Here is a 254,930-nt window from a genome sequence, read left to right on the forward strand (position 1 = left end):
TATGCTTGAGATAAGACAAAACTAACTTACAAATAGCTTTTTTGGCTAAATGTAAGAGCTTATTTTAAGTCAGTGTCTTAACATTGATTTTTTTAAAAGTACTAGTTCCACTGGCAGATTATTTCACTTAAAATAATAGTGAAATAATCTGCCAGTAGAACCAGTACTTTTTAATCAATAATAAGGAATTATTGGCCTAAAACAAGCTCGGCTATCCAGATGAAAAGTTACTTTTAGGTTATTTTTGTCTTAATTGAGTGAACTAAGATATTTGCACTAGAAACTAGAATAAAAATACTTGGTAAAATTTGTGCTTTTCCAGTGCAGGGAATTTCTCATCAGCTCTACATCGCTGGGGAGTTCCTCAAGGATTCATCTTTGGCCCAATTCCCTTGAGACAAAATCTTCAAAGATTGTATCCACTGTAGAACGGTTATAAAACAGATTTATATCTGAGTCCTAATGACCCACCATCAGTTTGAATTTGTGGGGGAGATTGTTTGTTTTACTATCCTGGCCCTTTAACTGAGGAACAGCCTTTCAGCATCAGTCAAGTTTTCTCCCTTTGTTGAAATTTTCAGAACTAAAGACTCATTTACTTCCTCTGAATGTCACTGCATGATTTTAAAAATAATTTGCCATTGTGTTTTGTTGCTGAGTATTTTTACTTGTTTTTATAATCTATGTTTTTATATAATTTTTTTTGGATTGTTATGTTTTTATTCCATTAGTTGTCACTGTTTTGGATTTTAAGATTTGCTTAAAGTGGCTATAATATGTGGAATTGACATTTTGACCTTTACATCACCTGCGGTGTTTATTATAAGAACTATTTCTCTGTCCAATGTTATGAAGAACATTTGTAAAAGGATTAACGCAGAAATGTTGTTGTGATTAATGTCGGAAAGAACAGGAGCTTCTTAAAGAGACAGAGGCCCAAATTCAAGACGTCAAATTGTGAAGTTATATTTTATATAGGCTATTCAGCATTTGTATAACAACTGAAAGCAACAGTTACATGATTGTGCTATAAAATGGAACTATGTGTCTGTAAAAACCATAATACTGTCTATTTAAACAGACTTTTGAAGAAACCTACTTGTTTTAATTGTTCTTTATTAGTAAAGTTAACTTACCGTAATCTTTTGTCATTTTGGGTAAATACTTTTTCTAAATAACTTTAGATTTTTAGAACGTGATAAAACATGATAAAATACATTTTAAAAGATACATGGTGTCTATATTAATGGGATGTTCATCTTTCAGCTTGTGCTAAATATAATCCTAAAATCCAGCTGCATTGTTTTCAGTTTCATCAAATCAGTGCAAGAACACCTCATCATATAGTGTTTCCATTTGGTTTCTCTTTAAAAATACCTGAAACAAGTATATGTCTCTTTCTGCAGCTTAATGTAATATTATAGCTTTTATGGGTTGGTGTCATATTTCTGTCCTGGGTTTATTTATTCTGCTTATGTGGCTGCTTCCTCGAGCTAGAAAACCAAGTATTTCCTCTGCAGCAGATCAGGTGTAGTGACTTTCATACTCCACCTTTGAGTTGAAAAACACCGTTGCCGCATTTACTGTAACCAGTTCTCACGATGATCCATGTCAGAAGTAGTGAAGGAGCTGGGACAGTAAACTGGTGCTGAATCGATGAGTGGGCGTGTTGTGAAGGTTGTGGGAAATCGGAGCTCATTTCCTCACTGGTTGAGGTCCAGTAAGCAAAGGGGCGGTACGTCAACATTCAGGCGTTTACTGCACATCACCCAGAGATGCTAACAATGATTTATAGTCACTCACTCTAATGAAAAAAAACCAAAACAAAACACATCATCAGTATAGGTAGAAAAAAAGTTTTGAAAGGTGATCTGTTATGTAAAAATTCACATTTTGGACGTTTTTGTGCGGCTATTTGGGTTTTTACTGCTTCTAAGAGCAACTCAAGCGCTTAAAAAAAACCAACCACCATACTGGTTTATGGTGTCTGGAAAATTACCTGTTTCAAAAACCTTCCAAATATAACGTCACAAATCAGCAGGCACTGCCCCTCACCTAGTAACACCAGGCTGTTACCTAGCAACCACAGCAAAGCTCCACCCATTACCTAGCAACCCAAACTGAGTTCTAGAACATTTGGTTAGCTGGTTATAGTATAGAGTAGAAATAAATAGTCTTTATTAATACCACATTGGGGAAATTTACTGGATATAGCAGTAGTACAGAAACAAAATATACCCCACTAAATATATATATATATATATATATATATATATACAAACAACTGTATATTAATAAAGTATATACAGATAAAAATAAATTAAAAATAAAAAGGAACCTTAAAACCTGAAGATTATAATGCTATATGTTCTGTACAATGGCTGCGGGAAAAGACAAGTGTTTTATTGTGTATTAATTGTATATTCATTTGCAGTTATTCTCAAGTGTGATTGTAAACGTTGTGTTGGGGGCCGTGACCAGCAGCAACATTTTGGATTTGAAGTGACAAGAGGCTCTAAAACAGCTCATTCTGAAAGGAAATCTAATTATTTAAGAGTGATTTTGAGCAAAAATGTACATGTTTTTTAGCTCATAGACCTAACCTGTTCAGGGAAGCATAATAGATAAATTTTCAACCAATTTTTTGCATCAAATTGTTTAGAATGTATAAAAACGTTTTCACTGAGGCTCTTTGAAGGTGTACATATGTGTAATTTTTTAAATTGACATTTGTTATCGTGACTATATACAGAATAGACAAAGCTGTAATTGCTAATTTATTACGAGGGAAGACAAAAGAAAAGAATTTTCCCCATGTCCCTTATGGGACTCCATACTTTATAACAAGTAAATTCTAATAAAAATATTTGTGAAAAATAAAAGAAAAACGGTGAAAAGGCTGATTGTGTTCCTATCTGCAGAGTCTCAGAGTTTGATTTCAAACCCCAACTATGAATAATTGTGCATGTTTTTGCAGCCATTTTCACATGCAAGTGTAAACATTGAGTTGGGGGGGGTGTGACCAGTAGTTTATTTAAATTTAAAGTAACACGATGATGCCCTGAAACAGCTCATTCTGAAAGGAAGTTTCATTATCTAAGAATGATTTTGTGCAAAAAAAGGTTTTGTATTACCTATAGACCCATCCTAACCTGTACAAAGAAGCAATAGGTCACCTTTAATCAAATGCCCTGTGACAAAACAGAGTTTTACCATTTTCTTGAAAAACATTGGCGTGTTTCAAAACCATGACAGAGTGTCCGCAGTGGGTGTGTGTCTCCTGTAGGTGAATCTAAATTTATAGGTCTGTTGGAGAGGATTCACGACACGGCCGGGTCTTGCTGCGAGGTTGCGTCTGGGCTACTAAACAAGTCCTGTTGGCCGAGCACCGTTGGGCACCAGTACCATCTGCTTTCTACAGCGCAACGCCCCGGCTAAGCCGCGAGGGAAATCGATATGCATTGATTCCTCACTTATCTCAAATACAGCCTAGCTGATGAGATGCAACACATCTGACCAGAGCAGAGATTGGTATATAGCATTTACAGGTATGGACATCCATACCTATACTTTTTAATGCCGCAAACACAGGGAGCGTATACTGATTTATGAAAACACAGGAGGACAAAGGTCATGTCTGTGAGGATGTTTATCTCTGAAATGTGTATGCTAAAAGTTACACTGCCATTTCCTCTGGTTGGACATGTTCTGAGCTAGCATGGACTGTTACCCCTGCTGCTGTTTTTGCTACCCATCTCCGATCCGCCTCCCCCTGCTGCTTTCATTCTTTCTCATTGCAGGCAGACAATTAATCAGCGCTTTGTCGGCTGAATGGCTCACATTCACTGCAGCTGCTGTGCTCAGCAGAAAGATAAAATAAATAAAGAACAAGGAAACCCTCTAAGGTGACAGTCACACAGATGGATAGACGAATGGATGGAGAGCTGTACAGATAACCTTTTGAAGGTTTTTTGATCCAACTCCTTCTCACACAAGCAGAGACACTGTAGTAAAATTGTAATAAAAAAGGAAGGCACAATACAGTTTCTGACAGGAGGCAATGAAGCAGCTGAAATTGCCATAGAAGCTCACAGGAAAATGCAAATGCTCCATAGCTCGCAGATCAAAGAGCTCAGTGTTCAGAGATTTAAAAAGCCACATTTGAAGGTGGTGAAGTGGGACCATAAAAATCTTCTAGATTTGCTTTTTTTTGTGCTGTGAATGTTAAAAATGCAACGCATATTTTATCTTGCTATAACTCCTGGCCTTCCTGCCTCACCTGGCTTCATTCCTCTGGCTTTTTGCACAATATTTCCTGTACATAGGCAGGGATTGAAGGCTATAACTATAATTATTTTCAATCTATTGTGATGTCTAGATAAACTCCCTACCCTCCTGGTAAATGTTTGCTGAACAATTGAACAATTATTCCCTTTTGGTTTTGTAAGCATACATTTTGGATGGTTGTTATGTTGCGTAACCGTGACAACAAGGTGTCGTTTTTACATCTGGGAGGATCCGATTAGCATCTCTAAAGCCCTAATGACACCTGAGATCCAGCGCCTTTCTGGATCCATATGGCCAGACAGAGATTTAAAGAGGAGCGGCAAAAGCAAACGAGGTGGATTAGCAGAGCTTGTCAACACCTGGAGATGTTACTGTGGATTATCATTTATGCTATCTGGATACGGAGCTGTTAGCATGTTGCGACAGTCATGAGGCTGTCATTCAGCAACGGTCTTCAGTCAGAGGCTTTTTTAGATTTGTTGCAAGAGTGACTGCTACTGGAGTTTCTTCCTGCCCACAGAATCATCATCCATGCAACATAAAATTGAACGACTAATTTAATTGTACTGCTACAAATACCTTTTGCCGTCTAGATAACCAGTACAATCTTTCAGTTGTTTGTCGTTAATGATTCAAATGTAATTTTTCTTGTAAATTATCTTTGTAAAACAGATAAAAACATTTTGGATGTTGCAATATTACAAATCATGCAACAACTAGAAAAGCAGTGTTAACAAAATGAGCCTATATCTTCATAAATTGCAGATCAAGACCGCTGTGAAGTGTAATTAATGCATCTTGGGTTTATTTAATGAGCTGTGATGAGCAAGTTAGCAGGAGCTCAGAAAGTCAAACTGCACTGTGCACGCTTCATCCAGGCTTAGCATAAAATCCCTGTCAAAACGTCACGATGTTCTGCTTTTAGGGATGCATTAAAGTAAAAACACATTCAAAGAAATGTAAATTTAGATGTAGAAACATCTTCTGTAAAAATAAAAAAAGATACTGTGAATACATGCAAGCTGAATATAGAACAAAGTCGGATATCACCAAGTAGTTATAGCTCTAAGCCCCTTTCAGTATATTAATATATTTTTAAAAAACCCTGTTATAACTTTTTATTTGGAAAATACCAACTTGGGTGTCATTCAGAGGTCAGAGAGATTTCCAAAGAGGTAGATGCTGAGGGAAAAATCTTTAAAACATGTAAGACATCAGTGCAAAACACCAATATTTTCCACATGACTGTCATTGCCCTGCAGGAAAGAGCTAGCAAGAGGAAAACCATAAAGTTACTCAATAAAAAGTGAAGATGCCTTCTGGAGATTTTAGGCTTTGTTGTTCAGCTTTATTTGAACATGACGCTTTTAATGAGGATACGAGAAGAAGACACCTGCACAGACACCGCTTATCTTAGCTGTGCTAAAAAAAAGATCTTTAGCCATTATTACACATGCCATTCCAACTTCCTGTCAAGTAACGGTGTGAGAGGTGGTGAGGCAGACGCAGCAGACCCAGGATGCAGTGAGAAATGATGGTTTTAATGAAAAATGAAGTCAAAACAGTCCAAAAACACAGGCAGCACGACTGAGCGGAAGCCAGGGCTCAACGCTGGTAGCAACTGGTTTTACTGATGGACACACGAAGGACTCAGAGCACGTTAGACGAGGACCCGACAAAGACACAGACACACAGGTGACACTAAATACACAGGGGGGTAATCAGGGAATGAGAAACACCTGGGAGTAATCAAAGGGAGGACAGGAACAACACGAAGACTCAGGGACACAGAAAACTCAAAATAAATACACAGAAAAACACAGAACATGACACTTCCACCTGAGGCTCCAGAGCCGCTAGCAGCTAAAACCAACTAACACACTGACATATTCTGTAGATATTAGAGGCAGATGATTTGCTCTTAAAGGTGATTTATTATGCTTCAAGATAGATCAATGTGTTACAGAACATGTTTGTTACTTTTTTACAAAATTATTCTTTGACATTAAGATTTTAATCCAATCATGGCCACTTCCCCTCAACTCAAGGTGTACACTCATAAAAATGGATGCAAACAGATGCACAACACAACCGTACATCTTTGAAAAGCAAAGTGGAGCCTCCTGCACAACCAACAAGAATGCAGCAAGTGGTTTCTGGATGGTAAGTCAACAACAAAACACTTATCCTTTCCAGCAGCCATTGTACAGTGCATACAGCAGTAAAGCCAGCTGACCAAACATGCTGGAACTCTGCCGGGGTTGCTCGATAACAGTGCAGTGCCTGTGGAGTGTGATGAAGCAAATGGAAGTATAAAAATTAGCAAAATGTGAATTTTGTATACTAGGTCCCCTTTAAAACCTCATCACAATTCGTTCAACAAAAAAAAAAAAAATCAATGTTAGCAAACATGAATTTTTTGCTAACATTGATTGCTAACATGTGCTCTGTAGCTACATTTTTGCTTTTGAATTGGACTCTTTAATTCTTTTATTACTCTCTTATTAACTCTATTATTATTTTTTACAACATTGCTACTAAAAAAATAAATTACTAATAATGAAAAGGAGTCCTTTATTGTTATTGAATGCCATAAATAAAAGGTAAGTAGTTTAGCCATCTTTTCAGCTTCTTTTTGTGAGTCAATTTACATTTTCTTGTCTAACAAACCAAAATTTAATGAAATTCAGCACCCTTGTTATAATCATTGATCTTCAGACAATACAGAGTGTGCCTACAAGAGTAGAAGGAAACATTTACAGCAAATTCAAATGTGTTCAGAATCTGGAGACTTCAACTCATTATGTTTCTTTACAGCTTTTCACCAAGCAGATTTAGTCTACATGCATAATGCTTTTGTAAGAATGCAGTTCCACTTTTACAGAACAAATAACCAGAGAAAGATTGCAGAAAGACTTTGTGCAACAGATATTTGATACGAGAAAGAGATTTGTCACAGAACATATTCACAGATTGCTCCCAGAAAACGAAGTGTTCAATATCGCTGTGGAAAAACGCCGCCTTTTTATTCTTCCTACTTTGCAATCTTTAAGGGAAGTGCTCTCCAGACTCTGAACGCCATCACTGTTATTGTTCTTGTTGAGCTGTTTTTGCATAAACGGCAGCATTCTAATCTTTTTGTGTTGGGTATATTTGTCACTCAGTTTTCTGGTGTGATATCTTAACAAGAATCATAACCTTCTGCTGGATTTTAAAGTGTAAGCAATATTGATCAGAAGAAAGAACTTTTTGTTTTTATTGTCAGTTTCTGGGAACTCTTTATTGCTTGTTTTTTGATGGAGATGACAATTATCTTCAACAATGTAAGGAGGAATAAACTACAAGACCACTGGAAAATAAGCACTACCGAATTATACTGTTATTGAGCTGCTTTGGTACTTCGGCATGTCTTGAATCTGAGCAGGGTATGATGAAATCTCAAGACAATCAAAGCATTCTGGAGAGGAATGTGCTGCCTAGTGTCAGAAAGCTTGGTCTCAGTCGCAGGTCATCTAAAAACTTCCAAAAATCGCTAAGAGCAAAACACTGGACTATTCTGAATGGGCCCAGATCTAAATCCTATTGAAGGCAAGGAAAGTGGTTGCCTCAAAAGGTTAGAGCAACAAAATGAGTTACAGGTGCTATAATTAATTAATACATTTCTCAGGATGTATTAAATGTTTTAACAGTTTAATACAACACAAACAAAAAGCAAACCCTAAAAATTTGGCCCATTAACATAATCATGCTCAAATGTCACAATCAGGTGTTAGCAGCATAAATAGAAAAGGACATAGCACAGTATGAATATTGATTAGTACAAAGATGTATTCACTCACATTACAATGCAAAGTTTTTTGTAAGGACTGACGGGCATTTTCAGTCCTATCTATGACGTGGGTTCCCATATTTCGATAAAAACATCATCTTTGTTACGCAGCCAGCATGTCAGTTAATCAAGAGAGAGGTGTTTCAGGAGAACCTTCTCCCAATGTATCTTACTGTCTGCAGCGCAGGGCATTCTGGGTAAATAAAACCAAAACAAATGCAAGAGTTTAGCGCTAGCCAGATAAATTTCTCACTGTCTTTTACCAAACACAAAAGAAAAATCCTACAACAACTAAAATCTGACGCCGCTCCATTTTTGTTTACATTTTGATTAGAAGGAAGTTGCGCTCAATGTTTTCTTCTGATGTTTTCATGTTGTTTTCTTCAGTGGTTCTTAGTGCAGCGCCACCACAGGTGAGGAGGGGAACTGGTTTTTCAATTGTGAAAGCGAATCACAGCAGCTGAAAATGTAACAAATGTTGCAATTTTGGCTCCCAATAGAACAGAGTCTACTGGACAATCAGCTGTGAAAACCCCCTTAAATGTGACCAGAAAAGCAAAAATTTAAGAAATTTGTAAGGGAGAAAATACGTTTACACTAAATATACGTTTTTCAAGTTTTCCTTAGTCTCAACAAGGGTTCTTAGATGCTGAAGTCAGCTTGAAGTTTCATAATATTAAAATTTAAAGGGGTGTACAAACAGTCCTACTACTGGGAGTGTTTGACATAATTCTCCATAATATGATTTATGTTGGCTAACACACCCTTCCCTGACAAAAGTAGCAGCAGAATGCAACCTCACAGGAGGCAGGCAGTAGACAAACTCAAATACATAACTTATTTACCTAACATTATCTGCTTTTCCATGCTGCAGATTCATAGGGAAGGAAGACACACACTGACGGCTAATTCCACCGAGGCCCGGTTCAGCAACTAATTGCCTGGATGAAGAAGGTGCACGAACTATGATGGAGTGCTAAGTGGGTCAATTTTCCCTGTCACGTGAACGGCCTCCTCCAGCAGAACTCTTGGCAGCCAGCAAGACTAACAGACACCAATTAATCTCCCATGTCTATTATGGGGCAAGCTGGCACAGAAAATGAATGGGGAGCCTCACTGAGACAGAGAGAGGATATGTAATTTGCTGGGGATTACTGCTCATTGGCTGGAACCAGCTATAATTAAGCAGTCAGCAAAAGTTTGACGATTATTCCATAATTTTTTACAGATGTAATTAAATTAGCGCTCTTGCTGTCGTGGTTTCTGGTACTCGTGAGCTGCACCACAGAGCGGACCAATTATATGTGGCTCGGTTTAAGTGGCTTCAATTGAAGACTGTTTTCTGCACAGTTATGAACTGAGAAAAACAGTTTTGCATTCCACCAGGAAATTACTTGTGTTTATTTATAAAGGGATATTATTATGTAAAGAAAAATAGACTTTTGAGCTTTAAGTCAGGTTGCAACGTTATCCACTCATCAAAAACAGACCTGGAGTGTTGTCTGGATTTTTTCATGAATGTTTGAGAAATCCTTTAATCTCCATGGCAACCATTCAGTTGTGCAAAACGCCTGGATGGGCTTAGCCCTGCCTTCGAGCCACTGCTCCTCCCTAGAGCTGCAGTTTCCAAGTAGGTCTGTCACAATAGCACATTTTGCTGGATGTTAAATTGTCCCAGAAAGTATTGGGATAAATGAAAAATATTGTTGTTTTGAGAACATACAGAAGTGATATAATGGTGATGGCATAAAAATGCAAACTTAAATTCTAATGAACATTTAACACTGGAACTGGAAGACATTTTAAATATACAAAATAAATAAACAAAACATGAGTTATGAAGTCTGTAAACAAAACTGCCCTTTTTTACTTTATTTGTTTATCTTATGATGTATCTGCTTCTGTCCGCTAACGCAGTATGTTTACTTTGACTTGATCCATTTTATGTATTTCGTGTAGGTGTATATATGTGGGTATAATTGGGCTTGTTCTAGCACAATTATGTTTCTATTTAAAGGTACACTGTAACTATATAACTATTGCATTGTCTTTACACTGTACCTCATGTTAAAACATAAATAAATTTTGGGAAAAAAACAAAAACAAAACTGCCCTTCAAAAAAAGGTTAAGCTGAGATCAAAACACCAGACTGAAGACTTTTGTCATCCAGATTTTGGTAGAAAGAGAGAAAAGGGAAAAATTATAAATCCTGCAAATGAAATTATTGAGCTCATTTAAATTTATCATGTGATTAATTGTTTATTGTGACAGGTCTATCTCTAAGTTTCAGAGCTTTGTCTCCTCCACTCAGCTCCTTCAAACTAGCCAACAGCAATTAGCAAACACCTGGTATAACTGTGCATCTGCTGAACTCATTATACAAGCTACTTCTCAGCGGTAAAAACGTTGTTAAAAGCTTAACAGAGGAGCGATGTTGTGATGACTACAGAAAGTGCGTGACTTTTAAAGAGACAGAAGCCCAATTTCAAGGCATTAAATTACACAGTGAAATTTCTCCTACGTCATATTCGATATGTAAAACATTTGTATAACAACTGAAGGTAACAGTCACTTGACTGTGCTATAAAATGGCATTAATTTTTGTTACTGGCTTCTCAATTGGTGATTGTATGTTGTTTTCATGACTTTGTATTTTCGGGTTTTTATAAAATATAAGCTACACAAATAAACTTGATTGATAGACTAATAATACTGCCCCTTTAAATAATTTGAATCTGATATGGGCAGACTTGTATTTGACCTCTGTTGTGACTACCTGCATTCCATCGTTGTTGTTTTTATAAAACTCAACATTCCAGTTGGTTATGTTTAAACAACTCTCTGTTTAAAGCATAATCTGGGCGTGGCCGGCCTGCCGCGGCTTGCAGGCTTGCCTCCAGAATACATGTATTATCAGGAATCACGCGTTCCCCGGACGGGCCTAGATCAGTATCAATGGCTACATCCTAAGCTGGATTACAGATGAGCGTCTCTTGTTCCTGCTGCTTTGACCTGTTGATTTCAGCTACAACTCGGCTGCCAGAGTCACTCCACACCCAGGACCTGCCACAGAATGCAGATTTCAGAGCCTCAGAACCATGCACGCTGTCGCTTCCCTGACAGATGGTCATTTGCTCGAGGCCACAGCGATATCTGTCAAGAAATAACAGGAATACTAACCAGCTAGGAACTCTGATTTATTTTCCAGTGGCAAACCAAACTAAACCTCCAGCATGTTTGTCTCCTATTACTGCTTCATTATTGGCATGATCTGTCCTAGTGGTACTGTTGCTTGCTGAGTGACCTGTTATTCTTATTATTGTTAGAAAACGCCATAAACTCTCATTATTTCAGGTATTTAAGTGATAAGATTGGGTGCTTGACATTTTTAACATGGTATTTGTTACACAGACACAGAGGATCTGTGTAACAACCATAACAAACCACAACAAATCTGTGGCTTTGCCCACAGAAAATGCAATAAAATGTGTAAAGAAATACTGAATTTAAATTTTTTTCTTACCTTTACTTACTATTAAATAATTATTACATTCATCTAGCATAAACCCTGCCTCATACTTTTTGATTTAACTGTAAATGTTTTACCAGGTAACATATTATAACTTTATTAATCAGTGTTGAATATAATGCCTACCAAGATGGCGTGCATTGCTTCTGGAAGGGATCCGCGTCATCGTAGCAGGGCAGCACACACACAATGCATAGTGGCTTCAAGACCAACAAAAAGAAAATATGTGGACACTCTTAACTAATGTAAGAGAGAAAGATACATGAACAAAATGGCTGCCATTGGGATCGACCGTATGAGTTGGAGAAGGAAAATATGTCAGACAATGTGGACAAGCTGCCTCTGATCTCATATAGTTCACTACTTAGTAAACTTGAAGAGTGAGCTTTGTGGCCTGAAATCCATGGATGTGTACAATCAACGTTTAAACGGATTTGTGAAAGATGTACGAACTCTTCGTGTGACATGTCTGTTGCAGATGAAAGCTACATTAGCTGAGCTAATTTTTCTAGTTCAGCAGTAAATATCACTGATATTTATCTTAGTATTACACAGAAGTGGGTAGAATACTCAAAAAGTTAGATAGGAACGAGACAAGAGCTTGTTTTAAGCTTGTAGTTTGCTTATTGATATCATAGCAACTCAATTGCAAGATGGCTGTCAGTTAGGCTACGTTCACACTGAAGCCTGAAGTGACCCTATTCCAGTTTTGTTTTGTTTTTTGGGGGGATTTTTTTGCCTTAATGCGATCCGAATCAGATGTTTTGACAGTCTGAACAACACAGACTGGATTTTTTCGAATGCAACCCAGACTTCTTGGATATCGGAGTCGTTTATGTGACCAGAATCTGAACGGCCAGGTCGCATTCATCCAACCTGAATGTCATTGATTCTCGACATACATCACTGTTCTACGCCCTGATACGAGCAAGCAGGAAGAAAAACAGCAACCACAGTGGACTATAATAAGGACTAAGTTGTCAATGTGCTGGTTCCGGTTCGATAACAAGTTTAAAATAGTAACATATGCTCCACCGTTAGCATCCATGTTTTCTTCCGCAAACACTGAGCACTTCTTCTTCTTTTTTATGGCGGCTGGCAAAAACAATGAGCACGCTCTCTGTGTGCGACGTTATTGCCGGACACTTTCAGGTTGTTTTCAGTTCACAATGGAGATCACATACAAGTCGCATATATTTGGAAGTGAACAATGACGTAGAAAAAAAAAAAAAAATCGAATTTGGTTCACTTCAGGCTGCAGTGTGAACGTAGACTTACAAAGTTTACGAAAGTGTCACTTGAGACGTATGTATTCTTATACTCATCTGTTCTTCAACACCCCAATCTGCACAGTTGCACCAAAACCAAACCCGACAGATTTCATGACACCTACACGCTGCGACTTCAAATCAGTCCAGCTAACCGGCTGCGGAGAAAGAGGGACGAGGAAGCAGAGACTGGGGCCATATAGAGGGCTTCATGCTCACAGCCCGGGAATTATCACATCAGACTACTGCTCCAGATTGTTCTGGCAGGCCCAAGGCCAAACAATTAAAGGCTCGTGTGAACAGAAACAACTCTGCCCGTTTCAACTTGGCAACAGCTACTCAGTGTTGCATCAAAATATTTAATCACACAACCAGGGAAGGAAGGAAGAGTATGAGTGGATATTGTCCTGGAAACCTCATCGACATGCTCAGAGCATTTCTTCATGACGCATCAACACTTTGATCCTCTGTGGTTTTGGCTTTGTGAAGGATTTGGACTTTATTTCATGACAATAATGCTGCTAGAACTAATCTGAATATCGGCAGTCATTTGCATGATATATACTGTTCCCTTGTAGAAAATTGTAAGCAAAAATCATTTGTGAGACACGTGCTGAAGCAGAGGACACACTGGGGAACTGAATTATTGTTTTTCAGCTGCATTTTCCACTGAAAAAAATAATAATTTTAACCTCAGCAGTGCAGATGTGAATTGTTCTTATAGCAAGAAGTAAGCAGCAATATGCACAAAATCTGACTAGGTTAGCATCACCATTCATCATGAATGGTGATGTACGCAAGATTGAAAGTTGAAAAATAAAATCAGGAAATAGCTACCAAAATTAAAAGGGAAAAAAGTAAATCCTAACCCACGTGTGTTAAACAATTTCATTGTTTTTGTTGTGACACCTGTGTTTTGTCCTGAATGTATCTATTTTAATGTACACCTCCTTGTTTTTGTTTTTAATTTATTTAGATCAATACCTCTTTTTGTTAGTCTGTAAAGTTTGCTCTATATACACTAATTGGTGAATAAAAATAAATAAAAAGTTAAAGAAAACTTTAAAATTTGAAAAGTTTAATTATTTGTCTCAACTTTTGAAAATGTAATTACTATTGCAGAACTCCACATCATTTCTATGGAAAAATAAGGTTTAAGAGGCACTTTTGTTCAGCAAGGAGCCAAATGAAGACAATGGAAAAGTGGATGGAGATAAAAGCAATGGAAGATTTTAGAGGCTGCAAAAAACTGGTTAAAAATCATTTAGGATAATAATCTAAGTATCATTGTAGAGAAAATTTCAGCTCCTGAAAATGATTCTATTTAATTAAGAAATGGCATGCACTGTAAAACATTTGAGCCGCATTTAGTTGTGTCTACTATCTTCTATTCTTTAAGTCAAATAAATTTATCCAGTTTTAGATTTTGAACCTAAATGTGAGTTTGTGAAAGATAAACTTACAGCAGTAAGTTGTGTTAACTTTTTATTAATTTAGTCAAACCTCCAAGAGTTGAATAAACTAGAGTTTTTAGGTTAGCACTTAAAAAACTGAAATAATAAAGACAGGAGTGGGAACTATTTCCCAGAATGCTTAGCGGCATGTTTTTGTCTCCTGAGATGGAAGTGCGTTACATTGATCTGACTCTTGTGTTTTATTAAGGCAAATGTTCATTTTAATGCAATTCTCAGTTAGCAAAGCTTGAGGATAATGTCCTGTTCACACTAAATGTTTCTGAGCTGAATTCATTGGGATGTTTAATAAAATTCATTATCAGATCAGAAATTTTGTTCCTGCAGTTTGAAACAAGAATTTAAATTATTCTAAAGTAAAATAAGTTGTTATTTTAACTTGATATTGTGAGTAAAGTAATAGAAAAATGTGGCTCTTTAACTATTTTTTTCTTCCATATTGTGAAATAATTATTTGGTTTAAATTGCAGCATTAAGATTAATGAAGTTAAAAACAATGTTTAGACAATTTGTCTCTTGTTGTTGAATCAACTTCATGAACTTTAATTTCTGAGTTAAAACCAAAACAATTTTCTTGTTGACTTAAATTGCATTTACAAGGCAGCAGGTGGACTTTAATTTTCAAGTTAAATCACATTTAAATGTTTTACAGTGTGAGGGGTCAAAGGGTTGCCTACATTTTTGCAGACAAGCCAAGAAATCATTTGATAGGGCTTACAAATAAAGCCAACTAACTTTTAACTGGGATTTTTTATATTCAGATTTGAATATATTCAAAGAAAAAACAGAAAACTGGACATTTAAAAATCAGTTTTTCATTAACTTAAAATATTTTAGAGTTCAGCGACGATGGTTTATTATACGCTTTAACAGCAGCTGTACGTCTAATCTGTTGTATTTATTCTTCCTTAGAAAAGATTTTAACAAACCTAAGAAGTGGAAAGTTTTTATAAAAACAGGAAACATTAAAACAGAGAGAAAACTTCTCATCGGTAACATAAAGGGAGGCAACGCTGCAGAGAAACTGTTGCGTTTGTGATTTTCACATTTCCTGCCTTTAGAACTGGAATGTTCCGTCACCATGGCAACAACTTTCTGTACCTACAGAGAAACTGGCTGAAAACTTCAGAGATTATTTTCATACCCAACAGTTACAGCGCTTGACTTTTTAAACATATTTTTAATTTTAAATATAAATCTATCTTTACATTTTCAAAGCAGAGGCTCAGCGGCCATCTTTAATCAAGGTAGGTTGTCTCAGAAAGTTTTGGGGAAATTAATCAAGCTGCGCTAAAGCTAACTGACGAAAGCCTTTGTTACTGTCAAAGCCACTGTATTAATAATCATGCATATTTAATATACATTTTTTTGTAAGTTTGATTTGGTTCATGGATGGTTATTAATTTAAGGGAATGTTTAGTTTCTCCAGCAGTATTAAAAGTTAATTGAAAGCCTTTTCAGTATGAAAGGCCTTATTTGCGCTGCTAACATTGTGGCACTTTGAATGCATGTAAAGCTACAGATCTGAAAGGTAGGGAGGGAAAGTGGTGGAAATAACAAAGAAAAATAAAAAATATATATATATAAATAAGCCAGAGGAAGTCACAGACTTTCCCCCCTGCCTGAGAGGAATGACAAAGACAGGAGAAGCAGTTTTTGTCCCTCCCAAGATTTCATCTGCGGAGGCAAAAATCCAGACTTCTCTTTTATTCCCTTTCATGTTGAGCTTGAGAAATAAGTATTCTAAAGATGCGAACAGGTAAACACTGAGATATACCTCATGGCTGACACCTCTGTTCACGGCTTCCTGAAGAAGTTTTGTGAAAATGTAATCTGTCACTGAAAGTTGAGACTCACAAAAAAAAAAGATCTAAAAAATGCTGCAGTTAAATAAAAATATTAGAATGTGATTAAAAGGTTAATTTACTTAATTCCAGAATTGAAACTTGTGGATTACGTTGCAAAAACACAAAATCTCAGGGAGTATTTTTGGTAAAGTTTCTAATGCAAATACCTTAAAATAAGAAAACTAACTTACAATTATCTTTTCAGCAAGATATAAAAGCTTGTTGTTGATCAATAATTAATTAACATTAATAAAAAAGTACTGTTTCTACTGACAGATTATTTTACTTATAACAAGACATTTTCCCCATGTTATAAATGAATAATCTGCCAGTGAAACTAGTATTTTTAGAAAGTTATGGATTTAAAACATATGAGTGTATTAAGGCCATATTAAAAAATAAAACAGAAAATAAAGTTAGAATATAGCAAGAATAAAGTCAAAATAATATGGGAAGAGAATAAAAACTTAATATTTTGGACATAAAGTTATAGCATCACCAGAAACAGAGTCATAGTATTATGGGAATAAAGTTGTACAGAAATAAAGTCGTAATAAAATGATTTTATTCTCATAATGCTATGACTATTCTCATTATTTTATTTTATTTAAGTGTCTCTCTAATACTCTATTATAAAAATAAGCTGCTATATCTTGCTGAAAAGTTACTTGTAAGTTAATTTTCTCTTATTCCAAGTGTACAAATACTCGCCTAATTTGCATAGGCCTGTCACAATAACAAATGCAACGATAAATTGTCCCAGGAGTTATCGCGATAAACGATAATATTGTTGTTTCGATTTTTAAGTGACATAATGGTAATGGCACAATAAAACAGGAGAAAACATTCTCAAAAATCTAAATGAACATTTAATACTGGAACCAGAAAACATTTTAAATATCCACAATAAATAATAATAATAAAAAATTAAAAAATAAAAGGAATTATGAAGTTGCTGTAAACAAAGTTGCCCTTTAAAAAAGGGCTAGTTGAGACCAAAGCACCAGACTGAAGACTAGTTTTTGGTAAGAAACAAAAACATAAGAGAAAAACAATAAATCCTGCAAATTGAAATTATTTAGCTGCTTTTAATTTATCATGTGATTAATTTATTCATTGTTTATTGTCTATTTTTGCAGTGTATTTAGTTTCATCACACAAAGTGTGACATATATCAAGTGTTGATTTCTGCAAATTTTGATAATTATACTTAATCAAAAAACCTAAAATTCCCAGATAATGAGAATATCAAGTAAGACCAATAGAAAAAGGCAGCTTTGTTGAAAAACCCTCTAATGAGCCTGAATTTATTTTTTTGTTTTATGTCTTCAATTGATTAAAAACATTTACTTTATGCAGGTAATGCTGAAGAAAAGCAAGGTGCCGCAGTCCAGGAGAGTAGAAATCCTGTCTCTGTTTCAAAGATACGCAGAAGGCCTCTCTACTTTACCTGCGAGCGCTCTGCTGACGTTTCTCTGTAAGGAACAAATGGAGCTCGCAGCGAACAAAGACACGGCGGAGGATCTGATCGACAGATATGAGATTGAGGAGACAGGTGAGTGAGTGAACGAGGGGGAATCTCGTCTCTTCGCTGCATCAAGAAAGTTTAAAAAATGATTCTGGAAAACAGACGAATCACGACGATGGTGATTCAGTCTGAATGTAAGTTAAGACCTGAATGCTGAAAGTGACAGGTCTACATGAGGAGAAAAGAGGATTCATCACTGGGAAAGTGGAACAGGTATTGTTAAAAGCTCAATGTGCTGCAGAGTGAGTCACAGAATGTCTCATTAAAAAGCAGGAAATGTAACAGGACGTGTCTCCCAGTCGCACCGAGTCGCAGCTGTGCAGGAACAAATGTTCAGGCAAGGAAGATAATTCAATTTAATCTTAAAACGACAGAATTGTGAATAAAAATTTATATTCCAGAAAGAAACCCATACATTCCTAATGCAGCCGTTACTGGAAAACCCAACAATCCCCTTGAATTTATATAAAATAATATTTTTTTAATGCTTTACTTATTTATATTGTTCAAAGTTTTTAGGAACATTTCTTTAGCAATAACTGATTTTCTTTTTTCTATGGTTGTAAATTTAACATGAAATAGATGCTAGTTTCTTTTTTGGACACTATGGAGGTGTTTCATTAAATTTGAATACATAAATACTGTTAATCAATAAATCAAATAAAAAATATATATATCTCTTTTAAAGGCAATTTTGTCAATCACAGTTTTAGTTTATTGATTTCAGGATTTATTTGTGTATGTATTTAGTTATTTAACAATATGAACATAAAAATAAAAATCTCTGAAAATAAAACACCATTATTATATAAACAAATAAGAAAATACACAAAAGCAATCTTGAAATGAACGTAAAACAATTTAATATTTATTTCGTTTTTATTTTATGGAGATGTTTATTTTTATAAACTGACTTATTAAAACAAATACTATATTTAATAAATAAATACTATATTTATAACAGTATTACTTCAGTAGAATTTCTGGATACTTTACCCACTGAGTAACTTCACAAGAAAATTAGTTTTAGCCAAAAATTCACAGGACTCAGACACAAACCTGCAATTTCTGTCAGTTTCTTACGTTTTATATTGAAAGAAACTGATTTGAAAAAATGTTTGCTTTACCTAATTTAGTTACTTTGCAGTTATTTTATGAATATGAATTATTTTAATTTTGACCTTTAAAAAATATTTAAAGTACCAAATATTAAATATTAAATGATTGATGTTTTGATCAGTTACTCTATAGTTTTGCTTTTTTACTCGAGTCATTCTTTGGACAGCTACTTTTTACTTTTGCTAGACTTAAAAATGTTGCAGTAGTGCGACTCTTGTAATTTTTGGGAAGTTTACTTTTCTCTGGAAATATGTAAATTGATCCGAGATTGCTCGGTTGCAACATGTCTATTTCAGAGCTGGAATACTTTGACTTTAAGACGCATGCAGCTCCAGTATTGGTAAAAAGACAAAAAGGATCTTTGCAGCTCAGATATTCCACTTAGAACAAAATGAAGTGTTTTTCAATAAAAAAAATAAAAACCTCATTAGTGAAGTACTTAGCAGGCTCTGTCCTTACATGTAAAGAGGATCAGCAGTTTTTCTGCTTGGGTTTGCTGTTGCTGCTCTGTTTTATTAAATTTCCTGACCCAGAGTTCAGGCTGTTGTTTCCTCCTTTCAGCTGTAGAAAGCAGGTGCATGACGTTCGAAGGCTTCCTCAGATATATGGAGTCCAAAGACTGCTGCGTGTTCAACCGGACTCACAAGACGGTGTACCAGGACATGGACCAGCCTCTCACCAGCTATTTCATCTCCTCGTCTCACAACACCTACCTGACCGGAGATCAGCTGGTCGGGAAGAGCCACCTGGATGCGTATGTTAGGTAGGGAGCGTTTTTATGACTCTTCTCGCTTTGTTTTAACGAAGCATCTATCATTTGAAAATTTATAAATGAGAATGGACATTATGTAAAAAGAGGGAATGACAAAACATTTCCTGGTGTAATCTGGTGAAACCTATGGAAGATCAAAGCTGTCAAAATGTACTGCAATTCTCAGAAGAATAAACACTATTTTGTATCAGAACAAAGCAATAAGGATAATTAAAGTATCATACAAAGAATACACAAACCCACAATATATATAATTATGAACATTGAAATCTCTGGATTTGGTTGAATTCAAAGTACACTTAATGTACAGAGCAATACATAATCTACTATCCAAAAATATTCAAGAATTGCTTACAAATATGCAATTTAAGGAGAAATATGAATTTAAAAAAGCATGAATAAAGAAATGAAGCAATATGTAAGGATGAGTATATTTAAAAAAAGGTACAAAAATATTTCTTAATAGCTTTGTGGAAGATGAAGGTTATAAATAGTAAAATAATATGGGATTAGAGTACTGAAAAAAAGAATAATTCTGACTTTTTTCTCTGAAGATTAAAGTCAGAATAATGAGGGAAAAAAATCTGAATTCTTTTAACATTTTTTTTTTCACAGAATTTGGAATTTTCTTCTCAGTTCTGATTGTTTTTCTAACTCTGAGAAAAAAGAAAGTCCGAACTCTGAGGAAAAAAGTCCGAACTCTGAGAAAAAAAAGTCCGAACTCTGAGAAAAAAAAGTCCGAACTCTGAGGGAAAAAAAGTCCGAACTCTGAGGGAAAAAGTCCGAACTCTGAGGGAAAAAGTCCGAACTCTGAGGGAAAAAAAGTCCGAACTCTGAGGGAAAAAAAGTCCGAACTGTGAGGGAAAAAAAGTCCGAACTCTGAGGAAAAAAGTCCGAACTCTGAGGAAAAAAAAGTCTGAAATCTGAGGAAAAAAGTCCGAACTCTGAGGAAAAAAAAGTCTGAAATCTGAGGGAAAAAAAGTCTGAACTGTGACGGAAAAAAATGTCAGATTTTGGGGAAAACAGTGAGATTTTTTTTAAAGTCAGATTTAAAAACAAAAAAAGTCAGATTTTTGAGGAAAAAAATGTCTGATTTTTTTAGATTAAAGTTAGAATTTTGAGAATAAAAGTCAGATTTTTTTTTCAGTGACCCTAATCCTCTTCTCTATGATTTTTATAAATATAATATATAAAAAATAGGTTAAAATTATGTTTTCTATGTAAGATATAGATTTAACATATAGTGTCAGAAGTCCTTGATATAAGGGGAGTATTGAACAGCAAAAAGAGGTTGAAATTAAAATAAACTTGTAGCTCCTTTTCGAACAAGAACAAGTAGCTAAAATGTTTGATTCTTAACTTTTGTTTTAGTGTATATGTTTAAATGCATGTCTATATTCTTGTTTTTAATTTATTTTATTGATTTGTTCGATATATATAGAACCTAAAAATACAAGGTGGCTAAAAATAAACAGCGCAGAAATCTACTGTTTTTGTGATTTGTAAGTCGATCCTGTCCCTGCAAAGCTGCACGTTTGGTTTCTGAACACTGAATACCGTCCTTCTCGTTTCACTGACCTACTCATGTGCTGAGGCAGACAGCAAATCTGCTGTGGATACCTCTGTGGCACAATGAGAGCGATTACAAAGCAGCTGACAGCAGCAAGAGTTCAGTATTTATGGATCTGGCGAACGGCTGAATGCCCTGGCCAGCTGGTAGAAACTAACCATTCAGCCCCAGCAGCCTTCAAGCTCTGCTCTGGCCTGATAACTAAATGTTTATCTGCGAGAAAAACAGGAATACAGCTGCAGAAGGCTGAAGATTAGAGACTCAGCTAGGAAATAAAAAAAAAAGCTTAGATTCACTCTTTGGAGAGTGAATGCAACTGAACTGAGGCACAAAGTTGAAACTACATTGAAAACTATTACAACATTAGACTTTCTATGAGTTTTATGTAATAGATCAGTGAAGTGAAATGAATCTAAAACACTGTTTTCCAATTTTCTTCATATTCTCAGTTCATAACTACAATTATCAAGGAAAACGTCTTCAACTGAATCTTTAACCTGCAAGTCGTTCAAGACAAAATGGTCCAAAATGGATTCAAGAATTTTATTTTATTTTGCACTTATTATTACATAATGCGGTTTTATGTACATTTTAAAGTCTGATTTTGTTACATTACTCCTAAAAAGTGCGGCGACTGCACTTTGCTGGCTGAAGCCTGACCTGCTGATTCCAATTTGGCCGATACCGATTGTTTTTGGTATAGAAGTTGCTAAATATAGCAAGAAAGTCACTGAGTTGGTAACAGTGGAGGGACTATTGTTAACTGAAAACTTGCAGAAATTACCTGGTGGACCGGTCCGTCAGTCAAACCTCTCACATGGGAGAGCAGAAGAGGAAGTGGTTGACTTTTAGACCTTTGTTGATGTAGATGAAATCGGCTTCACATGTAAGTATCGGCTGATCACCGATCTCCCAAAATTAAGGAAATCGTGTATCCCTACTTATTACTTATTGCATTGCATCCTCAGGGTTGCACTGATTAGAGTGAATCTTTAACTTGTACGAGGGTTGCATCGATTCATTGGCGCCAATTTTGTTCATTTTACGAGACGGGTGATCAGCTGATCTTCTGCCCTGATCTCATCTACCTCAACATAGATCTAAAACTTAGTCTTTGTCCTCTTCTGCTCTGCTGTGACAGGCTTGACTGACAGACCGGCTCATCAGGTCACGTCTGCATGTTTGCAGTTAACGAGTCACCCTACCTTAGCTATCTGAGTAAGATCATCTTAATAGCTAGAAAGAAAATGGGTAAAGGTGAACCCGCTGCCACAAACAAAGGATTGGAATAATAGGAAAAAATCTACATCATGGAAAAATTGACATGTCATCTGAAACTACAGCTAACACAAATGGAAGAAAAGGGGACAAAATTGACACTATTCAAGACAAAAGACAGCAATGAAAAAAGAGAAAGAACTGGACAAACTAGAAGAATAGCTCCCAATCAAAAGTTTTATGTTATATAATGTTGAATGTGAATTTTTCATGTATGTTTTATATGTAAACAAATGTGGAAAATGCATATAAATGGATAAATGAAAAAAAAAAAAACAATAATCATCCACCTGTTGCCAACTCAGTGACTTTCTTGCTATATTTAATGACACTTCAGACAAAAAGGAAAAAAAAGTTAATATTGCAATCGGTGCACTCCTAACTTGGACTATCTTGTTTTTCCCCTTACAGTATTTGCATTAACTGGACACCATGATTTAAAAAACAACATACTGACTTGCTGCAGCTTTTCTATGAGCAGTGGAACGTCGCTTCGTTAGTGATATAAGTGAAGGCAATAAACTGGCACAAAACCAAAAGCAGTCCCTCTGGAGAGCGTCTGCAGAAACTGAGATAACTCTTCACTACGCTGCCAGAAAATACATCAAATCCATAACAATTTAAAGTGACATCATTATCAGCAGAATGCTGCTTTCCATGATATTTAAATATTCAGCAGAAGGAATACACATCTGTGGTATCATTAAAAACAGAAATAGATGAGTGAGAATGTATGCATGGGAAGGAAGTAGTGAAGTTTGTGATTATGATAACCCTGCCTGAGCTCACTGTGTGTGTGTGTGTGGGCGTGTGTGTGTGTGTGTGTGGCGCAGCGCGCTGAGGAAAGGCTGCCGCTGTCTGGAGATCGACTGCTGGGATGGTCCAGACACGGAGCCTGTAGTTTACCACGGCTACACCCTCACCACCAAGATTTTATTCAAGGATGTCATCAGAACTGTGGAACGATACGCCTTCGAGGTAACAGCTCCAGCTTTCCACTCACATTCATGCAGCGCCAAGAATCAGCTTCTGTCTCATACTTTTATAAGCACAAAGAATCTCTACTGAGATGCTATTGATCCAGTTAGCAACCTGCAAAAACACAAAATCTTACCAAGTAGGTTTGGTCTAGTTTCTAGTGCAAGTATCAACTTGCAATGGACTACTAAGGTCATACTAATAAAAAATTATAAATACATTTATGAGTAAGAAAGTAATAATATTACAAGAAAAGTTTAAATAATACATGACTAATAATAATAACAGAATAAAGTCAGATTTTGAGAATAAAGTCATACTAGAATAAAGTGGTAACATAAGAATAAAGTGGTAACATGATTATTATAATACTATTCTGGTCCGAGTTTATTCTCGTAATATGACTTACTTCTCGTAATTTTATTTTTTCCTTATACTTTGTTGTGAAAATTAACTTACAAGTAACTTTTCAGGAAGGAATAAGAGTTTGTTTTAAGTTAATGATTCCTTAATATTGATGAAAAAGTACTTGCTATGATAAATATTCTGCCAGTCAAACAATAAATAAATTTCCCATGTTGTGTATAATAATTATATATGTTAAACTAGAACTTATTAATCAATATTAAGAAATAATTTACTTAAAACAAGGTCCTATATTGTGCTGAAAAGTTACTTGCAAGTTAGTTTTGTCTTATTTCAAGTTTACTAAGATATTTGCACTAGAAACTAGACCAAAAATACTTGGTAATATTTTGTGTTTTTGCATTGAACACTGTGACTGCACACTTTCTGATTTCAGGTGTTAGGTTTTTTAAAACTCTTCCATGATGTGATATGTTAAATTAGGTTTTATTTACGTCCTGACAGGTCTCCGCCTACCCGGTGATTCTGTCTCTGGAAAACCACTGCTGCGAGGAGCAGCAGCAAGTCATGGCCAAGTACCTGACTTCCATCCTGGGGGACAAGCTGCTGAAGAGTCCTTTAGATCACCCGACCACCGGAGACCTCCCAAGCCCAAATGTAAGACATAACAGTGGATGTGTTGAAGAATGTAAGGCTACGTTCACACTGCAGCCTGCAGTGACCCAATTCCGCTTTTTTGCCTTAATGCCACCTCTATCTGACCTTTTCATGACAGTCTGAACAACACACATCAGATTGTTTTTAATGCCCAGGCCGCTTGGATATAAGATACGTATCTGATCTTTTCAAATGTGACCTGATCTTTTCATCTAACCTGAACGTCATCGATACTCGACAAACATCAATATTCGACGTCCTGATATGAGCAAGCGAGAAGAAAAACAACAACCATTGTGAATTATAATGAGGATTAAGGTTCTTAATGTGCTGGCTTCAGTTGGATAACAACTTTAATATCCTAAGATATGCTCCAATGTTAGCATCCATGTTTACCGCAAACACTGAGCACTTCTTCGTCTTTTTTATGGTGGTTGGCAAAACGCTGAGCGCGCTCTCTGTGTGACGTCATTGCGCCCTCTACTGCGCATGCGGGACACTTTCAGGTCGTTTGCAGTTCACACTGGAGATCACATACAAGTCGCATATATTTAGAAGTGTGAACGACCACGCAGAAAAAATATAAAAAATAATTGGATTTGGGTCACTTCAGCCTGTAGTGTGAATGTAGCCTATGTGAGCTTGATGGCAGGATGACCGCTTATGGAAATTTTTAGCTGATATCATGGACGGAAAAAATTTGCAGAATTAGAGATTGTTCATTTGGCCATTGGGTTCTTTGTCTCGGAGATGAAAACATTCTCTGTTTTTGAAATGAATAAAGCAACGGACCATGTGACGAAGTTTGCTCAAGCTGGAGTTAATGTTTCTACACAGAGAAACGAGTCCTGTACCAACATCTGCTGCAAAGCAGCACATTTGTTGTACATTTGTTAATGCTGCGTAATTTGTCTAAAACCAATTTTGTGCTGCCCTCTTTTGGTTGAACTGTGGCAACTGCAGTCAAATTTTCCTATTGGTTATGAAACTTGGTTTCACATGTTGCCATAAAAGTAACAAAAAAATGGCTAGTCGCTTGTTTGAGAAAAAAGTTGTTCTAGGCATTTAAAAAAATTTCTAAATTTGGAGTCTGCAAAGTCGCTAAGTTGGTAACAGTGTTTTATCTAAAACCTGCGCATGACTTCAACAGCTGATTGTGTCCTTGGACCATACAGAGTTTATCCATGCTTATGCAGATTTTTAAAGATCTGCTGCACAAGTTTGTCAATCAATTAATCTCAGGATAAATTAAAACAAGCTTAGTTATTTCCGTTTGCATGATTGATAATTTTTCTAGCTTTCGTCTCTTTTTCCTTCTCAAAACTGGATGACAGTCTGGAGAATTGGTCCAAAATGGTCCCTTTTTTGAAGGACAATTTTGTGTTTGTTTGTTGTTTTGTTTATTTATTTTGGATATTTAAAATGTTTTCCAGTTTTAGTACTAAATGTTCATCAGCTAGAAAATGGTGTCAAAACAACAATATTGCTTATCGCAATAAATTCTGGGACAGTTTATTTGTTATGATATTCTTTGTTGGGTTTGAGGAGGGACTTACAGATGTAAGGTTTTATTTTCTCTTTGTCTCGTCAGAATCCCAATTCTTGTACATTTTTTTGGAAATATTGTTAGTAAATAAAAGAGGAGCCCTTATTTAGTTTTCCACTGCATGTTCCAGAAACACTAAAGTTTGTTTTTTAAATTTGTTTTAACTTTGCTTTGAGAATAATGCTTATCTGAAGATATCATTTTAAACAAGGGAAGTAATTTGTAGAGTTTATAGACCCTAGAATTGCTTGCATAGGTAAATCTGTCAATATGCGTCATATTTTCTCCCCAAAAATCTTTTATGTTACAGTTTGTGGCAGAAAAAGATGAAGATTTAAAGCACAAATAGAGTAAATAGTAGATGTATTGGTGTGTGATTAAATGGTTTCTCTGCCTTTTTAACCCCAAACTGTGTGCAGTAATGCGAATATGACCTGAAATGATCTCTGCTGTAGTGATTTATGCAAAAATGGTGCTTGGCTGTTGCACTTATGCAAGTATGTGATAGTTTTAAAAGAGAAGAATTAATGATATACTATATTAAGGGTTAGTGTGCATAATTTTATGACTGAGTTCGTGGTGTTTGTGTGGGACTGTTAGGACTTGATGTATAAGATCCTGATCAAGAACAAAAAGCTAAAGTCACAGATTAGGAGAGAGGACAAGACAGAGGAGAGTGCAGATGAGGGTGAGGATGCTGATGATGAGGATGAGGAGGATGATGACGATGATGATGACAGCATTCAATCCAAAACAAAGTTCTGGTCTCCAAGAAAAATGAGTTCAAAGAAGAAAGTAAGTTAGGGTTTGTTTTTTCAGTCAGTTTAAAACAGATTCTAGTAAGCTGGCATGTTTGTGTAATAAGACAGAGTGTTAGGGTCACGCTGAGAAAATTTAGAAAATAAAATTACGAGAATAATGTATGAGAATACAGTCGAAATAACATGAGGATAAAGTCATAATATTACGACCTTAATCTGGTAGTATTTCTTTTTCTGGTATTATTTAAACTTTATTCTCATAATGTTATGACTTTATTCTCGTAAAACTATATTCTTGTACGACTTTATTCTTGTACTATTTCGACTCTTATATTAATTAAACTTTTTTCTTGTGTTATGACTTCTTGTAATACAATTTTTCCTTGTACAAGTTTTATCTCATAATACAATTCTCGTATTATTTTGACTTTATTCTCCTACAACTTTATCCTCCTGACCCTATTCTTGTAACACGGATGTTTATCTCGTACAGTTTTTTTCTTGTAATTTTATGAGTATTTTCATATCATTTTGACTTTATTTCTGCAACATCATTATTCTTGGAATTTTATTTTCTCAGTATGGCTACTCTGTGAAGTTTAACCTTGTCTCACTTAACGGCACTGACCAGAAGAAGGTGAAGGTGACCCTTCACCAGGATTTATCGGACCTGGTGATTTACACGCGGTCTGTGAAGTTCATCAGCTTCAGCCACTCCAGGGACAATCAGAACTGCTATGAGAACACATCCATGGCAGAAAAGAAGGCGCGAAAGCTCCTCAAGGCCTCAGGTACACAGAGAGACTCGCTGATGATGTCATGATGAGGTCATGGTGAGGATTGATGAGGTCATGGGGAGGATTCCAGTATGAGTGTTAGGATGAGAAACATCCTGAACTTTAGGGACAGACATTAATGGAGGTTTGATTCTGTGAAAAATCAAAGAAGAGCTGTGCAAAAGTCTTGGGTCGCTGCAATCTGGAAAAACATAGAATTTGATTTAAGTGTCTTCAAGGCCTGGATATCCATCCATCATCCATCATCCATCCATCCATTCCTCTGTCTATCCATTCATCCATTCGCCCATTCATCCTTCCATCTGTTCGTCTATTTACCCATCTGTCCTGCATCCATTCGTTTGTCCATCTATTCATCTGTCTTTCATGCATCCATCCATCATCCATCCATCCTGTATTCACCCATTATTCATCCATCCATCCATCCATCCATCCATCCATCCATCCATCCATCTGTCATCCATCCACCCATCCATTCATTCATTTATCCATCCAAGAACTTTGGGATTTTGTATCTGAAAATCACAAAGTTTTGGGATTGCAAACTTTTATCTGAAAATCAATGTGAATTATCTTCCATCACACATTTCTCTACTGTTTGTTATCAAACATCCAGGCTTTCTTTCATGCTGTTAGTTGTGGTCTTGATTAGAGCTATAAATAATTCAGAAGAATACAAAGGAAATGTTTACCTGATAAACACCTTCTTTCTAAATCTCAGGGGTGTTAAAAGTTTATATGTGAAATTATTGTTCATGTGAACCAACCTTCTTTTGAAATCCAGTTGTCCACTTTCCTCTTTTCCGGACAGAAAATTAATAAAACAGAACCAAATGTCCAAATACAAACTTTTAGAGATGTTCAGAATCTATACATCAAGACCAAGTAATGAGATTACAGGACTGTCTGGCTCCATGGAAGCAAAATGTTAATGAAGAGTTATTTAAACCTTTTCCACAGAACTGCATGTTGAAGCAGCAGATTATTTGTAGTCCAGGAGCAAGAATTAGATCCGTCTCATACCAAACTGAAAAATGTATTCGAAACTCGTCAAAAATTGACCATGTCCTTCCAGATGAACCCCATTACCGCATGATGGCATCCAGTGTGACAGTGTGGAACATCACAAGGAAGTGGCACTCTGTGCTGTATGTTTAACATTTCCCCCTGACTGGCTTCTGCATCCTCTCTTTCAGGTTCCAGTTTCATTAAGCACAATCAAAGGTTCCTAAGCAGAATTTATCCAGCAGGCTCGAGAACGTCCTCGTCCAATTACAACCCGCAGGAGTTCTGGAACGTCGGCGCGCAGCTCGGTGAGCCGCAGAACCTCTAGACATATTTCTTTAAGCAGGAACGTAGATTTAATTAATTATTTTGGAAACGCTGATATTTAAATATTTAAATGAGTGTGGAGTATTATCTAATGCTATTAATAAGTTAGTCTAAAGTTGACTGATCTTATTAATCAACTAACAATTAATTTAGATGCGTCCATTTTCTTTAAAAAATTTGTTCTCTCTTGCACGAAGAAGGTCGATCGTTTCCATCTTATAAAGGGCTACATTTGTCATTATATTTTGGCTTTAAAAAATAAAAACCTTGTGAAGCTTAAGAAGCTTGTTATGTAAGAGGATTAGGGCCACTAAAAAATCATCTGTCATTACTCTGCTGAGATTAAAGTCAGAATTTTGAGTTCAAACTCAGAATTTTGAGAAAAAGTTGAGAATTGTGAGATGTATCCGAATTTTGATCAAGAAAAAAGGTCCAAATTATAATTTAAAAAAGTTCAGAATTCTGAGATTTTTTTTAATCAGAAAAAAAAAGGTCAAAATTCTGATTAAAAACAATTCTGACAGTCTGACAGGAGTCTGAGATTAAAGTCAGTGTTTTGTTTTTTTTTGTTTTTCGGTGTCTCTAATCCTCTTTCAGTAGCTTGACGAGAGTTAATATTTCAAAACAGGAACTGCATAAATGCATTGTGCATCCCACACCAGAACATTTCTCCTTCCCGTTCTGGTATCCCACCGTCATCTTTGTTTCTGTATCAACTGGCTCTGTTTAAGGATGGCCAGCGGCCCCCTTTACTGGATGGCAGGCCGAACTACAACGCTAAAAGAAGGTCTGAGCAGACATTATTAGTTTATCAACTGTAACTAATTAAGCGACATCCCAAGTACAGACACAAATGTCATTGTCAAAATGTTAAATAAAATGAATACAGAAAGACTCTTTTTGATCCCTTGTATCTGCAGTGTCACAAGGAATCAAAAACCTTTCGACATTCACCGAATCAGTCTTTGCAACTCATTACAAGCTGAGGCGGAGAGAAGTTGCCGTCCAGAAGTTGAGTTGTCAAACTTCAAAGAGAATGGCTTAGAAATCTGTTTTCCATTTGGGATCATCAGGCCCTGCAGCAACGTCTCTCCTGCCTCCTATCACACCTCCTCCAAATTGATTTGCTCCTGTGTAAATGTATTTCTTTATTTCCTATGCACAATGGCTGTGCCACAATGGCTGTGCCATTGTCAGAGCCCCCTACATTTTCATTTTACATACTCAACGGTCTGAATCGAGTTTGACGACATCAACAGCAACAAACTTCTCTTGGTGAAATTACGCTTTGAGTGAAAATATTAAACTTTACCTGTACAATTCTGCAGCTATTCACTGCGTTTTCCTGACTCACTGAATCACTGCATCTTGCAGGCTCCTGTCACTCCGTCTGTCGTTGCACTTCCTCCTCATCCGTCTCCATCGCTCATTCAGGTTGGTGGCGTCTTTGAAAAGGAGCCCCGCTGAGCAGACGGCGCGTTTGCATGGGGGCAGCTCAGCAGCTGCAGAGCTCTGAGACAGATGAACAAAGCAGCAGCTCAGACAGATCGATCTCTGTTAGATTAGCAGAGCTTCATGCCATATGCTGGAGAAAGTTGTTAATTCAGACAAACATTTTGGCAGCTATGCATATATTTCTTCTTTTATTTTGCAGTTTTCTCATTTGTGCCAGAAGTCTGGTATAGTGCTTTGCAGGACTGCTTGTACCCCTCTGAATTTACTCAAATTTTGTCCTTTAGTGTAATTTGTTGAGTTTTTTCAGAAAGCCCAATCAAAGTAGTGGAATGTTGTGCAGTGAAATGAAGAAAATACATGGTAATAAAACTGTGGCATGCCCCTAAATAACTGCAAACCCACTGCAGTCTGCAGAGTTAGGGTAGGGCATCATTTGAAGCTCAATAATTTCTATGTGCATGATTTATTGTTTTTCTCTTTTCTCTCTCTTCCCACCAAAAACTGGACGACTGAAGTGTTTTGGTCCCAGCTAGCCCTTTTTTTAAGGACAATTTTGACAAGACTTCATAATTCATTTTATTTAAAGTTTAAATTTTGTTTATTTTAGACATTGAAAATGTCTTGTGTTAAATGAGTTAAATTTATTTTTAAAACAAACTCTTGGTTCATTTTTATTTTAGCTGCTCAGTAATACACAAAATTTCAGAGCTTCATGCCATATGCTTTTTTTTTTCATTAAAATGAAAAAAAAGGTCAAGATTTTTGTAGAAAACACAAAATCATTGTAGATACAAAACTTAAAGAAGTCCGACAATTTCTACATTTTTTGGGTTGATTGTTTTCTTAAAATAGGAAATAGGAAAAGTAAGATTTGCTTTTGGGAAAAAGGTTATAATTAAATCTAAAATTAAGATGAATGCAAAAAACCCTTATTGATAAATGGCCCAAATGGGGATCTATTTTTTTTCTCTGTTAAAAAAGTGTCCCATTTGCATCAACCACCTATGTTCGCAAGCCAGATTGGCTCCCTTTGGACCACCCAAAATGCTTTCAGAGGGCCGTGTATGGCCCCCGAGCCGCACTTTGGACACCACTGGTATATGCAGTGGATATGGTTAAAGATTTGGACAACAGAAACCTCTCCAGACACTCGCCGTCTCTGACGCAACCTTTGCTGCAGAAACATTTGAAGTTGTTCCATAATTTAACTCTCAGTGCGGTGAAATCGAGCTTCAGAAACTTGCAGAGATCCTCAGACGCCGGCCTCCTTCCCCCCCCCCAACAAGCTTTGTGCACACGCAGCGTCTGCTGTCACTGTTGCTGTGAGGCTCCTGACTCGTCATTGTTCTCAGACTGTCCCACTGTGTTTTGCAGTGGCTCTGAATTTCCAGTCTCCAGGCCTGTCCATGGACCTCAACAACGGCCGTTTCCAAGACAACGGCGGCTGTGGGTACGTCCTGAAGCCAGCGGTGCTGATGTCCAGTGAGAGGAGCTTTGATCCCAGCATCAGCTATCGCTACCTGAAACCCATACAGCTGGTGCTCAAGGTACAGATATGGAGCAATGAATGCTCCATAATCCCCCCACGGTGGATTATGGATTATGGATTGAGATACAGTTTTACACCGCTGTCTGTACCTCACAATCTAGGGTTGTTTTTTTTAATAGCAGACCTTATTTCACTCTTAGCTTCCAGAGAAATAGTCCCCTGCTGGATGCTGTGAAGTAACAATGATGTAAAACTTCCTGAGCATGTCTGTTTAATGAGATTATCTCCCTTTAGAAACTTAAGGGAAAAAGGAAACACAGGAAATCTAATGCAATTAGGCTGACAGTCCAATTAATAAATCATTGTATCCCATTATTCTAAGTGTCTTAGCGAGCGGTGCTAGGATCTTCAAGGAAGACTCGTAGCAAAGACAGAGAAGTGGTATGATCTGAATTTTTCAGATTTTGCCTGGTGGTGTTTCATTAAATTATCCTTTGTAGAGTCTTAAGTAAAAATAGTTCAACATATTAGCAGAAATATCACACACACTACAAAAATACAACATCTTCACCAAGAATTGAGCAAATTTCTTAGTACACTTGAAATAAGACAAAGCTAACTTGCAAGTAACTTTTCAGCAAGTTAGAAGAGATTGTTTTAAGAAAATAATTCCTTATTATTAATGAAAAAGTACCATTTCCACTGGTAGATTATTTCACTCATAAGACATTTGTCCCTTAAGAGTGAAATAGTCCGTGGAACTAGCACTTTTTCATTAATTTTAAAGGAACTATTTGCTTAAAACAACCTCCTCCATTTCCCTGAAAAGTAACTTGTAATTTAGCTATGTCTTATTTCAAGTGTACTAAGATACTTTCACCAGAAACTAGCCCAAATTAATTACTTACTTATTTTATGCTTTTGCAGTGAAGAGGCTTTAAATGAACTTCAAGCTTCAGATTAACTTAAACTCAAGCAGCTAACATCACCAGATATTGGTCAAATTCCTTTTAAGCCTTTGCTTCACAGTGACAACTTTGTACTTCGTGCCGTTTCCTGTGATTGCATCATAAAACATCCTGAAGAAAATAATAAGTTCAACATACTGGCACTTACAGTGCTGAGAAAAGGTTTTTCCTCTTCCTCTCTTTTTCTCTTCAGTTTTATTTTTTATGTCACATTTAAAGGTTTTAGATCATGAAAAGGTTAATATCAAAGATTACTTGGGTAAATACAGGATAGAATTTTTTTATTTTCATACAAAAATGATATTATAAAACAAATCTGACAGTATTTGAAAAGGTAAATTAACCTAATATCTACAAACAAGTGCTTATAAAAAAACTACAGTCAATTTTTGGCAAGAGCTTTTTTGGTGTTTGGAAAATGAGACATTTCAAAACTCTTCCGAATGCAACCCCAGAGAAGTCCAGCAAGTTACCTAGCAACCCAGGTGAAGCTCCACCTGTCAGAATGTTTGGTCAGCTGGTTTTACTGCTGTATGTGCTGTACAATGGCTGCTGGAAAAGACAAGTGTTTTGTTGTTGACTTAATACTCACAAACCACTTGCTGCATTCTTGTTGGTTGTGCAGGAGGCTCTACTAATGCTTCTCAAAGATGTACATTTGTATAATTGAACAAATTTCAAACATTTTCATTTTTGAAAATGAGTGCAGTCATTTTCAAAAGTTGAGTAGGGGGTGTGTGGCCAGCAGCAGATTATTTGGATGTAAAGTGACAAGAGGCCCTAAAACAACTCATTCTGAAAGGATCTCAAAATAAGCAGAACTGAGCAGAATCTCCTTATCCTAAGAATGATTTTGTGCAGAAAATGTAATGAACATGTTTTGTGAAGCCCATAGAATTATTCTAACCTGTTCAAGCTAGCATAGCAGGTCACCTTTAACAGAATGTGAGTTTAATTACTCCATTAAGGGTTAGCCTCTAATATGTGAGGACCTTTTATCTTTACGACAAAGCTTTGAGTCAATTCTGAGATTTAAACACTAACATGAAGGTATTGTTGCTGGTAAAATGTAGGGTGTTTTTTTATATAGCGTGACTTTGGGTGATAAAGAAGGGACTTTAATTTGAGGCTGGACACTGTAAGGCTCCATCACGACCAAGTGATGCATGTCGTGATAAGTGCTTGCAGGTTTGTCTTTGATCAAAGCCAGTGAAAGGGAAGGCGCAGTGTGACAGGACTGCAGATAAGTTTGTTTTTTCTGCCAGACTGTAGTAATTGCAGTCTGACAGAAAAAAAAGACATTACATAATTTCTTTCTTCTGTTGTTTGTTGATACTGTCTACTTTTAATGATTTTCTGTTATAGAATCATCTAAACTGAGTTGACTTTCACCTTTCTCTGTTCACAGGTGATAAGTGGGTCTAACCTTCCAATCATCAAGTCTCGAAACACTCTGGACCCATTTGTCCGAGTGGAGATTCATGGGATTGCAATCGACTCCCGCAGTAAAAGCACTCACACTGTCAAAAACAATTGTGAGTACCACAAAGCAAACTCCTTTTAAGGACTGGCTCTTCCCTATTTAGCCTGATTTGTCCTAACTTTTGTCTTCTGAGCGGAAAAAAAAGAATCATTAAAATACACTGAGAATTGATATTACTGCAAAGTGGTTGCTCAAAGCGTTTGGTCAAGCTAAAAATACCAGCCAGACTTTCTTGTGAAAGCCATTAAACTGAATTTAGATACATGTAAAAAACAAAAATCACCCTTCTATGCAAACAAGCTTCCTACTTATGATGACATCACGTAAGGCAGATTATTATTATGATTATTCCTCCTTCTTTTTTTCCACTTTATTTCCACTACTTCTTTGAAGGTTTTTGGCTGCAGCAAAACATTTTAACCGTATCCAAGAGAGACAGACTGATGAACTACTTTAAAAATGTGCACTGATAAATGACAATTAGTTCATACTGGATCTGTGAATAATAAACAAGAATTAATTTTACTCTGGCTAATGCAGAACCACTTTTTGTCAAGGGTGAACTAGTTTCAAATGACTGATTCATTAGCTTGCCTAATGAACTTTGCTATTACATTTTGTAATTATGTATAATTTCTGTCTACAGAGGTTAAAATACCACCTTCCCTTATAATAAAATCTTAATTCTGTTTATGAACATCGGTTGACCACGTCTTCAGGAATGTCAGTTAAAGACGAGATCTACTTTTACAACTTAATTGTAGGATGCTTTGAGTGAAAAGTGTAAGTTTTCCTACTTATCTTTAGTGTATCCTTTCAAAACCTCTGTTTAATCTGGTAATGTTAACATTTATGAGTTTTTAGTTAATATTCTTCCATGTGAAGCAAAGCCAACATTAGTATAGTGGTGTTCAAAGTGAGGAACTGTCACTATTAGATTCTCACAAAAACAGTCCGCATGCAAAAGTTGGACTGATGGCGCATTAGGACCATTCTAATGGTAGGAAATAAAAGAAAGGAGTTGTAAATTTCAACAAAAAAAACTCAGAAATTTTGAGACTAATCTCAGGAATTTTCTAGAAAAAAAAGGAAATTTGTTTTCTAGAAAACCTTTTTGCTAGAAAAATGTTCAACTTTTGCTAGAAAAAAACTCCGAAATTTTTCAATTAATCACAGAAATGTTCTAGAAAAAAGCAAGGACATTTCTTAGTCTGAAAAGTCAAAAATGGTCAACTTTTGTATAGTTTTTGAGTTTCAAAACAAACTCAAAATTTTCTATTTTTTTCTAGAAAATTTCTTAGCTTCATTTCAAAATTTCTGGGTTTTTACTAGGAAATTTTTAGTAGCCAAAAACTTGGTATTGTGTGAAATCCTATGGTTCTTAATACTTCATCACCTACCTGTTTTATTGTCTTCTTGTGTTCAGCTTCACTCCGAGTTGCGATGACTTTCGGTTATCGCTGTCCTTCATCGTTGCCCATCTGTCGAGTTCATCCCCATAACAGAGGCAAAAGCATAGTTAGCTCCATAGCATATATTAGCAGCTAATTAGCGGTAGCCTCAACTGCCTCGAGTCACAGGACGCAATGAAATTGTCTAAACTTTTGCCTGACAAAATTTAAGTCCTGTAACTTTCACTTTTTATTTATTTATTTTTACATATTTGTTAAAACTGTCACGACAGTATAAAATGAGACAGATAATCTGTGAAAAAGCTTCTCCACCTCCTCCCAGCGCTATTATTGACGTTTGAAGAAATGCACCGGTTCCGGTTCAAAGGTAACCAATCAAAGCCAGGGGGAGGTTCTCATGTCAATCATCTTCAGGTACACACTACTTAATGTGCTAATAGCCGAGAAACAACTTACCATGACAGGAAAACCATTTATCCACCGTCATCGGTGGCCATGCTAATTAGCTTTAGCAGTCATGGCTCCATTGTGGTCCATCTGTGTATTTAGTTAGCATTGGAAAAAGACAGACAAGCTCGATTTTTTTTATTTATTTATTATCTGTATGTTAACAAAACATAGAAAAAACATTTTTAAGTAAAGTTACATACCCCAGCTTTAAAGCCAACTTTTATTTTGCTTAATGAATTTAAGACATTACAGATTTCGATACATGAAAGTTCTGATGTTGTATCAAACTCCCAGACCACTGAGGTCTTGTGGTTCCGGTCTGCTCTGCATCCCCAGAATCAGAACCAGAAGCAAACACAGAGAAGCAGCACCACAAATCTGGGACAAACTTCCAGAAAACTGCAAAACAGCTGAAACTTTCTTTGAATCAAAACTAAAAACTCACCTGTTTAGTTGATATTCAAACATAATAAATGGAACATTGACCAAAATATGTAATGTGTATTTTAACGATGGGACTTGACAAAATGCAGTGGCTATTACTGGTTTTCACAATTACACTGCAAAAACACAAATCTTACCAAGTAATTTTGGTCTAGTTTCTAGTGCAAATATGTTAGTACACATGAAATAAGACAAACCTAACTTACCAGAAACTGTTTTAGGAAGATATAATTCTTTAGCATTGATGAAAAATACTTGCTCCATTGGTAGATAATTTAACTTAAAACAAGACATTTTCCCAAGTTACAAGTGAAATAATCTGCCAATGGAACTAGTATTTTTTCATCGATATAAATGAATTGTTGACCTAAAACAAGCTTCCATATCTTGCTGAAAAGTTACTTTTAATTTAGTTCTGTCTTATTTAAAGTATACTAAAATTTCACATTAGAAACTAGACCAAATTACTTAGTAAGATTTTGTGTTTTTGCAGTGTTGACTATATGGTGTGTTTATTTTTGTGTTTTATGACATAAAATACTTTGAACTGCCCTGTTGCTGAAATGTGCTCTACAAATAAACTTGATTGATTGCCTATCTTGTTTCTGGCTCTAAAAATGAGTCAGTGAACCCTTTGTGTAGCTAATAACAATGATTTTTACTGCTCCAGCTCTGACTCCTCACTGGGACACCGACATGAACTTTAGCATCACTGTCCCTGAGCTCTGCCTCGTCCGCTTCTGCGTGCGTGACCAGATGACCCTCTTCAAGAGCGAGTTTGTGGGCCAGTACACGTTGCCCTTCACCAGTTTGAAGAAAGGTGAGCCACAGGGTAGAAAGGGTGACTTTAAGTGGCTGTGGGGAGAGTATATCAGATAACTGTTTGCCCATCATTGCCTGACATTTGCAGTGTCAGCACAGCTAACGGCTCTGCTCTGTGGAATAGATTTTTAAAAACATGGAAACGATATTTTCTGTCTGTTTGATGTAATTTCATTTGGCCCTAACCTCCTCCAGGCTACCGCTGGGTGCCTCTCCTGTCCCGACAAGGATGCAGTCTGGATCCGGCTTCCCTCTTCGTGTTGGTTTTGTATTAGTATCAATCCAAGATGGACTCTCTCTCACACAGTTTAGATACAAAGATGGATGGATTATCTAGCACCCAATAAGAACAACAAAATATCAATAATTAAGTTACACAATGCATGATTTTCTGAGATATAAATATCCATTTTATTGTCAAAATATGTAAATGTCTATTTTTACTGTTGGCTAACAGAGTTACAGAAAAGAGAAAAGAAACTGATTGCGTACTGCTTGAATTTCTTTGGTAATCAATATTAATCCATACATTAAATCACACAAATTGTTGTCAAATAATCACCTTGAAGATATAAACATGGACTACAAACACAACAAACTTAAGCTTCATGTTTTCTTGTAATAGCCTAATCTCACATTGAATTCATTAAAACAATTCTAACTTTAATTTGAGTCTTTTCACTAGAGAGGAAAAAAAAATCCCATGTTAAGAAATTATTGCTTTTAACAAAATCACCGTTGGCATAATTAATGTCCCCAGCATAATCAGTTTCACATTTTTATAGTTTTAAGTGATTCACAGTTTCAAGAAACTTCCTTATTGGGGTTTAAATAATAAATGACAAGAGGGACATTTCCTTTAGCAATTAGGCTGGATGAAAGCTTCATCAAATCTCCATGACAACCAATGGGCACAAGTTGTTTGCCATTTAGATTAAAAAAAAGGCTTATCGGGCGTGCCGTGGTGGCGTAGCGGTTAGCGCGACCCGTATTTGGAGGCCTTGAGTCCTCGACGCGGCCGTCGCAGGTTCGACTCCCGGACCCGACGACATTTGCCGCATGTCTTCCCCCCTCTCCTTCCCCGTTTCCTGTCAGCCTACTATCATATAAGGGACACTAGAGCCCACAAAAGACCCCCTGGAGGGGTAAAAAAAAAAGGCTTATCTGTCCTGCTACCAAAATAAAGTAGGTTACAAACTCAAGCGGTTGATGCAGATAAAGTAAAAAAAAAAACATTACGGGCAAATGTTAATTAATTTGAGGCCGTAAAATGAAAAACGTAAGGTACAACACAAAGTTTTTATCTTTTATCAAAAATGGGTTTTTTTGCTTTTAATTTACTAAGTTGGTAAACTGGACTGAAAAACATTTGCTGAATTTTACTGAAAACCAAACTTCAGCTGAACCATTTAATTTAAAAAAAGGGTGAGCTGTATACTGTTGTTGCTGAAAACGCACACAGAAAAATCTAGACAGAGATCATCAACCCCAAATATCTGGAACATTGAATGCAATTTTTTTCTTTTTAACTGCGCAGCCCAGCCCGTTACCTAGCAACCCCAGCAAAATTCCACCTGTCACCTAGCAACCAAAGCGGCACTCCTGCACATTTGGTCTTCTGGTTCAACCTCTGTATGCGCTATACAATTTGTTGTTGACTTACCCACCAGAAAACACTTGCTGCATTCTTGTTAATTGTGCAGCAGGCTCAACTTCTGCTGTTCAAAGATATACACTTGTATAATTGTGCGTCTGTTTGCTGCCATTTTTATGTGCGAGTGTAAACATCGAGTTGGGGGGCATTGCCAGCAGCATATTTAGATTTAAAGTGACAAGAGGTCCTACAACAGTTATGAGCAGACATAAAGCTCAATATCAAAGAATGATTTTCTGCAAAAATGTAATGAACATGTTTTGTATAGGCATAGACATATCCTAACTTGTTAAAGGAAGTAATATGTCACCTTTAAAATACTGTGTGGTTAGTTTATTGTTGGGGATAAAAGAGAGAGAAGTTAACATAAAGTAACTTAATTAAAAAAAACTAACTTTTGTTCTCCAGAGTATTTTCAACTTGATATTTTAGCAAAACGTTTGGACACTACTGACCAATGGAGACTGTGCAGAAGAATAGTAAAAACTTTGCTCTCTTTTCTGCTTCAAAACAGAAGTGTCCTCCTTTTGCCAAATGGTCTTTTGCAGTAATTTAAAAAAGACAACATTTATTTCTAAAGACAGATTTTTTTTTCTCCCCGCTGAGTAAAGGTCGACTTCATGTAATGTTTCTGGTGAGATTATGCTGCTGCTGCAGCAACAGATACGTTTATTTTAGAGCTTTTAACACCAGAGGTGCCAACAAATGTGTCTGTGTTCTGTTGCTTTCACATATCCGGGCTGACAGTGGTGAGTGACACCAATTTTAATAACGCTACATGACCGCAGTCATCAAAAAATAGCAACCAGTTCCATTTCCATCCGAGAAACCCGTCAGGGAATATTATAAATAGTCTCCAAAGAGGTATACATTATTGAGCTGAATCCAGTGCAGGGAAGTCTATTTCCATCTCTGTTCGTCACTAAATCCTTTAAATGAGGTAAAAGGAAAGTACGGGTCAGCAGGCCTGTCAGGACTGGAATGGCATCAAGATAACACGAAGACCCAGTTTGGCCCAGCAGGAGCGAGTGTCCATGTCGATCAGAGTCGGTGTTTTGGTTGCCTCTGTGTGTAGACGCGCGTGCCCGACTGTATTTAAATGCCACTGATGGATAAAACAGTGGATGGAGTGAGAGGGAGGTGGGCTGAGTGTTAACTCGGCCCCTTAGGCCTGAGATGCTGAGTTGTCATCCTGCTCACACAGTCGCCTAGTCTCTCGCCTCTAATTCCACTGGTCAAGGACATGCAGGCTGGAGGGACAAACATGCCTGTGCAGGTAAGAAGCAGACATCTTGAAGCATCCCTTCACTCTTAATCTGTCACATAAAAACACATGAAGTCTCTAGTTTGACTCACTTTCAAAAAAACAAAAAAAAACTAGACTACCAGCAGAAGCAGGATGCCAGGGATGGCAGAGTCATTTTCATTTAGGGCAACATCCAGATTATAAATGTCCCCTATTTGGAAGAGACTGAGGGTCACTGAAACAAAAATACAAGAAAATCTGACTTTAATCTCAGAATTCTGAATTTAATCTTGGAATTTTGACTAATCTTTTGTGATCCAAATTCAAAATTCTGAGAAAGAAATTGTCAGAATTCTGAGATTAATGTCAGAATTCTCTACTTGATCTCAAAATTCTGAATGTAATCTAAGAATTCTGACTTTAATCTTCTGAGATCCAAAGTCGGAATTCTGAGAAAAAACGTCAGAATTTTGAGGAAAAAAAATCAGAATTCTCAGATTGATGTCAGTTCTCTCTTAAATCCCAATTCTGACTTTAATCTTCTGAGATCCGAAGTCAAAATTCTGAGATTAAAGGTCTTTTTTCCTTCTAGTGGCCCTAATCGTCTTCAAAGGTCCGGTTTGGAGACCTTGAATGTATTAATAGAACTACATATTGACAAACTGTTAAAATATTACAGCTTTGTCTGCCCTCAATTTGTACTTATTAGGATTAAATTATATTTAGCATCTTTTCACATTGTTTTAATTTGAACAGTACAGAAATAAAACGGCTTTGTTTCCACTGATAAAATAATATTTAAGTATACAGATGTTATCTTGAAGTTCTGTGGCTCTGAGGTCTAGAGGGAAATTTAGGCAGTACGCCCTTTCCTTCATAAGTCATTTCTATAATATTAATTTGATCTCATTTAACTAAAAAAAAAGTTTATATGGTTTATTTAACCATAAACATGCATTTTTAACATAACTTTAGCCAAAAATCCCAGCCAGTCAGTGCTTTAAATTCTGGAGGTAGGTTAACATAGCTTTTGTAGAGAAATATAATTTATAAGATTTCTTAGTGGATGATGTCCTGTATTTCCTTGCCTACATTAAAATAAAACATATAATACAGTAAGTGTGTTGGCTCCCCCTGCTGGCGGCAGGCTCACAGTGCAGTCCTCAGGGTCAGATTACACAGTTCCCAAGGGGAAAGCACAGCTCCTTGTCCAGCAGGTCTTCTTCCAGTTTAATACTGGTTGCAGCTACAAATGTCTTCTTGGCCTTTCTGCTCTTCACCGTCACCTTCAGTGAAATCCCATCCAGCAGCGGGATACAGTTGTACTCCAGCTGTGAGAATGAGGCAAATTTGTTTATATAAAGGTTGTTTTGTTTAATACACTTAAATTATCGAGGGTTTTACATACTAAACAGCCTTATAGTTCAGCATAATACTGTAAAAATATTTTATGTCTGGTTACAAACATAAATAATTGTATCCTCACCTTCAATGTGCTAATTTTTTAGCATCGTCATCTGTCCAATTAGCCATTTGAATTTCAGGATGACTGCCATTTTTTCAAGATGTTTTTTTTTTACCCTTATAAACCAATTATTGCCATAACATGTCACCCATTTTCATGACTTGGATGGACTTTATGTCACATCATATGTTCAGGACTTTGGTGATCCTAAGTGAATGTTTCTCACTGCCATCTTGATCCTTTCCTAGTGTGTACTGTAAAGGGTGAACTTTACCAGCTCATTGAAGGTCGGGTGGTCGTTGTTGCTGACCACCTTCGTCTTCCTCTTGGAGGTCTGCGCAGGGTCTGGTCTCAGCCGCGTGACCACGTAGGCATCAGGGTTTGAACCATTTGGCAACTTCTGTAAAACAGCACAACAGCAGAGAACCCATTAGAGCCTGTTTTACTATATTTCATCAGAACACACAACTTTGTTCAAAGAATGACGCAAACTAACGATGTTCTGCAGGTGTTTCACCAACACAGAGAGCTTGCAGTTTGAGTACGATATACGCAGCTGGATCTGAGGACGGCCTCCTGCAACACACAGAGCTTTCATCAGACTTCTTTCCATCAGTCTTCAGTTATGCTGTAAAGGTGACAGGTTTTCTTAAAAAGGTTAGGATGGGTCTACAGTACAGGCGACACAAAACATGTTCATTACTTTTTTTTCTTCCAATTATACAATCGTACATCTTTGAAAAGCAGAAGTGGAGACTCCTGCACAACTAGCAAGAAGGTAGCAAGTGGTTTCTGGATAATACGTCAACAACAAAACACTTTTATTTTCCAGCAGCCATTGTACAGTGCATACAGCAGTTAAACCAGATGACCAAACGTGCTGGAACTTCTCTTAGTTGCTAAGTGGACTGATTTGTTGCGTTACAGGGACACCAAAAAGCATTAACTTATTACCACAAAATGTCTGGGGTGGTTTTGTTAGAACTTGTGCTGCTTTTAAAAGTAGTAGAAACCCAAATGGAAGTATAAAAATATACAAAATGTGAATTTTGGATAATAGATCCCCTTTGATATTACCTGTTCCCACATTAGTTTTGGCACTGGGACCATCTAGAAACAAGCTGCACACATATTCATCCTGCAGATGACACAACGAGACGTTTCACAGTAAGAATTAAGGATTTGGGAGGATTATGAAAAACCATCCTGAGACTGGATTAGACTCTTACTCCCTTGCACGGCCCCTCAAAGAGCTGTTTTAAGTAAGTATTCAGCAGAGCCTTCCTCTTCTGTGGAGTAAACGACATTTGATACCAGCTTGGAAACCTTAATGAGATAAAAAGGTTTAGGTTAGAAACGTTAGTAAATACAAAAAACAATTTATAAAACAAAAAATGGACTACAATAACAAAATCTTGCCACATGTTATTGGTCTAGTTTATATTGCAAATATCTTAGGATACTTGAAATAAGACAAAACTAACTTACAAGTAACTTTTCAACTAGATATAGGAGCTTATTTTAACCCAATAATTCCTTTCTATTGAAGAAAAGGTACCAGTTCCACTAGCAGACTATTTCACTTAAAATAAAATCTGATGAACTAGTACTTTTTCATCAGTATTAAGGAATTATATCTTCATCAAAAGTCACCTTGTAAGTTACTACACCTGAAATTAGAAAAAAAAACAAATAAGAAATTTGCATTAGAAACCAGACAAAAGTATTTTGTATTTTTGCAGTATAGCTTAGCCATTTGTACTCACTGCGGCAGCTTAGATTCAATGAAGTAAGTCTGGAGCTTATTGTGGATCAGTTCAAACTCTTTGAATGTCTTCTGACTCGTCAAAACTCCATCATCAATTGTTATTGTTAGGTTGTAAGTCTGCAATTCACGCACAGACACACAAAAACAGTCTGCAGCTGCATGGGGAATGAATACAGAGATTTAGCATAACCTGCTGCAGACAGACAGTTTGACGGGATTAAAATATTACCAACTGATGTTTTTGTGTAAATGTTCTTGTGGGAAAAGGAACCAGGCAAATCTCTGAGCCTTCAAGTGACTAAACCTGACATAGGAAAACCTCTTCTGATCAAAGAGCAGCATAACACCCACAGATACCAATATCACTCCACTCAACACCAGGAAAACACGCTTTATGAACTCAGAGTGTTACTAAAAAAGTTTCTACAGCAGACATGGAAGCCGTCACTTGACAATGAGTGGGGTTACTACTACGACAGGAAATTAGGGCCATTAGAGCTTATTGTGGATCAGTTCAAGATCAGTTTGTGGATAAGCTCAGTACTCACAAAAAGAGGAGTACATTTCTGTCAAAAAATCTGACATTTTGCAATTAATCTGAGAAATATGTCAGAAAAAACAAAACAAAAAATTCTGCACTTCAAATCGAAGATTTTTTTCTAGAAAATTTCTGAAATGAATCAAAATTTTTGACTTTTCAAACTCAGACATTTCCATGTTTCCTTTTAGAAAATTTCTCAGATGAATTTGAACATTCCTGAGCTGTTTCCTCACAAATTTTCAACTTTTGGAGGATTTCTAGAAAAATCTTGAGATTAAACTCAAAGTTTTAAAATTTTTTGGTCAAAATTTACTGCTCTTTTTTCCCTGGGGTGTCAGGATGCAACACAAAGCTCACGTTCAGTGATATTTCATTGCTAAGAACGCAAAGAACCAAAATTTGGCCTCACCACAACTCGTCCCTTGACAGAAAAGTCCTGGATGACGGCTTTCTGGATGTTGGTGTTGGTTCCAGGAAGGCTGTGCCGGCGTGTTGTCTGTTGTTTCTTTGGCTGAACCATGGTGTGGGTGAAGAAGTTAAACTTGACAGCCACACAGTCCATACTCTCCTTGATTTTTCTACAGCAGAGTTAATCACTTGATTAGCACAACCGTAGACAAAATGTACATCCTAGGATTATGTGTGAGGTGATAATGGGTGATAATGGGTAGCACGTGAAGTTACTTGGTAAAGTAGGAAGTGGCTTCTAGGTCTGTGTCATGAGGTCTGAGGTTGTTCAGGACGAACTGCAAGTCATTGAAGTCCTTCAGTTCTGGGAGTTCTGCAGAAAGCAGCTGGAAAAATCCACATTTTTAAGGTTCAGGTGCTCTCAGACAGACCATCAGCATTTTGATGACGATGTTTGTGTGTTTGATTGGAAAGGTCTTACCAGCTCCAACATGCTGAGTATCAGTGCAGAGCGGCTTCTGATGATGTTATAAGCTTCACAGCAGAGCTCCACAAAGTGATGCAAGCGCTGAGGTTTCTCTCCGCCGCCTGCGATGAAGTGCTGCATCTCAGACGTGAAAACGAAGGGTCTTCTGTCCCTGATGTCATGTGATAAAAGAATTTTGCAGATTTATTATGTCTCTGTATTGTTTTGTTTTCTTTTGTTTTATAATTATTAACCCTTGGGCCGGACCTTACACAGGCCTAACAGGGGGCAGCTGTGGCAGGGTGTTTGTGCAATAAATGCATGTTTAATAAACATTATACTTTATATAAAACTCATAGGCCCATATAAAGTGTGGAGTTTTAATATTGTTACACATAGAGGGCTTATCAGGCGATATCACGATGAGTCAGGATCCAGTGTACTGCGCATGTCGCCTCCAGAAAGTAAGCAAGAATACATTACTCTAATTATTTAAACTATTTACAATTAGGCTAACAAAATGATTTACAACTTGCAGCCAGTGAAGATCACCTCTCTTCTCCTGGCAAAGCATGATGTTAAATGTTTGTTGGTTCTCCATGTTTGATTCTTGTTCTGGGCTACTATTAGTAAGTACAAAACTAAATGTTGTTTGGACAGCGTATTTTACCACGCTTTGTTAAACAATTGTAGTACTGTGACAAGCTGGATGATGTTAAAACAGCAAGAGAAATGTGGGTAACAAAGGCAACTAGTAGCAGTTTAAAGGTCAGTTTGCAGGCTCTTTCTGAAGTCAAGCTGTGTGCATATTGGTGTGTTTACAAAAAATAATCCCTTTATACAATACTCTATTTTAAAATTCTGACATCTTTTTGGGACCAACATGGAGCTGTCAGATGTTATAAACCACCTGCTGATGTGTAGGACTATCTATTAATGAGTACAAAGCTTCTTTTATTTTCTTTGTTTGTTAGTTTAGGGCACCAACACTGGCTCTATCCAGGGGCCCTTATCATTCTAGATCCGGCCCTGATTATCCCCACTACATTCCCTTTTCCACCAACTTGCCTAGGTATATTTGCAAACTTCTGTGCGTTTCCCATGATTTTGCTAAAGTCAATGTGGAACATGTGTCCGCTCCGCTTCAGCATGATGTTGTCATTGTGGCGATCACAGATCCCCAGGATGAAGGTGGCTACGCACCAACCCGCACACGAGTGGATGAAATTCGTCACCGCCTGCACGTGCACAGCAGAAGGTTGATACAAAATGACAACAGAAATACCCAACGGTCAAACATCCGCATTGCCTTAAGGTTCAACCTTTTCGTAGCCTTCTTTAGTTTTGTTCAACATGTGGAACCATTTCTCCAGCGTGTCGACTCGAAGCGTCCCACTCACACCCCACTCCTGGTGAATCTTTCGCAGCGTCACGGCATCTGGTACAACTTCCACCAGACCTGATGACCACAAGCGATATAATTAAGGACGATCTCAGAAAACATGGAATAATAAGCCAATAACAATCCTTTACCCTGAGCTTTGCCGGTAGAAATACACCGGAACGTAATCATCTGCAGGTCCAGCCCCTCCTGGAGCCAAACCCAGTCCATCACACGGACTATCTGAAGAATCAGCATGTCCTGACGCAGGTCATCCCCCACCTGAAAATCATATTGTGTGTAAATGTGGGCAGTTGTTTACATTAGAATGACAAAAGTAAAAAATAACAAAATATGTTTATTACATTTTTTGCACAAAATCATTCTTAAACAGTGAGATTTCAGTCTGCCCACATCTGGCAATTCTGAGCTGATTTAGGGCATCTTGTCACTTTAAATTCAAATAAGCTGCTGCTGGCCACGCCCCCAACTCATCCTGTACACTGAATGAAAATTGCCGAAAACAGATGAGCAAGTGTTAAGTCACGTGTCAAACTTGAGGCCCGGGGGCCAAATCTGGCCCACTGTAGCTTTTAATGTGGCCCTCTAGACTCCAAATTACATCAATAAGTCCCTCCAGTCGTTCACAAATCCGTAAAATTCACACAATCACGTGTCCACATTTTTGGGGATTTTTACTGCAAATTTCTCTCAAAATTAGCCAGAAACATTGGGTTTAAGTTACTGCTGCTTCAGCCTTACTTGATGTCAAGTTGTAGTCTGTGACCAATACGGCGATTAATAAAAAGTCGCATTTAACAACAGCGCAAAGATAGTAAAAATTCTTTACAAATATTTCAGAATTAATACCACAAAATCTGACAAAAACAATCAAGAAATCCTGGATGGACTGATCAGTGTGAAAAGATGTTGAATATAATTTAATTTTAAGAAACACCTATTGAACACTGAAACAAACAGCTGTTTAATGATATTTTATCAATACATTCTGGCACAATCGGCCCTTTAAGAAGCATTCAGATTTTAATATGACCCAAAATGAAAATTAGTTTGACACCCCTGTGTTAAGTCAGCAGCAAAACACTCGTCTCTTTCAGTAGATATTGTGCAGCACATACCAAACGTTCTGGAACTCAGCTTGGGTTGCTAGGTGACGGGCGGAACTTTATTGGGGTTGCTAGGTAACGGGCACTGGGGTTACTAGGTGAGAGTTAATTTGTGACTATACATTCTGGAGGTATTTGAAATGGCTTCTTTTCCAAAAAAAAAAAAACTTTTTATTTTTTTTTACACTAACTGGCCAGGTGTTTTTTTAAGCACTTGAGTTGTTTTTAGAATCAGCAGAAACCCAAATGGAAGTAAAAACATTCAATTTCAGTTATAAAACATAGTTTTTTGGGTTCCACATCTGGGCGCCTGAGAAAGCCACAGCGTAATCGTGTGCAGATTGACAGAAATATGTTGTACCTCAGCAGGTTCATGATATTTTACACTGGAGAAGTTGTCAGACGTCATTCATCAAAGGAGCAGCGACAAAGCTCAGGTTGGTAATACATTTATTAAATGTATAAGCAGAAATATCAAGTAAGCAAACGGTAACAGGTTTAATCAGGGGCAAACTATGCTAAATTCAACTTGTTTTATGCCATTATTAGAAGCTGTGATCTTGTCAAACAACTAGACACAAAATACACCAGAGTCAAATGGCAGACTGTAAAATCTGCACCAAAGACAAGCACTTTTCCTGAAAATAATTTTTTTTGTAAACTACTGAGTCTGTGAGGAAGTGTTTAACTGAATCTTTTTAAAAACACTGCAGTCTCAATTTCACTCTGAGTGAGAGAACTGAAAGAGAAATTAGGCAAAAACCATAAGAGATATCAAAAAGCAGTTTATTGCCATGGAAGTTGATGATCGTCACTAACCTTGCAAATGACACTGGTGGTTTTAGTTAGAGAGTCTTCAGAAATGAATGTCACCCCCAGAGGAGCAGCGTTGGAGCTGTAGAACCTACATGCCTGAAAAAAAAAGAACCGAGGAGTAAAAACTACGGCAAAACCCTGCAGATGCTACGCAGCATCAAGTGGAATACTGCAAAAACACTAAATGTTACCAAGTATTTTTGGTCTAGTTTCTAGTGCAAATATCTTAATACAATTGAAATAGCACAAAATTAAATAAGTAACTTTTCAGCAAGATATAGTTGCTTGTTTTAAGTAAATAATTCCTTAATATTGGGTAAAAGAAAAATGACTAGTTATATACGGGGAAAATTTTGTTGTTTTAAGTGAAATAATTTGCCAGTGGAACTAATACTGTTTAAGAAACAATCTTTACTTATCATTATTTACTTATAACTAGCTCTTGTATCTCGCTAAAAAGTTACTTCTACATTAATTTTCTCTTATTTCAAATGTACTAATATATTTAGACTAGAAACTAGACCAAACACTCTTGGTTAGATGTTGTGTTTTTGCAGTGAAGTGTGCATGCTTACATCCAAGTTGACAGCTTTTACACTGACTGCAGGATCTAGAGGCAGACGGCAGGTGATGCCACTTTTAAAAAACTCATCAATAACTCCCTTTTCTTTGTTCAAAACATTCTGCAAAAAGAATCAAATGGTGCAAAAAAGAAAATGCATTACCAACTCTTTTACCACTCTGATAAAAGGCAACTTTAAATGTTTTTACAAACCTGACGTTGAGGCTTGTCAGCAGAGTAAATTTTTTGGGCCACCTGAAAGAGAACCTGCACCAGATGGGATTCATGATCCAGCTCCTTCCTCAGTGCTCGGCCACAGCAGTGCATCAAGGCAGCCTGGACTTTACTCAGCCAGCTCTGGAAGTAGCGGTCAGTGTGGGTATCCTCCAGCAGCCTGCCGGGATATTTAAACCATAAACACGTCAACAAAGGAATCTGGAAAAACAGACATTTAAATACCAAAAACATTTCGATTAATATAAAATATATTATATAATGTCCTTGTGCTCCCAGTTCAAAGTCCGACTGACCAGTATAGTTGATGAGCAATCCGTATGTTCTTCAGGGATCGGTCCAACAGCAGCCTCACCAGAGGCCCGTCAAGTTTCCACTCGCTCTTCAGAGCCTTTAAGAAAATAAACAAAACAAAAAGGTTATTCAGCTATCGATATCTGAAAACTTTCTGTAAACTTTAAAAAAGTTCTGTGTTACTTTCCTTACCTGGACCAGCTGTGGCAGAAACAACTCCAGCTCTCCATCTGGAATCTGAACAAAATAATCTACCGCAGCTTTTCGGACTGTCTCATCTGGAAAACTGAAAGAGAAGTTTTAAGAAACAAGATTTACATACATTTTAATGGGATGCCGGATTTCTTAGCAAAGAAGAAGAAAACAGTTTCTATGTCAGTAAAGGCTAGAACTGCATGAAATGCTACAATATTTGCAATCTATAAAAGTAACATTTATACAAGAGACATTTAATCGCACTAAACTTTTCCTGTTTTAAGTTACTTATGAGCTGAACGCCAGGATATTGAGAGAGACTTTACTTCTTCAATGTGAGACGTTTAAGGGTAAAACAAAAACAAAATCTTACCAAGTAATTTTGGTCTAGTTTCTAGTGAAAATACACAGTGAAAGTACACTTGAAATAAAACTAAAATAACTTAAAAGTAACTTCTCAGCAAGATATCAGAGCGATAGCCTTAAAGGGCTGCTCATAGAATCTGGGGTTAAAATACGTAACCAACGTTTTAAGTTAATAATTCCTTGATATTGTTAAAAAGTACTAGTTCCACTGGCAGATTATTTCATTTATTATCTGGGGGGAAAGTCTCGTTACAAGTGAAATAATCTGCCAATGGAACTAGAACTTTTTCATCAATATTAGAGAATTATTTACTTAAAACGAGCTCCTATATCTTTCAGAGAAGTTACGTGTAAGTTAGTTTGTCTAATTTTAAGTGTACTAAAATATTTCCCACAGAAACTAGACCAAACATACTTGGTAAGATTTTGTGTTTTTGCATTGCAGTAAACTATTTGTGGAAGCATGGGAGATGATTTTATGGCTTTAGAGGCTTAAAGATAATTTCAAATCATCCAAGTTAAGTGGAACGACTTGAATAAAAACACGCTTCATATTGTTTTATTACATTTAAAAAATTCTGCAATGATATCAGAAGAAAATCTGGAAACTTCCACAAGTTTGGTTCATCCTCAGATAGTTTTTCTGAAGTTTGAAGTTTTGACTGAAACATATTTCACAGACAAGTGTGCTTTTATCTTAAATGCAAAATTTATAAATTTTTATACAGTTTTGGCTTAATTACGGTACTGTTATGAATATGTTATTCTTTCAGCAAATTATATTTTTTTGAATCTGTATACTCATGTTAACAGTTAATCAGTTACTAAATTAGTTGGCAATTATTTCAATAATCGATTCATCATGATTAATCAGATTAATCATGTTTTTTGAAATGTGTGTTTCAACCCCAGAACAAAAGCAGGTAAGAGACTCTCTCATGTTGCCCGTGTCTTCAGAATTAAAAATCAACTGAGGCAGGAAAAATTACATTTTATGGATATTTTGTAAAGTCATCATGTTTCTGTTTACCTGGGCGTTAGCAGGAAGAGAGCCTCCTCTGGCAGATGAATGGGCCAGTTCTCTAACACTGTGTAGATTTCCGTCAAGTCCTCAGGCTGCCACCGGGGGACGCCACCGAGAAGAAGGTGGAGGAACGCGCTTCCTTTATCACTGCAGGAACGTTTGTCCCACAGGAAAGACTTCTCATTGTTTGTCAGGCTGATAATGCAAAGAGAAATCTGTGAAGGGTTTATGCAAAAACAACAAAAAACAACCTGAATTCCTGATACTCCTACTTACAAAGAGAGGCAATGCTTTTTGGAGATCTCTGATAATTTCTTTTGCACTTCATCACAAGGTTGAGTAAAGTTGATTAACCCGGGAAGAGCAATGGGTCTGCGGTATTCCCACTCATACTGGTCGTCAAATTCAAGCTGTAAAACAAGACTAATATGTGAGGAGGTATTTTGATCATCTAGTTACTGATGAAGATTAAGGCCACTGAAAAAATCTGATGTTTTACTCATAATTTTGGCCCCTCTCTTCCCCAGAGTTCTGACTTTAATCTCTATGTAAAAAGTCAGAATTCTGAGATTGAAGTCAAAATTATGACTTTTTACATAGAAGATTAAAGTCAGATTAAAGTCAGAATTTTGAGGGAAAAAAAGCCAAAATTTTGACAAATAAGTCAAAATTCTGAGTGAAGTCAAAAGTCTGAGAAAAATTAGTGGCCCTTATCCTCTTCCGTACTTAGTCAGTGTGAGGTTGTGTTGCCTGGGACTCACCTGTAGTATGACTTCTTTAGGCTGTCTGTGGCTGTCGGACAGGGCAGGAGACGGAGGGAACGGCAGTTCAGGAAGAGAGGACATGCTGAGCAGGACGGCTCCTCTTACAAAGGTCCTGAACAGACACAGAGTAAAAAGTATAATCTACATTCAAATAAACAAAACAACAGAAAGAAAACAAATAAAATGAATTATGACGTCTCTGTAAACAAAAATGTCCTACAAAAAAGGGCTATTGATTGTAAGATTGGTTAATTTCTGTCAACTCATCACATTTGGGTTTTTTTTATTTGGTTGCCTAGCAACTCTCTAGTTCTTTGGTTACCTAGCAACAACCAGTTAACCTACCTGTCGCTGTACAGGGGCAGAACAGCCCAGCTTAAAAGTTCTGGGTTTCTCCCTCGCTTTGTGCCTTTAAGGCGAAATGTCAGCATGCTCTCATATGGCAACTCATTCACTGGAACAGGAAACACCATCCTGAAATTTAAACACAACAAGCAGCCTTCTGAGTGTTTTTCATTTTTCAAATAATGCATAAAAAAAATAAATAAAAAATCACTCGAATCATTACGGACTCTGTCCCTTACAGGCGGTTACAGCAGATGTTGTTTCCTTGTGAGAAGGCCGTGCTGATATTCTCTGAAACGCCGGTCTCACTGATATTTTTTTCTCCGTATGTCAAGTCACAGGAAACAGAGAAACTTTCATAATTACTGTAATTGTCAAAAGGTAAAAAACATAGATTTTTGCCTTATTAGTTTCTGTTCTGGATGGATGAAGAAGAATAAGTCTGAGCGTGCACATACCTCATCCAGCTCGGGTTTAGTTTGTAGATGGAAACTATGCTGAATTGCAAAATATCCCCATTCTTATCGACATCATCGGTTTGGGGTGTGCCGATAAGTTTGTGGGTTCTGAAGTCTGAGTGGAAATTATCAAAATACATCTGCAGCACTTTGAGCAGAGCCCCGTTGAGCATGACCAAGGCTGAAATCAGAAACAGAACGAGTCAAAACTTAAAACAACCTTTTAATCCTGAATCAATGTTAGAAAAGAACCTTCAGCTGTCATTGCTATATGGGAGAACATTGTTTTGTGTGTCTAATGAATCATTTCTGCGTTGATTTATTTAGACCCAGTGATTTACAAATGTCTGGTTCATCATATTTTTGTGCAAAATCTCCAGAAGTGGGTAGAGTACCCAGAAATTGTACTCAAGTGGGAGTAGCATTACTTCAACATATTTTTACTCAAGTGAAAGTAAAAAGTAACCATCCAAGAAATTACTCTAGAATAAAAGAGTATTTGGTGAAAAGCCGGCTCAAGCACTGAGTAACTGATCAAAACGTTTAAAAATTACATCATTAGATGAACCAAAATATAAAGTTATGTGGAAATGTTAATGTTTTAAGGACCAACATTTATTTAAATAACATAATTACAAAGTAATAAAATCAGGCAAATGAAACATTTCCCCAAATCAATTTTTTTAATATTTTTTTTTTTTTACAAAAGCTGCAGGTAACAATAAAACCAAATGGATAATTGATAGAATCAGAGTTGTGTTTTCTGGGGTTTATGCAGCCTCACTAGTTTATGGTCCAACTCACTGTGTCGCTCCTTTCATCAAACATCAACTCAAGTTTAATTCAGCTCCTCAAATACTGTTTATAAATGTCTTTTCATGCACATACAGACAACACTGCCTCTATAGAGACTCACCAGCTTCACACTCCATCATTTCATTATGGTTCTGTAAAAAGAAATATGTACTGTAACTATGTACACACAATCAAAGACATCTCTAACTCATTTGTTATCATGTCATACTGCAACTACAAGCTTGCAGTATGACAAGCTGTAGTTGCTTGTCATACTGCTGTATTTTTAGTTTTTTGGTGGAAATTTACTCCCTCCTTTATTTTATATCTACAACTGTATTAACACACCATCATTGTGATAATCACACTCATTGTCAAATGATGGTTTTCTTGTTTGTCTACTGTAGAAACATTTTTTCAGTTTTAAGAGGCAAAAATTTGACATTTAAAACTTTTATGAGTTTCAAAAGTCATAAAGAAGATTTCATATTTTTTTCTAGAAATTTTCTGTAATTAATCTTAAAATTTCAGATTATTTTTGAGCATTTTTTTGACTTTTCAAGTTCAGAAATTTTCATTTTTTCCACAACATTTTTGAGATTAATAAATTAGTGGAAATTTATTCCCCATTTTTTTCTATCTATACTGGCCTTCGTAATCCGCAACCAAAAACAACTTTTATTAAAAATTTTAAAAACACCTAAATTGCCAACATGGGCAAAATGACGTTGCTCATCGTCAGAAATTTCGGTGTGAGTTGATTTTCAGTTTATCGCCCAGGTCAGACCTACAACTGAAGGAAACCCAGGAATAAAGTGGTTTCAAAAGTGTAAACCACACCATTGTCTGGTTGCATTGGAAGCTTTTACAAAAGAAATAGACAAAAACAGCGTAATGATTTGGGCTGACTCGTGTAGTACTGCTCAGAGAAAATGAGGCCTAACAGGTTTTCTTCCAGTAATACTCTGTTTATAGCAGCATCCATCTTCCCCTCAACTCTCAACATAATACTGCCAAAACATGCATGCCAAATGTGTAGCAAATACCTACCATATTTACATGACTGATTCGATTAAGGGCACCAATGGCATCCTCTAGCTCGTGACATGTCAGCCCAGATAGAAGATTACTGATGACGCGAACATTAGTAACAACCATAGGGATATTCATACTACACTGAAGACACAAAAAGAATCCAATCATTAAAAAGGAACTTTTTGAATGAAGGCAATAAAGACCAGACTGGTTCTTTCCTCATACCTTAGTGCTCATGAGTTCGTTCACATGTTTGTTGAAGGCACTGAGCACATTCTCCATGCTCAACCTAAGGAATGATAAAACACACACAGACGTCAGCCTGGTTGTTTTGTGCAAACAGTGGCTGACTTGAGCTACACTTGATGCCGCTATCGAAAACAAACAAGAAACGGACAGTATGCTGTTCATCTCACTTTGCGGTGCAGTGGACGCTGACAGGCCGCAGGAACTGGTGCAAATTGCATTCAGTCTTAACATCTGCAGCCTGAGAAAACAGTAACAGATTTAAATAGTTAAGTTGAAGCATTATGAAGAATTCACAGGTGGACATTTCACCTGTTTGGAATAAATGAAGAAAAAAATAAAAATGAAGTGAATTTTGTTTGTACAGAATAAAACCTCACGCTTTCTCATTCGGCATAAACAGTTTTCATTCATTCAGTTCTTTCTGGATCTTAAATACCAGCATTTATGAATGCATGTGTAAACAAACTTTAAAATAATCAAGGTGGAGGTTTTTACAGCCTCATTTACTTTGATGTTTACATTATGCTCTCTTTGTGTTTGCAAGAGCAGGATTTTAAGATTAAAGATAAGACCAACCCTTGATGGGCAATCATTTGAACCGTTAGCCTGATCAGGAAGGGAGTTTAAATTGACTCACATCTCTGGCAAGATGGCGATTCAGATTATTTACTGGAACCAGTCGGAGATTGATCACCTCTTTTGTCTTGAAATACATCTGAACTCTCTCATGCAAGCCAAGAAGTTCTTCACTACAAAGAAAAGAAAGTGAATTCAGAAAAGCTCAATTTAACTATGTGTCCATAAAAAAAAAAAATCTATATTGTTGACATGAACAAAAAGCAGTGACAGACTCACTTTGTGAGGAACTCCTCAGAGTCACAAAATTTTAAAATATAATCCTTGCTTGTGTCAGCGGTGCGGTCAAGCAACTTGAAGTATTCATCTATTAGGTCCTTCACCTTCTTGTTCACTGATTAAAAAGTAAAGTAAAGGTTACACAATGGACAAACTGTGTTTTTAAGTGTATAATAATTCAGTTCAGGTCTTAATTAACTAACTATCTAGCTAGGGTAGCTAGCTAGCTGGCTGGCTAGCTACCGAGAATGACACAGTCGTGAGCTAGCTTGCTAGCTAGCTCACTCACACAGTTAATTGTTTGTTTGTTTGCATGTTTTAATGTTTTCTCTAATATTGTATAAAAATGGGTTAAGAGGTTAAATGAAAAATCTACAGAATGCGCTGATTTTCTTTATCCGAATAATCATCAAAAATAGTCGATTAGTAAAATAACCGTTAGCTGCAGCCCATTTATGATGACAGGGATCTTACCTGGGGTGGGAATGGGAAACTCGATGGTGTCGTTCTCGAATATAGTGACTTTTACTTCCTGCTGCAGCAGCGCAAGGTGGATATTTAACAGTCGGCCCCATACTATACCAGAGTTGTGAATCCTGTCGGTGAGCTGGTATCGTGACATCAACCTGTTGGAGAAGAGCCAAAAGTATAAAGTATGAAACATGACTAAAGAAATGATGAACATTCACCACCTGCACAGAACAAATATCTTAGTACACTTTAAATAAGACAAAACTATCTTACAGGTAACCTTTCAGCAAGATAAGAGTTTGTTTTAATTAAATAATTTCTTAATATTGATGAAAAAGTACTAATTCTCACTGTAAAAATATAAAATCTAATAAAATATTGGTTTCTAGAGAAAACCTCTTAATACACTTGAAATAATATTAAACTCACTTAAACATAACTGTTCAGCAAGAAAAGAGTTATATAGGAGTTAGTTTTAAGTTTGGTTTTAAGATTTTCTTTTTTTTTAAGTGCTAGTTCCATTGGCATATAAATGAAATTATAACATGTATGGGAAAAATGTTTTGTTTTAAGTGAAATAATCTGCCTGTTGTACTAGTATTTTTTCATCAACATTAGAAAAGTATTTACTTAAAAAAAACCTCATATATTTTGCTGAACAGCTACTTGTAAGTTAGTTTGTTTTATTTCAAGTGTACTAAGATATTTGCATTATAAACTACAGCAAGATTTGGTAAGATTTTGTGTTTTTCCAATGAACTTATAACAAAACATATTTCCCATGTTATATGTGAAATAATATGTACTTTTACATCAATATTAAGGAATTATTCATATAAAACAAGCTCCTATATGTTGCTGAAAGGTCACTTTTAAGTTAGTTTTGTCTTAATTGAAATGTATTGTGATATTTGCACTAAAAACTAGACAAAAACATTCGGTAAGATTTTGTGTTTTTGAGGTGTGAAGAACAGCAGGAACCACAAAAGCTGCACTGGATGACAAGCGTGTTTAATGTCTTACTGAGATGTTGCATTGCTGAAAGAAGCCAGATTATTTGTGCTGCCTTCTGGAGAGTCTATCAGCCTGATAGCCCAGGGATCCTAAATGTGAAGAACATTTAGTCAGTTTTTCTCTCCCCCTTTTGTCCCCACATTCAATTCTGGATTTTTTTCAAGCACATTTAAAGCTGCAGCACGTAACTGTTATATAAAGTGGGAGTGGTGAATTTCTGTAGATAGCAGTAGTAGCTCAGGGAGGAGGTGGGTAAAGTACCCAAACATTTTACTCAATCAAGAGTAGCACTATTTCAACATATTTTTACTCAAGTAAAAGTAAAAAGTAGCATCCAAGAAATTACTAAAGTAAGAGGAAAAATGTATTTGGTAAAAAATCTACTCAAGTACTGAGTAACTGATCAGATTATCTATCATTTAATATTTAAAAATTACATAATCAGACAGACCAAAATATAAAATTAAGTGGACATTTTTTTATTTTAAGGATGAAAATGACAATTCATATAAATAACAAAATCAAGCAAAATATATTTTTTTCCATAGCTGTTTCTTTCAATAAAAAACTTATGAAACTTTAACAAAAACTGCAGGTGTGTGTCTGTGTTTGGTGACTTTTTTGGTTAAAACATGTCTATAATTCATTCAGTGGGTAGAAAATCTAGCAATTTTATTCAAGTAAAGAGTAGAGATACTTCAGAATAAAATTACTCAAGTAAGAAGTACAGCATAGTAAAAGTAAAACTAAAAGTATTTTTTTTTCAAAAAGGTTACTCAAGTAAATGTAATTGAGTAAAGTAGTTACTACTCAGCTTTGCTCATAAAAAAACAGGCACGACACTGGTGACAATTTATCAAATTTGTAAAAAACATTTTTAAAATAAAAGTTGCATACTGCAGCTTTAAGAGTGCATTCATTAGGGATACTCACGTAACTGTGTACTTCTGTGTTGGATCGCATCAGTTTAGGAGTATTTGGGTCAATATCGAAGTAAAATCGATTTCTGCTGGGGCCTACAGGAGGCGGGTTGCGCGGGGGCAGAGGAGGCGGTTCGCGCCGCGCCTCAATGGGGACACTCAGGAGCCGATGTCTTGGTGGAGGTGGAGGTGGAGGTGCGCTGTCCCGGATCTCCTGGGTGGGATTTCCTGCGACCCCAGGCAGCATAGTCTCATACTGATGTTGAAGAACCTGACCACGATGAATGGATTCATAATCATTCACTAAATCTTCTCTCAAAGGAACTTGGCTCGTCTGTGACGAAGGATTCCCATTGATCATCCATAGGATTTTTGTTCTTTAGGCTTTGGCTGATGGCGTTTAAGTTTCTCTTTCGGTCCTCATTTCATTACAAAACAATATGAGGAAGCTAAAAGACAAGACAAAACAAATCAGAGTGAATTACACTGCAAAAACACAACATCAAACCAAAGTAATTTTTGGTCCACTTTCTAGGTCAAATATACATGAATTAAGACAAAATTAACTTACAAGTCACTTTTTAGCTCATTTTAAGTAAATAAGTCTCTATAACTATAACAAAAATACTACTACTAGCAGATTATTTAACTTATAATAGTACATTTTCCCATCTTATAAGTGAAATAATCTACCATTAGAATGACAACTTTTTAAAATCAATATTAACAAATTATTGACTTAAAAAAAGTTGTTTGCAAGTTTCTTTTGACATAATTTTAGTGTATTAACATATTTACATTAGAGACTAGATCTAAAACACTTGGTAAGATTTTATGTGTTTGCAGTGTACACCAGAGGTGGCAACTTATTGCAGCACCGTAAAAACATAAAATCTCACCAAGCATTTTACGTTTAGTTTCTATTGCAAATATGTTAATACACTAGAATTAAGACAAACCTAACTTAAAAGTAACTTTTCAGCAAGAAATTTGAGCTTGTTTCTAAGTCAATAATTCCTTAATATTGCCCCAAAAAGTTTTTGTTCGACCGGCAGATTATTTTCCTTATAGCATGGGGAAAACGTCTTGTTATAAGTTAAATAATCTGCCAGTTTTTAACCAGCATTCAGGAAGTATTTACCCATAACAAGCTTCTATATCTTTCTGAAAAGTTACTTTTAAAATATGTTTGTCTTATTTCAAGTGAACTAAGATAGTTGCACTAAAAGACCAAAAAACTTGGTACGAGTTTGTGTTTTTACAGTCAGGAAAGATGAGTGAGCCATTTTATGAGTGGCTTTACAGACAACCTGAAGGTTTATGTTGCTCTAATCATTAACAAGATTTCAAATCCTAACAGGAAATCCACCAGACCGCGCTGCTAAGTTTCTAGAAATACCCTGAAACTCTTAAAAACAAATCAGGAGCTGCGACTAACCTGTAAAAACAATCCTTCAAAACAAAAGTAAAAACATGTCCAAAATAAGATTTAACAGAGACCACAGTTTAATGTTGGTCGATTTATGAGGTGTAGAAGTTATTGTCTTACAAAGTAGAGACTGTAAAACTTACGATTAGAGGTCTGGCATAAGGACAGCCATTCTTATTCCAGGTGAATTCCCGACTGAAACCATGCTGAGCGAGTCCAACCTGTACTGCTGCTCCCTGCTGAGCGTCCTCAGCCCTCCCACCGCTCCACCCCCTCAGGCCAACTCGTCCTCAACAACCCTCCCTCTGCTGGAGAAAACTAAACACCACACCACCCCACTTCCACTAAACACGCCACTTAAAAACAACTCAAACAAACTTCAGAATCCTACAGTTTAAAATACATTTACCCAGCACTAACGGTCTGGATTTAATGCCAAAAGGAGGTTTCATGCCTTAAAATGTGCTACTTTTAGCACCAAGCAGCGACTGACCCACTCCTCATTCAGGAATGTTGGAGAGCAGGTTGAAGAATGAGCGCTCTGGTTCTGTAGGAGAGCGACACTAAAGGAGAGGATAAGGAGGAAGATGGGTGACTGCGTCTGCAGCTAGCGCACACACACACGGTGAGTCCTCAAGTTTCTTCTCAAGTCATCCTTTACTGTCATCACCGCCTTTCAGAGATCATCTGCAGCGCATACTGTCAGAGAACTGTAAGATTATGTTCAACTGGAAAAGATGGATGAATGTAACTCAAAGGTTTTGGGTGTATACACTGCAAAAACACAAAACCTTACCAAGTATATCTTAGCACGCTTAATATAAGACAAAACTAACTTATAAGTAACTTTTCAGCAAAATTTAGGAGCTTATTTTAAGTCAATAAGTCCTTAATATTGATTTTAGTACCAATCCCACTGGCAGATTATTTAACTTATAACAAAGTATTTTCTGCTTGTTTTAATGAAATAATCTGCCAGTGGAACTAGAACTTTTTCCGTTAATATCAAGAAAACATTTAGTTGAGACAAGCTCATATTTCTTTACTGAAACGTTACTTATAAGTTAGTTTTGTCTTATTTCAAATTTACTATGATATTTGCACCAGAAACTAGACCAAAAAAATACTTGCTAAGAGTTGGTGTTTTTGCAGTGTAGTGAATTGGCAAATGTTTACTATTATGGAATAAATTAAGTCCACTTAACTCACTTTTCTTTACATTGTTATACTTGATTTAAATAAGTTGAGGGCTTTTTGAGGTAAACACGTTTTAAAAATTTATTTAGTTAATTTGAAGTTCTGTGGAAGGCAATACCTTCGCCAGCAAGGTATCCCACAATGCATTGTTCCACCAACAGCAGCAACTAATTAAGCCCCTTTTTATTAAATGATTGTGTTTGCTTTTACTGGAAAAAGTGAGCAAAAATATCATTACTTTCCATTTTTTCTGTAAAAGTTTGAGTAGAGAACCAGATAAAAGCAGGAGCCTGGAGTTACTTCAATCAAGAAACTTTTTTTTTTTAGTAGATTCTAGTTAAAATGTGTCATCAGAAAGCTTTGTGGTTTATTTGCAGTATACAAAAAAATACGATTTGGGTGCCATTTAAGTAATTACAACATACTTGGATTTATTAAATCAACTTAAGATACGCTCACCAAAATTGCACAGTTTAACGTTACTCAATTAGTTAATGAAAACTAAAAACAATTGAGGTGAGTTTGCATATTGTTGCTTTCCTAAAATAATGGCCAGAGTAATTTATTGCCAAAGAATTACATAAGCAAAAATAATTAGCTGTTATTTTAGGAAGGTGATTATATATTATTTAAGTAAGGAGAACAAATGAGGTTTTACAGTGTGATATTTTTGCTTTTTTTTTTTTTGTAGGACTGGTTATGAACTCTGGGATTTGGATGTCTTGACAACCTTTTATTTTGGGGAATTGCAGCAGATTTCATCTGAATGCGTCAACAGAGACCTTCCTTAATAAGCAACAGAAAAAGAACCAAACAGGAAAGAAGAGAAATGAATGTGAACCACACGACCTCCTTTAGCTCAACTCCAAATATAAAACCTGAATTCCCTGGGTACTACGCCCTCTTGCCTCTTGTTGTACTCGCACTGAGTAGCTGCATAGTGGCAGTGGTAAGAATCTGTCTACTACTTCATAAAGCAAATAGCATAACTATAGTAATAATATTGTGCAAATTTCTCTTTTAGGTTTTCTATATGAAAAGGAGAAGAAGGTAAGTTGCATAAATGAGATGCACAACAAAACAAAACTCTGTGAGTAAAGCGGCTGCTTAGGAGCCCCGCACCACCAGGGGCCCCCAAGACCAACAACCTAGCATGATTATATATTTAACATAAGATAGAATAATATAAACTAAAATGCTATTACACGTGAAAAAATTAATTATGTATTATTTTTATACTTGTTACAGAAAAAATAGGTCAATATCTTCAAGATGTTGACTGCTGCCACTGTTGGGGAAATATAAGATATCAAACTTGTTCATTTAATTATCATAAATTTAGTGTTTATCAAGTATTGTCACATTAAAATTGTTAAAATAATATACCACACTTCAATACCACCATGCATTTCAAAATCAATATTTTAGTTTGCTGCTCCTGTAAGGTTAAAAATCAGCTTTAGCTTTATGTCTGCTAAAGACAAATGATGCTAATGCTAGTCGGCATATTAATCACATAACCTAGGAATTATGAAGCATCTGGTGTTGTTGGCATGTTGGTATTAGGGGCCCCAAATGAAAATCTGCTTAGGGCCCCAAAAAGACTTTGGTCGGCCCTGCATGAAGGAACGAAACCTCAAACCGAAACTAAAACTGAACAAGATGTCTTTAATTCACTGTTTCAGGTCTCTATAATAATAATAATAATAATTTAAAAAGGGAGAACAAGTCGTAAAAATGATGACATGTTTACTTATTTGTAGACTAGGCAACTGGCCAAAAACGAAACCATGTTTTCCTGTTTTGCAAATCTGATACGGCGCTTCGTTTCCAGTCATAAATGTCAGGCGCTTACCGTAGCAGCAGCAGCAGCAGCGTAATGTTCCAGTAAGCTTCACGACATCCGGGTATTTAGTAAGAACAACTCCAGATCGAAACGCAAAATAAAACTAACTATTTAGCTGGACGCAAAATAAAACTAACTATTTAGCTGGGACGCAAAATAAAACTAACTATTTAGCTGGAAGCGGAATAAAACTAACTATTTAGCTGCTTAACGCCTGGGATCGTTAACAAGATGTGTGCGCAAAACCACAACCAACCCAGCAACATACATGTTGCCTGTAACACAAAACAAGACATCCGCTTGTGTCTGCAAAGCACAAACGGATTGTTCTCTTCACTTGGGTAACAAGCTGCTGTTACCTCAGCAGGCCAGCCCGAGTTATAAGCGAACTACAGCTTCCCCACCTCAACCACCAGAATGCCTGAAGTACATAGGACAGAAAAACAGCTGCACACGTTTCACAGCTGGTTATTCTATAATTGGAGAAACATTTGGCCTTTCAAAAAAAAAAAAAAAAAAGATTTGAATTTCTGAAAACGTCTTTTATACTACGGAGTATTCAGACCACTGGAGATATAAATGAGAAGAAGAAGAAGAAAAGAGCACATTTCCACCAAAAAACTAATCTCAGAAATATTATAGAAAACCCAAAGACATTTCTGAGTTTCAAAAGTTGAAAATTTGCTAGAAAAAACCCGGGAATTTTGAGATTAATCTCAGAACATTTCTAGAAAAATCAAGGAATTTTCTAAATTTGAATAATCAAAACTTTTCTAGAAAAAAATCTCAGATTTTCACATTAATCAGACATTAAAAAACAAGAAAATTTCAATTTCAAAAGTTGAAAATTTGTTTAAAAAATCTGAAAGTTTGAGATTAATCTCATAGATTTTCTAGAAAAAAATTACATTTTTGAATTTCAAAAAATTCAAAAATTTTCAAAAGTCAAATACTTCTTTTACTTTTTCAAACTCAGACATTTTCGAGTAACCATTCTACAAAAAATTACAATATTTGCAAAATATTCAATAATCTCAAAACTTCCATCTACTGAATTTTGAAGAGTGAAGTTTTATATATTGATTATTTCTAAAGGAAATAGTAATTTTGTTTGCAGCAAAATGTTCTGCACAGCTCAGTTCAGTTTATTTATATATTCACATTATTCACAACAAGTCATCTTGACAAACTTTACAAATGAATCGTTTCAATTCAATCATACACAATATGATAACTGGGATCACATTATAAATGATCCCAGTTATCAAACAATGAATCAAGTTTGGTTTATTAAATTAGTTTAAGAAGTTAAACCCAGCAGGTTGCATGAAGACGTTGACTTTACAGCACAAAACGTAGATATTCTTTCTTATCTTAAATTTTAAAAAGCTGTGCTTTTTTGTCACACATTTCCTCTGTTGCCTGGACAATTATAAACAAAAAGCAACATTTTAATAAAACAAATAAGCCTGATTTCTCCCTAAAAGAAACCTGCAAATCACTGAATATTTGAAACACAACATAATCTACAAAATGTTGATTGTTTTCCACAATCTGTGCTGAATTAATTCCCCAAAATCTGCTTTTGAGTAAAAATGACTGGATGTTAGCGCTCCTAGCTAATTAATGCTTTTAGAAGATTTTAAATTTTCTACATTAAATAAATAAATAAATCCCTGTATGATTACCTTCTCTGTATAAATATATACTTGAGCTGGAAAATCAAGCTTGTGTAATTTTTTTATTTTCTTTATTGTGGTTAAGGGGTGCAAAGAAAAAAAAACACTCAGAGAGTCGCAATCGGCCCCCGGGCCACACTTTGGACACCGTTGGGTTTAGAAAGATTTCCATCCCATTTCAGTTTGGTTGTATTTATTTGTGCGTCTTCCTCAGACTAGATGAGCTGCGCCACCATCTGATTCCGGTTTACACCTACGACCCCGGAGAGGAAGAGGAAGACTGGAGAGATTATGACAAAGACGATGAGGAGGAAGGGCTGGCTGTAAGCAAATATATTATTCATTTTGGACTTTGAACAATTCAATGCATTATTTTGAAGTGCTCTTTTTTTGGTACAAAACAACTTTAATACATTTAGAAAACAAATTTTTTTGGAGAGGTTTGATTTATTCTGGGCTTTCTCTAATTTATCAAAATTACTCAGCTGAAATAGACTTTTAAGTAGATTTGTCACAGTAACAAATTTTACTGGATGGTTTAATTGTCCCTGTAATTACGATGAACAATGGTATTGTTGTTTTGACAACAATATTATCTAAAAGACAATTTTGTAAAGAACACTTAATCCTGGAACATATTTGAAATATTCAAAACAGAACATTACAACTAAAAACAATAATAAAAACTTCTGACATGGATTATCATGTCTCTGTAAATAAAAATGCCCTTATTGCGACAGACTCAATCAGCTCTCTATTTTCATTTAAAATTATTTTATGTCACAAAAAATATATTATTTCTGATAGAAAAAGATTTAACAGTGTAAAAAGAAAATGTATTTTAAAAACAGTCCTTGTTTTTACTGAGATTTTAGCTCAAAACAACATAATGACAAAAATGGTACCTCAATAAATAGACTTTTCCACTGACACCAAAATTCAAAATAAAACAAAATAACACAACCAAAAATTAAGAAATAAAACAGAAATAAAAAACAATCGCAACCAAAAGATGTCTTTGTAAACAAAATTGACCTTCAAAACATTTATTAATAATCAGAAATGTATTTTAACTTATTATGGGACTAACGGATTAATTGCTAATCGTGACAGGCTTATTTTTAAATTAGTTGTATCATGTTGTGAATAATCTATAATTTACACATTAACTCCAACTTTTAATTTTATTTTTCATTGCAGGAACCTTTGTACAAGGATTCACAGCTCTCCTTTGATAGAACATGAGCAGGAAGGAAAGAAGGAGGATTTCAACTAGGAAATAATCTTATTTTACTAATTGTAGTGGACAGGCTTGACTGACAACCATGCAATAAACCATTAAAACCTGCTGCTGCATTGATCAATGTGCTGTATTGGCCACCAGATGGCGCCACAGTCTTGATTTTTGCCTCAGAAATGTTTTTATTTTGTTCTTTTTTTCTTACGGGACTGTACAGAGTTTTGTTGTTTTTAGTCAAAGTAGTGACCATGATGTAGTTTTACATGAATAAACTGAGAAGTGCAAAAGTGGTTTGGAAGCCTTTTGTCTTCTTGTTTCTTACCCCATATTTGCAGTGACTTTAATGCTGCTTTCTAGTTGTATTCGGAACTGGGAAATTCCGACCACCCAGTCGGAAAAGCCAACTGAAACGCCCTCTGAGCCATATCTTCCACTGGGAAACTGGGAGCAACTCCAACTACCCCCCAGTTAAGACCGAGTTTCAATGTGGCCGCTCGTCGCATCAACAGTAGTAAGATGTGGTGGAAACCACAGACATAATATAACGAGTAAACCCCGCATTGGCTGCTCTGGCGCAGGAAATACGGCAGCCATCTTGGAGCGGTCGTCCCTCCTACTTGGCTAAACCAAACACCAGAAAAAGCCTCAGCACTGCCGGATATTTTTGTTCAGATCGACACACTATTGACGTGAGATCTCGGGGGATAACGTTTCACAAGTAAGATGGACATATTACCCTTTATTTTTTTATGAATAGAATATCACTATTCTGTATTTCTGTCCACCGGCAAAATGCCAGCTAATATTAGCTATAGCCGCCCTAAATCTCGTCAGCGGCAATAGGCAAGAGCGGTGCATGAGGCATCTATTCTTTATATACGTCTATGGTGGAAACAGGTTTGTTTTACAAGACGAAACCGATTTTTTCATTTTTTAAAAAAAATATTGCTAGCTTACTTTTATTGTATTGGACTTTATTTTATTTTTTTGTTATTGTTTCGCTAGCTTATAGTAGTAACCCAGGATCTCTGAAACGTATTAACTTAGATTTGATAACAGGCAGTTTGTGTTAGCCGGTCCGACATTAGCAGCGTCTTCACATTACTTCGCCTTCCGCCTCTTAACAGGACGTCCGGTTACATTTCAAAGTAAGAGCACCAACAGCAACAGAGTGCTGTTTTAATAGCTAAAGGAAGCAATTTTTCGAATCCGCTTTAGGTTACTGAAATAACGTGAAACTGACATAAGTAGTTTAAAAACAAATGTAAAAAAAATACATTATTCAAAAAATAATGTTATTCAAACAACTTTTAGACAATTAAATTGTACCCTTCAACTTTTTAAAGCAAATAATTTCTGTAAGCTTCTGAAGAATTTCTGCTGCTGATTCTAGCTAATTAGTGTTTTATTTCTTTAGAAACCCCCACTTAAAGACTGCAGAGAACCCGCTCTGGCATTGAACACACCTGTTTGTAATTGATAATCAGAGGAACTGATGATGTTGGCACATATTTAAATTGATTGGTGAGGGGTGGCTTACACTTACAGGAAGATGGGGTACCAAAGAAAAAGCAGGTAAAAATTCAATTCATACAAAGATACTAAAAACATCAATTAATTTTCTAATTGACTATCTTTTCTTTCCATCAGAGTGGATGTCCATGTTTCTGCCTGGCACCTGACCTCTACCCTCTTGCTTTTTGCTTTGATCTTCCCTGCTTTCACTGTGGGGACCCTTCTTTGTAACTTCTGCCCCCTGATGCCCAAAAATGTACCCTGCCAAATCCTCAACACGGAGTGTCCGCCCAACCATCGCTGCGCCAGTTCCTGGGGATGGCAAGGCTTCCGCCATGTTCTGTCCTCTCAAGGCTGCTTGGATATCAAACTCTGCAACTCCCAGGAAATGGTCAGATATCGGGGTCAACAGTACGACCTCACTCACAGCTGCTGCTGTGGAAACAAATGCAACCTGACACCAAGGACCAACGCCAGCCTGATTATATCACTTTATTTCAAAACTAGTCCAGATAAGCTCATCTCCACTCTAATGAAGATGCTCCGGAGTCAAACCTGTTCAAACCAAACCGCATCATCTTCTGATATAAAATTATAACTGTGTTGAAGACGGAGTGGAGGCCTGTTTACCACTGGACCTAACCTTAGTTCTCAAAAGTAAACTCACATTTAGTCAGATGTTTGTTTGCTTAAACTGCTTAAACTGATGTGAAAATATGGAAGAGGAAAAAATAGTATTGGTTATTGGTGGTTTTCACATGTTTAACCCAGAGAGAAAAGGTTGGCTTGTTCATCCATCCTCCTGATTGACTGTGGTCAATAAAGCACCCTGATTAAGAAACAATTGTCTTGTTTATTGAAAGCAGGTGTGCTTAAAGGTGTGACTTTTTTTCTAAAGACACTGAGTGAAAACATTCATGTTCTAAAAGTTTGGCTGGTTGGAGTTAAACTGTGAAATGGCTGGGTAAGTTTTAAAGTTCACTAAAATTCTACTGCATTTCCTTTCTAACTTTAACACTGGGTGTGACAGTGAAACTGGTAACACCTGTTAAAGGCATGCTAACAAAGTAAGTGAAATGACTAAAGAGGGAAATCAACTCGGGTTCGTCTTGTTTCCGTAAACATGCACAACTTGGAATTACAAAAATAAACTTGCTTAATAAGAAACCTGCCAATTAAGTTGTTTTTTTCCCAGCTGTATCAAAAATAAATGTTGCAAAACAATAGAAACACTTTTTGAATTGCAAGTTGTGTGATAACCAGATAGTGGGAAAGAAGACAGGAAGTGTTAGGCTGTTGGTGCGCCGTGAATTCGCATGTAATTTACAACTTATTTAATGGAAACGCCACAAATGCAAAATGTTTTTTGACACCAGTGGAATATTAAAGTTTTGTGCATATTGGTAATGGAAACCAAGCTATTCCACTTGGATGTCACTAATATTCTCCCATAAAAGTGCCACAAAGCTGACTATTAAGCCCCTTTTTATTGGCATAAATAACCTACCAACATGAAAGGTTGGGTGTGTTACCTTTGATCCAACTTAAACACAGATGTTGCATTAAAATTCCTTCAAACTTGTTAAAATTGATTAAATGAAATCAGACTTTTTTTTTAAATCCCAGATTTTTGTGCAATTTATAACGAATTGGTCTCAAACTTAATTAAATGTAATCAGTAAATCAAACAACCTGATAAAAAACTGTACAATATGATTTTCCAAATAAAACAAGGACATGTTCAACAAAACAAATACTATTGAAGGCAGAAAGTTTAAAGTAAAAATACACCAGAATAAATAAACTTATTTAAAATTCAATTAGCAAGCAGTAACTAAAATGTGAATAAAACAAGAAGTCAAAGAATAAATGATACAGTGAGATTAGTTTATATGTTGGTACCAGAATAAAAGTTCTAGAAATTAATTTTCCCCCCTCTAACTCAAGTTTAATAAATAGGTTTCATAACGCTCCAAGATCATTTAATACAATCTTAAATTTTTGGTTAGAAAAAAATAGAGGAGTACATTTATGCCAATTTGGCATAAATTCTGAATTTCTTTTCTAGGAAATTGGAGATTAATATAAAAAATTTCAGTCTTTTTGGCAGAAATTTTTTTTTAAAAAATCCTTATTTTCTTTCTATCAACAATGACCCTAATATGCCGACAATCTGTCAGTTTTTAAAGCTTGAGAGAAACTTTCAGAACCTGGAGAAGCTTTTTAAAAATCTTGCTCCAATCGTCCATAACGCAACAGTAAGACGGCGTCTTAGGGCGGCAATAGACAGAGGGAGGGAAAAATACAATTCAGCCAAAAAACTGTTTTCTACAAAAATAACATTTCTGAGCTCTAAAAGTGAAAAATTTGCTATAAAAATCTCTGAAAATTTTAGATTAATTTCAGAATTTTTCCAGACGAGACAAGGAAATATTTGAGTTTGAAAAGTCAAAAAATTTGATAGAAAAAAGCTCAGAAATTTTGAGTTTAATCTCTGCTGATTCCTGATGCCTCGGAAAAGATGGAAATATCTTAGTTTCAAAAGTCATAAAACCTTCCTAGAATTTTCTAGAAGAGATGAGGGAATTTGAAAGGAATATGTAAAGTTAAAGATTTACTAGGAAAAAACAAAAATTTTGAGTTCAGACTTTTCTAGAAAATTTCTAAAAAAAAAAAAAAAGTTTGGAAAGTCAGTCATGCTATGATGGATTATTATTATGGCCATTGTAAATTTAAAAAAAGGGGGGTGGAGGGGGGGTTAAATTTGCAACAAAAACTCAGAAATGTTGATCAATCTCAAAGTCCAGAAGTTGAAAATTTTTGACTTTTGGAACTTAGAAATTTCCAAGTTTTTCTAGAAGATTTCTGGAATTAATTAGGAAATTTCAGGGGTTTTTTTCTATTTACAGTTGTGCTAACATTGTAGATGTTTCTGGGAAAAATCTACAATGTTTTGTAGTAAATCTCTGACAGAGTAAAATAAGTTTGTCCAGTTTTCCCTTCATCTTGTTCCCCAGGCAGAACGTTCTTCAGCTCCTGCCTGCCGCCATCTTGTGTTTTCATCTTCTTCTGCCCTCGTTGCTCTGTGGGAATCTGCTGTGCTTTTACAGCCCCATTCTGAAGACGGAGGAGGCGATGACCTTTGAACTCATTGTGACAGAGTGTCCTCCTCGCGAGGTGTGCTTCAAGGCGCTGGGTCGCTATGGAAACGTCACTGCCCTGTCGGCGAGGGGGTGCTTTCCGGTGAAGAGCTGCGGAAAACAAAGCGACATCCGGCTCAGAGGGACGATTTACGCCATGACCTTCCGCTGCTGTGATTGGCCGTACTGTAACTCAGAGGTCAAGGTCAAACCTTTTTATGTTCTTATAACTCTTCTGGCTGTCTCTGTTATTACTTGTTTGTGAGTAAAATAAGTAATAAGAGGTTAAGGGGTGAACACGCAGTCTGAAAACTGCAGCGTGCGCCGTCCGAATGTCAGACGCTTTTATTACGATGTTTTTAAAGAGTATTTATGTTTTTATTCCAAGATCTGTAATAAAATATTTCAGATGAAATAATGCTGTGGAAGACGTTTTTAAATCACTACGTAAATAAGACAAACCTGGTCATACCTGCAATACCAATGGCTAAAAAAGATTAACTAGAAGCAAAAAAATTACGTTTTCATTTTTTCCACTTTAAATTCAGAATTCTGAGAAAAAAAGAGAAATAATTCAGATTAAAATATCTAATGAAAATGTTAGAATTCTAAGAATTGAGAAAAACTAATTATGAAAAAAAGAATTGAGTCAATTGTGACAGAAAGACAAGAAAAATAGTTGTCATTCAGAATTCTGAAATAAAATAAATAATTCAGATTAAAGAATTCTAATGAAAAAGTCAATTCTGAGAATCGAGAAAAAAAATTGAGAAAAAGTCAATTGTCAGAAAAATTTAGTTTCAAGTCAGAATTCTGAGAAACAAACTTTAGTGACCCTAATCCTCTTCCATTCAATCACAATCAATCAGATTATTGATTCAGGCCTACTTACTGCTCTCAGAGGTTTGTAGTTTAGAAATTAAAGGTGATTTTTCCTCAAGTTCTAAACGATAGATAATACGTAGGCTTTTAAGAGAGGAAGAAAATGTGACAAAATGTAGAGTTTGAGGTTTGACAGTTCTTTATTTCCCTTTTATAAGGCTGCTGGGTCTCCCCTTTGTGGATATACATATATATACAGGAGATTGCTATACTGGAGTTACACTGAGGGTCAGAGGGTCCATGTTACACAGACGTCCATAAACGACACTAATAGAGCCTCACCTCCAGGTATCAGAAATTAGCAGAGAGAGAGGATGTGGGAGGAAAAAGGCAGGAAACAGCACAAGAAAACAGGAAAGGACGACGGCGAATTAGGGTAGTCGTGGATAGAAAGAAAAGTAGTAAATTTCCCCCAGGAAACTCAAATTTTGATATCTCAGAAATTTTGGAGCATCGAAAGTCATAAATTTGCAAAAACTAAACTCAGGAACTTTGAGATTAATCTCAGAAATTTTCTAGAAAAAAAAAAAAAAAGAGCTCAAGTCAAAAATTTGGGAGAAAAAACAAATTTTGATAAATTTTGCAATATTCCCTATAAGAAAGGTGGAAATTATTGAGCTCAAAATGTAGAAAATTCACAACTTTTGGACATTTTCTGAGTTCCAAAAGTAAAATATTAAACTTTTCAGAAATTTCAAGCTTTTCCCTAGAAAATTTCGGAGATTATTGTCAATATTTCTGAGTTTTTTCTTGCATATTACCGACTTTTCAAGCTCAAAGTTAAATGTTTTTTCCAGAAACTGAATTGACCTAAAAATTTGAGTTGTTCTCTCACATTTGACTTTTTGAGCTCAGAAACTTCCAAGTGTTTTTCTAGGAACATTTGAGATTAGCCTGAAAAATTCTGAGTTGTTTCTTGAAAATGTACAACTTTTTGAGCTCACAAGTTCCTTATTTTTTCAAGAAAATTTGTGTAATTCATCTCAAAATTTCTGAGTGTTTTTGGTAGAAAAGTACTATTTTTTTTAATCCACATCAGCTCCAGTTCGCCATCACAGGAAAATGAAGGAAGAGGGGAGATGTTGCAGTCCGAGAGCCTGACTCGACTGTCTAATAACTTAACACTGGAAAATAACATACAGATTTCACGCACAGTGCATCTTAAATAGGTTACGTGAAGAACCATTTACCATAAATATCTGTATTTTTCGGAAACCAACATATATAAAAAAAAAACAATAACAAAAAAATGTTTTCCCCATAATTTCTTTTTTTTTTTCAGTTTTTGTGCAAATCTTTTCCTTCCTTCTCTGGTTGTTGTTGAGGATTTTTGCTCGTTGCTCATATGATCCAAAAAGTAAAAATAAAAGGAAAAACATGAGAAGGCAAACAAAACCCAGCATATCCCCCCCAGTCCCTCCCCTATAATATCATATGAATTAGTAGAAAACGAACAAACAAACAAATAAACGGAACACCACAGTCAACTTATCACAAAATTAACCCACAAACACACAGAACACCAAGAACACAGTACTCTATTTTTTTTCTTTTTCAGTTTTTTTTAAGCTTCGTTGTTATTCCTCCTTTATGGTCATTGTGTGTCCTTCTCCTGGCTTACTGGTTTGGCAGCTTTGGAGGCGGCTCAGTGGAACTGGGAGGCTACTCTCCAATCAGCTGGTCAGTTCAGCAGTGATAAATCATCTTTTAATTTCACAGTGTGGTAGGAAAAGAAGGGATACGACGAAGGATTTAAAGGAATGGCAGCGACAATTACAAAAGGACTAGAAACCGTGGACCATCCTTTCCAAAATGGCTGCCTTATTCCTTCGTTATGAGTTTTATTGGGTTTGGTTGAGAAAGCCAAGGTGATTTGTTGGGAACGAGCAGAAGATGGGCGGGACAACTCAAATCCACCAGCAGACGGGTCACAGCGGGGCGAAATGCGGTCAGGAGGAGAGCTGGGGGGGTTCAGGCACGCTGCTGCAGTGCCCGCCGCTTGCGGCTGTAGTAGTGACGCATCCCGGTCTGTCTGGCAAAGCTCATCATGTAGTTTTGTTTGCGTGTGCTGCAGGGAGATAAAGTCAGTAAAATAAAAAATAAAACAAGAGAGAGAGAAAGAGAGAGAGAAGGAAGGAGTGTGAAGATTAGTGAGAAAGTAAAAGCAAGCTGCAACTTCCCCTCGTTCTCACACTGGACAGATCCAAACATGCAAACACACGGATGGTTGAACGCAGCTTCAAATTTGTCTCACCTCCGTTTTCATTTCTCATGCTTTGGTTTTCAGTCAACCATGACCTCAAACACTGAACAGATACGAAAAAACAAAAAACTTCTACTGCTAGTTTGGATTTCTGCCCAAAAACGATGATGCAGCTAGTTACAACAGTCATCAAGACAAGACGGTACGAAGATCCACAAATACGAGAGCTTCACTCTGACACAAAGTGTTTGAGGTCAGAGTTTAAAAAAGAAAAAAAAAAGAAGTAAATAAAAACCAGAAGTGCAGGGTCCTGAGCAGGACAGGGTTTTAAAGCTACAGTAGCTTTCTAAACTATTAAAACTGCTTACGTTTTTCACAATTTGACACAAAAAAACCACAAACTTCAATGTTTCACTGGGATTTTCAGAATCAGATCAACACAAAGTGGCACAAAATTGTAACTTTTTTATATATTTTATGCTTCAAATGTCCAATTATTTGCAGTTCCCTTTTATACCAAAATCAGGCTTCTTCATTATAGAAAAATTTTGTGTTTTGTTTGTACTTGTCCAGGCAAGAAGGGAAATGTTTCAAAATAAATAAATCAAAATAAAAAATACAACTTTCTTAAAATCAAAACAGAAACAAATATCTACATTTTGTAACTTTTGTTTCCTTTCAAGGATTCAAGGACTTTTTATTGCTTGACTCAAGTCCCAGATTAAGAAATCTAATACGCAAATAAAAAATGAGTAATGAAGTAATTCCTATGATATAGATATTTATATTAAAGAAATGAAAAGGAGTTTCATCTTCATTTAGATTCATGAACACAAATATCTTGCTCTTTTTACCATGAAAGTATATTTATGATATAATGGCCCAGTCAAAGTCCAGACCTTAAAAATGTATCTTTACAAATGTTCTCCAATCAGTAAGACTGAACGTGAGTTATGTAGCAAATAAGAACGCAAACATTTCAGGCCAAAACAAAACAAGCAAAAGTTTTCTCCCACTGGTGTCGATCTGATAAAACCCAAATAAAACACAGTGAAGTTTGTAGCTGTTATGTGACAAAATCTGTCAAACTTCAAGCAGCATTAATACTTTTGCAAGACGCTGGAAATAACAGGAAAAAATAAATTAAAAAGCAGCAGAAGATCACTCTTGCTTAGCCTGTTCATTGCCTCTTCCATCCAGCAGGGCGGTGCCAGTGAGCCGGGAGTACAGCCAGGGCAGGCAGGGGGTCTCTGTGAAGCGGGTGGGTGGGCAGGAAGGCAAAGGAAGGTGGGAGGGTGTGTGTGTGTGTGTGTGTGTGTGATGGGTGAAAGCGTTAGGAGTGCCTGGTGAGGTATGTGTGTTAGGAGAGAAATGGAAAACTTCATTTTCTGCATTTCTGACATTTAATCAGAAACCAAGGAGGTATACACTGTAAAAACAAAATCTTTTTGGTCTAGTTTCTAGTGGAAATATTGTTATACACTTGAAATAAGAAAAAACTAACTCAAGAGTAACTTTTCAAGAAGATATAAGATATAAGAGCTTATTCAAGACATTTTCCCTGAAAGTTTCTTGTTTCTTTTATTTCACTTATGACTAGAGATGAACCGATCCGATACTATTATCAATATCGGTTCCGATATTGAAAAAAATTCTAAATCAAGTATCGGTGAGACAATGTTACCAATTCATAAGGGCAGATCTATTCTGTCTAATTCTATGCTTTGTCCTCTGCTCGACGACATGCTTTATTATTGATTTTAAATTAAATTTAAAATTCCTCATTGTACTTTCTGAACCATTTGAAAGAAGGTTTGATGCAGCTTATTTTTACATGTTTGACCAAAGTACTCAACCTATTGTTTTTTTATTAGTTTCAGTTTGTTATTTATTTTACTTCAGGTATCAGAAGAGAAAAAAGTGGATCGGTGCATCTCTACTTGTAACTAGTTTTTTTTAAAATCAATATAAAGGAGTAATTGACTTAAATCAAGCTCCTACATTTGTCTTATTTCAAGTGCATTAAGATATTTGCACTAGAAACTAGAACTAAAATTCCTGGTAATATTTTGTGTTTTGCAGTGTAAGGATGAAGCTCTTGGCCCAGAGACATGATGATGTTGTTGAAGTCAGACAGACAAACGGTCATTGTGAGGGAGGAGGATGGAGCGTTGTTGCTTTGGTTGATCCATGAAGCCATGCAGGAAACTGAAAGCTGAAATGTGAAGTTATTTCAGAGCAATGATGTGAGATCTTCAGCTTTATAAGTGGCGTTTTAATTTGAGGAGGAGGGGACAGACTGTCCATGTTTGAACTGCACAGACGTACAGTATTGTACGCATCCGGTTTATGTTTGGATCGAAATGAAGATAAATAAATTGGTTTGGAGCTGAGGTAGTGTCAAAAACAAAAACAAACACGTATAGTGATGGATTACATCACACATATAAACACTAGAGGGTGACGAAACATCTGGCTCACGAGACGAGACGAGGTACGAATTGGGTTCACGAGAACTGGACAACATTTTGGTTTTACTTCTGGGAAAACTAAGCATCTTCTTTGTTGGTTTTCACAAACTGAGTAAAAATTGTAATAAATAGTTTTGGAATGTTTGGTTTAGATGTATCCAGTTCAGGTTTGATCAATCTAAGCATTTTAGATTTTGAACAATCTAGTCCAGATTCCTCTAAAAATTGAAACCTTTTAGCTTACTGTTGTCAGGACATTTTCCATCTGCAAGTTGGTAAACTGGCTAGATTGGCTAATAGCTCTGGTGTTGTATTTCTCTTCATTTTAGGTATTCAAACTCTAAAAGAACTATATTATCAAAAAGTGGCCGAATAGTTGTAGTAGTAGTATGTGTGCGTTTTATTTATTGTAATACAAACTGTCACAAGTGTTACTTTGCAACTTTGACTATTATACTTTTAGCAGCCATATTGGACGCTAACCTTAAGAATGCCATAATGATCAATGTTAAATTTGGAGGAAAAACAGGGACACTTGTACCATCCCATCTGTGAAGCACGGGGGTGGCAGCATCATGTCGTGGGGGTTTTGCTGCAGGACGAACTGGTGCACTTCATGAAATAAATTACGTGGAAATACTGAAGCAACATCAGCCAAAGTTAAAACTTTGGTCCAAATGGACCCAAACCATAAAGTTCAAAGGTAAAGATACCAAATACCAAGGAAATGTATGTAAAGTAGATGTGTGTGATACTTGGTCTATGGAAATATAGTATCAATAATACCAATATTCACTATTTAAGACTATTAAACTTCTGACCTTTAGGTGTTTTTCCTTTGAATTATTATGAATTTAGATAAAGTTTATAGGTGTCAACAAAATACTTTAATCAAAACGAAACTATAGAAAAACGAACAAAATTAGTATGAATTAAATAAATTGCAAAAAATTATAATTTGAGAACAAATCAATGCAAAAATCTTTTATATGGTTGAATTTACAATGCAAAAATAAAATTTCAAAAGGGAACCTGAAACTAAAGTATTGATATCATCACATGGCTATTGATCCAATATTGACACTGTCTTGGCATTGATACTGATATTTTGGATTTATCCACCGACCTCTACACTGCAAAAACACAAAACCTTTCCAAGTATTTCTGATCTGGTTTCTAGTGCAAATATCTTATTATGCTTGAAATAACACAAAACTAACTCAACATAACTTTTCAGAGAGATATAGAAACTTGTTTTAAGTAAGCAATTTCTTAATATTGATAAAGTTCCACTGGCACATTATTTCACTTGTAACATGGGAGAAATATATTTTTAGAAGTGAAATAATTTCCCAGTGGAACTAGAACTCATCAATATTAAGGAATTATTAAAATAAGCTCCTATGTCTTGCTGAAAGGTTTCTTGTAAGTTAGTTTTGCCTTATTTCCAGTGTATCAAGATATCTGAACTAGAAACTTGACCAAATATACTTAGTAAGATTTGGTGTTTTTGCCATGTAATATAAATTTCTGATTTTGAAGCCATTAATAAATACATTTCTGGCATATTCTTTCAATATTCTGGCATTTGGAAAATATAAATATTTTTGATTTCAACTACATGCCACATTAGAAAAGTCTGGATGATCTTTCTGGCTTTGAGTCGAGCCTTCCCCTGAACATTGTGAACGATTGGCCTGCCCTTTGACCTGTCTCGTGTGCTAATTTACCGGACTGTAGGAGTGGACGATATGGGCTAAAAGTTATATTCCAGTATTATATATAAAAACTATTTACTTCCTTTTTACTGCTTTCAAAAAATGTAACCAATTGTAACACCCTTCTTTAGGACACCAGTCACATAAATAAGTGTGATTTTTATCACTAAACTGCATACATTACACTGCAAAAACACCTTACCAAGTATTTTTGGTTTAGTTTCTGGTGCAAATATTTCAGTATACATTAAAAATAAAAAATAAAAAACTTGCAAGTAACTTTTTTAAGCATAATATAGGTCCAGGTTTAAGTAAATAATTCCTCAATATTGTGCTAGTTCGACTGGCGGATTATTTTATTTATAACAAGACATTTTTCACAAGTCATAAGTGAAATAATCTGCTACAGGAACTAGTAACGTTTTCAAATAAATATGAATTATTGACCTAAAACAAGTTCTTACATCTTTCTGAAAAGTTAATTGTTAGTTTTGTGTTATATTAAGTGTATTAAGACATTTGCAGTAGATGCTAGATAAAAATAGTTGGTAAGATTTTGTGTTCTCGCAGTGTACGTTAGAGCTGGCAACTTATTGCTACACTGTAAAAACACAAAGTCTTTCCAAGTATTTTTGTGAAGTTTTAAGTACACATGTCTTACTACATGTGAAATAAAACAAAACTAACTAAAAAGTAAGATTTCATCAAAATATAAGAGCTTATTTTAAGTCAATAATTCCTTAATTATTGATTTTTAAAAAGTACTAGTTCCAGTGGCAGATTATTTCACTTATAACAAGGGAAAATGTCTTTTTATAAGTGAAATAATCTGCCAGTGAAATTAGTACGTTTTAAAAATCAATATTAAGGAATTATTGACCTAAAACAAACTTACATCTTATTGAAAAATTACTTTTGAGTTAGTTTTATCTTATTTAAAGTGCACTAAGACATTTGCACTTCAATCTAGACCAAAAATACATGGTAATATTTTGTAATTTTGTGCAATTAGTCATATTTTTAAATTAACTGAGAGTCTCTTTGAACAAACAGTGGAGAAAATAATAAAATTAACAATCCAGACAATACAGAGAATTAATTTTTTTAAACAACTAATCAGAATTTATTGTGATAAAGCTAAATCAAAATTCTTATTGCAATAAACGATACGATAAATGCCCACCCCTACACGGAGAGCATGGCGATGAATTTAGTACTGATGAAAAGAGCTACTTAAAATCATGGAAAGGTGTCTGCAGTTTAAAAATGAAAATAAAGGAGTGGAAGAAGGGTCTGTGTGTTGGTTGAGGTGAGTTTGAGGGAGGGGTTGCATTCAGGAAGAGGCGGAAAACTTACCTCACACTACAGCCATGCCAGAGGGAGCAGAATACAGAAGAGAGCAGAGGTTAGAGCGCGAGAGGGGATGGGCAGGAGGTGGGGACTGCTGTCTTGTAGAAAGGTCTGGGGGGGAAGGAGCCCCAGTCTGGGGAGGCAGAGGCCCGGAGTGGGGGAGAGAGGAAGGAAGAGAGGTAGTCAGAAGTGTGAGGAAGCAGGAGAGAGAGAAAATGGGAAGAAAATATGAAGCAGGAGACAGCAGAGAGGTAACAAAAATGAAGACAACCAAAAAAGAAAGAAGGAGAGAGAAAGATTTACAGGAGAAATCCATTCATTGAGAAGGATTGAAGAAAAGAGAGAAAGGACGGTGAGAAAAAGTTTGGCGGTGGCGTTAAGGAAGCAGGAAGCAAAGGGAGGATGAGAGAAAAGAAAAGGTTGTGTAGGAGGAGGAGTGAGAGGAAATGTGTGAAGGAGGAGTGGCGGCGGGTGGAGAGAAATAAACAGAGCAAAGTGTGAGGGTCACTCTTTTCAGCAGACACTGTTGAAAACCGAGCAAAGGCAGGAGGAAGGAGGACTGCAAAAACACAAAATCTTACCAAGTATTTTGGTCTAGCTTCCAGTGCAAATCTTAGTGCACTTCAAATAAGACAAAACTAACATCCAAGCACCTTTTCAGCAAGAAACAGGAGTTTAAGTCAATAATATTAATGAAAAAGTGAATTATTTCACAACGTGGGAAAAGCTAATTCCTGTTGATGCCTCCTGTCGTTTATTGTAAATTTATTGTTTATCAGCGGATGTTATTTTCAAGTAGTTAAAATAATATGGAACACTTAAATGCCAATGTGAATTTCAAAATTCAAGTATTTTTTTTAGTTTATGACTGCTGTAAGGTTAAAATCAATCAATAAAATCAATGGCAACACTGGTGTGATGTAAGCTAACAAATGATGCTAATTATAGTAGCGGTATTACATCAAGTAGCCTAGGAGTTATGAAGCATCTGGTGTTGACATGTTGGTATGAGAGGCCCCAAATGAAAATCTGCTTAGGGCCCCAAAACGTCTTGGACTGGCTCTGCTTTTGAATTATTAACTTAAAACAAGCTCCTATCTCTTGCTGAAAAGTTTGTTTTGACTTATTTCAACTATATTAAGATATTTGCAATAGAAACTAAACAAAAAACTGAGGTGAGTTTTTGTGTTTTTGCAGTGAGAGGGACAGGTCACGGCCAGGTTGGCCAGGGTCAGCTCAGGTTAGGCAGACGTCAGCGTATTAGTGTGTGTGGAAGGAAATCTGCATAATTTGAACTGAGATGACTGTTATGCAGAATCTGAAATACAAACTGTGTGATGGGATGTTGCTGTGGATCCACCACCAACATGAAGCATTAAAATGCTTTATGATGGTGTTATGTTAGTAATGAACCAGGATAACCAACCAGTGTAGCAGTGATTATGTTCATGATATCTTCAGTCTTCTGCAGAGTCTCTACTCTTAATTTAAGCTGTTTGAGAGTTTAGCTGCTGAAAATAGGAAGTGTAACAATCTAGAATGCAAGAAAAGTAATAACAAAAGCAATATTCAGTGAAACAATATGAATGAGGGTCATTCATTTGAAATCATCTACAGCTACCCTGTCTTATAATTAGAGATGCACTGAGAAATTAGCTGGTGACCAGAGTCAGATGACCTTTCACCCAGATCAATGAGCTTCTTCCAATCAGGGAACGCCACATACTGCCTGACCAGTATGTGGCAGGCAGGATGTGGCAACATTTGTTATATTTTCAGCATGTGTGGTTCTCTTTCACATTGCACTGTGTCAAATGATCCAAACTACTTGAAAAACATGTTCACCTCCTCACCTGTGGTGGTGCTGCACCAAGAACCACCGAAGGAAACGACACAAGACCCTCCAAAGAAGAAATGAGCACAACTTCTTTATTCATAAACCATAAACAAAAATGGAGTAGCAACACATTTGAACAGTTTTAGGATTTCTCTTGGTAACACTTTATTTGACGGGTTGTGAATAAGACAGTCATGACACCGTCATGAACACGACATAACGCCTGTCATGAACATGAGTAAGTCTTCATGAATATTTATGACTGTTGTCATAAAGTGTCATTAGGTAAATCATGACACTTTTAATACAAAGTTGACATTATTCAAAATGTCTTTGTTATGACAACTTGACATTAACCAAGAAATCATGATCTGACATAAATTTGTTATAAAAGTATTACTGATTAAACTTTAAAAATTATGTAGCTTTATGTTATTAAAGCTAAAGTGATTTCTTGGTTAATGTCAAGTTGTCATAACTTTTCAGTGGTGTTGTTTGTTATTATTATAAGTGCATATGTTGATGATTGCTATGGTTACTTGATTTTGTTTTTCTCTTTTTGCAGGTGTAGAGGCAAACTTCAGGGGTGCTGATTTGCATTTTATCTGCTCTTCTTTTTCTCCTATCCTATTGTGTCCTTCTTTCCCATGTGGGCCTTTTCAGCCACATTTCTCCTTTAGTTTTCAGTCTCCATGTCCATTACATTTGAAATAAACCCAGAGCAATTCTAGTAAAGTTTTATATACATACATATCAAGTGGAGCATAACAGCAAAAACTATAATGCTTCACTTGTGAAAGTAAATCTGTTGAGTGTCACGTTAGCATTCAAATAATTCTGACGTTAAAAGAAAAAAGAAGCAGTGATAATAAAGTTGAATTCTGCGCCACACGGCGGTGGCCCCAGTGTCTTTCAACTCAATGAAACTTACCCGCATTGCTTTGTAGATGTGCTATCATTGAGAGAGAGCTCTGTTTTCAACAGTTTGCAACCCGTCACCTAGCTTGGGTTGCTAGGTGATGGGTGAAACTCTGCTGTGGTTGCTAAGTAACGAGCTGTTCCTGCTGATTAGTGAGACATTCCAGAAGTTTTTGACACCAAAAAAAAAACATTAAGTCATTGGCAAAAACTCACCAGGGTGGATTTTTTTTAAGCTGGGCTGTTTTTAGAAGCAGTAAAAACCCAAATGAAAGTACAAAATTTTTTTGCATGATACACATTTATGCAAAACTTTGTATTATGAAATGATAGAACAGAAACAATAGAAAAACATAAGTTTTTATAAAAATTTTCTCAATAAATAAAATGAAAAAAAATTATAATTAGACAGCAAATCAGAACAATAGTTTTTATGTAGAATGGAGAAACTAGAATACAAAAATACAATACATTTTAAGAGGGAATTTGAAACTAAAGCATCGATCTTATCATGCTATTATTGATCTGATACTGACTTGGTATCACTATTATTGATACTTTAGATTGATCTGCCCACCTCTAATGCTGAGTTACAACATGGTCCTGAGTATAACAAATTCTTTAAGCATATTTTTGAATGGTATATTTCTTAAAAGGAAACTCGGAAATCAGCTAAAATAGATATCGGCCACAAAATCTATAATCAGTGCATCTCTACTTATAATGACCACAAAGAGCAGATCAGTTAAACAATGAATACTGTAAATTTTGACTGGTTTGTTTAAATCAAATAAGCCTTTTAATGCTAACAATAAAAGATAAGCCAGAAAAACCCCAGACACATCCAGAGTTAAAAGCTAAATATGATTGTATTTAGGCAATTAAATTGTATGACATGTATGACATCAACATGTTTGTGTGGAAAATGCCTAACTGAAAATATCATGATCCAACAGCAACTGCTGTTCTGCTGTAAGCGAAACAGCAATCATCTAACAACACCTTTGCACTAAACCTCTCTGGTGTGAATTTCCTGCTCTGTGTGAAGTGGAAGGAAATATGTTTTACTGCGGTGAGGCAGAGGTTGAGACAGGGGACGCTCAGGGATCTGTCAGGACCGGTTTTGGGTGGGTGGGAGTTTACCAACAGCAGGACTGGGATTGGGTACTCACAGAACTACTTCCACATGGTCCAAAGCCCACTGGTCATGTCCTGCACCGTCGTGTCTCGGTTGCCACCATCGCAGCATTACGCCTTTAACCCTCGCTTCACTGGGAAGAACATAGAAACATTGTGGAGTGAGTTAGTGAATCGACATAAACCAGTGCAACATGCACTTTAAAAATAAAAGGGGAGTTTTAAGTCAGTTAGTAGATTATATTAGTTATTTTAGGCCTTGTACGCATGTGGATGAACAAATATGTTACACACATGGGATCGGTTTCAGAACAGTTTTCATTCACATGAGTGTTGCTTTAAACATGCCAAATCCATAGGGGGCAGTGTAGCGCAAAGATATAACCTATGCCAGCAGATCGGGATCCTTCAAAAACATCCACAACTTCCTGTCAGGATGTAAAGGTGACCTATTTTTGCTCATTTGTGCTTAACTTTAATTTCAGATAATATATTCAGTCATTGGCATGTTTAAGGCCTGGGATATTGTGTCATAAATAACCCTGCTTTAAACTTCTCCAGAATATAAACTTTATATAATATAAAGATTTTTATGAAACAGTTTCTTGTAAAAAAAATAAGATATAAAGGCCACTTGGAAAAAAAAACATCCAGAGGAGTTTTTAAGCCAAAACTGTACAAAAAATACATACATTCTGCATTTAAAGTAAAAACACCTTTGTCAAAACTCGTAAAGTTTTAGCTTCACCTGGTTCAGATTTACTAAAGGAATGCTATGTTGCTGCATTTTAGGCAATAAAATATTTGTTTTCTTATTTATAAAAGGGAATTGATTTGTTTATTTACATACTTTAATATATTTCTAATATTGTAAAAAAACGGTTAAATTAAAAATCTGCAGAAAGTGCCTTTTTTCCCCCAATTAATTAATTATCAGAATAATTGAAGAATTAATTGATCACTAAAATAACCTTTAGTTGCAGCCCTAAACATAAGATGAAAGCTTTTGTAAGACACTTTATATAAATTAATAAATTGGTCATAATCACAAATAAGCCATCTTTTTTGCAGTGCGGTGCATTTTCTAATAAACTCACAGTGGGATGTTGTAGGAGACTCTCTGGGCCTTTATGAAGTCTTTGGGCTGATGCTGGGCAATCACGTGCCAGCTGACTCCGTTGTTGACGCTGTACTGCAGCAGCACGGCCCGGTCCACTGTGTCGGCCTGATCCAGAGCAATGTTACAGCTGTCTGTCTGTGCTATGCTGCCGATCTGCAGCACAAACATGATCTTGCTGCCAGGAGACAGACAGACGACGGGTTAGAGAGAGGAAATGTAGACATGGAAACATCTGGTCAGTTTTAGAGATAAGGAGACATCCTAATACACACTATCTTTTTATGATTTGCTTATGAATCAATCAAGTTGCTTTTCTTCATAAAAACATAATACAGTCACCAATTGTGAAACCAATAAACATTACATTTTGTTGAGTGAAATCATGAAAATGATCAATACACATAAAAATGTTGAATCTCAATCAGAATTCCTTTTATTGTCATTTGTGCACCAAGAAAAAATAACAAAATTTAGAAAATAGGACTATCAAAGGCAAGTCAAATAATTGGAATAAGATAATAATAAACCAGTAGATCTCAATAAATATAGAAATGTTGAAGAAACACAGAACAACTGGGATGTTAATAAATATGCTGGTTAATGTTCCAGTGATTATGATTCAAAAGCAACTGTAACCAGGTGGGTTTTTAGTCTGGATTTAAAGGAACTCAGTGTTTCGGTTGTTTTGCAGTTTTCTGGAAGTTTGTTCCAGATTTGTGGTGCATATAAGCTGAATGTTGCTTCTCCATTTTTGGTTCTGGATGTAGAGCAGAACCAGGAAGGTTGATACAATCCCAGCAGATCTTTAATGTGTTGTGGTGCTGAGCCGTTCAGCGATTTATAAACTAACAATAGTATTTGAAAGTCTATCCTCTGAGCTACAGGGAGCCAGTGGAAGGACTTTAGAACTGGGTGATGTGCTCTAACTTCCTGGTTTTAGTCAGAACTCCAGCAGCAGCGTTCTGAATCCGAGTGACTTTTTTTAGGCAGATCTGTGAAGACACTGTTGCAGTAATCAATGTGACTAAAGAGAAACACATGGATGAGTTTCTCTAGATCTTATTAGGACATTAATCCTTTCATCTTAGAAATGTTCTCCAGGTGATGGAAGGCCAACTTTGTAATTGTCTTTATGTGGCTCTGAAGGTTCATGTCCTGAATCCATCACTGCTCCCAGATTTCAGGCCCTCATTGCTAATTTCTAGCTGTAGTAACTGAATGTTTTGGTAGTACCTGTACCTGGCTCTAGTGAGGTCCAGCGGTTTGGTAACTGCCTGCCTCAGCTTACAGCCACTGAAGTAGAGAGAGTCTCCATGAGCATGTGGAGACAGCTGCCCACAGCCGCTGCCCACGCCGCCGCCGTGGATCAGCTGCCAGCTCTCCGGAGACACCGCCCCAGACTCGAAGTTGTCCTTGATGGAGCTCGGCAAGTCTGTGCTGGAGAGGGAGCAGTCATCGCCTGTCGGTGGGACAGACGGAGAGGGAGATGAATTAGGACTGTTAGAATTCACCAAAGCAAGGGTAAAACTACAATGGAGCATTAGGGCCATTGTAGATAAAAAAAAGTAAATTTCCACCAAAAAAGGACGCAGAAATTTTCTAGTAAAAAACAGGGAAATTTCTGAGATAGAGAAGTCAATAATTTGCTTATGAAAACTCAAATTTTGAGAATAATCTTAAGATATTTTATAGATTTTTTTTTTTATTATTGAGCTTGAAAAGTCAAAAATATTTAATGTTAACTTCCAAGTTCTTTCTAGCAAATTCTTCTTGAACAAAGAGTGATGCGTCTAATATAGGGTTGGGCAATAAATCCATATTATCAATTATTTTAAGTTTTGGTTTTTGAAGATTTAATTTTTAGAAAATAAATTCATAATATTAAGAGAGTAGCAATTTTTATAAGAACTTCTACAAGAAAAATGACAGAAAAATGAATTATTCAAGCTTTTTTCTCATTACGTTGACTTTTTTCTTGTAATTTTAAGAAATTCTTCTGGTAAAATTGCATTTTCTTTCTGCTAATATTACATCTATTTCCTCATAGTTAAACAAAAATTCTTGCAGCTTGGGTCTGATACTTTGTTGTGCAACTCACAGGAGGGAGAAGTCATGTTTCTATTTTTTATTTTTTGGAAAGAAAGTGAGAAAAATTAAGATTAAAATCAGATATGGAATAAAAAATCTCAGATTTTATTTTAATCTGTGTCGCTCAGCCTTATTGTGACATACATCTTGTGACTCACCGTGGTATCCTTCATCGCAGATGCAGACCGCTCCACTCGTGCAGTACCCATGGCCACTGCAGAGCCCTGGGCAAGCCTCGCCAATGTAAACATTATCCACTCCCCAGCTGTGCCTCTCTCCTGTTCCCTCCTTCTGAATCCAGCGGAACTGCGTAGCTCTGAAACATCAACCAGTTTGCAGATGCTTCACAATGATGCCATGAAAACTCGAACAGTGATCTTGTGAAAAGCGTCGTCTCGTTTCTTACCCTGAGGAGACGTGGTCCGGCAGCTGGACCGTGACTCTGGTCCAGGTGGAGCTGTTAACCGGACTGTAGATGGTGGATTCGTGGAACTGGAAGGGGGAGCAGCCAACGTTGTTCACAGATGAAGGAAGACATTCTGACTGGACCAGCTGCCACGAATCGGACCTGGAGGTGATGAAGTTAAAGGGACAACTCAAGATTCTTAAAATTAGGTCTTGTAGATATACGCAATATTTTTTCCCCCAAATGCGACCTATATTCACTGAAAGACCCAATTCTGATCTTTTCTCTCCACCCAAAAAAATCTGATCTTTGCCAATTTGATCTTTGAGGTACTAGTTTGTTTTCAAAGCATCTGCAGTCTGAACGATCATGTCGCATTTTATCTGGTTCCACTGGCAGATTATTTAATTTTATTTAATAAACTTTATTTATTAAACTGCAGTCAGAGGCTCATTTTCACTAAAATGCACCAAATCATTTCTACCGGTAGCCACTCATCTACAGGTTATTTATAGATAAACATTATTTGAATGTGCATGCTTGTTATTTCATTTATTTATTTGTGCTCAGTCATATTTGAATTACCTACATCACTCTTACGTATATATACAGCTCTGGAAAAAATTAAGAGACCACTTAAAATGATCAGTTTCTCTGATTTTACTCTTTATGTTTGAGTAAAATGAAAATTGTTCTTTTAATCTATGAATTACTGACACCATGTCTCTGAAATTACAAGCAAAATTTTTGTATTTATTTGCAGAAAATGAGAAATGGTCAAAATAACAAAAAAGATGCAGTGCTGTCAGACCTCAAATAATGCAAATAAAACAACAATGCTAATGTTTTAACTCAGGAAGAGTTCAGAGATCAATATCTGGTGGAATAATCAAGAAGTTTTAATTGAGGTTTAGAGCAGTGGGCTCTTCATTTTTTCCAGAGCTGTATATTTTATAGCTTATGGTTATAGTTGTACTATTAATCTTGAACACTTTGGACGGAGTAGCTTATCAACTAATAAGCAATTCCCCTTTGCGATCAAGAAAGTACATTCTATTCTATTCTAACTAGTACTTTTTTTATATCAATATTAAGGAATTATTGACTTAAAACAAGGTCCTATATGGGGTGCACCGATTTCTCAGTTCCAATTTCCTTAATTTTGGGAGACTGGTGATCAGGCGATACTTACATGTAAAGCTGATCTTATCTACGTCAGCAAAGGTCTAAAAATCATCCGCTGTCCTGTTCTGCCCTGCTGTGAGACAGGTAATAGTCACCCCACAGTTCGCAAATCAGCAACTTTCTTGTTATATTTAGCGACATTTCGGACAAAAAATATTAGTATCGCCCAAAATTAGAATAGAATTTATAAAGATCAGCAATCTGCAATCAGCCAGAAAACTGCAATTGGTGCACTCTTATTCCTACAGCTTGCTTAAGAGCAAGTTCTAAGTTAGTTTTGTCTTATTTCAAGTGTATTAAGATAGTTGCAATAGAAAGTAGAACAAAAAAATAGTAAGATTTTGTGTTTTTGCAGTGTAGTCTGATTGTTCTCCTTGTTTCTCTTACTGTGCGTCCTTCCTGTACTGCAGCAGGACAGAGTGATGATCCTCACATGTGTCTGCCTCACAACCGACAACAATCTGCAGAAATGAGACGTTTTAGGACCTAAAAACCATAAAACAAATGCCACTGTGAGCACGCTTTCATTCTTACCTTAAACTGCAAAATATATCCGGGCTGAACTATAAGCTCTCGAGTAGCAAGGATGTTGTGTGTCCTGTCTTGGTTCTTGTTCGGCCAGTAGAGGTGAAATGAGGGATTTCCACAGAAGCCGGCGGTACGCACAGCGTTAGGATAGAAACTCCAGCTTTCCTCATGAGAAACGCCCTCTAGTGAAAGTAAAACAAACGGTTTATCAGGGATGTGATTAAACGAGGGTTTTCACTGAACTGACTAAAGAGGTGCAGCAGAAAAAAAAAGTATTCTATAGCGAAAAATGATTCTATAGAAAATCCCAATTTCTACTCCTGGGAAATTCTGAAACAATTCAAAATTCTCAAAAATCTATTTTAGTCTGTTTAATTTTTAACAAACTGAAAAACTAAGTATGTGTTAGGCGATATATATTTTTTAAGCAGTCTAAATTATTATTTGTAAATAAATTTACATCTACAAAATAGGGATTTTGTAAATATAATATATAAATGTATTTGTATTTTGTACATTTTCTATTTTCCATATGTATACTTTTGTAAGTTATATATTTTTTTTCATTTTAATTTGTAACATTATATTTATAAATTTATTTTTATATTCTTTTACTTGAGAAAAGGCCAGGCGGCTTAGCTAACCTAATACTGGTGATTTAACTTACATAATTTTATGCAAAAACCTATTTTTTGTTTAAATATAAACTGATGAAATTTGATACAGTGTGTAACATGTTAGAAAGGTTGTAAGTAAATGCTCTATTAGTTTACATTGTCTTTTCCTCTTGTTAGTTACATAATTCAAACAGAATCTCTGAACTGTTTGAATAGAAAAATTGGTTTCTGAATCAAATTGTGACTCTAAAAATTGGAATCAAATCACTAGACAAAGACAGATTCACATCTCTACTACAGTATATGAGCACATCCAAACTCACCATCATCAAAAGTGTCCAGCAGTGTGGATGGGTTGATGTCTGACCCTCCCACCAAGATGTTGTCTATGGCCCACTGAGCTCTCTCCAGGCTCGGGCTGGCCAACCCTGACGAGACGGTAAAAGGCTGCCACCATCGCAGTCGTGTGGCATTAGTCAGCGCCACCTCTGGCAGAACAATATAGTCTCTCCTCACGGACACGTACTTCAGGTAATCCATCTCATGTAGCAGAGTCCAGGACACACCTGAGTATTCAAAGAATAACATGACAGGTGACCTACTGCGCTTGCTTGAGCAGGTTAGGATGGGTCTATGGGTGATACAAAACATGTTCCTTATATTTTTAGAACAAAATCCTACCAAGATAATCAAGTCACTTTAAATCCAAATCAGATGTTGCCAAGCATTTTGGTCTATTTTCCAGTACAAATGTCTTAGTACTCTTGAAATGAGACAACTAACTTACAAGTAGCTTTTCAGCAAGACATATGAGCTTGTTTTAGGAAAATAACGTCTTAATTTTGATCAAAAAGTAGTAGTTCCACAGGCAGATGTCTTGTTTTAAGTAAAAAGATATGCCAGTGGAACTAGTATTATTTATCAATATTAAGGAATTAGTTACTTAAAACAAGCTGAATGAGTTACTTTTGTCTTATTTTATGCATACTAAGATATAAAACTAGACCAAAAATACTTGGTAACATTTTATGTTTTTGTAGTTCTCGGCCCCTCAACTCAGCGTTTACACTCGTATGTGAAAATGGCTGAAAACAGTTATTATGCAATTATACAACCGTACATCTTTGAAAAGCATTAATTGAGCATCCTGCACAACCAACAAGAATGCAGCAAGTGGTTTCTGGATGGTAAGTCAAAACACTTGTTTTGTTGCACAGTGCATGCAGCAGTAAATCCAGTTGACCAAAGGTGCTGGAGCTCAGCTTGGGTTACTAGGTAACAGCCTGAGCTTTGCTGACCTCCATCAGTGGAGTAATCCAGCAGGACCCCCTCTTTACGGCACGTGGGACGGTGGCACATGGTCATGTTGTCGTCACTTCCGATCCTGGCCCAGTACTCCACAAACCTATCAACAGAAACATTAAAAATGCAGCAGCGTTAAGGAGTTTCACTAAACAGAAATCTTCTCCCTAAGAGTGACGGGACTCACTTGGCCCCCCGGAGGTCCAAATCAGCAGTGACAGCCTGCCTGGCATCAGCTCCTCCAAAGTACAGAGCGGTACCCTCCACCAGAACGCCACAGTCTGTGCAGGGCTTCCCTCCCTCCAGCACCTGCCACTGAGGTCCGGCTCCCCCTTCCCAGTCAAAGCGCTCCTTCAAAGATGCCTACAGAAAAAAACAAAACAAGTGTTAAAACAACAAAACAAAATCACACAGTGGCTTGGAAATATGCTCACATACCTGAACATTTTCACATTTCGTCATGATTCAACAGTATATAATTCATCATATCGATTTAGGGATTGATGTAAAAATGTAAACAAAAAGGTAATCCACAAAGCATATTTGTGAAATTGAAAAGAAAAAAAAAAGAACTGAAAAGTGTGGTGTGAATTTGTTTTCAGCCCTATTGAGTCAATACTTAAAGCTGCAATGTGTAACTTTTAAAAAATGTCAGTATGTCGTGATTTAGTGATATTTTTCCTATTATGTTATTCTGATTTTATGGTGCTAATTTAGAAATTTTAATAGGACCGTAATTGTAACTTTTTTTCCACCATATTGATCACAGACGTCAAGTTAGGTTAATTCATTAGAAGTAAATGCTGCCACGTTCAGGTTGGAGCTGACATCGTGCAAACAGAGCGGCTGCTCCCGCCGTCTTTTATCCAACATTTTTTATTTTGTTACGTCTTTTATCGCTTAAAATGAGTCCACAAACTATCACTATTGCTTCTACATCGTCTGACATGTTTGTTACTTTAAATTAACATATGGTATGTTGGGGGGTTTACGGGATTTTTTTCAGGAATCGGATGTTCATGAGTGAAATCGGTTTGTGCCGTGTGGCTGGACACACGAACCGATCGAACCTGTTGGACTTTTATCGGCTCTGTGGTCACAAAAGTTTGGAAAATCGGCCGACAATCCTTAAATCGCGCCGTGTGAACCAGACCTAAAACTCACAAGCTCTGCTCTTCTCATCTCGACCTCTGCCCTAACGCTCTCTGACGCTGGTCGCTATGGTAACATTTACACCTTCAAAATAAGATACAGATGCGCCACAAAAACGAACATTTTACTTTCGTGAAAATTTTAACTCATGATAACAACTAATGGGAGCCCTGAACCTGTTTCTCTGCAAGGAGACGGTCCCATCTGGGAGTGATGAGAGACAATGACACCCGAAGTGTTGCTGATGCTCAGGGTGCCTGGTCTCTCTAGTGGCGAAGCAGTTTGAAGCTTCGTTGCCTCATTAACGAGCCGGTCACCATATCATGCAGAGCTTGGGATGTGGAATCACCTGCCGGGATAAATTCATTCTCATGTCTCTTCTCTGGGCCTTTTTCCTTCGCAAAGAAACTTTCCAAAGACATCTGATCCGTTTCTGACTGATTCTGCTGCTTGTGGGCTCAATGTTGGCGCGCAAGACATAACTGAGAGAATCCGTGTAAAGGATTTTCAAAATAAAACTCATCCAGACTTAGATAATACTTAAAAGGGAAATATTTAATTATTTCTTGTGCTGCCTGGTACCAATTGGTCCACGGACCGGTACCGGTCCGTGGCCCGGAGATTGGGGACAACTGCTCTAGAGGGTCAAATAAAAAACTATTGCAGGCCAGATTTGGCCCCCGGGCCTCAGGTTTGGCACACATGCTTTAAACCATCTCTGTCTTCATTCTTTCCCTGGATGGATTAAAAGCTACCTTTAGGGCGGTACTGGCAAAACAGTTGGGTCCGGTGAATCCTGGATCGCAGATGCAGCGCTGATCCAGACAGTCTCCGTGTCCCCCACAGTGGCCGTCACAGGGCGGCCCGATGTACAGGTTCTCCACACCCCACTGGATGTCAGAGTGCTGCTGGTAAAACCGGAACCGCACCGCACTGAGGAAAAGAACAAGCTTCATTCAGCAACACAGAATCACATAACTAATTAAACTTTCAGTACATGAAGCCTCTGGCTAAACTTTCATTTCAGTCCATAATCAATAATTATTGATTGTTTTTTCTGTTTTAAATATCTGAAATAATGCCAAACTGGTGCCATAACATTTCCTCCTTTATCCAGAGTTTTCACTCAGCATCGTTTTTTATTTTTAAGCAGTTATGAAGCACGGTGGCGAAACCTTAAACTGCTGCTGCGCCAGTTACTCAACTGGTTGTTGCTAGGTAACCAAAGACTGAGAGAGTTAGTTGATTCCACCAGTCTTGCTTAGCTGGCCATAAGAGGTTGAGCAGGTTAAGCCTTTCTTCTGCCTACATTTCCCAGAATGCTGTGCAGTTCTGGATCGGGCCAGGTACCAATTGGTCAGTGAATATTCTGTACATCCTCATCTTCCCAAAAAAGTTGGGGTTTTTTTTTAAAGAAAGAGGTGGGGATTCTATTGCAAAAATTACTTTTGGCAAAATACTACTTAGGCCATTATTTTAGGAAGGTGAGGATATTGAACATTCTATCTGGTTTATTATATATTGATATTGATCACCTGTCTATCACAATATATACTGTCATTGATTTATCGTGAAGGCTAGCTAAAATCATGAAGAGGTAGGTGATGGACAGCTCACGTTTCAGCCAGGCTGTCTGGAAGTGGGTAGACTGCCCTTTTCCAGCTCTCAGCAGGGAAGAAAACTGACGGCTGGGAGACCTGACCGCCACAGCGAGGGTCAGCAGGCAGGCACTGAGGGACCAGGTACTTCCATGTAACTCCAAAATCTACCGAATACTGAACGTGAATCTGTCGATCGGCTGGACGGTCTGGAACATTGCAGCCAACTGCAATCTAAAAGAGAAAATGACAAGGTTTACTCACTAGATAAGGAGATCATTCAGATCAAGAAAATGCAAAAGGAATGTTTTACTCTAAATATGTCTATTAATGCTCAGATTATAACAAGTAATAAGATTAGATATCAAGCAGATGATACACAGCTCTACATTACGATGTCATTCAAAGTAGATGCTCAGAACAGATAAATGTGTGGATGTGCCAAAACTTTCTCCAGCTGAACAGAAACAAAACTGAAGTTATTATTTTGAACCTAAAGAGGGACATTCTAGAGTCAATGCACAGCTTCAGTTATTATGAATAAAAACCAGTGACCAGGCCTGAATTCTGGGTGTAGTGATAAACTCTGACCTGAACCTTCAGAGCCACACAAAGACGGTTACAAAGTCGGCCTTCTATCACCTGGAGAACATTTCCAGGATTAGAGGACTAATGTCCCAGCGAGATCTAGAGAAACTCATCCATGCGTTTAATCTTTAGTCACATTGATTACTGCAACAGTGTCTTCACAGGTCTGCCTAAAAAAATCAATCAGATTCAGAACGCTGCTGCTGGAGTTCTGACTAAAACCAGGAAGATAGAGAACATCACCCAGTTCTAAAGTCCTTCCACTGGCTCCCTGTAGCTCAGAGGATAGACTTTAAAATTCTGTTGTTAGTTAATAAATCACTGAACGGTTTAGCACCACAACACGTAAAAGATCTGCTGTTGTATCAACCTTCCAGAACCTCTCAGGTTTTCTGGTTCTGATCTGCATCCCCAGAACCAAACATGGAGAAGCAGCATTCAGTTTATGTTCTAATCTGGAACAAACTTTCAGAAAACTGAAAGACACTGAGTTATATTTGCTTTTTATTAATAATAAGTTAATATAGATTAATTCTAGCCTTGTTCCCAATGTTTTAGTACTTCTTTTTATTTTGCCACTGTAATGTAATGTTTCTTTTGTGTTTTTTTATTATAATGTTTTTATTTAAAGCACTCTGGACTACCTTGTTGCTGAAAAGCACTATACTAATAAACTTGGCATTACCTTGAATTGCATGACCCAGCCTTTATCTGGAACAATATCACGTGTGACAGCATACACTTCTCTCCCATCTGCATTTCCACACACCATCACACCATCAGGGGAGTTGCAGAAGCGCTGCACAGAGCAATCCTCAGAGAAAAGCCAGTGGTCACTCACTGAGAACAAAATGAAGCAAATATTAGAAACCTAAAGAAACGCCTGTGTTTCTCAGTGACAAGCAGCGGTTGTTGAATTACCTATAGGCGTTTCTTCCTGTTCATTCAGCTGACTGACTCTTCCAGAAGTCTCATCTGCAGGCGCTCTCTCATGGTTGGGCAGAGCCACGCCTCCGAATGTGTCAGAGATCTGGGCCCGCGGGTCTGATCCGGCGATGAGGACGTTGTCCAGAGCCCAGTCGCTTCGGTCTGCGCCTTCATGCTGCGGCTGCCACCACCGCACCCGCACTCCTTCTTGACGTGCAGCAGGGGGCAGCAGCACATTTACGAACCTGAGAAGACGAAACACAGAGACTGCAGCTGCGTTTCCATTACAAATGTGAGCAAAACTCAGTTGATAATTTGCTAATGTTAAAAATTTGGAATTGCTGTGTTTCCTTTAAAATAAGTTTGTTCACGCATTAAAAACATGGCGCGCCATCATCCTCCTATTACTTCCTGTTGTCGTCTTTGTGCAGTACCTTGTAGACGACTAGGGGCGGCAGTGGAGGAATAAAACTCACCCAGGTTTGGTGTAGAGATCGTAGAAGATCTCCGTGAGTAAATGCCAGTTAATTCCCCCGTTCAAGCTGTACTCCAGAAGGACTCCCTGGTTCCGGTTGCTGGGAGGAATCATGCAGCCATACATGAAGTAGAACTGGATGAACTCCGCATTCGTCAGATTCAGATCCACCGTCACCAGCTGCCGGGTGCATGACTGCGCAAAGACAAATGGAGAGATGTAGTCTGAGAGAATCAAATGTAGAAATCAAATTCTTTACTTCCTAAAGTATTTTTGAAGTCACAAAGGGTTTGAATTATGTAAGGAGGTATAATTTATGTTTTTCTAACATTGCCATGTTCTTTAAACCCCTTTAACTTCCTTAGGGCTCCAACTAAAGAGCAAGTTTGATACTGAATGAAACATTTAGGATAACTGTTGAAACCGACCTTTATTATTGCTTTTATAATGAAAAACATGGCTTATCTGGTGTTTAAGAGAGTCTTACCAGGTATTTATGGTCTAGTTTCTGGAGCAAAATATGAAATAAGATAGAACTAACTTTCAAGTAACTTTTCAGCAAGATATAGGAGCTTGATTTACGTAAATAATTCCTTAATATTGAGGAAAAGTTCTAATTACACTGGCAGATTTCATTCATTTATAATATTAGAAATATACCTTGTTATAAGTGGAAAAAATTCCAGTTGAAATAATACTTTTTAATCAGTAATTAAAACAAGCTCCTACATCTTGCTGAAAAGGTACTAGTTTCGTCTATTTTAAGTGTATTAATATATTTGCACTACATAAAAATTGTAAGATTTTATGCTTTTGCAGTGTAAAATGTAATGGAAAAACCTTTGCCACACATAAAGACAGACATTTTATTACTTATTCTCAAATATAAATCTTTCAGACATTATTGTTAACTATCTGACTTTCCTTCAGTGAAAAACATATTGGATCTTTCGCAGGTTTGATAGCAGAAATTTCAGTCTTTGCCAGGAGAATTTTAACTCCTACATTAACATATTTCACATAGTCCTTTCTGTGCAAAATCCTTGTTATGATGTACTGCATAATACATCATAATACATATTAACCTTAGCCAGATATATGAAGCTAATCAGAGACTTTTATCACACAGTAGACCAAACAGTATTCTCTGGACTCTTCTGCTGTGGATTGAATGGTTTTGCCAGTGTAGCTCCATGTAGGCTGTGATGTGAAGTTAATTCCAACTCAGCTGTCAAGTGGGACCTGCATAGTCACTGGACAAGGCCCCATCCATCCCTCACACCTAGGCAGAATCTTCAGCACAGGCGGACCTACCCCGCTGAAGTGCAGCGCAGCTCCAGAAGCCACAGCTCCACACACGGAGCTGAGCTTCCCACCCGTGAGAACGTGCCAGTGGCTGAGTGACGGCGCTCGACTGAAGCTGTCCTTCAGCTGGGATGGCAGCGGCAGCACCGGCTCGTCACAGTACTCTCCTCCCCACTCCGGGTCACACCTGGCATGGGAAGTGAATTTGGAAACAAGAAGAACCATACAATGTTAATATTGAATAACATAATAGGGATAAAATTTTTATTTAGTTTGGGGGGGTTTTTTGGGTCAGAAAATAAGATTAAGATTCAAACCTCTTTTAACTAAACAGGCCCAAACATTTTTCGCTTTTCTTTAATGGTGACCTTTTATGCTTCCTGTGAGCAGGTAAGTCTGTACAAAACATGTTCACTAGATTTCATTTAAATAATTTTTACATCATCATATTTTAGTTCTGCCAATTTTGAGCTGTTTTTAGGGCCTCCTGTCACTCTAAATCCAAATACGCTGCTGGCCATGCTGCACAACTCAACGTTTACATGTGAAAATGGCTGCACATTGATGCACAGTTATACAATCATACATCTTTGAAAAGCAGAAGCAAAGCCTCCTGCACAACCAACAAGAATGCAGCAAGTGGTAAGTCAACAACAAAACACTAGTCTTTTCCAGCAGCCATTGTACAGCTGTAAGACCAGCTGACTAAATGTGCTACAGCTCTGCTTGGGTTGCAACTCCTGGCTTCACTGGAGTTGCTAGGCAACGGCTCAGTGCCCATTGAATGTGATTTAACAAGGTTTTTGAAACAGCTCATTTTCCAGACACCAAAAAATATTAACTTTCTGCCAGAAATGACTTGGTGTTTTTTCTTAAATGCTTAAGACACAAATGGAACCATACAATGTGCAAAATATTAAATTTGCATCAATATCACCTTTAGCATGTAAAACTGTGTATATTTAGTTTAATGAATGTACTGTATAAAGTTAGATTTTGACTTTAATGCCTTAGTGTTGATGTTCCAGATACAACCAGTATTTTCTTTTCTAGTGATGCGTATGTTTTGTCACTTACACACAGGAGCTCTGTTGGCAGCGGCCGTGTCCAGAGCACATATCAGGACAGCCAGTCACCAATGTACAGGTTATCCAGAGCCCAGGTCTGCTGCTTGTCAAAGGGAGCCTGCTGGAACCAGCGGAACCTCGTGGCAGGAGATCTGGAAAAGTTGAAAAAGGGAAAGATAAACTTTACAAGATTGGATAAGTTATATGCTCCTTTTGAGTTTGTATTTTAGTTCAACAGTTGTGTCTTTCTTGGTGTTGGCTTGTGTTCTGCTCTGATTTTTGTTGGGACTTGTACTACAAAAAAATGTTTTTGGGGTTTAATCTAAGTGGCTTCAGGTTAAAGTCAGAATTAATAGTGTCAGAATCAAAACAGATACTGCTAAAAATCTATAGCCACATTTTCCAAATTCTTCCTCTGGAATATTTTACTAACAAGGTGGAATTTTATATGTAACAGGGTTTTATTTTAACAGTATTATAGATATGAAGTTTGTCAAAATGTATTTGTTCTTTAAATTTCTTTCTTTCCAGGAGAAACAACAAATTGTTCTGGAATTTTATTTGTGTTTTCAGTTCCGTTATGCTGCTCTTGACAGTTGGTGGTTACCATAGCAACCAGTAACTGCCAGCTCCGCCCTCTTTTGTCTGTTACCGTCTGTAACTGTGGCATGTACTGCGACCAGCTCTGTGTTTTCATTTATAAGTAGTACATCATATATAGTGTTAGGTGAGTAATTTGGCTATGCTTTCTATATGTTTTGAACTCTTATGATTAATGTTGCATTTTAGCTATGTTTAATTTTACAGCTGCTAGCTGCTGTCAACTGCTCATTGGGACCTATTGCTCTGTAGTTTATTTAGTTATTTATTGTATTTTATTTAATGCATAGGGGCAGAAGCTGCTGGACTGATGTTAACCACCAACTTGATTTCCTCTTTTGTTAGGATAAATACAGTGAACCTGAGTGTGTCTGTCATGAAATCAACCTCCTGGACTTGTTAAATATATATTCTTAACTTCATAGTTGGGAATCAATATGACTATTTTTAATATTAATATTGCAACTTTCTGGCAAATTTTCATTATTTAAAAGCCTGACCTCCCAATTCCAATTTTGGCCAATACAGTTTTGTTTTTTTTGGCCTGGAAAGTTGCTAAATATAGCAATAAAGTCAATGAAATGAATTGATAGTGGGGTGACTATTGTTAACTGCAAACATGCAGACATAACCTGGTGGGCCGGTCTATCAGTCAAACCTCTTTCAAAGCAAAAGAAGACAGTGGCTGATTTTTAGACCTTTGTGGAGAAAGTAAAGATCAATGGATAAGATCGGCTTCACGTGTAAATATCGGCCAATCGCCGATCTCCCAAAATTAAGGAGAACTGTGCTGATTTATCGATGCACCCCCAATTTTTAGGGTAAATGCCTGAACACAATAGAGAAGAAAAAAGCAAAACAATCCTGACATACAGTATTCTGTACTAGTATATAATAATCATCTTAAGTTGGCAAAGCGTAGATCTCTGCTGACCTTGCGTATGATGGGATAGACAGGGTGACACGGCCCCACTTGTTGTAAGTGTCTGAAACGAGAATCCGCTGCAGAGTATAAGAAGAGCAGTCGGGACTTGTAGGCAGGCAGTCTCTGACCAGCGGCTGCCAAGTCAGACCCAGATCCAGTGAATACTCCAACTCCACAGCTGCAAAAAGAAGAACAGACACTTAAAAACTCCTCCATTCATCTATTTACAGATTACCTTTAAAACAGCAGACTTGGGTAGTAACTAGCTACAGTTACACAATTACATATCAGTATATATATATATATATATATTTTTTTTTATGTACTCTTGGGAGTATTTTACTATGCTTTGCTTTCTACTTTTGAGTAATTTTATTATGAAGTATGTCTACTCTTGAGTAAAATTTCTGGATTTTCTACCCAAAAAAACATGTTTTAACCAAAAATTCACTAGACGCAGACACACACCAGCAGTTTTTGTTAAAGTTTTATGATTTAGTATTTTTTTTTATAAATTAGTGTAATTTTGTTCCTTAAAATACCCAAATTTCGACTTCACTTCATATTTTGGTCCGTCTGATAATGAACTTTTTAAATATTAAATGACAGAAATAATTCCAATAATAATAAGACAGAGATAATTTAATCAGTACTTGAGGCAACATTTTACCAAATACTTTACTGTTACTATAGTAATTTCTTGGATGCTACTTTTTACTTTTACTTGAGTAAAAATATATGTTACACTTACTAGAGTATAATTTTTGGGTACTCTGCCCACCTTCGTTAAATAGGTCACCTTATGAAAATATTTACAAACTTCTATCATATTATTCTCATTTATTTTCCTTTTAAAATAAAACATGCAAATTTTAAGTTTTTAACGAATGCAAATAATAATGTTTGCTTATGAGTTCCTGTTGCTTACAGTAGCAAGAATTAGTGACAGAGCAGGATGCAGAAAAGTCAAACTGGATGAAAGCGTCTTGGCCCAAACTAATGTCAGTAGTGACGGCATATCGTGTGTTGGATTTCTCAATGAAAGCGAAAGCTGGTCCGTCAGAACCACACACAGGCATTCGGGTTCCACCCGGGTGGAGGAGCCATGACCGTCCGTCGATCGAGGAGAAATCATCTTCCAGTGGCCCCCAGCCGCTAGCACTGCCTCCCACCACAACCTAAAGTATAAAAGAGAAAATGTTACCTGATGGCAGAGACAGGAGAGTCTAAAGAGGAGTCAAACTCGTTTTCAGTTGTGGCAGAAGGCATTGAAAAAACTACTTATCAAACTTAAAATACATGTTTCACCCAGTGTATTATAAGCCTGGCAGCCTGTCAGGCTTTATTCACCCCCCACCAGGCTGAGTGTTGTTTCTTTATTTTAAGTAATTTTATTAATACACAAATAACAGTGATAGCAAAGACAGGTTAGGCTACGTTTATACATAATAAAACATTTGTAATCTTCAGCAAACTCTTACCTATTTAAAAAGATAACATTTGAATATAAATACACAACCTACTGACAGACTAGTTTTATTTAATCCACTGCTGTATTTTCTTTGTTGTTGATGTTTTACTTGCGAAATTTAATACCAACTTTTAACATTTTTTAACAAAAAAAACCCCAGTGGTGCAACTGGGTTAGCCAGATTTCTGGAGGAAATCCTAAAATATTATAGCTTTTTCTGAAATCAATGAATACTTCCTAAAAATAAAATATTTACATATTTTCAAATTGTAGTAATTTGCCACTACACAGATAAAAACTGATTTCATTTGACTAATACAATAATATGTTAGCACAAAACTGTTATCTTGTATTGTATTTATGTGGCCCTCTAGATTCTTCAGGGCCACATAAATAGCTTTAGTGGGCCAGGATTTGGCCTGTGGGCCTCGAGTTTGACATACGTGATCTATAGAATGTCAATATATGGTGAAAATAATTAGACAATTCAGTTTACATATATAACGCACATTCACAACAAATATTTCAAGGCATTTAAAAAAAATAAATAAATAAATAAATAAAATCACACACATTTCAATTGATCCTAGTTATGAAATGCTACAAAATGTTTAGTTAATTATTCAATGTAGTTTAAAATGTTTCCATCTAAGGAAACCCAACAGGTTGCATTGAGTCACTAACTTGCTGCATTAACTCCTCCTGTACGAACACAGTAGCAGCAATCGCTAGACTTTACTTTAAGGCAATCGCTCATACTGAGCATGCATGTAGAGACAGTGAAGAGGAAAAACTCCCCTTTAACAGAAAGAAACCTTCAGTAGAACCAGAACCTGGTTCCGTACTACCGAGCATCTGGCATGACCAACTGGGGGTTTTGATTATTATGATTAATTATGTTCACTTTATGGATAAATTCACTTCATGTACCTGATCTATGACCCATGGGCTGTAAAAGTGACCATTTTCTGATGGCTGCCACCAGCGCAGACGAGTGGCAGGTGTTCTGGCACGCAGTGGGATCTCCAGAGCCACCAGCCGAGCCTGGTTACTGGCATTACTGAAGAGAAACTCCTGGAGCAGTCCCCAGGTTAGGCCTCCATCCACAGAGAACTGCAGCAGAACAGGCTGAGAACGAGGATCCGGTGCCGCTTTGCCACAGCCAAGGCGAAGGAAGAACTGAACAAACCTGAGGAAGAACGAAAAGTTTATAATCAGAACTGAAAATTCTAAATGTTTCAAACATTTTCAAAGTAATGTAACTGTTTTGGGTGTTGGTTTAAAGCAGATGTACCTTGCATTTGACAGATCCATATCGTTGGTGACCAACATGCGTAGACCATCCTCGCTGAAGAACAGGTGGTTTCCGCTGGACATGATGCCACATTTCCTGGATGGTTTTCCTCCACTCAGCAGAGTGAAATGCTCAGCATCCACAGCTCCTCCTCGATAAAGAAGCAGAAGCCAGACATATTTATTAAAGTTTACTACATATATGCAGTTATTCTGCAAACAACTGCACATACTGTACCTACCTCATCAAACGGGGATGCAAGCAATTAATCAAGCAATTGTTGATTAACAGTTAAAATTAGTTCAAAACGATTAACTAACAGCATCCAATTAGACCTTCTTTTAGTGTTGTAGTTTTTGTCACCATCCAGCAGAGGGTGCCGCTGGCCATCCTTAAGTGGAGCCAGTTGATACAGAAACAAAGATGGCGGAGGGATACCAGAATGAAGAGAAACAGTTCTAGCACAGTCCGGTTTGAGCAAAATGCACTTTATGCAGTTCTGCTTTTAAACATAAAAACTCGACAATCTGCTTAAGTTTCACTTTAGTGGGTCAGTTTCTCATTCAAAAATTACTGCTGTGACAGAAAACGGAGGGGATAACTGACAAAAATTGTAACATGATGTAAAAATCCATAATGCCAATGAGCAAGATTGATTTTGATATTTGTCCTGAGTCAAAGAACTTCATGGAGTGAAGTTTTAATTTTCCTTCAAGAGCAACAACAGAAAGTATGTCTGTATGAACAGCTCTCTGTTCATGGGGAAGTAAGTGTTTCCCATATTTTTATTATTTTCATCTTCTATTCTCCTATTTTAACAATCTAAAAGGTTCCTGTGTTTTTACATTTTATAAATATCTCTAAGTTTAATAATGTCAGAAAACCACTATTTTCAAACTCATCTGTTTATAGTTTTGTTTGATACATTATAAAGGAAACACTAATCAGCATTTTGATGTACGATGGCACTGGAGAAAATGTAATGTTTCAATTGTTGACTAAAGCACTTTGAACTGCTTTGTTGCTGAAATATGCTATACAAATAAACTTGATAGACTTGAAACTTGACCCTCTTAATACAAGAGGAAACTCAGGTTTTAATGAAAATGGCAGCTCATCAATTAATCATACCACCAATCCACTTTAGATGAACTCATTACTTGATAACTTGCATCTCCATTTTTAATACGCAGCAACAAATAACTTGATTCTTTTGTACCTTCGAAGTCCTCCTTGAGGAAGTCCGGATTTGGGATTTCTGGAACAGAGCAGTCGGGTCCAGAGAAACTGGGGTCACACACACAGTGGGTGCCGCTCACACACACTCCGTGACCGTTACACATGTCCTGACACTGAGGGCCGATGTAAACATTATCCAGCGCCCACGTTGGAGGAGCAGAACCAGCGGAGAAGTAACCTTGGAACCAGCGGAATCCTTATTGACCTGGATTCCAGGGAAAGAAATTTACAACTTACACAATTGCGATTTTAAAAACTGAGTGAGTGTTTTGGTATTTTTGCCCTTACCCACACAGGCGAAGCTTGCCAACGTGGATCAGCTCTCTCCTCCAGCCGTGTGTGGTACCGGGGAAATAGATGCTGGCAGGGTGAAGCTCTGTGGAGCAAAGCGAGGAGGGCTGAGGGCCGCCGGCACACAGCGGCACCAAAAGGTGCCATGTGGCTCCAAAGTCCCGTGAAAACTCGAGCCGAACCGGGTTTGCAGAGGAGCTCTCAGGTCGTACAGCCAACATTGATCTAAAGAAAAGAGGAAATACACAAGAGAAATGTGATTGTGATGATATTTTATCACGCAATCATAACAATCATCAATCACAATCATCATAAAGGGCCACCAGGAGGCGCTGTGGTGGTCCCAGAAAGTTGGAGGGAAGATGAGAAAAAATGTAAAAAAATAAATCCCATAAATTTTCTATCTTAAATTTTTCATCATAATTTTTTTCTGTTATTCGATAATGTTTTAAATTACAATACAAGTTAAAATGCTATCAGAGATTAGCAGTCAAATCGAATTGGCTGCTAATCAAATTCCTTGAGCTGTAAGAAAATAAAGATTTTCTTTAAAAAAAAGACAAAAGACCTTGCATTGCTGTAGAAAACATAAGAAATATATTAAATAAAATGAAATTGGATGAGAATAATATAAAATATTACATATTTTCTTATAATCAAGAGGGGATTGCTGATGGAAATTTGTATTATCCTGGTAATTAAGTCATAATATTTTATCTAATACAATTAACCAAAAGCATTTAAAGTCAGACGGGTTGAGGCAGCATTTATGCTAAATTAAGGTAATACTTTTTGAATAGTGAATAAAAAGTATTCTATAAGTTTGTTTCTTTATTTATTTTGTAACTTTGTTTGTAGCAATAGCATAGAAAATTTGGGCAAACCTGTGTTAAAGAACTATTATCAGCCTCACTAGTGTATTTCTGGGAGATTCTGTGCATTTGTTAGTGATGTGATTTCATAACATTAAAAATCTTTAGAATAAATATTAATCCATATTTCAGATAAGCCTATAAGCAATGCAAATATAATACAAAAATTGTTCAAAATCTTATTTATGATATTTATTTATGAATGTATTATCTGCATATTTTTTATTTAAGTAAATTGCAATCCATACATCATTCATCAGGTAGTAAGCCTTTTCTGGGATTGATCAGTAATGCACATCCACCACTAGGGGGCTCTCCTGTCATTCCATCACTCTTGTGATAGTTTAATGCTGATCAAAATATTATATATTTGTAAGCCTGTATATTGCTAAGGCATTTTATAACCAATCCCTAATTTTTGCGGTAAAGTTTAGAAGCATTTTCTAGTTTTATGAGTTTTTGAGCTCTGCTGTTGCCGTTAAACTAATGGCAGAAGATAAAAAACCCTGTTTATTGTCATTTTTGTGAGAAAACATGTTGAAAAGCAAATATTTAACCATATCGTCTAATTTTGGCTTATTAATTAGCTCCTATAGGAATTTATTATTTTATATTCTCGTGATTCTTTTTCTTCTATTTCTTCTATTTCTCTCAGACATCGAAGAAACAATTGCTTCTCCTGATGTCTGTGTACCTCAAACTGGATGATGGTGTTCTCATTGACGTCAATGTCCCTGGTGGTGATGGAGTGTTCTCCGAGCTCACTGGAGATGAAGACCATGGCCGATTCATCGTCTTCCCTGCATCAACACACACGCAAACACTATGATTACTCAGAGGTCAAAGTAAAAAATAATTTAAAAAAACAAACGTTTTGTAATGTTTTTACAGGTTTTATCACCGATTAGTCTGTGTGACAGAAACATATTAAATTAATCAAAACACATTTTTTCCCATGTTATAAGCAGAGCTGGGCAGAGTACACAACAATTATATTCTAGCAAAAGTAGCACTACTTCAACATATTTTACTCAAGAAAATGTAAAAAGCAGCCAGTCCAAGAAATGACTCAAATAAAAGTAAAAAAGTATTTTGGTAAAAAGTTTACTCAAGTACTGACTAACTGATCAAATTATCAATCATTTAATATTTAAAAATTACATCATCAGACGAATCAAAATATAAAAGGTAAGTGGAAATGTTGGCATTTTAAGGACAAAAATGACAATAATTCATTTAAAGAACAAAAATAACTAAATCAGGTAAAAGAAAATTTTCCCAAATCAGTTTCTTTCAATAAAAAAAACTTATGAAACTTAAAAACTGCAGGTGTGTGTCTGGTAAATTTGTGGTTAAAACATGTTTGCTTTTCATTCGGTGGGTAGAAAATCCAGAAATTTTATTCAAGAGTAGAGATACTTCATAATGAAATTACTCACGTAAAAGTAAATAGCACACTGTCAAGAAAACTGGCATAAGGGTATGAGATCTTTCCAGGCACACGCAGAAAAAGGTGCATAATGGCTTGGAAGAAATAAAGTAATCTTGTAGTTTGATTAAAAGTTAATTAAGTTGAATAAGTCTGAATAATATGAGTATAAGTAATCACTCAATAACTTTCTGCAAAGAATCTCTGATTAATGATCTGTAATGATTTAACTATGTAATGATTATGTTAATGATTAACAATAAGAGAAAGATGTGATTTATTGTTAATGAATATGAAGTTGTGATCATTTGAAATCAATTCAAACAGGTTTAACAACAGGTTGAATGTGTTTACTGAGTTGTAATAGATAAAAGTGAGTTATAGAAAAGACGAATATGCAGTACAGCCCTGATAACAGGAAATGTCGCAAGCAGTTCTGAACAGATGGCCAGGGAGCACAGGATGGGTGGTGCGGTGAGGTTGGCTGAAGCAACAGGTTTGGGGAAGTACGGACAGGTTGGGAAACTTTGGGACTTTTTCACGAGACACAGCAGATGTTCAGGAAGTCACGTAGACCAAAAGCTCCCCATACACACACATGGTAGTGAAGTGTATATAAACGGGCTGAAGAGAGGAACTGACGGTTCCCAGTCCGGCGGCGCAGAAGAAGAGACAACCTGCAGGAGCAGATGGAGCTACGGACCGCACTTCAGAACCACGGGGGAGCTCGGACTTCACACCGCTAAGAAAGGACTGGATCCCATCGCCCCATCTCTGGTTCTTTATTCGGCCGTCGGTCTCGTCTCAATCCAGCAATTTCAAACTCTGCAACAAGACTTGGAGGAAGGACAAAGGTCCCTCAGGGATGAGGAACTGGGTTTTGTAAAAGGATTCGGACCCGTTCTGCTTTGTTTCCTTTCTAAGGAGGATTTTTCCACACAAGGCAAAGACCTCAACCAAGGATGCTAGAAATTCCTGTTGCCAAAAGATCCACCATCGTCTGGGTATGAGTTGAATCTGCTCCTTGAAATTCCATTTCAGAACGTGCGACTTAAAGTTAGGGAAAGGAGACAGGGTAGTATGATTGTACATGTAAATTTTATTACACTGTTTTTGAGTTATATACGATTGATTATTGATTTGTATGTCGCATATCCCTGCTTAAGCTTGCTTAATAAATTTATACTATAAAATTCTAATGAGGTTGGTGGACATTGGAATTAATAGAGTCATTTAATCTGTGTCCAGTTCTTTTAATTAAGGTAAAACTAATGTACATGATTCCAGTAAATAGGAGGCTTCATAATTTCCTTTGGTGAGATTAAATAATGACCCTGGGACTTACATCTAAGTCACTAAACATAATCTAGCCGGTTCCAAGTGCAAGTTATGATTTAGAAAGTGAGCTACCGTTAACAGAAGTGGTTATTGGAATTATGCAGCTGCGAGGGCTACTCAGCTGATTGTTTCTTAACTGTAAAGGGTCATAACTTCTGGATTGGAGGTAGTTAGAGCTAGACGAATCACTTTCGCCACCAGTTTAAATAGATTATCTCTTATAGAGTACTTTTAGGGTAATACCCAGGTCTCAGAGATTTTCCGGACCTGTTAGACGGAGAACTGGTCAGTAGGCAGCCCTGTGAAGTAGTAAGGAGTGGGCGGGGCTGACTATTGCAGGATAACCTTCAACACAGTAGTAAAAATTACTGTTAAAATTTTAATTATTCAAAAAAGGGTTACTCAAGTGAATGTAACTAGCTACTACCCAACTGTGGTTATAAGTGAAATAATCTGCAAGCAACTAGAACTCTTTTGTCAATATTAAGGAATCACTGACTTAAAACAAGCTACAGTATAACACCTCACTGAAAGTTACTCGTAAGTTAGTTTTGTCTTCTTTCAAGTGTGCTAATATATTTGTAGTAGAAATTAGACCAAAATATCTGGCAAGATTTTGTGTTTTTGCAGTGTAAGACTCACAGGCCAGCCTTTTGGTAGGGGCAGTATAGTCCTGTGTTTCCACCAGGGTAGAAAAGCCAGTTCTCCTCATTAGGGCCTTCCTCAAAAGTGTCGATTACCATCGGTGGTTTGTGTAGAGGGCTGCCATCAATGATCAGATCATCGATCACCCACACCTCTTCCTTTTTACCTGAAGGACAAAAAATAAAACATTTACATATTAATCAGTTGTGGTTCTTATGAATGTTGTTTGGGAGACACCCTTCTTTCTGTGCCTGAAAAAAAAAGAAGGAAATACATCCGAATAATTTTTTTGGGGTCAAACTCAAGGCCCGAGGGCCAAATCTGGCCCGCCACAGCTATTTATGTGGCCCTCTAGACTCCAGAATGGTAGATAAATAGAACTTCAAAATAATAGATGTGTGCTGACATATTATTTTATCAGTAAAATCAAAGCAGCTTTTATTTGTACAGTGCCAAATTTTATCAATTCGACAAAGTATGCTAAGAAAGAAAAAAAAAGGACTGTCCACTGCCGCTACATGCTTGCTTGCAAAGTTAGTGACTCTATGCAATCAAGTGGGTCTCCTTAAAAGGAAAACTTTTTACCAATTTGAATAATAAGCTGAATTGTTAGGGATGAATATTTCTGCATGATTGGATTGGATTTAATTGACTTGCCAAACTGGCGGTGTGACCTTTAATTATTCTATCAGATTTTTTATCTACTGATAAAAATCTGTGTATATTGGTACTGATACTTCCTTTTGTAAAACATCTAGAGCTGTCATTTGTTGTGAATCAATGGCATAAAAATAACAAAAACTGAAGTTGAATCGGGGCTGCCTGCTCACCGTTGTTGTAAGGCTGCCACAGTCTGAAACGGGTGGCATTGGTCTGAGCGCTGGCTGGCAGAGGCAGGTGGAGGAACAGCGTGTCTGTGGAAGACGGGAAGTAAAACTCATCCAACAGGAGCCAGCTGATTCCTCCGTTCACAGAATACTGCAGCAGCACCGAGTGGGAGCGCTCCGGCACTCCTAAAAAAGCCCAAAGGATGAACAGTTACAGCAAAATTCAAGTAAAAAAAAATCAAAAATGGAGATCAGCGGAAGTGAAGGAGTACCTTTGGTGATAAACTTGAAAGAGAACTGGATGTAGAGAGTGTTTGAACAGTCCAGATCCCTCGACACAATCATTCGCAGTCCATCCTGAAAACAAACAGAAGAAAAAAATGTGAATGTGATTTAAATGTCCAAGTTCTGCTCTGAATTTTTTCTCTGCATAAGTTTAGCACCAGTGTTGCCAGATTGGGTGAGTTTCCTGCTGGAAAGTTAAAAATTGGGCTGCTGTTCACAAAATTCAGCAGGTTTTTAGAAAATGTTCAGAGAAAAATTATTTCAAAACAGTCATTAGGTGGCAGAAAAACAAAAACTTAAGAAAATGCCATGCTATTGAACTTATTAGTAAATTTTTTGTGAAACGTCTATAATCTGTTAAAGGTGACATAATCAATTATTAGTCATTGGTTAATCAAGTGTCCCTATATCATATTATATTTTAAAACAAAAATCTAAGTGCAACATCATAATTTAAAATGACACACACTGCAAAAACACATAATCTTACCAAGTATTTTTGGTCTAGTGTCTAGAGCAAATATCTTACTACACTGAAAATCAGACAAAACTAACTTACAAGTAACTTTTCACTAAGATATAGAAGCTTGTTTTAAGTAAATAATCCCTTGTTTTTTATGAAAATGGACTAGTTCCACTGGCAAATTATTTCACATATATCAAGACAATTCTCCCGTGTTATAAGTAAAATTTCCATGATATAAAATATTATTTACCTACAACAAGGCTCTATAACTTGCTAAAAAGTTACTTTTATTTACTTTGTCTTACTTCAAATGTGTTAAAATATTGTGTTTTTGCAGTGTAGTGCCACAAAAAACACTAGTCTAGTTGTGTTTTTAGCAATCGCAATGGGATTATATTATCAGATTATAATAATCAAACCAAAACCGTTGTAAATTTCCACAAGTCTATGAATGCAGTCGACATATAGTACATATAAGATCATATATATTTAAAATCAAATCAAGAAAATTTTTCACGAGACTATCTTGGGAAAACCTAGGGTCTTCAGTCAGAGGCTTCTTCAAATTCGCTGTAATACAGACTGCTACAGAAGATCTTTCCTGTCATCAGCCATCACCATCTACAGCAACTCTTTGAAGAACTTGAATGAATATGAGTTTCAATAACATTTAATTTTCTTTTGGGATCAATCAATTTGAATTGAATTTGAATTATATCTGGTGCTACAAACAGGAGTTTCATTGGAGGTTGAGATTTGGGTTGTTTTTTATGGAGTTGGTTTTTCATTGTGTTTGGACTGGAAACTTTCAGTCAGATCTGGCAACCCTGTTCAGCATCCTCACCCCTTTGAAAATTAGCGCAGTTCCAGATTTAAGTGGTTCTCCGCTGAGCGTCCCCCTCTCTGCGCCGTACACTTCGGGCCAAGTCTCCTGCTGCAGATTCTCGTTGAAGTCTTCCCTCAGCACCGAGGGCAGAGGAGCCAAAGGTACACAGTGTGCTCCTCCATAACCTTTATCACATCTGTATGAGAATGAACGGATTACCAGAAGGAGAAACTACTTAGAAGAAGTCAGAAATGTAGAGATTGAACTAAATCAAGGCAGAAATCGATGAGCAACGGAGAAAGAGTCACATTTACGTACACACAGCGGCCGTTGTCGCACAGACCATGTCCAGAGCACATCCATGGGCAACCAGGGGCAAGTAGCACGTTGTCCAGTGCCCATCCTTCCGCCCCTGGTGTGAAGTGGGTCTGGATCCAACGGAACCGAGTTCTGGGGGAACTGAGGCAAGTCGGAAAAATTTTGTTTAGAAAGTCGCATTTACATAAACATTATAGTACAAAACAACAAAACAGTGCATTACTCTGTGTTGAGGTTTAGAATATTTTGTATATATTTAAGGATTTCAATGAATACTTGTTTTTGGATTTCATGTTTGCTTGAGCAATAATGACATAATGTAAACTACAAAGCAGGGTTTTCTACAGTTAATTTTAGATTTACATAATTTTACAAAGACAAAAAAACACTTCCATGTCAAAAACTATAAATTTAGCTTTCATTTCTTTTCACCAATAACTAGGTATATGTTCTAATAAAGATTTAAATTTTAATCAGGGATAAAAGTTATTGATTAATCAATTAATCTAAAGTTGACTGATCATGTCAATTGACGAGCGATTAATTAATAAGCCATCATCTTTTTCTTGTAGAATTTTCTCTAGTCTGAAGAGGGTCGACCATCTTTCCATAAAATGAAAGGATACTTTTTTAAATAAAATGCTTAATTTAAAATAAGAATATCACCATATTTTAACAAATTAGTGTCAGCTGCATTAAATACTGACTGAACAAACAGAACATTTTGGTTTTCTCACATTACTAAACTTAAGAAAGCAAGAGCATCTTAGGTTGTTGAATACAAAAAAGAAAAGAAGATATTTGAAACATTTAATACCCTATGAACTGAGATATGTTCATGTCTTCTTTCATCGTGTCTCAATTTTTCTGCGCTATTGCCTCCACTTTTCTGTCTTTTATTTAAAATGGAAGTAATTTTAATCTAATAAAACATTAATCGTAAGCCAATGAATTCTTTGCATCCCTAATTTTAACTACATGTGTGTGTCCAAAAACACCTACTTAGCAGCACTGGGCAGGTAAACCGTGATTCTCCTCCAGTGTTTGTGTTGGGTTGATGCATAGACAGAGCTCTGTGTATAACCAGCGCAGCCGATGGCTGGAGGCACACACTCCGGCGTGATGAGAGTCCAGTGGCGGCCACAGTCTGTCGAGTACTCCAGTCGGACCCCGTGGGAGAAGGAGGTGGACTTACTGCAGCCCATGCTCAGCTCAAACTGGAGGAATGACGAACCCGTCACCTCAAAGTCCCAGCTCTCTGCATATCTTGGCTTCTCTGCAAAGTGATTTCAGGTTGCAAAAGTTAAATCGTTTTCACTTCTAACATGGGAAAAATGACTCGTCATGAGTGAAATAATCTGCCAGTGGAACTGGTACACTTTTTAATCAATATCAATGAATTATTGAGTTAAAACAACCTCCTATATCTGCTGAAAAGTTACCTATACGTTAAGTTTATCTTATTTCAAGTGCACTAGAAACCAGACTAAAATACTGGGTAAGATTTTGTGTTTTTTCAGTGTATTAAGACGAATTTACTCGTCATATTCATTTCCTTTCACTTCACAGCTATGGACTTTGAGTTGGTGACAAAATGTTTGAAGGTTTAAAAGTTATGAATACTTTTGCAAGGCACCATCTTTGTGTAGGTATTCTTGTTTGGCAAGAAACAATGGCTTTTGATTCCTTTCTATTGTGATCAACAATTACATTCTGAAGAAGACATAACACTAAACGTCTCTTCAATAAAGTCTAGCCAAACACTTTAAGAGAGTTTGTTTATATAATATCTTATAGCCCTAACAATAGTTAATCAGACTTGCACAACAATCTGAAACTAAATTATTAATTTATATGTTTTCTTTTGGTAAATTTTCCTGCCAGGGGAAGAAGAAGTGAACACTCAAACTTAAGCAAAATTTATCTTTCTTTTTATGTCATGAAGCATCCTCAAATGTTCCTCTGACTATTCATGCTGCATCTGTAAACACAGAGCTCCTGTGTTTACAGATGTGCTGCCAAATCGGTCATGCTGTGCACACCTAATGAATGGCCCCTTTGTGATGTGCTATTTGCACAAACCTAATCCACTCACAGCTTGATGCAGGCATAAATAACAGGCAGGATGTTCAATGAGGTCTGCTCTCATTAATAATGCAGGATGGATGATGCCACAGTAAATCCCAGGCTCTGTTTCAGCTGCTTGTTAATAGCAAAGTGCTGTGATGTTCCTTGTTTGAATGATTTTTAAGTGTCTGGGTGGGTAACACGTACTTCAGTCTATACGGGTTGCTTACAGTTTGCACAACAAACTGGAAGCAACACACTTCATAGCTGTAGTGAATGTGTTTCACTTACTATCAATGGCCTCAGAGTTAAAGGTGAGAGCAGTGTCCAGAGACAAGCAGTCCACGGTCACCTCCCCGCCCTGGATCCGGTACCAGTTGTGCCTCAGCGGGGTGGTGCCATCGAATTTATCGTGGAAACCCGTTCTGGAGCTGTCGTTCATACCGATCAGAACGTCATCCAGCGCCCACTGGGCAGAGTGCTTTCCTGCAGGGACAAAAGAGTAAATGAGTAAAACAATCTAAAGAGTTGCCTGTTAAGGCGACCTAATATTGTTAAAAGATTTTATGCTTCCATTTCAGTCTATACTGCTTCTAAAAACAGACCAAACACTTTAAAAAACATCCAGATGTTTTTTTGGTAAGTTAACAATTTTCCTGATTGCCAAGTCACATTTGGAGGGCACTGCCTCGTTACCTAGCAACCCCAGTGGAGCCCAGCCCCGTTGCCTACAGACTCAAGAGGATTTCCAGCATGTTTGGTCAGCTGGTTTTACCGCTGTATGTTCTATACAATGGCTGCTGGTAAAGACGAGTTGTTGTTACAACCAGAAACCACTTGCTGCATTCTTGTTGGTTGTGAAGGAGGTTTGGCTAATGCTTTTCAACAACTTGCAAGGCAGACTTCCTGTTTCAATGTGGCTGCTCCTCACATCAGCAGTAGTAAATTGTGGTGGAAACATGTATTTTAAAAGACGACAAACGTAAAAATGCGTTTAATATCAATGTTGCATGTAGCACCTACAACTCTAAACTGAAAACATTGAAAGTGTTGTTTGCTTATGGGAAATTGAGCTTAAAGGGAAACGAGTTATTGCAAACAATGTTTATGGGTGTCACCACGTGGAAATGTAGACTTCTTAACTAGAATGCTGTTACGTTGGGTCACACATCAAATCCAGTTGCAAGTTCTCATTTCCCAGCATAAATGTTGAGGTGGGGGGGCATAGCTAGCAGCAGCTTATTTGGATTCAAATTTACAAGAGGCTCTAAGACGGCTAAAATCTCACTATCCAAGCATAAATTTGGGCAAAAAATGTAATGAACATGTTTTGTATAGGCCTATCCTAACCTGTTCTAGGAAGCATAATAGGTCAAATTTAAGATACTTTTATTGCATAGTGAGTTTTGCAGATAGTTTGCTCACCTTGTTGTGGCTGCCACCACCGAAACACAGTGTAGGAAGTTTTTGCTGGAGGTGGAAGCTCAATGGTGACCACCTGAGGCTCCAAGGAGGAGCTGAAGTCCAACTCTCTCAGAAACTGCCACTGGATGCCATTATTGGTGGAAAACTGGACAATGACACCTGAAAGCACAGAAACAGCCTTTTAATAGAGATGAGGGAGAATATTATTAACAGAAACCAAATGGGAAGCTTGTGATGTTCTAAATGACATGGTAGTTCTGGATATAAAGTTCAGTCACAGTGAGTTCATTCATTACACTCTTAGCTTAATCTTTTAGTAGAGATCCAGATTAATCCTTAGTCCAACCCTGTTTCTCAGCAGTATGGAAGGGATGCTTCCTCAGCATGTGAAGATGTCAACTTCCCACTGATTTCACATGTACAAAAGCAATAGAAAACTTGTAGCAAAAATTAAATATTAAGTATATGTTTATCTCCATTTCTAATGCAGCCCTGGGAAACTACCTACATGACCCTCATCAGAAACTTCTGATAAGTTCTTCTGTCACCAATAATCTTATAAACCAGCTTAAAAAACTGTTTAAAAAGGAGCTTTTTGGGAAATATGTTGCATAGGATGAGGGTCTCAAAGATAAAAAATGCTATTGAAGACATTAAAAATGTATAAATAATTCTACATTAAAGGAGGAGAATGTGATGTTTAGGCATCATTCAATGTGGGAATAATTTAAGCGTTAATTTGGTGTTTGGAGATTTAAATGTTTGTAGGTTATGAGTATGACAGGGGCAAGAAATCATAAGATCCTGCATCTTCTACCTGCTCCTTTTCAAACAAATAATGTAAAATTGCATGTCAATAGGCATGATAATTTGTTTTAATTTAATTTTTTCTTGTTTTTACTTTTTGTCTGTTCTAAATAAATTAATTAATTTAAAAAAATTATAATCTTACAGTGTGAAATGCAGAAGATTCAGTGTTAATTTAAAACACTGTAATAATTTTGCCTTTTATTCCACTTTAATTTTATAATAGGCAGTTACTCTGACCTGAAATGGTTTGAATATTCAGTGTTATTCACACAACAAAATTTGACACAGCCTCCTATGTTTTAGAAATTGGAGGGATTTTAAGACAATACATATTCAATTTAGTCTTGGACTTGTATTTAGCTTTAGTTGGATAATTTTATACTAAATGTAGAGTTATATGCTCCAGGTAACTCAGTGTAAACTTTTAAAACGCCTTAATTTCAGCAATTTGCTAATTAAATTAAAGGAAAAAGATGATGAAGATAAAGTCTGTGGCAGAACAAACTTTCCTCACTGCAAAAACACAAAATCTTACCATGTATGTTGAGTCTCGTTTCTAGTGAAAATATCTTAGTCTACCTGAAACGAGAGAAAACTAATATACAGGCAACTTTTTAGCAATATTTATGAGCTTGTAAGAAATTACTTAACATTGATTAAAAAAGTATGCATTCAGCTGACAAATTATTTCACTTACACCAAGACATTAATTCCCGTATTGTAAGTGAAATAATCTGCCAGTGGAACAATTTCTTTTAATCAATATTAAGAAATTATTAACCTAAAACAAGCTCCTGTATCTTGCTAAAAAGTTACCTATAGGTTATTTTTGTCTTATTTCAAGTGTATTAAGATATTTGTACTAACTGAAAAAAATATTTGGTAATATTTTGTGTTTTTGCAGAGCTGAAATGATCAAGTTAGCCTTTCCTTATTGATTTATAGGGTAGTTCCCACATTGAACCAGCAGAGGGCCTCATCACAACATGTGTTCTATTTGGAAACAACCTTCATTGCGCGAGCGAGGCCTGGTGCAGGTGGGTCCTAAACTCTTGCTGCCAATTCGGATGTAAAACTGAGCCAACCTATAAACAAAAAACAATAAAAGTTAATTTTATATTAAACAGTATCAACATAATGTTTGAAATGCTGAGAAAATAAGAGGGTTGCTCCTCTCACCGTGTGTTGGTAGTGTCCAGAGGAGCTGTTCGAGCCTCCCGACGTCCAGCACTGCTGAAGTAAAGAGCCTTGCCCTCACTGATGATGCCGCAGCCGCCTCCGATTTGTCCCCCGCTGATACTCTGCCAGAGAGGACTCAGCTTCCCCTCAAAGCCCTCTGTCAGCTCCGTGGGACTAGCTACGGATGGGACACAACTATCTTGCTCCACTATAAAAAAAAAGAGGAAGATTACAGGTCAAAATTCAGCAGCATCATCATGAAATACTTGGTTACATCAGCTTTCTTTCATCAAGGTACCTGTGAAGCCCATATCACAAAAGCAGACACCAGAAATGCAGTCTCCATGACCACCACAATGGTTGGGGCAGGGCTCGGAAATGTAGACTCCGTCCAAAGCAAACGGTGGCGCGTCTCGGTACACGCTACTCTCCTGGAACCAACGGAACCTGGTTTTACTGAGAAAATGAATAAAGTTCAGGTATTTCAGTGCAAATAAAAATGAGAATTTAAGGGTGAATTCACACCAGCCCGGTTTCGTCTGCTTTAATCAAACTCAAGTTTGTTTGGTAGAAAGTCTGGTTTGTTTGGGGAAGTGTGAATGCGCAATTGGACTAAAAAAGCAAACTCTGGTCCGCCTAAAACCCTGGGTCTCGGCTCAGTTGACGTGAATTATGGTGCGGTTTGAATACATGTGAATGCAAGTGAATCAGAAACCACTCCAAAAGCAGGAAGCAAACTACAGCGCATGGCATTCTGGGTAAATAAAACCAAAACAAATTTAAGAGTCTAGCGCTAGCGGGCGAAAATTCCTGTGGTCTTTTACCAATGACAAAAGAGAAATCTAACAACCACTAAAATTTGACGCCTCTCCATTTTTGTTTACATTTCTTGAAGAAGGAAGTTGCGCTTGTATCTTTTTCTAAGGTTTTTGTATCATTTCTTTCAGCAGTTCTTGGTTTGTTTGACACAGTGCAGTGTGAAAACGAACCACAACAAAAATTTAACAAATGTTGCAATTTTAGTCCCCAATTAAACTGAGTCTACCGGACTTTGAGGTGTGAAAACAGCCTATGGCTACAATATTTGCCTTTTTCATGGCAGTCTGAATGACCCAATTCCAATTTTATCACCTTCCCAAAAAATCTGATTTGTGCTGATAGCTAATAGCACAAATCAGATGCTAACTTGGATACGTATCTGATTGTTTTCAAAGCATCTGCTGTCTGAATGATCATGTTGCATTTTTCGGACTTTTATATTGATGTGAGACATGCATCATAATTCTGAGTCAAATGAAGAAGGAAGTTGTGCTTCTTCAGAGAATTTTATGTAGTTTCCTTCAGTGGTCCTTGGTGCAGCGCCACCACAGGCGAAGGGGGGGACAGGTTTTTCAATTAGAGTGGTTTGTTTGACAGTGCAGAGCAGTGATGTCAGTAACGCGTTACTGATGTTACTGACCACTTTTTTCAGTAACGAGTAATCTAACGCATTGCTATTTCAAATCCAGTAGTCAGACTACAGTTACTTATCGAAATTACTTTGCGTTACTATCTTCTTTTGTTATTTAATCGTATTTCCTCTATGCGTCTTGTCGAGTGACCGACGTCTCTATGCGACAGGAATGTAAACAATGGAGGGAGATGCGCATTTTGTTGGTGGAAAAACAGGAACTATTTTGAGTTTCTGTCACCAAGTCCGATTATTATAAGCGGCTTTGGGCTTTTCTTTTTTTTTTTTAAGTCGCTTGCAATTTAATGAGTGGCGGGTTGCGCCTTATTGGGCGGATCTACCGGACTAAGAGCACCGCAAAAACACAAAATCTTACCGAGTTTTAGGTCTCAATACACTTGAAATAAGACAAACTAACTTACACGTAACTTTTTTAGAGAGACACAGAGGCTGTTTTTTAAGTAAACAATTTCTTAAGATTATTCTGAAGATTGATGAAAAAGTACTAGTTCCATTGGTAGATAAATTAACTTGTAACATGGGAAAACTGTCTTGTTATAAGTGAAATAATCTGCCAATGGAACTAGTATTTTTCATCAATATTAATGATTTGTTTCCTAAAAACATGCCTTTATGTCTTGCAAAAAGTTACTTGTAAGTTAGTTTGTCTTATTTCAAGTCTACTAAGATATCTGTAGATTAAAATAATTGGTAAGATTTTGTGTTTTTGCAGTGTGAATACATCTGAAACACATTGTAACATCTCAGTAAATGTAAACATAGGGAGCTACCTGACTGCCACATTTCGAGGTATGACCACTGTGATCCTGGTCCACTGTTCGTAGTCTCCAGTGTTGTAGACGGTCGGTTCTCTGAGCTCTCGACTGCTGCCTTCACAGACGCCTGTTCCCGGCGTTCCGGGGTAGCAGCCTTCTCGGACCAACGCCCAGGTTCTGCCGGCGTCGTGGGAGTACTGCAGCAGGACCGGGGCTGAGGCACTGAACTCTGACTCACAGCCTATGTTCAGCTACAATGACAAATGAAGAAGGTAAAAAAAAAACTTTAATTAAAAAGAAGTTAGGGCAGCAGAAAATAATTATTTTAGTAACTTATTATTCTATCAATCATTACAACAATTAAAACAGTAATTAGGTACCAAAAATAAGCTAAAATTTTAGATTTTTCATTTAATCTCTTAAGCCAGTTCAGAACAATATAGAAATATATTAAAAAATGCAAATGAAAAATGTCATTTTATAAAATACAAAAGTAAAACGTTAATTGCCTAAAAAGCAGTAACAGCATTCATTTATTGAACACAAACGTCTGCAGCTAAATAAATACTTCTAACATGTGAAAAGCTCAGACTTTCTGCTCGACTTAACATCAATACAGTGTTGGGCTGATATGTTGACTATTTTTTTATTTAACCAAATAATAATTGAATTGCAAAAGGTGCCTATAACAGAAGATTTTTTACAGAATTTGAACCAGGTGAAGCTATCACCTGAAGAGCTCAAGTTAAAACATGTTTACAGACAGAAGTTTTTTTTTAATCTTAAATGGAAAACATTTATATTTTTGTACAGTTTTTTTTTAATTACTGCTCTCAGTTTGTTGTTCTTTCAGTAAATGACATTTTTTGAGTCTGTCTACGCCTGTTAACAAGTAATCGATTACTAATTTAGTTGACAATTGTTATTTCAATAATCAGTTAATTACAATTGATCCAAATAATGGTTTCAGCTAGAGATGCACTGATCCAATATTAATATCTGGATTGGTCCTGACATTGAAAGAAAATCTAAATAGGGAATCGGTGACAATGTCACAATGATCTATTCAGCCTAATTCTATGATTTGTGCTTTGAGCGATTTCATGCTATTTTACATTATATTTAGATTTCCTAATTGCACTTTCTGAAAAACTTGAAAGGTTTGTTGCAGTTTATTTTTTCAAGATACCCAACCTATTGTTTCACACAGTTTTAATTTCTTTATTATTTATTTTACATTGGCTGTTTTACTTCTAATTTTAGTGACTAAACTAATTAAAGTTGTTTTTACATGTAGCTTGTGAAGCTATTGGCAAGGCAATGGCAACTTTATTTATATAGCACCTTTCAGGAAAAGATAATTCAAAGTGCTTGTACAAGAAAATTAAAAACAACATAAAAAAAAATCAAGCAGATTAAAAATAGACAAGATAAATATTAAAATTTTTAATATAGTGAATGAAAAGAATAAAAAAAAATTATTGGTGTGTTTATAAAAAAGAAACATCTTTAGTCAATTCAGCTGTTTTTCTGTAACAGATCGGTATCGGCCGATACTAAACTTCAGATATCGGAATTGGAGATGTAAACAGTGGATCCCTAGTTTCAGTATTTTGTCCTACATTACTTGATTTGAAAACTTCTCCCGAACCTTAAACTGAAGGGTGTACCCAGGGCGGAGGGCCAGGTCTCTGGTGACGGCCACCCTGTCTCCATCAGAACGTCCGAACACCATCGCTGAGGGAGTCGGAGCGCAGAAGCTGTTGTTGTTGTCCCTCTCCATGCCCTCATTGCCGAGCATCAACCAAACGCTCATCTGGTTCAGAGGGTAGTCGAACTGCCGGCTTCTCGTAAAAGTTCTGTACAGAAAAGAAAAAAACAGATGTTGTGTTTTCTGGCAATATTTATCTGGAAATGATATATTGCAAAATAAAAAGACAGGTTTAAGATGTTTTTGAAGTCAACTGTTTTCTGCAGTGGAAAAAGCTACTTATTGGTAGTCTAAGCATGTCAAACACGTCTTCATGACTTCTGAATCTTTTCAGACAGTCAAAAATATTATTTAATTGACATCACATGTGTATTTGACATTATTGGAAAGCTTAGAATCAACATTTTCAGAATCTGTAAACAGTCACATATGGTAATTATGAAACAGGATTGTGACCCTAATCCTCTTTTGTAAATACCAGATTATTTTACTTAATTTAGAATAATATTTGTAAATACATATACATATATATAGGTGCAAATGCTGCTTCATAGAGAACAATGTATATATAAAAAGAACAACAATATATAGATCTACCACAATAACTACATAAATGTTGCTGGATGATATATTGTACCAGTAATTATTACGATAAGCGTTAATATTGTTGTTTTGAGATCATTTTCAAGTTATATATTGATAATTGCATAATAATGCAAATAAACCCTCTGCAAAGACCAATAAACTTTAATTTTGTAAAGGACATTTCAAACTGGAACTGGAACATATTAAAATATCCAAAATAAAACAAAATCAAAAATGATAAATAAAACAGAAATAAAAATCACACACATCAGACCCCGTAAATGAAATGGATTATGAACCCTGAAAACAAAATTGCCCTTTAAAAAAATGTTAATCATCAGAATGGAAATTATTGAACTAATTTTAATTTTTTGTGCGATTATTTGATTAATTGTTAATTGCGTCAAGCATAACCATATGGATAAAGAAAATAGATATTTTTCCAGTCCTACATTTTTAAAACAAACAAAAAATTGCGTAAAATAAAGTAATGAGAAAAGAAGGGGTATTAACACGGTTAGAGCACATAATATTAGATGATGCCATGATGGAGTCTGACCTGCGGCAGAGTCGGGTTGGCCATTGGGATGATGTGTTTCTCCCTCTCTGACAAAATTATGATGTCATCAATCGCCCACTGGTCGTACCCTTCCCCAGAATGAAGCGGCTGCCACCACCGAAAGCGAGTGGAGGGAGTTTTAGAAGCCAGAGGAAGTTCATAATGAACAAAGCTGCGAAAGGAAAAAGAGCGGCTTCATTATTCTGGAACCACATGCAACTCTGAACAGCTGAGATTTATTACTCTGCTGGTTTCTGTCTCACCGAGGTTTGGTGAAGTCTGTGAAGTACATCTCAGCGATGAGGCCCCAGCTGATTCCTCCATCGTTACTGTACTGCAGCAGCACTCCTTCCTCCCTGCTGTCTGCCTGGTTACACTCTGCCCAGTCTCCGCCCACACGCAGGTAGAACTGCACAAACTCCGCCCACTCCGTGTCCAGATCCCAGCTCACCAGCTCCCGCAGCCCAGCCTGACCACAACATGCACACAGAGTCACACCAGATACACATCTGGTCAGATTTTATCATGTTCAATGCCAAAATACAAAATCTAAAATCTTACCAAGTATTTCTGGTCTAGTTTTTAGTGCAAATATCTCAGTTTGCTTGAAATAAGACAAAACTAACTTACAGGTAACTTTTCAGCAAGAAATGTGAGCTTGTTTTAAGTAAATAATTCCTTAATATTTATTGATGAAAAAATACTAGTCCATTGGCAGATTATTTCACTTATAACATGACATTTTTTCAATGTTATAAGTGAAATAAACTGCAAGAAGTTATTGTGATAAACGATAATGTTGTTGTTTTGAGACCATTTTAAGTAATATAATGATAATAGGCATAAGAATGCAAGAACACATTCTTAAAGATCAATAAACTGTAAACTCAAACATTTAACATGGGCGACATTTTAAATACCAAAATAAACTTCCAGAAAACTGCAAAACAGCCGAAGCACTGAGTTCCTTTAAATCAAGGCATAAAACCCACCTTAGAGGTAAGATTTTCTTTCGATTAATAATAAATGAACATAGATTAATTCTAGTCTAGATTACGTTATTTGTCTTTATTCTGCCACTGTAATGCAATGTTGTATTGTGTTATGTTGTCATCACATAAAGCACTTCAAATGACTTGCTATTAAAATGTGAGATGGAAATAAACTTGACTTAAATATTAAAAATTTTTAAAGAAAATTCCACAATAAATCTTAACCTGTGCTTTTCAAAAGTTGCTGCAAGTTGATGGTCTTATACTTGTACCAATCTGAAAAAAGGTTGAAATACATAATTGAAAGCCATAAAATAATAACATTCACTTAATCCACGAGTGTGAAATTCTGATAAGCACTGAGCTGAAAACATGAAAAAACTGTGGAAAAAATTTAGCTGCAGCTGGAAAAACTGATTTAAAAAGTGCTCAGCAATGCGTCAACAGCTGTGTAATCGCCAATCAAATTCATGAACTCTGGAGATTTATTTTTGAAACATTCAGGGAGGAGTTCAAAGGTCAACAGTTCTTGGCAATGAGCGCTGGACAGTAATCAGACAAGTTTGGACAGTCATCTAAATTGGTTTACTTTAATAACGCAAACTTACCACATGTTTGATCTGCTACGTGCGAAAACACAGAAAACTCTCGTGTGCCAGATTTCTTTGTGCAGTTAAGCTCATTAGATTTTACATGAAAATAATCACATTTAACACTTTATTTTGACAGAACTGAATGAAAATATTTCTCATTGCGCTACCTTGCTGAAGTACAGCGACGATCCAGACGACACCACCCCACAGCCCATGTCGGGCGCCACCACCTCTCCGCCAATCACCTCCTGCCACGTGGCCAGCAGCGCGTCTTGGGACTCAAAATCTGAGAGGACGCTTGACGACAGCGGAGACGACGGCTGGCAGTCCTGACCCGAGAAACCGTCGTCACACCTGTGTGAGATTAGAGGGCGACTTTAATCCAGCTGTCCGTTTATAATCTATCCCACATGCATCCACAGGTCAGGAAGTAGGACTGGCCTGCAATGTCCGTGGTCACACCAGCCGTGTCCGTGGCACATATTGAGACACTGCTGGCCGATGTAGATGTCGTCCAGAGCCCACTCGTCCTGCTCGCCGTAGTAACTCTGGATCCATCTAAACCGGGTTGCACTGGACCTGAAATAATTAGAATTTACAGCTCTGGAAAAAAATTAAGATTTTACTCTCTGATTTTACTTTTTATAGGCATATGTTCGAGTGATATGAACATTGTTCTTTTATTCTATGAACTACTGAGGACATGTCGGAGCCTACTCCAACTTGCCAGTCAGAAGAATCAACTGGAGCGCCATCCGAAGTCAGATTTCTCCCAGTTCTCCCAGTTCAAATATTGAGACGTGGTCATGTTGTGTCTTAATGTGGCCGGTCCTCACATCAGCAGTAGTAATTTGTGGTGGAAATGTGTATTTTACAAGAGACACAGGTAAAAGTGCATCTAAAATCAATGTAACATGTAGCGCCTGCAACTCTAAAGTGAACAAATTAAACCCGATGTTTGCCTTTGGGAAGTAATCTGTAAAATGATGTTTGTAAGAGCTTTTGCACACCATGTTTATGGGCGTCGCAATGTTGAGGAACGCCGTCAACTCGGGTTTAAAGGGTAATCCAGTTTCAAGTTCCCACTTCCCAGGTAACTGGATCGCAGCATAAATGTTGAGTTGGGGGCGTGGCCAGCAGCAGATTATTTGTATTTAAAGTGACAAGAAACCCTAAAACATCTCAATCTGAAATAAGATCAAATTCAGCAGAACTCAGCAGACTAAAATCAGATTATCTAAAAAGGATTTTGTGCAAAAAATGTAACAAACGTGTTTTATATAGCGCACTAGACTAATACTAACCTGTTCAGTGAATCATAAGAGGTCACCTTGTAATCTAGTCAGGTGTCACATCTAATGTTTCATACTTTTGAACATAAAATTGAAAAAATTTTGTGGTATAAATCTGGCAGGTTGGAGTTAATAAACCACACAGGACCTCTTGGTTTCCTGCTTTACGGATCCATATCAGGTTGTCTGGTGTTCATTCAACCTGCTGTTTTATTACCATTAGGGGCCGTGACCTTCTGACCTGTCATCGTACTCTACAGGAGATTAGAGCATCGTTATTTAGGAGCTGGGGTGTTGGAATGAAATGGAGGTTGAGGTCAGGGTGTTCAGCAGAGGCGAAGGTTTATGTGACGATTTAAGCTGATATATGTCTGAACTAAGGCTGCTTCATGTTATTTATAGCCTATTTAGCTGCATGTGTGTTGAAGATTGATTTAACCCAAAGCCCAATAATATGTTACCTGATAAAATCTTTAACAGTATCTTACAAAAGAGTTAAATGCATCTAGAGACTTTTGCCCATTTTTCTGAGCAAAATCGACAGATTATCACAGTGTTACGATCTAGGCCGTTCTAACTACATTTATATGTTCTTTAATTACATTTATGTCTCTTTAATTTAACTGAATTGAATTTAATATCCCTTTGGACTATTTTTGAATTTGAACTGAATTTGAATGATCAGAGAACCGCATTTTACATGTTTTCTGTTCCGACTTTCTTTCAACAACGTATTTCTTCTTACTGTTCTTCAACAAGTATTGAACTTTATTTTTTTATTACTATTGGATCATCCTGTTCAATAGTTTCCACAACTGGTTTCGGTTTTGTTTTTTATATATTGCATTAAACTTACACACAGTATTCCAGAAATAGAAAAATAATACAATTTGTTGAGTAAATTATGTTTTACCAAAAATGTAAATAATTCTTGATCATTTAGATTGAACATGTTGCATATGTGGCTTCAAACTAATTTCCATATTTTTAATACTTTTTAGTGTTTACAGATACAAGTTAATTTATTATTATTATTTAATTTAGCAATTATTTGTGTCTGTTAAACAAAATGTTTGCGTCCTGTGCAAATATAACAAATATAATTTTGTTTGATTCCTTGCAAATGTAATTAAATAAAGTATAAACAGTTGAGGACCAAACACTGGCCCCTGAGGAACCCCAAATGATACATATAAACTACTGATAACCAAATATTTGCAGAAATGACTGCCTGTTCTTTTAAATATTGCTATGTATCAGCTCTAGCAACATTTCTATTATACCATATTGTTTTTATTTATGAAACAATATGATCCATATATTTCCAACTGGAATTTATTTTGGGGTATCAGAGTTAAGGAAGCTGGATTTATATGAATGCTACACATTTCAATGTTGTCTAAAAAACTTTTACAAACTTTGCACTTGAGTTCACAGTTTTGGATGTCGGATCACATTTATAAAATCATAATAAAATACATGTTGAAGAACAATTTTGTGGTTCTAATGGTGAAAAATGTTTAAGGGATATGAATATATGTGAAATAGTAAAAGTGTTAGCAGATGTAAGATGATTATGTATTTCTACTCAGGCCTGCAGCCACTGATGGAGGAAAATGCAGACCTTTACTCGTATTCTGCTGTTCGTTTTCTCTAATTGACCTGACTGCTGTCAAACCCCAACGTGCTTATTAGCCACAATAAAAAAAAAACAAGGCAAAATCAAGATCAGAGAGCGTTTAATCCCAAAGGCGACTCTGTGAGTCTTTTTCTTCTGTTTTTGTGAATTGTACTTACCACGTCTTCTGAGGCAACAAAAGCGTAACACGTCTCCAGTCTTTGAACTCAGACGGATGGTAGACACTGGGAGCTGTAAACTCAGAGCAGCTCGGCATGCCAGGTAGACAGGCCTAGCAAAGTAAAGGAAACCTTTTAAGATATATTTTCTTTCACATATTCACCAGAGGGGCTACAACACTGCTCCCTCTGAATTTCTGATATATTCTTAGAACTGCATCCTACAGATTAGGTTTAGCCAGTTTTATATGATCATAAATAGAGTTTGCTGAATTACAGTATCTTTGACCTGAAGCATTGAATGATCAGCATGGAGTAACTCTACAAAATGCACAGTGAGTCTGTACTTGCAGGATGCATGTACACTGTAAAACATTTGAAGGTGGTTTAACTTGAAAATGAAAGTCCACCTGCTGCCCTAAAAATGCAATTTAAGTCAACAAGAAAATTGTTTTGGTTTTAACTTAGAAATGAAAGTTTATGAAGTTGATTTAACAACAAGAGACAAGTTGTCTAAACATTGCTTTTTAACTTCATTAATCTTGAATTGTGAGTTTTAACTTAATGCTGCAATTTAAACCAAATAATTATTTCACAATATGCAAGAAAAAAAACTGTCCTCACCGAGTTAAAGAGCCACATTTCTCTGTTATTTTACTCACAATATCAAGTTAAAATAAATACTTATTTTACTTGAGAATAATTTAAATTCTTGTTTCAAACTGCAGGAACAAAATTTCTGATCTGATAATGAATTTTATTAAACATCCCAATGAATTCAGCTCAGAAACATTTAGTGTGAACAGGACATTATCCTCAAGCTTTGCTAACTGAGAATTACATTAAAATGAACATTTGCCTTAATAAAACACCAGAGTCAGATCAATGTAACGCACTTCCATCTCAGGAGACAAAAACATGCCGCTAAGCATTCTGGGAAATAGTTCCCACTCCTGTCTTTTTCTTCTTCCAGTTTTTTAAGTGCTAACCTAAAATCTCTAGTTTATTCAACTCTTGGAGGTTTGACTAAATTAATAAAAAGTTAACACAACTTACTGCTGTAAGTTTATCTTTCACAAACTCACATTTAGGTTCAAAATCTAAAACTGGATAAATTTATTTGACTTAAAGAGTGAAAGGTAGTAGACACAACTAAATGTTTTACAGTGTAGGTGAATTCTGAGAAAAGTCACTGATGAAGAAGATAAAGTCATTATAGTCCATTAAGTTCCAAAGCAATAAAAAAATCAAACTTCTGAATATTTATGAAGCCGTTATGATTATAGAAAATCCTCAATTGAAGATAATCTGCCGTCTCATTCACATACAGCCATGTATTTCTGATAGCGGAGTGATTAAAACTAATCGTGATGATTTGTCATTTAAAATAAAGTGCCACATTTAGGCTAATTATTTACATATTATCTCTGCGGCTGTAATGGGTAAATCAATATTCATGATCATAAATAAATAATTTGTGTCCTTGTCTCTACAAGGGACAATGTGAGAAGTTTCTGCCACAGAGAAGCATGTGTTCGGAAAAAATAACATAAAATAAAAATCCCATTTACCTCTTTGACCAGGTGCCAGGTGAGGCCGTGATTGGTGGAAAACTCCAGGCGCACCTGGGTGTCGATGTGAGGGGAGGGTTCGCGGCCGCAGCCCATTACCAGGGAGAACTGCAGACTGTAGGAGGCGCCGATTTGCATCGACTGGGTTTCAACATAACGGATACTGAATCCAGGGACTGGGCTCACCAGAGAAACTGAAGAGTGACACGCACAACCCGGGAAGATCACACTGTGTGTCAGCTTGTTAGGTGAGTTTTTAACACTACTACAGATTAATAACAAAACTATTACTGGTATGAGAATGTCTGAAACCTTAGAGTCCAGTCGTGCTGGCAGTATGGCTGAACGTTGCCCAGGTAAAAGCCGAGACTCTGGGTGACGTCCAACACGTTGCTGAAGTCCAGACTTATGGTGTTGAACAGAACCGAGGTCATGCTGATTTCATCCAAAGCCCAAACGTCGCGGCTGCGTCCCGAGTGATACGGCTGCCACCAGCGGAACTGAACACCAAACTTACGAGCGCCCGATGGAAGTTCGACTGAGACGATCCTAAAGTAGCGAGGAAATCAGATATCAGCAAAAATAATCATTAATGTCAGTAATTCAATTCTAAAAGCGAAAACTCAAGTTATTTAGATTCACTTAAAGAAATTGTTTTTTTTTGTTTTTTAATTTCTGCTGACGACTCAGAACAAAAGAAAACGTTAAAATTCATTTGCTCAGAAAATTTTAATATTACATATGACCAATAAAAAATACATTTTTAGTACTGAAATGTTGTAAACTCTATGATGACCTCATTCTTTGGGCACACAATGTTGCTGAACCTAGACCTGACCAACTGCAGCAACCCCAGATCATAGCACTGCCCCCACAGGCTTGTACAGTAGGCACTAGGCATGATGGGTGCATCACTTCACCTGCCTCTCTTCTTACCCTGATGCGCCCATCACTCTGGGACAGGGTAAATCTGGACTCATCAGACCACATGACCCTCTTCCATTCCTCCAGAGTCCAATCTTTATGCTCCCTAGCAAACTGAAGCCTTTTTTTCTGGTTAGCCTTACTGATTAGAGGTTTTCTTACGGCTACACAGCTGTTAAATCCCAACCCCTTGAGTTCCCTTCGCATTGTGCGTGTGGAAATGCTTTTGCGTTCACAATTAAACATACTCCTGAGTTCTGCTGTTGTTTTTCTTCGATTTGATTCGACCAAACGTTTAAGTAATCGCCGATCACGATCATTCAGGATTTTTTTCCGACCACATTTCTTCCTGGAAGACGATGGTTCCCCACCATCCTTCCAGTTTTTAATGATGCGTTGGACAGTTCTTAACCCAATTCTAGTAGTTTCTGCAATCTCCTTAGATGTTTTCTCTGCTTGATGCATGCCAATGATTTGACCCTTCTTAAACAGACTAACGTCTTTTCCACGACCACAGGATGTGTCTTTGCCATGGTTGTTTAAGAAATGAGGAGTTACTCATTCAGCTGGGGTTAAATAACTTGTTGCCAGCTGAAAGATAATCGCCTATGCAGTACTTATCCAATAGGAGGCTTGTACCTATTTGCTTAGTTAAATCCAGGTGGCGACTTTTTTTTTGGCCATGCAGTGTATGATCCTAACTGTCTGGGAAATGAATTATGAGTTCTCAGTAAGTGATAATAATTTAAATGATCAGCAATTATATCACATTATATCACTCTATCCATAAAAATAAGAGCCCTCTAGGAAAAATTAAACTATACAGTTTATGATGTAATCCAAGCAGAACAGCAGGAATTAATCATACAGACTGACAAAAGGGTGAGTCAGGCCTCGACTTGGACAGAAAACCTACACAAACACATTCTGTTGTTTGTAATTAATGTACATGCAGTCGTGATTTTAACTCTTTCTTTGTTACAGTGCACAAAATATAAAATTTTAATATAACTTAAAATCAACTTTTCAGCAAGATATATGACCTTGTTTTAAGTCAATAAGTCCTTAACACTGATCAAAAGTACTAGTTTCATTGGCAGATTATTTCACTGATATTAAGACATTTTTCCCTTATTATAAGCGAAATAATCTGCCAAAATAACTAGTACTTTTTCATCAATATTAAGGACTATTTTAGTTAAAACAAGCTCATATCTGACTGCTAAAAAAAGATTATTGCTCCAAATCAAAATATAACCGAACACAAGCACAAATGCAGACGTTACCTTGGCTCAGTGGAAGCCCTGGTATGCGTAGTGCCGCAGCAGGGTCCAGGTGATGCCATTATCTGAAGAGTAATGCAACAGAACGCCTTCGCCCGGCTGATTAGGAGCCGGGCATGAGCTCAGGATGCTGCGACTGCCGAGGCGCAGAGTGAACTGGAGGTATCTGCAGATCAGATTCAAAAACATAGGAAGAAGTTAAAGCAGATTATTTAAAGGGTGATAGATGGAAAGGAGCCGGTTCGTTGAAAAGGTAAATTGAAAAGGAAGGCAGGTAAGGTGAACAATTTCTACTTCACGATTTGTAATTGTGAAGTAGAAATTAAATATTTTGTTCTAATTAATGTCTGAAAATGTTTTGGTATGAAAATTATTTGGACTACTTGCAAGACACAGAATCTAATAGTGAGATTTGCAGGTGGCAGGAATCACTCAAGTAAGAGTAGCACTAGTTCCACATATTTTTACTCAAGTAAAAGTAGCAGTCCAAGAAAAGACTCAAGTAGAAGTAAAAAAGTATTTGGTAAAAAGTCTGATAAAATTATCATCTAATATTCATAAAATACACCATCAGCTGGACCAAAATATAAAGTTTGGTATTTTAAGGACGAAAATGACAATAATTCATATAAGTAACAAAAAATAACAAAATCAGGCAAAATGATTTTCTATCATAATTGATTAAACTTGCCATTAAGTTTAAATGTGACATTTACATTTTTAAGAGTCTGTGTTTACTTTCCCTTGTTTTCAAAGGTATTTCTTACATTGTATTAATTTCCTGTATTTCCAATACAGGAAATTAAAGTTTCCTGTATTGAGACAAAATTGTAACAAGTTTTAAAATAAGATGGATGAAATGATTGCAAGAGCCTAAGTACATAAGAGGGATTAAAAATAAAAAGTAGACACATGTAAGGGTGCACTGATTGCAGTTCTCTGGCCGATCCCTGATTACCGATCTTTTAAAAAGCCTAACCTGACTATTAAATTTTTTTTGTCTGAAATGTAACTAAATATAGCAAGAAAGTTGCTGAGTTGGCAACAGTGGGGCGACTATAGTTAACTGCAAATGTGTAGACATGACCTGGTGGGCCGATCTGTTAGTCAGAGCTCTCACTGTAGAGCAGAAGAGGACAGAAGTTGATTTTAGACCATTTGCTGAGGTAGATAAGCAAGCTTTGGCCGATCACCAATCTCCCACAATTAAGAAAATTGGCAGGCGATAAATCGATGCATCCTTAATGGATTCTTCTGCAAATATCTATTTAAGAAAAACACTTGCACCTTTGTTTCCTCTTCAGTGATCAATTATGCTCTACTTCGTGTTCCAAGTAAAACACTTTGAAGTTTCTTGTTATTAGACAAAATTGGAAAAGGGTTTTATAATAGGATACATGAAATGATTATAACAAGGATCTAATTACAAAAGTGGGATTAGAAATAAAAAGTAGACTCAACACGGGGTGCACCGATTGCAGTTTACTGGCTGATTTTTAAAAAGCTTGACTTGTTGATTCCAATTTTCAATCACTGCTCTCACAAAATTAAGAAAATCATCCAATAAATCAGCTGGTCGATAAATCGGTGCAAAACCCTAGACACAAGTACTCTTTAACGTCTAAGTTTAGTTATGAAAAACTTTGGATCACATCTTCTGATCCCTGCAGACACATTAGTTTCTAATCTAGTTTAATGCATTTTTATTCAGATTTCAATCATCTTCTCTTGGCTCCCAGATTCACCACCTCTGGCTCTCTGTCCTCAGGTTAAACTGTTCTTTCATTAACAGCACACTTTCCTCTCTCAGGCAGCTGTTTACTTTATCAGCCAGGAAACTGGCATTAAATATGGCCACCATCTGCAACAAGTGCAATCAATCTAACATAATGCCAAATCTAACTGCATGTTTATTTTCATCTAGCACTTTAATGTCTTCTTCTCTCAGCTAAAGCTTCGCCACAAACACCGTACATCTACAAGCGTGACATTAAAGCAGGAGAGCGCGGTGATGGATCACTGGAACAAGGAAGCTTTCTGCACTACTTTACAGATTTGCTTCTGTGCATGATAAACATTTTATTTCTGCTCTATCAGTACCTGGCCTGGGAACTGTCGAGCGGCGCTGTGACCAAGTGTCTCCTGCCATCCCTGTTAAAGACCAGAGCCTTTCCGCTGGCCAGCACGCCGCAGCCAAAGCTGACTTCACCGCCGCGCAGCGACGAGAAGCTGTGGTAGGAGGAGAGACGCGGGCTGGAGAAACCCTCGGACAGGAAAGCGGGGAAGGTCTGCGACGCAAGCTCACAAGCCGGACCGCTGAAGCCTGGGTCACATCTGTGCAGAGAGAATGAGGTTTGAAGGCAGAAATGATCAAATGGAGCGACAGAAAATGAAAATTCATTAATAAATCATACAAATAATACAATGTGATTAATTTTTAATAGAGCTAAAGGCTTCAGATGTCAGAGTTCAGTCGTTCTGGATTTATCTAGAGTAATAAAAAAGTCGACTCTCACTTGCAGCCTGTGCGGGAGCAATGTCCTCGTCCAGAGCAGAACCGGAGACAAGCTGGTCCGATGTACACTATAAACGCAACAAAACTTCAGACTGCTTACATAGATTATAAAATGTCAAAGATCAAAAAAGAAATGAAAGAGGTGTAATTAACTCAAACACTACAAGTTGATTTAGAAATTTTGACATGAATAGTTGTAATAATTTAGAGCTTTTAATAATTTAATTATGCTGTTCCTTTTTTGGGAACGACTGATACAACAACATAAAACTTGAATATTTTTTTTAAAATAAACACTGGATACACAAATTTGAATTTATTTAAATTTTATCTATGAATCATCAATTTGACGCACAAATAATCACATGTAGACGAGAAGACCAATGATAGCATGCTTACTCCTTAGAAAAACTGGAATGGAGTAAATATTTACCTTGCTAACTAACTAAATATCAGTAATAAATATCGTAATTAACGTTTTGATGAGTAAATATTTAGCTATAGTTAAATAAACATGAACATAATTAAACACAAACATGTTTAATTTAGCTAAATATTTAGCTATTAATATAAATGCTTAAGTCCTAAATATTTAACTAAAGCTAAGTATTTAGCTTGAGGCTAATAACTATTCAGCATGTTAACAAAACAATTAGCACTTTAACATTCACTTTGAAGCTAAATATTTATATGAAAGTTAAATATTAGTTTAGAGCTTAATATTCAACTTGATAACTAAATATTTAGTATTTGATTATTTAGTTTTAAGCTAAGTGTTAGTTTGGAACTAAATATGTAGTTAAATATTTAACATGCTAACAAAATATGTTGTTTGGTGCTAAATATTTTGAAGCTAAATAATGCATTTATAAAACATTAGTAACAGTGAAAAAATGACTTTAAAAAGTAATCCCTGTTTTTGTCTCATATTAGATTATAAACCATTGTATTCTTGGTAATTTTCCACCTTCACTTTACAAACTGCTTGAATTTTTGCCGGATAGAAATTTTAAATGTTTAATTATTTTCATTCATGTCGCTAAAATCTTCGTTTCTCTCATAACATCTGCTACTTTTGTGGATATTTGAGTTCTGTGCCTATTTCACAGAAAGTCTCGTTTTTAAACCCTGAATTAGTTTGGACTGTATGTGGAGTTCTAACCGTTGTCTATGGCCCACATGTTGCCCGTTCCGGTGCCGGTCTGCTTCCAGCGAAACCGAGTCGTCTCTGTCAAGGCAGCGTTGGGCAGGGGGAATAGAGATTCTGGTCCACCTAAACCAACAAACAAAGCACACTTTGGAAATAAGATTCATTAAATGCCACAAACGTACGGCAAAAAGTGAGAACATGTTAGCAGAAACTTGTACCCGCTGTAGTTGTCTGACGAGTAGATGGTGCTGTGAGGTAGATGTGGCCCAGCACAGAGTTCTGGCAGACACTCGGTGTGCAGCAGAGACCAGGAACGACCAAGATTGGTGGAAAACTCCAGACTCACACTAACAGGATGAAAATCAGCTTCGTTTTCGGATCAAGCTCCCTTGTGGCTACTTTATTCTGCTAGAACGTGTGTCATACCTGTTGGCAGGCTGGTAGGAGCCACAGCCGAGGTTGATGGAGAACTGAGCAACATGTGTGTGCGTGCCAGGCAACACAGGGAGCAGCTGCATGAAATCCACGGCCCACACATGACGGTTAGCGCCTCCGTGGGACCGCTGCTCCAAGCAGAACTGTGTGACCGGTGTTTGCAGCTCAGATGGCAGCGCGACGGATACGACAGAAGGAGTCTGAGGAAGAGGACGGAAAAGATCCGAACAGAGCAGCACGAAAATTAGAATCAAGTTCCTGATTTTACATTTTACAGAATAATAAAGGCTGTTTCTATTCTATAAGTCTGTGAGCAAATTGATTAATGAAATTTAATTAAATATTGAAAGGGAAATATTATGCATTTTCCAGGCATAAAGTACCATTTAACAGCAGTAAAGGTAAAGGCACCGTTTTAACTTTAGCTGCTATGAAAACTTTGCATATTTCAAATGTGACTTATAAGAAATTTTATTTTGTAATTTAACTCATTGAATTTGGGTCTTTGTCTTTCGAAAAAGCTCCTTCTCTTTCTAAAACAAACCCAAACTCTGGTTCGCTTGCATCAACATATGCAATCGGACCGCATCAGAGTTCCCTTCATAGGAAACGAGACCAAGGTTTGTAAGCGGAGTCACGTTCGCTTTTTAGTCTGCATCAGAGTCCGATTGCGTATTCACACACCCACAAACTGAACCGGACTTTCTAGACAAAAACACTAGAGTTGTATTAAAGTGATGTGATTGCAGCCTAGATTACCTGCTCTGCTTGACTTTAAGGGTAAAACATCAGCATATAACTTTATTATTAGTTTAGCTCCTCAAATCAAATTTACTGCTTTAATGAAATGTGGAGATTTTTCCAGAGATTATGAAAAGATTCACTAAAAAGGTTTCTGGAAACAAAATAAGTAATTCAGAAGTGAATTAATGTGGTTTCTATTTCAGTTTTCCCACTTTAAGGACCTTGTGTCTTACCCTGTAGGAAGAGTATGGGAGAGTGTCGAGCACCACACGCTCTCTTCTGCCCTCTGACCTTCCAAACAGAACCACATTGTTCTCATGCGACTCCCCTGGATCGCAGTCACCACCACCTGCACAAAACACCAGCCAACACCCATAAAACTACTGACAGCAACTACAATAAAGATCATAAGGAGAAGCCAGAGGGAATACGTACCCATGGTGAAGTGGAAGCGGAGGTTTCCATAAGATGTGGTGTCCAGGTAGGGGGTGCACACTCTTCTCCGACCCTCCTTCTCGAACACCAGAGCAGCGCCTGATTCAATCTCTCCACACTTTGTCCCGTACATTGCTCCCTCTATGTCCCAGCTGAGGAAAAAAAGTGAGAGTTTTATTATGTCGCACAAATCTGGAACAAACATCCAGAAAACTGCAAAACAGACGAAACATTGAGTTCCCAACTCTATACTAAAAATCCACCTGTTTAGAGAGACTTTTGAAACATAAGTCAACAATCTGGTGTGTAACGACGACATTTGACAAAATGTAATGCTTCAATTATTGACTGTGTGTTCTATGATTTTGTATTTTTATGATGAAACGCACTCTGAACTGCCATGTTGCTGAAATTTGCTATACAAATTGACTTGGCTTAACTTAGGTATTTTCGAGCCACCAAGAGCTATTTTATTGCACAATCAAGCAACTATATGTTAACTGCAGTAGTTATAAAAATGCTGTATATGTCAAATATGGCTTCAAATAAATTTGACTGAATTTGACGCCTTAAAATTGGGTCTCTGTCTCTTTAAAAACTCTTTCAGGAAGTCATCACATCACTCCTTTATTAATCCTTTAACAACGTTTTTACTAGCAAGTAGCAGAGGTGGGGATTCGAGTCACATGACTTTGACTAGAGTCATTAAAATCAAGACTTGAGACTTGACTTGAAAAAATGCTCAAAGACTCGGACTTAACTTTGACTTTCATAGAATAGAATAGAAGTACTTTATTCATCCCAGCAGGGAAATTACTTCGCAGTTACAGCATAGAGACAAGACACAATAACAACTACCACTGAGTAGTAGTTGTAGATAAAATAAAAATAAAAAATAAAATATAAAATGCTATAAATTGTAAAAATATGAAATGCTGTTAATATAAAAGCAACTTAAGAGCAGTCCTTGCAAAGATTAAAAAAAAAATGCAGATATGTATATGTTTGATACCATTGACTTGGGACTTGACTTGTAGCAATTTACTTGAAAAGACTTGATATTTTACTCAAAGTCTTAAAATTTAAAACACATTTATAAATTTATAAATCAATCATGAAATATCCAACTAACAACGGAGTGAAACATACAAGACCTCAGATGGAGATGCAACAACTTCCAACTGTTTGGCATTTGAAGTTGCGCAAAGAGGTAAGAGGTACTTTTCTTTTACCATGAGACAACTGACTAGCTAACGTTGTGTTAGCAATTTTGGGTTACGTTGGTGATACCGCTTATCTTTCACTTGTACGCTATGTTTAGTCATGTTGCATAAATCCGGTGATTCAAACGCATCCACATTAATGTGCACCATGTTAGCTCAGGAAGTGAGTGGATAATGAGCGGGGTCCGGATCAGAAAGCAGATTCTGGACCTGAACTCAGGGAAGAGAGTTTCTCTCTGTCTCAACATAACGATGAACTGGGTCCAGTTCCATCACAGGATGGATGGTGTATTCATACAGGAGCCTTTCGTACACCCCTTTCCCAGGCTGATCCTGTATTAGTATTTTCCTATAAATATCCCCTGCCCCTGGGGTAGTTCTGAGTGTTTCTGGATGACAATGCAGGACATTATTTTGTGTCTTGGTTAGTAATTCTGGCAAGTTTGATTCAGGCAACATGTTTTTATCAATACTGAGATGTGAAATTGGCTGTAGATTTGACCCCACTTGGAATGGCAGATATTTATTTTACCATCACATCAAAATTCAAAACCACTGTGCTTTATTTGCAATGAGTGCATTACGTGTTTGATTTTAAAAAGAATACATGGTCTATTATTTACATCTAGCATAATTGGAACATTGTTTAAAAAAACAAAACAAAAAAAACAACTCAAAAGGACTTGAAATTCCAAGCTCCTGACTTGAGACTTGACTCGACTTTAGCCTGTCTTTACTTGAGACTTGTCTCGGACTTGAGGACAAAGACTTGAGACTTACTTGAGACTTGCAAAACAGTGACTTGGTCCCACCTCTGGCAAGTAGTTGCTATAATGAGCTCAGCAGATGCACAGTTCCACCAGGTGTTTGCTAATTGCTGCTGACTAGTCTGAAGGAGTTCAGTGAAGGAGTCGCAGAGCTCAGAAGCTTGGAAACTGCAGTTTAGAGGAGGTGCTGCACTTAGAAGGCGGGGCTAGGTCCACCCAGGCATTTTGCACAGCTAAATGGTTACCATGGAGATCAAAGGATTTCTCAAACATGCATGAAAGAATTAAAGCAACACTCCAGAAATGTTTTTTATGATCGAACAACATTATAACATGATGTAAAGTTAAAAAAAAAAAACAGTTTCATATAACACTGCTCCTTTAACGTTTAAGGTTACATTTTCATGTGCGTTTGATGACCTGCTAAAATCACAGTGCCATCTAGTGTCCTGGCATGACAACTGCAGCTGACTCAAGATGTCGTCTAAACATGGAAAGTTTTCTCAATCAGCATCAGAAAATACCGGCAGTTTCTAGGCAGCGGTCTTGAGTTGACATAGCTACCCTTAATGTTAAAACCCAGCTTATAAGGCAAACAAACAGTGCCCGGTTTGTTTTTTTTGGAATGGGACGCACATATTTCATCACGCCAGACTTTTCAGATTCTCATTATCCCCGACAGAAGTTTGCTCAGTGTGTCAGCCCAGCTCTCCGTAGTTCATCTGACTCCCCTCACAGTTTCTGTTTTCCTCCTGTTCCCCTTCCTGCTGTTACTATCTGTTCTCTGTCTCTGTCACAGTCACTGCTGGGTTAAATAACACGTGAAGTGTACCATTAACAAAAGAGATGAAAAAGTCTTCCCTGCCTCCTTATACATGTGTTCAGTTCACAGTTCCCTGATGGGTGAGAGCTTCACGCAGGGCGGCGTGTTCGGGATGTAGGTGTGAGGGCGTGGTCCTTCTCATTAATGGAAACAGCGTACTGACAGAGCTGATGCATGAAGCCTGTTAATTACTCCCTGGCAGCAGTGCTATCCATCAGCCCTCTCTTTTCATCTCTGCTGCCTCATGCAGAGCATCAGACAGTGCTTCCTTGCTCTCTGCTGTCCGGCGTGTGTTTTCCCGTACGGTTGTGTACTCTGAACAGATGGATGGCCATCTCTGTAGCAGTCAGAGGTATGCCGATCACCTGTGTGAGTTCCCACGCTTGACTTATGCAGCGCTGCGTGTTTCATTACAGGACATATGACAAGTGACAGTTGTCAAAGCATTTTGAATGTTTGCATATCTCAGTAACCCTGCCAATGTAATTCTTTCCCACTTGCCAGGAGTTAAATATAACCATAACCATATAAACAAACCAGGATTCATTGTTTATGTAGATTTACACAACTACACTGCAACAACACATAATCTTAAAGTATTTGTGGTCTAGTTTCTACTGCAAATGTCTTAGTTCACTTGAAATAAGATAAAAATAACTTACAAGTAACTTTTTAGCAAGATATGGGAGCTTGTTTTAAGTAAATAATTCCTTAATATTGATGAAAAAGTAATTGTTCCACTGGCAGATTATTTCATTTATAGCAAGACATTTTTCCTGTTATATGTGAGAGTAATACGTTTTCATCAATATTAAGAAATTATTTACATAAAAACAGGCTTCTATGTTGTGTTAAAAAGTTACTTGTAAGTTAGTTTCGTCTTAATTCAAGATATTTGCTGTAAAAATTAGACCAAAGTACTTGGGAAGATTTTGTGTTTTTGCAGTGTAGTGGTATACATACTTGGGAAAACAATCACAGTCGCTCCATTCAATACTTCCACCCCTCACTTTCGAAGTTCCTCATGGCGCCTCAACATGATTAAGTTAAGTAGCTGTAAAGGATGAGTTGATAAAAACCATATGAAAAACACATTTTTTACTCTGATCTTGACTTACTTTAAAGGTGGCGTCTCAAAGTCTTCTTCCCAGTAGCTTCTTCCCTCTTCACGGTGCAAATCGATGTCTCTGGTGGAGGCGAAACTGCGGCCGACTCCTTCACCACCATGGAAGTACAGAGCATTGCCCTCCGATTGACAGGCATGCTATTCAATAAAAACACATGTAATTACATGCTTTAAATTAACATCTGGCATCATTACAGTTTATATTTCTCCAAACAATAGATACACACCTCCTCCTGACATTTATTATTTATATACCTTGAGCTTTTTAAAAAAATTTTCCACATTATAATCACTGTAATGTATTTTCGAAGAACATACAACGGATACCAAATGTTACATGAAGTGGTGGTTGCATGTAGGATTTCCCCTCATTTCAGGTTGCTGCTGAGCTCCTGTAGGTTTAGCAGGACCGGCTGGTTTCACTCTACCTCTGGATTAGCAGAGTATAAGGCAAGCTGGGAAACTGATTTCAGTGCCTCTTGGCAAATTGGGCAGCATGTGTGCTGCCGCTTTGTGGTGCTGTGATAGAGGATTTGTTGTTTGACTAGAAACCCTGATTTTTGTTGTTACTCTTCCCTTTCTTTTCCATTAGGTCCTCATCTTCACCTTTAAAATTTCTTTAGATTATTCCTGAAGAATAAAACTTTAACTATACTCTCTCCTGGTTTTATCTCTTCATTTTCCCTGGTTTATTTATTGTTACCCTCCCCCCCCCCACTACACGTAGACTGCCTTGGGGATCTAACACCAACACAAAACAGTACATTGAAAGGGAGAGAATATGATAAAAATGTTTTTGATTTGTTTTCTGGGTCATTTACAGAAATAATCTGGTAACTCTGCAGCTGTACAGAGAGCTGATGATATTACTCATTACTATTAATTTAAATGTAAACAAAAATGTTAAAAATCAAGGTACTCAAGTCATACAATGCATTGTTACAGCACAAGTTGTGAACGCTACAGATTTGTCCTTGAAGGAGAAAAGTTATTTCTGAAAAACTGATATAATAACCCCTGTTTATAGTTTTCAGAAGCAGGCCTGTCACGATAACAAAGTTTGCTTCATGATAAATTGTCCAAAAATATATTGCATATTAACAATATATTGTTGTTTTGAGACCATTTTCAAGTTACATAATGGTAAAGGCACAATAATAAAGGAAAAATAAATTCTCAAAGATAAAGTTTAAATTCTAATGAACATTTAACACTGGAATTGGAAGACATTTGAAATAAAATAAATAACCACACAACAGAAACAACAAATAAAATTAACCATGGAATCTCTGTAAACAAAAAAATTCCTTAAAAAAAAGGGCTAGTTTAGACCAAAGCACCAAATGCAAAACTTTTGTCATCCAGTTTTTGGTAGAAAGAGAAAAACGATGAATCACGGAAATGGAAATAATTGACTTTGTTTTAATTTATCATGTAATTAATTGATTTATTGCTTACTGCAACAGGCCTCGACATAAGTGATGTAGGAGACTCAGCAAGCAGGTGGAAAAAGTTTGGTCAGAGGAGACTAAAGACGATATTCTGGGTCAGCGCAAAACTGAATGCAACATCTCCTCCTTCAAACATGGTGGCAGTATCATACTTGTGGGGATGATAAGTCTTTTCCATCCACATCATAATTCTGCTCTACCTTGTGTTGGTCCTATCAGTTACAATCCCCTAAAATACATTTGAAGGCACTTTATGTGCTTCTATATGAGCGTACCTTGATGGTGGCTCCGGGGAAGAAGAGCCAGTTGGACGTGTCCAGAGGATCCAGGTTGTCCTCTATGAGGGGAACTCTGTGGGCAGAATTCACCAGCAGCACGTTGTCGAGGCCCCAGCAGGACTCAGTAGCCTTCAGGCCCGTAGGGCATCTCCTGAGACCAGCGCAGACGAACGGCTTCTCCCCTGGAGGAATGTGGGAGTGGCACCAGGTGGACGACGGTGCTGCTGTTAGTGGGAGCTCTAAAAAAGAAGGGAAAAAAGACGATTAACTGACTGATATTTCATGGAGTGAAAATACTAAATGAAGAAACACATTATGGACATCGTGCTTAACATTTTTAAAGTGAACCTGTTAAGAAAAATGTATATTTTGCATGTTTTCTCTACTGCTTCTAAAAACAGTACCAAATGTTTAAAAAAAACACAGAGTTGTTTTTTTGGTGTTTGGAAAACGAAACCGTTTCAAAAATCTTCTGAATGTAACATCATAAATCAATGGGAACTACCTCTCACCTACTGCTAGGTGAGGGCCCAGCTTGTTACCTAGCAACCACAGTGGAGTTCCGCCCGTCACCTAGCAACTCAAACTGAGCTCCAACACATTTGGTCCAGCTGGTTTTACTGCCGTATGTGCTGTACAATGACTGCTGGAAAACACAAGTGTTTTGTTGTCGTCTTACCATCCAGAAACCACTTGCTGCATTCTTGTTAGTTTTGCAGGAGGCTCCACTTCTGCTTTTTAAAGATGTATGGTTGTATAACTGTGCATCTGTTTGCAGCCATTTTAACATGCAAATGTAAACACTGAGTTGAGGGCAGCAGCAGCTTATTTGGATTTAAAGTGAGAGAGGCCCTAAAACATTTAATTCTGAGAGGAGCTCAAAACAGGCAGAACTAAAATTTCATTATCGAAGGATGATTTTGAGTAAAGAATTTAATAAACATGTTTTGTGTTGTCCATAGACCTATCCTAACCTTTTTAATGGAATCAGAATATAAAGTAAACCAGACCTGTTAAGAAGTTTACGAAGTTAAAACTGAAACCTCACATCATATCCGTGACTGAACATAATAATTTTACTATGCCTGTTTGAAAGCTGACAACACAGAGGCCAAGAGAGAGGGATTAAAAACAGGTGGATCATCAAGACACAAACAGGAGAGAAATGACAAATTAAGAGGGGGAGGTGTGAAGAGGGAAAAGGGAGGGAAGGTGTTTATAACAGATGGAGGGACTGTGTGTGTGATGGATGAGGCGGGAGGAAGGAGACAGAGAGAGAAACCGACCTGATCTTTTCCAGTGTGATCCAGTCATCCGAGGTGTTTGCGTTGCCACTTAGGCTGTACGACACCGTGATGCTGGGATCTGAGTAGCTGAACCGACAGGAACCTGAACCTAGACACAGAAAAAGGGCACTCAGATTGGATAATAATAATAATAATAATTAATAATAATAATTAATAATAATTGTAAATGACATCAAATTAAGCTCCTTATTTGTTGCATCGCCTTTTTAGAGATTATTGCCTTTACTTCATTTTACATGTATAATATATTGTTGACTTCTGGTTTTTGATGCTTTTATTTTGATAAGATAACTTCCACTGTATATATTATTGAACAGCAGCTTAGCAACAAAAATGAGTTGCTTGTTATTAGCAGCATCCTTCGTAGAGGCACAAGGTATGTTCATTTTACAAATAAGTATGTTTCTAATAGTCAGTTAAAACTGTGAATTTTTTTATTGCATACAAATACTAGGGTAAAGTTTTTAAAATATAGTTGATATTTTCAGTGGTAAACATAATTTTTAGCTTAGTAAAAGCATGGTTTTGTAGAGTAAAATGTTTTTTTTTGTGTGTATGTGTACATACAGCTCTTACGGTGAAGCTAAGGATTTATTTCCAATAAACCTTACTGTTCATCAGTAAAGCCTCAATCCTTCTTTCGCTACAATGAATAAAGAACTGTTTACTATCGAGGACAAGCCTAAAAGACAGATACATTTTCTGATTCGCCAGGCAGCATGCTTGATTCTCCCACTCTTCCCTCCAGGATAAATTGGGAGGTTAAACTGTAAATGGTGTCATGACTAAAGGAGTCAGTCAGCAGTTTCTGAGGATTTAGAGAAGATGATGTATGATAAGGATGGTGAAGTGAAGGCAGACTGACAGTTGGAAACTCTATCTGAGAGTGTGTATGCACGTGTGTGTGTGTGTGTGTTTCCACCCGGATTTAACTTACACTATTTTTAAATGTGGACCTCTTTGGATGCTATGGGAGTAAATGGGGTCAAAGGCTGCTAATGGACCAGTACAGTAACTCCCAACGTCCTCACCTGCTCCTCCTCCCTCCGCTAACTCAACACTACTTTTAAAGTTCATGCATCAACTAGAACTCCACGACAGGTTTTACCTCGTATATCTAGCAAAACAAACCAATTTTCCTGACCTTCAGAGAGCATAGCAGCCTGTCAGACAAGCAGGTTGAAGGTGAGGCTTTACCTTCATGTACTTTTATTTTCTCCTTGCCACGCTCCCTGGAGAACAGGTGGATGGATGTAATGGACATGAAAAATACAACACCTCTAAAACTCTTCCATGGCCTTCTCAGTGTCTTTCCAGAAATTGTAAATCATTCATTACAGATACAGGAGGGGGGAGGCGGGAGCGAGGACAGTAGGACGGAGGAAGAAACACTGAAATATGGTTTGTACCAGCAGATTTACCGACATGAAACAGCGTAAATGAACGCTGTCTCCCTAAAGGAGACAGAGGTATTTTCTCCTCATGGATAGATTGTTTCAACACAATTATAAAGATTTCACAAAGTAGATCTGTGAAGAGCAAGAAAAAAAAAACACTTAAAAAGGCTTTCATCGCAGCAATTATAATAACCTTATTCAAGGCTGAATGACTTAAAGCTTAAGATTATAGCTTAAAGCTATAATCTGTGGGATAATCTGGAGTTGCAGCCAAAAAATAACTTTGTATTCTGACTAGTAATGCAAGTTATCGATTAATGAGTTAATCTAAAGAGAATTGCTCTTACCAATCCACTAATGATTGACTGATAAGCGGCCATTTTCTTTTTTATCAACAGGGTTGACCATTTTTTCATAACATGAAGGACTAAGTTTTTCATATGTTTAACAATTTTGTGTCAGCTGTATTAAATACAGACTGAATGAACTGAATATATTTCTTTTATATTTCAGATACCCAAGAAGATGCGTTTGACAAAAGAGCAAAGAATTTAAATTATACTGCTGGCTGGATCGGGAAGCAGTCACATGGTTGCATGAAACTTTAACAGAAAACATGGAACCAGCATCACACACACAGCAATGCAGGCAAAACTTATTTGCAAGTTTCAGAAAATTTGAGATGTTGCAGACCAACCGACGAAGTGGTCCAAGACGTGCAGCGATTACACTGTCCCAGAAAAATAAAAACGGTTGTCCAATATAAATGTTTATTTTTTCTATGTATGGAAACTTATGGTCCACCCAGTATAACAAAACAGAGATTAGATTGCTAAATAGAAAATAAAATCTGAAAAAAATTAAACACTTGTACCACTGAGACATGTTAATGTCTTTTTCCATCATGTTACAATTTTTCTCTGTTATGAACTGTTTATTTCCTGGTCTGGTCTGCCTCTGCCATCTTCTGGCTCTAGTTTACGGATGACCAACGGCGCCCTCTGCTGAATGGCGGCCAAACTACACCACTAAAACAAGGTCTTAGTTAATGATTAGAACTAATTTTAATATATCTAACTATTGATCGACAATTAAACGTAAGTTGATTAATTGTTTGCATCTCTAATTTTGACAGAGACTGTTTTCAAAGTAGGGCCGGTGAATTTGCAAAGACAATTGATCAACTATATAACAGGCTATGTGTAATTTAAATGGTTGAAAAAAGTGTTTTAATGATTATCACGGTGTGATAAAAAAAGCAAAACAAAAAAACATTGACTGTATGCAGTGTGTTTTTGCAAATACTCACCCAGAGCAAACTGCAGGACTGACGCTGTGCTTGTGTTGAGAGGTACTGTAGTCTAAGGAGGAAACAGAAGAACAATAATATCTTAATAGCAAAAGAAAACAACAAATCTTACAATATCAATACAATTTCTAAAAATGCACATATTTACTTTTCTGTATTTTAAAGGATGAATACTATGGGAAATAAGCTGTCAGTACTTCAATTGGAATTCAATAAATTCAGACTTCAGTATGTAATAAATCTGATTTGCTGTGCAGCGGTTTTATTAGATCTCTTTAAATTTAAAAAGTTTTGTTTACATGATCTAACAATAACAACCTATGCAATGTTTTCAGCTATAGATTGCTATAAACTGCTTATTTGTCTCTGCCTAAATGTGTGTGTTGTTTCTGGATTAACATTTTTGTTGCACTTGACAGAAGAGCTGCCAGGGAGCTGCTCAAAAACATCTGGAACAATGACAGACAAAGCGGCTGTTTATCACAGAAGTAAACAGAATCACAAGGCACTAAACACTTCTCTGCTGTGAAGTGTGAAGCTTTAATCTCTCACAGCAAAACCGACTGAAATCCACAGAGACAGAAAGAAGAAACGAAAGGACGGAAAAACACTTTTCACTGTGTAAGATATAACTTTGCTTTAATATAGTCATGGTGGGATATGCAGTTGTGTAGCTCCAACAAACATTTTCACTGCAGGTCCTATTTATAAACCCTTGTTTTAGGCCCTTAAATGCCAAAACCAAATGTCAAAAACAGCATCTTAAGTAAATCGGGATTAGGAAATTCAATGAAACAAATCGATATTAAAATATTTTTGGCTTCAAATAATAAAATCTAATCAAAGAAGAAATTTTAAAAATTGACTTCAACTTATTTTTTATTTCAAACTGATAACTACAGTTTAAACTTCAAACCATAAATCAGGGCAGTCATATCTCTTTTTAATAGATTTGCTCCTTTTATTTATGGCTTTAAATACCTAGACAGATCAAATACATATATAAATAAAAGCTGGTTTTAATTTTTTAGCCACTAGCAGCTGAGTGTAATCATATTCGCACTCCTTTTTGGACAAGTACGTTGCTAAAATGACTTAAAACATTGTTTTCTTATTGATTTGCTTGAAATAAATGAATAAAATAAATACAAAATGTGATGCTATCATGTTTGCTTTTCAAATTGAATAAACACCTAATGATTAATTTCACATCTTACTCATTTTCATTCTTATGTGATTGTTGATCTTAATAAAAATGTAAAACCTGATATTAAATTAGAGAGTTCAAGGTAAATGCTGCAGCACTAGGACATTTAAATTTTCCAGCTTCTGTTGTCACAGCTCGCATGTTATGATTTGGAGTGGATGTGGTTGAGCCCACTGGGCGGCTGGCTTGGATCTGTAGTCAATGGGTCCATAAAATATGCAGTGATTTCATTGTGGTCAAACATGGTAGTTACCAGCTCTCGCTCTCCAAAGTGCTCACAGAAAGTGACGGCTCTGCCATGCAACAACACACCACACTGCTCCCCAACCTCACAGTTACTGCACTCAGACCTGGGAAGAGATCAGGATAAGAAGAGTTGAAACAAAGAGGAGAGCTAAAAGGTAATCATCTTGGAATGACAAATTATTAAAGAGTGCTTTGTAAAAGTTGTCATACTCTCTCAACTTTTTCATAGTTGAAATATGTATGATTCCAATTTCTTTTATCAACAAGAATCTAGTAAAGATTGTGATACATTTATGTATCTAGCCTTCCTGAAGCAACTGACATGACACCGGTTTTACTTCCAGCGGAAGTAGAGCAAACCCCAACAAACAAACAGTGGTACAATGGTAGAAGTAATAAAACTAAAATAAAAATCAATAAAAATAAAAATGTGCTACCCGAAACATATTTTGAATCATTTTTGTTTTATCAGCCAAAGTTGAGGCAAAGATGACGGGCAAGAAAATTATCCAACGAGTCGTACATCAAACAACGGAGAAATCAACAATAACGCCCAAGATAAAAAATGATGAGGGACACAAAGTCTGGTTGGGTTTGAGTGTGAACGCTGTGTCCGACACATTTTGCATGTGAGTATTGACTTGATTAATTTGAGCTTGAGAAAATCTGCCTTCATGAAAATGCTTAAAAATAAACAGCAGAATAAATGTAAATAAAATGTAACTGTAAATACCGCTGTTACTGCAGCACAAGTTTCATGCTGCCATAGAACTACAGTTGGAATCTACACACATAAAATCAAGCATAACTATCTTCACTTATTGATCTTTGATTTGACCATCAATAGGTGTCGTTATGACAAAAAATGGGATTATATACTACCAGTTACCCTCAGTACAGAGGAACATGTGGTAGCTGCCATCAATCACAGTTTCATTCAATGGGTACATGAGGTCAGCTGCAGGCCATTTCTTGCCATATTCCAGTCTCCGTTTGGGTTTTGGAAATGTAATAAACTGTATTTCGCCCTCTACACACTCTGGATAATGGCTGTCGGGATTGCACATTCCCCACTGATTAATGTTTGACCATGATTTCCTATTATTTTCCTAAAAATCTTTGACTGCAGCGTGTTTGCTATGGATAAACACTTGCATTGTTGTCGAAGGTCAGTTACTCTAGATAAGGGGCATATAGTTCAGGACAAATTGCAACCACTGATTGCTCAGAAGCTGACAAACGCCCCAGAACGATTGATGGAGGATTTCTCTATCTCTGCATAGAGGTGGAGCCGACATCATGTCAATTAAAGCTGGAAGTATTTTCAGACATGTCTCCACTTGCTTTGTACATACATTTTTTTATCATTTTCTCTTTCAAAACAGCTAAAATTCAGTTCAATTTGATGGAGAGTGTTTCTATATAGGAATTTTAAAATAAAAGTGTCATAACTAAACCCCCTGTGAAAGCACAAATTTTAAAACATTCCACCAAAGTGGGCGGAGCCAAGACACACAGAAGGGGTGTGGCCAAGTGTGGACATAAGTAAAACTGTACCGTTGTAACCATTAGGAAAATCTGACTGCAATAGCCATCATTCAGCCCACAGGGGGCAGCACTAAAACGGTTTTAGACTAAATATTGGACAATTTAAGAAATTTACATAAAAAATGTCACAGTTTGCACAGAAACATGACATCACCCATAATGACCAATTTAGACAGTTTATCCGGAAAAAAAATATTTGGAGTTTAGTTACTCTTTAAATCTTCTCACAGACTCTTAATTGGATTCACATCTGCACTTTACCTGTGTCATAATGTAAAGGAGAAGAATAAAAATGCACAACATTTTTTAGATTTTTATAGGTAAAAAAAAAAAGAACATCATTTGTCATTTGCCTTTCACTATTGTTGGCTACAACGGATTATCCTTGCACATAAAATTCCTATGATGATACATAAAAGATGTCTTTTCAATATGGTAAAATGTGGAAAAGTACATAAATGCATTTGCAAGTTCCTTCTTGTAGTTATCAAGCTCAGTTCACACAGCCACAAAATTCTGGTCTACTTAGACCCTGCCACAAAAAGCAACTTGATGATCCATAAAAACTGGTACAAATGCAGTGAACCTCTGTCTAACTTGGTTGAGCAGTTCCCAGAAAACACAAGTGGCCTTTCAGGCTGCAAGAGAAACAGAAACTTTTCCACCTACCATATGTTAGAGTCCAACTCTCCTGGGATGTTGGAGTCAAAGTCATCTCGCAGAACAGCATGTTTCGCATGGAGCTCCACTATAAACATGCAATGCACAATGTGCTCACAGTTAAATCTACTGTCAGTATTATTGCAGGACTGAAGTAATGAATGAAATTAATAACATTTAATGCAATTGAAACTCACCAAGATTGGGTCTCAAGGGGGTTTCTGTTGGAGCTAAAACAGAGAACAGGTGTTAGTCAAGTTATGGCAAGTCCACCTAATCCTAACCTTACACTGCAAAAGTACAAAATCATAAGTATGTTTGGTCTAATTTTTAGTGCAAATATCTTCACACATTTTAAATAAAACAAAACTAACTTACAAGTAACTTTTCAGTAAGATATAGGTGTTTGTTTTTGGTAAATAACTCCTTAATATTGATGAAAAAAGTGGTAGGTTTTGTTGCTTATAACATGGGACAAGAAATTATTCCCTACATAATCTGTCAGAACTAGTAAATATCATCAATATTAGGGAATTATCGACTTAAAACAAGAATCCATATCCTTGCTGAAAAGTTGCTTGTAAGTTAGTTTTGTTTTACTTCAAGTGCACTAAGATATTTGCACCAAAATATGACTAAAAATGCTTGGTAACATTTGGAGTTTTTGCAGTGTATCACTTGCAGATAGCTGCTGCTGGTGGACACAAACAAAGCTGAAAAGTGCGGATACAAACACACAGGTTTCCATGCAAATATTTATCCCACCATCTATATTTTACACAGTTTGCAACTTTAACTGTACTCTTTTGGGAAGTGAGGACAAGAAAAAGCGGCCAATCTTACATCATATCTGAGTAAAACAAAGTTTCTCTGTGTTTCCCCAAAGTCTCCTAGCTACTGATGTTAATTCCTTTCAGTAATGAAAGGCCTGGCTGCTATGATTAATAGTTCAATGGCAATTAACCGCCATCCTCCCCAGAGGCGGAGGCTGTGATCTGTGGCCGCTGCCCAGCAAACACACTCAGCCATCAATCTCTCCCAGGGGACATGGCAGCTCCGAGAGGAGGAAGGAGGTGAATGGGAAGTTGATGAAGAGGGTGGGGGCTCTGAGTGGTAGATCTTAATGAATCAACTGTGAGTTTAAAAATTACTGTAACTCAACTACAAAGAACACTTTGTAGAAAAAGATCTAACTCCAATTTAGAGCTAAAGAAAAGTGTTTCCAAGGTTTTTGTGCTGAAAAATGTAAAGGTTAAAACTTAAGACAGAATATTCTTATATTTTAGAGCAATGTTTTTCAAAGTGGGGGAAGCGGCTCTTTGAGGGGGCCTCTAGAAGGACCCCAAAAAGTCTGAGGGAATAATTAAATAAAATTAACCAAATAAATGTTTTAATTATATATTTTTAAGTAGAACTGTATCTTTTCTTAAAATCTAATCAGTTTTTTTTTTTTAGCATTATTAATATTAACCAGGTAGAGCCCCATCAAAAGTCAGATCTCATTTATTTATATCGTGATAAGTTTTTCAGTCATACCGTCCAGTGCTAAATTTTAATAAAATAATAATTCAAAAAAGAAAAAACTGGGAGCAACAGGAGTTAGACGGGTAAAGGATCTGACAAATAGTGAGGAAAAACAGGGAGTAAGAATCCTGGGGCAGGTGAAAAAGGTGTTGTGGAAACAGGTGAGCAGTAACACTAATGCCTGATAACCTTAGTAAAAATATCTAAACGGAACATAACTAAACACGTGAGAACAAAAAATAAAAAAATAAAAGAAATAACTAAAAAGATAAAATCACAATAGTGACTCAGAATATAAGAACTAGAGCACTGAGATTAACCAGAGGTAATAAAACTTAACCAAATTCAGTTGTTGGTTATTAATCTGATCATAGCTACACCGTGACAGTTTGTGTGTGCAGCTATGAACGGCATGCAAAAGAATCGTCTTTTCGCGCTCCAGCGTTGTGCACGTACAAAATATTTCCGGATGTAAACTATAAAATGTAAGGGGTCCATAGCTGTTAAAAATGGTCGTTAACGTTAGTAAACTTAGATTTTTGGTTTAACCAGTTACCCGAGTTCTGACCAATTGTATTTTTTAATTTAAAAGCTAGTCAGTCTTGCTGAAGTTTTTTCACCGTACTTTAGTTACTGGAATTTAAAGCAGCCTTACTCCAGACTTTATAAAAGGAATAATCTGCCGCAATACTCTCTTCCCTAGATGTTCGTGCTCAGCTAATAAGACACACTCAGATAACAAAGCAAGGATTCATTTCAAACTTTTACTCAGTCCCTTAAGACTCCTTTAAAATTTTAAAGGAAAGCCTACCTAAAGCCCCTTTTAAACAACTGAACCTGAATAAGGTCAGGAGGGATTAAGGAAAATGGTCCTCTCCTTTCATAACAGTCCTGCAAATGTACTTATTTGAGCTGAAGCTTTACTTTCGTCAGCTGCCCTCATTTCTTATCAATGCAAATGCTTTTAGGATGGATTTATAATTTTTGCAAGGGTGCAAAAGTTTCCATGCTGACTGTGGATGCTAAAGTTTTAGTGGCTTTAGTGACGGGTTCACTGGCTGCTCCTCTAAAACCCGCTCTGCGATGAAACCCAAGTAAAGGCACATGAAAGAGCCTCTGTTGTTTCTCTCCATCTTTATTCCTCACCCCTCTAATCCAACAGAGTTTGCTGATTCAGAGTATGTTGACAGTAACCATCGGTCCCAATGTTTCTTGTTCATAACAAGAGTTGTTACTCAGCTGTAACAACCAAAGTGCATAAATTGTTTGATAGTTCTGCTCTCTGTGGCCTTCTTTGGCTTAGTTTTCAACTCTTTCCAGATAGACCATTTGGCTGGAGAACGGCCCAGAAGATTTATTTATTTCTTTTGTGGATAATCCCTTCCAGCTTCCAAAAAGAGGCCTCATTTACAGATTTCTTTTCTATGCTTCATCACGTCTCTCTATCACACCCATTCTGCCTTTCTCCGCCTCACCCACAGCAGACAGTGGTGCTCATTTCGCTTGGATTAATCCCCCTCTCACTTTCTTAAAGACTTCAATTACCGCCTCGTCTATTAGCGGCTCATCTCTACTAATGCCTGTATCTTCCTGGCCAGGGCTTGAACATGCAAGTGTGCATGGGGAAAAACATGCATTCATAGAAAGCTGAACGAGTGCTCTCTATGCTGATGCACAAATAATAAAAACAGCTAAATAAACACGAGGGACACCCAAATCAGACGGGTGCTGATGAGGAGGATCGGAACGCGACAACTGGGGACAAACGAGGATAAGCTTTGGCAGACTCGAACATGTACCAAGACACAGGGCACAAGTCATCTCAAGTCTTCTCCCCCTCATTCAACCCTAATCTCTTCCCTCTTCACTTTTCTAGGAGCGCTTTAAACAGCATCTGCTCTTGCACATTTGCTCTGTCTGACTCACATTGTCGAAGACGTGAACGGCATTTGAAGTTGCCTCGCTCTCGTCCAACTGGTGGTTGCAATTATTGAATCACCAGGGTGCAGGATGCAGCTTTTGTTGGTCTACAGTGACTTGAAAGAACAGCTCCCTGTGGTCACATTGTAAATACTTTATTCCGCTGAAGAATAACCAGGCTTTGCCACAGTAATAATCAGGGCTCTGATCTTAAACCAATACTACAGAGACGAGTGATAGCGCTGAAACGTGTTACTTTTACAAGTAATTTATGCAGTGATTTAGGTCAGTACCACATCACTCCTGTTTTCCTGTCATCTAAATTCATAAACTGAGCAGTTTTGACGACCAAAAATCACCCTAATTGTTAACATTTAAACATTTTCTGGGATAGAATACATCAGTTTAAATGAGCATTAAAATTCAAATATTTGGACCCAAATATTCTAAAAATGTACTTAAGCATGACTTCAAAGCCAAAGTACGCTCCGAGCTGTGATTTTTTTTTTTTTTACACCACTGACGATAAAGGTGACTTGTTATGCTTCCTTGAACGAGTCAGGACTGATCTATGGTATACTCATAAAAATGTTTTTTTTGCACAAAATCATTCTTAAATAAGATTTTAGTCTGCTCAGTTTAACCCGTTTTCAGCTCCTTTCAGAATGAGCTGTTTTAGGGCCTCTTGTCACTTTAAGTCCAAATAAGATGAGCAATTATACAACCATGTACCTTTGAAAAGCAGAAGTCGAGCCTCCTGCGCAACCAACAAGAGTACAGCAAGTGATTTCTGGATGGCAAGTCAACAACAAAACACTTAACTATTCAAGCAGCCATTGTACATACAGCGGTAAAACGAACTGACCAAACGTGCTGGAGTTCCATTTGTGTTGCTAGGTGACGGATGGGGCTCAGTTGGGGTTGCTAGGTAACGAGCTTGGCTCCTGGGGTTGCTAGGTTATGGGCAGTGCCTGCTGATTTGTGACGCTACATTTTTGGTATCTTGGAAAATGGCTCATTTTCCAAATATCAAAAAATCATTAACATATTGCCAAAAACCTGCTTGGTGTTTTTTTAAGGACTTGAGCTGTTTTTTAGAAGCAGTTGCAGATCCAAATGGAAGTACAAAAACATGTAAAATGTGAATTTTGTATAATACATCCCTTTCAAAAACCCATTCTTTAATGTACAGTACCATCATTTGTTTGAATTTTGATGAAAATTAAGGCAATTTTAAAGAAAAAAACCCCCCAAAAGACAAAAGATCAGAAGACAGATTTCAGAAAAGCAGGACACAGTTCCTGAAAAAAGCAACATATTGCTGGAGATATTTAGGACTCCAGAGGGGAGACATTCAGACAACGAAGGTCTTAAGATTTCTTGCTAGTGAGGAATGGCATCCAGCCAGGAGAGCAGGCTGGCTGGCAGACTGGGTGGGTGGGAGGTGAGGAGGTGGGAGAGGGTAGGCCACCCGTCCCCTCTCTGTTGCGCTGTGATCAGGCGACCCTCAGGGAGCGGTGGCCTCTTTGAGTTATATGTCCCTTTAATAATCCATCTGGGCCACAGAACGCTCGACTGGGCCCATAAAGATCTGATTTATGCTCTCATTGGAAATGAGAGGAGCTGGCGATGCTGGGCAGAAATCTGGGATTGTTGCCCCCACTGTCAGGAGATAGAAGTGATGGACGGCACACAGCGCAATTCAACATGTCCAAAGGCTCCACCCTCTTCCCCAACTATAAGCCATATTTCCTTATCCACTTGGCTAGTCCCATCTAGACTTGTTTTTTACGCTGAATATATGTTTCTGAAACTAAATAGCAAAGAAGAAACTTTTACTAACTCGTACTAATTTGAAACTGTATTTTCTTTTACAAACAACTTGACCCAATGACGAAATGGATGCATTATTACAACTGGTTTTGTTTTCTAATTTGCTAATTTTACCCTATTTAAGTTATTGTGCAAAAATCTAGGGCAAAATCACAAAGCTTCTAGGCACTACCAATATTACAAAAAAAGCAATAAGAATAATCCATAAGACATGATATTTAGAAAGCACTAAAAACAATTTGTAAAATCCAAATGATTAAGTTCACTGACATAGTGAAATTCCAGACAACGCTAATTCTTCACAATGTTTTCACCGTAAAACATTCAAAAATTGTACTGTAAAAACTTCACCAGTTGCCACAATCGATTGTAGCCACACAAGCACACCCAGTAGAAGGAAACAAACGCACCCAGTTGAACACTTGCATTCTATTGGCTGAGAGGTTGCCAGGCAATGGTGCATTTCTGTTCCAAGCCCAGCAGAAAATGATTCACAAGCGAGCAGAAAAGTTTGCAAGTGGAGATTTGAAGAAGAGACAAGTTTTGAGTGTGAGGAGAAAGGTTTGAGAAAGCACAGGGAATATTTGAAAGAGAACAGACATTTTGAGTACAAGTATTAAATGTTTTGAGAAGAAAGACATGCAGTCCTGCTTTAAAACTGAAAATGTAAGCACAAGTAGTAAAGATTTGAGAAAAAAAGATATGAAATTCTGCTTTCAGACTGCAAATGTGTGCGCTCGAATTATGGCAGAAAATATCCCCATATAAAGTACCTAAAATTTTACTCAAGAGTAGAACTATGCTTATATTGTGACACGTTTTTCAGTCATATTGTCTGAAAAACAATATGACTATTTTTGGTTAACTATTAAAAATGGGTTTAGTGTTGGATGTATGGATTATACCGTACATGTATTAAATGTAAGATTATGCAGGTGGTTACACTCACTTACTCCCTTTAATTTGTAAATGAAGAGTTTTGACATTATGCTTCATGGAAAAACAAACAAAACCACACTACGGGAATATCAGGGTGAGTTATGAGAGTGCAAATCCTAGCAACCCAAACTAGAAGGGATGCTGGGGGAAGATATTGCTGGCAGATTGAAGGGAAGAGGTGAATAAGTGTGCTGGCACAGCAGAAAGGAGCAAAGGGGGGGAGCCGCATGTCTGGTACCAGGCAGGCATCCCCCAAAACTGCTGCAGATTATTTTACACACACATGAACACACAAATCCAGCCCCCTGCTCATATCCTCTGAGGCTTTTGGGGGCTTTATGTTACTGAGAAGCAGAATGTTGCAGGTCACTTGATCCAGCATTAGTTGAGGTATTACAGTAAATCTGATTTTATCCATAAATTAGAATTTTTGGATTCATCCTTGTCAGAGTTTAGCCTCTTCGCTAATCTACCCATTTGTTCCTTACTTGTTTTTGATCAGTCCCAATTACTTGCCCTCTCCTTCCAAGTCTCAACCCTTTGTGCTCCTTATTCAACTTTCCTTCACTCTCCTCTATGGATCATAACCTAGATTTACATAACTCCCATTTCTAAAAGCTTGAGTCTTAAGTATTTAAACTTCTTAAATAGCTTGAAGCCTCGTATCTTTTGGCTAAATTTTAAAGCTAGTTCTGAAATTTGTCTACTTACTGCCTGGCAGCAGATTTTATGAATCTGATAAAGCAGAAAAAATCAAATTCATGTGTCACCGACTGGTAAATGAGCCTTTTGACAACTTATGAAAAGTTTAATGTTTTTCAATCTGACTTTGCTAAGCTTGCGTCTTTGCACAGTTATACTGCAACATCAAAAGTTTGACAATGTAAAAGCATAAATATAATATTTCACTAATTATTATTATTATTAGGATTTTATGTGAAAGACCAACACAGGATAACACATTCACATAAAATAAAGGGGAAGAAAAAAGATAAATAGTTAAGATTTTGGGGTATTTTTGGTATAAATCCAATTCTGTGAAGGTTTCATAGGTTTGTTAGAGAACAATGAATAACTTGCATCACATAGAAGGAAATATGAACCAGGTAGGAGATTCAAAGATAAAATCCCAAGTATTGAGCATCTCACATAGAACTGCACAAGTTATAATCCAAAGATGAAAGATGCATGGAAAACAACTGCAAACCTAACAAAATGTGTCCGGCCACCTAAACTGACGCAACAATAATCAAAGCAGCATCTTAGAGGCCCTTGATAACTCTGGAGGAACTCCAGAAATCCATAGCTCGGGTGGGACAATCTGCTGACCGGAAAAATACTAGTTGTCTTCTCAAATTCGTTAGCTTAAAACTTAAAAGTCCTAAAATTTTGAATAGAAAGCAACTCGTTTTCTTCTCTCGTTTCCTGAAGGCGTCTTATATTTTATCCAAAAAGTTATTTTAAAACTTAGTAACTGAGGTTTTCCCTTCATTCTTTCATGCATGTTTGAGAAATCCGTTAATCTCCATGGCAACCATTTAGCTGTGCAAAACACCTGGGTGGACAAAGCTCCGCCTTCGAGGCGCAGCTCCTCCTCAAAGCTCCAGGATCCAAGCTTTCGCCTCACAGAGCAGCACTCCCCCACTCGGCTCCTTCAGACTAGCCAGCAGCAATTTGCAAACACCTGGTGGAACTGAGCTCATTGTAGGAGCTACTTCTCATTTGAATGCTGGTAAAAATATTGTTAAAGGGTTAACAGAGGAGTGATGTTGGGATAACTTCCTGAAAGCAGAGTTTCAGAATGAACAAGAGTTTTTAAAGCGATAAAGGCCTAATTTCAAAGCGTTAAATTACAAAGTAAAATTTCTTGTAATCCTTTAAGGCCTAAGTTTCAAACTTGTAAAAATGTGTCATCGCCAAATGATTAGGTCATGTTCGATATATTTAGCATTTTTATAATAACTAAAGTTAACAGTTACTTGATTGTGACTACAAAATGTCCCTAAAATACACAATACTGCCCCTTTAAGATGAGTACAAACAACAAGTTCATATGTTCACTTGAACTCTTTTATTAAAATGAATGCTTTGTTTCAGTTCTGTAATTTATAGTCTCCAGTATTCAGATTGATACCTTCCTCTTTGGATCACTTACCGCTGTCACCACTATGATCCGAGCTCACTCTGTTCTCATCCTATCCGTGTATTACATTACTGCACTGTCCGCTTTACAAGTCGTCTCCTCCTCCAAGGTCTTGTGAGGACTAAATATCTGCTTTCCAGCCTGTCTGCGGCCAGCGGCTGTGTGTTAGTGTTGATACTTTGGGGCCTTGGCACTTTATAGCTAAGTGACTGTTGTTGGCTGCAGATATTTCATGTGCAGGGAGGGTAGACTGGGGCAGTGTGTCAGGGGTGGTGAGAGGATGAGCTCTCCGGCAAGGAGACAAAGGAGAAAAGCCTTCTCGCTTTTCCGTCTCTCTGTTGATCATCCATGGCTAACTGAGCTCTGAGCTCTATCTCTTCCAAATGACACATTTAAGCACTTATTCCCCAGCTATTTTTTTTTCTGAAGGGTTTCCGATGACCTACTGAAGAATATACGGACTAACTTTAGTTGTCTTTTCCTAATTAAGTTTCTATGCACTGCAAATAAACATAAAAAGTAAGTATTTATTTATTAAAAGCCACTTTTTCGCTGCTACAACTAGAAAAAGAGCAGCAGCATTTACACTCTGTCTTCGTTTGGCATTAAAGATAAATTCTGATCTACAAGCGGGGAGTTCTTAAGTGAGGAGGAGGGAGGCATTTTGCCTGTAAACAAGCAATTATACACACTCAGCATGCAGAGTGGGACTGCACTGTCTGTCAATAGCTACTTAGGACTGTCACAGAAAGTGGATGTAAGAATTCTTGAGAGTGTAAATCTCTGACAGAGAAGGAGCAAAAAGGAGTGGGGGAAAAAGCTGAGTTTAGCATAAGCTGAAATTAAGCTGGCAATATAGGGCATCCGAATCTCTCTAACTCTGGCTGCATCATTAAGCAGAAAGAAAGCCAGGAAGTGCTGCAAAGGCACAGTCCTGAACATCAGCTGCTCTGACATCCGAATCCTGACTATACACTCGTACACACAATGTGAACTGACAGAAGGTGAGACCATGCAGCATTTGTTGGTGCACATGTTTGTGTTTCTGCACAGATGTGAATATATTACCCCTGCGAGTGCCTCATGATGCCTGTGTCATGCCACGGAGAGGAATAGTCTCTGTGTTGTCCTTGTTACTTACCTCCTTGCTCGCAGAGCTGCTGGGCCAGCGCATCCTTAAAAATGATCTGTCCTCGATGCGTTGCTGTGGCTCTGGGAAGGAGAATGGAAGAAAAAGGGGAAAACGAAGGAGAGGAAGATCATTAAAATAAACACCACCACGGGGAAAGTTAACTGGCTGTCCTTATTATACCGTCTGAACATCGATCTAGCACAGATGGCATCATTTTCTACTTTACCAAAATGCATTTCACTGTTCTACATGAAAGAAGGCTTTTTATAAAACCATTATGATCTGACTTTGAGATCAAAGTAAGAAACTTCTTCACAAAGTCAAAATTTCTATTTTAACAAACTGAGACTAAATCAGAATATGAAAAGTAGTGGAGTGTGTTACCTTATGGATGCTCAATGGGATCTGATGGCTGCTTCTAATAAAGTTCTAACATCAGTTTATAATATTAAGCAGGGATGCAAGTTATTGATTAATGAATTAATCTAAAGTTGGTTAATCTTATTGATCAACTAGCGATTAATTAATTTCTTTTGTGTCTAGATTTTCCTATCAATATACTGAATTTTAAAAAAAGCACAGCATTAAATTTTAACCTTATTTTGTCAGTGGTATTAAAGGCGACCTATTATGCTTCCTTGTAGCTGTGTGCTACACAAAATATATTCATTAATTTTTTTGCACAAAATCATTCTTATATAATGAGATTTTAGTCTGATCAGTTCAGCCTTTTTTGAGCTTTTAGGCCATCTTGTCACGCCCCCCTGCAAACAGATGTGCAAATATAAGGCCGTATGTCTTTCAAAAGCAGAAGTAGAGCCTCCTGCACAACCAACAACAATGCAGCAAGTGGTTTCTGGACAGTAAGTCAACAACAAAAACACTTGTCTTTTCCAGCAGCCATTGTACAGCGCATATAGCGGTAAAACTGGATGTTGTGAAAGCTCAGCTTGAGTTGCTAGGTAGGTTTTTGAAAGGTCTCATTTTCCAGACACCAAAAAACATAAATTTATTCCCAAAAAACAGCTCGGTGATTTTTTAAGTGCTTGGGGTGTTTTCAGAAGCAGTGAAAGCCAAGTGGATGTACAAAAACATGCAAAATGTGAATTTTTCCTGAAAGGTTCCCTTTAATAAAGTTAATAAAAACTCAAAAAATGTTTTCCTCATTGTCATATTGTGGCATTTGTGTGTAGAATTTTGAGGAAAGAGATTAATTTCATGTAATTTGGAGTAAAGCTGTAACAAAAGAAAATGTAGAGGCGCTGTGAATACCTTTTGGATGCACTGCATTTTTATCTTATAGAAAAACTCAATACTAGATTTAGATGGCTTGCAAAAACTACATTACCCTACTTTTAAAACGTTTTTCTAACACAAAAGGCTGCAGGAAAATGCCTGGAGTGGGGCTGAGGTCAAAAACATAAAGAGGAGCAACACAACAGCTGCGACACGTTTCTCCCAGACTATGTGCATGCTCTGCGCTCATCCATCAAGGGGAGTGTAGAGCAGTTGTATCATCTGGCACACACACAAGCATTTTTCACATGTTGCAATTAGGGTTATACATTAAATATTAAAATCATCTGTGACTAATAAATCTGACCAACCTCCCAGTAATGAGCAAACAAACACACAACTACAGTATGTGCGCCACCCACAAAGAGACTGAAGATCTCTTCAAAGATGGCTACTGTCTCTAAATCCACAAACATTACACACATTTTTAAGATACTCAATCTGTGGTATCAGCACAAATGAACATCAAACAGCACAGATGCTAATGTAGAGATTAGCAGAGATTAGTCTTCGATTGTAGGTGGTCTGGTATGCATACGGGTATTTCCCTTTCAGGTTGTGACTCTAAATGTGTTTTAATTTAATATGATGGGTTTAGACCAGCTCACCAAGGTGCACTATTGTTTCTCAATTCTAGTTTGAAACACTGAACATTTGTGGGATTTTAGCAATGAAACTGAAATAATGTGCATACAATGTTTTCTTAGAATCAAAAGGCACACGGCTTTTCATTCTTTTTGCACAGCAACGTTTTTTTCAATAGATCAGCAACTTTAAAGGTTCAAGGGCATCTATTATGTGAAATTTATTTTTCACACATTTTTGTTCATCTATTTGAGTTTTTACTGCTTCTAAGTAGGCAATAATGTTAATATTTTATGGTGTCTGGAAAATGAGCCATTTCAAAAACCTCTAGAACGTAATGTTGCACTGCCTCTAACCAAACAACCCCAGAAGTGTGTCACCCGTTACCTAGCAACCCCAGCAGAGCTCCAGCACCTTTGGTCAGCAGGTTTTACCGCTGTATGAACTGTACAATGGCTGCTGGAAAAGACAAATGTTTCTTTGTTGACATAGAGGAACGGACGTTTTTAGTGGCTTCAACGTAGCTCTTCCTACAAAAAAGTTCTTAACCTTTTGTTTTATGGAACATGTTTTTTGAATGCAACACATTTAAAGAAAAACCTTATAACTGTTCTGTTTTTAGCAATTTTCTGTCAAAATACATTTCATTTGCAGTAACCTTTTCTCGGAAAAAGATAAGTATAACGTTTTGTATCAAGGGGTTTTTTGGTGAGAGAATGCTAAATTGTACTTACTGGTTTAATATCTCTAGGTTCATATTTCTGTGATCTTTCAACATCTGTGTAGTTGGAGGAGAGTAAATGTGGTAATAGTATAATGTTTTATACTATTACACTTGTAGTAGTTCTGATTACAAGTGAAGTACAAATGGTAAGTTAATTTTGGAGAATACCAGACAACTGTATCCCTTTAAAATACCTTGAAAGTTGAATCTTTCCATAAAAAGGAGTGACTTTGCATAATCGCTGTGACAGAATCCTCCTTCATGAAGTTATTGCCAATTTATTTTCAGCACGGCAGTCTCCCTCTCTTAAAAGTGACACAATTTACGTAAACAGTGCAGTTTTTGACCTACGGTGGATTTACAGACAACAAATGGCCAAAGTACAATGACAGATTTGGGCGGAAATGTGAGGCTGCAAAATTTGTATCAACTCTTTTTGAGCACATATGCTTAGTCAAGTGGGTGTAAACAATTTACCACCAGCTTCCTTATTCCTCATTCATCTTTCCTCTTTTTCTTTCTCAGCCCACATGAATCCGGTCTCATCTTCCAAACTCTACCCACCCTGCCGACTCATGCCTTTTTACGGGTGCCGAGGCATTTACACAGTCGTCTCATCCTATAAATAATGAATGGACTGCTCATTAATTGATAAAGACCTCTTGTGCCTGAGCATAGCTGGGGAGAAAACATACTTAATTACACTCATATTTCAGAATTGGTGAAAACTAATTTAAGGTTTGGTATTTATGAATAAAAGATGATGCGTAACGAACAGCGGGTGGAAGATGTAGGAACAAGGCCCTTAAATATTTAGTAAACACCTCAAGCTCACTTAGTGGATTTTGCTTGGTGGCTGGGAAGGAGAGATCCTCTTTAGAAAGCACACTTCCTACACAGTTTAGCACTAAATCTCAGCTTAAACAGTAAAGCATTGTTTTGCAAAGAGTGAAAATAAAAAACAATTTAGAGAGAAAGAGTCTGTTGCTTAATTTAGACTATTTGAGAGCAGGAGTGGTTCTCTCAGAGCGTGTTTATGATTAAAACAGAAGCCAGGAGAGAGCAGTTAGTCTAAGCCGAAGCGTGTTTGATCTGAGCAGCATGACCCCGGTGTCTGTCTGCCGTCACCCACCAGTGGCTCCTCAGCGTGTCTCTCTCATTAGTCCATCCACTCTCTGGAACCCACACAAACATAAAAAGAGCAGCTAAATGTTAATTTTATTCGTTTTTTCCTTAGTTCAGTGGGTGGGGCAATTAGGGGGTGTAATATGTGTAGGGTTTTTTCCGCTCTTCTCTTCCTTGTGGATTCAAATTGGAGTTAATTTTATGAAAATACAGCTCTGGAAAAAGATAAAAGACCACTTAAAATGACCCGTTTCTTTGATTTAACTTTTTATAGGTATATGTTTGAGTACAATGAACATTGTTCTTTCATTCTATAAACTACTGACAACATGTCTCTGAAATTCAAAGCAAAAATTTAGTATTTATTAGCAGAAAATGAAAAATGGTCAAAATAACTAAAAAGAAGTAGTGCTTTCAGACCTCAAATAATGCAAAGACAACAAGTTCATGTTAATTTAGATACAACAACACTACTGTTTTAATTCAGAAAGCGTTCAGAAATCAATGTTTAGTGGAATAACCAAGAGGTTTTCAACGGGGGTCGGTACAGTGGGCTCTTCATTTTTTCAAGATATTTGTATAACTTATATGTGCTGCATTAACAGACTTGTGAAAATTTACAACGTTTTTGGTTGTCCTTTAATATAGTCTGATAATATAATAAGGACTTGACTCTTTGAACACAATCAAACTTGTGTTTTTTGTGGCACTACACTGCAAAAACACAAAATCTTACCAAGTCATTTGGACCAGTTTCTAGTGCAAATATCTTAATACACTTGAAATAAGACAACGTAGCTTGTAAAGTCAATATAGAGGCTTGTTTTAAGTAAATAATTCCTTAATATTGATGAACATGTCTTGGAAATTTCAAGTAAAAATTTTTATTTATTTGTAGAAAATGAGAAATGGTCAAAATAACAAAAATGATGCAAATAATGCAAAGAAAACAAGTACATATTCATTTAGAAACAACAATATTAATGTTTTAACTCAGGAAGAGTTCAGGAATCAGCATTTGGTGGAATAACCAGGAGGTTTTCAATGGGGTTCAGTGCAGTGGGCTCAGTGAGCTGTACAAGTCACCCGCGCCCCATCTGTCAAAGTGTTGAATTGGAAATAAGCAAAACACTCATAATTATGAAGAAATTTCAGAGAGAATGGAGAGTGGATAGGAAGAGAAGGCAGCAGGGTTTGGATTTGGTCAGAGGGAAAAAATGATTTAAGGGGGAAGGGTTGATGGCCTTGTCAGTCAAATACCACAATCTGCTGTCAAGTGGCGAGGCGAGCCAGTAAAAGCAAAGCAGGCACACACATGGACTCTCTAAGCTATGTAGGAGCGGCGGTAACATGTATGCAGATGGACAGGCTGTCACTCAGAGTTCCCCAAAGGGCTGGGACTGGGTAATTACCATCCATGTCATCCATGTTAGATTACATGTTGCTGTTGGCCGTAAGTATCCCCCAGAAACCGGCTTGACAGCTCCCTGCTAACCACACGCACAAATTATATAGACTGCTGATTTACCCTAAGCCGCAAATACATGTTAAATAAACTGCTGCTTAAAAAGAAAGAATAAATGAATACATTATATGTACCACAAAAGCAAACAAGGCCAGCAATTTTCTGTACTCTAATATTTAACTTGCGTCTAGGCCTGCAAATGATTAATCGGTTTAATCATGATTAATCGAATGCTGAAATAATCAACTTATTTAGTAATAGATTAAATTCAATCAGGAGTGTACAGTGTAATTTGATGAAATAACAACACAGAGCAGGTGCTTACGCAAAAACTGTACAAAAATATGTACGTTTTGCATTTAAGATTAAAAAAAAAAAGGTGTTCAAATATATTCTACCCCAAATTTCTCAAGTGGCAGATTTAACTTGACCTGGTTCAAATTCTGTAAAAAACAAAATCTCTGATTAAGCACTTTCCGCTATTCAATTCACAATTGGTCGATGCAAAAATGACTTAATTAAATGAAGGAATTATTACTGCAATTTAGGCAATAAAATGTAAATTTCCTTATTTAAAAAGGGAATTGAATCATTTATTTCCATCTTTTAATGTAATTTTAATATTGTATAAAAATGTCTCTAACATGCTTTTTATACCTTTTTGGCTCATAATTTTTTTTTATTTTTAACAAGATAGAAAAATGTGGCAAAATTTTTTTATTTGATTAATTGATTTATCTTCCAAATAATTGATAGAATGATCTATTACTAAAATAATTATTGTTTGCAGCCATAGTTGCATCAACGGTTCGCACTTGGGGGGATATTTGCTTGGTGCCCAAATGGACCACAATCTTTGGGGAATGTTTTCAACACTTCATTAAATTAAGGCATTTCTTAAGTCCAACCCTACTGTCAAGAAATAACTAAGAAAGATGGTGATGAGTGTCTAACATGTGAGAATAGAGAACACACACTTTCCTAGTTAGAGGAAAAAAAGCCACTATTCTCCAGGAACCCCAATTAAAAGCTCATCTTCTCTTCCAGCCCACTAAGCCCGTTTTGTAATTATGATAAATAGGTGGAGTTTCAGTGGGGTGCGGTCTCTGTTGCCAGCGCTGATTTGGAGCATTTGGACCTCTCCGTTTAAAATAACACGCCCTAATTGGTTGATTTATCCCCGGCGTTGAGGACTCCAGCTGCGTTTATGACCCTACTGACCTGGACAACACAGGGCAGAAACAAGAATCACATTTCAGCTGAAAAATATCTTATTTTCAGCACTCATACAATACAGTTTAAAGATTTTCTTCATCCTTATGCACAAAAAGGTGTACCTAACTCTGGTTTGTGCGACTCCACCATCCACTCCCTCCACCCTTGAATTAATTAATTGGAAAAGGGCTCTTAGAGAGCATGCAAATTTAATGAAGCTGCACAGAAGAGGGATTTGGGAGTTGTTTGGCAAATTACCTGCTTGTTAGCCCGGGGTCATTGATAGTTATTGCTCCAAATACAGCCAGAAGAAACACGGTTACTGCTCTCAGTATGGAGCTTAAAGACGAGAGCAATTGACCTTGACTGGTGCAAGTAGGTAATAATGGAAAAGATTAAGAAAACAACTGTAGCTACTTACTTTGGGGTGAATATGAGATGAAGGAAAAATCTGGGATGTGAGCAGCTTAATGTGATCCGAAGAAATACTTAAAGGGGCAGTGTTATGTAAAATCAACTTTTTTTATCTTTACATCAAGTTATAATTTTATTCCCTCATCAAAAAACCTAGCTGGAGTGTTGCCTTGATTTTTTCATGCATGTTAGAGAAGTCCTTTAATCGCCATGGCAACCATTCAGCTGTGCAAAATGCCTGGCTGGACCTAGCCCCGCCTTCGAGGCGCAGCTCCTCCTCAAAGCTGCAGTTTAAAAGCTTTGGCCTCATAGAGCAGCCCTCCTCTATGACTACCCGACTCGGCTCTTTCAGACTAGCCTGCAGTGATTAGCAAACACCTGGTGGAATTGTGACACTTTTCGGTGAAACGCCGGTAAAATGTTGTCAAAGGGTTAATAGATTACTTCCTGAAGGCAGCGTTTCAGAAAGAACAGGAGTTTTTAAAGAGACAGAGGCCCAATTTCAAGGCATTAAATTATGAAGTCAAATTTCTTTTAAGTCTTATTTGATATACACAGCATTTTTATAACAATGCAGTTATAAAATGTCACTCTGTGCATGGAAGATACATAATACTGCCCCTTTAAAAGCAAAAAGAGAAACTCTGATACATGAAAACTCAAGGAAGCTTAATGCATTGACAAAGATTTCTCTGCCTGTCACAAAGCATCTGGGTCAGACTGGATGTTGGGAAGAATTAACTACATTTACTTAGAGTCAGCGAACGAGAGATGACTCCAAGCAAGCGGTCGTGTCTGGTTTTCATCAAAACTGAGCAGGGCTGATCACGGACAAATAATCCGACACCAGCATACAGTCCATCTGGGAAAGCTGGTTCATTATGCTACTTTTTTTTATTTCAACCTTCTATTTAATCTCAGACTGATAAAATGACCACCAACCCAGCAGGTGGGACAGTGACCTTTTGGTAATGAGGATGTGGGATTCTGGTGATGTGGACAATATGTAGCATTATCGATTTTAGAAGTGGCGTATCCCGAACAGCTAAGTGTGTGCACCTGAGTCTGTGTGCACACTGGGGTGTGGACATAATTACAGGGGTCACGGCCTTTCCTTTGGGAAATAACCCGATATAAATACAGAGGAAAACTTGAGACAGGGTCTCTATGCATTTTTATTGGCAAAATTTCACAATTTTACAAAATTAAATCCTTAGAACTCTGTGTTTTTAGCTTCAATGAACTTAAATAATAATTTATTGGATGGTGCTACTTATGTAAGACGGATAGGTGTAAAAATACCCACTCCTTTAAACATAAAAATATACTTTAAAGTTGTTTTTCTTTTGCTTGCTTTTGTCTTCAAATTATTTTCTTTGTTTTTAAGTTTATTATTTTATTACACTAAGTTCGATAAAGTAAAACTCAAACAATTGTGCAATTATGACTATAAATGTTTACTTTCAAGCTTTTAATACCTAATCTGCATCATGAATGTGAAGAGATGGATGGATGGATGGATGGATGGACGGACGGACGGACGGAAGGACGGACGGACGGACGGACGGACGGACGGACGGACGGATAACAGTTAATTACAACACTTACAAAACAGGACTAGAAATAAATTCTGAAAAAAATGTAAAAAAAAAAAAAAAATTTCTAGACTTGGAAAATGCTTTGAATTTCAGTAATTTGCGAACACAAGAGTGTATAATCAAGTGATACAAATAACTGATTTGTAGGTAAAGAAAACGTAAATAAGTTAATAAATTTAAATCTGAAATATTTTTAAAAATTGGACATTAAAATATTCAGATTTTTGTTTTATCTTCCACATTTCTTCCTCACTGGTCTGTATCCATGACAAATATTTTGTTATCTTCAGCCAATTATTTCTTTCTTGGCTTAACATTTTCAGTAAACCTTCATGCGCCCTGCGGCCAGAGGCCTTTGAGGAGCTTTAATAAGGATGAAAGGTCATTAAGCAGTGGCTTCATGATAAAACAGAGTCGACTGATTGACTTGAATACAAACAAATCAATGGAGCAGACTAATAACTGGGTAAATTAGGAGCCCTGGGAAAGATAGGTCAGGTCTCATGACAAACATAGAAAGATGTCTGATATTTTGTCAGACTCAATCTAGTGGGTTCACTGAACATTTATTAAACTTTATTATGCAAATTAATTGACAAACTTGTTAAAACATCAATTTCAGTAAACCTTTTTTGGTTAGAGGTGACCTATTATGTCTTTTTGAACAGGTTAGCTTAGATGTATGGGCTATAAAAGACTTGATCATTACATTTTCTGCACAAAATCATTAACAGATTGTTATTTCTGTCTTTTCCTTTCAGAAGGATTGTTATTGGGGCCTGCCATGCAAAGCAATGGCAGGAACCTATTACTATTGTCGGAGAAAGTGTTTCTTTCTTCTTCTTTATTTTTCTTCCGTAACCGTTAATGCGGCTCGTACCGCTGGGTGCACACCTACAAATGAGGTATCAAAACGTGCAGAAAATTCACGCCATTCCAGCTATTACTTTTGGTGGGATTTGGGCTTAACGTGGCGACATAATTCGCAAAAAACTACGAAAAAACCCCCATTATAAGTCAATGGGAAAAATCCTAGAAATACCCTATTTTTGAGGATTTTCTGTGTCGTCACAATTTCACCTAGAAATGCCATTCAAATTTCATTTTGTAGATACGTCTGTGATCTCTTCGAAAGTGAAGACGGCTCGTCGATACCAGTTACGGTTTGTCCACAATTTGCCTCTAAGCGACCCAAAGTTTCTCATTTTTCCTAAAGTTAGAGTGCGTCTCTGGCTGCTTAGAGTGAGAGATGAAGACAACTTTTTCAGCCCAAATCATTTTTGAAATCGCCATCACGCCCACAAATATCGCACGATTAGTATCAAAATCGGTCCTGACATTGATACGCCTGTCTGCTCCGGTAAAATGTTTTCGAAATTTATCTAGACCGTACGGTTTTCTGTCACGGTGCTTCAGAGCAAAGTCATGCGACAGGATTTTCTGAGGCTGTCTGAGGCTCTCTCCCATGTATTTGAATAGAATTTCAGATCTGGGCACAACATTTCTTTCTCTCATCGCTGTAAATGCTCTGACTGAGGTACAGATATGAATCTCGGGACTATCGCAGAAGACACATAGGCCTCTTATACGCTCGAAACGCTTTTCGAATATGTATTACGGTTCCCGAACACGAAGGATTTGTTTCCAATGCTTTTTTTCAGTAAAACGTGTAGGCTCAAACACACAATTGTGTGTTTGAGCATGTATGACTCACAGCTCACACCTGCTGAGACCATTATTTACCATGGCAACGGAACTCAAGAGGCTATTGGCTGCTGATTTGGACTACAAATACGCATCGCTGTAGTTCTATCTATCCTCAGTTGAAACAGATCAGGACTGAGAACTGGCCTTTTGAACTACCCGCTGCTATGGACTGTATATAACTGATTTAACTCAGTAACTGTTACACATGGGATTAGTTTGGAACTTTAAAATGGAGCATAATAATAATTTCAAAATAAAAGCCTTGAATATTTTTACATCATGTAATTGCTGTTTTTGGCTTTATGTGACTTTTTTATCCAAAGCACTGTTACACATGGGATTAGTTTGGAACTTTAAAATTAAGCATATTGAAAATTTCAAAATAAAAGCCCTCAATATTTTTACATGACGTAATTGCTCTTTTTGGCTTTATTTGACGTTTTCATCCAAAGCACTGTTACACATGGGATTACTTTGGAACTTTAAAATGGAGAATAATAATTTCAAAATAAAAGCCTTGAATATTTTTACATCAGGTAATTGCTTTTTTTGGCCGTATATGACTTTTTCATCCAAAGCAATGTTACACATGGGATTAGTTTGGAACTTTAAAATGGAGAATAATAATAATTTCAAAATAAAAGCCTTGAATATTTTTACATCATGTAATTGCTGTTTTTGGCTTTATTTGACTTTTTCATCCAAAGCACTGTTACACATGGTATTAGTTTGGCCCTTTGAAATGAAGCTTAACAAAAATTTCAAAATAAAAGCCTTGAATATTTTTACATCATGTAATTGCTCTTTTTGGCTTTATTTGACTTTTTCATCCAAAGCACTGTTACACATGGTATTAGTTTGGCCCTTTGAAATGAAGCATACTGAAAATTTCAAAATAAAAGCCTTGACTATTTTACATGACGTAATTGCTCTTTTTGGCCGTATATGACTTTTTCATCCAAAGCAATGTTACACATGGGATTAGTTCGGAACTTTAAAATGGAGCATAATAATAATTTCAAAATAAAAGCCTTGAATATTTTTACATCAGGTAATTGCTGTTTTTGGCTTTATGTGACTTTTTCATCCAAAGCACTGTTACACATGGGATTAGTTTGGAACTTTAAAATTAAGCATACTGAAAATTTCAAAATAAAAGCCTTGAATATTTTACATGACGTAATTGCTCTTTTTGGCCGTATATGACTTTTTCATCCAAAGCACTGTTACACATGGGATTAGTTCGGAACTTTGAAATGAAGCATACTGAAAATTTCAAAATAAAAGCCTTGAATATTTTTACATGACGTAATTGCTCTTTTTGGCTTTATTTGACTTTTTCATCCAAAGCACTGTTACACGTGGTATTAGTTTGGCCCTCTGAAATGAAGCATACTGAAAATTTCAAAATAAAAGCCTTGAATATTTTTACATGACGTAATTGCTCTTTTTGGCTTTATTTGACTTTTTCATCCAAAGCACTCTTACACGTGGTATTAGTTCAGAACTTTAAAATGAAGCATACTGAAAATTTCAAAATAAAAGCCTTGAATATTTTTACATCATGTAATGCTCTTTTTTGCTTCATTTGACTTTTTCATCCAAAGCACTGTTACACGTGGTATTAGTTTGGCCCTTTGAAATGAAGCATACTGAAAATTTCAAAATAAAAGCCTTGAATATTTTTACATCAGCCACTTGTGTTTTGAGCATTATATAACTATTTTAACCCAAGGACTATTACGCATGGGATTAGTTTGGCCCTTTGAAATGAAGTTTAACAAAACTTCCAAAATAAAAGCCTTGACAACATTTTAAATCGTACCGAATGGTGCACGTCCGCCTCGCTTAACGTTCTTGCGGTTCTCCGCGTGCCACTGATCACGTCGCGGCGTTCTTTAGCGTCGACGCCGATTTGTGGCGCGACGACGCCGGGCCCGAACCCCACGGGCGCGCCTCGGCAGGCCCCGGCTAAATTTCTTCCGAAATTTTGTTTTTCTAGTTTTAGGGCTTCTTATCACTTTAAATCCAAATAAGCTACAGTTGGCCACGCCCCCAAACTCCATGTTTACACTCAGATGTGAAAATGGCTGCAAACAGATGTGCAATTATACAACCTTACAACCAACAAGAATACATTAAACATTGAAAAGCTCATACAGCTTTAAAACCAGCTAACCAAACATGCTGGAACTCAGCTTAGGTTGCTAGGTAACAGAACTGGGCTTCCCTGGGGTTGCTAGGTAACAGAACTAGGCTTCCCTTGGGTTGCTAACGGCACAGTCTCTGCTGATTTGTGACATTGCATTTGGAAGGTTTCTTAAACCTTTTCCAGACACCAAAAAACATAAACTTGTTGGCAAAAACCAGCTGGGTGGGTGTTTTAGTGCTTAGGTTGTTTTTAGAAGCAGTAGAAACCCAAATGGAAGTACAAAAATGAGCAAGATATGAGTTTTGCATAATAGATTCCCATCTGCAACTCAGTGTAAGAAAATTGGCAGCCATTTTTCATCAAAATCCACAACGTTAGGTTAATTAGGCAGTAAAAATTACCAGGAACAGTTGACTTTATAGAGTGTTGGTTACAAATACTTCAAGTTTACTCCAAAAATACACCATTCATTTGAAGAAATAGCCACTATCTGTCAGCTTCCCCCGCCACCAGATCCAGCCAACTTCCAGGTTAACAGTTTATTGTTTTCCATTCAGAATTTCAGACATAATACCTCAAGTCTGGTGATGGGATTAAAAAACCTTTGATTTAAGGTATCGTATCCTGCCACCACATACACAGTCAATGACGGTGAGCATGGAGTGGATATTCAACATCTTATGCCTGCCACAGAAATCCAACAAACAGAAGCTGTTTGCACAAACATGCTTTGGTTTGTTTCAGTGTCTGCCTCAGCTGTGACAGTAGTGTAAAACACTTTCCAGAAAGAGTCCAACATTGTTTCAGTGAGGTTTCTGTAGAGCAATAACTTTTGGATGTATGTGTGCTCGCCACCTTCCTCCATCTCTTCTTCTTCTTCTCATCTGTTCTCCAAGGCCTGGCCTTCTCTTTTGGTGGCAATTTACAGCCATCCAGAAAATTAATTCTTTTGGATGCCCACATCACTGCACTCTATCACTCAGCTGCAAGTGATATGTTACCAGGGACAATCCCACAATATCAGCCATAAAACTGCTCACAGGGCCCATATTAATGCAGTGGTGGACCGGTTCCAGCCTTCTGAAGGACAGAGCATGTCTGCGTCTTCAATTTAAGCACTTCTTGGCTCGCTTGCAGAAAACACTTTTTGTATCAATCAAGGCATGATAAAACTGATGACTTTTAGTATTATGTGCAGGAAAGTGAAAAGAGATTTTCCAAACACTTTTATCAAATCAGATGTCATGAATAAACTGTAGATAACCGTGTTTTCATCTAGGTTTTTTTTATGTGCATTTTGAAGGATCACATAAAAGAAGGTTGATGGAAATGGCAAATTCTGAAAAAACTTTCTAAAAAAATGTTTGTTACATTCACTTGGATTTTCTGAAAATGTTTTAATGCATGAAAGGGGAAATGGAAATACAATTGCTGAATAAGTTCTGATTAAGGATGCACCGATCCACTATTTTCACTTTTGATACCGATGCAGATATCTGAGGTTTAGCAATGGCTGACACCAATCCAAATTGACTTAAAATGTATCTTATTTTTCAGAACACAGACATAAATGTACTGAATTACAAATCTATTTCTTAACTCTGCACCAGTAGAGCTCACTTAAATACACAAAGAGCTTCACAAGTTAATCAAATACAACTTTAATTTGTTCAGCCAGTGCAGTTAGGAGTATAACAGCCAATGCTAAATAAACAAAATAAATCAAAATTCTTATCATGACAAGACGTTTTTCACAATAAATGAAAAACAATACAATAAAATTCACACAGGCTTATAACTGACAGAGTAACAATTCTCTCACCAAAGTAGGGAGAACTGTGTTTCCATTACAAATGTTTGCAAAACTTTGTTGATATTCAGCTAATGTTAAGAAACACAATTAAAATCAAATGTGAATCGGTTTGTTCACATTTGTCATTTAAAAAACATGCTGCACCATCATCCTCCTACTACTTCCTGTCGTCTTCTTTGTCTTTTCCACCACTAGTAACATCCAGTTGTTGATCTTCTGACTCGTCTTATGCAAAAAAAAGTGTTTCCATTGCAGTTTTGCAAAATAAACCAATTTCTATATGGCTAAAAAACCACTAGCGTAAAAGTGTTTTATTGAAAGGTTTGAGTATTTTTGAGAAGCATTTCCAGTCAGCTGGAGTGCAAAGGACTGACTTTGATAAGGTCAACTGCAGGGACTCTGATTGCCATACAGTTGTCCAGCTGTCATCAGCAGTTCTGCGGTTTTCACATGCATGAACACACAAGTCCTCAGACAAAAACACAACCCGCGCAAGCCGACACACAAGCTGGACAGTAAAAGTGTGAGTTGGCAGATGGAAAAAGCCAGTAAATCCATTTATTGTGGCGGATATCGTCTAAATGGCAGCTTTAATTTAGCAGAGCTGTCGTGTTGAATTGTTCTCCGTCGGTCGCTCTATAAAATTCTCAGTCTGAAAATTAGCTGAGACATTCCAGGAATTTAGCCAAGCAGTTTTTGAGTGTTGTAAAGAGAGTTCAGTAATGAGGTCGAAAAAGAGAGAAAGATTTGTAAGTTGGGTGGCGGTTCTCATCAATCCATGACATGTTAAGCCGCATGGACACAGAATAATGAGGTCAGAGCCCGGACGCTTAACCCAAACGTGTAATATAAAGATGAACATTCCACTTTTACACTTCAGTTTTCTGAACAAATTATTAGTTTTGCATTCCACAATTCTGTAATTTAAGGGAAAATTACAGAATTGAATGAGTGCTAGTTTTGATACAATAAAAGTACACTGTAAAACATTTACAGGTGGTTTAACTTGAAAATGAAAGTCCACTTGCTGTCTTGAAAATGCAATTTAAGTCGACAAGAAAATTGTTTTGGTTTTAACTTAGAAATTAAAGTTGATTTAACAACAAGAGACAAGTTGTCTAAACATTTGTTTTTTTAACTTCATTAATCTTGAATTGTGAGTTTTAACTTAATGCTGCAGTTTAAACCAAACAATTGTTTCACAATATGCAAGAAAAAAAAACTGCCCTCATCCAGTTAAAGAGCCACATTTCTCTTTTATTTTACTCTCAATATCAAGTTAAAATAAATACTTATTTTACTTTAGAATAATTTAAATTCTTGTTTCAAACTGCAGGAACAAATTTCTGATCTGATAATGAATTTTATTAAACATCCCAATGAATTCAGCTCAGAAACATTTAGTGTGAACAGGACATTATCCTCAAGCTTTGCTAACTGAGAATTGCATTAAAATGAACATTTGCCTTAATAAAACACAAGAGTCAGATCAATGTAACGCACTTCCATCTCAGGAGACAAAAACATGCCGCTAAGCATTCTGGGAAATAGTTCGCACTCCTGTCTTTTTCTTCTTCCAGTTTTTTAAGTGCTAACCTAAAAACTAGTTTATTCAACTCTTGGAGGTTTGACTAAATTAATAAAAAGTGAACACAACTTACTGCTGTAAGTTTATCTTTCACAAACTCACATTTAGGTTCAAAATCTAAAACTGGATAAATTTATTTAACTTAAAAGTAGAAGATAATAGACACAACTAAAAGCGGCTCAAATGTTTTACAGTGTGGAGACTTGGTTGAAGGTTGACACTAAAGCTGCACATAGACCCAAAATTAACAGAAATATTTGGATCAAAGCACATTAGGTCTGACCAACATCTAAATCCTGTTGGGAACCTGCGACAAGGATTGCAACAAGTTCGCATAGCTTAGCCGACGCAGAGAGTGAGAAAAAAGTGGTTCTCAGTTGTTCTTGAATGGTTTTTCTGCATTTTTTTCCCTTTGCCGTGGCTCTAGATTAACTAAACTAATAATACCTACATCTCCAGATTTCATTTAGTTAACGGAGTTGTTCTACTGCGGCAGCGCAGCTATGGACAACATATAAAAGATTCATCTTTCTGCCCTCCAGCATCGTGCGCATGCGCAAAATTTCCGGCTGCAAACACTAAGATGCAGGGGGGCCTTAGGAGGAAAAGCAAACTTTAATGCAGCTGATGAGCCGCTCTTAGCCTTTCTGGTTTAGCACGGAGCCTAAAGTCATTAACAAATAAGTTTATAACTTCCATGTCTGGAGCAGCAGCTGTAAAGTTACCAGCAAAACCACCCATCTGCACCGCTTTCTTTCTGTTTTATTCTTTTCTTTGTGTGAATTTGACAGCAGACTTACAGGAAATTGACGCAGCCGGTGCCCGGCGGCGGGGCGATCCAGACGAAACTGAAACTGGTGGAGGGCTGATGGCTGACATGAGAGGCCACAACACTGCAGACGAACTGGGTTCCAGCAAACTGGCGATCTGGTATCACACCTGGATCACAACAGAGAAGAAGAAGAGAAATTAATGGAAAGAGCAACAAGGAGATTCATAGGAGATGAAGTTAACCGACTGTACAAACTAAGCAGACCCCGTGTATGAAATTTAAACACTTTGATAATATTTGGTTAGTTTTAAATACCCAATAAATCCAGTTTCTTTGTATTTACTTTCCTTTTCCACCCATCAGTGATGATATTCTACTGTTATTTTTTACCTCACAAGTTTGTTTTTCATCTTTTTAAATTATTTTTACATTTACCGTCTCTTCTCTTTGCTTCTCCCCTCCGTCTCTCCCTCTTTTTTCCTCAAAATGCATCTTTACACTTTCCAGTGCGGCGTCGCTCTGTAGCGCCGCTCTTATTAAAGTGCGTTCTGGTTACTATAACTGCATAGTTGGAAAGACATCATGTCACAGAATTTTTCCTTTTTATGGCAAGAGGCAAGGCCAGGACACCAGCAAACGCATCAATCAATCTTCAGACATCCTGAACGGCTGAATAATTTACCGTCCCTAAACGAGACACCAAAGCTGTGCAGCAGCAGTCACAAAAACAACTCAGGTATATATTTCTCAAACTGAAAAGCTTTTTTTTAATTCAAATTGTCAGCGTACCTTGGTCCTATGCAAACATAAGCTTATCTAGCAGTTTAGGGTTTCTGATGTAGAAAGAAACAGTATTTTGAAAAAACATCCCTAAGTCTTGAACTTTTTCACATTTTCATCATATTACAACTACAAACATCGGTGCAGGTTATTAGGATCTCATGTGATACACAAACAAAGCAGAGCCTTTCAGTATACAGAAAAAAACATTTTTTTAAAAACATTTCTTTAAATAAAATCCTCAAAAGTGAGACATGTTGCTGTGGGGCAATGCTCTGCAGGGAAACATTTCATTGCGATTGTAGCCGCACGTCTTTTTGTGAATGTTGCTAACAGCCTTGCACAACCGGATATTTTAAACTGTTCTTTTTAGCAGCAAAGTTCAAGTTCAGTCAGGTTGGACGTTGGAACAGACATTTTGATTTGCAATATTCCCTTATAGCAAGACAAGACTAGTATTTCTTCATCAATATTAAGGAATTATTGACTTAAAACAATCTCCTATAATGTACTGAAAAGTTTTTATTTTTTCTTATTTCAGTACTAAGATATTTTCACTAGAAACTAGACAAAGTACTTGGTAAGATTTTGTGTTTTTGCAGTGTGCAACTAAAGATGTTACTCTGCAGTATAGCACAATTATTTACTACTTTGCTTTATTCACATAAAACCCTATAAGACCAAATCAAATTTAAGGGGTTTAACATGATAAGTGCAAAGGGTGTCAATTATTTTGCAAGGCTTTTGTATGCTGAAAGCTGCAGAACCTTCTTGTCTTCTTAATAAATTCTCACTTCACTGAAAATGTAATCAGCTGTGATTAATAACACCGAAGCTTTAATATCCTTAGAATCAATGTGCAGATCAATATGCACTGATGGTGTGAGTGTGTGTGTCTGAAAGCAAATTTTCTGAAACAGAAATATTTACACCCCCTTTTGGCAGGAATAAAACTGACCTCTCAGTTGAGCATTTATAAACACTCCTAATGTTAGCAGTGTGTTAGTGTGTGAATGTGCTTGTTAATTCCATTGCTTTAAATTTTTGCTCGTGTTTGTGTGCCATGACACAAACAGACCTAGTTATCATTGCTGTTGGCAAACAAACATGCTTGTACATTGCAAACCATATATTAATTAGGATTTATATTGAATTTTTATGTTTGGAGGTTTTTTTTTATAATGTGGGGAAAAAAAGAATTAATTTTCAACTGCAAGTCAAAATGAAAAATTAGCGACACAATAACATTTACAACCTTTTCACAGGACATGTGTACATGCAGTATGTGGTCCTAATGTGTCAGATTTATGAGGTAGAGAGCAAAAGCTGCCTTTAACCATGCTAACGAGGTGCTGGAGTGTAATGACAGAATGAGATGTAATCACCCACTAATAGTGCGGCTGTTCTCCATTCACCTTGCCTTCAACCATTAACCCTCTCGGCTTAATGGTTGCAATTTATCGTACGCATAACCCAACACATAAACATTCGAACAAGGGTTAAAGGAACTTTATTAGAGTGAAGTCAGCCTTGGAAGCTGAACTGGAAGTGGTGGATTTTCCACATATGTCACACAGATGATCCAAGACTTAATAAATTAATTATACAGAAACGCAGGTCAAAACCTACCATGTGAGATACTTGCATTATCTGACTGAAGCATCCCTAAAAGAGAAGTTTTAAATTTAAGGTGTTTTACAACATTGGAGTGTACTGAACTGCAAAAAACCCCAAATCTTAACAGGTATTTTTGGCTAGTTTCTACTGCTAATGTCTCGGTACAATTGAAATAAAACTGACTTGCATGTAATTTTTCAGCAATAGCTGCATTTTCATTGACCGTATGACTGCACAAATTGGAATTGGAAAAATAAATTTGCTTGACAAAAATACGCCATTTTCTCCAAAATATCACGTTTTTTGATTAAATGTTTTTGCTAAAAGTTTTTTAGCTTTATCACAATTAGTGTATTTCACAAAATTGCAATGGAAACCCTTTTTTTGGACAACACGAGTCACGAGATCAAAAACCGGATAGGACTACTGATGGAAAAGACACAGAAAACAACAGGAAGTAGGGGTGCACCGATTGCAGTTTTCTGGCCGATTGGCGATTACCAATCTTTTAAAAAGCTTAACCTGCGGATTCTGATTTTAGCCGATAGCAATTTCTTTGGTCTGAAATGTTGCTCAATATAGCAAGAAAGTTGTTGAGTCGACAACAGTGAGGCAACTATTGTTAATTGTAAACGTGCAGAATTAACTTGGTGGGCCAGTCTGCCAATCAAACCTTTCTCACCGGAGAGATAAAGAGCACAGTGATTGATATTTAGACCTTTGCCAAGCAAGATAAGATTGGTGGATAAGATCTTCTTCACATGTAAAAATCGGCCGATCACAGCTCTCCCAAAATTAAGGAAATCGGCACCAAGAAATCGGCCGGCCAATAAATTGGTGCACCCCTAACAGGAAGTGGAAGAGAATTATGGCACGGCATGTTTTTAATGAATATCACATGAACAAACTTATTCACATTTGATTGTGGGATTTTTTCCATTAGCGGAATATCAACAAAGTTTTGCACACATTTGTAATGGAAACTGCTAATGTTTTGTCATTTTCAAATGGCCAACTGTTGTAATACAGATCAGAGAACGTAAGTACACTGCAAAAACCCCAAATCTTACTAAATATTTTTGGTGTAGTTTCTTGTGCAAATGTCTTAGTTTTATCTTATTTCAAGGTAAACTTGGACAATTTTCAACAAGAAACAAGAGCTAAGTTTAAGTCATTAATTTCTTAATATTGATAAAGAAGAACTACATCCACTGGCAAATTATGTACCTTTACCATGGGAAAAATGGCTTGTGATAAGTTTGTGATATGTTTGTGGAACAAGTAATTTTTCATCGATATTAAGGATTATTGACTTAAAACTAGCTCCTATATTTTGCTTAAAGTTTACTTGTCAGTTACTTTTGTCTTATTTCAAGTCAACTAAGATAGTTGCACTAGAAACTAGACCAAAATTACTTGGAAAGATTTTAATTTTACAGGATATTGAGTGATTAAAAAGCACCAATGTGCCTGTTGAGTCAAAAAAAGGAAATGGAAATTATACTTTTGAAAAAATTATGAAAATGCAAAAAGAAAAACATAAAACAGAGAGCAAAATGCACATTTCAGAAGAAGTAAGCTAAAGGTCTGGTTTCGGGGAAGCAGGGAGCGGTTAGGCAGAGGTGAAGATGAAAAGGCAGCCTGATGCACTTCAGGACACAGCAGCACTGGGACTTGACTCTGCTCATCGAATTTCTATTCCCACATGAAAAATATACCAAGGCATAAAAATGCAAATAACAGTCCCTCTCTCCTTTCATGTCTGAGAGCGGAGAGTTAGAAGAAGAGCAGGAAGAAATCCCCATTATTCAGCGTGATCCAAATCCCAACCGTCCAGAGGAGCAACAAGGTTTAGTGAACTTGGACTGGAGAAAAACCTCCAACATTCCTGGTGCTGTCCAGAGAATAAGCAGAGAAATGCATAAGCTGTTTGGCAACTGTAAAATAAAATCTGTTGCAAAGCCCTCTCCATGCATATCAGCACCTGGGTTGCATCAGCTGAAAACATTTCTCACTCGTTTAAGTTTTCTTAGAATTTAACATTCTCAGCAGCTGAGATGCTTTTTTTTTTAACTTCCTCTTGATTTATGTTTTGTCAATGTTCTGTCAACTTGGTCAAAATCTATTAGTGATTTAATCAAACAAAACAAAACTAGATGTATTTTTGCTTTGAAAGCAGTTCCAGATGACAAGCAAACATTAAAATCACATGAATTTGATTGATTTTGTTGATACACAAAGATGTTCGGAGGCAAAAAAACGGGAGAATCCTTGATCTTATTAAGCAGATTTTACAGCCGTTGTTCGCAGCCCACCAACATCTTATGACTCAGGAAAAGTTTGTTTTCGAGTTTAAAGAAAAGCATAAAAAAACGAAATACTTCAAACATCTGAATGCGTTTTCTGTGCAGAGCATGTTGTTCTGAACAGAAATCCTAATTTGACGCAGTGTTTTCCATATAAAGTACTGCATGTGCAGTGAGAAGAAATCAGATCCAAAATCCAGTTCTTCCACTTTCACACAAAGGCTAAAGTAGTTCTTCAATAGATCCACAGCCACTTTTGCAAATTGTTCTGCGAACCCAATAATCTGTAGGTTAAACATCTTCCTCTGACTTTTCATTCTCATTGAAAAAGTTGCAACTTCTTCAGGCTAACCAGCTGCTGTGCCAGTTACTCAGCACAGCTAGGTAACCAAAGAGTGAGTGAGTTGCTAGGTAACCAAAGAGTGAGTGAGTTGCTAGGTAACCAAAGAGTGAGTGAGTTAGTTGATTCCACCAACCTTTTAGCTAGCTGTGAGAGGTTGAGTGGCTAAAGCCTTTCTTCTGTCTTCATCCCCCAGAATGCCGTGCGGTTCTGAATCAGAGTTCAGTAAAATTATTGGATATTCTATCAGACGTATTATGTATTGATATTGAGGACATGTCTATCGCAATATACAGTACAGACCAAAAGCTTGGACACAACTGTGTGTCCAAACTTTTGGTCTGTACTCAGTTCAGACCAAAAGTTTGGACACACCTTCTCATTGAATTCAATGAGAAAGTGTGTCCAAACTTTTGGTATGTACTGTATATATTATGGATTTATTGTCCAGACCTAGTAGAAGTCTATTTTTCAGAAATTTCTGGGTAGTGTGGACTTTGAAGTTTTCTCTGCCGTTATTAAAAAACAGATTTTTTGTTCCTGAAAATGTAAATTTTCAGAAAGCAAGAACTAATCAGTATCCTGGATACCAAAACATTGAACAAAGACACTTAGGTTGCAACCTACTCTGAGGGAAAGGGAATAGTCTGCTTTTACTTAATCAGATTAGACATTTGTAGCTTGAATCGTGTGTCCAACCGTCCTCTAATGAATTGTCCACAGTAAAAGCTGGTGCTGTAGAGCATCTAGCGTCAGTCAAATACGCAAATGCAAATACAAACACGCTCACACATGTAAACACATGCAAATCTTTCACATGCAGATTGGACACTTATGAGCTGTCAGCAGTGATTAATGACAGGGGAAGATGACCTGCTAACTCCCACAATATAACTCGGCCGAGCTTGTTTTATTAATATGAACCCCCAGCACCCACACACACACACACGCACACGCACACGCCTGCTCACAAACAAACTCAGTCAAAAACACAGGAAATGGGTGTGTTAGCATATTAAATGTCTAACAGTGGATGTAGGAGCATCATTCTGACATGAATCTTTGAAGCTAATTACGTGAATGTTTTTTAAGTTCCCATAAAAGTGGAGGAGGAAATTGACTGCCCTTTGTTCATGTATATTCAGTCTGACTATTTATCCATAAAAACTAGGTTTTTTTTGGTCTGTTATTTTTATGCATAACCTAAAATGTTAAGAACTGATGTCAAAACAAGTCATTTTTATTAGTGGTGGATGTTTTAATGCAAACGTCACAAAGTTGTGTAGTAAAAAAAAAAAAAACAACACTGCAAAAACACAATCTTACCAAATATCTTTTACTGTAGTTTCTGGTGCAAATATCTCAGTACAAATGAAATAAGACTCTAACTTTTTAGAAAGATATGGGAGCTTGTTTTTAAGTAAATAATTTGTTAATATTGATGAAAATGTGCCAGTTCAATTGGCATATTATTTCACTTATGGGTAAAATGTCTTATTATACAAACAAAAAAAACTGTCAGTGGAAAAAGTAGTTTTCCACTATCAATATTAAATTAAATTAAGCTCCTATTCTTGCTGAAAAGTTACTTGCAAGATCGCTTTTTCTTATTTCAAGTATTCTAAGATATCTGCACTGGAAGCTAAACTAAAAATACTTTGTAAATTTTTGTGCTATTCCTGCGAAAGAGAAAATGAAGCCTTAAAATGTGTGCTTTTTAAAAAAATATCAACATTTTACTTGCAGTCTAATAGACTTTGAGGAGAAAAGCTCTAAAACAAGTCAAATACATGGAGCGAGAAATCTCCTTGGTGCAGCAGATGGGCACTTGGTGGCTCAACCTGGCAGCAGCTGATCACTGTAGGACCAGCATGCTCTAACTGGCAATACAGCGAACATTTCTGCTTTATGGTGTGAGGATTCAAAGGGCAACTTATTTAAACTTATGAGCACAGTTACCAAATCCATGCACACCATTTGACATCTGGTGAGCAGCAAATAGCTGCTTTATTTTCCTCTGAATCCATAAAATGTCCTTTAACTTTGTCTGGCTTGAGGGGCAATGGGAAGCCACCAGTCTGAGAGAACCATCTGTGTTTGGCTGGACTATATCAATGCCTGCTAAATGGTTTTAAAAATGCTTTCAAGATCATTGTGAAATATATCTTTATTAACAGAGCTCTGTGTGATAGGAAAGCACGTGATAAAATCAATGTATGCTTCGAGAGACAAGAAGAGTCTGGTTGTATGTTCCTTCCTTTAAGCTAAAAGTAAATTAGTGAACTTATCTGGCTTTACTTTACAGAATTAATTGAAAATTTTATACAAGCTTAATGAAATTGCAACATTCCTGCAGAATAACACTGATAATACTGTAAACACAAGGCCTGATATGCTAACACAAACACAGAAAGGAGAACAATCAGAACGACACTAACATGGCAGATTGCTTGGAGCGAAGGCCCACAATGCAGTTTAATCTAGTTACTTATATTGGATTCAACAGAGAAAAGTGTAGATTATTTTAAAAAAATGAGGCTCATAAAAATACACTGCAAAAACACAAAATCTTACCAAGAAATTTTGGTCTAGTTTCTAGTCAAATATCTTACTTCACTTGAATTAAGACAAAACTAACTTCCAAGTAACTGTTAAGCAAGATTTAAGAGCTTGTTCCACATAATTAATTCCTTAATATTGATTAAACTGTACTGACTGCACAGGTAGATTATTTCCCTTATAACAAGACATTTTCCCCATGTGATAAGTGAAATAATCTGTCAGTGGAACTAGAACTTTATCATCAACTTAAGAAATTATTGACTTAAAACAAGCTTCTACATCTTGTTTAGAAATTACTTGTAAGTTAGTTTTTAGCCTTATTTCAAGTATTCTAAGATATCTGCACTGGAAACTAGACCAAAAATACTTGGTAAGATTTTGTTTTTTGCAGTGCTACCTCACCTTGCCTCATATGCAAATATTTTGGTTCACTTGAAGTAAGATAAAACTAACTTAGAAGTAACTTTTCAACAAAATATAGGAGCTTGTTTTAAGTAAATAATTCCTTAATGTTGCTGAAAACCTGTTCTACCAACAGATTATTTTACTTATAACATGGGAAACATTTCTTGTTATATGTGAAATAATCTGCCAGTGGAACTAGAACTTTACCATCAATATTAAAGAGTTATTGATGTAAAACAAGTCAATATTTTGCTTAAAAGTTACTTATAAGTTAGTTTTGTCTTATTTCAAGTGTGCTAAGATATTTGGAGTAGAAACTAAACTAAAATACTTGGTAAGAAGTTTGTATTTTTGCATTGTAAAATGGTAGAGAATCCTCTTTCCTCCAGGATGTTGAGTTTACGCTGTATATGTTGTCTCACACCGGCAGATAATAGCCGAATAACCAGATCCATTCCATAATTTTCCAGTTCAGACCTAAAAAGTACAACACCCTAAATAATTTGGAACACAAGAAGCCTAATATAGGGTCATATCCCATGCAGCAATTCTTAATACCTGTCATAAACTAACTGGACCATTAACATGTGGTATTAAAAGCCAGTGAATATATGGGAATCTGTCAAGGCGAGAATAATGGCTCTGTCAACATGTTTCAAGAGAAGGCCACACAATGGGGACATAAATGATACATCACAACAGTACTGACAGCCTGAGCAGGGACCCCCATACGCTTTGTGCTTGCTGAATGTTCCCATGCAACGTGTGTTGCTGCGCGCCTCACATTGCGTTGCATTCACTCCTTCCTTCCAGCGCCGTCTGCAGCTGGTCAGCCGGACGACTGCGGGGGCTCGCAGCGCATGACAACCCCGCTCTGAGCCGCCATTGGCCAAAAAAGGGGATCATCTCAGGAATTGCCAATCACGCTACCATGGAGATGGGTTGGAAACTTTGCGTTGATGGCAGGGGTCTGGCAACGAGCTGCCAGGAGGAAGCTGTGTGTTAATATGGGTGGCAAAAGATGCCAGTGGTCCGAGAGAAGTGGAGTGAGAAACTATGTGGGAAAATGAAAGGATGTTTGCCACATGAATGGATTAAAGAACTGGCATTAAAGGATCGTGTAATGTTTAATGGATGGTGCTTTAAATTCAAGTGCATTGGCACTTTGGAGAATTTCTATTAAACTGAGGGACATTTGAGATGGTATTACCCCAGAGTTTAAAAATAATCAGTTGCCTGTTACCTGTTAACCAATCTTCAAAATGAAAGACAACAAAACAAGCCATTCGAGGAAGGAATATGTGTTTTGATCTTCATAAGTCATTAAAGTGATACAAGTGAAAAGAAAAAATGGCAATAAACCAGAGGCCATTTTTGCCCCAAGTCCTGCTAAATAAAACTAGTTTAGACCCACAAATGCTACTTAATCCTTTCGCAAAGGGACAACTTGAAACTTTTTAATGCATATTTACTATTGACCCTGTACAACTACGTCACTTAATCATTCAGTAGCGCCATGATAAAGTCGGAAGTGAGGGACAGGTCTTGAACAGAGCAACTGAAGTTATTTCCCCAACTTGTTTTTGCTAGTTTATTCTACTTGTTAGCATCGAGCTAATTTGTCTGTGAACGTAACACACCTGGTTGGGGCTCACAGACGGCGGTATTTATAAAAGTTGGAAATAGCTAGCTTAGAAACCGACCAGTGCCTCCTCCCTCCTGACGTGTTGATCAAATTACTGACTTTGCCTGAATTCACACCACATGATTTAAGTCACTATATCATAAACAGCGTTTCCGCTTAAACCGGAGCAGCCTTAAAAACGTACAAAAGAGAAGATGCTAACCAGTTTTTTTTATACATGCTAGGCTACATGACGGTGCGACATTGTCTCCATGGTTACCAGTGATTAGACTGCCTACCTTCTCCATAATGCAATAATTAATATCTTTCTAGTCACATTTACTCATAACATAAATGAACGTTAATCTTCTTACCTTGTAAAAAGTGTTCGCTACAAATCCGCAGTTACACCGAGGACTGCCGGTCATTATGATTGACGGCTGATATCCATCACCGCCGTAACTTTCCTCATTAAAAGTTATAAAATAAAATGACAAATTTGGTTTGCATCCTTGTCTGTTTGTGCAGCTGACTACGCAGCACCCTGTGGCCATTTTGACTGAGAAATCAACTAAATAAAAGCGAATAGTAGGCCACCAGATGCGCAGGTTGTTTTGACGTCCGTCATGGCGGTACACCTCGCTTCTCCATAGCGGAGCTGAGTTTCGAAGACAGTGACGTCACGTGGAAAGGGTCATATTGGAAATACGGTCATTTTAGAAGAACCACCATTTTATTTATTTTTTTTAATTGTTTTTTTTAATTTGTTTTAAAGCTAAGACAAAATTGTTTACAATAAGAATATTGATACATTGTCTTTTGATATTTATAGAAAATAATTTAAACAAAAAAAGCACTTAGTTTTCAATGTAATAACTAGACAAACAGAAATATTAGTCATACTAAGGCCATTCTGTTGTGAAAATAGATGCAGCATTTACAGGTTTGCAAAAGCAAAATGCTAAAATCTGCATTTCTTATATAATTTTTTATAAAAACATTTTATTGGTTCTGCACTTTGTTAGCCAAATTATTAAGAGCCATTTTGGAAACTCCAAAGAACCACTTGCAGCTCTGGAGCCACAGGTTGAAGACTTCCTTCTGCAAACCTCACACCAAACAAAATCCAGGAAATCATCTAAATTATAGGGGGTGAATAAAATGCAGCGCAGTCCTACATAAAACAGCAAAGATGATATGCATAAAGGTGACAGAAAACTTGCTCAAGAGTTTTCCTGTTCAAGATAAATTTCTATCTAATTTTTGTGTGCTTCAGTTACTAATGTTGCCATGGGCAACTGCCCATATGGTCCATATCAAAAACTGCATCTGTGCCAAAGCACACCTTTTAGATTTAAACCACATTTTTGAAAGGAATGCCAGGAGAAAATTGTTTTCATACTGCAAAAACACAAAATCTTACCATGTATTTCTGTTTAGTTTCTGATGCAAATATCTAGTAACTTTACAGCAAGATATGGGAGCTTGTTTTAAGTCAATAATTCCTTAATATTGGTTTAAAAATATGAGTTCCACTGGCAGATCATTTCACTTATAACATGTAAAAAAAAAAGTGAAATAATGTGACAGTAGAACTAGGACTTTTTACATAAATATTAAGGAATTATTGACTTTAAATAAGCTCATATATCTTGCTGAAAAGTTAATTCTAAGTTAGTTTTGTCTTAATTCAAGTGTGCTAAAATATTTGCACTAGAAACTAAGAAATAATTTGTGTTTTTACAGTGCATATCTACCATCAGAAGGACAGACAGACAGACAGACAGACAGACAGACAGACAGACAGACAGACAGACAGACAGACAGACAGACAGACAGACAGACAGACAGACAGACAGACAGACAGATAGATAGATAGATAGATAGATAGATAGATAGATAGATAGATAGATAGATAGATAGATAGATAGATAGATAGATAGATAGATAGATAGATAGATAGATAGATAGATAGATAGATAGTTGGACATTGATGTAACATTTATGCAACCATTGACAGTAGTTTTTTTCAGATGAAACTAAGATAAAAAAATGTTTTTGGCAACAATCACTCCAGATGGTTCTTGTGAAGAAAAATGATGAATACATTGGAAAACATTTCACATGCATATACAAACTCAAAATTTGAATTTTCATGCTGTTTTGAAGAAACAGATGCATCCATCCATCCTCTTACACCCTTGATCCTAGAGGGGTTGGGAGGTGGGGTTCACCTTGGACAGGTAGCCAGTCTGTCACAGGGCAACACAGAAACAGACAAGACAAACAACCATGCACACACACACTCACACCTAGAGAGAATTTAGAGAGACCAATTAACCTGACAGTCATGTTTTTGGACTGTGGGAGGAAGCCGGAGTACCCGGAGAGAACCCACGCATGCACAGGGAGAACATGCCAACTCCGTGCAGAAAGACCCCGGGCTGGGAATTGAAACCAGGAGCCGGGACCTTCTTGCTACAAGGCAACAGTGCTATCAACTGCGCCACTGTGCAAACCATTCAGATGCCAATATGCATAAAAGTGAAAGATGTTTATATTCATCCTAAGTTTGGCTATAAGTGACTTAAACCAGCACATAACTTATCGTAAAAAAATACAAGAAATCCTCAACTGAAATTTTAATTGTGCTTTTAGGCTTTCATAAAACTAGAATTAGGGAAGAGATCAAGCAGAACGTTTATTATATAAATGCTGAAGGTGAAGCATTGCTGAAAGGCGTGATTGCAGAAACATTTCTAAAACTGCTGAGTGAGGCCCGGGAGAAGGACCCACTGGCCAGCTTCGTGCCCGAAGACAAGCTGACGAAATTGGGCGGCAAAGTCAAAAAACAAATCTTTCCCATCCCTGACATCCTCCAGTTCTTCTTGAGCAAGAGTTTCTTTCTCTCATTCTCCATCCATACATCAATCCGAGAGCGAGGCCCGTGAGCAGCTGCGTCCTGTGGGTGTGTGTCATTGTGGCTTGGCAGGCGCGCAGCCACAGCTTTACCGGCAGGCGCCTTGGCTAATTTGATTTTTAATTCAACAGGACTCCTCAGCTAATAGTTTGAGTTTCGGATTAATTAATCTGATATGACTTGTGCTAATTTCTTCCACCCGTTACCCTGCTCTCCACCCATCGATGCAGCAAACAAACAAACTGCGTATGAAAGACAGAGACCTGAGGCGACAGGTGAGGAGTCAGTGGAAAGCCCTGGGAAAGCGTCGTACAATGGCTGTGAAGGATGTGTACACCCATTGTGCGCGTTTCTGAATGTGTTTATGACAAGGGTTGGAGTTGCGCCTGGTCTGACCGAGAGGCGCTGGGAGGCAGCAGAATAATCACGGCGACAGACCGGCTCTCATACGGAGGGAAAAACAAGGAGAAGGTCAGAAACTTTCCTCTGCCAGAATATGGGTCAGAGTGGATCTGGGTGAGTTTTGAGAAACTCTCCACTGCAAATAAAACATGAAAAGATGATAGTTTAAATTCAGAGAGGGATTTATTTAAACTGTTTTTGTTTATTTGATCATTTTTAGTCATCTCTTTCTCTAAGGGCTATTGCTTATAACCGATAAAATTAAAAATTCTGTTTTTCCGAAAACCAACATTACAAAATAATAAAAAATATTTTTAAAGGTGACCTATTATGCTGAATTGAACAGGTTAGAATCGGTCTACGGGTTACACAAAACATGTTCTTTAATGTTTTTGCACAAACTCATTCATAGATATGGTTATGCATATTTTAAGGTCCAATCAGAATGAGCTGTTTTAGAGAGTCTTGTTACTTTAAGTCCCAATAAGCTGCTGTTAACCACTCCCATCACCTCTAAGTTTACACTCACGTAAAAATGGCTCCAAAACATGCACAATTACACAACTCTGCATCTTTGAAAAGCAGAAGTGGAGCTTCCTGCACAACCAACAAGAAACCAGCAGGTGGTTTCTGGACAGTAAGTCAACATCATAACACTTGTCTTTTCCAGCAGTCATTGTACAGCGCATACAGCAGGAAAATCAGCTGACCAAATGTTCTGGAAGCTCAAGGTGGGCTGCTAGGTAACATGACAGTGCTCTTCAAATGGTACTTACCAACTGGGTGGATTTTGAAACTGTTAATTTCAAAAATTAACTTATTGCTAAAAATATATATTTTTTAAATAGCTGGATGCTTAGCTGGTTTTGGAAGCAGCAGAGATCCACATGGAAGTATAAAAATGTCCAAAAAGTTTGGAGGTAAGAAAAAGTCTGATGAAAAAAAGTTTCATTCCCTAAAGGGAAAACATGAATCAACAAAAGATCAATAAAAAAAATAAAATGGGAAGTTGCTTTAATAACTTAACACTGTCTTTTTTTCTTCTTAGCCAAGATAAATGAGCAACTTTATCTCACTTTTTTCTTCCACACAACTTTCATGTTTATGTGGCCTACCTTCAATGTGTCCACGTCAATTACATTTCTTCCTTACTGATATAATGAAATATTCTGATATTTTCTGATTAACTAAATTTCATAATTACTACTTATTAATGATCAAAATTACCAAAAATGTATTAATTTCCATGCACTTTCCTGTCTTGGTACTAAATAGCAGCTCAGGTTCAACACAGAAACTTTAGAAAAAGGAACAATCAGGGACTTAAGGTAAGAAATCCTCCTGCGAACAGAATCACGGAGCACTTAAACTGTTTAAAAGTGGGTAGCCTTAAGAGAGCAGCTCAGTTGGCAAGCACAAATTTGTAAAATCACACGTACGGTTTGCCTCAGGAACCCACACACTTGCAAGGTGCCTGTGGAAGCACAGAATTTAAAAAGTTTTACATCACCAAACAACAAAGACCCATTTCAAAGTCAGCTTCCCTCAGTGTTGAAATGATGCAAACCCACTGGTGTTCACAGAAATGTGTCGAAACGGGCAGCGTTTTCAGTCGATGCTCTCCCCGTCTTTCTTCCATCCGTATTTCTCTCCCTTTCTCTTTGACATATAACCAGCCTCTCCGCATGGTTAGAAAATAACTTAGCTCTGCTCGAAAGAGACCACACATGGGAGAAACAACCTACGCCTGCTGCTCTCTCCTGCAGCATAAAATAAAAATAAAAAAAGTGCCCAACAGCTCACACGCTGCTTTGAAATCTCTATCACAGTGAGTTTGGCTCCCGCCTTCCTGTTTCTGCTTTCTCAGTTACCCTGAACCTCCTTACCATACATTTAGATGCAAAAAAATACAGCAAGAAAAGGACAAAGCCCAGCATGAGCATACAAATTTATGTGGGGTCAAAGCTTTAAAAATGCATAAAAAACACCAACATTCACACACACATGCTGTCTTACCAAGTTTCCAGTGCAAATATCTTTATTCAGTTGAAATAACCTAACTTAAAAGTAACTTTTCAGCAAGATATAAAAGCTTTATTTATATAAATAAGTCCTTTATATTGATAATTCCACTGGAAGTTTTTTTCCCACTTACAACAATAAATTTTTCCCATGATATAAATGAATACATTTGCCAGTGGAACTAGTATGTTTGAGTCAGTATAAAGGAATTATTTATCTAAAACAAGCATCTTTGCTAAAAAGTTACTTGTAGGTTAGGTTTGTGTTATTTCAAGTGTATTAAGATATTTGCACAAGAAACAAGACAAAATACTTGGTAAGATTTTGTGTTTTTTCAGTGTAGGGTTATCATAGACTTCCAAGTTTTCTTCCAGAATTTCTCTCAATTCAGCTTCATTCATCGTCTTTTGAACTTCCACTACAGAGGAAATGGGGCTAAACATAAAGGCGCACCACACTTTACAGATTTTTATTTACAAAAGCCTCTTTAAAACTATATTTTCTTCTACTTAAAAACGATGCACCACTTTGTTTTCTAAAAAACTTGTATTTGTGGTTGTAATGTACAAAAATGTGAAATGTTCTACAGTCCACTGATAGATCTGAATATGAGCGCGTCTAAAGAAGGTAGAGGAACAGAATGAAGGGATTTCATTTCAGAAAAAAACATAAACAGAGCGCAGTACCGGTTTCTACCAGGTCTATTTTACAATCACATGACACAGAAAACTTCAGCTGTTAGGATGTCTGATGAAGTACTGCACTGTGACTTAAAGGGGGCGAATTATGCAAAATCCACATGTAGCACATTTTTGTACTTTCATTTGTGTTTCTACCGCTTAAAAAACACCCAGCCGTTTTGGGAATAAGTTATTATTTTAAACGGGTTTTAAACCCGTTTTAAAAATCTCCCAATTGTTAAGACACAAATCAGCAGGCACTGCCCGTTACCTAGCAACCCAAGCTGAGCTCCAGCACATTTGGCGAGTTAGTTTTACCGATGTACAACGGCTGCTGGAAAAGACAAGTGTGTTGTTGTTGACTTAACATCCAGAAACCTCTTGCTGCATTCTTGTTGGTTGTGCAGGAGGCTCCACTTTTGCTTTTCAAAGATATAGGGTTGTATCATTGCGGATCTGTTGGTACCAATGTTCATCTGTGAGTGTAAAAGGGGAGTAGGAGGCTTGGACAGTAGAAGCTTATTTGAATTAAAGTGACAGGAGGCTCTAAAACAACTCAAACTAGGCAGAACTGAGCAGATTAAAATATGATTATCTAAGAATGATTTTGTTCAAAAAATTTAATGAACAAGTTTTGCATGTAGCCCACTGACCGATCGTAAACTGTTCAAGGAAGCATAATAGATCACATTTAAATAATTTTCAAAAAATTTCAGTTTCTAGTAATAGGACTTTTTTTATTTCTAATGAGGCTGTTGATTACTTAGTGATGCATAATTATCTGAGCAGTCCTCTGGACTCTGACAGAACACAAATGTTTAGCCACCTGTTAGCAGCCTGCAGGCCTTGGGGACGGGGGTGCTAAGCAACAAGAAGGACAGAACAGCAGCTCATCTGGACAAGAGGGATGGGGAAATCCTCTGCCAGCAAAAGAGCCGTTATTTACAACAAGCCGACCCAACAGATCTCGGAGTCTGATCCAACGCCGTGCCGCAGAGGACACAAATCACCTCCCATACATAACCCTGGCCCTGACAACCCATTTCATCTCAGGCGCTAATGAATTCATCATCGGGAAGGATCTGCCTTTGGTGCCCATATCCCCAGAAGAGAAGGAATGATGGATCAGATCAGTTATCATCCTCATCTTCAACATCACTGTGGCTGCCACACTACAAAATCTTACCAAGTATTTTTGGTCAAGTTTGTAGTGAAAATATCTTTTGTCTTACAAAATAAGTTTTGTCTTTTTTCAAGCACACTTGAAATAGACAAAACTAGTAACTTTTCAGCAAATTGTAGGAGCTTGTTGAAGTCAATAATTCCTCAATGTTGCTGACAAAGTGCTTATTCCACTGGCAGATTCTCATTTTTAACATGCGATAAATGTTTTATTATAAGTGAAATACTCTGTCAGTGGATCTAGTACTTTTCCATCAATATTAAAGGTTCAGTACTACATATTTCACAGCCACATAGTGCCATTTTACAGCACAAATACTGTAAGTAACAATATTACCTTCCGCTGTTATAAAAATGCTAAACATTACAACTTAAAGAAAATTTGACTTTGTAATTTAATACCCTGTCTCTTTAAAAAAACTCCTGCTCTTTCTGAAACTCTGCCTTCAGAAAGTCATCACAACGTACATGGCTCCTCTTTAACCCTGTAGCAACATTTATAGCAGAGTTGCACTGAGTAATAGCTGCTATAATGAATTCAGTAGATCCTCAGTTCCACCAGGTGTCTGCTAATTGCTACTGGCTAGTTTGAAGGAGCTCAGTGGGGGAGGAGTTTTGTCCTTGAAGGCGGGGCTAGGTCCAACCAGGTGTCTTGAACAGTTGAATAATGGTTGCCATGGCGATCAAATGATTTCTCAAACATGCATGAAAGAATCAAAGCAACACTCCAGGAGGGAATCACATTACAACATGACGTAAAGCTAAAAAAGTCCTATTTTGCAATATACTGCCGCTTTAAGGAGTTATTTGCTGAAAAGCAATCTCCTATATGTTGCTGAAAAGTTACTTGTAAGTTAGTTGTGTCAAACTTCAAGCAGACTAAGATGGTCTAAAAACTAGACCACAAATACTTGGTAAAATTTTGTGTTTTTGCAGTGCAGCACTACCTCCCCTCCACTGAGCCCAAAGTTTCACAGCAACAGTTTGTGACTCTCAGGCGACCTTGACGATGTCGCTACAAGGTAAACGCTTCACAAATGTGCATCCCATGTATGACGGCGAGTGAAAGTGTGGAATACGAATGTGTCGGCGTATGAATGGATAAGTCGGAAAGAGCGAGAGCTCTCGTGGCTGCAGGAAAGAGTAAGCGTGCGTATCTCTGCGCTGGTATGAAGGAGTGTAAGCGGCACAGTCAGGGAGCTGTCAGAGGAGAGCCAGGGTGCAAGCTGATCACAGGGCTGCACTGCGTTTGATGTCTCTCAGGGACTGACAGCTTCTCTCCCCATGGGAGCCCCTTTTTCCTCACCCCTTCTTTGCTCCGTGCACCACCTCTTTTCTCTTGTATCATTCTTTTTTATCCTGCGCTCTTTCCATACACGGTATAGCTCCTCACTCTGCGTCCTCATCAAGCTGATTGAGAAGAAGGAGGGCTACGCGGAAGCACGATCTCCTGGGACTGTTCGAGGAAACACATAGAATTTCAAAACAAGGCTTTGTTCTGCAGGAAACACCTGAGAGTATGTCTCTGTAAATACTGACATGATGAGCTGCCATTTCTCATATACTGACATTTCGGCTGACACTCCATCCAGCCTGGTGGCGGGGAGGTGACGGCAGCTAACCTTCAGCCTTGAGATGGATGAATGTGTAGGTATTTACAATCTAAACGTGCGCATATTACAGAGGACCAATTTCATAATTTGAGGGTTTTTTGCCCCCCTTTTTTAGAACAAAATTCCACAGGTTTTAGAAGTTAATGGATCACTCTACTTTGCAAAAACACAAAATATTTTAGTCTAGTTTCTTTTTTAAACCTCTCCAGGGGGTCTTTTGTGGGCTTTAGTGTCCCTTATATGAAAGTAGGCTGACAAGAAAGGGGGAAGGAGAGGGGGGAAGACATGCGGCAAATATCGTCGGGTCCGGGAGTCGAACCCGCGACGGCCGCGTCGAGGACTCAAGGCCTCCAAACATGGATTGCGCTATCCCCTACGCCACCACAGCACGCCTTTGTCTAGTTTCTAATGCAAATATCTCAGTACTCTTGAAATAAGACAAAACTAACTTACAAGTAACTTTTCAGCATGATATAGCAGTTTTCTTAAGTAAATTTCTTAATACTTGGTTTTAAGAGAAAACCAAGCTCCACTTACAAAGCATTTTTCCCGTGTTATAAGTGAAATAATCTGTTGTCATCAATGTTAAGAAATTTACTTAAACCACGTTTCTATTACTTCCAGAAAAGTTACTTGTAAATCAGTTTTGTCTCATGTCAAGTGTATTAAAACATTTGCACTGAAAACTAGAATAAAACCCAATGGTATGATTTTGTGTTTTTGCAGTGTATCAATTATCTCACCTCCTAAATTCCAACGTTTCCATCAGAAACTAATTTTCCAAGAAATTCTGGCTTCCCAAGTTGCAGCCTTGAAGTGTAAAAATATTTGTGCAGTTTTAGGGGTGATAACCCACGACTGGTAAGGTTACTAAATAAAATCCCAAATGTTCATGCTCCAGTTCTGCTCCAAACTCAACTGATTATTTGATTGACAGAAAAAATAATTTGCCCACTTTGCAGCCTGAAGAACATCACTGTTTGCAGAGCTGATGACATTAAATCTGTCTAAATAATGAGGGGAAAAAAAGACTCAGTGTAACAAAATATATCTTGGAGGCATTTTCATTTCTGGCATAAAAAATTTGCAAAGTATTTGTGTCTAATTTCTACAGCAAATATCTTAATACATTTGAAATAAGACAAAACTAACTTACTAGTTGCTTTCAGCAAGACAAAGGAGCTTGTTTTCAGTCAATTTCTTTATGTTAATGATAAAGTACAAATTTTACAGGCAGATTATTCACACAAAAGCTCAAAATCTTACAAAGTACTTTTGTTCTATTTTCTAGTACAACCATCTTAGTAGACCTGGAATAAGACAGACTAAATTAAAATAAACTTTTCAGAAAGAAATACACACTTGTTTTAAGTAAATAATTCCTTAATACTGATGATAAACTATTACTTCCATTGGCAGACAAATTAACTTATGGGAAAAATATTTTTTTATAAGTGAAAAAATCTGCCAGTGGAACTAATACTCCTTCATCAATATTAAGAAACTATTTACTTAAAACAAACTCCTACATCTAGTGACAAAGCTACTTGTAAGTTAGTTTGTCTTATTTCAAATGTACTAAGATATTTGCACTAGAACCTAGACTAGAAATAATTAGTAAAATTTTGTGGTTTTGCAGTGTATCTCAGTCTCCCCTACATTTGTGTGGCACTGTAGGTGCTGCCAATGTTCAAAGGTGTTCCTTTGGGAATTAAATGTGCATGATTACGCTCTTGGCAGCAGATCTCGTCTCGCCCCATCCTCTTAAGGTCAAGGTTCAGCGGGATTTCATCTCTAATCGTGGCTGTGTGTTAGCATGAGCCCATCCGTCATGGGAGCCGCGTGTCAGCTGGATGTCCCCGTCACTAAGCTGTCCGTTTTGTCAGACGGCCAAATTCATCATAACGCGATGTGGGGGGGGGAACTGAACCTCACTAGCAGAAGCCAACAACTCAACAAATACGTACAAATATGCAAATTAACAACAAAATAAACATCACCCAAGCAAACGAGCTATCCATCAATGACCGGTTTCTCAGCAGCTCAGCACTGGCAAGGCAACAGTAATCAGCCACTCCGTCAGAGGAAGTGATGGAATGCCATCCCTTCATCTTCCTCTTCTCCTCTACATCAACCACATTCTGTCGTATCTTCATCGGTCCCCGTTTGCCATTTTTCATGCATGTTTGGGTCATTTTCCCCGTCTTATTCCTCTACTCCCACACTGTAAAACATTTGAGCTGCATTTAGTTGTGTCTACTATCTTCTACTCTTTAAGTCAAATAAATTTATCCAGTTTTAGATTTTGAACCTAAATGTGAGTTTGTGAAAGATAAACTTACAGCAGTAAGTTGTGTTAACTTTTGATTAATTTAGTCAAACCTCCAAGAGTTGAATAAACTAGAGTTTTTAGGTTAGCACTTAAAAAACTGAAAGAGGAGAAAGATAGGAGTGGGAACTATTTCCCAGAATGCTTAGCGGCATGTTTTTGTCTCCTGAGATGGAAGTGCGTTACATTGATCTGACTCTTGTGTTTTATTAAGGCAAATGTTCATTTTAATGCAATTCTCAGTTAGCAAAGCTTGAGGATAATGTCCTGTTCACACTAAATGTTTCTGAGCTGAATTCATTGGGATGTTTAATAAAATTCATTATCAGATCAGAAATTTTGTTCCTGCAGTTTGAAACAAGAATTTAAATTATTCTAAAGTAAAATCAAGTAAAATAACTTGATAAAGTAACTTATCAAGTTAAGCTATCTTAACTTGATATTGAGAGTAAAATAACAGAGAAATGTGGCTCTTTAACTCGGTGAGGGCAATTTTTTTTATTGCATATTGTGAAATAATTATTTGGTTTAAATGGCAGCATTTAGTTAAAACTCACAATTTAAGATTAATGAAGTTAAAAAACAATGTTTAGACAACTTATCTTTTGTTGTTAAATCAACTTGATGAACTTTAATTTCTGAGTTAAAACCAAAACAATTTTTTTGTTGACTTAAATTGCATTTTCAAGGCAGCAGGTGGACTTTCATTTTCAAGTTAAACCACCTTCACATGTTTTACAGTGCAGATATTTTGTCAATTCTGTGTTGGCATTTTTTCCCCTCTTACCTTTAAGTGCTCCTACATCATTGTAATTATAACGTAGCTGAAGACATGTAGAATGAATACTTGTTCTGTTTTTGTGTTTGAATGGATAATGATGTGAAGGGAAACATTTAGCTGTTAGGGGAGCAACACAAATCAGGCCAAATGTGACAATTCTTTCCATTTAAACATTTAAACATTGGAATATGAGTTTTAATGCATCACTTCATTATTTGCCTTGTGGCAGATGAAAGCAAGCCTTTTGTTTTGATAACTAAACTGATTATTAGGGTAAGAAAACACATCGCTTTCAGTCTGAAATCTTTCCAGATCTCAGTTCGAGGTCCCTAAAGCCTGGAGGGACTGGAAAGAAAGTCGTCTAAGTTGAAAAAGTTTTTTTATTGGACGAAAAACAAGAACATAGAGAGGTTCTAATCCTCAGGCTGCTGAGTCAGTTCAGATTCATATTGCTTTGCTGGCAGCAGATACAGACATCCCCATGCACTGATACCTATGAAGTTTGCAACTTTCATGTCAAAATTACCCTGAAAAGGTCCGTGGTTAATACCCACATTGACAAACCTAACCACCCACAAGCCTCAAATGAAACCACACGGCCTACTTTAGCTAAAAAGTGTAAATTATAATCATGCATTTCAAAATAAAAGTCAACGCTTGGCACCAGGACACAGACAAAAACACTGCAGACGGACCCAGCCTCCAGAACCAACGGGTATTTTTATGAAAACCACAAGACATTTATACTCCTGTGCTCTGAGTGGGCATCGATCCAAAAAAAGAACATTGTTTTTAACTCCAGTTTGTCTCGCTAGCCATAACAGAGCAGTTATAGTATCATAAAGGTCCTGAGGTTAGCCAACCAGCGGCAAATGTGTGATCTGCTCTGTAGGCAGAGGAGGAACGAGCTGCAGCCGCAGTACAACCCAAAACCCACAGAAATGGCATTCCTTTGAATACCTTAATGGCTGCCACAGTTTTGGTCACACATCAACTAATTTAATAAAGAGGGTGTTGAGATCTGAGGACGCAGTAAAAGTCAAAACAACACATTTTTTATTAAAGTGTTGAGACGTGTGGCTGTTTAGGGACGGGGAAAAACCTAAACTGATGCCTTCTGTCTGCATGTCATTGTCTCTTTGTGACTAAACATTGGAGGGTCTAAATTAACCAATGTGACACACTCAAGAAAAAAACAGCAAAATGCACAATTATACAAAACAAATCTAAACACAAAGAGAACAGCTACACACGCAAAAACACAAAGCATTTTTGTTCGGTTTCCATCCATCCATTTTCTTCCGCTTATCCGGGGTCGGGTCGCGGGGGTAGCAGCTTCAGAAGGGAGGCCCAGACTTCCCTCTCCCCAGCCACTTCTTCTAGCTCTTCCGGGGGAATCCCAAGGCGTTCCCAGGCCAGCCGAGAGGCATAGTCCCTCCAGCGTGTCCTAGGTCTTCCCCGGGGCCTCCTCCCGGTGGGACGTGCCCGGAACACCTCACCAGGGAGGCGTCCAGGAGGCATCCTGACCAGATGCCCGAGCCTCAACTGGCTCCTCTCGATGTGAAGGAGCAGTGGCTCTACTCTGAGTCTCTCCCCAGGATGACTGAGCTTCTCACCCTATCTCTAAGGGAGAGCCCAGACACCCTACGGAGAAAACCCATTTCGGCCGCTTGTATCCGCGATCTCGTTCTTTCGGTCATGACCCAAAGCTCATGACCATAGATGAGGGTGGGAACGTAGATCGACCGGTAAATCGAGAGCTTCGCTTTTTGGCTCAGCTCTCTCTTCACCATGACGGATCGGTACAACGCCCGCTTCACGGCAGACGCTGCGCCAATCCGCCTGTCAATCTCCCGCTCTCTTCTTCCCTCATTTGTGAACAAGATCCCGAGATACTTGAACTCCTCCACTTGGGGCAGGACACCCATGCTGACCCGGAGAAGGTACTCTACCCTTTTTGTTCAGTTTCTAGAGCAAATATCCTAGTTCTCTTGAAATAAGACAAATAGCTTAGAAGTGGCTTAGGAGCTTCTTTTATGTCAGTAATACTTAATACTGATAAAGTGTTTATTTATAACATGAAAAAATGTTTAACACTTTACTTGTGCATAAAACTGACAACAATGTCACTAGTCTTTATGAATATTTATGACTGTTTCTTGTCATTGCGATAAACGATAGTATTGTTATTTTGATATCATGTTTATGTAATGTAATGAAAATGGCGTAGTAATGCAAGAACACATTCTTAAAGATCAATAAACTTTAAATTCTAGCAAACAGTTAACACATTTGGTACTGGAAGACATTTAAAATGTCAAAAATACACAAAACAAGAGAAACAACAAATAAAATGAAATTTTAAGTCTCTGTAAACAAAATTATCCTTCAGTTCATTGAGACCAAAACACCAGACTGAAGACTTTTATCATCCAGTTGTAGAAAGAGAAAAATGATAAATCATGCAAATAGAAATTATTGAGCTCGCTTTAATTTATAATGTGATTAATTGATTTATTGGTTATTGTGACAGGCCTATCCATCAGTGCAAAACCCTCCCCCTAAAACACCAGATCGGTTAAGTTGCATGAATTTCAGCAAAAAAACAGAGTGATTGATTGATGTCATTTGGAGTCTAGAGGGCCACAAAAACAGTCTGCAGTGGGCAGAATTTGGCCCCCGGGCCTTATGTTTGACGTAGATGTTGTACCATCTACTAGACAACTCTCTGTGTCTTCACTACGGTAAGTGATATTAGTTTTAGGTCTGAAAGCTAGTCAATCACCATTTAAAAGTTTACTATAATGTGATTATTTATAGTGAAAGCTGTGTTGGTCCTTGAATGCATCTCACCAGGATAAATATCTGCTACAAAGGTAAGGTGGTGCAAAACACAAAAGCATTCCTGGACATCCAATAAATGCTGGTTTATTTTCCCCCTCTGATGATCATGAAAAGAAGTTTAATTTTAGCCGCTTTGTGAGCCGACATTAAATATTTCACTGATACATCTGCTAACCACATGTTTCCTAAACCACTTCAATAACACACATTAGGAGTGTGTGTGTGTGTGGGGGTGGGTGGGTGTGTGTGGGTGTGTGTGTGTTTAGAATAGGAGGGAATTAGTATTTTTTTTGTTGATGTTCATGTGTTAACTGGCTCCATTCAGAATAATTAAAGGCACACCCTGTCTTAATTCCTCTTCTATAAACATCGTAGATACAAAAGGCCATAATGGGGAAGGGTGACCTTTGATCTGCTCAACATTAAATCTAATTTTTAAACTGTTGTACTTCATTATTCTCATCGTGTTTTGAACCAACAGAGTAACATCATTATGTTATACTCTGCAAAAACACAATGTAGGAGATATTTCTAGTGCAAAGACGAGACTAATTTACTAATTTAGCAAGAAATAAGAGTTTGTTTTAAGTTAGGAGTGTCCAAACTTTTTGCCACACACTGTAAAACATTCACAGGTGGTTTAAGTTGAAAATGAAAGTCCACCTGCTGCCCTGAAAATGCAATTTAAGTCAACAAGAAAATTGTTTTGGTTTTAACTCAGAAATTAAAGTTCATCAAGTTGATTTAACAACAAGAGACAAGTTGTCTAAACATTGTTTTTTTAAAACTTCATTCATCTTGAATTGTTTTAACTTAATTCTGCAATTTAAATAATTATTATTTCACAATATGCAAGAAAAAAATGCCCTCACCCAGTAAAAAGCCACATTTCTCTATTATTTTTATTCACAATATCAAATTAAAATAACAACTTATTTTACTTTAGAATAATTTAAATTCTTGTTTCAAACTTGCAGGAACAAAATTTCTGATCTGATAATGAATTTTATTAAACATCCCAATGAATTCAGCTCAGAAACATTTAGTGTGAACAGGACATTATCCTCAAGCTTTGCTAACTGAGAATTGCATTAAAATGAACATTTGCCTTAATAAAACACAAGAGTCAGATCAATGTAACGCACTTCCATCTCAGGAGACAAAAACATGCCGCTAAGCATTCTGGGAAATAGTTCCCACTCCTGTCTTTCTCCTCTTTCAGTTTTTTAAGTGCTAACCTAAAATCTCTAGTTTATTAAACTCTTGGAGGTTTGACTAAATTAATAAAAAGTTAACACAACTTACTGCTGTAAGTTTATCTTTCACAAACCACATTTAGGTTCAAAATCTAAAACTGGATCAATTTATTCAAAACAAGCTTAAATCTTGCTAAAAAGTTCATCCATCCATCCATTTTCTAACACCCTTGTCTCTAGTGGGGTCAGGAGGCGCGGTTCACCCAGCACAGGTCGCCAGTCTGTCGCATAAAAAGTTACTTGTAAGTCAGTTAATTCATGTGTACTAAGATATTTACACTTGAGAAAAATACTTGGTAAGATTTTGTGTTTTTGCAGTGTAGAAGCTCATTGATGAGGTAAATTAAATTTGAGGAATCCCAAAATCCGAGACTTAGCAAAGAGTTTCGTCCAGTTTCTATTGCAAATATCTTACGTAGTTCACTTGAAATAAGACAAAACTAACTTACAAGCAACTTTTCAGTTAGATATAAAAGCTTGTTTCAAGTCAATAATTGCTTAATGTTGACTGAAAAAACTACAAGTTCCACTGGCAGATTATTTCACTTTTAACTGGAGAAAACATATTGTTATAATTGAAAAAAAATCTAATAGTGGAGCTCCTACTTTTTCATCAGACTTACAGAATTATTTACTTAAAACTCCTATATCTTGCTGAAAAGTTACTTGGGAGTTACTGTAGTTTGTCTTAAATCCAATGTACTGCGATATTTGCACTACAAACTAGATAAAAATATTTGGTAGGACTTTGTGTTTTTGCAGTGTGGTAATCAATTTCAGAATTGTAAATACAGCAGATTCTACATCGTCTTTATATATGCCTAAAGATCCCACTGGTAGAAAATTCAGTAAGAAAGAAACTGACTGCATGGTCTAGCAGATTTCACAAACTCAAACTCAAGGATTTCCAGGCTTTGATCAAATACTAGAGCCTAACAGTTCCTTCCACAAACAGCAACATTATGCAGCAATATTTCTAAATGTTCATTAGAGTGTAGCGAAGGTGATGCAATTCATGCTTGGATGCCACCCCAGTAAGCAGAACTGCCAAGAAGGCAGAGCGGACGGGGCCAGGGTGAAGTCAGCGTCTGAGGAACACTGGAGTTAGTCAGGATGAGTGAGCAGACTGGGCACCAGCTCCGAGCCGGGCCTCTCTGAGGATTTCTTTATAGCTACACGAGTAAGACCCCACCCAGTGCAGAAGGGGACTTCATCTAAAGTGCGTCCTGAGCATTTTTCCTATGTTTTCTGAAAGGAGCGTTATTGTGTCCGTCTCCACTTTTATGTCTCTGAGCCGCCAAGAGATGGAGTCGAAACTCCAAATCGGCCGACTTATGTAAGGGATAGCAGGCTTTGCAGCTTGAGAGTGAGATGTAGCGATGACTGCGATTAAAAAATTTAATGGAAAATTAAATTAAATCAATCCTGTGCAGCACAAATGATTTATTGTTGGTTGTTCTGAAGTACAGAGGAAAGAACCACTTTTGTCAAAAGCAGGGAACAATCAAAAATATTGTTAGAATTATGTTTAAAACTCTCGAGTTAGCTCTGGTTTTGATGTGGTTAATGGCGCGTTCACACCAAATGCATTGTGAGCGTCAGGTGCTTCTGGTTTACATCAAAGTCTATGTGGATTTTAGCAATTGTAGGATTTCTCTTTTTGGCATCCATGCATGCATTCAAACCGCACCGGAGTTCACTTCAACCAAACCGAGGTTTTTGGCCAAACTGTTCCGTAAATGAAGGCTATGGTGTTACAAGAGAAAAATTGCATTTTACTCAGCTGCCTCTTCATATAATTAGACTGAATTTACAAAACAAATCCAAATAATATTTCTTCCTCTTTTGCTGTGAGAAAAACAGGATAAAAAAAAAGGCAAAACTAAGACCGAAAGGAAATGATAAACCCACCGATGGGAGAAGAAGTAGATAACGGATGCAGGAAATTGTTTCCACAGAGAAAATCCCTGAAAATAACATTTCACATCCACTAAATTGTCTCCAACAACAGTTGTTATGCTTTTCTTTTGCAGAAACCAATTGCAGACAAACCTGCCCAAAGAACATTTTCAAGACAAGTCAAAGTAAAAGGAGTCTAAAAGTCTCCTTTTGGACTTTTCACCACCCTTACTGGTTTGTTTGTGTTCAGTTTACATTTATGTCATATTCAGTTTGTATTTTATTTAAAAACATGACAAAAAATATACATGGTGAAATTCTTCCATCATTCCCACTCAACATTGCTCACTCCCTGCCATTAAAGGAGTTTAATACTCATTCTGGGAACAAAATAACACATACTCATTTTAAAACTTCCTTCTCTATATTTTGAGTGTAATAGTTTTATTTTCCTTATAGAAACATTAAAACTTCTCACTTATTATAATTGTCAACATAACATGCTAAATTTTAAATGTACATGTGATATATATAAAATATGGATGCATTATGTCGCTAATAATTGTCAAAACTACAACAACTAGATAAGAAGGTCCAAGAGTTTCACATTTCACAGCTCAGTAAAACGTTTTATTTAGAAAGAAAAAAATAGCGAGGGAGACGAACATAGGTCAGGCATGCTAGCTTGACTTTGACAAATTTAACATGTAGCTGTGCTGCAGAATTTGGTATGTTTTGGTTGATTTGAAAGAAATAAGGCGACACACAAAACAACTATCTGACAGATCATCAGTAGAGCAGGAGTTTAAATTAGCTAATCAACCACCATCAATAGGCGGTCATTGTTCTAATGATCGCCTATTGATAATTGCAAAATTAACACCAAGCCTGAAAACACAAAACTGTAATGGACTAAATGTTCTGTTCTTTACAACTGAATACTGTAGACAGAAAAAAAATCGGAATTTTTTTGATTCATTTCAGAAATTTTCTAGAAAAAAAAAGCTTGAAATTTTAAGATTCAAAAGTCCAAAACTTTCATGTCTTTTCTAGAAAATTTATGACTTTTTTTCTTATGTCTATCTTTCTAATGTTTGTGTGTTTTTTGGTGTTGAATCCTGATACGCTTGAACATGATGTCTACTTGGTCAGCTAGTGGAGCTGTTGTCAGGCAGTTTCTATGGCAACGGGTCTGTGTGTGGCATAAGGAGAAGAAGAATGCGAGTTGTTTCGAGTTGTTCATCGGTTTTTCTGCATTATTTTCCCCTTTGCTCTGGCGCACCGCACTAAACTAATAACATTTACATCTCCAGGTTTCATTTAGTTAAGTTCTACTGCGGCTGTGGACGGCAAGTTAAAGAATCATCTGTTTGCCCTCCAGGAAGGCGCAGATGTAAACAACAATAAGCAACAAGAACCTTCTTCCATGAGCATAAACGTAACTTACCAAAGCCGAAAGCAGCAGGGGCAGGAATGGGAGCAGACTGGACTGGTGTGGATGTGTAGAGGCCAGTCACCAGCAGACCATCAAAGGGGACACTGGTAGAGATGGTGACTGAAGAAACAAAACAAAGGAAGATTTCTTTTAAAAAGCTGAAGGGAAGATTGATGCCTCATCGAAGCACAAAGAGCTAAGATGTTGATCACGTGTTAGACGTCACACATTTATATACATTTGTAAGTGAAATAATCTGCCAGCGGATCTAATATTTTTCCTTTAATATTAAGGAATGATTGACTTAATGTTGCTGAAAAATTTCTTGTAAGTTAAGTTGATCTTATTTCAAGTGTACTAGGATATGTGCGTTAGAAACCTAGACCAAAACTACTTGGTAAAATGTTGTGTTTTTGCAGTGTAACAACCTTCACCTTTGAAGTAAATCACTGAAACGACTAAAAAAACATTTTTAAGTTATTGAGAGGAACCTGAACAATAAAACCAGTAATTTACTGTTGCAAGATGGTAATTCAATGACACAGAAATGTAGCTTCTTCGGCTGCACAAACAACTCCACTGTTAACAAGACTTGTCCCTATCGACATACGCATTAGAGAAAACTAATGAGCTAATTGGCGTTAACTCGAATAGCTTTGCTCTCCTCGGACAGTGGAAAACCTAAAAGCACATCAAGCTGAACGCATCTACAGCTCAGTGTATCCTGTAGAAAGTTAACTATTGATTTGTCTGGTAAACAAAAGCCTGGAGTGACAGGCCCACAGAGTCGGCTTTAACACTGGAAAAAGAGGGAGATCGGCTACTGGACTGCTTCCAGTCAGACGGCGCACAGCTCAGGGGAGCAGTCTGACGCTCCCCCCCCACAAAAGCAGCTCTGCACACAGAGGAATAAAACGCTTTGCTGCAGTGAAACATAGAGGACTTGATACTTCCTGACCCTGGAATCCCCGTGCTTACTGAAAAGTAATGAAGAGAATAGGAGACACCGCACAGTGTTAATGTGTTTTTCTTTTAGTAAGAATAAAAACATAATCAGTTTTGTCCCAGGGCGTTCGTTCTTCTGGGCTTGGTGTGTTTTCATGGGCAGAGCAGATTCCTGTGTGGGAGGACTTTAAGGGGAGACTGGGAGACTCCCCTTAACGTCCTCCCACACAATGCAGCCAAAATTTAAGCATGCATGTACACTGTAAAACATTTGAAGGTGCTTTAACTTGAAAATGAAAGCCCACATGCTGCCCTGAAAATGTCAACAAGAAAACTGTTTTGGTTTTAAATCAGAAATTAAAGTTCATGAAGTTGATTTAACAAGAGACAAGTTGTCTAAACATTGTTTTTTTAACTTCATTAATCTTGAATTGTGAGTTTTAACTCAATTCTGCAATTTAAATAGTTTTTAAACTATTTAATAACTAGTAAAAGAGCCACATTTCTCTATTATTTTACTCACAATATCAAGTTAAAATAAATACTTATTTTACTTTAGAATAATTTAAATTCTTGTTTCAAACGGCAGAAACCAAATTTCTGATCTGATAATGAATTTAATTAAACATCCCAATGAATTCAGCTCAGAAACATTTAGTGTGAACAGGACATTATCCTCAAGCTTTGCTAACTGAGAATTGCATTAAAATGAACATTTGCCTTAATAAAACACAAGAGTCAGATCAATGTAACGCACTTCCATCTCAGGAGACAAAAACATGCCGCTAAGCATTCTGGGAAATAGTTCCCACTCCTGTCTTTCTCCTCTTTCAGTTTTTTAAGTGCTAACCTAAAATCTCTAGTTTATTCAACTCTTGGAGGTTTGACTAAATTAATAAAAAGTTAACAACTTACTGCTGTAAGTTTATCTTTCACAAACTCACTTTTAGGTTCAAAATCTAAAACTGAATAAATGTATTTGACTTAAAGAGTAGAAGTTAGCAGACACAACTAAATGCAGCTCAAATATTTTACAGTGTGTTTGAATGTGTGTGTTCTTTGTGATGGTGTGTACATTGGACGGCTTACACCCCGTCTGAGGAGTTCGGGTCTCAGAACCTCCCTCTCTCCCAAGTTCTCATCCATATCGAAGCCTCAATAATTCATCCCATTACCGTCTTTATTGCATCCAGACATTTCCTGTTCTGCTCTCCTGTCACAACCCTTAAACATATTAGTCACATTTAAAACTTTACTTTAACACTTTACACACCGTCAACCCAACTAGAACCTAAACATGCTGCCAACAGACACATTTTGGCTGCCATCTTTATTTAGTTTCAGCATCAAATTAAATTTTAGCATATAGATTATACTGTATGTGTCAATTTCAAGGCCAGTGGGCCAAATCTGGCCCGCCATAGCATTTTATGTGGCCCTCTAGACTCTAAACACTAAGTGGACTTAAATATTATGTTTTCAATCAAATCAACGCAGTTTTTATCTGTTTATTGCCAAATTATATCAGTCAGTCCTTCCAGTTTTGAGATTTATCAGTGGAAATTCACGCAAAATCAACAAACACTTTTTTGCGCTACTAATTGAGAGTTTATTGCAAATTTTTCTCAAAAATTGTCAAAAACTTTCTTACTTGCACTAAACAGCTGGCTCAGATTTAATTGGCGTCAAATTATAGTCCATGATCTATACAGTGAGTAATAAAAAGTTGCATTTATCATTATAAATGAGCGCAAATATTTTCAAGTTAGTGCAACAAACACAAAATCCTGGAGGGACTGAAAAGATGTTACATAATATTATTTAATTTTAAGAATTCATTGATATTTTAACAGTTTGTGAACAAGTTTTATGAATAAATTTTGGCACAACCAGCCCTTTAAGAGCATTGATAATCTTGATTTGGCCCAAAACGAAAATGAGTTTGAAGCCCCTAATATAGAGCTAAAACATTAAAAAAAAACCTAAACCAGTCATAAAGATTAAAGATAGTATTATGAATTATACTACCAGGCACATAGAGCCATTATTTAGCACAACAGTAGCTGCGTTTAGGTTACAAACGTGTGCAAAACTCTGTCAAAGTCCACTCATGTCGAATAAACACAATTTTGCAATTGTGATGATTCCCTAAAATAAGAAACATGATTAAAAGTCATATGTGAATAAGTTTGTTCATGTGATAAATAACTAAAAACAAGCCGCGCCATCATCCTCCTACCACTTCCTGTCATCTTCTTCATCATTTCCCCCAGTAGCAATATCCGGTTGTTGATCACACGACTCGTGTGATGGAAAAAAGTGTTTCAATTACAGTTTTTCAAAATTCACCAATTTCGATAAAGCTGACAAACATATTCAACAAATCCATTGAATGTAAAGTTGTATGGGGTTGTTCACCTTCTGACGATGGTCTTAAACATCCAGCCAGATGGTGCTATAATGGAATGGCCCAGTCAAATCCACAGCTAAAATATCAGCTTATTTGAAAATGGATGATCAGTTGCTTTCCATCTTATCTGAATGAACTTGAGCTCTTCTGTAAGTTAGAACGGGAAACATCTTTCATTCTCTGCATGTACAAACTTGGTAGAGATGTACTCCATAACACTTTTTACATTGTTGACAGAGAAAAGAGAAAACCTTGCATCATTTTCCATCAGTTTTACATGCACTGCTTTGTACTGGTCTATCACATGAAATCCCAGTGAAATGCATTGATTTTGGTCGTCGTAACGCAAGAAAATTAGATGAAGTCGAAGCTACAAACAGATTGGAGAACCCAAACATTACCCCTGATTTTTTGGAAATAAAATTTAAGGCTGGAACAATGTAACAAATACAAAAAAAAAATATCAACAGCAAGTTTGTGAAAATAAGTCCCTCAGCAACTTGAACAAGAATCAGTAAAAGAAGCTTAAAATATAATACAGATTAAATAACAACAGTTGAAGAAATATTTTATTAATTTCTTGTTTCTGATTGAACATCTGCCACTGCATCAACCACAAACTGCAAAACTAAATAAAATTTACGTGAAGAAGTTTCATCTTTATATTATGCTACACATAACAGTGCTTTTTCATTACCCCCTCCAAGCACATTACCTATTCAACAAATCCATTAAATGTTAAGTTGAGACATGTATCATTAGTAATTGCATCCTGCAATATTGATCCAAGGCCGTGACATTGTACTGTATTTAATAGGGTAATGCATTAAACTTGGAGCAGCCAAAATGCTAATTTCTGCAATTCCACTGACCTGCATCACCAAGGTTACACACCCTCCATTACTCCAAAAAGATACTGTGAATGAAAAAAATAAAATATAAACCTGCATCTGTAATGCAAATCAGCCCATGTGCATAATGTTCTTCCACAGGTAAATGAGGGAATAACTTTCCCTTGCAGAAATGCACCTGAAGGCGCGCTGGTGAGCAGGTTGTAGAAAGGTGGGGTGTTGGGACAAAAAAATGGAGAAGGTAAAGCTGGGGCCAGAAGGTTACAGCTGAAAAGCAAGAGCAGGGAGAGACGGCGTAGCGGAGCTTGCCCGAGGAGAACCGCGCTACCTGATCAATACAAATCCAAGATCTAAATTATTTAGCCTGGCCTCCAACAACCCCCACCCTGCCGTACTTTCTCACTTGCCTGTGTAACGCATCAGACAGATGAGCCAATCAGATGAGATGGGATCAGATCCAATCACCTGTGGGGGTACTTTACGCTCACACACACACACACCCACGCACACCACACACCTACACACACACACACCCGTTTTAGAAAAAAGGCCTTTGATGCTAGCCGTTAACATTCTCGTCCATGCTTCATTTTTTGAGAGCTGTTCGCTTTGGCCGAAGGGGATGAGGAGCCACGAGGGAGGAATAAGGCTGAAATTTACTACTGAGCGTCTCATTCAGACAGCATTAAGGTTCAGTGTGATAGAGACTGTGTTTGTTTACACCGTTTACTGTTTATATCCAAACAACACAAGTGTAAGGTTTGAAGCGGATCAGCAGACATCTGGACTGAATTTAGGATGTTTCCTGCGTAAGACTGCATCTCTGGTTTGCAAATCAATTACACAAACACACACGAAAATAGAAATCAGTTCATGGGAAAAATTGTGTAGTCTGCTATTTTATGTGGAAAAAAAATAACAATTTCTTATTTTAGCATTTTTTAAAAAAGGACCAAAGCTTTTAATCTAAGCTCCTGATCTTTCTGAATACATAATTAGAAATTTTAGTTACTAAAAGGGTCAGAAATGCAAAAAACCAATCAAGATGAGGCCGCATTCCTGCATGATGATGTATTTGCACATCTGTAAGAGGTCTGAAGTGAAGTTCTGCAAAATCCTCATCACGCTGTATGCATAACACTCAGACCCACACACTTTATACCAGAACCCAGCTCTCACTGCTTGGCCCAAAGCCAGCATATAATATTGATGAAGAGATGCGGTAAGCCTCATTACAGACACACACAACCATGCTACTGCTCAACTATTGATGGGCCCGGGGCTTTCCACACTTCTCTGGATCCACCATGAGTAACATCAGGGCACAAAGTACACTGTAAAACATTTGAAGGTGGTTTAATTTCACCTTAAAAATGCAATTTAAGTCAACAAGAAAATTGTTTTGGTTTTAATTCAGAAATTAAAGTTCATGAAGTTGATTTAACAACAAGAGATACGTTGTCTAAACATTGTTTTTTAACTTTATTCATCTTGAATTGTGAGTTTTAACTAAAAATCTGCCCTCACCGAGTTAAAGAGCCACATTTCTTAATTATTTTACTCACAATATCAAGTTAAAATAAATACTTATTTTACTTTAGAATAATCTAAATTCTTGTTTCAAATTACAGGAACAAAATTTCTGATCTGATAATGAATTTTATTAAACATCCCAATGAATTCAGCTCAGAAACATTTAGTGTGAACAGGACATTATCCTCAAGCTTTGCTAATTGAGAATTGCATTAAAATGAACATTTGCCTTAATAAAACACAAGAGTCAGATCAATGTAACGCACTTCCATCTCAGGAGACAAAAACATGCCGCTAAGCATTCTGGGAAATAGTTCACACTCCTGTCTTTCTCCTCTTTCAGTTTTTTAAGTGCTAACCTAAAATCTCTAGTTTATTCAACTCTTGGAGGTTTGACTAAATTAATAAAAAGTTAACTCAACTTACTGCTGTAAGTTTATCTTTCACAAACTCACATTTAGGTTCAAAGTCTAAAACTGGATAAATTTATTTGACTTAAAGAGTAGAAGATAGTAGACACAACTAAATGCAGCTCAAATGTTTTACAGTGTACCAGAGCACCAACAAAACACACATTCACCAGCAAGGCGTCTCTGAGCTTAAACAGACAGGTACTAGAAATGCAGCAGGGATCTTCTCCAAAATAAGCATAATAAAATACAAGAAAAAAGTTTAAGCTTACTGATGTGTAAAACGTAACTTTTGTTTTATAAACCCACCAGTTACGGTTCTGAATTTGTTTGATGAATATTTCAGGCATGATTCTCCCCAGCATTGCTGAAATCACCTGGTAATCAAGAACAACAAGACTGCATTAACTTTTCTTGTCTTTTGTAAAAGCATCCTCAACATCAGAGAAACAAGGTACAAGAGGAAGACGGTGAATATCCACTGAAAATTTGATAAGGTACCACAGTGTTGTTTCACACAGGTCCCAGTGAACTGAGCCTGGCAAAGTGAATAAGCCTTCATATCAGTTAACTTATTTGTACTTTTTTTTAAAACAACAAGTGCTATGACAAAATTCTTGAGAAAATAAGTGATTAAACTAATCCTAACTGACATTTAAATACTGAAATAAATAGCAAATCACAACCTGTCCTAGAACCATGAGCTCATTTTTCAAAGTAATAATATAACCTAGACTCAGGAAAAGAGCTGGACAGCATGTTTCAGAGCCGGCGCCTCAAATTAATTTTTTATTTTGGGAAATATAAAGATCATAAATATCCACAAAGGGCCGGTTGTAGTGGAATGCATAGGAAAAATCAATTAAACTGTTAAATGTTAATAAATACCTGCCTCTGCATTTCATAGGTGCTTCTTAAAATTAAATAATATTGAACATCTTTTCACATTCATCAGTCCCTCCAGGATTTTATAATTGTTTTTGTGATGTTTTGTGATCACAATTATATTTTGTGGTGCTAATTTAGGGATATTTGCAAGAAATTTTGTTACTCGCCGTATCAAACTTGGACACATCAAGTATGGCTGAGTATTGACATCAGCTTCATGGCACTGACACAGTTTCATATCGTCGGTTTTAAAAACTCAACTTAAAGCTGCAGCATGTAACTTTTTTTTTTTTTAAAGTTTTTTTATATATATTTGTGAAAACTGTCATCATTTTGTGACAGTGTAATATCAGACAGATAATTTGTGAAAAAATCAATATACTCCACATTTCCCCTGAACCATCTGCAGAAACGCACCACTCCCGACCAAAAACAACTAATCAGAGGCAGGAGGAAGGTCTTAGCGCTGTCAATCATCCTTGTGTAGTCACTGTTCGATGTGCTGATTGTGGAGAAACAACTTACAATCACAGGAAAACTGTTTATCTGCTGTCATCGGTGGCTGTGATAACTGGCCTGAGCATTCATGACAGGCTCTGCTATCAGGAAAGAAGCTGTAGCGTACCACAGTTAGTGATTGTCAGCGCTAAGTCCCGCCTCCTGACTCTGATTGGTTGCTTCTCGTTGGCACTGGGAGAACTGGCAGAAGGCAGAGGAGCTCGATTTTTTTACACAGATTATTTGTCTCATAACATTCTTTCACGACACAGAGACAGTTTCAAGAAATATTTAAAGAAATATTTTTTTATAAAAGTTACATTCTGCAACTTTAACTGCTTATATTTCACAGACTACTAGAAAGCTTACGCAAACTCAAAGTGACAACCCACTGTAGCTAACTTAGCAACTTTGTCACTATATGGTGACAAGCAACAACTTTTTCTGTTGTTATTGAAGGCTTTTTGGACAGCCATGTTACTCATGCACTAACGAGCAGTGGGTGCTGACATGGACCCCTCTCCCATCTCAAAGCCCTCACAGCTGTCCCCTCTGGCTGAAACCAGAACCTCCACCTCCATGTTGCAAACTGCCACTGGTTGATTTACAATAGAATAGTTCACAAAAAATAAGTAACTTCATTCCTATTGTCTCTTTTTGACCCATCTAGATTACTAATCTAGTTTATACACAACATTTTATTAATGTTTTCTTAGCTTTAAACAAAAGTTGTGTGTTTGTACTCTCCTCTCTCCTGAAGTGTCCATTGGAATTACATTGAATTACATTCAAATGGTCATTCAAGAAAATTTGATGATACATCAATTAAAGACAGAAAGAAATTACTTTCCTGCCAGCAAAGCATTAACTGTCTGCCTGCTAAGTATGGGAACATTTCAGCAGTTAGAGGAAGACAATATTATTCAGCTACTGTTTGTTTTGCACAAAGATCTTGAGCACTGAACACTATGTCAGACTGTTAGAGTGACATTTACAGAGCAGAAAACTGATTTACAGGAGGATGGCTGTGCAACGTCAAAGAAAATATCCAATTGGAAAACAAATGCTGAAAAAATATAATTTAGATTTAAACTGACCTACTTTTTCTTCAACTTTTCAGCAAAATAGAGGAGCTTCTTTCAGGTCAATATTAATTTAAAAAAAGCTCTAGTTCCACTGGCAGATTTTTCAACTTGTTATAAGGGAAAATAATTGTCCATTTGAATTGTAATTTGTAATCAATCTGAAGGACAACATTAAAAGAATCTCTTGCCCAAAAGTTACTTTTATGTTAAGTTTGTCTTATCTCAAGGGAACTGAGATATTTGCACCCAAAGCTAGGCAAATATAATATGTGTTAAAACCCAGGTGTTTTCTTTCCCCGTAAACCAAATGATTGCTGTTTGGTTTTGTGAAGTTGGGAGGTTTTCCTGGCAATAATCTTGATAAAGATAACTGCCCATCTGACCCACATCCTACTGGCAGACGCACGTGCCCCAGAGATGACCAGGAAATAGAGGCCAGACCATAGGGAGCCTATATATCCATCTGTTCCCATTGCCATGCCAGCCTTGGGGTGTCACTTCACCCTGAGCTTCCTGAAATGGTTCAGACTATCGGTCACCTGACCATAATGCTTCAAAGGATATACCACAATTTACTGGGATAAGAAAAGGAGGAATGATTAGTCAAATTGGCAAGTTGGAGCATTTTCCAGATCGGCAGAATAACTGACTATTGATGCACTGGTTCACTTTGAAACAGAAGAATGTGTGGGAAGTGTGTTTCTGCACATGCATGTGTCATGTGGTGTTCCAGTCAGGTCTTACAAGAATCATTCCATTGCGTAACCTACTGGCACCATCCTGGCCTGCTGGCACTGCCATCTGCTGCTGTGAAACTCTATCACAGATGACCTATGAGGTACTGAGCTTCTACAGGTCTGCTAAACTGCAACTTGTTTTTTTCTTTTTTTTGTTGGAATCAAAGCAATTGTTCAAATTAGGTGTACTATACCGAGTATTTACATGGGCACTGGCTTTTCTGAGTCATGTTTGCACTGTTGAGACTCTGCCCATTTTTTTTTTTTTAAATGGAGGTTGGTTTGGTTTCCTACCTGCAACAGCTACGTAGAAAAACAACCGCTATAAGACAGTTCGGTGAAGAAATTTTCTTGAATTGATAGAGAAAACTGTAAACAAAGTAAAAGCAAAATGGCAATACTTAGCACTGTACACAGTAATTCAAATCAACACAAACTTAAAATCACAGATTTAAACCTAAACCATACGAGCGTGTCATCACCATTTATGCTGGATTTAACCAACAAATTATAAATCACATAGTTAGTCCTTGAACTCTTTACCATATAATATAAATATAAATTCATTAGCTTTAACCCAATTTGCCGAAACCCACATATAGAACAAAACACATATCTCTCAATAGCTTACAACATTCAACATCAACTCACCGCATTGGGAAATACTCAAAAATGCAAGGAAGACGTAGTTTTAGGATTAATTTAGCTCGCGGCGGCGACAAAAACTACTTCCGGTCCGTCGTCAAGTCACTTCCGGTTCACAGGTTAAGTCCCTTCAATCCGGTGTGAAATAAACTGTGGAGCCCCCTAGTGGAATGGGATGAATACCTGTCTTAGGGTAAAGAAAAAAAATCTGATCTACGCCATATAAGGTAAATCGGAGACCTATCCAATTGTTAAAGTGTCTGCAGTGTGAACATCATGATCGTCATGTCGCATTTTATATTACTTTTATGTCATTCATATGATGTGTGTGTCATAATTCTGCAACAAAAAAATCAGATGCAATAAATCCAGATATAAACAATGGCTGAAAATTCTAATAATTGATTTCAGCAAAACATCTGAATTGAGCACCACACCTGCTGTATGAAGATAATGAGGAGCTTGATTTCTTGACAAAGGACAGGTGGATAATTGGAAATAGGCTGCAGTTGTGCAAGGAGGCTAAACAGGTATGCTAATGAGCAAGAGAGGAAATGAAGGGGAGATAAACAAGGAAAGAAGGACAGAAAGATAAGGAAATGTCCAAATAAAATGCAAGAACAGAGAATTGAATACAAATGAATGAACTGACTGAGGTTGAACAGAAATAAACAGTAAAACAATCAAAATAGAAACACAGATGAAAAGTCAAACAACCCAGAATCGTGACACAAACATCCTGTTCCTTATACATAATCTACCTCAAAATCACACTTAGTTGTGCTGATCTCCTATGATGCAAAACATACTTGATGCCTAAACATGAGCAGTGCAGGTGTCCAAATTATCCACCACAGAGCAGATCCTTTGTGCAAGTTCCTTTAATATTCCAAAATCAAGATTTATGTTTCTATGCTCCAAGGACTCATTTTGCTCTTTTTAATTGGCTTTCAAGGGAGTAACACAATCTCCATCTGCAAGTAATTTGAAAATCATATTGCTCTTCACATAATGTAACATCTTCTCTTTTCATTTTTCATGCGAAAAGATTTACATTTGAATTAAAAGAAATATACAACCCCACAGGAAAGGATGACAACATGTGCAAAGGGAGAACAGGAAAGATGCACATATTCAAATCCAGAAAGTAAAAGCTAATGAGAGAACATATTTAATCTCTGTAAGCACGCTGAAAAGTGGAAGCCTTTCATTTTTCATTCAAGGAATAATAACACACACTACGTCTTGGAAGAGTCGACGTGGCATATTTCCGTGCAACAGAAAGAATACACATAAACAATGATCATGTTTGAGCATAAAAGAGTCGCTCAAGTCAAAGAAAGACTAATCAACAAGTGTAGCTGTTACAGGCCGTGATGCAATCCAGTTTGATGCCCTCAACATAACAATAACTTGATTATTCTTGATTAATTGCTAATGTTAGTGAAAATGTCTCATTATCTAAACTGTACCATGAAAAAAAGGATTATGTAGTAGTAAAGTTTTTACCCACTAGTGATAAAAATGGTCGTCTGATCTGGGTCTTGAAATTATATCTCATTTATAGCTGCTGTTTACAACGAGAACACACATCCCCACACATTTTAAGAGGACTTTGTGTTTGGTTACAGCAAACCTGTAAAATATATTTGCTGCCACAACACAATTCTCATGATAGTTTTGTTAAAAGCAAAATTATCTAATATCTAAACTTTTGAAAGAGACAGAGCTTTTAACAGTGACGTACATCCAGAGCATCAATAGTTTAGATCTAAGCATATTCACCTGAGTGGCTCTGTCAAAGTTCAGACCAAAAGTTCATTCATTATTTCTCATAAGATTTGAAAACTTCCAATTTGACTGAGCTTGAGCTAAAAGCTTCAGTTTCCAGATGTGCAATGGGAGACTTTCCACCTGTAAGAAAAGCAGTTCTTCAAAGAATCGACTCAGGAGGACTAAAAGTAAATTTCAAATTATTATCACTTAGAATTTCATTAAATGTAGGTGAAGTTTGTAGTCCATCACTGTTTTAGCTGGGAAATGGGTGTGTTCATGAAACATCACAGACCTTACCCCACTTTCAAGAAGAGAAATGGACCAAACTTAATAAATGTCAGTGTCTCGGGGCCACTCAGTCATGTTTTATTAAAATAACACACACTGCTTCTACTGAATTATTTCCAGCTGAGAGGAAATAGCTTGAAAAGTTTTTTTTTTCATATTTTATACAAAGTTAATATATTGTGGAAAAAACATCTTGCTGTGTTTTTGTTGGACTGAATTACAATTCACACATTTCCAATATCACACAGTCTAAACTTACTTAGTCTGAGATAAAAGAGAAGAAGCCAGGCGGACTAACATTACTTTAATTAAAACTGCACTTTTAAAACAAATAAATTGACATTTTTATTTGTAAAGTTCTCATTAACAAGAAAATGACAGAGGTTATTTTTTGTTAAAGTGAGATTTGTGCTGATCAAATTCCCTAGAGCTTAAACAAATTATGGGTTTTCTTAACATCTGGTTTGAGGTTATATGACACACGTTTATCAAAAAGTGACAAAAAAAGCTATTTTTTACAGCTGGTCAGCTGAGAAAAACTATTTCCTTTATCATTTCATATCTGAAACAGACAGTTAGTCCCACTGAGTCCATCTGTGTCTGTACACTAACCTACATCTACTGCTATGAAACATCTGGCTGTTTTCCTTGGCAAAGCCAGACAGCTGTTCTGCCTGTTAGCAGACATTACTATACATGAGAGCACTCACACATGCAGGCAAAAGATGTCTTTAGCATTCCAGGAACGCAGACGTCCAAACACTCATTCCACAGTCAGAAATAAAACATGAAGTCTCACTTTTTATTCTAAATCAACCATTTTTTAAAAAAAAAAAAAAGAATCTACTATGTTAGTGGCATTAAGAATGTCAGCCACAAAAAGGAAAATGTATATAGAAAAGGGTTAAAAGTATAAAAAACTTCCCTCTATCAGGGATGTTGTTTATTACTTTAAGAACAATAATATAATTGAATGTAAGATTTTAAAAAAACGTCTGAGTTTTCTTGAGACTTTAACGTCTTAATTTCGATTAATTACACAGACTTTAACACTATTTTTACACTATTAATCACATTTTCTTTTTTTCAAAAGCAAAAGTCCCAACCCGGAACCTTTTTATTGTGTTTCCGGTACACCCATAAATCCGACGCACAACTGGCATCCACAAACAACAGTGATGGACAAAAAAACTGCTTCTCTTTTCCCACTGGGAGTTAATTTTTACTTCAAAAAACGATGTGATGTAACTATAAGAGAGACTTTTGTTGTGTTAAGTTGTGCTAATAGAAGTTGATGTATTGCCGAAGCTATTGAAGCCTAAAATAGCATCTCAATGCTAAACATGTAGCAATAAACACAGACAGTCCGGAGCCTTCTGGAAGGACAATCCACTTCCAATGTACGGAGCCCCCTACTGGACATGGAGGATTTTTTTTTTTTGTCTTTTCTGTCCCTCGCAAAACTTTTGCATTCCCTCGCAACAATGTACTGATCAGTTCATGCATCATGCTTGTGTGCGCGATGCTAAATGTGCTAATGGCAGAGAAACAACGTTACAGAAAAAGTTTTTACCTGCCGACGTCGTGGCTATGCTAACTACATAGTGGCAGTTTTGAAAGAATATGTGAAAAACATATTGTTTTTTACAGCAGTCTTAACACCTAAAGAACGTTACATTTCATAACCTTGTGATAAAAAGGAGAGACTAAAATTCATCATTGTCTTTAATTTGAGTCCTAACTAACTTGAAATTTGACACATAAACATTGTGAGGTCTCAGGTAAATAAAATGGGTAATGTCGCAGAATAATTAAGAATTTCAGGAGAATTAATACATGTGATGTATGAATAATCAGCCTCTGCCAGCCTGCTGCGGTGCTTTCTGGCCGCTGTTGGAGGAAGGTGGTGCTGAATGGGGGTGGGGCAGGTCTCAACTTAATCCATCTGTGCCAAGGGATGAGGGCCCAGCACCCATCCAGTGTCACCATGCCGCCTCCTCTGTAGTGGGTCCACTGGGGCACTACAAGTCCCTCTGAATGCTATCAGCACAGACGACACACAGCACAGCCCCCCAAGCAGGGATTACGTTTCTTTCAATGGAGCTGCCAGGAGGAGCAGAAAACAGAAAGAGGAGGAGGCGCATCTTCCTCTAGCAGGAGCTGCAGAAGAGGAGTGACATACCAAACTGAAGTGACCCGCATGTTCAAAAAGTAAACATCACTGTCAGTATGTACACTGTAAAACATCTGAGCCGCATTTAGTTGTGTCTACTGTCTTCTGCTCTTTAAGACAAATAAATTTGGCTAGTTTCAGATTTTGATCCTAATGTGTGAGTTTGTGAAAGATAAACTTAAATCAGTAAGTTATGTTAACTTTTTATTAATTCTGTCAAATCTCCAAGAGTTGAATAAACTAGTCTTTAGGTTGACTGTACTTTATACTTTTTTTAATGAAGTATCGCTACTACTTGATTTAAAATTCATGAATTCTCCAACTACTGTGAGTAACTTCACTGAATAGAAAACAAGCTTGTTTTAACCAAAAATTCATTTCATATATAAAGAAAATTATTATTTTTTTTAAAAAAATTATTTTTTCCTGATTTTGTAATCATGTTATTTATATTAATCATTTTAATTTTGGTTTTAATCTTTTTCCCAAATACTTTTTTACTCTTGAGTAATTTCTTGGACAGCTACAGTTTACCTCTAGTTGAGTAACAATATGTTGAAGTAGTGCTACTCTTACTTGAGTAAAATTTTTGTTACTTTACCCAACTCTGGTTTTAAAGTAGAAATCGCATGGAGTTAAATTATTTGGTTTTAACTGGCAACACAAAGATACATAACTTTTCACGAGGCGGTACTGCCAGTAGATCAAAAGTACGACGGAGGATTTGACAGACATGATCGGAAAAAATAAATAAATACAATTACAAGAATGTGGTCATAAAGTTATAATATGAAATATACGACACAAATAAAGTCAAAATAATATAAGAATAAAGCCAGAATATTACAATTCTGTTAAGATTCTGGTATTAATTTATTTGCATATAATTTCGACTTTATTCTTGTACTGCTTCAAATGTATTCTCATAATATTAAGACTTTATTCTTGTATTTAAACTTTATTTTTGTAAGATTTTGTCAGACTTTATTTTCATAATATTACTTAGTTCTGGTACAACTTTATTCTCAAAATATTATGACTTTATATACGTTATTCTAAGACTTTATTTTCATAATATGACTTTAAAATATGACATTATTCTTTGCTACTTTTGTTTTGTAGTATGGCCCTAATTGTCCTCCGTACAAAAGAGGTTGACAAAAATGAAGCAAAAGTTGTAAAATCAGGTATTAAAAATGAGCATCACTGAAAACATTAACATTTTTTGAATAGAATCAGATAGGAGCCATATTGTAAGAGTTTTATCTTCCTCACTTTGACGCATTTTAAATAACTCTATTGCTAATCTTGCTCTGTAGCTCTTGCCATGTTGATCTTCTTCTGGCTCGTCTTTTCTAAATTTTGCATTCCACGCCTTTGTTGACATTCATGGATTCACCCCAGACTTTGACACGCCCTCCCTGCTTCACCCTGTTTGCACCAGCGGGTTTGGCTTTCCCCACATAAACTGTCTGTAACCACAACCATGCTGGTGGCGCTCTGACTGAAATATCTCAGTTTCTGTTTTTCAGATAATATCTGATTCTTGTTTTCCAGAGCATCCCCTGCATTCAGAGCATGCTGTTTTACCAGAGCATGGCAGCAGGGCTAACCTGAAAGCTGGTCAGACATTCTGGGACGTTCATTAATTTTGTATGACATATTCACTCACTCTACACATTTTTATGTGCCATACTATAGCCAGAACCAGTAACATCTCTCTTTACAATGAAGGGGTCGATATTCAGAGAGTCAAATCAAGTTCCCTCTATATATAACATCCTTTGCTTCTGTGCAGTGAAAGTTAAAGTTACGCTTATTTAAAAACCAAAATAAAAAAACGGATGGCTGCAGGTTCAGTTCTTACAAAATGAGGAAGGAAACAATGTTAATGTCCCCATGGTGGATTGATGGACAAAAACGTTTGAAGTAGCCTTCATTTGTTCGCTATTTAATTAAATCTGAGCATAACAGATACACTGTAAAACATTTGAGCCATATTTAGTTGTGTCTACTATCTTCTACTCTTTAAGTCAAATAAATTGATCCAGTTTTAGATTTTGAACCTAAATGTGAGTTTGTGAAAGATAAACTTACAGCAGTAAGTTGTGTTCACTTTTTATTAATTTAGTCAAACCTCCAAGAGTTGCATAAACTAGAGATTTTAGGTTAGCACTTAAAAAACTGGAAGAAGAAAAAGACAGGAGTGGGAACTATTTCCCAGAATGCTTAGCAGGCATGTTTTTGTCTCCTGAGATGGAAGTGCGTTACATTGATCTGACTCTTGTGTTTTATTAAGGCAAATGTTCATTTTAATGCAATTCTCAGTTAGCAAAGCTTGAGGATAATGTCCTGTTCACACTAAATGTTTCTGAGCTGAATTCATTGGGATGTTTAATAAAATTCATTATCAGATCAGAAATTTGGTTCCTGCAGTTTGAAACAAGAATTTAAATTATTCTAAAGTTAAATAAGTTGTTATTTTAATTTGATATTGTGAGTAAAATAAAAGAGAAATGTGGCTCTTTAACTGGGTGAGGGCAGATTTTTAGTTAAAACTCACAATTCAAGATTAATGAAGTTAAAAAACAATGTTTAGACAACTTGTCTCTTGTTGTTAAATCAACTTTATGAACTTTAATTTCTAAATTGAAATCAAAACAACTTTCTTGTTAACTTAAATTGCACTTTCAAGGCAGCAGGTTGACTTTTATTTTCAAAGTTAAACCACCTTTAACTGTTTTACAGTGTATGAGTTTAAGTTAGCAAACTTACACATATAAACACATTGGCTTAAGTGAAACAAGAGTTTATGAAAGACAGTTTTAGAAAATTGTAACTACAATTTTCTAATTGTAGTTAGAAATCCTAGAGTAAAGACCTGGCTCCAAATTCTGTTTTGGATCATCTCAGGTAACCAAGGGAAATGCAGGTCTGGTTTACATCTGTGACAATGTCTGCAGTCAAATGGCCAAGATAGTTTTGAAAATTTTAAAGGTGTATTTCATTCTTTTACCCAGAATCAAACAAAGGAATCAAGAAATAGCAAAGACCATTTGGTATTGCATATCTTTTGGAGATAAACGTAAGTGACTTTATAATATAAGCATCTTCGGGTTCTGCAGCTCTGGAAAAAAATTAAGAGACCACTTAAAATGATCAGTTTCTCAGATTTTACTTTTTATAGGTATATGTTTGAGTAAACTATTGTTCTTTTATTCTATGAACTACTGACAACATGTTCTCTGAAATTACAAGCACAAATTTAGTATTTATTAGCATAAAATGAGAAATGGTCAAAATAACTAAAAAGATGCAGAGCTTTCAGACCTCAAATAATGCAAAGAAAACAAGTTCATATCCATTTAGAAGCAACAATATCAATGTTTTAACTCAGGAAGAGTTCAGAAATCAATATTTGGTGGAATAACCAGGAGGTTTTTAATGGGGTTCAGTGCAGTGGGCTCTTAGTTTTTTCCAGAGCTGTATTTATTTTGCTCATGCTGTAATGCATTGACATTTATACAATCATTTCTTTTACACTTGGAAATGGAGGGTCTTCACAAGACAGACTTACTTTCTGATGCAAATTTGGAAAAATCTCCTAAAATGAACCAAACAGTGTGTATAACATGTTTGCAGGATGAATGGAAAAGGCCTGGTGAGCTGTCCAGTGTGAGCTCTGATGCAGCTTGTATTATCAGCGAAGAGGCACTCCAGACCAGGCAAACCCCCAACAGACGAGCGCACACTCCAACATCCTGAATGTACTTACAGCCACTCATCTGCCCACTCATAAAAGTAAATGAAATCACAACTCACATTTGCTTGTTAAGAGCTTTCCTGTTTTGGCTGGGAGACGACTCTACTGAGGAAACTGAAAATAAAAAATGTAGCAGAAGCTTATTGCTGCTCACCCAGATAAGACTAGCAGAGGCGCACACCTCTGCCTGGCAGCGGTCCACTCACTGTCTTTGTTTTTGTAGTTCTTCTTACCCCACCTGGCTTTCTGCTGGCTTCATTTCAGCCAACAGTTTAACGACCAAGTAAATAACATTCTACATGCTCTGATGGAGCGAATCTGTTTTCCGGGAATAAAATATGTAGGTGGCATTTAAAGTTTTTCTCAGTTGCATTTGGTGCATTTTTCGAATCATTTGACATTTGCAAAACAGTAATTCTCAAAAAACAACATTGATTACCTGCAAAAGTCTTTCTCAAAATCCATAGTTGAACTCTCAAAATTAAATCTCTCTCTGTCAGTGAACCTTTCAGTAGACAGACATTGTGTACGAATAATTTCTTAGTCATGCTGTCAATGTAACAGTGTTCTGTTGTAAATTATGGCTAAAGTTTTGATGTAAATGTGGGAGAAAAATGGTAAGAGACTGAACAAAATTTACATTTACAGTTTCACTCTAATTTGTTGACAGACTCAGAAAGAAAAGACAGAAATGCAGAGAACAAGGTAAAAAAATAGAAATGGAAACATAAGACAATCTTCTTAAGGAAATTGTACATGTAGTGCTGCAGGAATTAGATTACATTATAATTTCCATCTTCCTGTTGAGAAAAATCCCTCAATGGGGTTCAGGAATGAAAAGTAGGATGAGAGGAACTCCATCCTATTGTGGGTCACAAATCATTGTTTGGTGACTTTGGATCAATGGAAACTCGGCCTCTTCTGTTCAGAGAAATGCACCAAAGCGACAGAGAAGCACATCAACTTCTAGACAACTTGTCTCTTGTTGCCTTTATTAATGCAAAAACCGCCTTGAGACAAGCAATTGGCACCTGAAAAAGAGGAAAGTGCAAACCTTCTCCTGTCATGATGTGTATTTTGATAGTGGATTCAAAAGCAGAAATTCAGAGAAAATAAAAAAAAACCAATGATTGACAAACTTACAGAAATCACAGGGAGCCAGAGCAGAACAAAAACCATAAATCCAATGAATAGTGATGCAAGCACATAGAGCGAGACCCTGTGTCGGTGCGCGTTTCGCTATAAGAAAGCCACATGACCAATACAAAAACAGTTTTGAACTGACACTGACGGGCCAAACTGTGTCATATCTGTCCACTGGATGCATCAGCCAAAAGAATCTCTGATCATCTGCGGTTCCAAATGGATGGATCCTAACCCTACCCTATGAGATTCTGGGACAACCAAAAGACGATCTATCCGAACCTTTTACGACAAAACCAGTTGAGGACATTTTGAGTTATTTGCAAATTCTGAAAAAAAAGGTAGATTTTAATTTCCAATGATAAACACAATAAAAGAAAAATAAACTTCAGTTGCTGTGGCAGAAACAAAAATGAAATATAAGAATTATTCACCCATTTTTATCATTTGCATTTATCTATGGTGTTTATTCTGCGATAGATCCTTTTTAATTAAATAAAAATGATAATAGCTGTTAACGTGACCCATTAATATTTTTAAAGCTCAATTCGTTGGTAAGCTAATTTTATGTATCTCACAGGCAAATAAAAGGTCATTTACATGCAGTACCTCGCATGACCAGTAGGGGGCACCAGCGGACACCACAGTTTGAGACAGATTGAGCTAATGGGTTTCAGGTGTGGAGAGAGAGAAAATGAGGAAGTGGCATAAGGGGCGAGGGAGAGGAAATGAATCTAACAAAGTAAAAACTAAAGCAACTAAGAAACGGACTAGACACATAAAATAAACATAACTAGAGAAATAGAAACAAGGCAGAACCAAGGAACACCAATAATAACAAAGCCCAAAACAAACTCAAAGAACCTGGAGATCCTGACATCTCCTCACGTTATCATATCATATCCTGTCGTTACATTGATAACTGCAGCAGCCTGCTGATCGACACGCCCGTGTGTAGTCGGTGGAACATCTGACCTGTCTCCGTGTCATGATGGATCACCCACTAAACGCCGAGCGCTCTGCATATGACCAGGCAGGCATGTGTGACAAAGGAACGATGCCGACTGAATATCCATTCTCATTTCTCGCCCATCTGCTCCTCTGATAGAAAGGAAACTGGCATATCTCTGAGAGTGTTTGGGTCCACAAAGACCCAAACACATCTGGCAATGCAGTGCAAGCAGCACAAGGCTTGACACACTTCCCTGTGAGCTGTGAAGTGACCTATTCAGACAAATCAGCAGGGGGCAGAGAGACAGAAACAAATGGATGCACAGGTTTGGGCTCTTGAAAAGACAAGTGTTTCTTTTGCTCACAAGAGGGTCATCTGTTACCATTAGCCCTTAATTTGTTCCTCTTATGTTTTCTGGGTCCCTTCATGAAAACTAGGTCAGTCCTTTGATGGGTTACCAGCTAATGATTGATGCACAATATGAGATACACTGACTTGTCTTTGGATTCAAATGCACAATAAGAGATGCAAACTGGACTAAAATGCAACTGAATAAATCTCATCTTATCAGGAACAGAACTCTGAACAATGTAGATTTGACAAGAAATGGACAAAGGTCAGACAGCATACACTCGACAGCCTCTTCAGAGGTCAAGTAGTGCAAACAGTGGCATCCAGATATCTGTTGAAGTTCTGGACAACTCATGTTCTTTCAGGGATTTCATTGTGTTGATTGCTGCTGAGTTTCCAGAACGTCTTAAGTAACCAGGTGTCTGCTAAGATAACACCTGTCTGAATAAATGCAGTCTTTTACTGCATTTACCTATTTTCCCTAAACTACGCCACCATGGCACGCCCCCGCCTGAGCTTTTTACCGTGCGCGCAGTTCTCTCGAGGTCGCTGGTTTTACAGTTTTTTGTTGTGGTTTTGCGAAACTGACGAGCTGATAGATCACTCAGTTGGCCAACCATGACATCTGCCGCGCTCTTCTTGAGCGTTGCACTTCGGCCTGCGGGCTTAAACAGGTGATATAGTCAAAACTTTTACCAAAAGAGCAGAAATTAAGCAAACATTGTTGCTTCACCTTCTCCTGAACCCAGGAATCTACATCCTCCTGTTGTGGATCACACGGGTAGACTTTGCTTTCCTGTCTTTATTATTTAGCATAATTTGTAAAAAAAAATTAAAACATAGGTTCGCTGTTTTAGGGCCAAGCGCATTACATGCTTGTGGCCTGTGTTTGTGTGGTTTAGGCTTCTGTTGTTTCTCCTGATGACGCGTTGGAGATGTGGTTGACATCTTGTGGATCAGGTGCAGGGATAGTTTTGTGCGTACCCTTCTGATAATATCCTGCAGGCGCCGCTGTCTGCTACTGACTTCATATTTTTGTGTTTTTCTGACGTAAAGCACTTTGAACCGCCTTGTTGCTGAAATGTGCAGTACAAATAAACATGATTGATTGATTGATGAATTTCAGGCAAGTGGCCATTATTGTGTAAAAATGTTTATTTTCCAGTCCGCTTGAACAAGATGTTCCCTTTTCTTTCCCATTTTGAAGAGAAGTTAAAAGAAATGGGCCTGTATGCCTTGTCATATTTAAACCTCAAGAAAAACAAAATTTCTTAAACTGTTGAAAATCTGATTTGTTTTTCCAAAAGTGTTCATTAATTCTGACCTCAAGTGTCTTGTAAAACAAATGTAGCGTTCCCCAGCTAATTATGCATAAAAGTATAATTATTCTTATTAAAAGTAGTAACAATAATTTTCAGGGTTTTGCGTAAATGTTTGCTTCAGTGTGAAACAAACAGCTGAATGCTGCTCGATGTTGTTCCCATAATGACGGGTGCGTTGAGCCTGTATTAACTCTCAGGGGCTTTTGTGAATGACTCATTCATTGCTTTTACAATCTAACCAATAACCCTGCATTCAAAAGCAAATGCACACAGCTTTTGTATTTGCACAGCATGCAAATACAAAAGCTGCATGAACAACCACTTACAGACTCTCTCCAGGGTTTTTAACTACCACAGGTTTGAATAAAAGCCAGCTAATCAGCTCTCAGTGCAAACAGGTACTGACATCGTGAACATAAATAAAAATGGGTTTAAAAGTATAAGAAATAACCTGAGTCAGTCTTGTTAGCCTTATTTCTGTGCAGAACTCTTTTTGGCAACTCTTTCAGAGGACACCACGTTGCAGTCCCATTTTCCCTTCAGTCTTTTCCATTGCGCTTCCTCCCAAAGAATTTCATGCTGTTAAACGTAGGAAAGATGTCCTTGTTTTTAAGGTCTGTGCTCTAAATGAAAGGCCGTGTTTTCTCATACTAAAACAGTCTGAGGAATCGTGGCTCCTTCTGTTTCTTCCCATCACGGTCCCTTTTTAAGGCCATTGTTTGCCTGTGAAAGTGAACAAGCAAGAATGAGAAGAGGGACAAAGGACAACGAATGAAAACCAGCTCCCTATGATTAACTGTGTTTAGATACAAGGCTCTGGGTTTTGTATTCTGATATCGCTTCTTATAAACACGCGGCCGCTTTGTGGAAGTCGTCTTGCATTCCCACAGCAGTGTTAAAAAAAGGTCAGATGCTAAAGGAAAATATATATCTCAGGTTGCTGCTTTCTGAGTGCAGCAAAAATACTTCAAAAGGTTCGCTTGATTATTTAGACGTCAGGATTGGCTTCCTTTTTCTCCTGCCTCGCCTCTTAAAGAGAGGTCGGCATGTGTTTGACACATGGTCTCGCCCTACACTTTGAATGCAAGCGCAAAAATCGTCATATGTCCTTTCATTTCTCCCGCTTCTGTTTCCCAGCAGTTCATCCAATCTCCACACTGTTTCTATTTCCATTTTGTCCACCGTGACCCTGCCAATACACCCACCTCCTCAAATATTTCTCTGTGAGTAACACAGCCTCTCTTGGTCATTTCATCCTGATAGTTTAACACAGTAATCACGTCTGCAGCATGCACACAGAGCAATGCTGCCCACACACGGTCTTATCACTGAAAAGCAACAGAGAGGCAAGAGGCACTGAGGTCGGGTCAGAAACTCAATTACTGTGCGGCTGCTCCAAATCTTCCTTTTGCATTACAGCGCATGCTGTTCTCAGAGTCGCTAACCTCCTGCCTTTTGTTTGCGAGGTCAACGTTCTCTTTACTTTTTCTGTCTTCAGAGTTTTGCTTTATTTCTCTTTTCTAAAGCCCTTCAACAGTCTCAGATGTTTTCCATCCCCCTCTTCATACATGCAGCTCTTTCAGTGATTATCTCACTCCCACTGACCCAAATGTAATCCATAACTAAGGTGCAGATATCTGATAAAGTGATTGATATTGGATCAAAATTGCAATGTTGACATACAAAAGCTCATTTAGGTGAAGCAGCAATTTTCTAAACGCTGTGCCTGATCTGTCACATGACCAGACCATTTTATATAGGCATTGCTTTATGAATTTTTAACTTACTGGACAGACTTTTGTTTTTGAATCAATCAAATTCACATTACAAATGCTTTGAGTAACAAAGCGTTGCTAATGCTACATCTAATGATCTCTGTTTAAGTAATTGTGTTGATATCAGGGATTGTACTTTTGTGGTACTAATTTGTATTCTCCGCAACTGAAGCAAAACTCATAATCTGTGAGAACACTCCATAGGCCTCCCCAAAAATGTGTCAAAAATACAAAACCAAATGCGTCAAAACAGTTCAGCCAGAGTTTCCTTGAAAGTACCAGCTATACTGCTGAGAATCATCGCCAGCAGTGATGTGTGTTTCCATCACAAACATATGCAAAACTTCGTCAATATTCTGCTAATGTCAAATTTCACACTACAAATCGCAATTGTGGTGTTTCTATTCAATTAGAAACAAAACTAAAATCACACAGAAATACATTTGTTCATGTGACAAGTCATTAAAAAACATGATTCTCCAACTACTTCCTGTGTCGTCTTCTTCGTGGTTTGTGCCAGTGGCAATATCTGGTTGTTAATCATGTGACTCGTGTAACGCAAAAAAAAGTTTCTCCATTGCAGTTTTGCAAAATAAACAAATTCTTTCGTTACGGCCAAAACAACACTTCATCTTATCGCAAAAATCTTTTAAATCAATTTAATTCCCATGCTTCCATTGAGCAAATTTATTTTTGCAAATCCAATTCATGCTATTGTATGGTCAATGGAAACCAGCTACTGGTTCCAGTTGAAACAGTTCACAGAACTATGCCTTCGTCTGCAGTACAACCTCCTTGCCATAACATCACTGTACACAAAATCAGTGGGAAGAAGTAAGAAACATATTTTTTATAAGTTTTCAGTTAACATGGTCTAAAAGTGTTTTATTATTACATCAAAGCAAAAGCCTCAGCATATAACTGATGCTTATATCCCAAAAGAGTTAATTTACCATTCAAAGGTACATTTACTCGTTTTTGGTCTTAACTGCATGTGGTATCTATTACAGAGTTTAATGTTATTAACATTTGTAATGTTTTGCCAGTAGTTTGGGCTAAGTATGTTAATATCCGGTCTGATTTGGCTGATGTAGTGGCCGGGAGCAACCAGCAGGGGGAGTCTAGCGGTAGCACATAGTGAAGAGCACCGGAACTTCCTTCTCTGATAATAATACACACGTACGCTTTAAATTGAAATATTCCCCTTCTTCGGATATGAGTTGTATATAAATTCAGCTGAACGGTTGTAAATTAGTTTATTAACTGTTAGAAGGTTTGTGAGTATGTTTTTGACACTCCGTATGTTTACACACTGCGTTGTTAGCTACCATGCTAACAACGGTTTGGTATCATCGTGTATGTTTGCAAGCTAATTCAATACAAGCTTGAGAAGAAGGAACGTGTTTGACTCTTTCATTGAAATATTCCCCTTCTTTATGGTTTTTACATATGCACTTTGTAGCGTGTTTTATTATAAAATGTCATCTGCATGACTGCTGTAGCTGACTGAGGTAACACCAGCAGAACATATCAATCAAACAGAGATTTATAAATCGATTTGAACCAAAATCAATGTTCTTCAGCTGTGGTGTCCATGTTGACATCCATCATGGTATCATGGTCATATTCTGGCTCAATCAGACTGATAAAAGCTCCCTCAAATAGTTTTTTTTTTTTTTTATCAAATTTTATTCAGAAAGGATAGCAAAATAACAAAATGCTAGATTACAATTTGCAAATTCATGTAGGGAAAGGGGCCTTAATTTTGGGGGACCAGTTCTATGGTGTAAGGAAACTAAAACTTAGCCGTTTAGACATTGTTACATTGGAAAAAAAAAAGTATAGTAGAGCCTGGTGAACTGGTGTACAGCTAGAAAGTTAAAGCTTGGACACAAATGGGTCTTCCAAATGGCAAATGACCCTGAGCATACCAACAAATTACTACAAAGTGACTTCAGTCAAAGCCAGGAGAAAGTCCTAATCTAATTCCCACAGAAAATGTGCAGGCAAAGCTGAAAAAAGGCTCCAGTTTTGTCAGGAGGAATGGGTCAAAATTAAAGCAAATGATAGTGAGAGCCTTGTGGAAGGATACGCAACAACTTTATCCCAAATAGTAAAGAGTTTATACTAAAGTTTGACATGGTTTACAGGCAGTCAGTGAGGGATAAAAAGGCAATGTGTCTTAAATTTCTCAAGAGATAATGAAGTATTTGGACAAAACATTGGTTCATCAAGCAATCTTTCATTTCCCATTCAGTAACAACCCTATAAAAACAACATTGACCTGAGATCATGTGACGAAACAAGAGGAAGAGGAAAAAGTGAGCAGCTTGCAAGTGTTTCATTTTTTTCCAGCTCAAGCCCCGCTGTCGGTATCTTATCTGCTCAATCCCCTCATCGTCATTTAAATCTCCCCCTACGCCATCCGATCCCAGCCGTGGCCCTGTTTAAATCTCTCCCTCCTCCCAGTCCAACACATTTCTAATGCTAATTATCTAAACCTCTCTCCGTGCTTTCTATCCCTCCCATCCGCCAGCTTCTGACTGAAATTTCTCCCCGCCCGTGTTCCTCATAAGCCCCAGTTATAGGCAGTCTCCTTCCCTTTTCTCCCTGTTTTCTGACTTTTGTTCATCCCTTTCTTTTTTGTGAAACTTTATGAAATACTGTCAATTATTTCCAATTAAAATATAATTACTTTTTTAAAATCTAAACATCACAATGCAGTGGGATAGAAGCATGGGAATGTGACCTTTATCAACCAGCGGGTCACTGGTTTGGGAGGGAAAAAAAATCAGTTTTTATCTCCAGAATCAGATGCAAACACGTCATTATGAGAAAAGTGGCGAGTATCTCCTCTACCCTCCATTTTTCATGTTTATGCAATCAGAAAACACAACTCTTTCTGCCCAGCTCCTCTATTTGCACTCTCAACTTTTACGCTCTCATTCAGCTGGTGAATTTGCGTTGTTTATTCCTGCGAGGAGCCACCTACACATGGAGTCCCACAAGCATCACTACAGATTACAGTTACATAAAAGCTGGTTACCATTAGCAGCAAAAACAGAATCATACAGAAAAGTAGCTTCAAGCAAAACATCTGCAGGAAGGTGTTAGATTATTTATAAACTCATAAATCATCTAATTTTTTTCAGGTTTACATTTTTCAAAAAGGAAAAGTGCTTAAAGAAAATTCACAGCAAAAGCAATGCATATTGATGTAGGAAATTTCTGAATTTACCAAAACGATATCTAATCGAATCAACAACAAAAAGGAGGACACCTCAGAAGGTGTGCTCACCTTGATACTCCTGTCCAGGCGTGTAGGAACTGGGATTTCCTGTGATCTGGAGGGTCAGCAGCACCTCTCCGCCGCCCTCCGCCACCCCGGCTCCCTCCATCTCCGCGTGGTGGGTGCACAGGAAGAAGAACGGGTTAAAACGGGGGTAGAAGCTCGCCGGAGGTGCCCCGAAATCCACATTGCTGCTCCCCAGCGCCAGGGAAAGCAAGACACAGCCCAAAACGCCCCCAAGAGAGGCCCGCGCCACGGCCATTTGCCCCCTCACCAAGCGGGCGGCTGAGGGACTGGAGGTGATGGGAGTGATGACTGGGAGTGTGGACGGCACAGGTTGAGCTCCAGAGGACAGGTGGTGGAGTCCACAGCTGAGTCGAAGTCCAGAAGTGGGTGTGCGAGAGTGAGAGTGTGTGTGGGGGTGTTTTTTCTTCCCAGTGAGGGATATTTAGGTGTGTCAGAGAAACTGCTCTGAAGCTTCTTGTTCCCCTGTCCTGCCTCCACTCTCAGGGAGTTCGGAGCTTCGCCTGAGCTGTCCTGCTCCGGCGTTTAAATACCTCACCCCCTCCCTGTGTTGCCCTCTCTCCTCCCACCCTCCCTCCCTTCCTCTCTCTGGCTCTCGTTCGTTCTAACATGAGCTCCATGCGAGTGCTGTTTCTCTCTCATCCAGCTCTTCTCTCCTCCCTCTTGTCTACCAGTCTATCACTCTTCCTTTCCCCCTAATCTCATGCTCCCCCTCTCTTTACCTCTGTGAAATACTCTAAGTTACTCCATGCTGCTCTCCTCCAGAGAGCTTGGCTGTCTTATCTCCATGCATCTGTTAGTTTCTTCATCCCTAAGCAGCCCTCTGACAGATCCCCGTCACTCCGCTCTTCTTCCTTTGTCTTTTTGCCCATCCACCAGTCTGCCTCCTCCTCTCCCACCCACTATCACACCTCCTTCCTCCCTCCTCTTCCTTTCTGCTGCTCTTCCACTCGGCCTCCCCTCCCTTCTTTCACTCTCACTCTTTCCCAAACCCCGTACGCCTCCTTCTCTCCTCAGAAATCTTCAGTTTGGTTTTTCCCTTCTCCTCCTCTGTTGCCATTTTTTGCCTGTGTTTTCCATCAGAACCTTGTTTTCCAACTTTTTCAGAGCTGCGTGTGCCACCGCTCTGCTCTACATTAATCAAACCGACTGAGTGCAACACTAGCCTTAAAGCTGCTTTCTCCTCAGCCCACCAAATGATGGGGATAAGTAATTGAGTAACATATACTTGCTTTTTTCATCTGCTGCTCTCTTTCTCTGCTCATCTGTCTCTTGCGCTGAGTGTAAGTGATACACTCTCCCTCCACCTAACCCCACCTCTGACTGATATTCTCTGCACAGACGTTGTAGATTCTCAAATGCTAAGAAAATGTCTCCAATGCAATTCCTTCAAGTGGTACAAAGCTACAGAGCAAGGCACATGAAATAAATTAACATGGAGCTTAAAGGGATCCACTTATTAGTTGAACATGTTGGCCTAAATATGTTGTAATTTTTCTATTAACTAAAAAATAGTGGTTTGTGATACATTACAACTCATAATTACTTCAAAAATTTAGTTATATTTTTCAACTATGGAGGTCGCCATGTTTTCACCTGCTGGGTTGATGACGCGTTTTGGTCCATTCTGTACTGAAATCTACAGAGTAAACACAGGAAGGCTAGCTTTACCTGAGTAGTTTTGCTTTTCTTAATCATATTGCGTTTGTAGATAATGACACACTGTCATTGTTGGCTATAATAAAATAATAATAAAAAAACAGTGAGTTGAATCTGGATGCTTCCCACAAGAAAAAAAAACGGAGCGCAGTGGGAGAGATCCGGATCGGAACACAACTTCTGAATGACCTGCATTTGTGCTCTCAACATTTCTCCCCAGAACACTTTGAGTAATTTGTGCGAGCAAAACTGACAAAAGCTCTAACAGGTAATCGTTACCTTAACGGGCTAAAAATAAATGCCGTGCTGACAGTTTTTATCCACAAAGCGCCTAAACCCTGCTGCCACCGGGGCGAAAAACGCTGGGAGAAACATCAGACAGACAGCACTGGAAGCTCTTTAAATGTTAACGGAGCTCTGCTGCAGTAGTACTGGTGGCATTGGACCAGGAGACCGGACCCTAAACAGCTGTTATCGAACCGGACACAGAGCTATAGAAGTACTTACTGGACCACACAGTCCGACCAAAGGTAAGTGTCATTCATTCATTCATTTACGAAGCTGAAGGCAGCATCAGCAAACACCAACTCCTATGGCCAACTCTGTCCTCTTCCTCCGTTTGGTCTTCCTCCTCCTCATCATCACCTCTTGTGATTTCTACATTGCCATTGATTTCAACTTGCTCCAGTTCAATTTGAAAAGGCTTAAAGACATTACTTATCCCTGCTTTGGCTGGGCGGTGCTAGCGCAGTTGGACGCAGTGTGGCAATATTTTATAAAAATGTACACAAACTAAACAGTCTTCGGCATTATTACTGTATTGTTTTTTACATCTAAATTAAATATTTCCCAAATAAAGTGTATTGTTACAATTAATCATGGATCCCTTTGAAGGACTTACTGTTAACACTGCAAAACATCCACTCTGGCATTTCTCTTTAGCTGTCTGAGGCGTTTATATGGCTGAGTGCCTGTTCAGTTACAGACATAAACACTCCCGAACCAACAAAGCTGCACACAGTCCAAATAGTCTGGACGACCTGCAGCCGGAGAGCTCGGCCAGATGCTTCCAGCACCGAAATCCTGCTCAAACAAATTCCAGTCTGCACATTTACAAATGCATCTTGTGCTTTTATCATGTTTTTGCTGCTTCTATTGGATTCAGAGGCAAAAATTATACAATTTAGATTTTTGTGTTATGATAATTAGCACATATGTTTCCATGAAAAAGTTTTAAACAACCAAAATGGTATATTTTGTTTTTCTTGTCATTTTTTTAAAAACCTTTTTTTTTATTAGCTTTACATCATGTTATAATGTGATTCCCTCATCAAAAACATTCCTAGGGTGTTGCCTTGATTGTTTAATGCATGTTTGAGAAATCCTTTAATCTCCATGGCAACCATTCAGCTATCCAAAACGCCTGGTTGGACCTAGCCCCGCCTTCAAGGCTCAGAGCTTCAGTTTCCAAGCTTCAGCTTCACAGAGCAGCCCTCTGACTCGGCTCCTTCAAACTAGCCAGCAGTAATTAGCAAACACCTGGTGGAACTGAACTCATTAGAGCAGCTACTTCTCAGTGCAACTCTGGTAAAAACATTGTCAAAGAATTAATAGAGGTGTGACATTGTGACAACTTTTCATATTTACAAAACAGCACCAAAGACAATAATACGCGAGTTAAGAGACTAATATTTTCATTTCAGGTTGAATATATTAAGATGTTGTGTTATTGTGGAGCAATTTCAAATTAGGTGAGTGTTTGTTAAATGGATTGGCTTAGAGCAACCATGAGATTCAAGATCTTATTCTTTAAGTCCTGATACAAGGACAGGACTCACAAAAAATAGATGAGTTGAAACAGACCCATATCATAAGTGCTGTATTCTTATTTTATTTTATTTTTACCACAACAGACCAGAGCTGCTCAAGCAATACAGCAGATAAGACACTGCAGACTGAAATAAACAAGACTGGATAATGTCTTTGTAACAGGCTGCAAGTAAAAAGGTCCAACTTTTAATCTTTTTTTGCTGTCTGTGAAGACGTCTGCTCACCCTTGGTATTAAGGATTCACAGGTCAGAGAAATAAAACCAAACACCTCTTCAAATATCTGGGTGAAAGAAGGAAAAGCACCAAGTTCCAAAGAAAAACTCCAGTAAGCTTAAAGAAACAAACCACAATATTTTCTGTTCCATTGGGTTTCACAAAGTATGCCTGTATTCAAACTGTTGCTCAATCCAGACTGTATTTAATACCCAGAAACACAACGTACTTTTTTATTATTCATTAGCAAAACAGAAGTCTGTTATCTTTTCTCAAAGACCATCCACAGAGAGAGAAAGCAGCTTTTTTGTGGCGTGAAAAAATATTATAAACCTAAATAATGATATATATAAATCACAAGAACACAAATCTAATATTCTATAGTCTTAATCAAAATCTAAAAACCTGTAAAAAGGATACAATTATTTACATTTTACTCTGTTGAATCATAAATAATTTATAAGTTGAGCTTCAAAAAGCAATAGCGAAAGAAAAAAACAAAAAATCTTGTGTTAATCAGCCGTTCAACAGTTTAAATCCCCCAAAGCAGATCTAAAGGTATCCAAAGGCTCAATGCAGATCAACCTCAGCTTTTTTCTTTTGTTTTAGATGTTTCCACTACATCACTGCCATACTTTCCAAATACGATAAATCCCAGTGTTAAGTAGTGACAGTTTCAGTACGCCAAAATATTTGTGAATGTGATTCTGCTCCACAATCAAGCTTCCCTTCACTGCAATAATTTATATGCACAAGCTATTTTAAGGATGCTTGTAATGAGAGCGTCAATGGAAAAGCAATCAAGAAACAGTGAACTGATGGCACCAGCTTTGCAGAGGCTCTTTATGGCCTCCCCTGCTGCTTTACAAGGCCAGACTGGTGGTCCTGTCTGCACAGACTGAAGACAGAGATCTGAGGTTATCGCATCTTTTCCGCTCTCGCACGGTCCAGCGAGGCTACAGCGCCACTTAATTAAGGACTTTTAATTAAACTAAATGGATTAAATCACAAGAGAGATTTGTCAGAGAACATAAGTTATTTTGTGTCTCGCTAGCATCCAAGGGATTTCTTCATGTAGTTTCTGCTTTAGGCTCAAGGTGAAAGAAATGTAAGGTGTTTTAAAGTTAAATTTGAGACTTTTATCAGAGTGAATGTTCTTCATTTAATGTAACTAAACCCCAAATCAGTTTTAACTTTGTTTTTGCTGGTATATTGTCTAAATTGGTCTCTATGCTTCTGTGTGAATTGTCATTTCATGTAAATTTGTTTCATTTTGCACTATTTTACCTAAAACTGCCTCAATGCTGCCCTCTTTGGGTAGAAAGGCAGCAACTGCAGTCAAATTTTCCTATTGGTAACAGCAGCATGGCTTGGTTGGTGTCACAGATACGCCCCCTGGTGGTGAATCAGGAGTTGGACTTGTGAATGTAGTGTCGCCATAAAAGTCTCCAATAACAGAAGAGTGTTTCTGAAAAAATGCCACCAGAGGGATCTGAAAGGTCACTGACAATAGCAACAAAGTTAAGTTGGCATCAGTGCTTTTTCTTGTCCTGACTGCACCACAACTTAACTCCCTCTCCTCATCCCCAGCACGGGAAAAATTTAATTTAATTGGACCTATGATGCAAAATTTTCATTTTACACATTTTCATATTTCTATTTGGGTTTCTACTGCTTCTAAAAACAGAACAAGCGCTTAAAAAAAATCACCCAACCGCTTTTTTGCAGTAGGTTAATGGCTTTTGGTGTCTGGAAAATGTGTTGTTTCAAAAACCTTTCAGAACATAACATCACAAATCAGCAGGCACTGGCAGCTATAGCAACCCAGCAAAGCCCAGCTCGTTACTTAGCAACCCAAACGGAGCTCCAGCACGTTTGGTCAGCTGGTTTTACCACTGAATCCTCTGTACAATGGCTGCTGGAAAAGACAAGTGTTTTGTTGTTGACTTATCATCCAGAAACCACATGCTACATCTTGTTGGTTGTGCGGGAAGCTCTGCTAATGCTTTTCAAAGATGTACAGTTGTGTTATTGCGCATCACTTGGCAGCCATTTTCACCTGTGAGTGTAAACGTTGAGTTGGGGGCGTGGCCAGCAGCAGCTTCTTTGGATTGAAAGTGACAAGGGGCCTTTAAACAGCTCATTCTGAAAGGAGCGTAAAATTAAAATCTCATTATCTAAGAATGATTTTTGTCCAAAAATGTAATTAAAATGTTTTGTGTAGCCCCTAGACCTAACTAAGCATAACAGGCCACCTTTAAAGCGACACCTTTATTGAGACTTTTAACAATATTATATGAAGTGCTGATGTCCATGTGTTTGCGAAACAAATCCTCACTTGTCACTCAAACAGCTAAATATTTCTTCAATCAACATTTGGCATCAGCTTTTAAAACCAAGTGAGATACCCTCTGTCTTTGGTTTTGGTTTCTATTTCTCACACAGAAATTTAACGCTTATACTTGTATGGAAAAAAAAAGTTGCATATACAAAACAAATTTAAAAGAGAAAAACACTTCTGTACCCAATGACCTCTGGCTTTTCTTTTTCCTTTATGGAGGTTCTAGTTTATGTCCTACATCCATTTCCGTTACACTATGGTCATTCCTCTCAACACTCACACAATGTCCTACTGGGGGCTATCGCTCTCCATTATATAAACTAGGTCAGGGAAGGGTGTGTAAGCGGAGAGGGTCAGTAATTATTTTTATCATTATTAATTTCCACCTCAAGGTTACGCCAGGGCTTTTTGTCTGCGTCAATCTTCATTTTTGCCCCCTGCAAACATGCGTGCACACACCACGGATATCACCACAGCTGGAAGGCCGGCACGCCAAACAAGTCAGAAGAGAAAAGGCCTGAAAGGGATGGAGTAAGAAACGGAGTAGGAGACAGTGGAAGAGTTGAATGTGTCGCTTCATCACTCACTGGGCCCTAATTTACACCAACAGGTTGTTTACTTAACGTGGCAAAAGATAATAAAAGCAAGGCTACTGGAGGGGGAGAGAAGAGAAGGATGCCCCGCGGGAGCACTTCAGCTGTGGTGGCTTGCACACTCCAATTAACTCCATGAAAAGCTTGTTCCCTTAAAGTAGTGAAGGAGGGATAAGACAAAAACAGCACCTTCACCCTAAATCTCTTCTAATGGGCCATCAGGAAAATGCTTCTTGGTGTCCCAGCAGCATTAAAATAAAATAACTTACACAAATCAGATCAAAGTTTATTTTTATAGCACATTTCAGCCACAAGGCAGTTTAAAGTTCTTTACACCATAAAAACACAAAAATACCCACCCAAGCCTCAATGCAAAGTCATTTAAGTTATTTTTATTGTGTTTCTTGTCATTTTGGTTTCATTCTGTTGGTTTTTATAACATTTTGTTAATTTAGGCATTGGACTCTTTCAAAAAGAGGGAATCAGAGCAGCTCAACCTGTAGGAAGAACAGCTGCACGATGCAATTGATCGGTTTTTGGCTCAGCTCTACAAAAATAAAGTCACATGCTGAAATACTACAAGGTTTTTTTGATAAAATACTCCCATCATGAAGTCCATTTCATGGGAAATAAATCAACTTTTCAAATAGAAAATCTTTGTTTGATCAAGCATCTTTGAGTTCGCACACTGATTTGGCCCCATTTAACTGTGATGCATTTTTTAATACAGAAGCAGAGTCGAACTCACAGCTCTTTTACATTTTCTGAGCGCAGAATCTGTTCTGGAAACCCATCGTTTTGAGCTCCACGCTCAGTCATCGCAGGTTCCCCCCTCCTGTTCTGCAGTCATGGTAACGGAGCTGTGAAAGAAGAAGCCGAGGAATCTGAGACGTGGAGGATGACAGACACATGGCCACATTGTGACAGAGACAGACGGAGTGAGTGCAGAGTGGTGTGACACCACAGACAGCAATTTTCCATCCTAACATCCAGCATGCAAACAATTAACAACAGGAGGGAGAAGTTATGTGGGACAAAGTGAAGTAGAAACGAGTAAATCTAATGCAACCAGGCTGCTGACTTTGTTAAAGGTGACTTATTATACTCCCTTGAACGGTTAGAAAAGGTCTATGAGCAATACAAAACATTTATTAATTTTTTGTGCACAAAATAATTCTTAGATAAGCAGATTTTAGTCTGCTCAGTTCTGCCTAAGTTGACCTCCTTCCAGAATGAAATGTTTCAAGGCATCTTGTCACTTTAAATCCAAATAAACTGCTGGCCACGCCTCCCCAACTCATGTTTACATGTGAAAATGGCTGCAAACAGATTAGACAGCCGCACATGTTTGAAAAGCAGAAGTAGAGCCTGCTGCACAACCAACAAGAAAGTCGTATTTTTTTTCTGGATGGTAAGTCAACAAAACACTTGTCTTTTCCTTTTCTTTTCTTCGCCAGTTAGTGCACACAGAACAAACATTAGCGACCAACAAATTAGTGCAAAATAACCACATAAGAAAATGAAGAGCAACAAAAATAAAATAACCAAGCAGAAAAAACATTATTTTGTCCGTTTCTCATTTTCTGCAACTAAATACTAAATTTTTGCTTGTAATTTTGGAGACATGTTGTCAGTAGTTCGTAGAATAAAAGAACGATGTTCATTTTACTCAAACATATAAAAAGTAAAATCAGAGAAACTGATCATTTTAAGAGGCCTCTTAATGTTTTCCACAGCCGTGTACATTTTGTCTTTTCCAGCAGCCATTGTACAGCGCCATATTCAGCGGTACTGAAGCTCAGCTAGGGTTGCTTGGTAACGGGCAGCGCTTGCTGATTTGTGACGTTACATTAGAGCAGGGGTGGGCAATCCTGGTCCTCCAGGGCCGGTGTCCTGCAACTCTTAGATGTCTCCCTGGTCCAACACGCTTGAATCCAACAGCTGAATCACCTCCTAAGTGCAGTCAGGTTTTCCAGAGTTCTGCTAATGACCTCATTATTTGACTCAGGTGTGTTGAAGTAGAGATACATCTAAAAGTTGCAGGAGACCGGCCCTCGAGGCCTGGAGTTGCCCACCCCTGCATTAGAGAGATCTTTGAAATGGCTCCTTTTCCAGACACCATAAAAAACATTAATTTATTGCTTTAAACTGTATGGAGGGTGTTTTATAAGTGCTTGGGCTGTTTTTGGAAGTAGTAGATGCCCAAATAAAAATACAAAAATGTGCAAAATGTGAATTTTGCATAATAGGTCTTCTCTAAAATCTGATTTGAGTTCATGAAGAACAATGCTGACACAGAAAAAAACTTATTTGGCGTAAAAAGACATCAATTACAGACCTGCTGACATTAGCTTTCCAGGTAGCATTTGAAAAACAGCGACTACTGCTGAAAATCAATATAACAAATGATAAAGACATCCACTCACATCATAAATTGTACATGAACACAAACAAAAAGTCCACCGTGTTTAGAATTCCTTATTTTCCGAATAGAAACAATATTGATTTTAGTGTGGTTAGAGGAAATGTCAATGTGTTCTTCCCAACCAGCAAAAACAAAACAGCTCCTGTTCTCACTCTGCTGCATAATCTGAGCTGCTTTCAGGCATTGTGTTCATCAGCAGCCAAGGAAAGCTCGCTTTCTTTTCTTGTGTGAGCAGCATGTCTGGCATGCACATAATAAAACAGGTCCATCCCAAAAGATTTTTATCCACAGACACCAGCTCAGACTTCTACTTCTTACTACCAGGATGCCTAAACACGTACAGTAGTAGAGTAGCAACTGCTTTTGAGATTTAAACAAACTCTCACTAACCTGCTAATGTATACAACCTTTAAAAAGCAGCCTTGCAGTTTTAGAAGAGGTGTGAATGTGTGTAAGCGCACATATTAGCGCTTGCCAATGCTCAGAAACACAGAGAAAAGGGGTGGGGGCACTAAGGCCACAGTATGCACATAACAAAAAGCAAGCAGACAGCCTTGAGCTATGAGCTCAGCAAAATATATAAATAAATATGAGAAAATCTCATTTTAAACCAGCAAACACTCTCCTTTTCCTCCCAGCTCTCCCATATCCCAGATCAAGGTTTTGTTTCCGAAGAGATGAGGACTCTTTCCAACCCGCCGTTCGTGGAGCAGCAGAGCCGTTGCTCAGTAAGTTGCTGTGATAGCTCTTTGGGGTTGTAGAGGAATTATAGCTGCAAAACGCCACACCCAGATGTGGCAACTCACCCCAAATCAGTCCGTTTGTGTGGATCATTTAGACGTAGCTGGTTTTTCTTGTTGCATGTTTCAATTTGTGGCTGGAATGATGCAAATTAGGAAAAGTTTGGTCTGCCACAACTCTGAACAGAGTGCAACAACACTCACCAAACACTGCACATTACTCCAGGAACACATTGTCAAATATGAGTTACTGAAACAAACCAGTGACCTTAAAGTTCATTCAAACATCTGTTTTATTCCAAGGTTCATCCATCAGTCAAACTAAGAGACAGCAGGTCAAAGCTGAATAGATGTTTTAGCTTGCATGAGCACTGAAACTCTGATTTTGGATAAATTTTTTCTTTTCTGTTGCGCTAGTTCTGGTACCAAAAGCGAATTAAACGGGACTGGTTTCAGATCCTGGTTTCACTTTTTTCTTTTGCTATTTCACAATAACGTAAAGAATAATCTGTTATTTCATAGATTTTCATCAGTCAACTGGTATTTTAAATGTGCGTTCATCAGTTTTAAAGTTTCCCTTCAACCTGCTGTTGTAGAGTACACTGTAAAACATTTGAGCCGCTTTTAGTTGTGTCTACTGTCCTCTACTCTTTAAGTCAAATAAATGTATCCAGTTTTAGATTTTGAACCTAAATGTGAGTTTGTGAAAGATAAACTTACAGCAGTAAGTTGTGTTAACTTTTTATTAATTTAGTCAAACCTCCAAGAGTTGAATAAACTAGATTTTAGGTTAGCACTTAAAAAACTGAAAGAGGAGAAAGATAGGAGTGGGAACTATTTCCCAGAATGCTTAGCGGCATGTTTTTGTCTCCTGAGATGGAAGTGCGTTACATTGATCTGACTCTTGTGTTTTATTAAGGCAAATGTTCATTTTAATGCAATTCTCAGTTAGCAAAGCTTGAGGATAATGTCCTGTTCACACTAAATGTTTCTGAGCTGAATTCATTGGGATGTTTAATAAAATTCATTATCAGATCAGAAATTTTGTTCCTGCAGTTTGAAACAAGAATTTAAATTATTACAAAGTAAAATCAAGTAAAATAACTTGATAAAGTAACTTATCTTAACTTGATATTGTGAGTAAAATAACAGAGAAATGTGGCTCTTTAACTGGGTGAGGGCAGGTTTTTTTCTTGCATATTGTGAAATAATTATTTGGTTTAAATTGCAGCATTAAGTTAAAACTCACAATTAATGAAGATTAAAAATAAGTTAATGAAGTTAAAATTCAATGTTTAGACAACTTGTGTCTTGTTGTTAAATCAACTTCATGAACTTTAATTTCTGATTTAAAACCAAAACTATTTCCTTTTTGACTTAAATTGCCTTTTCAAGTTAAATGTTTTAAATGTCTTCAAATGTTTTACAGTGTAGAAATGTTGTCGCATCCTTGCTTTTTTTTGTCTTTGTTGTTATAATTCAAGTTTAAATACTAGATATTGGAGTGATTAATAAATCATTCATTTCAGCTCTCACTGAGTTTTCGTCTCATTTTTTAAGTATCCATTTAAATGTTGAGTTGGAATGAACTAATAGTTCATATATACATATACATATATGCAATATGTATATGTATGATATAATATGTAAAATCACTCTCTGGAGAAGTCAAGAAGATTGATTTTTATATGAGTAATTAGATTATATAATGCCAGTGAAAATCTCATCCTGATCTATGCTGCCTCTATGAACTGGAGAAAATAAAAGTTTGATAAAACAACTTAAACCGAGAGCAGGAGACGGAAACGAGCCTGTTGGCCTTAAAGTGAGACAGATGACACAGATAATAAGGTGACCTTCATCTTTGTGGACTCTGAATTCAAGGAGGAACACCTTTGGCCTCGATTATATGGGTCAGTAGAGTAGGAGCAACCCTGACCCACACTGCAGGGGATCAACAAGTCAAACGGACACACATACACTGCAAAAACACAAAGTATATTTGGTCTAGTTCAAATATCCTGAGCTTTAAATAAGACAACGCTAACTGATAAGTAACCTTTTGGTAAGACATAAGAGCTTTTTTTAAACCAATAATTTGTTAATGTTGGTTAAAAAGCATCAGTTCCACTGGCAGATTATTTCAATTATAATACGACATTTTTCCCATGTTAAGTTAAATAATCTGGCAGTGGAACTTTTTAAAATCAATATTAAGAAATTAATTACTTAAAACAAGTTCCTTTATCTCGCTGAAAAGTTACTTGTAAGTTAGGTTTGTCTCATTTCAAGAGTAGTAAAATATTTGCATTGTGTTTTTGCAGTGTGTCAATTACAATGTCTCCATCCTGGGAACTTGTACTTTTTCCATAAATATTAAGCAATTATTAACTTAAAAAAGCTGCTATATCTTCCTAAAAGTTACTCGAAAGTCAGTTTTGTCTTACTTCAAGTGTGCTAAGATATTTGCAGTAGAAACTAGACAATAAACACCTGGTAAGACTTTGTGTTTTTGCAGTGTATCGGTTATCTCACCTCCTAAATGCCAACGTTTCCATCAGCCGAGCTTGTACTTTTTCATCAATATTAACTTAAAACATGCTCCTACATCTCGCCAAAAGTTACTTGTAAGTTAATACAAATTCACCACAATATTTGCACTATAAACCAGACCAAAAATACTCTAAGATTTTGTGTTTTTGCAGTGTTGACAGCTATAAGGTGCTTGAAAAGTAAAACGGAGAGAACTGTTATCACTGTACATTTTTAACTGATTCAAAAAGATTTAAAAATGGATCCAGCAACATGCTAAACCCAACATTTGTTTCATCGCTGTGCAAAAACTGATGCTTTTCATGTTGAGCCATAACAGCTGCGGACACTAGAAACACCGACAAAGAGACGAAAACCTCCTCAAAGGGCATCGTAATGGCTTGATTCAGTAATGAAGCGCAGGGCGTGAATGCACATTACAGTGAGTCGATGCAGACACACCTTCACACTGAGTCCCTCACTGTAGGTTCTTCAGCACTGATCCAATTACAGGTCAGAGGTCACAAGACGGTCCCATCCCTCCACAATGTAGTCGACGACCTGCCCCCACCCGTTTCTCCCCATCCTCCCAGTATATCGCTCATTCATTTATCCTCCTCTCTTCACACCCTTCTGCTCAGCTGTCATCTCTCACTTCATCTCCTCTAAATGGCTATTGACTGCGCGCACAGAGCTCTCATTCTTTGTCTCTCCCCATCGCAAATGTGTCTGACAATCACAAGCTTATCATCTTTGCATATTTACCACCCCTCAGATCCAGTCCTAGAACAGCCAAATCCACTTCTGTAATTTGGCAGGAGGTTGTTTTTTTTTTTGTTTTTTTGAACAAATGAACTGTTTTCAATGTTTCCCCTTCAAGTCGACGCGTGTAATTTCCCTTTCTCCACTGCTTTGATTTGGTCTAGCGTGTAAAATCCCAGTAACTACTTAATTTAGGTTGTAGCATGTCGGCATTCAAAAAAGTTAAAGGGTCATACACTGCAAAAACAAAGTCTTACAGAGTATTTTTGGTCTGGTGTATAGTGCAAATATATTAATACACTTGAAATAAGACGTGTATTTCACAGAGCATGTGGATAATATATTAAACATAGTGTCCAGCATTAAACCAGAAGTTTACTTATCCTCACTGCAAAAACACAAATTATTACCAATTAGGTCAGGATAACAAATATTGCTGGACAATAAATTGTCCCAGAAGTTATTGCGATAAACGATAAACACTTTAAAGTAACATAGCAGTAATGCCATAATAATGCCTTAACACATTCTCAAAGATCAATAAACTTCAAAAAGATTATTTTAAGTCTTAATATTGATTGAAAACTGTTGGTTTGATTGGAAGACTATTTCACTTATAACATCGGAAAAATTTATGCATCGAGTTCCATAAATATAAAAAAATTGGCTCCTATATCTTGCTAAAAAAGTTACTTGTAAGTTATTTTTGTCTGATTTCAACTGAACTAAGACATTTCGACCAAAAATACTTGGTAGGATTTTGTGTTTTTGCAGCATGAATACTTTTCTGAGGCGCTGTAATTCCTTGTTTTAAGAATAAAAACTAAAAGCCACTGACTCAAAGAGAGTTATGAGCAGCATAAAATGGATACAACGGCGTACAGCGATGCGTCCCCCACTCACACAGACAAGGCCATGCCTCATTAATCTATCACTCCAAACACGCTCCTCCTTATGCCGTCCCTTTACTTAATGCCCGTCCTGCACCAGCGCCTCAGATTTACACCCTTTCTCCCGTCACGCCGGCGTCGGCTGATATACTGTAAGCAGTAAAAGAAAAAAGGTGCAGGGACTGAGCTCTGCTTCTCTGCTGATGAGTTTTTATTCTGCCGACTCAAAGACTCATCGCCTCTCTCAGAAAAAAGGTGATTATGACTAATGAAGGGCAGATTTTTTATGGCTTATCTGCATTTTGTGCTCATGATGGCACAAAGAGACAGGCGTCCTCATGTTCACTGGCGTAAACATTAGGCGGATGCTGGATCAAGGTCACCTCCGCAGATTAGGATAGCCTGGAAATGAGTTCAATTAGCAAGTTGCTAATGACTTCCAGCTAATGACGAACAGCTTTGAGCTGAAAAAATCTGTTTTTTCTACTCTGTTTGATATTTTACCTACAGGTAGATGAAAAATATCTTTAATTTTAGTTTATTCCAAACAAATGAATGTTTTGTTTCAGTGGGTTAAAACCCTCAATGAGAAAAGAAGAGGAAATATTTTGATCAGATCTGATTTCAGTAATTAAACTTGAGTAATGAGCTCGCGCATAATTACAATGTTCCCAAGGCATTGCACTTTTATCTGAGAGAGAAGACCGAGGCAGAGAAATTTGCTCTTTTTGCTAAGAGGAGAATAAACGCACACTGTAAAACATTTAAATGTGGTTTAAGTTGAAAATGAAAGTCCACCTGCTGCCCTGAAAAAACAATTTAAGTCAACAAGAAAATTGTTTTGGTTTTAACTCAGAAATTAAAGTTCATCAAGTTGATTTAACAACAAGAGACAAGTTGTCTAAACATTGTTTTTTAACTTCATTAATCTTGAATTGTGAGTTTTAACTTAATGCTGCAATTTAAACCAAATAATTATTTCACAATATGCAAGAAAAAAATCTGCCCTCACCGAGTTAAAGAGCCACATTTCTCTATTATTTTACTCACAATATCAAATTAAAATAATTACTTATTTTACTTTAGAATAATTGAAATTCTTGTTTCAAACTGCAGGAACAAAATTTCTGATCTGATAATGAATTTTATTAAACATCCCAATGAATTCAGCTCAGAAACATTTAGTGTGAACAGGACATTATCCTCAAGCTTTGCTAACTGAGAATTGCATTAAAATGAACATTTGCCTTAATAAAACACAAGAGTCAGATCAATGTAACGCACTTCCATCTCAGGAGACAAAAACATGCTGCTAAGCATTCTGGGAAATAGTTCCCACTCCTGTCTTTCTCCTCTTTCAGTTTTTTAAGTGCTAACCTAAAATCTAGTTTATTCAACTCTTGGAGGTTTGACTAAATTAATAAAAAGTTAACACAACTTACTGCTGTAAGTTTATCTTTCACAAACTCACATTTAGGTTCAAAATCTAAAACTGGATAAATTTATTTGACTTAAAGAGTAGAAGATAGTAGACACAACTAAATGCAGCTCAAATGTTTTACAGTGCATGTGCTCAGAATGTATATGGACGATTTCCATGCAATTAAACTTCAATTTCAATCAGAAACTGGGAACAGAACTCATCATCATTTAGGGATTATGGTTCTGAACTTGGAGTGACGCTTGTCACCGGGCCAGACCAAGCTCATTCGGCCCAGCTGCCGCCCGGCCATTGCCAGGCCCTTCACTGGGCTATATACTGAGCGTGTCATTACTTTTGACGTCACAGCAGAGAACTGGGGGACATGTTGGAGAACTGGGAGCACTGGTCGACTCCGAGGCACAACATAAAACCGGTTTAATCTTTTAACTGGAAAGGATTTGGTTTCAAAACGGCAGTTCTCTTAATTATCGGTGAATAATGCCTCATGTACACAGGGGAAACAACCTCATAATGGGAGGTTAAAGGTTACTCAAAATAACCCCATACACTGCAAAGACCTAATTAGTTCTTCTTACTTAAAAAAAAGCAAAATAGCTCCTGAATTTTCTTTTGTTCTTGTTACATTAACTGAGTGAACATTCAACTTGTGCAGTTTTAGTGAGCATAACTTAAGTCAACTTAATAAATTGGAGTATGCTGCATATTAAACTGGAATCACTGAGAAATGACTGAACTGAAGTAAACACTGCAAAAATACTAAATCTTACCAAGTATCTGTGAACCTTCTAGTGCAAACATCTTAGTTTACTTGAAATAAGATAAAAATAACGTACAAGTGAAATTTCAGCAATAGGAGCTTGTTTTATGTAAATAATTCCTTCATTTTGATTAAATATACTAGTTCCATTAACAGATTATTTTACGTATATCAAGACATTTTACCCACAAGTTAATTAATCTGCCAATCAAACCGGTACTTTTCCATCAATATGAAAGAATTATTTACTTTAAATAAGCTCCTACTTCCTGCTGAAATTTCACTTGTAAGTTAGTTTTGTCTTGTTTCAAGCGTAGTAAGGTATTTGCACTACAAACTAGACCAAAACTAAGTGTTTTTGCAGTGAACTGGAAACAATATCGTAATCAAAATAAGAAACAAAGGAACAGAGTAATAATAATAGAGCTAACATGAAACGACTCCAAACAACTCACAAGAGTTTTGTCTCTCACATAAAACCCCAAATTAAGACGCAGAAGTTTGAAGCTGTAACATTTTAGGGTCAATTTAGGGTTAAAACAAAAAATTAAAGGAATATTGCACCACGTTCTTTTGTCCTCCAGGATGCAATCGAGGGCGAGACACAGTTGTAGTACGCGTGTCGTCAAAATTAAGGAATTATTGACTTAAAACAAGCTCCTACTTCCTGCTGACATTTCACTTGTAAGTTAGTTTTGTACTAAAACCTACATGTAGACCAAAATTACTTACGATCTTGTGTTTTTGCAGTGAAATAGAAACAAGGCTAATGTAATCAAAATAAGAAACAAAGGAACACAATAATAACAATGGAGCTCAGAGGTTTGAAGCTGTAACGGGACATTTTAGGGTTTAAAGAAAATTAAAGGAACATTGCACCACGTTCTTCTGTCCTCCAGGATGCAATCGAGGGCGAGACACAGCTTGTAGTACTCGTGTCCAGCAGCAGCGGGAGGTTAAAGCTACTCCAGTGTCACTCTGACAACCCACAGCGACTGCTGACACACTTCCTCTGCCAAGGACAAAAATGTTTCCCCAAGTCGTCCGATGGGGTCTGAGTCTCTTGCCATGGATGAACAAGTATGAATAAATCATGGGAGTATGACTGAGAGTGTGTAGAGCCAGAAAGCCTGAAGGAACAACAGAGTGGGTTCTGAGCTCCTTTCATATTAGCAGACTGCTGGACGCATGGCTGGGGGAACCGAGCCCTCCAAAGCTCAGGCTGTTGTGAGAGAAACACTGAATTATGCATCTGAGAAGGGAGGGGAGGCGATACCTCCCCCTCCTTTACCTCCATTCGCATTCTCTGACAGACAAATGAGGGCTTGTGGATGAAGTTTCACCGGGGGTCAGCTCCTCAGAATCAGGGTGAGAGGGGTGTGTCTCTCTTTTTCCGTTTTCTGCACCATTTCACCGAGTCGGAGGACAAGCCTCACTCTTGCCTTTCATTCAACGGGGGGGGGCAGGTGCGGAAGGTCTCGTCACTCCTGACAGAGATGTATGCCGGATGACGGGATGATGACACATTCTGCGCCTGTGAAATCGGCAGCGGAAGCCGGCCGCATCGATTCCCGGAGATGAGGACCGTCTCCTGCCACGGCTTCCATGAACGATGGGGTCACGGGGTCACGCTTTCTGTTGCTCTCTCGTGCCGTGGAAAATCAATTCCTTATTAGAACTTCACGGCCACCAGAGGAGGAGTGAAATTGCGATAAAATGAAGACAGAGGATGTTCACCTTTGTCAGATATGACTATGGATGCTCTGTGGTTTCTGTCCTGTTGTTATGAAGGAATTTCTCCGGTTCATTCCCTCCTTCATCGGCCGTGCCTGCTCTCCTCCTCCTCCTCTTCATTTGAACTTCCTCCCCTCCCTCGTCTCTTGACACCTCATTGCCAGGCTGTTGGTTCTATTTCTGTCCATTGCCACGGGCTATACAGTCTGCATATTGTGTGTGTACAGACGCGAGTCACCTGCCTTACACACACTGTAAAATATCACAGCATGGTATTTATGTTTTACAGAAAATGTCTTGGTAACTTTGGTGAATCTTCTAAATTAACCTGTAGGCTCAGCTGAACGTAATGTCTTGGTGTGTCGACTGATCGTTGGTTGTCAACTCAATCACTTCAAAAACACAACATCTTACCAAGCATTTTTGGTCCCATGTTATAAGTGAAATAATCTGCCAGTGGAACAAATAAGTCTTAAGCTTATTTATTTTTAAGATGGTGTGTTGTGGTCATTGTAGATGGAGAAAAAGGAGTAAATATCCGCCAAAAACGTCAGAAATGTTTAGATTAATCTCAGAAATTTTCTAGAAAAACTCAGAAATTTCTGAGGTTGAAAAATCAAAAACAAATTTGACATTTGACACTCCTAAATTTTAAAAAGTCTTGTGCAAATATCGTAGTGCACTTGATTTAAGACAAACCTTATTTCAGCAAGTTATGGGAGCTTTGTTAAAGTCAATAATTCCTTAATATTAGGGATATATTTTATCACCAACATCGGTATCGGCCGATATTTGCCATTATTTAACATTTCTCTATCGATTAAAAAAGAAAATAATGACAAATATATAATATATGTAAATGTCAGTTATTAACGGATATCGAATATCGGATAATGATATCAGCTTAATATCCCTAATCTGCTGGTTCTACTGGCGGATTATTGTACTTTACAACATGGAAAAACTGTTACAAGTAAAATAATCTGCCCAGTTAAACTAGCATTTTTTAAATCAATATTAAGGAATTATTTACTTAAAACGAGCTTGTTTAAGTTTCTTGCAAGTTGGTTTTCCTTTTCTGCACTAAATTACTTACATTCGTAACGAGACCAAAGACACTTGGTAAGATTTGGTGTTTTTGCAGTGTAAACCACAATGTATTCCTCATGTCCTTCAGGTATGTTGCCGTTTTTTTGTTTCTGGTAAGAAAAAAAGGTTCACAGTGATGCAGTTCAGGTCAGGCTCCCTCAATAGATCCTGGTTCTGATCCAGCCAAACCCTCAGGCAAAAACAGAAAGAATCTGCAGTGAGTTTCATTCCTGAAACTGGAGCACTGTGTCAATGTATTTATCTCACCTCTACCCTGATTCAGGTCTGCCAGTCACCACTAAATCGGGTTAGGCAGGAAAACAATTCCAGTTCAATTCATACTTTCACCAATTTATGCTTCAATTTGCACCCAAATGGTGCCGTTTAGTCCAGTCTTACTTACCGTTCTATTAAACAGATCCTTTTGTTCCCACGTATCTAACACTTGAATCAGTGTATTTTACTTACTGATAAATTATGAAGATATAAATTCATTAAAAATACACAAATTGAACTAATTTAACCTGTAAAGACTTCACTGCAAAAACAGAAAATCTTATCTAGGTATTTTTGATCCGGTGCAAATATCTTAAAACAAGACAAAACTAACTAACAAGGAACATTTCAGTAAGATATACAAGCTTGTTTTAATTTCTTAATGCTGATTAAAAAGTATTATTTAAATTATAACAAGACATTTTGAAATAATCTGCCAGTGGAACCAATAAATATTACGTTTTTTTTATTTTTAAGATGATGTATTATGGTTATTGTAGATAGAGAAAAAGGAGTAAATATCCACCAAAAATATTCAGAAGTTTTGAGATTCATCTCAGAAAATGTTTAGAAAAAACTCAAATTTCTGAGAAAACCTTAATTTGTTTTTTACTTTCGAAACACCTAAAAAAAAATTCTAGAAAATTCCTGAGATTAATCTCAAAAGTTCAGAATATTTTCTAGCAAATTTTTGACTTTTGATTGTATCTTTTTTTTTTTTGCCATTATTTCTCAGCTATATAAAACATCAAGAAGCATCGATAGACTGTAAGCTATATATTCCATATATAGGAATATATGACCCCATTAGAACCCCAGGCTAGATTTTATTTTATCTAACATATAAACCAGATAAAAAGAGATAAACCTGTAACATCTGGATGACTACATGCTATATTCTTATAAAGAATATTTTCCATGCAGTGACCCTAAATATACATTCTTTTTACTTCTGTTTTGTCATAAAAATAATTTACCATCTTTACGAGTCTAGATAAATCCACTAAGATTGAGAGGAAACATGTAAACAAGACCATCAGACATTATTGCACACATCATGCAAATGCAGGCAGTTTTCTACTGATGGTATTCAGTCATTCTCCAGTTATAGCCTCTCTTCTCTCCTAAAACACTTAACGTCTGCTAGATGGATGCAAATAATACCAGCAGGTCACAGAGATACAGCACATAGATCAGAACTGAGCTGTGAATGTGTCTCTGTTTCTTTCAGAGAGATGAGCTTCACTGTTGCTGCTTTTTGAAAAGCTGCGGCGCATCATGGATCAGGTGAGAGACGTCTGGAGTTAGACGCGCTGAACCATATTTTAAGATGCTAAGCTTTAGGTTCAAATTTATTATTGATTCTTCCCTGAATGTTTTGGGATTTAATTATTGTTTTTGTCTGTTTTTTATACATCCGGGTTTTGAAAAACCCGGTATTTATTATAAAAGAGGATTAGAGCCACTGTAAGAAAGAGTTTTTCCTCAGAACCAGAATTATTTATGCAAATCTAGCCTTAAAACTCAAATCTACCAAATAAATTTGGGACAGGCTTTCAGTGTGGATAAAGTGCAGCTTTACAAATCCTGAAACAAGGAAGAAATTATTTTCATATGCTAACAAGATAACTGGCATACCCCTAAGAATGTTTGGTTAATTAATTTGATTTTGAAACTGAATTAGAAGTCAGAAGAAAAAAGTCCAAATTGCAAGAAAAGTGAAAATTCTGAGAAAAAGTCAGAATTTTGAGAAAAAAGTCCAAATTCTGAGAAAAGTCAGAATTTTGAGAAAAAAGTCCAAATTCTGAGAAAAGTCAGAATTTTGAGAAAAAAGTCCAAATTCTGAGAAAAGTCAGAATTTTGAGAAAAAGTCAAAATTTTGAGAAAAGTCAGAATTTTGAGGAAAAGTAAAAATTTTGAGAAAAAAGTCCAAATTCTGAGAAAAAGTCAGAATTTTGAGAAAAAAAGTCCAAATTCTGAGAAAAAAAAGTCAGAATTTTGAGGAGAAGTAAAAATTTTGAGAAAAGTCAGAATTTTGAGGAAAAGTAAAAATTTTGAGCAAAAAAGTCAGAATTTTGAGAAAAAAGTCAGAATTTTGAGAAAAAAGTCAGAATTCGGAGAAAAAAGTTTGAATTGCGAGGAAGGTTAAAATTCTGAGTTTAAAGCCCAAGTTCTTGAAAAAAAACTTTAAAATTGTGAGAAAAACGTCAGAATTCTTTTGTTCACCTACAAATAATTATCACTAATAAAAAACCAACCCTGTTCTTGCCTCTTTTTCGCGTTGATTCACCTGTCCTCAGCTGAATGCATTAAAGTTTTGCTTTTTAGGCCGTTTCTCATGAACCGTCCTCCTACTTCAGTGAAAAAGATTTACAGATATGAGCGTCGCAGAGTTTTGACGTGTTGACCAGCCGCCTCTGGTCAGCCGACCGGCATGCATTCTGTCCCTCTAAAAGTTTACCAGTTCATGCTGTACAGAAATGACTAATGGTGCATTTTTTATGTCGCGACATTAAATCATTCAAAAGATCTGTTCTCTTTCTTTATTCTGAGACTCAAGGAAAAAAAACAAGTCTCAATAATGGATGAGAGAAAGGTTTGCTAGGAAAAGAGAGCCAGCGAGTTGCGATTGAGCTGAGAGGGAAAGAGAGCGGAAGTGAGAAGGGATATGATGTATGGACAAAAGATGGAGGGGGAAAAGCTGACCAGTGTTTTTATTTTTATGAATTGTTTGGTTGTGAATGATGTGAAACTTTTTTGTTCCTCTTGCTGCTTTTCTTCATAAGATCACACAGCTGGTCGCTCCTGATTCTCTTCTGTCAGTCAGCAAACCCAGTTAGGCCCGACTCACAGTTCCCAAAAAGAGCTACACACTATACACTACAAAAAATAATAACATTTCATGCCCCCTAAAAATTCCAAGTTTTATTCATTTAAGTACGTTTGTTTCAAACCCATACAGGATTCTCGTTGCTTAACTGCAAAAGCAGAACTTCATTGCTGCAGGTCATTCATTGGCATGTTTGTTGCAGATTCTCCTCATTTTTAACATTCCTGACAGACAAACAGAGCTGGGTCTGTAGAGAGCTCTGTAGAGGTAACGTGTCAGGATCTGGGGTTGTTTGGATTTTTGTCATTTTTAGTGTTCCTTAGTTTTTTCTATTTTTGCCTCGTTTCCCATTTCTGTTCTTCCTTAGTGATTCTAGTTATGTTTATTTCTTTTCTAGTTATTTTCTGTTGTTCTAGTTTATTATGTCTCTTTAATGATGATCCCTATTAAGCCGCTCTTTCTCACCCACTACTTGCCAGATCCTTACGTCGACTCCCGTCGCTTCCTCGTGTTTTACTCGTGTTGGATGTAACCAAAGCAAATTGTTTAGATAATTTTCTTAGCTACTACTCAAAGAAGAAAACAAAAAAAAATCTTTTTTTGCAATAATAAGCAATGCATAATATTCCGTCATTTGTGCTCAGATTGACCTTAAAACAAAGATGCAGTTTTAGCAAAAGACAAAACTAGATTGTTTATACTAAACTTACTTAATAAAAAATGAGAAGATACAGAAAACACATTTCTTCCCCTCTGAAAAGCAGAACTGCTGCTAAATGTTCTCTCAGGTTGCCATCTAGTGGCACCTCATACGACACACGATTCAGTTTTTAACTTTCCTCCCCAGTTTTATATGTTGCTGATTTTCTGACATTTTTAGCAGAAGAACCAGATTAGTGTATGTAAAAAAGGCAATGTGTTGTTTAAGAGCAGCAAACATTCAGCTAACTCAATGCTCAGCCAGCAAATAAGCTGAAATCATATTAAAGCATTTTAATAATTACATAATCTTATTTCAAGGTAGTTAATGTTCAGTTTAATTTACACAAGCGTAAGTAGATTTGTCTTCCATTTAACCGAATTACACACTCGCTGAGGCGCATGTTACTAAAGGCCTATTAGTTTGTTATGACTGTTGTCTAATGACTGCTGTCTAAGCGCTAGGAGGAGGAAGAGCTTTCCTGCTATTCCCACATAAAACAGAAACATACAGAGAAAATCATTCTCAATAAATGCAAATATTTTTGATAAAGAGATCAATAAGTGTAATTTGTTGAGTTTTTATGTGGGAAATACATATGCACATTGTTGTGAATTTGAATAAGGGTACAAAATGAAATCAGTGGCCTTTATTGTCAGTTATATCTTCCATTAACACAGTAATTACATATTTTTACTATTTTTACTGTAAAAACATAAAATCTTGCCAAGTAAGTTTTGGTTTAGTTTCTAGTGCAAATATCTTAGTACACATAAAATAAGACAAAACTAACTTACAAGTGACTTTTCAGCAAGAAATCTGAGCTTGTTTTAATTCCTTAATATTGATGAAAAAATACCAGGTTCGATTGGCAGATAATTTAACTTATAACAGGAAAAATGCTATACAGTCATACGAAAAAGTTTGGGCACCCTTATTAATCTGAATTATTTTCATTTCTAAATATTTGGGTGTTTGCAAAAGCTATTTCAGTTTGATATATCTAATAACTGATGGACACAGTGATATTTCAGTACTGAATTGAGGTTTATTGTACTAACAGAAAATGTGCAATATGCATTAAAAGCTAAATTTGACAGGTGCAAACATTTGGGTACCCTTATCATTTTTATTGATTTGAATACTCCTACTTTTCAATGACTTACTGAATCACAAAATTGGTTTGGTAACCTCATTAAGCTTTGAATTTCATAGACAAGTGTATCCAATCATGAGAAAAGGTATTTAAGGTGGACTAGTTGCAAGTTTTTCTCCTATTTGAATCTCCTCTGTAGAGTGGCATCACGGGCACCTCAAAACAACTCTCCAATGATCCTGAAAACGAAGATTGTTCAACATAGTTGTTTAGGGGGAAGGATGCAAAAAGTTGTATCCAGAGATTTAAACTGTCAGTTTCCACTGTGAGGAACATAGTAAGGAAATGGAAGACCACATGGACAGTTCTTATTAAAGCCCAGAAGTGGCAGGCCAAGAAAAATAGAGAGGCAGAGAAGAAGAATGGTGAGAACAGAGAAGGACAACCCACAGACCACCTCCAAAGACCCTGCAGCATCATCTTGCTGCACATGGTGTCACTGTGCATCGTTCAACAATTCAGCGCACTTTGCATAAGGAGAAGCTGTTTGGGAGAGTGATGCGACAGAAGCCTTATCTGCAAGCACGCCACAAACAGAGTCGCTTGAGGTTTGCAAAAGCACACTTGGACAAGCCAGCTTCATTTGTGGCCTGATGAAACAAAGATTGAGTTGTTTGGTCATAAAAATGGCGTTATGCATGGCAGCAAAAAAACACAGTGTTCCAAGAAAAACACTTGCTACCCACTGTAAAATCTGGTGGAGGTTCCATCATGCTTTGGGGCTGCGTGGCCAACGCCGGCACTGGGAATCTTGTCAAAGTTGAGGGTTGCATGGATTCCACTCAATATCAACAGATTCTTGAGAATAATGTTCAAGAATCGGTTACGAAGTTGAAGTTACGCCGGGGATGGATATTTCAGCAAGACAATGATCCAAAACACCGCTCCAAATCTACTCAGGCGTTAATGCAGAGGAACAATTACAGTGTTCTGGAATGGCCATCCCAGCCCCCAGACCTGAATATCATTGAACATCTGTGGGATGATTTGAAGCAGGTTTCCATGCTCGGCGACCATCAAACTTAACTGAACTGCAATGGTTTCGCAAAGATGGTCAAAAAGACCTTCATCCAGGATCCAGGAACTCATTAAAAGCTACAGGAAGCGACTAGAGGCTGTTATTTTTGCAAAAGGAGAATCTACTAAATATTAATGGCACTTTTCTGTTGAGGTGCCCGTATTTTTGCACCTGTCAAATTTTGTTTTAATGCGTACCTACTGCACATTTTCTTTTAGTCCAATAAGCCTAATTTCAATACTGAAATATTACTGTGTCCATAAGCTATTGGTTGTATCAAACTGAAATAGCTATTGCAAACATCCAAATAGTTAGAGATAAAAATAATTAAGATTAATAGGGGTGCCCAAAGTGAAGTGAAATAATCTGCCAATCATCAATATTAAGGAATTATTTGCTTAAAACAAGCTCATATTTCTTGCTGAAAAGTCACTTGTAAGTTAGTTTTATCTTGTTTCAAGCATACTCAAATATCTGCACTGGGAACTAGACCAAAACTACTTGGCAATATTTAGTGTCAAAGGCGGGGATAGGTCCAACCAGGCGTTTTGCACATCTGAATGGTTGCCTATGGAGATTAAAGGATTTCTCAAACATGCATGAAATAATCAAAGCAACACTCCAGGGATGTTTTTGATGAGGGAATAACATTATAACATGAAGAAAAGCTATAAAAAAAGAAGTTGATTTTACATGATACTGCCCCCTTTAAAAAGGACAAAAAATGAATCTTTTATTGATCTCATACTATTTTACTTCCTGTCGTTACACTACGAGTTGCTTCTACTGCTTTTGGATGAAGGCCTGGGAGATGGAGCAACCAAGCCGACGTTGACGACTGCAGAG

At 37.2% G+C, this 254,930-nt stretch overlaps 6 protein-coding genes across 6 annotated transcripts; 4 read left to right on the plus strand and 2 right to left on the minus strand.

The window, feature by feature from the left end:
- Positions 1-17,595: 17,595 nt before the first annotated feature.
- LOC116731787 (1-phosphatidylinositol 4,5-bisphosphate phosphodiesterase zeta-1-like) lies at positions 17,596-37,837 on the plus strand. Its single transcript, XM_032581630.1, has 11 exons — positions 17,596-17,788; positions 19,442-19,643; positions 23,334-23,478; positions 24,349-24,501; positions 26,648-26,842; positions 27,389-27,599; positions 28,802-28,918; positions 31,767-31,939; positions 34,258-34,384; positions 37,309-37,458; positions 37,656-37,837. Exons 1-11 carry the CDS (start codon positions 17,596-17,598, stop codon positions 37,733-37,735), a joined length of 1,746 nt encoding a protein of 581 aa, XP_032437521.1. The 3' UTR covers positions 37,736-37,837.
- Positions 37,838-38,790: 953 nt separating this feature from the next.
- pik3c2g (phosphatidylinositol-4-phosphate 3-kinase catalytic subunit type 2 gamma) lies at positions 38,791-62,651 on the minus strand. The gene is given in 34 exon segments (XM_032581619.1): positions 38,791-41,691; positions 42,100-42,225; positions 42,322-42,401; positions 42,903-42,963; positions 43,055-43,151; positions 43,592-43,710; positions 44,544-44,712; positions 44,819-44,928; positions 45,024-45,180; positions 46,077-46,246; positions 46,331-46,467; positions 46,542-46,671; positions 48,336-48,428; positions 48,908-49,015; positions 49,108-49,288; positions 49,425-49,519; positions 49,615-49,708; positions 51,014-51,202; positions 51,284-51,417; positions 51,769-51,883; positions 52,117-52,245; positions 52,356-52,481; positions 52,575-52,755; positions 53,491-53,521; positions 54,420-54,545; positions 54,630-54,693; positions 54,821-54,891; positions 55,291-55,402; positions 55,509-55,623; positions 55,983-56,134; positions 57,003-57,082; positions 57,927-58,235; positions 58,237-58,362; positions 62,395-62,651. Coding segments are annotated over 33 exon segments (4,065 nt in total). The 5' UTR covers positions 58,279-58,362; positions 62,395-62,651; the 3' UTR covers positions 38,791-41,529.
- Positions 59,506-65,594, plus strand: LOC116731806 (small integral membrane protein 29-like). The gene is made up of 5 exons (XM_032581654.1): positions 59,506-59,967; positions 61,231-61,488; positions 61,564-61,589; positions 64,279-64,387; positions 65,265-65,594. The coding sequence occupies exons 2-5, from the start codon at positions 61,306-61,308 to the stop codon at positions 65,307-65,309; spliced, it is 363 nt and encodes a 120-aa protein (XP_032437545.1). The 5' UTR covers positions 59,506-59,967; positions 61,231-61,305; the 3' UTR covers positions 65,310-65,594.
- A 315-nt stretch (positions 65,595-65,909) lies between these two features.
- On the plus strand, positions 65,910-67,663 carry LOC116731798 (protein Bouncer). Its single transcript, XM_032581641.1, has 3 exons — positions 65,910-66,022; positions 66,722-66,879; positions 66,955-67,663. Exons 2-3 carry the CDS (start codon positions 66,857-66,859, stop codon positions 67,415-67,417), a joined length of 486 nt encoding a protein of 161 aa, XP_032437532.1. The 5' UTR covers positions 65,910-66,022; positions 66,722-66,856; the 3' UTR covers positions 67,418-67,663.
- Positions 67,664-67,775: 112 nt separating this feature from the next.
- LOC116710450 (protein Bouncer-like) lies at positions 67,776-70,224 on the plus strand. The gene is made up of 2 exons (XM_032549478.1): positions 67,776-67,783; positions 69,837-70,224. Exons 1-2 carry the CDS (start codon positions 67,776-67,778, stop codon positions 70,222-70,224), a joined length of 396 nt encoding a protein of 131 aa, XP_032405369.1.
- Positions 70,225-70,957: 733 nt separating this feature from the next.
- On the minus strand, positions 70,958-229,631 carry reln (reelin). The gene is given in 72 exon segments (XM_032581667.1): positions 70,958-72,909; positions 78,590-78,595; positions 82,511-82,609; positions 83,573-83,770; positions 84,835-85,054; positions 85,842-85,999; positions 86,090-86,251; positions 87,662-87,735; positions 87,809-87,984; positions 88,743-88,985; positions 89,718-89,824; positions 89,909-90,084; positions 91,629-91,806; positions 92,491-92,705; positions 93,745-93,899; positions 93,981-94,231; positions 94,463-94,656; positions 95,776-95,953; positions 96,844-96,896; positions 96,898-96,985; positions 98,368-98,536; positions 99,287-99,536; positions 100,760-101,018; positions 101,124-101,271; positions 102,343-102,556; positions 102,558-102,567; positions 102,651-102,856; positions 102,858-102,878; positions 104,220-104,325; positions 106,935-107,103; positions 107,768-107,950; positions 108,037-108,121; positions 109,360-109,537; positions 109,660-109,800; positions 110,662-110,935; positions 112,018-112,212; positions 113,152-113,310; positions 114,970-115,046; positions 115,141-115,348; positions 115,439-115,596; positions 117,382-117,617; positions 119,018-119,203; positions 119,205-119,225; positions 120,222-120,393; positions 120,485-120,690; positions 121,974-122,160; positions 122,248-122,385; positions 124,896-125,008; positions 126,467-126,629; positions 126,758-127,015; positions 128,677-128,684; positions 128,686-128,839; positions 130,774-131,007; positions 131,190-131,256; positions 132,351-132,441; positions 132,443-132,461; positions 132,557-132,685; positions 132,765-132,973; positions 133,751-133,866; positions 133,953-134,104; positions 137,884-138,029; positions 139,618-139,743; positions 139,745-139,859; positions 140,907-141,015; positions 143,634-143,685; positions 145,094-145,190; positions 147,304-147,382; positions 147,492-147,524; positions 156,795-156,865; positions 173,268-173,406; positions 202,249-202,356; positions 229,080-229,631. Coding segments are annotated over 72 exon segments (10,425 nt in total). The 5' UTR covers positions 229,333-229,631; the 3' UTR covers positions 70,958-72,812.
- Positions 229,632-254,930: the final 25,299 nt, after the last annotated feature.

This window comes from Xiphophorus hellerii, chromosome 2 (assembly GCF_003331165.1).
Source record: "Xiphophorus hellerii strain 12219 chromosome 2, Xiphophorus_hellerii-4.1, whole genome shotgun sequence".
In the NCBI taxonomy this organism is placed as follows: Eukaryota; Metazoa; Chordata; class Actinopteri; order Cyprinodontiformes; family Poeciliidae; genus Xiphophorus; species Xiphophorus hellerii.

Excerpts from the sequence above, each read along its gene's own strand:
- LOC116731798 (XM_032581641.1), top strand. The coding sequence starts at position 66,857 with ATGGGGTACCAAAGAAAAAGCAG. Across the intron at positions 66,880-66,954 it reads GGGTACCAAAGAAAAAGCAG|AGTGGATGTCCATGTTTCTG; the intron begins GTAAAAATTCAA and ends TCTTTCCATCAG.
- LOC116731787 (XM_032581630.1), top strand. The coding sequence starts at position 17,596 with ATGCTGAAGAAAAGCAAGGTGCCGCAGTCCAGGAGAGTAGAAATCCTG. Across the intron at positions 31,940-34,257 it reads CCATACAGCTGGTGCTCAAG|GTGATAAGTGGGTCTAACCT; the intron begins GTACAGATATGG and ends CTCTGTTCACAG. Across the intron at positions 37,459-37,655 it reads CTTCACCAGTTTGAAGAAAG|GCTACCGCTGGGTGCCTCTC; the intron begins GTGAGCCACAGG and ends AACCTCCTCCAG.
- LOC116731806 (XM_032581654.1), top strand. The coding sequence starts at position 61,306 with ATGCGTCAACAGAGACCTTCCTTAATAAGCAACAGAAAAAGAACCAAA. Across the intron at positions 61,590-64,278 it reads TATATGAAAAGGAGAAGAAG|ACTAGATGAGCTGCGCCACC; the intron begins GTAAGTTGCATA and ends CGTCTTCCTCAG. Across the intron at positions 64,388-65,264 it reads ATGAGGAGGAAGGGCTGGCT|GAACCTTTGTACAAGGATTC; the intron begins GTAAGCAAATAT and ends TTTTCATTGCAG.